Source organism: Equus asinus, chromosome 7, assembly GCF_041296235.1.
Source record: "Equus asinus isolate D_3611 breed Donkey chromosome 7, EquAss-T2T_v2, whole genome shotgun sequence".
Lineage (NCBI taxonomy): Eukaryota > Metazoa > Chordata > Mammalia > Perissodactyla > Equidae > Equus > Equus asinus.
In genome coordinates, this window is record NC_091796.1 from 8,474,452 (window position 1) to 8,684,551 (window position 210,100).

Here is a 210,100-nt window from a genome sequence, read left to right on the forward strand (position 1 = left end):
AAATAACTAAACATAACAAGTACAATAATATACCCTGAATGGAGCTCATTTTGAATCATAGTTTAAGTATTTCAGTAGGAGGAAAGGGATTAAGGAAAGAATTCACAGCCAAATTTATACTTCATGGGATAGAGATAATTCACATGGCAATTGAGAGTGACCCTTTATAGATTTGTAGAAAATGGAGGCAGGTCCTAGAGGCTTAATGTTTAGAAATATCTTCATTATATGCTAGCAGGAGCGACCAAATAAACCTTTCTGAAAGCCTGAAAGAAATATGTATGTATAAATTAAACCTTCAGGAGGCTAAAGTATTGACCATTAGCTGCTAATTCATGATAGTTCCCCCATTCAAGAGAGGAAAGAAATGTTACTCATTTTGGAATCTACTCTTAGGCTTCACCTAGAAGAGAATACGAGTTTATCACACATAGACGTAAAAATTGGCCCTCGTGGCTTCAATCCATATGTAGCTCTGATATCAGTGATGAATTGCTGCCTGTTTTCAATAATAATGACATACAACAAATTATCTAACTACATTGGACAGTGTTCTTGTGCCAGTTACCATGTCATCGGCTGTTGACTCCAAACCACTCTCTCTACTAGGCTTTGTAACATGGGGGCTGGCTCTCTGCAAACCACATTTCTGCTCTGCCAGCTGGTTCTCTGTGTGTCCTGCCCAGAGGGACGACCCTGGGGAGGCTTCCAGGCTGGGCGGGAGAGCGTCTCCTTCCTGGGGGCTTCCTGTCGGCTCCTGTGGCTGTGAGCATCACCCCAGCAATAGTTCTTCACTCCAGCAACAGTGACTGATGACGGGGGCAGAAGGCAAATCGAGTTTGCAGTTTTTCTAATCCTTGACGAACTAGATTCAATATACCTCCTCCAGCGACACCAGCATCAGCTGGCTCATAGAAGCCCAGGTTCCAGTGCCACGGGGCACCCCCGTCTCAGAGGTCTAGGATTCAACTCCGTGGGACGACTCCTCCAAGCTTCTCTTTGGTCTCCCCAAAGAGGAGGACCGTCTGCTTCCTGCAGTTGCTGCCTCCTTTTGAGTAGTTCAAAACATAGTGAAGAACTCTGTCTACCTTGTTATAGATCTTTTATATTAAGTGTCTACGTTAAAAAAACTCATGTCATTTCTGTCTTGACTGATACAGTTGTGTTAGGAGGAAAGGGGTGAAAACAACTCAACTATTAAAATCAGTCAACTAATAGGGCTAGTACTTAACAAAGGTTCAGATTTACTTGGACGGTCAAATGGCTAAAGTTTATAATATTTTAAGAAGAAGGAGTAATGTGAAAGTACTCTAAATATACATATATTTATATATCTCCTATATATACAAATAAAAATCTATGTATAAATATATATAGTACAAATATATATTTATATGTATATGTATAAATACACAAATTTATGTATCTCCTACATATATAAAATTGACACATTTGTATGCATATATATAGGTACACACACATATATATATATGACAGGTGTGTGTATATGTATATATACCCATTCCCATGCAGTTATGGAGGCCAGGAAACCCCACAAACTGCCGTCTGCAAGCTGGAGACCCAGGAAAGCCAGTGATACAATTTGGTCTCAGTCGAAAGGCCTGAGAATTGGGGGTGTAAGTCCCAATCTGAGTCTGAAAGCCTGAGAACCAGGAACACCGATATCGATGTCCAAGGGCAGGAGAAGATGGATGTCCTAGCTCAAGCACAGAGCAAATTCACTCTTCCTCCAACTTTTTGTTCTATTTTGGCCCTCAGTGGATTGGATGATGCCCACACTGCTGGTGAGAGTGGATCTTTTTTACTCAGTCTACTGATTCAGATGCTAATCTTTTCCAGAGACACCCTTGCAGACACTTCCAGAAATAATGTTTTATCAGCTCTCTGGGCATCATTTAGTCCAGTCAAGTTTACACATAAAATTAACCATCACAAATGGGATGGATAAAACTCATAGGTGTTAAACCATAGCCAATAAATAAGCTAGTAGCTTATGAGTTATAGGTAAAACTCATAGCATGTGTTAAAGATAGAAAATGAGTAAAGAAGTAGCTTGAAAAACAAGCATAGTTCATGAGATATGTTAAATATAGGTAGTATGTTAGTATCATTCAAGACATATTATATGATAAATAGGATGAAATTAGCAAAAGTGTTTATTTATAGAAAGAAAAATATGAGACGACCAAGACGTAAGGTACAGATCATGTCACTTCTAGACTGACAGCTAATCATTCTTAAGTTGGCTACACATTGGGATCCATCCTGGCCCCTTTGTGCTCTGGTTAAGAAATGCAGACAAAACCCTGGTTGTTCCACAGGCCAGTGGGCAAGGTACAGCTGAGGCCAGGAGTACTTGCTGCTGTGTCCTAATGGAGGAAACATACATTATTGATCCCAAGTGTCTCCTGCTCAACTTCAACTCTGGTACTTGTGACTGTGCATGAGAGAGACGGGGGGGAGGGGAGAGAGAGAGAACTCAAGACTCAAGGAAGGTGGTTCTTTCACTCTGCTTGTGTTAAACTATTCCATCCCCATCCCTGTGTCTCACTGTGTGTTCTGAATTGATTAATAAACCATGATGTGAGCATTTCAGTTGTATCTGTGAGCCTCTCTGTTTAGTGACATTTAGGATCAACCTTGTCTATTTCTGTAGAAAGGGCAGTTGGAATTTTGTTAGGGATTGCATTGCATCTATAGATCAATTTGGGAGTATTGCCATCTTATCAATATTGAGTCTTCCAATTCATGACACAGAATGTCTTTTGTTTATTTAGGTCTTTAAAAAAATTTTTAATGGCATTTTGTAATTTTCAGTGTACAAGTGTTACATTTATTTTTGTTACATTTATTCCTAAGTATACTTTATGATGCTATAAATAATAACTAATGGAATATTTTGCAACTATTAAAATGCAATTTAGAAAGCAAGGTATAATAACAGAAGTTATCGTTGGAAGTAGTGTATAATAAAATGGGAAGATGATTTTTATTTAATGTAAAAAAATGAGTACCAAATCATATGCATTGTAAAACTGTGACTTTGTACCCAAAATAAGCAAAGAAACCTGTATATAGGAGTCCTAAAGTAAAAGTAAAATGTAATTTTTCTCTTTTTCCACCTTTTTGTGATTTCAAACATTTTTAATGACAATGATTACTTTTATAGTGAAAAACCCAAATATATAATTTTTAAGAATTCAATGATCTTCAATCATTTGGGTGGTCAAAATAACCAGACTGGACTATTTATGATCCATTCCTTTTGAGAGCTTTTTGCATGTTTATTCTTAAGAGACTAAAAAGAAAATTGCTGTATTTGATGTCAAATTGACACCAGTTAATCCCGGAAGAGTTTTTGCAATTTCTAGTGCTAAGCACCTCGTGTAACATTCATATATGTAATGTTTAGATGCAAATTGTATCTATATTCTACTTCTTCAATTTTTTTGCCGTATAGACTTTTAGTTTCTTTTTTATTCCCCATTCAAATTTATTCATGCTATACATTACTATAGATAATCCTTAGATAGCTCAATAGTCAGTATATGACTGAAAAAATTGTATCAGGAGAAAACTGTACATTTGACATCATAGGAAAACCATTTTTATTTTTCACGAAGGAAATAATTCCGATTCCGACTGCAGCATACAAGTCATTGTCAAGACAGTCTAACTGCTATGCCTCAGACGCCCTGACTGATCATTTCATGGATACAAGAAAAAACAAACCAGCATCTCTTATATTTGCTGTCTACATCAGCTGAAACAGGCAGATTTATAGTCACGTATAGGAAAGTGATTTATTGCTGGAATCTTCCACATCTGTAGAACTTGTGTATCACCATCGCCAAGTGCATCCTCTGAGCTGACCCTGGACAGCCTGATGCTGGAGTGTGTGTGAGTGAGCCCTGTAGGAGCTGTTCCCCTCCTCATCCTGTGAATGCCATTGCTCCCTGGCTAATTGGAATAGACTCTTAGCTGCTGACTATGCTTCATGCTGGAAAGACTATGCTCCACAATTTAATTAGTTGATAATTCTAATCTTCTAATTTAACTAACACTTCTTTTGAGCATTGTGTCACTTGGCACAACATTTTTGAGACTTAATGGAAAAGTGCAGCCTTTCTGGGCAGTGTGCCTTCATTTACTGAACCACTGTGGCACCTTCTGTGCTGTTCTTTGGTATTTATTGTGAGGTTTTCAGCCAAACCTATTGATGTGTACTCATTAAGACCAGTTGTCTACAAAGCACCTGCTTTCCTGAGAAAGGATCTTATTACTAAAACATAGCTAGTTCTTGCCAAGAAGAGGGCTTAAATTTCTTTGGTTGACTTGATGCTTTATCACACTGCCTGTTTGGTCTTTGTAGTCATTGTGCTAAGCCCAAATTTCTTCCTTCTTCTTTTGTTCTGGGAAAGCCCTGCTATGAATTGCTTTCCATCCTCCCTGTTGGAAGCTGGATCATGCTGTGCCCAGCCCTGCATCTAGATTGTGCTGCGATATAAGTACAATGGTTCTAGTTCCTGCCACCATCTCAAGGGAATGGTTTAGACCCAAGGACATGCAAAGAGTTACAGTCTGCACCCCTCCCTCCCCTGTCGCTGTCAGCAAATACTGTACCCTTCTCTGCTTCTATTCTGGTTGCCCTCCTCCCTCCCTCCCTCATTAAAGGACTCCCAATGGTATCAGTACAGGCAGGACCAGCAAAATCCGGGGTGTTGCCATAATCCATTCCTTTGTTCAAGGACAGCTAGTTCCAGCAGCACTCTCTTAAAAAAGGAAATACCCTCATGGGGGAAGTCACCTGAAACTCACAATACCTCAGTGAAAAGGAGAAGCAGAATCTGCTGTTGCTAACTCTGTGACCTTGGGCTTGAAGATGAGTTTCTTCAAATCTGAGTTTCCACATCTGCAGAAGGTGAGAGCAGACCAGACTAGATCCGTTTCTTTATCTTCTGCAGGTTAATAGAATGCTTTGGGAATCTGATGAAAGCCATGGACTTTCTCCTGTGAATAGTGCACATGTGAAAATAAGAAAAATTATAAACAAGGTAGGATTGACTGACACTCTGGAGGTCCATGGCCACTGGGTTAAAATAAAAAATAAACAAGCAGAACCATGAACACAGTCTCTAAATTCATTGTGAAGGCTTACATTCTGCGATTCCAACCTCCCCATCCAGCTTCCTGGCCTGACTTGAACGTCCTCAGAACTGACATGTCTCTCCTGCCTCATTTCTGTGTGATTTTGTTTTCTCATTGGTTAAGTGTGAAGGGTCACCTTTGGGCAAAACCATGACACTGTGACAAGACACTACAGGACCCCATCATTGGCCATTTCTTTTCATTTTTGAAATTTCTATCTCTCCTTTTTTAAAATTAATTTTAAAATTGTGGTAAAATGTACATTATATATGGTTTACCATCTTAACCGTTTTTAAGTGCACAGCTCAGTGGCGTGAGTACATTCACGTTGTTGTCCAGCCATTGTCATCATCCATCTCCATAACTTTTCATCTTCCCCATGTGAAGCTCTGCACCCATTAAACAATAAGTCCCCATTCCTCCAGCTCCTGGTAACCACTATTCTACTTTCTGTCTCTGTAAATTTGAGGACTCTAAGTATCTCATATAAGTGGAATCAGGTGTTATTTGTCCTTCTGTGTCCGGCTTATCTTATTTATCATAATGACCTCAAAGTTTATCCATGTTGTAGCGTGTATCAGAATTTTATTCCATTTTAAGTCTAAATAATATTTCATTGTATATAAGAGCTGCATTTTGTTTATCTATTCAATCGTGGATGGACCCTTGGGTTGCTTCTGCATGTTGGCTACTGTGAATAATGCTGCCATGAACAGGTGTATGAAAATATCTGTTTGAGCCCCTGCTTTCAATTATTTTGGTTATATACCCAGAAGTAGAATTGCTGGATCATATGGTAATACAATGTTTAATTTTTTGAGAACTGCAATACTATTTTCATAGCAGCTGCACCATTTTACATTCCCACCAACAGTGCACAAACATTCCAGTTTCTCCTCATCTTCGCCAATACTTGTTATTCTCTCTTCTCTCTCTCTATTTTTTTTTTTTTTACGAGGAAGACTGGCCCTGAGCTAACATCTGTGCCCCAATCTTCCTCTATTTTGTTTGTGGGTTGCTGCCACAGCATGGCTTGACAAGTGGTTTGTAGGTCTGTGCCCAGGATCTGAACCTGTGAACCCTGGGCTGCCAAAGCAGAGTGGGTGAACTTAACCACTACACCACCAGGCTGGCCCTGTTCTTGTTTTATATAGTAGCCATCATCCTAATGAGTGTGAGGTGATAGCTCATTACGGTTCCCATTTGAATTTCCCTAACGATTAATTGAGGATCTTTTCAAGGGCTTATTTGCCGTTTACATTTCTTCTTTGGAGAAATGTCTATTCAAGTTCTTTCTCTCTTTTTAACTCATACACATACATTTTCTTCTGTGCTTTTCCCCCATTATCCTTCTCTGTTTTATGTTTTTGCTTAGTCAGTAGTGCTAAAGTGCGTAATTTAATTTTGTGGTAGATTTTCGTGTAAAAAATGGAACAATTGCTTAGTTTTCTCTTATTTATTGCTATTACTATTATTGCATTTATGTTCCTGAAGTTGAAATGAGTGGTTAAAAATAAGCATGAAAAGAAACTTGCCTATTGTCAATCATGAAAAATTCTCATCACCTACACCTGCTAATGTAGCCACACTTCAGAGAGTCTATGCATCTGACTATCAGGTTAGCTTAATTATTTCCATTGGTGCCATTTCACAGGGTTACATTTTAGTTAATATTTGTATCACTAATTATTAAGTAAATTTCTTCAAAAAAATTACACCATGATGAAACATTGAAACAAAAGACAAAAATTTCACAGAAGATTGTTACATGCCAGGCAATGTACTGAAAAACAGGATAAACTGCTAATCTGCTAAGTGTTAATAGAAATCCCCTGGAAAATTACAAAACACTCAGAAATAAATGACACTTACAGCATGACAATGCCAAAACTTTTGGGACAAATCTAAAGCAGAACATAATGTAAGTTTATGTCTTTGGATATAGTTATCAGAAAGCAGGTGAGAATGAAAATATCCCCTGTCCTTTGGGATAAAATATGTCCTGGCACAGCTGCTTGGACTCTGAAATGAAAGGAACACCTTGAAGCCCTACACGTCCATATTTCCTGCTGAGAGCTGGACCTTTAGTGAGAAAGAAAGAAATTTCTGTTTTTCTTAAGCCGCGGATGGTTTGGTCTCTGTTAAAGTTTCTGAGCCAGTAGCGTAACAAACATAGCAATGTTTTACACCATATAAAGGAGAAACTCCATCCCCGTGAATTGGAAGCCTAAATGGAAAAGGTTAAGCCCTAACACTAACAAAAGAAGGTAAGGAAAATGTCTTTGAAACTTGGGGTGGAGAAGATGTTTTAAATAAGATCCCAGAAAGTACAATCCGTCAGGAGAAAAAGTGAGAGAGATTTGACTACTTGAAAATTAAGTAAGGATTTTTTTTTGAACAAAGGACACCATAGAAAAAGGTAAATGAGTGACAGATTAGAAGATAAGAAGATATTTTCGATATGCAGAACTGGAACGTGGGTCAATATCTAGAATACACAAGGAACTCTAGTCAGTCAACACAAAGAGATAGGGAACTGTATTCATTTTCTGTTTGCTTCTGTAACAAATGACCATAAACTTAGTGGCCTCAAACAACACAAATTTATTATTTTAAACTTTTGTAGGTCAGAAGTCTGACACAGGTCTCACTGGGCTAAAATGCAGAGTTGTGTTCCCTCTGTACATTACACTTTAGAAGAAAATCTGTTTCTTTGTCTTTTCCAGCTTCTGGAGCTGCCAGCATTCCTCTGCTCATGGCCCCTTCCTCTATCTTCCAAGCCAGCAACAGCAGGTGCATCTTTCTCACACTGCCTCACGCTGTGCTCCTTTTCTGACTCCCTTTTCCACTTTTAAATCCCCTTGTGATTACACTGAGCCCACTCAGATAATCTAGGATAGCCCCCCTGTTTTAAAGTCAGCTGATAGCAATCTTAATTCCTTCTGCAACCTTAATTCTCATTTGCTATGGAAAGCAACGTATTCTCAGGTGCCAGGGATTAGCATGTAGACATCTTTCAGGGAGCCATTATTCTGCCTACCAGGTACACACCAGAACAAAAGACAAAGGATATAGATTCCCAGAAGGGGGAACACTAATGATTGATAAATTATGGTCAGAAACTAGCAGCACAATGATCTTAAGTGTCATCTGGAACTTCATTCATTTATTCAATCAGAATATTTAGTAAGCAGATAACACAGGCTGGATTCTGATGGAAAAGCAAAGACAGAGAGCTCTTCAGGTGGCCAGCCATAGGCCCCTTTGAGACCCAGCCTGTCCAGGGCCATATGAGCTGTCCTAAAATACTGTAAATAAAAAGTGTGTTGATTGGAGAGACCCGACCTGTAAGAAGAGGACCTTTAGAATTCCAAGACTTTTGTCTTCCTTTGGGAGTAAACATGACACAGTGTTTAATCTATCTGATTGCCGTAAAAGGTTACCTCCACGAATTAAGAGAGGACTCAAAACATTTTTCTAAAAACTTACCAGTGTTAGCTCTGGACTGCCTTCTTGCCTTAACTGATATCCCACTTTTGCTCAGAGATACCTGACTTTAAATCGGGCCAGCACTGAAAAGATATCCAGACTATCACAATGCGTTCTGTAGAAGTGACTGGAATCAGTACTTTATTTACAGATCCAAGACAAATTCAGCACAGTTACAACTCGAGACTGAGCCCCAAGTGGTATTGCCACCAAGGCAGGGCTGCAAGTCAGGGTCATTTTCTGAACTTCAATTAATGGATTACATTCAACTGGAGCACAAATGGAGGGATTACGAAAGTTGGCTTGAGAAAGGTTGCTCACATGAAGATCACCTGAAGATCACAGGAAACTGTATCTTTGTGATAGATCTCTCGAGAGCTGGCTTCTGTTTCTTTTTCCTGGAAGTAACACTTGCCTGGGATCATATATCTGACTGTAATAATGAGGTTATGTGAATTTACATATTGGAAAAATATCTAAACATGATAACAATATTATATTGAACTTCCCCTGCACTCTTCATCCCAGGAGTTTTCCCATCATTAGCTAATTAAATTTCATAGTTTGGAAATGAAAGTATACACTTACCTCATTTTACCAAAGGAAGTGTTTTTGAGAGGTTAAATGACAGTGTAGACAGTTACCCCAACTGGGAGGAAGAAGGGAAATGGAGCAGAAGCATCTTGCATTTACTGAATAATGTAGGTATCTGGGAACGAAGCTCAAAGCTTCACCTGTGGGCCATCCATCTAGTCACTTTAGAAGGACTGTATCTAAGTATCACCAGATATATGGAAAATAACACTCACAAATCCTCAGGAAAAGATACTGTGATTTTCCTTAGCAAATTATTTTGGTGTCTTTACAAACTAAGTTCTTGTTTTCTACTTAATATCTTCTTATTGTTTTTCTTTTGTGACACTTTATTGAGATAGCTCATGTGCCATATAGTTCACCAATTTAAAGTGTATATTTCAGTGGTTTTTAATATATTCATAGATAAGTGCAACCATCACCACAGACAATTTTAGAACATTTTCATCATCTCAAGAGTAAACTCCTCACATCTTAGTTATTACTGCTTTGTGCCCCCAATGACCCCCAAATCTAAGTAACCACTACATCACTTTCTGTCTCTATGGATTTGCCTATTCTGGACTTCTCATATAAATGAGATCATATAACACATGGTCTTTTGTGTCTGGCTTCTTTCATTTGGCGTAATGTTTTCAAGGTTCTTCATACGTGTTATAGCATGTATCAGCATTGCATTCCTATTTTTAGCTCTATAATATTTCATTGTATAGATATGATTTATCCATCCCATACACCCATTGTTTATCCATTCATGAGCTGAAGGACATCTGGGTCGTTTCTACCTTTTGGCTCTTATGGATAATGTTGCTATGAACATTCGTGTACAAATTTTTGTGAGTACAGGTGTTTTTATTTTAGGGGGTGTATACCTAGAGGTAGAATAACTGGGTCATATAGTAACTATATGTTTAACTTTTTGAAGAACTGTTGACTGTTTTCCAAAGTTGCTGAAATAGTTTACATTTTGTCAGTAGTATATAAAAGTTCTGATTGCCAGCCGGCCCCGTGGCTGAGTGGTTAAGTTCGTGCTCTCCGCTTCGGTGGCGTGGGGTTTTGCCGGTTCGGATCCTGGACGTGGACATGGCATCACTCATCAAGCCATGCTGAGGTGGCCTCCAACATGCCACAACTAGAAGGACCCATAACTAAAAATATACAACTGTGTACCGGTGGCGCTTTGGGGAGAAAAAGAAAAAATAAAATCGTAAAACAAACAAAAAAGTTCTGATTTCTCCACATCCTTGCCAAAATTTGTTATTCTGACTTTTTTTGTTTCAATTAATTTTTTTTAATTGAGGGGAAATTCGCATAACACAAAATTAACATCTTAAAGTGTTCAGTGGCATTTAGTACACTCACAATGTTATGCGATCATCACCTTTATCTAGGTCCAAAACATTTTCATCATCCCCCAAAGATGTACCCATTTATCAGTCACTTCCCACTCCCCACTCCCCCCAGGCCTTAACAACCAGCAATCTGCTTTCTGGCTCTGTGAATTTGCCTACTTTGTTGTAATAGAATGTTTTGAAAGTTAATCCATGTTGTAGCATGGATCACTACTTCATTCCTTCTTGTGGCTGAATACCATTCAGTTGTTTGTATGTACTACATTTTGTTTATCCATTCCTCCGTTGATGGACATTTGAGTTTTTTCCATCATTGGCTCTTGTAAATAATGGTGCTCTGAACACTTCTGTGCAAGCATTTGCTTGAATACCTGTTTTCAGTTCTTTTGGTGATATATCTGGGGGTAGAATTGCTGGGTCATTTGATAATTTTATGTTTGACTTTTTGAGGAACTGCTAGACTGTTTCCCACAGTGGCTGCACCATTTTACACTCCCAACAGCAATGTATGAGGTTTCCAATTTCTCCACATCCTTGCCAACAATGCTACTTCTCCTGTTTTTGATTATAGCCTTCCTAGAGAGTGTGAAGTGGTATCCTATTCTGGTTTTTGAATTTTCATTTCCTTGATGACTTATGATGTTTAGGATTTTTTTTCCATGTGCTTATTGGTTATTTATATATCTTCTCTGAAGAACTGCCTATTCAGCTCCTTTGCTCATTTTTAAATTGAGTTATTTGTCCTTTTATTGTTGAGTTGTAAAGGTTTTTTACATATTTTGGATAATAGATCCTTATTAGATCCATGATTTGAAAATATTTTCTCCCACTCTCAGTTTGTCTTTTCACTTTCTTGATAGTGTCCTTAGAAGCACAAAAGTTTTGTTTTGATGATGTCCAATTTTCTATTTTTTTCTTGTTTTTGCTGTCATGTTTAAGAAACCATTGCCTGATTCACACTTATGAAGATTTGTGCCTATGTTTTCTTCTGACAATTTTATAGTTTCAGCTCTTGCATTTAGGACCTTGATCATTTAGAATTAATTTTCTAGAAGGTGTGAGGTATGGATCCAAATTCATTCTTCTGCGTGTGCATATCCAGTTGTCTCATTTGTTGTAAATCTATTCTTTGCCCGTTGAAGTGTCTTGGCACACTGGGTGATAGTCAATTGACCATAAATGTGAGTGATTATTTCTGGGCTTTCAATTCTATTTCATTAGTCTATACCTCGTTTCTTATGCCGGTACCACACACTCTTGAATACTGTAGCTTTGTAGTAAGTTTTGAAATTGGGAAGTATTTTTGAGATTGTTTTGGTCAGTGTGAGTCCCTTGATTTCCACAGGAAAATAAGCTAATAATATCCATATTATTCCCATATGGATAAGCTTTTCAATTTCTACTAGAAAGGCAGCTGGGTATTTGATAGGGATTGCTTTGAATCTGTAGTTCAATTTGGGGAGTATGGCCATCTTAACAATACTAAATTTTCCAAGCCAGGACACAGGATATCTTTCTATTTATTTAGGTCTTCTCTAATTTCTTTTCATAGTATTTTGTAGTTTTCAGTGTAGACGTCTTGCATTTATTTATTCCTAAGTATTTTATTCTTTTTGATGTTATTATAAATGGAATTATTTTTTTAATTTAATTTTTGGGTTGTTTTTTGCTAGCAGAAAGAAATAGAATTGATTTTGTATATTGATTTTTATTCACTACGTTACTAAAGTCTTTCCTTTGTTCTAACAGTTTCTTTGTGGATTCCTTAGGATTTTTTATACATACAAGATCATGTCAACTACAAATAGAAATATTTACTTTTTTTTCTAATCTGGATGCCATTTCTTTTTCTTGCCTAATTACCCTGAATAAAACTTCGAGTAGAATGTGAACATGAATGCTGGTAGCAGGCATCCTTGTCTGCTTCTCCAGATCTGTAATTAAGACCCCTATTTATTAAATTGTGCAAAGAAAGCAGAGTTCAAACCCATGTTGCTCTGCTGTTTGGAATGGAACATGAATAAACCTTGTTTCACTCCTTTCACTTTAAAATGGCATAAAATATTTATTAACCTTCTATCTTGGTATTGGGAGGATAAATCAGAATTTGACAATCCCCTTAAAAATTAAATATTATATAAATTAATAGGACAAAGTTATGGGGCATGATTAGGAAAATTCATAAGTGGGGGATGAAACCTCTAGTCACAATCAATTTTCCTTCTTAGAGATCAGAATTATTAATAAATCATGGTCTTTATTCTTAAATAAGCCTGGCTGGGATCCAGGTGACCTTCTCGGGAGACACACAGAATGTCTGCCTGCCCTGAGGAACCATGAACAACTTCTCTGCATCTATTGGGTTTCAGCCTCTTTTGTTTAGGAACCCTGCTGACTTGCTCTTTTTATACGTTGTCTTCATAAATAAATTAGTATTCCAATTAATGTAAAAGTAGCCTGTAAAAGAATTTCTCACTCAGGCTAATAATTTCTTCCTTCTGAAAAATGAGAAAAAAGGAGTCAGAGCATCCTTTTTTTTTTTTTGCTGGAAATTTTGCCTGGATATGGTTGCACAAATGGCTGTAAGGCTGTGAGCACCTCTGCACTGAAGCCTCCTTTGCTGAATAGCAAGACCATTTCTGAGGCCCAGGATGCTCCCGATGAAGGGAGCCTCTATCTTGTGGTTATACTTGCAGGCAGGATTGGGATATGACTTGACACTGTATTTGATTCCTAGGAAGAGGATTATTTTAGTCCATTTGGTATACTATAACAAAATACCATAGATTCAGTGGCTTATAAACAACAGAAATTTATTTCTCACAATTCTGGAGGCTGGCAATCCACAATCAAGGTGCCAGCAGATTCAGTGTCTGGTGAGGACCCACCTCCTGGTTCATAGATGGCTGTCTTTTTTCTGTGACCTCATGCAGGGGGAGGGGGACAGAGCTCTCTGGAGCCTCTTTTATCAGGGCACTAATCCCATTCATGAGGGCTCCATTTTCATGACCTAACCACCTCCCAGAAGCCCCAACTCCTATACTTTCACAATGGGGATTAGATTTTAACATACAAATTTTGAGGGGAACACAAACGTTCAGGCCATGGCAAAGCGGCATCCTCAAGTTTGACAGCTGCTAAGACAGCTATTATTTGTAGTAACTACCTGTTATGGAGGTCATGGGTTAAGTGCCTTCTCTAAGGTTTTTGGTCCTCAAACGGTCCTATCCATAGGTACTATTATTAATTCCAATTTCTACTTGTAGAAGCTGAGACTTAGAGGTTATAGAGGCATCAGTTTTTGCCCCCTACCCAAGATTCTTTCCCCTCATTTTCTGTTAATACCACCCCTTTCCTTAGTGGAAGTCTTCTGCCCAACTCCCTGTAAATCTAGTGTGGTTATAGTATCCTGCCCTGCTGTTCAGAGGTGTGAACAAGTACCCTAGAATCAGGTAATCTCATAGTGATGATCCCGATGAGGTTCTTATCATGGATTTTATATCCAGATGTTCAGAGAGAAGTTTCCTTTGTCTTCTAGCGTCAGTACATGGAAAGATGGAAATCTAGACCACAATCCTCTCTTCCCCTATGTTTTGGAGAAATCCTGCCTGTAATACAAGAGAATGAGATAAACACACTGAAAGAAGCAAACCCAAGAGGTTGAGAAAAAGAATATTGATATTTTTTGAATCTCTAAGGTAGATCCCTTTCTAGAGGGAGATAATAATTAACTCATTTTTGTTTAACCAAGAAAGTTAATTAGCTTACCCACAATTATGCAATTAAGCAGGTTGCAAAGCTTGTTTTAAATCTATGCCTGTCTGGCTACAAAGTTTGTGCTTGATGCAATACTCTATTTAGCTTATATGGCTATTAGCCAGATGTTTCAAGTTAGTTAAGCAACAGAAATAAAGGGTATGAAGTGCATATGATCATAACTGACAGACCTACTGTACATATCCCCAAGTATTAAAATTCATGCCCAAATTGTGAGGAAGAGCAAATTGCACATCTTTTCCAAGAAAAAAATAGTTTCTGTTCCTCCTAGAATAAATCATCACAGACAGTAATATGAGTTCTTAGGAGAATAACTGAACATTTCCTGTGACTTTGGTTATAAATAGCTCCATCTTACACGAACAATCTGATAGAGCAGACTGAGGCAATGACTGCCAGGGGTTTATGGGTATGACCAGGAGCTTGAAGAATGACTGAGAATTAAGGGAAGCTCAATAATGAGTGGAATATGACTGCTCTTCTGGGGCCCCTTGTTCTCCATCACGTTGCATGGCCTGCGTACCTCAACCAGACCTCAACATATAAGATCTCTACCTTTTCCTACTTTCCTGACCCATTTGTGTCTTGCCACTTGAATGACTATTATTTACCATCATGTAAAATTCAACATGTTTTTATTATAAGTTAGCGTTTAAATAAATATAACAAAAATTACTATAAATACAAGTAGAAAATTGCAAAGATGTACACCCACACAGTTCTCCATACGTCCACACAGATATCTCTTGCTCGTTTTTTCAAGTACTCAGGCATCACTGAAATATTTGACCTTGAAGTTCAAACTTAACAAAAGCCCCAGTTGCTGATTGTGATATAATAAAAGTAGGAATTAATTACTAAAGTATATGCAGGAAAGGCTTGGCAATTAAAAACCTCCTTCCTAAACAGATCTTGGGTGAAATAGGATATATCGAAATAGCAGTTTCAGAAAGGTTGAGAATAAAAATAGTTAGAACACTATAAGTCTAAATTCATGATATATGATTAAAGCTTTTCTTAGATGCAGATTCATGGACTTAAAATTCTCTATAACTGAGAAAGAATGAAAATAAAGCAACAAAACCTTTAGGTCAAGAAGTTAGAAAAGAAACAGCAAAACCAATCTAAGGAAAGAACAAGAAAGTTACTGAAAATAAATAAAAGTCCAGTTAATACATGAGAATATGTGAGGGTTTTTTTTTTTTTTTTTTTTGAGGAAGATTAGCCCTGAGCTAACATCTGCTGCCAATCCTCCTCTTTTTGCTGAGGAAGCCTGGCCCTGAGCTAACATCCATGTCCACCTTCCTCTACTTTATACGTGGGATGCCTACCACAGCATGGCTTTTGCCAAGCCGTGCCATGTCCGCACCCAGGATCCGAACCAGCGACCACCAGGCCACCTAAACGGAACATGCGCACTTAACCTCTGCACCACCTGGCCGGCCCCTGGGTGAGGGTTTTTTAACTGTAGAATTAATAAGTTGAAGATTGATTCTTTGAGGGAAAATTGGCAAGTTAATACTTAGTCTAATAGGAAAACATTTTTTTTTTGCTTTTGAATGTCATAGGCAGGACTTAATGATTTTTATCTAATTATAAAAGCAATATATGCTCAACAATAACAATAAAAACTAGAAAATAAAATCAACATAAATGAGACAATTTCATGGTTTGGCCCCCCATTTTACTGACAAAATGCTTGTTTTCAATTAATTTATGTTTCTCCCACAGTGTCATCACCCACTACCTGCTGACATCCCCAGTTTCTTATCACCTAAGACTTTTCATCTTAGAAATATCATTGAAAAGTTATCTCTGTTAGTCCTCTATACTGTCATGTGTATTTTGACCTTGACACTTCAAATCCATAATGAGAACCTTCATGCCTGGATAACGACACAGAAACCTAGCTGGTGTAACTGCCTCCACAGTTTCTGCTTTTTGGTCCATTTGGCACACTATCCATCAGGAGCTGTCACCCTAGGGTTCAGGAATGCAGCCACTGTGACAGTCCTGGCCAGGCAGCCCTAGGTATGGGCCAGTGGAGTCTTGATTAAATATCCACACCTCTTTGTCGTCCCACTCTCCAACCTCCTGCTGCTGTCTCCCATTGGCTACAGCACATGGAGGCCAGAGGGCCAGGGAGTCTGGATGGTGGAGTCTTTTCATCTGTGCAGATTAGTTACTAAAAAGACTGGCAGGGCTGGGAGGAGCAACTAGCGGGCCAAACGGAGACCAACCTGCACACTGTCAACCCCTTCCCCCTCTGCCTCTTCCTTCCATAGGTAATTTGGCGACATGGAATTTCTTACTTTCCCTGACTGACAGACTCACTCTGTCTCTGGTAGGAATTCCCTTACCCCATTTCCTTGCCTGGCAAGCAAACTCCTACTTATCCTTCAAGATCCAACTCAAATGTCACTACTCTCTCTTTCACCTACACACATACAGAAGTAGCAAGGTTCTAAGAATGTTACAAAGAAAATTAAGGTCCGGTCTTCAATCCACCACTTACTAGGTGATGTGACCTTGGGTGAGGTACTTGTCTGGTTTTAACCTCCCTTTTTGTTTTTTCAAAATAGGAATGGGAATACTTGTCTTGACAGCTCTTTCCCAGGGAAATCGGAAAGATCAGTGAGATAAAATGCTTTCTAAAGTGCAAATCATTTTACAAATGTAATTTTGGTGGCGTCGTTACCATTGCTTAGAAATTTTTCCTATTTGTTCAGATGGATCACAGTGCAAGATGCAAAAATCAACTTTGGTGCCTTAAAATACTAATTCGTTCCCCCCTCCCCCCCTTTTTTCCTCTTTCTACATTCTTTCTCCCTTTTTCTCTTCTGCTCATTTTCCTTTTTTCCGGCGTCTCTTTCCTTTTGTGGTTTGCTTGTTTATATTGAATTTAGGTATCCGGGGACGCTGTTTGACTTTGCAGATACACTTCACAGTTAAAGAGGGTAAGTCACTCAGTAAAGGGGGTGGGGGAATTCTAACAAAACAAAACTCTGCATTCTAAATTGTAAAGTTCTGAGAGCTGATAATTCACACTGGCAGAGTCATAAACGGATCTGTTGCAGAGCGAGGACGCAGGGCTGGGTTGCGCTGCAGTCCCGGCCTCTGCAGCCCGCGCCACAGCCCGCGCTGGGGCACCGGAACCCCAGGCAGGCGGGCGCAGCAGCGGGTCCGGAATTCCGGGAGGCGAACACGAATGGACCAAGACTACAACTCCCGACATGCATGGCGACCAAACCAGGTTCTACCCTACTTGTCTCCTCATTCTTTCCGGTTCTTACGACAGAGACTTCTGTCTAGGAGCTGCGTGGTAGTATTTATAGGGAGACTGTAAGCTTCTCTGGCGGTGCGGCGCCCGAGAACAGCTCACGGAATGCTTCTCACTCGTCGGGTGGTTCACTCCCGCGTTGCAGAACCCGCCGTCCGACGGGCCGGGTTTCCAGGGGGACATTAATTGTGGCCGGACGCTGTGGCGCGGCGGTTTAATTCTCCGACGGCGGCTGATGGTGCGGAACGAGATGGTCCTGACGGGGCTCATCAGGAAACTCGGTAACAGTCTGCGATGCCCTCGCCCCAGCCCTTCTTTGTCGTGGCCACCTGCTGGAAAGGCCGTGTCCCGTGTCCGAGGCCGGGCCCCGCGGCGGCGGCTCCGTCTCGTGTCCTGGCCTCCCTGGGCGGCCCCCTGGGACCCTGTGGGACGCTGTCAGCTCGGCAGTTCGCGTGCCCAGCGCCCGAGCGGCCGGCAGGTGCAGACACCTGGGTTCCCTCTCTCCTTCCTCCCCGCGCCGGGCCCCCCCCAGGAATGACCAAGTTTCAGGGTCGATCTGGGGGCGCCTCCTGGGAGTAGGGCAGCAGCGTGCTGTGCTTCGTTGACAGGTCATCAGCTGGCCGAGATCCGGGAGCGCGCTCTCCGGAGCATCCTCTGCAAGGTTGAGCACAACTTAATCTGCTGTGCTGATCTCGTTCAGGAGAGGCTGCTTTTCCTGCATTTGCTGGAATGGTTCAATTTCCCGTCCGTCCCAATGAAAGCGGAGGTTCTGAGCCTGTTGAATAGATTGGTTAAGGTAGGATCATTTTGAAATAAAATGATCAGAGGAGTGAGTGTTTCTTAGTCATTTAATTGTATCGTTGGTTGAAAGTTAAATAATTAAAAAAAATTTTTTTAAAAACAATCGAAGAGTTTGAATTTTAATTTATCTGGGTATGTAGTGCTCATCTTCCTTTTCTCTTATTCGTAATGCTGAATCTCACGTTGTCTCTTCTGTGCTCTGAAGTAACCCAGAGCTGCTGAGTTCTGGTGTGTTCTGATTTTTGGAATCATCTTCAGAGGTTAATATGTTTTATTGTGTATTTCCTTGTGTTCTGCTATTTACATGTTAAAAGTTAGTTGTGTCTGTAGGAAAGAGAATACATTTAAAGATAATGTTACAGACCATGTTTAGTAAATAGCACAAGAATGTTAAATTGCTGTTCCCATATTTGATTTTCAGATTTGTGTTCCTCTGCCTTTCTCGAGAGTAGTTAGTTGTTATGGTGAAATGTCAGTGTGCTGGTGTCACCTTTCAAAACTGTAAATCACTCTGCACTCGTAGGGGGTTCTCATTACTTTGGCATCCTTTGACTGGTTGGAGGTTGGAGGTAGGAGAGGAGAGGGTGAGTGTCAGTGGGAAGAAGTAATCCATTTAGTAAATAAAGGTAGGATTGATAGGGTGCATTTCCAGTGATCATTGTCTGGACTTGTCTCTCCTAAGCGTTATCAAATATTTTATGTATGTCACTATAAATGTACGTCCTATTCTTGAAAGTTCTTTACTTTGGGGTATATCAATGCAAGATTTATTTTTTTTAAAAAGGAACATCTAGTATACCAAAAATAATTTCATGTTTTGACTGTGGTAAAATAATGTCTAGAGATTTTGATATTTATTATTATTCTTAAGACTCTTCTCTTCTTATTTCAGTATCCCCCAGCGGTCCAGCATTTGGTTGATCTCGGTGCAGTCGAATTTTTATCTAAACTTCGTTCTAATGTGGAGCCAAATCTACAGGCTGAAATCGATGGCATTTTAGATGGACTTTTTATTCTTCCTTCGGAAGTTCCTGCGCTATATTCTGAATCTTACCAAACCAATCAAACTGGTAACTCTTTGGAATCAATCTGAAGCATTCTGTTAAAATATACATATTGGTTCTAGCGGTTAATTCTAAGGAAGGTGACCTTAAATTAAAAAAAAAAAAGACTCCTTCCCACCCCCCCCAACTTATTTTTCTTGCTAACTTATCCGAGCGATCTTTTTTCCCCTCTTCTACTGTTATTTAGAGGAGGATACATTAGTATTTATTTCTAATTTTGTATGGGGCCTAAAAGATGCCATTGATTTTCTTTTTGTGAGACTAGTGTGACAGATTATTTCTTTAACAATAACAACAAATTTTCATTGAGCACTCGTTATTGTGTGCCAGACATCATTCTAAATGTGTCAAACTTGGATTTTTTGACTGTGTTCTTTGTACAGGAGTATGGTGATACCTGCCCTAGCTCATGATTTTGTTGTGGGGGCCAATCAAAATGAGCTACACGTGGTATACTGCTTAAAATCAGAGCCAAAGAGACAGGGACTTAAGTCCCAGTGCTGCCACTAGTTGTGTGACCTTTCTAAGTAAGGTTCTTCACTCCTCCAGGCCTTAGTTTTCTCATGCCAAAATTGGGACAAGAAGAAAGAACATCTGGTAGAATTGTTGTGAGGATTAAATGAGACAATGCCTGTCAAGTGCTCCACGTAGGGCCCAGCATATATTAAGCATAGAATTGTTGGCTGCTACTGTTGTGTTCTTGTTGTTATTTAATGCCCGGTATAGTGCCTAGCAAACGGAAGGCATTTAAATTGATTCAAAGAAAAAAAAAAGTGCTGATGAAATTTATGTGATTGAGTAGTAAAGGTGGAAAAAGCATGTTTTTGCTTGCTTAATCTGTTAGACCATATTTTTCTCTTCACCAATGCTGCGCTGCTCCTGCTATGACTCTGGTATGCTTTTAATAAGAACAATAGCAGCTGCCATTGATTGAGTTCTTGTGTGACTGTGATTTTTAATAATGTATTTTACAATTTCTGTCTAAGCCATAACAAATCAAGTAGAATCTTAAATCGTGAATTTTCAATCTAGTTCCTGGCAGGTGAGATTAGAGGTATAGTCTAGGGCTAATTTTCAGTTATCTGTATTAATGTTAGGAACTACTAGCATGAAAAATTCAAAGAGAAAATTACAGAATTTAGTTGTAGCCTTTTCCTCCTTCTCATTGCATCTGAACTGCTGAATTCATAATAAGATGTGATGTGGAATCGTCACAGGTGTTGAAAGATAGCACTCCACTCCTATGTTTGTGAGTTTTTTTTTTAAAGATATTAATGAAAATTGAAGTGATCAGACACTACAATTAGAGTCAGAGAGGGGAGATGGACTAAGCAGCAGAGATGAACAATCCTTGAATAGATACTTTGTAACAGATTCTTTATGTACATTGTGGATGTTTTCATTCTAAAAAGTAATTGTATTTATTAACAGTAAAAGAGAGAGGGGAAAAACCCCATCAATTGGAAATTGGTTCAGTATTCACATTCTTTTCCTCTTTAGAAAGACACACTTCAGAGAAAAAAAAACTAGGTTATTTTTCTAGTTTTTAAAATGATTCAAAAACTTGAGAAAACATGAATATTTGATGAGTGAGTTTCACATTTAGCTAATAAAAATCAATGATGAAGTGATACTTACATTTTCTTTTCAGAATTGCCACAACCTGAAATCTTAACAGGGTATTTTCCTCAAGACAAAAGTAATTTGCAGCAGACGGAAGTGCCTCCACGGCCGATGGGTGTGTATGGGTAGGGAAGTAAATCTGCTGATCTGGTAAATTGGAAATTAATGTACTTTTCCTCATTGTTGTGAAGACACACTGTCAAACTTGAATGTTTCAGCATTGAACTGAATGTTTGCCTCAAATTAGTCTCGGGTGTAGAGTCTAAATGGTGACACTTGATGTTCTAACTGCGTCCGAGCAGCTCTGTAAGTGGGTGGTAATGGTGCACTGGTACCTCGTGCTTATTGAACACGAAGTCTTTGTCAGGGGACGGTGCCCTGTGCTGTGCATGTGTCAGCTCCCTGAGTGGTACTGTCCATCTAGTTATTTAAGCCGAAGACTCAGAATCATCTTTGTTTCTTCATTTATCTTTATCCCAACATCCAGCTGATTGAAGAGTTCTGATTTAGAGCCTCTCCCTGGAATCTCATCCAGGTCTTTTCATGTCTGGGTGTGTCTGGTCTCTGCTGCTCACAGGCCACCTCCTCAAAGAGACCTTCCTGAGGACTCTAGCCGGTGGTCACTTTCCATCTGTGTTTAGTTTTCTTCCTAACACATATCGTGATCTAAAATTATGTATTTATTTACTTCTTGTTTGTCTCCCTCATTCTTAGTTTAATGATAGCTGCATACAGGGCTTTATCCCCAGTGTGTGAAACAATGCCAAAATGTGTTACGCACTATATACGTTCTTTGAATGAGTGAATCAATCCTCGTGGAGCCCATGAGATTGATTTTGTTAGTGTCCCCATTTTACTGATGAGGACACTGAGGCTTAGAAAGGACAAAAGCTTTGTCCTAGGTGATGCAGTTAGGGAGTGGATAGGTAAGCATGTACTTCATGTTTTTCTTGCCTGCGTAGTTGAGATGAAAAAGTTGTGTGCCAGGATACATCTGCTGATGTCGGGTATTCAGATTAACTGAATTTGGAAGTCCTCTGTTATTAAAAACTTTCATAGAAACTCTCAGGTTGAATAACAGCCTGAAAAGAAAAAACAGAAAACGTGCTCATCTGTTAAAATGCTTCACCTTTCTGGAAAAGATTTGTTAGGCTTGTAAGGAGCTTTGGTTTTGAGGCAAGATGGTAGTTCTTTGTGTTTGTGGCTGAGAGGCTTAACTGAGTGACAGTGAGAGACATCAGAAGGAGGTGAGTGTCTACAGGGCTGGTAACAATGGGTCTTTGAGTGAAGCTGTTGAAAACCTTAAGGACGATTGAGATGGTTACGCATTTCCTGTGAGTTGCAGTTTGTGAATTGATGGTGTGGCTTATTTTGGACACATCTTTACGTGCGCAGTGTAAGCCTGTCCTTCCCTCCACCTACCTCTTGCTTTTGCCTTAAAAAGTAAACCCTGCTTTTATGTTAGCACTTGAAAAAAGCAACTGTGATGTGTTTGGCAATTTAATATTACCGTTATCTGAATTTAACGATTCCATGCTCTTTCAAAGCATTTGGCAGAAAGACTATTTGCCATTTGGAAGGGCTTATGTAGATACTGTTTCTCAGTCTTGTCACCTTAACTTATGCAATATGAGATCTGTTAAAAAATAATTTGAACAGGGGTAGTTTAAAACTGTGTTAGTTTCTTGGATTTCTTTTAATCTCCTTTGAACTCTGATATTTGATCTTCAACCTTATGGTCTTCAAGTTATCTTCAAAGAGGTTTAAACATCTAACACCATATAGGATATTTGAACATGACTAATTAAATATAATAGATGATTATGTTTATATCATTTTTAATTTCTCCAATTAAAGATGTTCTCCAAATGCCAGTTCCTTTTATGTCAGATTTAAACTCTGTGTTCTGATCAACCACAGGGTAAAATAAGAAATTTAGTTGAAACTCTAAATGTCATTCAATATTGGTGTGTGTTTAATGCTCTTCTAATAATAATAATATACTCGTTCTGTTTAAATTATGAAAAGAGAGCTCTGTTATTTATCCTGTGAGGGAACAAAATTGTAGCTGACCTTGCTTGGTATAATGTAAGATGGAACTTTACTTGGGGCCTTGTTTTAAAAGGGAAGCTTTACTCTTAACTTTGTGAATCTGTCAACATTGACTTCTTGATGCCTGAAGTTTTACTTTTCCGTTAACAGTAAATCAGACTGTCAAGTGCTTGAAGTTTTCTACGTTTCCTTGGCTGCCGCTGACCACCACAGACCGACATGTCCTCTCCTCTAATGAAAGGTACAGTGCCTGAGGTATTTCTGGTATTTTGGTTCATTTATAGCCATCAAATCTGATAGTTATTACTATACATTTTCACCAGGAAAAAAGATACTAAGTGGCTGTGAAGGTAGTAAAGGGAATATATGAAGGATTTTCAGTATTTTAAAAAGCAAGCCAGACAATTCCTGTTTGCCTTTAATCAGGCTGCACATCAAATTTCTTTTTTCCAGTTGGAATCTTGTGTACTTCTTGGTGATAGTAGTCATCTCTTATTGACCAGATTCTCTGATTGGCCATTGCTTATGCCCTTGGTTAATAAAAATGGAAAAATCAAACATAAATGCAGTCTTTTTTAGTAGACGATATATTTCGAAACATGGATTCCATGTTTTCTGCTCTGTTAGGAGAAGCTTGGGGACCACTGATCTAATCTAATCTTATGTAATGGATGTTAATTGGTTATTCCTCCCAAAAGTAGGCAGCTGATATATAGAAGTTTGGAGAGTGTTTTAATGTCTAGTTTCACTTTTTGCTGAAACTTTAATTTCAATGAATGCCACAACAATGAGTTGTTAGTCTTGTTTTGGTAAGAATGTGAAAAATAAAGACCAAGTTGCTAGAGTTAGGGCCAGATACAGGTGGATGGTGTTGAAGGACTTTTGGTGATGGCACTTCTAAGGCATCAGTAAATTCTCTTGGAGTAAGGTATTGAGGGGGTGGAGTGCACATGACAAAGGGCAGGGGCTTGTTTTGATATGTCAGTTCTGAGTCAGTCCCTAAAGAAGAGCTAACAGCGTCTAGTGCACGCGTGTGAATGGCGAATGGTGGACTGGAGCTGGGCTGAGAGAGAGGGTGTGGTTTTTGGGTTGGGATGAACAACTGCTACATCCCTAGGAGAGCAGATATTGTCTGAAAAGTTGAGGGGTATCCTCTGTCTAGTTTAAGAGCGGAGTCCCAGCTTGAATCACCTAGAACAGAGATGAGCAGTAAGGAATCTGATTCCTAGAATTTAACTCTATACTTACTATTATTTTTTTGTCTTATTTCCTAATTCATTTAGCAGATTTCACCGAATTCTGTGCCCTTTGACCTCATTGATCTCATTTTGTAGCATTGTGATAATCTCTGGGCTTATAGTAGTGGATACCCTGTAGTCCCTGCTCTTGAGGGTCTAGTGGGGGATATAAGGTCAACACACAATTACATAGCACAAAATAGAGGCATATGGAAGAAGCATCTACCCCAGAGTTGTTTATTGATTGGGGAAAAAATCTAGGAAGGCTTCCCAGGGGAAGTGATGTCTTAGTTGAGGTCCAAAGGATTGTGATAGAGTCATTATGCCCCGAGGTTACTCAGAATCTGGTACAGGTAAACTCATTTTAAAAATAATACTATATTTTGTAGTTCTTTAAGAAGTAGTAACCACACTTTAATCTGGAACACCTGTGAACTATTGAAGGACGTTATCATGCAAGATTTTCCTGCTGAGATTTTCCTTCAAAGGCCAAAAATTGTTCAGGTGCGTATCCTGTGTAATTGTTTTCAATTTTGAAATAGACAACTTTTTGCAATGAAACAAATTTTGCAAAGTAGGAGTCCTTGTAAAGGAAATTTGCACTACTGTATTCAAAAAATGAAATATTTGGTTATTTAAATCACTTATCTTTTAACTTATCTGGATGGGAATTAGTCTCATTCGATGCATGCTGTCCATTGTGACCACCTTGATTTACTGTTTATGGGTCATCCAAAGGAGAAATAGACTTTGAAAATGGAGTTTGGGCAGCAGGAACCCTTCTTAACAGTAAGAATAGCATCACTTTCTGAGTATCCAGTCTGTGTAAGGCACAGTGCTAGATGCTGTGGAAATATGGTCGTAGTGAGCAAATCAGATGGATTCTTTGCTATCTAGTCTATTGCTTATTTAGTAGAGAGATTGGGATCCAGCCTTGGGATTCTGGCATGTCCAGAGCATCTCGCAGTGCCTCAGCACCCTCAGTCCACAACCTCGCTCTGCAATTAGAGGGCTGAAGTGCATGCCAGTGAATGGAAGCTATTAATACGTACTGCTGCACCTGTCAAATGATAGCAGAGGAAAAGCTGTTGATTACCAGCACGTGGCAATGTGATTTAGCTGTTTGAGATGAAAAGGCTTGCTGTGATTTTTTAAAAGTACTGTATAACTTAATGTTCTGAATGGGGAATAATTCCTGTGTTCTCTCAGAATGGGTGCTCAGCTACCAGATTTTAGATATGAGAAACAGAGGCTATTAAAATTTTATCATCTTATTTTGACTCATCTTCTTGCATTACACTGTCATTTTTGTGCATTTCTCTTTCTCCTGTCTTATAAACATTTGGCAGCTTCATTTATTCCCTTTGTTGTTCATTTAACCTTCCTGAAGCTCCACATCCTTCTTTGAGGTCGAGCACTTAGTTCCTGTGATCGTTTTCATTGCTCTTTATTTCAGAGTCTCTTATCTCTGCTGAAACTGGCCTTTGGGGGAGATGGAAAACATCGCCTGGCACTGCAGTCAGTGTCCTGCTTGCAGCAGCTGTGCACGTATTTAAGAAACAGACTGAACTTTCACCGGGATCCAGGTTTTTTCTCTAGTAAACAAGGTATTTATATTTATTTGTTCACTAGTCACTAGCAGTATTTGCAGATTCTTCTGAGAACTCCCTATTATACTCACTGCTGGGGCCTTACTGTGTATACATTTCAGAACATCAACCCCCTACTCCTAAACGTAATCAAATTGTCATCTTTGAAAACAAACTGTGTGATTGACAGAACCACTCATGATCCCACCCTCTTTTTTTATTTTTGATAAGAGACCTTTGCAGGTGTTTGTTTTCTTTCTCCCATACGTAAAGAGTGTTTTTGGCAGTTAGGGACTAGGATTCTGAGTCCCGCTATTCATGTGGGACTTTGGGTATTTTCACACGTTACGTGTTGTGTTAATAAATTGTTTGGTTTGAAAAATACCAATTTTTATTTTATGAAGACTATTTTTATTTGACTTGTGATGTAGTCATAGTATTATATGATAGTGTCAAACTTTTCAGGGAAAAAGCACCATCTAATGGCCAAATAGAGTACGAGGCTGGCCTTGTCAAAACAGTATTTACAACTTAAGATTTCTGTGTACTTTTACAGTATGCATTGAATATTATAGTGATTTGTCATTATGCTTTACAGTTAATCCCTGTTTTGTTGAGAGTTTCACTGATCCTGTGCTCCTTGAATATTTTTGCCCTACGTTAGCTTTATTATAGATCTCACAGGGTCTGGGGTTTCCTCCTTAACTTTCTTGAGATACAGCATTCTGCAGTTGGCTGATAAGAGAGCTTTTGGGTGCCCCATATTTCATCAGAAAAACAAATTATAATGATGATAAAATTGCTTGGTATTTCTGAAGATTTATTCATGTATTAAATAAATATTTATTTATCGTCTACTGTATGCCAACCAATATTCTAGTCTCTGGGGGTGTAACACTGAACAAAACAGGTAAAGTCTCAGCCTTTATGAGGTTAGATTTTAGAATATTGGAGACAGGTAATAAACAAGTTCATTTCAGATCAGAAGTGCTCGAAGGGAACAAGGAGGGTGGTGTGACAGAAGGTGATGGAGGGAGCGCAGCTTACTTAGGTAGGATGGTCAGGGAGAGCCTCTCAGGAGGCGACCTGGAGGGCGAGAAGGAGCGTCTGCTTGAAGAGCTGCAGGAAGGGTGTTCCAGGAAGGTCAGAGCCTCAGCAGTGAGGGTGACGTGCTTGAGGAACGGAAACCAGGCCCGTGTGGGTGGAGTGTGGTGAACCGGCTGTCGAGTGGTGTAGGTCTGCGACTGGAATCCAAACCCACAAACCCAGGCCACTGAAGCAGAGGGCACTGAATGTAACCACCTCACCACAGGTCAGCCCATCATTGTTTTTTTTTTTTCCTGAAGTTTGGCAACTGAGCCACCATCTGTTGCCAATTTTCTGTATTCTTTTTTTAATTTTTTCTTCTTCTTGTCCCCAACACCACACCACTACATAGTCATATAGTCTAGTTGGGGGTCCTTCTAGGTCCTCTATGTGGGATGCTGTGTCAGCATGGCTTGATGAGTGGTGCCATATCTGCACCGAGGATCCGAACCAGCAAAATCCTGGGCTGCTGGAGCAGAGTGTGCAAACTTAACGACTGGGCCATGGAGCTGGCCCCTGACCCCTCGTTGTTTTGATTTGCATTTCCCTAAAGACTACTGTCTAATGACTAGTAATTCCCTGGTGAAATTTCATGTACTTATTGATCATTTGTATATCTTCTATGGAAAAATGTCTTTTGAAGTTCTTTGCCCATTTTTAAATTTTTTTTTTTTTAGCTGAGGAAGATTCGTCCTGTGCTAACATCTGTTGCCAGTCTTCCTCTATTTTCTATGTGAGCCACCACCACAGCATGGCTACTGATAGACAAATGTGTAGGACTGTGCCTAGGAACTGAACCTGGGCTGCCAAAGTGGAGTGCGCTGAACTTAACCACTAGGCCACTGGGGCTGGCCCAAGTTGTTTGTTTTTTAATTGTTGAATTTTAGGAGTTCTTTGTTTATCCTGGATATTAAATCCTTATCAGATATATGATTTGCAAATATTTTCTCCTATTCTGTAGGTGTCATCTTGATAATCTTTGATGCACAGAAGTTTTTAATTTTGAAGTTCAGTTTATCTATGTTTTCTTTGGTTGTGCTTTTGGTGTCATATCTAAGAATCCATTTCTAAATCCAAGGTCATGAAGATTTACCGCTATATTATCTGCTAAAGAGACTTATGGTTTTTGCTCTTACATTTAGATTTTTAATCCATTTTGAGTTAATTTTTGCAAATGGTTTGAGGTAGGGTTTCTTGGATAGTTTTAAGCAAGGGAGTGCACAGTCTGGTATGCCGCTTTGGCAGTCTTTAATGTTGTAAATGAACACTGTTGTAAGTGTATGTTGGCTAGAAAGTTCCATATAACCAGGTCAGTTAGATATAAACCTAAATGTGCTAAGTGAATACTTGCTGAAAAGGTTGACCTTTACTTTTATTTTTACTCCTATAGTAGCATTTCTACTATCTGAATTTTGTTAGTGTTTATTTGGAAGAATGACACATAAATACTACATAATCAGCAATCTGTCTGTACTATGGGATAATTTTCTTTTTTTTTCCCCCAGATACAATTTCCCAGAATTCTTCTTTGTCTTATTGTCATGATGTAAGAGTTACTCATCATTCCCAGAATCCTTCTCCAGGAAGCAGCAGCCCCCGGCCTTCTGTGGTTGGGCGCACAGGCCAGCGACCCAGAGGAGACGGCCAGGATTGGGATGCACTGTCTTCCAGGTGACTGTAGACAAGCCAGGTTAATGTGTGTGTCTCAATTTCAGAGGGCAATCATCATTTTCCTCTGACTTCTCTTTTAAAACATTACCACATGTGTTGACCACCTGTTAAACCAGTAGTTTTCGTACTTTTTTAGACCATGACCCACAGTAGGAAATAAGTCCTACATTGTAGTTCGGTGTTCAGTACACAGACCTACACTGCATGTGTGTGCATGTGTGCCTGTGTGTCCACCAAAACAAAGTGTTCACAAAATAGTACTCAGATTCCATGTGCTACACAGTGAACTATATTTTCTGTTTCTATTGCACTGAAAGAAGAGTGATAATTCTCACTCACTAAATTTTTTTTGCCAGCCACAAATGGAATGTGATCTAGTTTAAAAGCATAGGTTTAAATGATAGATACATTTGATAATATTTAAAACCCGTTTTTGTAAGTCTAAGCATGATTTAAATACATCAGTGTTTTAAAAGGAATAATTGGAGAATCTGTAAAACAGACTCCTTCAGGGTGCATGGTTTATGGACTCCTACTTATTTGTGTAAACACAGACTTTTATTGTGAACTTTCTTAAAGGGATTGGCATGGTGTTTGTATTTTACCTCATCCTTAGGCTACAAGCATCTAAAAATGTATTAGCCTCTTGTTTAGTGTCATTCTGATAAATGCTCAGTAAGGCCAACCCTTGTCTGCTGGCTGATTATTGTCTCATGGCGCTGCTGCTGCTACCAGCTAGGGCTGCCTGTACTGGCTGTGGGCTTGGTGTTAGGCCAAGTGCCGTACGCACTTGGTCTCCTTTAGTTGTCCTCCTAACAGTCCTTTAATAGGATTGGTGTTGTCATTGCTATCATCATTTTACAGAAAACCCTGAGGTTCTGAGAGGCTGGAGCCTAAGCCCAGTTTATAGAGTTGGTCCAGAGCAGGGCGGGGTTGGACAGTATGATGTGAGAGCCTGTGTTCCTAGTCCTTGCCTGGTAACTGGTGGGGAGCAGGCCTGGTTTTTCTCTTTACTCTTAGAAAGCCTTTGTCCCTCCTTCACTAAGCTATATCCATAGGGTGTGCTCTGTGCTTGTGAATTTTCACTCCTGAGTGAGCATCTTCCTCATGGGGCCTTTCAGAGTTTGAGAGAAGTACAGCTGATTTCCATATTTTGGGATACTTTGTATGGTGAAATTGAAGAAATGACAAAACATCTATTAAATTTTGGGTGTTTTACATGTTTCAATAGTGTTAGTGTGTCTCTGTGATTCAGCTTCAATTGTGGACAATACCAAAAGTCAAAATTTTGAGATTCTTTGTAAATGTGAGTTTCAAGCCTTTCTCTAGCACTGTTACCCCACCACTTTACATCCAAGGTAAGAATGTTTTTATGGAGGAAGTCAAGAAAGATGAGATGTTCCATTTTTTGGTGTATTCAATATCATTCTGTGATGTTGAATGTGCTAATTAAAGTAATCCATTTCTCATGTTTTTCTGGCATTCTTCGGTTGCTAACATTGGCTTACTCAGAACATTTGGTGAAAATCACAGAAAACTCAGGAAACTATGTGAATTATTTAGTTTTGCCTTTATAAGTTGATTACCGAACAACTTTGCTATGAATCTGGTTACTTTCCTTTAGAAATGAATGGTTTCAGTGCTAATGTTGATTGCTACTATAGGAATGTTGACAGATTTCAAGAACATCAGTTTGAAAAGCAAAATATAAATGCATTTTTGGTTTCATTTACAGTTTTGAGCCGTCTATGGAATTTAATCTCATAAATTTGTCAAGGTTTCTACAAACCTGACCAGAACTGTTGCATGAAGCAATATAGTTGTGTCCAGTGTGAGGTTTCTAGTTTGCAAGGCAGCAGAAGTGCAGTCAATCTCTTGTGAGCTGTTTCCATATTCAAGGGTTGCCACTTGTTTATTTTGCAGTGGGAGCAGCGGTCGTGCTCCTGTGAACTCCGTGCCCTCGCCTTTGGAGATGGCGCACATAGATCTGTCGGAGCTGGAGACCGAGGACGCGCTGGAGCTGCAGTTCCAGCAGCTCAGTCTTGCCCAGTTCTGTGTCTCTGTCCTGGAATCAGCGGTTCCTCTCCTAAGAACGGGTTAGTTGTTTCTGAAATCCTAGTTCTTTTTATATAATTGTGTTTGTTTTGTCGGTTTTCTAGGACTCTTATTTTTCTTGTTTTCACCTTCTGTCTATATTTGGACCTTTAGAATCAGTACTTATCTTTTGGGATACAAATTCCTAAGAACTTACTAAGGTCTTTATTATCTCTTAATTAAACATGGATGCCACGGAGCACTGCAGACAGCACATCCCCTTTCGTTTATGGCTTCTTATTGCACAGGCTTGCACTTCTAAAATGCTGTTTTAAATGTAAGCACTGGAAAACCAGTGCAGCTGGAGTAAGTTAGAGAAGGTGGAGCAGCATGATAGACGATAAAAAGATGTTTGGCCTTTGCTCTTTAGAAGCTTTCTGAGTTGCTCTCAGTTTCATTCTCCCACTCAGTTCTTACTTAAGCTATGACACATGTTAAAGACAAAAACAAACCCCAAACTAGATTCTTACCTTTGCAGGAGTTTCTTTTTCCTAAAAACAAAAAAACCCAAAAAACAACTCATTCTTGAGTTACATTTTCTCTCAAGTGTGCTAGGTAGATTTGCAAAGATATACTGAAATATACAGTGGAATGTAGTTGTGATTTCAGTAAAGAGTGATAAGAACTGTGGCAATATGGCTGATGCCCAACAGTCTAGTCGTCAAACCACAGTCACTGTGTATTGAGTTCCTGCTGTGCTTGGCTGTCCGACTTGGTTTTGTGTGCATGATTTCATGCGCTCCTCACACCAACCCATCTTGTCCTTCCGTCAGTGGTAGTTACTCCTTGTATCTCCGTTTTACAAATGAGGAAACAGAGTTAGAGTGGTTTAGAAACTTATCCAAAGTCAAACAGCTAAGAACAGAGACCTGAAGCAAGGTTCTTCTGAAGCTAAGGTCCATGCTCTGAAGTACTTAGCATAGTGCAGTGTAAAGAAAGATCTGGAGAGAACAATGATTTTTATTCTCTAAATCTACACATCTTTAGTAGTTGATAAACTTGTTAAGATATAAATACAGGATAAATGAGTTTTACCTTTTTTTGGTGTATATTGGCTGAATAAAAAATATATCCCATGCTAATGATTCTTTAAGTCCGGTGGCTATTTTTTGCCTGTTTGGAGGTGATGAGGAGGAAAGCAGAAGGTAGGTATATATTTGGGAAGCATTACAAATTTTTTTATTCAAAAAAAAAGTTTTTTTTATCCTGAGGAAATCTGTATGTCCTGACTTCTTGTTGACTGAATAAGTCTGCTTCTAGGCCTTAGGGGTACATATTAATTCACGTACTAATAATGTGAAATGAAGGAAGATCTGACCTTTGGCATCGTAAAGTATTTATGCTTGTCTCAGCATGGTATACTGAGAGGAACAGTTTTAGATTTAATGATTTTGCATTTAACCTTTCTTAATTTGCTGTAAAAAGTCAGATTGATCATTATAAAGCTGTATCTTGGTACATAAAATTTTCTAAATGTTCTGTTGCCCTTTTGTGGTATATTATTGCATAATTTGTAATTGTTCAATATCATAAGAGATTTCTAACAGAACTTACTGCTGCTGTTCTAATGAAAGAATTAATCTAGACACTTAGGATCTGGTAGTTTGTTTTACTTTTATTCATTAGAAACTTACCTTTGGTATATGAGACAGGAGAGTCTTGACTGGATGTTAACCTCACTTAGAACTGTGAGTAGCAGAATTCCTTTGTGATTCTCTCTCTGTGGAGGAAGAAGATTGCTCTGCTGGGTGTGACTCTGACAGCACAGTTTCTTTAGAATATTTTTTAGATTTAAGATGAGTGTAGGCTTGAGGACCTATTTCGGATGGAAGTCCTCAAAGTTTCTTTAGCAAATGGCAGCACGAACATTTATTCCTTTAGTTATTCCAGTGCAAGCATAGTTTCCCAGGCAGTTCCTGTGTGGGAAAATACTGATTTATGATGAGGCTGAAAGCCTTCTAGTACTAAATGGGAAATTATGAGAATGCATTTTCTAACCCTCTCTGGTGCTGTGTCACCTCTTACGTATAACATGGACAGTATTTGAATTTGAAAATTATTTTGATCTAGTGCACAGTGCTTAAGTCAGATTTTTGCTATTCTCTTCTTGAGTGTCTTTCCCGCTTATGAACATGTTTCATTTGTTGTAAGTAGTATTATGATCTGAGCAGAAGTCTTCAGTGGTGGCTGTGGATTGTGACTTCCCTGTTCATCTCTTTCAACAGTTTTAAAAAATTCAAAAAAATGAAAAGAGAAACTAGGGATTTGGGGGCAGACTAACTGTAGGATTGAGTAGTATTGTATTCAGCCATTTATTTGAAAGTGAACTTTTTTCCTTCTCTCTCCTGTTTGTATTCCTAGGAAGTAGACAGATGGTAATAAGAGTTCTGGAATTGCTTGCAGAGGATATGATACTCGTTGGTGAAGCAATTTCCGCAGATATCTGGGATGACAACAGCCTTTTTGCTATAGACATGGTGAGAATCAATGTTTTCCTTGGGATATGGGTAATATATTAGTATTTTACTTTATTTTGGTCCTTTTAAGCTGGCTTCATTGTCTCATTAGTCTTTGGAAGTTTTCTTTCTTGTAGCTGTAGTATGTCCCAGGTTTATTTTGTGCATAGTCTGAAACAGGCCATTTCTCAGTCACTTGAAAGAATTCTTGTCTCTTACCATTTCACTATATAGATAGATTTGTTTCAATTTGTTTTCACTTTTGGGAATTGCTTTCTCTTCATGAAAATGTAACTCAGAGATGTCTCCCTGCTATCCTGTTCTCTGGTTTATTTTTTCCATTTTTATTTTAGTTTTGGCATAGGAAAGCAAATAAGTATGTAGATTCTTATTCCCCCTCCCACATCTTACAAAAAAGGTGGTATGTCATATACAGTTTTACACCTTGTTTTTACAACTTAAAAGTATATCCTGTATGTGTGAAATAATAGGTATGGAGCTTAGTCCATGTCCATACATGGAGATCTTCATTGTTCTTTTTTATAAGCTACAAGTGCTTCCTTGTGTGTTTATTCACCCAGTCTCCTGTTCATGGACAGAATAGCTAATATAAATTATGTGAAATGAGTAATGTGCATATGTCATTTCATACTTGTACAAGTGTGTCTCTAGGGTAGATTTCTTTAAGTGAGATTCCTGTCTCAAAAAGTAAATGTATTTTTAATTGTATATATTGTCGCATTCTCCTATATAGCTATACCATTTCATTCACTCACTAGCAATTTATTAAGATACGTTTTCTCTTATAGACTCAGCAGTAGGGTTTGTAGTCAAACCTCAGACTTTTGCCATTCTGATAAAGGAGATGTGGTATGTTAGTGTAGTGTTAATTTGCACTTCTCTATGAGTAAAGTGGAATATCTTTTTGTGACTTTAAAGGATGTTTTCATTTCTTTTTCTGTAAACCATCCAGGCCTTTATCTATTTTTCTCTTGGGTTGTTGGTCTTTTGTTCTTTTTCTTGATTTCTGAGCACTCTTTAGCTGTTAAGGACATTGGCCTTTTGAAACAAGTTGCAATTTTTTTCCCCCAGTTAGGTTTTTTTTGACTCTCTTCATCATGCTTTTTGCCATGCAGAAGCTTTTATTCATTTTTTTATTTTTGTGTAGCTGGATTTATCAGTTTCTTTTTTAAAAATTGGTTCTGAGTTTTGAATCACAGTCAGAAAGATTCTTTCCACACCTTGGGAAAAATTTACTGTCTTTCCATTTCTTGAAGTCTACATTTTTGTCTTGCAGGAGTATTTTCCTCATATAGATTTTGTACATTTTTTGTTGTTTATTCATATAAATGTGTGTGAATATATATATGTGTGTGTTTAACAGCTTTATTGAAGTATAATTGACATAAAATAAGCTGTACATGTTTTTAGAAGTTTTTTGATAGATTTTAACATGAATACACTCATGATATAGATTAGTTTGCATTTTCTATAATTTTATATGAATGAACTCATTGTTCTTATGCTTTTTTGTCTCATTTCTTTCTTTCAGTGTTCTGTGTTATTTGTGTTTCAGTAGGGCAGATAATTTTGGAAAATGTTGTGTTATATTTTCTTTTTTTTGGAATAAGTGTTTTGATAAGTAATAAACACATGTACAGGAACCTCAGGAATGTTAAATTACAGCGTAATATTTAAGAGATCTGTGAACTACCAGGGTATGTATCCATGTAAACTGAAGCCATATGCATCCCTTTCTACATTTCAGTAATCATAAATCGTGTCATTTTTATATCTTTTATTTGAAATTATGTGATAAGCTTCCTTTCCTTGGAGAACTGGTGTTCTATGTTTTTTGTTTATGTCAATTGGCAACTTATGTCTTTTCTTTCTTCTTTTTTTTTCTTTTGCTTGGCTTGTCAGAGAAGTGGAAGTAAAATCAATTAGTTGTAAAAATATGTATTGACTCTCATAGTTAACATTTTTTTTCTCTTTATGTTATTTTGACCTTGGTCTGTCTGTGTTTTATTAAACTTTGTTATAGGCTGCCTGAAATCCTTGTGAATAGAGGTTAGAACAGAAAAAATAAATAGAATACAGATGTTTATTTAATGCCAATGCCCATGTGTGAAAAACTCAGACTTTTTTAATAACACAAATCTCTTGAAAAGAGAAGCAAATATTTTATGATAGGTATAATATGTTGTTTCAAGTCCTTCAATTTCTTTATAAAATAGGGATAATAGTTCTTAATCTTAGTTTTCTTTAGTCCTTAAGGTTATCACACTATTTTGTAGTACTTTTAGATGATTTTCACATATTGAAGGTTTTCAACAGTGAGTTTTTCCTTAGAAGTGTGAAGAATGTTTTATCGGTTGCTTCTTAAATTAACTTAAATTTTCTTGGCCGGAACATTTATCTGTAAAAGTTTAGTCATTCGCTTTAACTTTTGGCTGCTGATCTTTTATGATTCAATGAATTATTTTTACTTTAAAGGTTAAATCTGTTGTCCAAGTGCCAAGTGGTATGTTAGAAATGTTGAATAAAACAGTACTGCTTGAAGAATCAAGCAAGTATTTGATTTACTTGTTTAAAAGAATAAATGTCTCCCAGGAAAAATCTCATTCCTTCGGCTATACATTCATAGAAGCAAACAATTAAGTAGAATTTCTTAATGTCCCTACTTTTGCCAAGTTTAAAAAGAAAGCTAGAAGGAGTATTTTTGTTGAGTCATTAAAGGAACAAAATAATAAATGTGTTGTTACCAATTCAAAAATTAAATACCTAAGGATGTGTAATCAAATCTCTAGATCTTTCCAAATTGTGCTAATAGGCGTCGCGTCTGGGACTAGCTAACTCGGTTTGTGTCAGCATGGTCAAAGGAATTTTCCCCCCTAAAATGGAATATTTTTATTTCACTTGAAGTAAATAAAAGAAAAACGTTTTCACTGAAATTATTATATTTTGTTAAAATAAAAAATGTATTGATAAGCACTTGTAAAACTTAGGTTGACCTAAAAATTATGTCATCCCTTTTTGGCTTCTCTGTGAAGTCAGGTCTCTTTTTTCCTAATTCACATGGTAAGTGAGTTCAAGGAGAAGGATCTTCCCCTCATGGCAGATAACCGCAGTGCTGGGGCTGTCTTCTGTTCGTTTTTTTGTGTTTCTTCTCTCTGTTGCTCCTGTCATGGCAATGTCACGAGAAGCAGTCTTTTCTCCTTCTTTATGACTCCTTCCCTCTAAATTCTTGTCTTGGCTGCTGTGAGCTGGTAACTTAGATATCCGGCATGTTGGAAGATTGGAGTTCAAGTGGGGCTGCGAGGACTGTGAGGGTACCTAGGGAGATGAACTTTGTATCCAGCAAGGGCTCAATAAGGGTAATTGAACCAGATTGTGAATTTATAATTGGGTGAGTGGGATCTCTCAGTAGCATATGACTTCCCTTCTGTTGCCACCAGTCCAGAGACAGTTATTTTAGTTCACCAAACATTCTTTGATTACCTATTATATGCTAGGCACTGTGGTATGAGATGAATAAGTGGCAGTTTTTCACTCTTGTGGGTGATAGATGCTTTTATTGTGACACTGGTGAAACAGGGAAGCAGGAAGGAGGAGTAGTTAAAGATAGTTTAAATATAGCCCTTACTCTGTGATAGAGTCTAATAAGCACTATGTGTGTGTAAGGTCATTTAATCATCCCCACCTGAGAAGACAGATAACCCATTTTACAAATGAGGAAGTGGGGGCACAGTTTCTTTTCCTAGGTCACCTAAGATTCTATGTTTTTGACCATGTTTATTGCCAAGGGTGCCTTGAAAAAAGCCCAACCTTGGACCTCAGGGAGGGCTTTTTGTAAATCATGACTGAATCGAATCTTAAATTATGCTTGTGATTTGGCTAAGCAAACAAAGGGAGAGTTTTTTATCTGGCTGAGGGCAAGAGAATGACAAGAAGTAGAGTGCTGGGTGGTGGTGAACGGTAGGGCCGTGGGGGAACGCCAGCAAGTAGAGCCTGAAACGTGAGGTGGAAGTGGTGGGAGCGAGGCTGCGGGTTCCGCACGGCTCTGCTTGGAGAGGGCTCTCTGCTGCATGCAGCGGAGCGGTTTGGCGTCGTTCTGAAGCGGGATGAACCAGCTCTTCCCCAGAGAAGAGCCTGGGGAGAGCTGCACGTGGAACACTTGGCTGCCGTGGGCAAGGGGGTGAGGGTGTGGGACTGGAAGCATATGGAGGAGAGCTGTCCCAGTCGCTTGTGTCAGATGCTTTACAGACTCCACAACCTGTTTATCATGAGCAGACAGCGGAGAAATAGTTTGTACTATAAATTCTGTTTCGTTGGGAATATTTAGAATATTTTGCTAATCTGATATTTTAATTCTGTACCTTCTTTGTTAAAGCTATGAATATCCTCTGAAAACTAGCCCTTGTTCCCCGCATCAACTGCTTCACAGCCATTTAAACATTTTTAGCCCGATGAAGAAGTACTGTGTGAAAGAATTACCTGTCAATATAAGACTGTCATTCTGTTTCTAATTTTTTTTCTCTAGACCGTGTTATTAATATAACAGCTATTGAGTTTTTCTGTTTAATTTTGTAAGCGTTGCCTTTGGTTTAAATTTTTATTAATTTTTAGTTTTATTTCCGTGGGATCTGAGAATATAGCCTTAAATATATATTGGAGTTTTCTTTGGTTAGGTAAATGGTTAGTTTCTGTCAGTATTCCATGGAAACTTGAGGAGTTGTATTCTTTGAAACGGTCAAAGTTTATATGTGTTTATTTTGTTAAGTTCAAAAAGACTGCGTTAACCCTGTAAATCCGTCTGCATTTCAGTAACAGGTTTTGCTTGATGTTGGATGTTATTCAGATCACGAAGACTCATTTCTATTGTCTGTACTCTGAATTATGCGTTTCATCAGTAGAAAATTACCCCCTTTATCCAATTTTTTTGCCCTGAATTCATTTATTCATAGATTTTTTATTCATATTTCACTACACATTTAATTTTTAACTTTTTATGCATAAAGATGTCTTTCTTATATGTGTAAATTACTAATTTTTTTTTTTACTTCAATGTGAAATCATATTTCACTCAGGGAAATTGAAACTTTGTAGTACAGATATGCTTGGTCTTCTCTCAAAAGTTCTTGCTATCTCTTTTATTTCCTTTTTTGTTTTTGCTATATAGATTGTTTTGTCTTCCTTTTCCTTGTGCAATGATTTGGAAAGTGTCATAGTTTTAATTTTATATGTGTTTATTTTAAAATTTAAATTTATCAAATGATCCATGTAAGTAACAAAACCCAATTTACTCCTGTATGTAACTTTTTTAATTGTAGTAAAGTATACATAACATAAGCACTAACTCCCCATGCCCATTCTGCCCTAGCCCTTGGTTGCGACTGTTCTACTTCCCTTCTTTATGAGTTTGACTATTCTAGGTACCTCACGTAAGTGGAATCATGCAATATTTGTCTTTTTGTTTCTAACTTATTTTACTTAGCATAGTGTTTTCAAGGCTCATCCATGTTGTAGCATGCATCAGAATTTCGTTCCTTTTTAAGGCTGAATAATATTTCATTGCATTTATATACCACCTACCACATTTTGTTTATCCATTCGTCTGTTGATAGACAAGTTTCCGTCTTTGGCTGTTGGGATAATCTGTGAACGCTGATGTGCGCATCTGTGTGTGAGTCTCTGCTTTCGATTCTTTTGGGTATATACCCAGAAGTGAAATTGTTGGATCGTGCGGTATTTCTACGTTTAATTTTTTGAGGAACTGCCGTACTGTTTCCACAGCGACTGCGCCATGTTACAGTCCCAGCAGCAGTGCACAGAGGTTCCGTTTTCTCCACAGCCTCACTAGTTATTTTCTATTATTTTTGATGATAGCCATCCTCATCGAGGTGAAGTGGTATCTCATTGTGGCTTTGATCCTTTACGTAATTTTTATAGGCTTGATACCTTTTAGTTTTGTTTCTGGTCTATCCATCCTTGAATAAAGTAACTTTTGACATACGTTCGATTTCTGTCCTTGGTGTACGGGTTGTTCCCCGTTTGTGTTTCCGTGTGTTTTCAGTGGGAAGGTGAGGGAGAGCCCAGTGCTGTCTTTGTTCTCCTGTCTCACCGATGCTGTTTCACCAGCTAGTTTACGGGCCCGTCAGCATATCTAGGATATATATTTTGGTCTATATTGTTATGATTTGCAAGTTAGTCTACTACATTTTAGCTTTCTCTTCGTATTTTATGTATGCCTTTCAATCTGAAAGATATAGCTTCTATTTAAGTAGTAAATCATTTGGAAATTTATGATGGCAGAACATTTCCCCTTGAAACAACCTTGTTACCTAAAGATGCGGTTTATACATTTTGATATTCAATTATTCTTCTTTTTTTGCTGAGGAAGATTTGCCCTGAGTTAACATCTGTTGCCCATCTTCCTCTTCTTGTATGTGAGCTGCTGCCATAGTCTGGCCACTGACAGATGAGCAGTGTAGGTCCACGCCTGGGAACTGAACCTGGGCCACTGAAGTGGAGTGTGCCAAACTTAACCACTAGGCCACTGGGTTGGGCCCATGATATTCAATTATTATTATTACTATTATTTTTTGGTGAGGAAGATTGGCCCTGAGCTAACATCCATTGCCAGTTGCTTGAGGAAGATAGTACCTGAGCTAACATCTGTGTCAATCTTTCTCTATTTTTGTGTTTGGGACACTACCACAGCATGGGTTAATGAGCGGTATGTAGGTCCGAACCTGGGATCTGAAGTCAAGAACCCCAGGCTGCTGATGCGGAGTGTGCAAATTTAACCACTAAGCCCCCAGGCCGGCCCCTCAATTAGTTTTTGACTTTCCCTGTTTCATTTCTTTAGTAACTTTGGGATCAGTTTGAGGGCAGGGATCATGTCTCTTGCATGAATGCATTGTTTTCCCATTATACTTGCTGCTGTGTTAAGCATACAGTAAGTCTGATAAATATTTGGTGAGAGATTTACATGCAAATGTTAAAAGTTGGAACAAGTAAGCACTAGAAACTAGAGGAATTTATGGTTCATTAAGCTTTTGTATTTTGTTATTTTTACTTATTAGTTAGAATTCATACTAAAAAATTATTTTTAAAATTTAGGTGTTATCATTGTTTTGTACTTTTTAAAGTTATCTTCGTAATATTGGTTGTTCTTATAGAGAGGAATAAATTTTTGTTTTGGTTTGTTTTAGTTATTTTATAATAATATTTTAAATTGTTCTCTATGAGATATGTATACTGGCCTCTAGAATTGGCTGTTTTCCTCTGTTTTGTGTTTAAATGTTTGCAGAAAGAGAAACTGCTCATGGTGTTGGGGTCCCTTGGAGACACCATGTGTTACCACAAAAGCAGCATCAGTTTGGAACAACCAGAGGTGGTGCTGGTGCACCACAGGATGGCGTTCGTCAGCATTGCACTGTTCGCAGTTCGACTGCTCCAGACGCTTCTCCCTGTTGAAAAGGTAAGGCAGGCAGTGTTGCTTACTGATAGTTTGCTGAATATTACCAGTAAGTGCTCTCCTGTCATTTCCTTCTGATCATTTCACAGTGACCAAAGATTATACTGGAAATGTAGATAGTGAGAAATGGCTAACAGTTTTGAACAATTTTGACAAATCATTTGATAAAAAAACATGAGTTCTGTAAAGGATTTTTTTTTAACGTAACTTTTTGAAATTGTAGTGTAACATGTGTTTAGAAAAGTACACAGTTCAGTGCATTTTTACCAAGTGACTGTATCTGTGTCGAAAGCGTGGCGCCCCCCAAAACATGGAGCATGCAGCATTTCAGAGGCCCCTCCTGTCTCTCACCTCTCCTTCCTCCCCCAAGCCTAACGCCCTTCTGACTGCTGTCACTACAGACGAGTTTGTGTTTTTGAACATTATATAAATGGAGTTATAAAGTTTGTATTCGTTCAGAATTTTCTTTTTTAGATTCATTACTATTGCTTGTAGCAGTTGTTTAATTTTTATTGCGAGATACTCTTCCATTATATGACTGTGTGTTAAAGGTGATTTTAATAGGCTTACATATTTCTTTTAAATTATCTTACTGACTGTATTTTTAAATGGAGGTTATATCTCTCAATTTGAAAGCTGGTGGTAAAAATCTCTCAAATGACTCATGTAAGTGTTTTGTAATGTACTTATTGGAGAAAGAAAGGTGTGGCACGCCTACAGAAGGTACTGAAGAGACTGCTAAACTGAACCCCTCTCTCCTGTGCCGCTGGGGCTGTGTCGTAGCCGTTTGCCTCTTGGTTCCCCAGCAATCTGCAGATCACAGAGTCAAAGCTCCATTTTTCAATAACACTTACGTATGCAATATATTATCAGGCCTTCTGGGAAAACAAGTGTAAAACATTAAATTTTAAATATAGTATTTTGCCTTAGAGAAAATAACATCACTTCTATTAATTGTAATTTTTAACTTTTATTCATTAGTCATTATGTTTCTGAGGAAATTTTCTGTTTTGAAGAGTGGTAATTTTCCAAGGCATAAGCATTGTAAATGGAAGAATTCTAGTCATTTAAGACTGGAGTTGCATTTAAAATATGGGTGTCTCACTTTATATAATAATATTATATAACTGAAAAATTAGTAGTGCTACAATAACTTAAGTATTACGTACGATCAATCTATAGGTTGAAGTATGATGGAAAACTTATCAGTTGTATCATATAGTTTATTGCTTTTTTGATTATAGATTATTTTTTATCTGTGTGCTTATTTGGGCAGGAACCAATTAAAATAGAAATAGATTTATTTTATTTTGACTTACTTTAGTATTAGAATAATGTAGAGCCAATTCTCCATGGTTTTTTTTTGGGAAGTAGTTATTTTTTTGTTTATTTGTTTTTGTTCTTGAAGGCAAATCAGTATCTGTAATATTTGGTAGCTCTTTTAAATATATAATTTGGAACTTCATTAGACCAGTATAAGATTATTGAGGAGATTGTCATTTAGGTATTGGTTTATAGATGGTTGTTATCGCTTTGATTGATTAACTAAGAACTTTGAAATGGGATCTGAACAAAAATTCTCTTCCTTTGGTGTTAAATTCTCCTTCAGTTTATGTAAATACAAGCTTGTGCCACCCTCTCCCTGTTGCTAGCCCACCAAAAATTAAAGTGGAATTGGGAGCCTGAAACTTCCTACCTGGAAAGTGGGTTTTAAATATTTGAGTTGCCACTTACCAAGTATGAAATTTGGAAGTTGAAAAATGATAATATGTATCTATGTAGAGATTTCCTGAATTTGAAAGTTTTGACAAAATGACTTTGAGGGCCTTTTTTGAAATTGATAATTGTTGATTTTAAATGATTTTTGGAGAATATCCATGTACAGGTTAAAATGATGCATTGGTAATCTCATGAAAAATGTTTTGGTTGGATAAATCAAATTGGTAAAACAAATGAAGGTAATTTTATTTGGGGAAACATCTGGGAAATGAGAGCCATAAGTACCGGCCCTGTGCGGGGAGCAGGATCCCAGAGCATCCTGGGAATTGCTGTGACCCTTTCGCAGCCTGCCAAGCAGACTGAGGGTAGGGAAGGATTATACCAGAAGACTTTGACTTTTTCAGTGAAGTATATGAAATCTAATAATTTGGTGAAGCTGATAGATTCAGGGCAGTGCTTCTCAAAGTGTAATGTGCAAACAGGTCACCTAGAGATCTTGTTACTCAGGTCTTGCGTATTCTGATCCATTAGTTCTGGGGTAGGGCCTGAGAGTCTGCATTTCTGGCAAGCTCTCAGATAATGCGGTGGCTGCTCTGCGTGGCAAGGTTTAGAGAAAACAGTATTATATCACTTTCCCCCACAATATGCGTGAGACGATGTCGTTGACTCTTTTTTTATCTAATAGTGATAATGGACTTGCACTGAAATATCTTTACTTTTAGTCCCAAGTGACATGTGGTAATGCTTATATATGTTGGGCAGCTGCCTTGGGTCTGGGGTGTAAACTGATCGGTCCATTGGGCCATGCAAGGATTGGATTTATGACCTTAGCAGGGTGCTCTGAGTTGCCAAGATAACAGAGTTTCAGATATAGGTATGCAGAGTGAAAATGTCGAAATTCCTTAGTGATGGGGTGGAAGGAGGAAAGAAAGGAAATTAATATTTATTGAGTGTGATATGCCAGACACTCTGCTCAGTGCATGTTTAATTCTCGTATCGGCTACTCTTATTTTTCTGACTAGAGTCGGAGAAAGCTCTTTTAAACTAGAACACACTGCCTTTGGAGTTAGGTCCACTAGGATTTACTCTCTTAGCACAGTGCTCGACTCACTAAGTCTCCTCTGCTAATTCCTCTTTATCTTCCTAACCTCTTAAAAGGGTGGAACCCCAGGACTGACCATGGCCTCATGAAATATCATCCCATTTTGTGGTCTTTAAATGCCATCTAATTGCTGACAGCTCCTACATTTTTATTTCAAAACCATATGTGTCACCTGAATCCAAATTCGTATATATCCAGTATCCTTTTTGACATCTTCACTTGACAGTTCATGTTCCATATCTCCAACTTAGCATGTCCCAAACCTAATTCTTTACTTCCCCTCAGAAGCGTGTTCTTCCTATAGTCTTCTCTATCTCAGTAAATGGCACCTTCAATCTTCTAGCTGATAGCTGATAAAGCAAAAACCTTAGACTTATCCTTGGTTCCTGTCTTTCATACACACTCAGATCCAATCCCTGAGCAAAATCTGTCATTTCTCCCTTGGACATCTATCCAGAATCTGAAGACTTCTCACCATTTCCACTACTACTCCCTGAGTTCAAGCCACCAGCCTGTCTTACCTAGATTATTGCAGTGACCTCCTCACTTGTCTCTTAGGTTCCACCATTGCACAAGTCCTAAGATGACCTGAAGCCTTACCTGATCTGGCCATCACTGCCCCCTGACTCCATCCTTCAGTGCTGGCTCCACTGGGCTCCTTACTCCCAAATATACTGTATCTCTGAGCCTTTGTACCTGCTGTTCCCTCTTCTATGATTACTTTTCCCTTAGATATCCACATGGCTCCTGGTCTCTACGTAAATGTCACCTCATCAGAGAGGCCTTCCTCTGCCCACTCTCCCTGTCACTTCTCTATTCCTCTCCATCTTCGCCATCCCATTTTAAAAATTTTCTTAGGACTCCAGCCACACCTGACATCTTATGAAGTGCATTGGTTTACTCTCTGCCTTCTCCACTGGAATGTGTGCTTCAGGAGGGCAGAGGTTCTGTTTTACTTCCTGCTGTGTTCCCAGGATCTGAAATGGTGCCTGGCATACAGTAGGGGCCCAGTAAGTATGTATTTGCTGAGCAAGCGAACAATAGGTGATCAGGTAACTTAGTTTCTCTCTCTCTCTCTTTTTTCCCACTAGGAGAGTTCTTCACAGAATAATGAAATTTCTCTTGACTTTCTAATAGCTGCTGTCTTAATAATCTGGGTTTTTTCATGCTTAATAACCCCAAAATTTGATTCCTGTAGTTTCTGATACTGATCTGGCAACTTTATTTGATTTAAAAGTATTATTTAGCTGATTTAGCTCTTAATCTTAGACTTTCAGACAATTAATGATTATCCTTAAAAATATCCATGAAATAAATCATGACCAAACCTACTTTAATAAACACAGCATTTCAGCCATACCAGTGAGCTCTGTCAAATGATTTTCTCTGAATGTTGAAGTTTTAATCCTTTTCATTTTCTTAATTGATGCATAGAATTCTGTCATGAAGCTTGAATCATTAAAAAAGAGCTGAAACAGTTCTTTCAGTTTTAAATCAATTGATTTAAATTTATAAAAAGTATAGTATTTCCTTTGTGCCTGTTGATTTTATACTGATTAAGGGTCAGTTTTCTGTAAGTGTTCTAGAACTATTTTAAATATTATGTTGACTGTTCCCTTTCCCCTCTAAAACACAACAAATAAAAAATCATTCTGTTCAAATCAGTCTATAGCCATACTTGATTCAGTGTTGTTCAATTCAGTGTGTAGTTGGTAAACCCTGGGTTATGTGGTCAGCTATGTCAGGGAAGTGTTCCTGTCCTCAGGAGATTATTGCATTATTCTGGAGATTGTGTGCACATGCGTGGAATACTTAGAGAAAAAGACCTCATGCCTTGAGTTCCGTAGCAGAGGATAAACAAGGCACAGGGCCTAGGGGAGAGTAATTCTGGGTGTTGGTGTGGGGAACAAGGAAGTATCCTGTATCCCACACTTTGGGAAAAAGTTGGAATTTGTACTTGAGATATTCTGGGCAGAGAAAAATTGCATTGAACAAAGACATAGAGATAAATGAAATGTTGGGGAATAGAACTTTCTTTGGAAAAGCATAGACTTTGTGATAGAGAATTACTAAAAAAGAAAATTAAACTACGTTAAGGCTATAGTGTACTATGTTTATCTAAAAAATGTTTTTTTAAAAAGAATTAAAATTTTTTTATTTTTAATTTATTAAGGCAAGCCACTTTTTACCGGAGCCTATGTCAGCAGCATTATTTCTAGTTTCTTTGGACATGCCTATTTCTTTGGAATATCCAAATATTCATGAAGCTGTTGTGGCCTATTTGGAACAGCTGAATTCTGAAAACTACAGTATTTATAAACGAACTGCAGAGGTTGTTTATTCAATTGAATGTACCTGTAACTTTCTGTCTGATGTTCGGAAGGAGGTAAAAATTTTTGTTAATATCTCTTCTAAATTCCTTTTATAAAATACTTAGAAAATTTACCCTGTGCTTTTCAAATTGATGGACATATAACAATTGAATTGTTAGAGGTGGAATAGATTATTATTGAGTGGGTCAGTTATCAGATTAAGGATATGATTTGTATAAAATTAAAATGAAGATTTTAGATTAATGAATGATGTATATTCATGAGACCAATGGTTTTTAGAAAAGCTGCGATTATTTTCAGTGTCTTCATATTTAGTAGTGAGTTCCTCTTTGAAGTGGCGTACTGTGTGGGAACAGTGACAATTGATATAAACAGAATTATAAGGGCCATTTTAATGCTTACTTGTAGGCACCTTTTTCCTTTAATATTTTGAAGACATATATTTACTCACACAAAGAGCCGAATTTTTTATTTTTATTTATTTATTTATTTTTTGATGAGGAAGATTGACCCTGAGCTAACATCTGTTGCCAGTCTTCCTCTTTTTTTTTTTCTTTGCTTGAGGAAGATTGTCCCTGAGCTAGCGTCTGTGCCAGTCTTCCTCTACTTTGTATGTGGGACCCTGCCACAGCATGGCTTGTTGAGTGGTGTGTAGGTCCACACTCAGGATGTGAACCCTGGGGCTGCTGAAGCAGAGTGCGTGAACTTAACCATTATGCCACCGGGTTGGCCCCCTGAGTTTTGACTAAATATAGTCATGAACTAGATTGTAAGGTAGTAGGATGACTTTAGGTACAATGTTATAGCAATAATTATGCATTGTTATTTATTCCTTTTAGAGATACTATTAGGATATTTTTAGTATGTTATCAGTGAAAGAGTTAATGAGTCTTAAAAGAGTGACTGCAATACTTTTTTACTGTCTAAGAATACCAAAATGAGTCCTGAAGATCTTGAAAAATTAGGGGCAAAATTCTTATTTCTTTTGGCCTCTACAGTGGAGTCTATCTGAACCTCATATTTCTAATTTTCCTTTATTTATCACTATTGTTTTTCTTTTTTTTTTTTTTTGCCACTTCTTAATGCCACTGGTTTCTTGTTTCCTCTATGATAAAATTTTGAATTGTCTTTAAGTTCAATTATTTCTGTGGCATTCTGCATGGCCCATTAACCACATGTGTATTGATTGTCCTCTGTGTTCTTGGAACCATCAGGATGTTAGAAGGGGGAGGTGGATCATAAAATGTGTTCGCTCTGCCTTGAGTTATAGGTGGTGGGGAGATAGGGCTACCAACAAGTAGTCAAAGAGCCAGACCACTCGACTGCAGCTTTAAGCCTACTCAGAGGTGAATAATAGAGTCCTTGCGGCCTTTAGCTAGGGATTTTTCCCACGTTTTCCTCCTAGGCTGACGTTTTTAATTTGCTTGTTGAGAAAGTGGACTTAAGCAAATGTGAACAATCTCAGGGTCTCTGAATGATCTAATTTCATGAAGCTGCTTAGTTAGCTGCTGAGAATTTTGTTGTATGTCAATGTGATATTTACTGTTCCATTTTGCTTTTTTTTAGGGAGAGAAGAATCTCTTAGAATTAGTGGAGCTGGCAGACCACGCCTTGCGTAGCTTTTCTTTTCATCAACATTTGCCCCTAATAAAGGAAATCATCTGCATTTGTTCAGAGATGTAATATTTTCTTTCTTAATGTGATTATATTGTTATCATAATATATTGTGTGTGTGTGTGTAAACTTAGAAGCAATGAAATAGAAACAGGTCTTAAATCTTGTTCCTCTTCTTATTTTTTTAGTTTAAATTGCTTTTATATGTGTTTGACCTTTAAACAGTATATGTATAGCTGCATTAGGACAGTTAACTGTTTTATTTACGAGTAAACTTTAAAAATGTCATGCCTATAATCAAAATGAATTATCCTTGGATTTTTATACATTTGTTTTGGTGTCCATCCAGACCAAGTATTCAAGCGTATTTATTTATTTATTTATCTTTAAAGTTTTAGTTAATAAATTGAGAGTTTTTTAAATGTAAGTTTCATTACTTCCTACCTTTTTCTTTTTTCTTTTTTTTTTGGAAGATTAGCCCTGAGTTAACATCTGCTGCCAATCCTCCTCTTTTTGCTGGGGAAGACTGGCCCTGAGCTAACTACTGTGTGCTTCTTCCTCTACTTTATATGTGGGACACTTACCATAGCATGATGTGCCAAGTGGTGCTGTGTCCGCACCCAGGATCTGAACCCTTGAACCCTGGGCTGCTGAAGCAGAACATGTGAACATAACTGCTGTGCCACCGGGCTGGCCCCTGGGTTTTATTATTTATTTACTTATTTTTCACCACTTTTTTGTTGTGGTGAGAACACTTAAGATCTATTCTCTTAACAATTATCAAGTATACAATATAGTTTTATTAACTATAGTCACCAAGCTTAGATCGCCAGAATTTATTCATCCTCCATAACTGAAATTGTATTCTTTGACCAACACCACTGCATTTCCTCTATCCCCTAGCCCCTGGAAACCATCATTCTACACTCTACTTCTATGAGTTTGACTTTTTTAGATTCCACACATAAGTGAAATCATGCAGTATTTTTCTTTCTGTGTCTGGCTTATGCCACTTAGCATAATGTCCTTCCAGCTTCATCTATGTTTTTACAAATGATAGCATTTCCTTCTTTTTTTAAGGCTGAATAATATTTCATTGTATATATACATCACATTTTCTTTATCCATTCATCCATCAGTGACACTTAGGTTGTTTCCATATGTTGGCTATTGTGAATAATGCTGGAATGAACATGGGAGTGCAGCTATCTCTTTGAGATGTTGATTTCATTTCCTTTGAATATATACCCAGAAGTGGAATTGCCAGATCATATGGTAATTCTATTTTTATTATTATTTTTTTTCATGAGGAAGATTGGCCCTGAGCTAACATCTATTGCTAAGAATCTTCCCCCTCTTTTGCTTGAGGAAGATTGTTGCTGAGCTAACATCTGTGCCAATCTTCCTCTATTTTGTATGTGGTACGCTGCCACAACATGGCTTGATGAACATTGTGTAGGTCTGCACCTGGGATCTGAACCCTCGAACCCTGGGCTGCTGAAGCAGAATGTGCAAACTTAACCACTATGCCACCGGGCCAGTCCCCTATTTTTAATTTTTTGAGGAAATGCCATACCGTTTTCCATAGTGGCTGTACCAATTCACATGCCAAATATATGTTTTTAAAGACATTCTGGTTTTCTTTTTACTCTTTAAGAGAGCCTGTTCTCTGCTTTGAAACAAATAAGTGCTTGGGTAATTACTAATATTGGGTTAGTTAAATAAGATCCTAGTTGGAGGAATTGGAGTGGGAAGAAACCCCTTCCATATGCTTTTCAATCTCTTGTTTAGTAACTTAGTTACCTTAGATGTCTTGGATGCTTTACCTTTTTGCCAGCTGGAAATCTGCACAGGCTAGTCCATTACTACAAGGAGAAAGTCAGAAGGTGTTTCTACGTATGTTGTCTCACCCATTGCTACAAGTGAAAGTTGGAACTTACCACTGCTGTCTGGAAATTATTAAGGTGGGTTTTTTGTTTTTTGATTTTTCAGGGAGAAGTAACAGTGGATTCTCTTATTATAACTCCAAAATTAAGTTACTTGACCTTTTGGGTGAGAGAGAAGAACTGTTACCTAAAAATTGGTGGTAATTGTTAGTCAATTCTAAGAAATTTGTACTATTCAGTTCCCTTGACTTAGTAAGTCTTAGCAATTGAATTGCTTTATTAAGAATTACATTTATGTTCTGTTATTTAATGATGGAAAAATTGTAAAGAAAAGTTTACTTCTACCAGGTATTCAAAAGTGATTTCTATGCTCAGGAAAAGTTTTAGGTTATTGTGGCTTAAATTTTATAGTTTCAGGTCTATTTTCTTAGTAATATTTTTCTTTTGGAACAAATATTTGTTTTCTTTGTTTTTAAATTATAAAATATTTCAGCATAGAATAGTACATAGAATATTAACTATTTTAATATTGAAAAGAACATTGTACATAGAACAGTGTTGAAAAATATATATGTTCCTATGTACTCTTGAAAATGTTCTCTTGTATTTAACACTTGTAAGTACTATCTAGATATAAGAAATATTTACATTTGCCTTTTTTACTTCTGATCCTTTTTTATTAGAAATAAAAATATTAGTTGTAACTGAAGCTTTTTTCCTTTCTCTTCCTCTTTCCTTCTTCCACCAAGATAACCACTCTTATTTAGTTGGTGTTTGTCCTTCCCAGCCATGTGTTTTATATTTTTACTATATATGCACATCTTTATAAATTGCATTTTTTATTGTTTTATCTGTTTAAAAAAGTATATAATTTCATACTGTACATATATTTTTGCTGCCTATTTCTTTCATTTAAAGTAGGATTTGAGATCTACCTTGGTCATTCATCTTAACTATTCTTTAGTTTGAATATGCTTCCTTTTATTTATTGATAAATATTTAGGTTCAGTCTACTTTTCACTGAAATAAGATTTTCAGTATATTCAGTGACAGTCTGTAACTGATGGTTTGTGTGTTTGAAAAAGTCGTGATTTGACCTTGTGCTTGAATGACAGTTCAGCTGGGTGTAGAATTATAGATGGACTGCTAGTTTTCCTTAGCACTTTACCAATGCTGTTCTATTCTTTTTAGTCTTCTATCTTGTTGACAAGTCTGCTATCAGTTAAATTATAATTTCTTCATTTTTCTTTTCCTCCAATAGCTGTTGAGATCTCTTCATTGTCTCTGATGTTCTGCAGTTTCATTACAATATGGCTTTGTGTACATTTGTTTGTCTATCTTGTTTAGCACTCTTCAATCTGAAGATTCGTGTCTGCCTCAATTTCTGGATCATTCTCAATTGTTATTTCTCTTATTCTTGCTATTTTCTCCAAGTGGCACTCCCATTAGATCTATGTTAGACCTTCTTATTTTGCTCTTTATGTCTTTTAAGCCCTCTTTCGTATTTTCCATATCTTTGTTTTGATTGGATGGAATTCCTCAGTGCTGTCATTCAGGACAGTTATGCTTTCCTCACCTGTGTCTAATTTGCTTTTTAAAAAATCTGGCAAAATATACGTATCATTAAATTTGCCATTTTAACCATTTTTAACTGTACAGTTCAGTGGCATTAAGTATGTTCACATTGTTGTGCGGCCTTCATTATCCACCTCCAGCACTTCTTCATCTTCCCAAATTGAATTCTGTACCCATTGAACAATAACTGTCTATTCCCTCTCCCTCCAGGTCCTGGCAATCACTATTCTACTTTCTATCTGAATTTGACTATTCTAGGTACCTCAAATAAGTGCAGTCGTATACTATTTGTCTTTTTGTGTCTGGTTTATTTCACTTAGCATTACATCTTCAGAGTTCATCCATGTTATAGCATATATCAGAATTGCATCCCTTTTTAAGGCTGAATAATATTCTATTGTGTGTCTATACCACATTTTGTTTATCCATTCATCTGTTGATGGACATGTGAGTTGTTTCCATCTTTTGTCTTTTGTGAACAATGCTTCTGTGAACGTGAGTATACAAATATCTGTTTGAGTTTCTGCTTTTTAATTCTTTTGAGTATATATTCAGGAAGTGGAGTTGCTGGATCATTTGGTAGCTCTATGTTTAATTTTTTGAGGAAGTGCCATACTGTTTTCCATAGTGGCTGCACCGTTTTACATTTATACCAGCAGTGCACAAGGGTTCCACTTTCTCTGCATGCTTGACAACAATCATTATTTTCTGTTTTTTTGATAATAGCCATCCTAATCTCATCATGATTGCTTGTAATTTATTCATCAATTTTAAATTTCAATTATTCCATTTTTCATTTCTAGACTTTCTCTTTACTTCTTTTTTAACTCATATATTCTTTTTTTCAAAGTAGTCTTTCATTAATTTCTTCTTTTGCATCTTTGAAATTAAACACACTTATTTTATAATCTTATTTAGATTATTCTATTATATAGAATTCTCCCATTTGTTATGGTTATTGAATCTCCTCAGGTGTTGATTTCAGCAGGTGATGTGATTTTTGATTGTGAGGTCATCTTTGGCAGAATAGTATATTTTCATTGGAGTAAGTTGAAATACTCATCAAATGAACCAATAGAGAGGGAAAGGAAGATAGAGGGTGGCAAGTGGCTATTTGAAAGAAGCTAGTGCCTTTGAAAGTTGAAGGTGGTGGGATCTAGAATATTGATGGCTAATTAGGCTTAGGTGTAGTAGGAAGTAGAAGGAACTTCCTTCTACTATTGACTTTGTGTTTCTTTGAGATTGAAAGTGAGTAAGTGGGATGTTCAGTGTGTTTGAAATGATTGACATGAGTAGATGTTTGATAAGCTCAAATAGTAGGATTTTTGAGCTGCGTCGAGAACCAGTTGATTGTGTCCATAATCTTAATACTGAAACTCATCTCCTTTGTGTGATTATCTCTGACTAGCTGTTTGTGGTTTTGGGGAATATAAACATTTGGATACGTCAAGGGTTGGGGTTTTTCCTTGATGGTGGGAAGGAGGCCTTTGTGCAAGTGAGCCGAGTAATTGAAGTGATAGACTGTAGAATCAAAGGAGTTAAAGGCTAGAGGGAAGGACGTGGAAGGAGTTGCTGACTGGAGGCCAAAGAAGTAGTATATTGGGAAGTAGTGTTGAGCAAGAAGGTTAGAAACCTGTATGTACGATTTTAGAGGTGAAATAAATGAAAACCAAGTTAAGTCTTCCTGAGACAGAGGGTAGTGAGTGTCATTGAGATGAGGAGGTCAAGAAACTGAGATTCCCTCATGTGAGATAGTTCCTACACTCAGAAATTCAGGACGGTGGAATTAGATTCAATGTTCAGATCCTTGAAGTAGATCTTAAATAATTCTTGGAAAATAGAAAATTCTACTGATAGGAAAAGATTTGGTGTAAATTGAGTTATCAGTGTGTGTGATCATTTTGTTACATGATGAATTTCACGTAGGAATTATCTGGGTGTTAATTTATTGGAGGAATGATAGAAAAAGGGAAATCAGAAATGCAGACATATATCTGTCAGTCTGGAACTCGTTATTTTAAAAAATGCACTGAACCCATTAGTGATTTTGAAATTCTAAATTGTAGCATAATTTTTATAACCAAGTAGTACCCATTTTGTTGGAATAATCTAAATTTAAGTTGAAGGGTGTTTGTATGCTCAATATTTAAATATCAAATTTAGCTTATCATATTAGTTGATAAAGAGAAAGGAAAAAATAAAAGAATATGAACATTCATTTAATGTCTTATTTTCTTCTCAGCTATTTGGGAATTTATATTAGTTGACACTATTCTGGCAAAATATGATTGTGATTTTTCTTTTCTCACAAAAGATACTCATTTGTGTAGTACAGGAAAGTGTTTTAAACTCAATACATATTTAGTTTCATGAAGTTATAATAATCTTTAAGTTAAAAGTTCCAGTTGACAAAATTTCTTGTAGCTAGCTCCTGGTATGGTAAGCATGTAGAATTTGGGTTTAGATATAAGAATTTGTATAGGCTTTTTACTTCTAATGGCTTTATTTCTCATATGATATTGTTGCAGTGTCTTTTGGAAAATCCCCAAGGCATTGCTGCATTCTCTACATGACCTAAATTTAGGAGTGTGCTACTGATGCATAGATTACTTTTTCTTAATAGACAACTCAGCTTTTTATTGTAAGACTTACTTTGAAGAAGGGATGAAAAAGAGGTAAAGTAGTTTTTATTTAGGGATTATTGGCAACCACTCCTGTGTTATTTACATATGACATTTATACGTTCATTCAACAATGTTTACTAGACACTTACGATAGACTGGGCTTCAGGGATATAGTGGTAAAAAATACAGAAAAGATACTTATGGTCATAGAGCTTACTTTATACATGGAAGAGAGAGATAACAAGTATATATAATAATAAGTATATAAATAAGTAAAAGGTATATATGTAATGTTGTAAAGAAAATAAAAGAGGGATAAGGAATGGAGAGTGACTCTGGGATGTGAGCTCACATTTAGGTAGGCTGGGTAGGGAGGATGGGAGAGAGAGCTGCTAGGAGAGGAAACAGCGGGTGAAAAGTCCTTGAGGTAACAATACCCTTTGCATGTTTCTGGTCAACAGAAGGAAGGCCAGAGTGGTTGGAGCACAATGAAAGAATAGAAAAATGGTGCCAGACAAGGATGGAGAAGTAGGCAGGGGGCCAGTTAATGCCAATCATTAAAAAGCTTTGAATTTTATTCTAAGTACAGTGAGAAGCTATAAATGATTTTAAGCAGGAGGATGATTTGATCTGATTACCTTTCTAAAAAGATCACTCTTCCTATTGTGTGGGGAATAGATTGTCAGGAGTCAAGAGAGGAAGCAAGAAGACCAATTCCACTGTAATAGCCCTGTGGAGATGTGATGATATGGTGGAAATGGAGTGAAGGAACTGAATTTAGGATGTGTTATGGACGTAGAGCTGATTGGTGTGCTGATAATGGCAGTAAGAGATAGAGAGTGATCAAGGGTGAATTCTGGGGTTTGGGATTTAGTTGTTGGATTGATGGTGTTGTCCCAAGTATGGGGTTGTGGTTTGGACAGAATTATGTTTTAAGCCTGTTAAATTTGAGTTGCCTTTTTACGTCTCAGTGGAGATGTTAAGTAGACAGTTGAATATAACAATGATAATGATAATAATAATGATGATGGTAATAATAGTGATAGCAACTAACATTTATATACATCTATGTACCACGTACTTTTATAAGTGTATTATTTCATTTGATCCTCATAACAGCTCTATTAGGTAGGTTCTATCTTTTTTGCAAATATTTGTCCAAGGTCTAAGGTCATTCAACTAGAAGTAGTAAAGCTGGGCTTTGAATCCAGGTAGTTTGACTCCAAAGCCATTATTCTTAAGCATTGCACCACACTACCACTGGAGTGTGGAGCCCTGACTAGATATAAAATTTTCAGTCATCAGCATAGAGACGGTATTTAAAGCCGTAAGGCTGAGTAGGCTCATTTAGTGAGAGAGTGGAGAAGAGAAGGCCATCTAGGGTCTGTCCAGGTGGAAGTTGAGCACAGAAGGAACCAGCAGTGGAGAGAAGTGTCTGAGGTGAGAGGGAAGTATGGTGTCCTGGGCAGAGTCAGATGACAACAGAGCTGCACCCATTGGGTTTGGTGTCGCAGAGTTTGAGAGGAAGCTTCTGTGGGGTGATAGGAACCGATGGCCTGCTGTTGTGGCTGGAGGAGAGGCTGGGAAGTGGACACGTGGAGACTGAGGACAGAAACTCTGGAGGACTTGTGCTGGGAAGGAGAGTTGGAAAATGGGTTACTAGCAACAGGGGCACCTGAGAGTATGTCTAGTGGTGATTGGAGTAATGCTGTGAAGAACAAGGAATTAGAGCTGCTGCAGAAAAAGAAGACAGTTGCAGGAACTAAATCTTGATGGTAGGAGGAGATAGAATGTAGCGTAGCGGGGAGGGGTTGGTCTTTGATAGTATTCATGGCATGTTTTTCTGTTGTAAGAAGGTTGATATATTTAGTGATGGGAAAAGAAAGCTGTTTCATTAAGGATTAGGTATTGTTTCCATTTTATGGATGAACAAACTAAAGCTAAGAGAGTTTAAGTGTTTTAAGGAAGTGAGTAACAGAGCTTTTTTAAAACCATAGGCTGAAGCTTAAGCTCTTTCAAAAAGTTTGAGTATGGGTGCTGGCCCCGTGACCCAGTGGTTAAGTTCTCGTGCTCCGCTGCAGGCGGCCCACTGTTTCGTCGGTTCGAATCCTGGGCGCGGACATGGCACTGCTTATCAAACCACGCTGAGGCAGCGTCCCACATGCCACAACTAGAAGGACCCACAACGAAGAATATACAACTATGTACTGGGGGGCTTTGGGGAGAAAAAGGAAAAATAAAATCTTAAAAAAAAAAAGTTTGAGTATATAAGTTGTCTGTGGCATCAAGTTAAAATTTAAAAAGCAAAAAGGTAAATGTGTTTGTATATAAGTGTGTGTGTATGTGTGTAACTTTGACCTCTGAATTGTTGGTAGTGGTTAGGAAGAAGTAATTTGCAAGGTGAAAAAAATCACATTTCTGTAAATCAGTATTGATTTTATTTTTACCTTTTATATTATATTTAAATCTTAGTAATATTTTAGGTAGCTTTTTTCCCCTCTCATCTCAAGCAGTCTCTAATAAAATATTATTCTGTAGCTCAAACTGAGAAAAGAATTTGTGATAATTAGTCTAAGAGATGGTACAGTCGTTACTTGTGTTCACGTGTGTAGGTGTAATGATGATAACATCCTACATATATGTTGTCCTTTCCTTCTCCTCGTAACTTTAAGTCTGTTTTCATTTGAAGTTTATTTTCTTTCTCAAATCTCGGTAAGCAAAATGCAAACACCTTAGGGTATGTTTATTAGGAAGTTTATTTCCTTTGTGTCTATCATTATGAATGACTTTAAGCTATTATGATTGTCTCAGCAGTTTGGTTATTTAATTTATCAAGACTCTGCTTGTTGGCAGAAAGTAACATAAAACATGTTTTATGCAGACTCAAAAACTGTTAGGCAAGAGAATCTTTTTTCATCCTCTTCCAGGTAGGTAAAAGAAAATTTTCAGTGAAGTGAAAACTACGATTAGATATGAATTATAAACAGAAGAAAGAGGAATCCTTTGGAAAAATCAGTGTCACTAACTTTTAAAAACTTTTTGTCTTCTTTTATAGGAATGTTTAGGTGTCCATAATGTCACTAAACCTGTGTCTTCACTTTGTAATGGAATTCATTTTCTACTTCACCCAAAAGTTCTCTATGAAATCTCTGCATTTGGCATGCAAGAGCCCAAAAATGAGGTATGGCATGTTAGAAGTAAGTGCAATTACTACTGTAATTCTTTAGATACTCATCTAAATCAAGTTAATATTCTAGGATAACCAGAAAGTATGATGAGAAACTGAAAAGAAACTTGTTTTTGGTGTATGGGTTCAGTTGAGGTGTTGTTTACTTAAAAAGAAATGTTAAATAAAATATGAGAATCAAAATACAGGATATACTTGTTCTCAAAGAATTCAGATGAAACTGTTTACTTACGTTTTTCATCTAAGATTGGAGAACTCTACAGTAGTTATAGTAAGCAGGTTATTTCATTAATGGAAATTTTTATTCAATGGAAAAATATACCTTCAAGGTAAAAAAGAAGGAAATTATTAAGAGAGGAAGACTGGTTGAGAACAGAATGTAAGATGATGCTACGGAAATGTGAACATTTGAAGGAAGAGAAGTAATTCTTTTCCAGGTTTTATACGTGTTACAGGTGTGTAAGATGGCCTTGTTGGACCCCTCACTTGGTGGGATGATTTTATCTGTGTTGTTGTGCAGGTGAATGCTGCTGCCAAGGCCATTCTGGTTTATCTGCTGCAGGGACGACTGATGATGACAGCGCTGACCTGGAACAAGTTCATTGAGTCTCTCTGTCCTGTCATTCCAGTCCTACAGGTACCCTGTGCAGTTCCCCGTTACTGTACCATTTATCTTTGGTGAGAGTGATTGATTTAAATGCAGGCAAACAGCGGAACTGTCGTGTGAGAGAAATGAAGAGAAGTCGTGCAGGCACCGTGGATAGGTGAACAGGAAGTGGGTGGCTGTCTTGTTCCTGGCAGAAGGTTAAACCAGGAGAGCTAATCTGTCTGTGTACACTTTCTGTATCTGGGTGGGAGGCTAAGAGCTGAAGTGCAGGCATTTAGCATTGACTGTGAAAAACAGAACTCAACCTTATATGAAGGCTTGTAGGCAAAGCTAACAGTGCTTTTTAAGCAGACATTACATAACTAAACTTGCCTCATAAATTCTATCCATGTATACATGTGATTATAGTGATACTTTAATTAACAAACTCTTGGAAAGAAAGCTGTTTTAGCGGTCCTTCTGGGCATTAAAGGAGTGAGGGATGTTCAGGTCCCTACCTCCCTTAGATGAGAAAGAGGAGATGGGAAACGTTCTCATGGGAACAGTCCTCGTAGGAGAGGGAGCCCAGGCCTCAGGCCTGGAAGCTCACACAGTTCTGTTCCACACAGACGTGTCTGTAGCCCTCCGTCTTTGTTCTGTGGGGACAGGTCTGAAGATCTGGGAAGTGCCACTACTACAACCTTGGAAAACAGAAAAACTAGCAAGTATCAAGAGGGTTGGCATATTTTCCTGAAGTTTAAGTACAATTTTTTAAAAATATTTTTTTTCTGCTTTTTCTCCCCAAATCCCCCTAGTACATAGTTGTATATTTTAGTTGTGGGCCCCTCTACTTGTGGCTTGAGTACAGTTTTATGTAGGCTGCCTACTTCATGTAAGTTATTTTGAAAAGCGACTATTCAACTGAACTGGAGGAAATTTATGAGTTGCTTGATAGGCCAATACCATTCTTATTTTCAAGTTAAAAAGTTAAGCAATATGTATAAAATCAAACAATAATTTCTCTTTCTGTGAAATCTGTTAGGGCTATGCTGATACAGAAGATGCTCTGGGTAACAGCATTCTTCTTCTAAGCCAAGCCGGTTCCGAGGCAGGTGAAGGGATTCTCCCCTGTACTGTCCGACTGAAGTCCGTGCTGCGACTCCTGCTAGTGAAAAAGCCATCGTAAGTACAGCAGAGTCTTTTGAATGTAGAAGATTAATGGGAACCTTCTAAGAATGTATAGTAATTATATCAATCTGAAACTGTATAGAACTGAAGAAGGTACAAGAAAGTGATTCTTCACTATTAGACGAGGAGAGGGAACTAATGTGTGAAACTAAACGGATACAAGGTCCCCTGGATGCTTTCCTGAGACCTTTCATCTCTTTTCCAGCCTGGTTGTCAGATGTCTGGCTTATGGTACTGCTGCACTCAGTGCTGTTCAGCAGTGCTCTGGGCAGGTTGGAGAGCCATGGAGATAAACAGATTGCAAACATTCTGGAGCATTCTCGATGTCTTCTCTCTTTAGAAATTGTTAGCCTCCTTGAGTGATCCTTTTCTAAACATTTGTTCCGAAAATTAAGATTTTCATGAAAGTGTAGTGGACCAGTTACCTCATATACCACAGTATGCAGATATTTAATCTTGTGTGGCTTGTCCTCTTATTTTGGAAACTGATGAAGAGCTCTTTCCTCCACCAGTGGTATAAGTATCATTTTAACTAAAAGAGAAGAAAGAGAAATACGTTGTCTTCCTTCCTTCTCTGTCAGTGCAACATGAATCTTTGTTGCTCTTTAGGTAACACTGGTTAGATTTTTCCTCGTTGAGAAGAGAAAGAAGGCTTAGGGTCAAGATGGATGAGCAGTGACGAAGAGGGAGAGTTGGTTGAAAAGGCTAGGAGGAGCAAACAATGGATAATTTTGTTTTTCTCATATTTACATCAGGATAATACAGTGGCTTATTTATAAACAGATGATAAGACTGAAAAATAAGGAAGCAGGTGGAAATAAACTAAAACATTAAGAGAATGGAAGGAGGAAAACCAAAGAAGAGATTGTGAAAATATGTCTATAGAGTAGAGAGTAAAGTTATGAGTGAAGCGAAAGCAGTGGGGCACACGGAGTTGGTGTTTGTGCTCCTCAGGGATTGGCTTCCACATGTGTTCCATGGACCCTGGGCAGCGTCTTTATTAAAGTGCTAGTGTAGTACTCTCTACCCCCAAATTTGGTGATTTAATACAATAGAAGTTTATTTCCCATTCACCTTTGGGGCCCCAAGGTCTCCAGGTAAACAAAGACACTCTTATCAGGCAGGACATTCCAATGGCTTGGAGATCCTCTCCCAGGAGCCGAGGGCAAGGCCAGACCTCTCTTTGGGTAAGGTAATTCTCTATTAAACAGAACTTAAAACAATTTGAATTACATATTTGTTTTCATTATTTGATTAATTCTACCCCATGCCACCAGACCATAAACTCCTTTAGGCAGGAACTCTGTCCATTGGCTAATCTTTATATCCTCGGAACTTCATAAAGTACCTTGGACATAAATATGCTCAAAATGTATTTGTAGAAAGAAATAAATGTAGAGGAATAACCGGATTCTTGTGCCCCACACTAAACCTAAAAAAACGCTAAACTTATATACCAGAGGAGGAGTTGCATAAATATATGTTTTACATATGCCACTCTAGCCTCTTTCTGGCGGTTGTGACTGTCCCTAAACTGACAACCCCAGATTGTAGTACAGATAGCACTGGCTGGGAATGAAAGGAACAAAGGAAAAGTATTACGAAGAGTCTAGTTGTTCTAAGCATTCATGAGGTAACAGCAAATGAGAGAGGGAGAAAGTTTGCCTGACTTTTCATACCATCTTGGAGTAAATGTTAGTCCTACAAAGATGATATGTATTAATAATATCACAGTAAATTCCTGCTTTCCGTTAGATTTGGCAAGCATTTATCGAGTGTCACCTGTGTGCATAGGAATGGTGGTCGACTGTGGGAACACAGCAGCACACAGCAGAGACAGGGCAGAATTGGGCATGCAATTGGGGAGAGAGACCTTGCCAATTATACTTTATTATTAGTTGTAATAAAGCGAGGTCACTGTTATGATAGGGGGACTTCAGAGTGACAGGACACAGCAGGGTGACCCAGCCTTGACTGTGGTAGGGAGGCCTCCCTGAGTATGCAGATTTTAATTGTTGTCTTAGAAGTAGTACTTAAAACCTGGAGCTTGGATTATTGCTTAAAATGTGCCCAATTTCCATGTAGTTCAAGAGCCTCTCACAGGAGTGATAGATAAATGGTTGTCTCGTTGTCTCCCGGCTCAGTGCTCTTCGTCCACTGGATGGATTTTCTGTTTTGCCATCTCATTGTCTAATGGAGTGTGTTATTTCATGTTTTCTTGAAATTTCCCACCTCCACACTTAGCTGACCTTAATTCTAATCTGTTCCAGATAAAATAGAATTTGATGGGAAACAGAAGTATTTACATTTTCATATTCGAGGAGAATCTCTTTGACCCCTAAATGTAAGAAGATTTTCATATGTGTCGTGATATCACACTTTAGTTATTAGTGTGATTACTCTCCTGGAGGTTCACTCTAATGTTTGGACTCTGTTCATAGGTCTGTGTTAATTTTTATGGTTGAGACAGATCACTAGACTTGGAGTCAGGAGTTACGGATTTAATTTGCAGATTAACTTATTAAAGTTGACTGTGATATGGACAGTGAAGTTCACACTGATACTGACTGTGAAGTTGATGGTTTCAGTGAGTCTCTCTCTTCACCTGTAATTATTGATTATTTTTTTCTGATGTTTATTTATAAATATAAAATTGAAAGTGTAGTTATGGTTATACAATAAATATTTTAGTAGAAAAAGTAAAATGTCATTATTAGTAATGTCAGTGTAAGCATGGCTCATTATTGTCTTGATGTATAATAATTTTTTTAACTATGGGCCTTTATAATTTATAGATATTTATATGTTACAGAATGTTGACTTAAATGCTTTGTTTCTTCAGGGTGCGTTCGCTAGCGTTAAAGCTTTTAGCATGTCATCTTACAAAGGAAGAAGGGGCTGACAGAAAGCGCCCTTCAATAGATGCCAGAGTTCTCTCCAGAGTTACTAACTTGTTTGTTGTGAAAAAACCTATTGAACTCAAACTGGATGACAGAAGAGAACTGATTATTAAGGTGACTATAACTTTCGAGTTTATTACTATGTGGTTACTTGATACATTTGTATGTCCCGTATCTTACGTTACATTCTTCGGTTTGTACTATGCACCAGAGAGAGAGAGAAGTGGTGCCTTCAAGTGTGGTTATTCAAGGCTAGTTTAAAATTGTGGTCTGGCTTTATCTGGCTTCTGGATGCATTTATTTATTGAACAGATATTTCTTGAGTGCCTGCTATATGCGAGGCATTATGTCCTTTTTATTTTAGTATATATCCTGGAATTGCAAATTAATTTGAATTGTATCTTAAATACAACATAAGGCTAATCTAGTGGAAAGAAATTCTGTGATGATTCTTAAAAACAGATATCATTGACATAAAAAGTATTGAGAATTCTTGGTCTTATGTTGGAAATTGCCTATAATAGCAAAAAATAGAAAGCTCCTATGACAAAAGTTTTCAGCCTCTTCATTACAAGAGGAAAAAAATATAGGAGGAAAAGGCAGTTTCTCTTCAATGTTACAGTGGTTCTGAGATTTCGTCTTCTGTAAGTCTTTGGCTCCTTACATACCTTCAGAGGTGTAGCATCCATTTCCTTGTCTTTATCCGGGACTGCACCCAAATCGTCCTGGACTGATGCAGGGTTAGATAAAGAAAGCCGTCTGTTATCCCCACTGGTTCACCCTTGTGTTGTATAGCTGCTCCTGTGACTTCGGGCGTGCAGTCTATCAGTTTGTATTTAAGTGTAGAGCAGCCCCTAAAGCCTGTGGTAGTACCGTAGAGGCACATGTAGTGCAGTGGAATGTTTTAAATGGGAAGACACATTCGGTGTTCTTCTAACCTAAGTGTTTGGGGCCATGTGACAGCCCTGGCAGGAGGATTGGCAAATGTTCTGCCAGCCACACACCAGGTCCCTTGGGGATTTCCTGAGTACTAAGCCAGTGGTAGTCACTTCTGTGCCCTGTGTGTGCTATGGAGGAGGGCAGGGAGTGGGAATTCTAGAACTGTCTTGTGTGAGTCCATGTTAGGTTAGCAGATAGCAGTGGGAGGGAGAAAGAAGAGTGTTGTCTCTGTTCTTTTCCTCTCCCCTTTTCCTATTGTGTTTGCCACCTCAGGCTGTCCTGGCATGAAGTGAGAGTCAGGGACTGGTGTTGGGGGTGGCGTTGTTGGAGTGCTGGACAGCAAGTCCCAGAGAGCTGTCTGCTTTGTGGTCTCTGAGAGGGAGGAAGGGGAGAGGCCAAGGGAATTTGAGTTGGTGGCTTCTGGGAGCCACCGAGAAATCCTGAGTCACATGTCTGGGGTTAGCTCTTCTCAGGTGAGCCTGGGTCTACCTGCAGAGATGTTATGTGAGTTGGATGTTTTCTGTGAAATTCTTAAGGTGGCTAATGGGTTATGAATGACTTCCTAGCAAAAGTATACATTGAGAAGAGAGGCTTATTTGACACGATGGCTCTTGTTTTAGATCTCTAAGTTCCTCGCTGACCTACTACATCATTGTTGCAAATTTACGTGTAAATATACCAGTTACTGAAGTAAGTTGAGTTTTTGAGCTTTTGTTGTTATGGTATGCACTATAAACTTTTATTGGAGAATTGGAAGTAGATGAAAAAAATTTTTTTCTTTTTTTGGTTTCCAGGTGGAGACTGTTGAAAAGGTATATGAAATCTTTATCTCAGATGATATTGATCTTGTTTTGAGAAAGTCGGCTGCAGAGCAGTTAGCTGTGATGATGCAAGGTAAAATCCTTTAGAGAAAATGATCACCGTACTGCTGACGGTGGAATTTTACATTGCCGTGTGTAGTCATGTCAGAGGTTGGCAAACTGGTTTGTGGGCTAGATCAGGCCTGTGGCCTGCTCTTTTACAGCCTTCGAGTTAAGAATGGTTTCTACTTTTTTTTTTTTTGCTGTGGTCACATTGGTTTATAACATTATGTAAATTTCAGGTGTACATCATTATATTTTGATTTCTGTGTAGATTACATCGTGTTCACCCAAAGACTAATTACAGTCCATCCCCACACGTATGTGCCTCATCACCCCTTTCGCCTTCCTTCCTTCCTGCTTTCCCTATGGTAACCACCACTCCAATCTCTGTTTCTCTGTGTTTGTTTGTTGTTGTTTTTATCTTCTATTTATGAGTGACATCATACAGTATCTGACTTTCTCCCTCTGACTTATTTCACTTAGCGTAATACCCTCAAGGTCCATCCATGTTGTCACAATGGTTTTTACATTTTTAAAGAGTTGTTAAAAAAGAACCAAAACAAAGAATATTCGACAAAGACCATATGTGGCCAGCAAAGCATAACATATTTATTATCTATTTCTTTACAGAAAAAGTTTGCTGACCCCTGGTCTAGATTATCATTATTTGGCCTATAGAATGTCATTTGATAAAATTATCTTTCTTCTGAAATAGTGATGTAATTCTAATGGTAAATTGCATGTTCCTTCCTCAGTTTACCTAGTACATGATGTTTTCAGTTTTTTCCATCTTGCTTAGAGAAATCAATCAAATAGTACTTTCTTGATAGATAAAAATAAAAAATAATGCACTTTATGTATTTTCTTTAAAGGTTTATTTTTAAAAATAACTAGTAAAATTTACTGTTAGCTTTGTTTGTAATGTTGTTATTCCATAGCCTTCCGTTCTTTGGGCTAGTTTTAAATTTTGCCATGTATACGATGTGTGTAATTTGTCTTTAATATTTGAGAGAAATAACTTTGCACTTACATGAAAATGTTTTTTCTAACTTGGAAGATGGTGCATGGTGAATATTCCTATTCTGATGTTAGTGGAAACTTAGATTAGAGGGTAATTTGAAAAAGCGTATTCAACATATTTGTGGTTTTAATAACAATAATACACGCTACAGAAAATAAGGCTCTGAAAATGTGGAGAACCTTGTCTAAAAAGATTAAAAAGAAACTTTTAGAGTATTTTTCCAGCATTGTTAACATTTCACAAATATAACTTATAATTTTGATATGCCCTATATTGGAGGGTAGTAGAAACTACTTTCTTTTTAAGTGAGAGCTAAAGGTAATGACAGTGATAGTGACTAATTCAATATTAATATGTATATTTGTGTTTTTTTTCTCAATGAGAATATAGGAGAACAAATTAGGAAAATTTGTCTGCAGGTTGTGAAATACTTGTAGCTAATCTATAAGCAACTAGAGTTTTTGGCTCTAGTAATATTTCTAGTATATATATATGTGTGTGTCTTAGTCTGTTTGGGCTGTTTTCATAGAATATCTTAGATTGGGTGGCTTATAAACAACAGAAATTTATTTCTCACAGTTCTGAAGGCTGAAATTCTAAGATGAAGGCACCCGCAGATTTGGTGTCTGGTGAGGGCCCCCTTCTTGGATCATAGATGGCCATCTTCTCTCTGTGTCCTCACATGGCAGAAAGAGGGCGAGGGGGTTCTGTGGGGTGGGGTCTCTTTTATGAGGGCACTGATCCCATTCGTGAGGGCTCCACCCTCATGACCTAATTACCTCCCAAAGGTCCCAGCTTCACATACCATCACCGTGGGGGTTAGGATTTCAACATATGAATTTTTGAGGGGCACAAGCATTCAGGCCATAACAGTGTATAGACACACACACACACACACGTGTATATGCTTATTAAAAAAGAGTTCATATTCTTGAAAAATGTATAGAGTACTACAATCATTTTCCCTTTATGTTTGCTATTAACATCTTGAGATTAGATCTTTTATTAGTAGAAAAATGATCATGTTGCAGGCCATATTTACACATTAGCTTGTGGAGAATTCTAAATATCGAGGTGATGGATTTGGAAAAGAGAAGAGTTGTCAATGAAACAATATAAAGAAAATAATTTTCCATGTACAAGTGAAAGGATTCATTTGTATACTTAAAATTCTAGTACTTGTCAGAGTATGAACTAGTTCATTTAATTACTCTTTTTAAATAGTTTTTGTTTTTTACATTACGGAAGATGTGCTTATTACTTAAAAGTTTTGAAATTGTTCCAATGTGTATAAAGTAAAAATTTTGAAGTATCATCTTCTAATTTCCAACATCAGGTGTAACTATTTTTAACAGTTTGAAAGTTGTGTGGAGGTCTGTTCTGTATTTTTAAAACTACAGAAAATGTTCTTTAACGTTTAGTAACTTTTTTTTTGGTCTACAGATATTAAAATGCATGCTGTGGTGAAAAAGTTATGCTTAATTGACAAGATAATTGAGTATTTAAATGAGTGTGTGGGTCAGGATGGTGAGGTAAGACTAATGTGTATCTAGACATACTTTTACAGATTGGTGTTTCTATTAATTAGATCTCAAATTGAATTCAGCTGAATTTGGATAAGTACTTGACGTTTCCATCCTGAGTTAACACCCACTGCCTTGTTCATTTCTTTATTTCTAAAAGTGAGGTCTCTATAAAGGAAAACTTATCTTAAAATTTCTATAAAATGTGTAAGCAGAAGTACATACAAATCTTATTTTCAGTGGAAACTAATTCTTAATATTTATTTACGCTTTAGTTTCACACAATTTTGATGAAAAAGCATAAAACTTAGAATAAGACAATATTACAGTATAGTTTATCTCACCTTAGAATTGATGAAAATAAAATAACTGTGTTTTCTCCCTCCTGGCCAGGTTGTGGAATGTTTGATACAGCCGAGCCTCACGCTCTTGAGGAAAGTTCTTTCTGCCGACCCAGTCATGCGTGTGGCCCTCTCACAGCAGTCTTCTCTCCTGACCCTGTTATTCAGAGGTGAATAGAGTAAATTCTGCTAATAATGAGATCAATCTTAAGCTTTAAATATTTATTCTTTAACTGTAGGTAATATTAACTTTGCATTTTACTAACAGAATAACAAAGTTTTATTCGTGAGTATACCACTAAAAACACTCATCACAATGGAAAATGTTTAACACTTTGGTGGAAATTTCCAGTCCTGTTACTGAGTAGGCCTTAGAGCTTCAGCCTCTGATTGTTCTTTGCACCTTACTGGAGGTCTAGTTAGGTGCTCAGATAGTTAGCTGTTACCTGTAAAGACAGGAAGCTGCAGCTGTGGGCGTGGCCGCCTTCTTTCCAGTATCTGTTTTCTCATTCTTCTTAGACTTGTGCCTTTACGTCCCCAGCCTTTGGTGTGGTATCTGATTATGTCATCAGACTAGTATTAGGAGTATAGATCAAGTCTGAGGAGTGGGAAGTAGACTATCCTGAATGACTCTAAGCATTCATTTATTACATTTATAAGGTGTGATTTTTTAAACCATTTTAATCTGGTTGTAATTTAGTAATGTGGTTGGATGGAAAAATTCCATCTGATTTTATCTTCTTTGTTGATTATTCTCAATAGAGAGCTTGGTAAGCTTTTGTGGTATTTTATTTCCTAGAAGTTTAGGCCACTGCTTTTAAATATTCTACAGGAGACATCTTGATCAAATGTCGCAATATGCTTAAGCTTTTCAATTATCAGGCAGATAGGAGACAAATAATATTTATATTCAGAATATTATTAGAATATAGATTAGAATTTAGTCATTTTATCTTGTTTTTTTCTCTTCTAATGGCTTCTGCTTGCCAAGTGAATAGGACACTGTTTAAGATTCTAAACAGACTCAGTGTGTTCAGGCTCATAACATTTTGAACAGCGTGTAAAATTTTATGTTTTTATAGATTGATCTGGAAGAGTAGCAGTTATGGATCTCTAGTTTTCTTTAATCCTGCTAATAATTATCTTCCTGTTAACCTCATTCAGTAGAATTTAGTGCCTACTTTACCTTTTATTTTATAATTTTGATTTAAATTATTCAAGGAGTCAACAAATTGTGAGTACCTACTGGATTCAGAGGCACTTTAAGGAAACATAATCTGTACCCTTTGGTATTTAATAATTTTTCTATCTCATTGATATTTGTGAAAGTTACTTCAGTGAGCCTGAAAATGAATTACAATATCTCTCACTGATGGATTTAGTTTTAGGACAAAATTAGTTTTTTAACCAGGCACTCAACCAGGAAAAGTCATTCCTCAGCAGACATTTGTTGAGGACGTACTATGTGCTAGGTACAGTGCTAGGACCTTGGAGTATATTGATGAACTTGGGAAATGACCCTCACAGAGCTTAGAATACAGTTGGAGATTTTGACAAGTAAATGCATAATATAGCATAATGATGCCTATAATAATGAAATTCTTGGTGCCAGAGGAGGTGCTCGTGAGTAGATTGATTGGTGGGAAAACATCAGAGAATGATTCCAGGGAATGTGGCATCTAAACTGGAATTTCAGAGGTGAATAGGAGTTCCAATAGAGAGGGTTGATTTCCAGGTAGATGGAGCCGTGGTTTTGTGTGTGAGGGAGAGAGTGGTGTGTTAGAGACGGCCATTGGTTAGGGATGGCTGGATTTGGAGCAGGCGGGGGTCTGGGGTGAGGGAAAATGATGGGATGAGGCAGGAAGGGGAAGTTCATGCAGGGCCTGGTAAGTCATAGTAAACCATAGTGAGAAGCCAGTTAAGGCTGGTAAACAGAGGACTCTGTGTTTTAGGAAGATTATTCTGTCCACAGCATGGAGATTAGATTGAGGGATACAATAATTAAATAATCTTTGAGACACGCTGCTTTGAATTATAAACTTTATGTCATGACAGAATCCTACCCCATATTTTAGGGTTAGAGATTAACTTAGAAATCATTTATTATACCATCTTATAGTGAGGAAATTCAGGTCTAGAGAGATTTAGCAACTTGGCCAGGTCATAACCAGATAATGGAGGAGGCAAGAGAAGAGCCCAAACTTCCTTACTTTTGTTGATGTTTTTGTTTTAAATAATTACAGAACTTATATATCCTTATAGTAAAAATTCAAACAATGTGAAACTGTACAAAGAAAAATTACAAAAGTTTTTTGAAGTTTTCTCTTCTTTCTCAATTTCCCCGAAGAGGAATTTGCTAGGTATTATCTGGCATGTATCATCTGGAACGATCTTTTCTATACACACTTACTGTATTTTTATGCTACATACTTCAGTGTTGTGTTCCTTCCTTTTTTTCCACTGAAAATATATCTTGAATATCTTTCTATGTTATTACATAGAAGTCTACCTTCTTAAAAACACGAAAGCAAAAAACTACTGCATAGTGTTTCAGAATTTCAGTTTGCCGTTTTAATACAAATGTTTGTCCCAGATTTTTAACTATGACAATAATCATGTTGTATGATCGTCTTGCGCACACACTATAATTGAAATTGCTGGGCCAAAGAGATTTTATAAGATATGGTTAGGGTCCCGTCCAAATCATTCCTACCAATGGTGTTTAAAATTGCATGTTTTCCTCACAACTTTGCTAACACTGAATCTGTCTTGTTTTTAAAATTTCTTTAATCTTATGAGTGAAAATAGTCTCATTTTTATTTTTTATTTCTTTAATTTTTAGTGCAGTTGATTATCTTTTCATGTATTATATATTCACGTTTCTTATCCTGTGAATTGCCTATTTTTCTATTGTATTTAATTTCTGTCTTGTATTTAATAAGTGACTTGTGGAATTTCTTTGTATAGCAAAAATATAAACCTTATGCTTGATTTTACATTAAGGTTTTCTTCCAACCTTTCTGTCCTTTTTAATGTGTTCATTTTATAATATCTTTAACCTTAAATATTTTATGGAAATATATAAAGCCTTTCTGTCATAGCAACTGGGATTTTCATCCTGCTCTAAAAGGAGGGCATCCCCCGATTCCGAATTCCAAATATGCTCCTGTGCTTTCTCCTGATGTGTTTGTAGTGTTGTTTGTAAAAATTTAGATCTTTAATCTATCTAGAATTAATTTTGGTTTATAACGTAAGATATAGATCTAAATCTATTTTTTTGCATATTGTAGGAAATAATTTCTTACGTATTCGGAAATATTATGGCTCATTCTGTCTTCACTGATGTGATATGTCTATCATAGGTTAAATTCTTCCATGTATCTCTGTTTCTTTATTCTTTAGTTCCTAACTATTTTTAATCATGCCATTTATATAATGATGTTTTCCTTTTCTTATAATTAGGAAAGATATCTTTCAAAACTAATTTCTTGTTGCTGCTTCCCTGGATTTACCGACTCTGTATTACGTTGTTATTCCTGCATGATTGGTACAAACATCATACCTGTTTGGGTAGAATTTCATAGGTTTCAAGCACTGAGAAATTGTAGCATTGGGAGCATGACAGAGGTGAAAACTGAGGTTCATTAATGTTAAGGGATTTGGCCAGGCCTCTAAGCTAAATGGTAGATGCTAGAGTTAGCATTGTGTCTATTAGTTCAGAGCACTTTCCTTTTCTATTATGTTGTTGTAATAACCCAGACACACAAACCCAAATATAACAGTAGCACAAACACAATGTTTTAAAATCAAATCCAAGTTCTGTGCTTGTATGTTTATAGGAAAGGGCAGAAATTGTGAAATAAAGAGATCTTTCAGTGGGCAAACGTTAGCTCAAGTTAAATGACTTGGCAAAACCTTCTTAGAAGCTGGATCAGTTTGCTTCTTTGATTAAGTAAAACTAGACAGTATCTAGCGATGGATCTGCAGATATTCCTGGACCAGCAGTGTCTATATCTCTGGGCTGTGTGTGCTTTACCCTAAACCTACCCAATTAGGAACTCTGTGTAGTAACAAGCCTTCCAGATGATTCATGCACACTTGAAAGTTTGAGAGCCATTTTGTTTGTTGGTTTGTTTGTTTGTTTGATTGGCACCTGAGCTAACATGTATTGCCAATCTTCTTTTTTTTCTTCTCCCCAAAGCCCCCTAGTACATGGTGTGTATTCTAGTTGTGAGTGCCTCTGGTTGTGCTATATGGGACCTGGCTTGACGAGCGGTGCCACGTCCATTCCCAGGATCCGAGCTGGCGAAACCCTGGGCTGCTGAAGTGGAGCATGTGAACCCAACCACTCGGCCACAGGGCCAGCCCCTGAGAGCCACTGTTTTAATGATGTCAATTTATCTGGGTTAATGTTGCATTTCTCTGAGAATGGCATCTCTTCTCTTTGAGTTATTTTAAATTTGAAGTTCATTTTTTCTAGAGGTAAAAATATTTCATAAAGTTACGCTTCTTTTTATTTCTTAGTTTCCTTGATATTTCATGAAGATTGTACAGTAGTGACTGAAGTCGGAGCATTATTTTGTCTTCTATTATTTGATGAAGTATCAAGAATGGATATGTGGTGAGCTATAAGAATTTTAAAAGCTTTTTACTCTTAATTATTTATCTAAGGTTTCTGATGTGGCCTTACAGCAATGCCTGGAAATTCCTGACTTGGAAGCTTGTGCTTTCTGTGGAAGATACTGAGGATGATTTTAGATTTGAGTATGCAATATTGAAAAGGCTGTTGACTCAAAAAGTCACCCAAACTTTTATTTTTGAACATTACTAAGTAGAAAATTTAAAAATTACTGAGTAATTTTTGGCTTTAATACATTTTTTAGTACACTCTCAATTTTCTGTTTTTTCTTTAATATTTTATTAAGAAAAAAACTCTTAGAAAGATGTTTAGGATGACAATACCTGATTAACACTCACTCTGAGCAGGATCAGTGGGAGGGGAACACAGAGCCACCTGCCAGTACAGGGCCTGCATTAATTACGTGGACTTCCTAAAGAAAAGCATAATTTACTCTTCATGAGCAAATCCGGGTAGTAGCAAACATGTTAAAACTGTGGAAAATGACAGCAGCAATGGCAACTCTTGATGTGGGTCTCAGTCAAGGAAGTGAAGCCAGTTGTATTTGTTAGACAAAACTGTGTTCTACTCAGTTGTTTCTTTCCTTTTGTTTTTCTCTCATGCATAGGTCTGTTAATGCCTCCAATAAACCTTCTTCACCATCAGTCTTCAGTTTGCCTGTTTCAGTTTTTAGAAGGTAAAGGATTTATTTTGTTGATTTTTTTGAAGGTAAAATATTGTTAAGGAAAGAGAAATCAAAATCTATAATTGGTCACAGTTTTCTCCTAGCGCTTGAGTCACATGACTTGCAGTGTTTTGAGGTCTCCTCCTCAGTGGTGCTTTGGAGAGTTCGGTAACTTGGTCTCCCCATCACCAAGTCTTTCGTCTGATACTGTTCAAGTCTACAACAAAGTTGAAGGAACTGTACAGTGAACACCCGCACACCTTTCAGCCTAGATTCAGCAATTGGTAATGCAGGAGTCTATCTGCTTTCTCTTTCTCTCTCTCTTTATTTATTTATTTATATTTATATGTAATTTTTCCCCTGACCCATTTGAAAATAAATTTCAGACATAATTTTGCTTCCCTCCTAATTATTCCAGCATATACTTCCTAAATTAAGGACATTCTCCTACATAACCGTGCATGATCAGATATAAGAAAATTAAAAATAATTCTGTAACATGATTTGATTTCTTCAGTTATACCCAAAATATCTTTTGTGGATATTTTTCAAAATGCAGGATCCAGTCAAGGTCATGAATTGCATTTGTTTTTCATGTCTGTTTACATACATGAAGTATACAAATCATAGGAGTACGGTGAATGATTTTTTCCACATAACCACACCCATGTAACTAGCATGCAGATTATCATACAGAAAATTAGGCTGACCCTATGGCCGAATGGTTAAAGTTCTGCACACTCCACTTCAGTTACCCAGGTTTGGAGGTTCAGATCCTGGGTGCAGACCTATTCCACTAATGAGCCATGCTGTGGAGGCATCCCACAGACAAGATAGAGGAAGACTGGCACGGATGTTAGCTCAGGGTGAATCTTCTCCGCCCCCCCCGAAAAAGAAAGATACGGAATATTACTAGCATGCCAGAAACCCCTTTTATGCTTCCTCACTACCTTCTACCACCCCACAAAGGTAATTCTATTTTAATTTCTGTTACTATACATTATTTCTGCTGTTTTTTGAACTTTATAGAGTGTTTTTTGTTGCCAGTCTTCTTTTTTTTTTCTTCATCTTCTTCTCCCTATAGCCCCCAGTACCTAGTTGTATATTCTAGTTGTAGGTCCTTCTGATTGTGCTATGTGAGATGCTGCCTCACCATGGCTTCATGAACGGTGCCATGTCCATGCACAGGATCCAAACCAGTGAAACCCTGTGCCACTGAAGCAGAGCTCATGAACTTAACCACTCGGCCACAGGGCCAGCCTCAATAGAGTATATTCTTGTATGTGGCTTCTTTTGCTCAACTTGGAGATTCATCCATGTCATTGCGTGAAGCAGTCGTTGGTTCACTTTCAATGCTGTGTACTATTCTGTGTAAGAATGTACAGCAGTGTATTTACCATGCCATCATTGATGGACACTTGGTTTGTTTCCTGTTTGAGTCTATTCTGAATAAATGACTGCTAAGAACATTCTTGAACACATATGGGTCAGAGGGTATTTATATGTTTAGCTTTGGTAGATGCTGCCACACAGTACTCCAGAGTGGTTGTCCTAGATTACATTCCCAGCAGCACTGTAAGAGTACCAGCTGCTCCACACTCTCACCAGCCCTTGGTATTTGCATCACCCACTCTTTTCTTTCTTTTTTTTTTTTTTGTGCATAAGAATATTCATAACAGTTTTATTTATAGTGGCCAAAAACTAGAAACATCCCAAATGTCTAACAACAGGGAGAACTGGTACATGAACTATGCAATATTCATATAGTGAAACACTACACAACATTTAAAAACTAGTCTTCATACAGTAGCATGAATCTCATAGACATAATGTTGAGTGAAATGAGACAGAAAAGAGTATATATTATAGATTCCATTTATTTAAAGTTCATCAACAGATGAAACTGATCTATGGTGAGAGAGTCAGAATGGTAGTTACCTCTTGGAGGAGAGCAAGGAGAGTAATTGACAAGAAAAGGGAACAGAGAAACTTTCAAAGGGGATGGAAATGTTCTGTATTTTATTCTGGGTGGTGGTTACACAAATGAATACATATATAAAAATTTATCAGGCTGTTCACTTAAAATCTCTGTATTTTTAAGGTAAGTAAATTATATCTTAATAAAACTATGATTAAAAATAACATTTCATAGCTTGGTAGATATTATTACAAATAGTATAATCATTTTCACTGCTGTATAATATTCTATTGTTAGACTATATCACAATTTATTCATTCTACTGTCAAAGGGTATTTGGCTTCATTTGGGTTTTTGTTCCTCCATACACACCTATAAACATTATTGTGTGTTTTCTGTTATATGTGTGCCAGAGTTCCTCTTGGATCTATTCTTAGGAGTGAAATTCCTTGCTTGTAGATATCACTCTCTCTTCATGGTCTTTAGGTTTGGCTAGATAATAAAACTCACATGACTACAGGAGGCCATGCTTGGAATGAGGTTACTCATGTGGGTGCTGGAAGCTATCTTAGCTTAGGAGCCCCATGTCCTAGTAGAAAATACAGTCTCTCATAAGTGTGCCATAGACCTAGTGTCCAGGCCCCCTGAAGGCATGTCACTTAGAAGAGCCACAACACTCAGATTCTCAGAGCTGTAACTTCCCGTTATGCATTTACAGTTTATTCCCAAACCTCCCAGTCCAGATGCAGGGATCATTTTCACCATAAGCAAAGCAGCTTAGTGAAATTGTTGACATTCTGTATCTATTTGGTTGTCCTGAGGAGAAGAGCCAGTGAGTCAGCTCAAGCTCACATTTGTCCATAGAGAAAGAAGAAAAGGTTTTCTTACTGCTTTACTCATAATAATGTTGTTATTTTAAAAACTGTTTCTCGTCTGGTGGATATGTAGTGGTTCCTCAAACTAGTTGTGATGTATTACCCTTTGCTTTTTATTTTCTTCCTTCCATGTTCTTTTGGCTTAATTTGCAGTTTATTTGTTCATGTTCATGACACTGAAGAATTCACTGTTGATTGATTGATAGCCTTACCTTACTTTTCATTTTGTGCAGGTCCTTTCAAGTAGGCTTCTGTGTCCTTTTGATGTGGCTCCAGGAGTCTTAGTACTTTCTTGACACAAGCAGAGGTTCCATGTCCAAGGTTCACCTTTGATTTCCCTGTCTTGGACCTAGCATTAGCCATTTCTCTAAGGAGCCCTGGTTACTTTTGAGGAAAATTCCAATTTTTAAAAAGTATTATCTTTACTTAAATTATTCAGCTTGATTTGTGTATAGAACTCTATCTTGGCCTCTTTTATTGAGAGACGTGACATGAAAAAGCACACTAAAGTTCCCCTTAGAAATCTCACCCAATTCTACTGATCTAATATTAGTCACAAATACATGACTTTTAGGGGTATGGGATATGTTTTATTAGCAAAATTATTCTTTAACATTTGAACATCCGAGGCATGGTTGTCCTATTAAACACTGTTAAATTAGCTTCGGTTTAAGAGATACTGCAATTGAATCTGTTCGTAGATCTAAAAATATTTCTGGGCTCTCTTAGTGACACAGTGATTGAGTTTATTGATGATGCAACTGTATTCTCCAGTGAAAGTAGTAAGTTGTGATTCTGTCACTTAGTGACCCCTGTGAATATAGGCAATTCGTTTCGCCTCCTTAAGATTCATTTTGATCATCTGTAAAGTAAGTTATCATAGTGCCATGCCTTGTAACTGTGAGTGAGTGATAGGTAATATACAGTCTCTGGCGTAAAGTGGGCATTCGAGTTTTAGTTGAACACCTTTTGTGTGTGGTTCGTTGTAGAGACTTCATCTCTGTAAACAGCTCTAATACAGCATGGAGTGTGATAAGTCTGCAGGAAAGAGTTTAATAAAGTGTTTTGGGAGTTTAGAGGATGACAAAAGAATAATTGGAATAATATATAAACCATGATAAATGTTTAAAATCGGGGCTATGAGAGAGATCTTTGTTATTGTGGAATGGGAGGCATAGAACTATCTCTCGTTTGTGGCTCATTGTTTTAAATTTAAGAATTTAAAAATGTGTTATTATTTGTATACGTTTTCTTTAGGTATCATCTACCAGTGCATGTCCTTGGACACCATGCTGTGAGTCCTTACTCCATAGTGTTGCCGTTATCTGCTGACTGTTTGGCCTTGAAGCCGGTCTCAGATATGCTGCGGATAGCTTGGAACCTGTCCTGGTATCATGGGAGTGATAATCTATTGAAGGAAATGAGCTCTGAAACTAAAATCCAAGAGTAAGCTGTTACATTTAGTTGAAAAGCATTCACATTTAACTGATTATAATTAATTAGTTAGGTTTTATTTCTCCTTTAGCTCAAGTAGCTTTTTCATTATCATCCGATTCTGCTTTTTCATTGAAAGTTATAATTTTTACTTTGTTTTAAAGATTGCATGTGTCTTTACTTTTTAAAAACTGTCACACCAGGAAATTTAAATTAAAAAGCATTGTGCTCTGTGCTTTTTGACAGATTATGTAAAGTTTGGTTAGTTAGTAGATGTAAATCACTAGGACGAGTGCTCCAGATTGGAGTGAAGCTCAGTAAGTGTATGTGTGGATGTTGTTGTCATTACTGATAATCAAGTGCATTATCACGACTTTTGAAAGTCTTACTATTTTAATCTGTCAGCACTTTCTTGTTTGAATGAAGATTACTTTATATTTCTGTAAGCAGGAAAATGTCAATATAAACACTGAAATGCTAGTGTAAAACCCTAATATTGACAGATATACTCCAGATTTTCTTTTGGCTGTGTCAACCTTTAATTAAAAGAAAACAAAGAGCAAATTTTAGGAGAGGGTTTGTGATAAGAACAAATGTGAGCTTTTATTTAAATAGCTTTATCTTGTTCTTCCATCTTCTCTTCTTGTTTAGATGTTTAGATACGTTACAGTTATCCTCTGAGGACACCCTTGCTCTGAAGATGACACACACAGCTAGTGGACTGAAGGACTGTCTCCATTCCATTGTTCAGGCTGCAGCCCACAGGGAAGTGAGGGCTGCTGTCACGAGGATGAGTTTTTATCTTCTGAATGACAGATTGTCTCTAAAGGGTGGCGCTGGCCCGTGTGGGGTCACCTTGAAGTCCTTGGCTTGGCACACAGCCCTGCACAGGTCGGTGTAAACTGAAGGCTTCCCGTGTCTGAGCCCTGGATTGGATTGTATTTGGGTTCATCTCCGCACCTTTGAAAATAAGAGCATGGATCTTATTGTTGCTATCAGGAGAGAAATGTTTTTTTAGAAAGAAAAAATCCAGAATTTTTATCTGTAATGAATAACTAGTAACAGCAAAAGAGGAAAAATTTAACTTAATTATTGCATTTTAGAATTATTAATAAATATAATTTTTTTATATCTTACCGTAGAAAGTTTTGTTACCTCACAAAAGTAGATGATTAGGATAAGACTTGGGTGAGCAAACTGACCGTTTCTTCCCGTCCATGTTCTACGTGAGCTGAGACCTCCGTGGACTGAGTAATAGGTTTGATGCGCCTGCACTGGGCTGTTTTGTTTTGTTTTGCTTTTGTTTTGTTCTTAAGTGAATTATCTCATTTTCTTTTTCCTCTGGGTTTCATGAAGTCGGTTGCCATGCGGATGTCCTTTAGTAGTTATTGGGAAGGCTCTAGCTTGTAATTTAACACTTGAAGTGGTAGCAGATGGCTATGTTTGAAACAAATAAGACCGGTAAGCAGCCGTTGCCAGTGGTTCAGTACTTCAGTCTTCATGGGACTTTAGTATAAAATGTATGACTATCTATTAAACAAAGTGTGCAATTTTCGAAACGTGAGGTTGAGTTTCCAAAATGTGAACTCCTTTGTTTAGTGTAGTTCTCACAGTTCAGGTTACTAATTCAGCTTTTCTGGTGGTGTGCTGGAGCCAGCCAGGACTGCCTTGTGAGAGAGCTGATGGGTAAATTTTCAGAATTTCTGTAAGTTAGTTGTTAAACACAGCCATTCTTAAAAATTAAATTACATAAAACTTACAATTAAATAAATTACATGAAAAATAAAGGTAATGATTATGCAAACTCGTCACTTCCTAATTATTTTACAGCATTTTACTGTTACTTGTGCGCTTTAGGTTATTGATACCTATTATGTCTTTTTGTGGAAATGCTATATATAAGGGTGTGCTGCTGGCATCTCTCCACAGCTGTGTGTTATGTTGGTGGCTTGCACTTGGCCATGGGGCAGATATTTACACCTCAGAAATTGGCAAACACAACAAATCAGCACCTCACTCTTCAGCTGGTTGTTAAATATTTATCAGCACACTACTTTACAGAGCTAGAAGCCATGATTGTCGTCTTCTTTATTGTAGATTTTTACAAGTGCTTCCTGCATGCACTGAAGATGAGAAACTACTAATAGATATCATACATTTTTTAAATAAGTTATTGAAGGAACAGAGAAAAAATTCATCAGTAGAACTTCTAAACTGGCTTCTAGAATTACTTCTAAGACATGTAAGTGTTATTAAGGAATTTGGGTTTCACGTTTGATAAGTGATTTATTTGTAAAAATCATTAATACTATATTGTGGAAAAGTATAATTTTTGTATAACCTATGCTTAGTAAAGTAGTCTTCGTGTTTTAATAGATGGTTCATAGTAACATGGCCTTCTGATATGATTGTGACTATGCTTATTAAATTAAAGGTCTGCACTATGAATGGGACCTTCAGTCTTGGTGTTTGATTAAACCTGTTCTGTATGTGAGCTGTCTGCTGCAACTGTATTTTTTTTTTTTTTTGAGGAAGATTAGCCCCGAGCTAACTACTGCCAGTCTTCCTCTTTCTGCTGAGGAAGACTGGCCCTGAGCTAACATCCATGCCCATCTTCCTCTACTTTGTATGTGGGACGCCTACCATAGCATGGCGTGCCAAGCGGTGCCATGTCCACGCCCAGGATCCAAACCGGCAAACCCCGGGCCACCGAGAAGCGGAATGTGTGAACTTAACCACTGCACCACTGGGCCGGCCCCACAACTGTATTTTTAAGTGGAGATCTTGGGGTAGGGGGACTGCAAATAGGAATATGGAGAGGCAGAGAGCAAAGGCAGGTGGAGGCAGTGAGGGGCGTAGTGATGGTGAGGTTGGAGACAATGAGTCAGACGGTCCTCAGGCTTTACTCAAGTTTACTGTAGTATTTACCCTTCCAGCCTCCACTCCTCTCAACTGTTTTAGCTGACTATGTTCTAAGAAACTTGCCAAGAACCCAAGAAGCTAGCTCGCTATCTATTGTTGGTCTATCTGTGTAGTTTTTTTGCAGATACTGTATGAATTTACTTAACCTAGTGAAGATAAACTTTTGCACAATCAGGAGAAAACACATAAAAATTAGAAAAGAGGGTGTAAACTGAAATAGAACGTAGTAGACCTTATAAGAAAATATGTTCCGTTATATGTTAATACATTTGCAAAGCTTGTCTGAAAACAGGATTCTCTATAACAGTACAAAGTGCCAATATGGTGTAAGTTAGAAATTCTAATTGAGAGTACTTTTTACAGTTTTTATAGATTTAAAAAATCCATATATTATGTATATGAATGTTTGTGTGTGTATAAAGCTTGATTAGACGTTTATTATCTTCTGCCTTATTGTAGACTGGTGAAAATCAGGTCCGTTTCATTCACAGTTGCATCCCCAGCATCTACACTAGAGCCCCGCACCTAGTGAGCTCTCCACAAACATGTCGTAACTCAGTAGTAAACTTAGGCACTGAGGAAGTATGTTGTTAATTACAGGAAAACACATAACCTTAATTTTATAACTTGTTAAAATTTAGCAAGAATGGAAACTACGGACCACATTACACATTCCAGTATACTTATGGACTAAATTCCTAGAACCGTAATTGCCAAGTCAGTTACAAATTGCAAAGATAGCTGTGTGTGTGCATCTGTATTGAGATTTTTTGTTTTTGTTTTTTGTAAGTGATGATTCTTACTTTGAGTGAGATGCTCTTGTCATGTTTGGGTCCTTGTCTCCTTTTCTGGGACTTGTTTGATGCCCTTGCTAGTTGTGCGCCTCAGCTGGATTTTTAGATTCTCTTGGTCTTTTTTTTTTTTTCTGGTAACAGAGGAGCTTTTCGTAAATTAGGGAGATTAGCCCTTTACCTATGATGTGAGTTGCAAATGTTTTTTTCTTATAATTTGCCTTCTGACCATGCTTATGGTATTTTGGACTTAGTTTTCTTATTTTCCTGTCTTATCTACTCCTTTTATCTCCTAGCTTTTGTTAGTTATTTCTACGTTTCATCTTTTATAATATTTAAATGGTGTCCCATGATTATAATTTCCACATTTAGTAATAGCCTTACAGGAGTGTGTGTGTGAAAAACCACCCCTCCCCTGGGTTATTGCAGGCCTTCCAGCTTCCACACCTGCAGCTGTGGTTCTTAGACAGCTGCTACAGTGCTCTTAACCTTAAGTCACATCATGTCAGTCTTCTGCTCAAAACCCTCCGCCAGCTTCCTCTCTCATTCAGATTAAGCTCATAGCCTATAAGGCTCTGTTTGAACTTGATTCTGAATATCTTTCTGACCTCATCTCCTACCACTGTAGTCCTCTTGTTCTGTTCCAGCCACATTGGCTGCTGGTTGTTTTTCAAACGTGGCACTTACAGCTAGTGAGTGCCTTTGCATTTCCTCTTCTCTCCGGCTGGAAAGCTCTTCCCCTAGATATCTGTATGACTGACTACCACACTTACTCAGAGCTCTTTTCAAATGTTTGTCAGAGGAGCCTTCTCTGACAGTCACGTCTAATATGGCATCCCTCCATGCCTGACTCTCTGCCTGCTTATCCTAGTTTATCTCTTCGTTGCTTATCACTTATCACTCCCACCTGTGGAATATCTTTGTTCGCTGTCTGTCCACCTCACCCCACTCTACCCCACTAGAATGTAGACTGCGTGAGGACGAGTTATTGTTTTATTCACTGCCATATTATTTTTAGGTAGTCATGGTTATAGATTTCTTTCCTTACAGGTTATAAGTTATTTACCTTCTTGGAAAGATCTCTACTGAAAAGTTTTGAGTAAACACTTTCATGTCTTCTTTTGTAACTTTTAAGGTTTTATCTTCATTTACTTCTTTGTTCATTTGGAACTTCTTTTGATGTAGATTATTTTTTTTGAATGGTTAGCAGTTTTCCCTATCATGTATCTAACCCTGATTTGAATTGCCACCAGTTTTTAAAAATCATAAGCTGACCTGCTATATGTACATGACTCTGATTGAACTTGTAGTATGTTCCTTTGATATGCCTGTATTTTCTGAGGGAGTACATTTTTTAAATATTTTAACAAATTTTTCCTTAATAAACTTTATTTTCTATATTTTTCTCTAGTCATTTTTACTACTTTCAGATTAACTTTATTTTCATTTTTTGAAATTTTTTGACAGAACAGTTGTCCATGGGAAAGACATTTGTGTCTGAGTTTTATTATCTTCTGTATGTATAGCAAGAAATACTTTAAACATAGTTAAAGACATGATAAATTGAGAAAAATATTTATAACACAAATGAGAGACAAAGACTAATTTCCTTATAGTACATTTTTTGGATCCTTTATAAGAAGATTGAACTTCCAAAGTACATAGATTAATTGTTCAATAACGTTTGCCCTTCTGTTACTTTCTCAAAGATGATTTCAAAGTACCATATTTACTTTGATTTTCTCTTATCTTTTAATTATTAAAAAATTAAAGAAGTGTTTGAAGACACTTATTTTCTGAACATTTTTAATAAAGCAAAACAGTAAAACCTAATGTCATTACAATTCGTCTTTTAGCTTTTAAGCATGCTTAAATATTTTAGAGATTGGATATTGAAATATTAAGAGAACCTCTATGAAGCTTTTCTTCTGAATAAATTTTTTGATAACTCAAATCGACTTTTGAGCTGTAAATTTTTTATAACTTCATAATCTTTTTACTCATTTTTTAAAAAGAATAAGCTCTAGAACATCTCCTTAGGTTAGAGTTCTTGTATTCTGGAGATTATGGTTGATTTGGGTTGTGAAAATTTTAGCAGTATGTTGGCTTTATTTAGGTTTAGAATCTTTTCTTGAAAATCTGTGCAATAATTGAATGTTTGCATGCAAGACTTTTTATATAGTATATAACAATACGAAAATCACTATGCATGTTAAAATGTATTTGTCTAAATTATGTAACTGTAACTATAGTTAAAATTTTACATTTAAACGGTTGTCAGTTTTGTAGTGTGTTATGAATGCTGATGTATATTGTATAACTTATTTATAGTTTTGAAAGTAAGATGAAATTTCTACAAGATTCTAGATGATTGTACTGTAATTTTAATGCACTTTTGGAAAAGGATTTTTGGTATAATTAAATTTATTTGACTTGGTATGGTATCAAGGCTGTCTTTGGAAAACTTTTACTTTAGCTCCTCATTTATTGTCATCACTAGTGTTATAAGTAATAATACTTTTAAGGGTGAGCAAAGTGGACTTAAGCATCCACCAACAGGAGGGCTTCCTCTCTAAACATCGTGCTGCAAGGATTAAATTATTAAGTATTATGAACTAATCAACGTTGAAAATAAAGGAAGCCTGAAAATAGAAAGTCAAGTGCCTTTTAAAGTTTATCATTAAAGTGGTTAAAATAAGTGAGAAATTATTTAAGAAGGTCAGTAAAATAACATTTCCGAAGGAATTGTTTTGAACGTATGCACGTAAAATGAAAAGATGTGTAAAAGCGATGGTGGCAGAAACTAACAAAATTAGGCAGATATGATACCCGCTTAGGCAGAAGAATGCTAATAGGAAATGTGAAGAAAATCAGCTAATTTACTGAGGGAAGATTTAGCAACTTTATCTTGTGGAAATTTGTGTTTTATCAAAACATTCATTATAACAAACATTTTAATTCAAACATTGAATACATTCATTATTACGAACATTTAAACTTGGACACTTTAGGGATTTATTATATCACTAATCTATATTTAATTTTAATGACATTTTGTTAATATCTAAAACAACCTAGATGTGCTGAGTTTGAGAACCTCTCTTTTCAGAATGAGTTTTTTGATGGAAGTTCATAAAAGTAGGGCCGTAATTTTTGGGGGGGAAGCTGTTTAGAACTGCGCAGCATATGTCTCTCTCTGTTGGCCGACTTTCACAGGCACGTGTGCACTCAGTTCATAGAGGGCATTGCACATCCTGCTGTTGTAGCTGCTGGTGGTTGGAAAATTGCATATGAGGAGTGGTAACTGTGTGCGTAAGGAAAATGAACCATCATTAGAAATTCTTGCCTTTTGGAGGTCAGCAGTGACAAAATAATGGCCCCAGTAGTTGACTTAAAATTAAGATTGAATAGTAATGTCTAAAAACAAAACCTTCAAGTATGCTTAAGCACTTGAGATCAATAGGCATCAGCAGAGACGTCTATTCTGTTCTCAGTTATACTTGAGGAATGATAATTCATCCCATATTTTAGAAGTGATGCTGCCAAGCTTCACTGAATCTTAATGTTAACATGTAAATCCAAGATATGTTATAAAGGGAAAAAGTGTCAGCAATTTACAAGCAGAAGCAAGTTATTAATAGGATGAGACTCTTTGGAAGCATCTTAATGTTAAGTATATGCATAATGTATCAATACGTTCATATATTAATTAGTAGATTTTACTTAATATTTATCTGTATATCAGAATTAATAATTCCTGATAGTAAAATTATATTTTACCAAGATGAGGTTTGCATTAAAAACAGCTTGTTCATTTTGTCAGTATTTATCAGAGTTGGAGTAAGTGTGGGTGTAAGTCAGCCTGTGGTTATTTGGGGCTAAGAACACTATAGAATATGTGTTTATTTTTGTGGCTTTATTAAATGTGTGTCTTGATTGTTCATGTATGAAACATAGAAGTTGTAGTTATGTTTTATATAATTTTACTTGATCAAATGAGTCACTTCTTTTTCAAGATGAAAGGAAAAGCTGAAAAAAAATGCTGCTTTGGGGCTGGCCAGGTGGCGCAGCGGTTAAGTGTGCACATTCTGCTTTGGCGGCCCAGGGTTTACCAGTTTGGATCCCGGGTGCAGACATGGCAGCACTTGGCAAACCATGCTGTGGTAGGCGTCCCACATATAAAGTAGAGGAAGATGGGCATGGATATTAGCTCAGGCTAGTCTTCCTCGGCAAAAAGAGGAGGATTGGTAGCAGATGTTAGCTCAGGGCTGATCTTCCTCAAAAAAAAAAAAAAAAACCTGCTTAGGTGTAAAACATAGTAAAGCAAATTAAAGGCAAAACATCTCCCCTACACTTTTCAAAAGCTCTTAATTATATTATTTATAATCATGTATACCTGATTGAAGTGTACTCCACATACTGCATAGTATAAACAACTTGGAATTTTCTTCCTGTTTTTTCCATTTCTTTTCCCTAAGAAGAAAGCAGTTATTTTTGAATTGAGTTCTTTAGGTGAGGAATTTCATGACAACAGTAATTACATTTTGATTTTATCTCTTTTCGTATGTTGTGATATGCACTATTGATGTCACATAATGCTGGGGACGGAATGTTAACCAGCTTTGAAGTAAGATGATTCTGAGGTTGAATCCTTGCTCTGCTCATTCGTATGACTTTGAACAAGTTTCTTAATTTTTTTTTATAAACTTCCATTTGCCCATCTGTAAAATAGGAAAATGCAAATCCTCTAGTTTAATCAAAAAGTTAAATGAGATCTTGTTTTCTTTTATTTACTTATTTTTTTTTAAGATTTTATTTTTTTCCTTTTTCTCCCCAAATCCACCTGGTACATAGTTGTATATTCTTCGTTGTGGGTCCTTCTAGTTGTGGCATGTGGGACGTTGCCTCAATGTGGTTTGATGAGCAGTGCCATGTCCGCGCCCAGGATTTGAACCAACGAAACACTGGGCCGCCTGCAGCAGAGCGCGCGAACTTAACCACTCGGCCACGGGGCCAGCCCCTAGATCTTGTTTTCTTTCACTTTTTAACACAGTGCCTGTGATGTTATAGGTGATTAATAAATATAACATGTATCTGTAATGCTGCTGATTAATCTAACATTTCTACTCTTTCAATATTATTAGAGATAATCCTATTACATTTCTTTCGCTACCTTTTTTAAGTTGGAAAACAGGAAAAAATTTAAATAGTCCTAGTTTTATTTGTTTATCAGCCTGTCAAACTGGCAGAGATCACAACAGTCATGATACTCAGCCTGGGCTTGGATGCTGTGGGCCTTCTCATCCCCTGCTTAGTCATATGTATTGGTACACTGTTTGCACGGACAATTGGCAATATATATTGAAAGCATTAAAACTATTAGAATGTTTTGACTTAGTGATTTCGTTGCTTAGAATCCATATGTGGGATCTAATCAGAGTCGAGCGCACTGCTGTAGCTCAGTGAAGTTAGAAATTGCTGATTGATTACCCAGCAGTTGGTGTGGCAAATTCCTGTGGTTGAAAAACAATCAGATATTAAGATAGTGTTTTTGAGGAAATATTGATAATAACATTAAGTAAAAAGAATGATTACAGTAGAGGGTTTTTCCGCTTGATCTCAGTTTTGTTAAAAATATAGAATTATAATTCTGTTTATATTTATACTCATATACACAAAAAGAAGAGTATGTACCAGTATACTAATAGCGGCTGTCTCTGTGAGGCATGATGATGAGTGGTTTTTGCTTTGCTCATTGTGCTTCTCTGTGTTTTGCAAAATAGATCTGCATTCCTTTTGTTTAGATAACATATGAGGTGCCTTTTGAGTTTAGAACATCTCTACTAATGCGGTAGAGACCCACACTGACTAGTTAGCTAATAGAACTCTCAGTTAATCCAGAACATGATTAGCAATGAAAACCTGTATGCAAAACAGCACATAGCTCAATTAGAGAGTAAATGTGTTTTTTACAAATTTCATTTTTTAGAGTCCAAACCCACTTTTAGACCTGCTGGTTCTGGCGGAGTCACAGGCACAAGAGGAAACAGATGACATCCGGACTGCTGTCAGACAAGAACTCCAGAAAGAACTGATTGCTCTTTACAATACCTTGCTGCTCAGTTTCATGGCAGTTACTGACAGGTACCATTTGTATCATTGAAGGTTTGGGGACATTTATATACAACCTAGTTTTCTTTTGATTTCTAAAGAGTTTTACTTTTCACTTGTTTCACATTAAGAGGAAAGACTTCAATAATAATCAGTTGAGTGGTCTTTTTGTTTTTGTTTCAATTCAATATTTCGTACAGCCTGATTGTAATTTCACACACACACATGCAGTATTTTTTTGTTCTCTAGGTTTTAGTTCTTGATCCTGTCTTAATTCTTTACGCTTCTACCTGAGTACTCATACCAAGTATGGCTATTTTTATATTGATGATTTTCAAATATGTATCTGTAGTTTTACCTTTTTAAAAATTTAAAAAATTAGATAAAATTCTCTGTGTCCACCTGTAAGACTGTGATGGAATACGTAGCAATGTAGTGAGTAGTTGTCAGTTTTGGAGTCTAAAGATCTGTAAAACTGAAGAAATTTCAGATTTTGTTCTATGTTTTGTTATACAGTGCTGTTATTTCTTGCAGGAATTATATCTTTGGATCCATGCTTAGCTGCTTAATTTAAGGAATTTTGTTTTCTAATCGAAAATATTCTCGATTGTCCTGTTTCTGACAGTTTTGTTTAAATTGTGTCAAACTCATTAAAACCTTTTTTTTCCCTTTTATTTTAGCTTCCTGGGGAAAAAAAATTCATCTTATCCAATTAAAAATTCAGTATTTTACTGATACTGAATGATTAAATGTATGGGTTTAATATATGCTAATTAAACTCATTGAAAGTATGTATTTAATTTTTCATTCCAACTTTAGTTTCATTATTGGGTGGCAATACCAATATCCATTTATGTATTTTTCAGTGTAATTGTTACTTGTAGTTTACATCGTAGATCCTAGATGGTATTTGATCTTTTCCTTGAAAAGGCTTATTTTGAGAGGGAATATTTTCTGCCTTTCCCCTAGTTCACACTTTTCTGATACAGTAAGTTGTTAATGACCCTCTATTACCAGTGAGAAAGCACATTAAACTCATCACATTTGTTCTCTGGTTGATTTTTTTCCTCCTTTACGTACACAGGAAATGCCTGGAACTTTTTTATGTTTTCCAAACGCAGCTGGCTCTGAAACTGCTCCAGTGTCTGAGAGTCACGGATGCGCCTCACTTCTATGGCCTGCCTTCGCTTGAGAGGACCTTACGAGGGATGGCTCACCTCACAGCATTCCCAGGATGGAGCTCACATTCTCCTCTCACAAAGCCACTTGAAATTTGTGTGAAGTACTTGTCAGGTCTCCTTGAAGTAAGTAAAAATAACCAATGACTGTAATAACAATAGTAACAACCTCTTACCCCCCAAAAATAGCTATTGATCACTTACTGTGTGCTAGGCCTATGTTAAGTGCATATATATTACTATATTTAATGTTAATTATTATTCAGTATTTATATGATATCATAATGGTGAAATATTTTAATGATTTTTGCTAACAATATGTAAGATCACTTTTTTTTTAAGATTGACTCTTGAGCTAACATCTGTTGCCAATCTTTTTTTTTTCCTTCTGCTCCCCCAAACACCCTAGTACATAGTTGTATATTCCAGTTGTAGGTCCTTCTCATTCTGTTCATCAAGCCACAGCGTGGCTTGATGAGTGGTGCTAGGTCTGTGCCCAGGATCTGAACCAGCAAAACCCTGGGCCCCTGAAGTGGAGCATATGAACTCAACCACCTGGCTACGGGGCCTGCCCCTGTTTAATGCTTTTATTTGTGAAATGCAGCACATATGCAGAAAATACACAAAATGTAAATGCGTAACTCAATCATCACATAGCGAGCACCCATGTAACCACCTCTAGTCTAAAAATAGAGCATAGCTGGCACACTGAAAGCATTGATCATACTCCCCCCCAATCTCTCTTCCTCTCCCAAAAGGCAGTTCTTATTTTGAGTTTTATGATAATCACTTCTTTGCATTTCTTGTTAGTTTTACCACTTAATTATGTGTCTGTAGATACAGTAATTCTTGATTTTTTTTGATTTTGTAAAGTGGCATCCTATGACTACTTTCTTTCATCATTCTGCTTATGAGAGTTATTCATTTTGCCACCTGTAGGTGGAGTTAGCTTAATTTCATTTTTATATAGTATTCTCTTTGCTACAATGTTGAAGGACATTTGGTTTTTCTTTTTCTTCCAGGTTAGAGTGGTTTTGGATTCTTCCCCTATGAAATTCTTGTCTTTCAGTGAAAATGAATTTTTGAAATTTTATTTTCTAACATGTGTCTATGCAGATGTGCTCCATTTTATATAGTAACCATGTACCCAGCCAGGCTTGTTTTCAAACTGAAAGGAAAGGCCTTTCATTTTTCACCTTTCAATGTGCTGTTTGTGGTATTTTTTTTTAATTAATTAAATAAACATAAGATTAAGGAAGTTTTTTTCTAGTCCTACTTTCCTAAGGGTTTTTGTTAAAAATCATAAATGTGTATTGCTTCTCTGTATTTTTTAAGATATATGATTTTTCTCCTATATTCCACTAAGGTGATGAATTATATTGAGTGATTTTAAAATGTTAAAAAATCCTGCATTTCTGGAAGAATTTCAACTAGGTTGTGATGTATTATTCCTTTTTATATTAACAGATTTGTTTGTTAATGTTTTTAGGATTACTCTACCAATTTTCTTATGCAAAAAATGTTTTTAGAATTATCGGCATTTTTCTTCTTTCTCTTGTCAAGTTTTAATATCAAAATTAGTTCACCCTTATATGTATATAATTTTCTTTATATGACTTTTTCCTTCTTTGGAATAGTTGATTTAGATTGGTGTTATTTCTTTCTTGAATGTTTAGTAGAATTTGATGATGAAGCAATCCAGGCCTGGAATTTTCTTTTTGGGAAGATTGTAATTGAATTTTTTAAATCTAGAATTATTCAGATTTTCTATTTTTTGTGTCAGTCTTAGTAAGTTATGTTTTTCTAGAATTTTATCTAAATTTTTGAATTCATTGCCCTAAAATATTCATGAAATAATTTTTTTTTTCTGGTGAGGAAGATTGCCCCTGAGCTAACATCTCTGCCAATCTTCCTCTATTTCGTATGTAGGACGCTGCCACAGCATAGCTTGATGAGTGCTGTGTAGGTCCATGCCTGAGACCCAAACCTACAAACCCCGGGCCACCAAAGTCCAGTGCACGAACTTAACCAGTACACCATTGGGCTGGCCCCTCATTTTTTAAAATATCTGTCAGATCTGTAGTGAGGTCCCATTTCATACCAGATGTTAATTATTCCTTCTCTGTTGTTTTCTTGATTGGTCTTGCTAGTGGTTTGTGTGTTTTATGAGTCTTTTCAAAGAATGAACCTTTGGCTTTGTTGATCCCGTCTTTAATGTTTTTCCCCTATTTTATTTATTTATGCTTAATATTATTTCCTTCTCCTTTTGTTTTAATTTATGACTCTTTTTCTAATATTTTAAGGTAGAGTCTTTATTGATTTTTTTTTTAGCTTTTCTCAAATAGACATTCTTAGCTCTAATTACCCTCTAAGCATGGCCTTCACTTTTTCCACACATTCTACCATGCTGCGTTTTCATCATCATTTAGTTCAATATATTGTCAGAATGATGTAATAACTGTAACAACGATGTGGTTGTATGTGGTTCTGTAAGAGAACAGCTTCACCGGGGTGCTCTGGTGACCTTGTATGTGTGCACGTAGCCCGCAGAGGTAGGGCTTAACTGCTGCTCATCTAAGTCTTGCAGAACTTCCTGTGATCCTTCTGGAACGTGAGAACGTGTGAGGCTTGTGAGGAACTGCTTCAAGGCTGTTGCTCATTCGCTTCACTCTCTTAGGAAGTTTGTCACAACCTGTTTCTTATTGCCTCCCGGGTTCTGACGGCTGGGGCTTTCTCTGTCATTCCCCCTTGGTGTACAGCTACAAGCTGTAAATGGCTCAGTGTAGCATGGCATGAATCCTCAGCAAGAGTGCCCTACCATCTGCACCTTTGTTCAAGTGTCACCCTGCACAAGGGACACTGGGAGCTGGCACCTTTGGCAACTCTTGCTTTTGCTGTTTATGTAAGTAATTAACAGTCTGAATCTAAAAATGGCTCATTGTTTCCTTACTGTCCAAATCTGTCAGCATTGCTTGCCTTGCAGCAGTAATTGAAGGAGTTAAGTGTTATGTTGAGAAGCTATCAGGAGTCCTTTTGTTTTTCAAATTGTGTAAGAGGAGTGATTTCATATCACCCGTTTCAAACAGCAGAAACTAAAATGAGCTTTCGATGGTATTGGAGAACAAAAGGCCTTAGTTCTAAGTAAGAAGTTGAGGCAAAAAGGCAATAATGTCATTGTAAGTCTTCACTTGTCTTTAAGGTAACAAAAATCACAATTTATTAGCTAAGGAATAGATAAAAAGTAAAATCCCTGTTTTACAATATTCCACAGTTATGGAAAACCTAATTAACACATTTTGATTTGATATAAACAGGGGAATACATTTCTGCTTCATAAAAGATCTTGGGAAAAAATCTTTATGTCTTTACATTAAATGACTGGAAATGATATGAAGAAATCTGTCACTTTTGTTAGAAATTGTAGCAGAGTCCCATTTAATCTTACTTGGGACCTTCTGCTTAACTAGCTAAACAGATTTCTTTATTTTACTACTGACTAAATTTATCTTTTACAGGATAAAGTAGAGCTTATATGAATGATGAACATCAAAGCAAAGTCATTGTTAGTCCAAATGATTTGCTTCATAGTTTCTTATTAAAGCTGATTCCTTTTCAGAAAGGAGCCATGTTTCTAATATCAGATATTTTGTTTCTTCTTAGTGAAATTTGAATGTGAGAATTTGCTTTCTGTGGTTGAGAAACGAGACTTTTAACAGGAGCATTACTCATTATGATAGGTGAATAAACTATGATAATTGTTAAGATCAGATATATGACGTATAATTCCAGGGATCTGACAAAAAGTTCAAGTTGAAAGGAGATAATTTCAAAGCTCTTGGTTTGTCGCTTATAAGCTCAAAATAAAACCATCACACAGATAGTAGAGATAGTTATATCCAGTGATGATTATAGGAAGATAATAAGGGCTTAATCTTTCAGGTATCTTACTGCTAAGATATCCCTTAAGATTTTAAACTTTTAAGTATGAAAAATTTCAAACATACGCATGTAGAAGGAATAGTAGAGCAGAGCCCATGTATCAGTCACCTACAATTAGTACCCGCTGGCCAATATGGATTCCTTTTTCAGCTACAATATAAAGCTATTTGGTTTATGAAAATTCTAATTTAGGTCAAAGCCCCCAAATTACCTATGAATAAATTTCACTTGTCAAATACGCTGGGATTTATGATTTATGTTTTTTTTTAATCTGCTTTGCTGCATAAGCTGAAAAAAATCCAAATTAAGAAGTAGACTTTATTATAAGACAAAATGGCTTACATTAAAGCATTCTGTGATGAGTAAAAGCATTCAGAGTCCTGGGGTGGTTGAATTGAAATACTTTCTTTTGTATTGGTGAGATAACAAGTAGTTTTGATTGTTTTGACTCACAACAAATTTCTCCTTCATAAAATATTGGCACCTAAATATACTTAGCATTCTTTTTTTATTAAAATTTTGTGAATTATAAATGATCTTTTGTCTCTTTGAATATTTTTTTATTTAAGGGATGAAAGTTATAAAGTTCTTGTTATTCAATCAGTCAACAAATATTTATTAAACCCCTGCGTGATTTATATAGAAATGTTCCAAGAGAGTTTGCCACATATTTTAAAGGATTTTCTAAATCAGGTGGAAGGACTTTTCCTCAAACTACTGTTGTCTAACTCCCCATGTCCATTCTGATTCCGCTTCTGAGTTAGAGGTATAGCCCTTCAGATAAAAAGCATTTCTGTTGTTGTACTGATGGAAATGTGTCAGATCTCGGTTTTGTGGGAGAGAAAAGGGTGACAGCCAGTGATTTAAATAATAAACATATACTTACATATAGAATTGAAAGCTAAGATTGCTCAACAGTGGGAAAAATGTCCATTTACATTTAAACCATAATTTTAGAAAATCTAGACTAGCCCGGGTAGTCAATAGTAGTTTTATATAGCTAGCAATTTCTAAGTGTGCTTTTCAACACGATATTTGTAAACTCTTTTTTTCTTTTGAAGGATACTATAACATTTGAAGGATGTTATGAGCATATTCGAAATCACAAAAATCTCCTAGAAGGATATTACACTTCCTTTGGACAAGTTCCAAAGGGAAAAAATTTTAAACTAAGAATATTTGTTTTAATTGTGGTAAAATGTATGTATTATAAAATTTATCATCTTAACCATTTTTATTTTATTTATTTTTATTTTTTATTTTTTTGAGGAAGATTAGCCCTGAGCTAACTACTGCCAATCCTCCTCTTTTCTTTGCTGAGGAAGACTGGCCCTGAGCTAACGTCCATGCCCATCTTCCTCTACTTTATATGTGGGACGCCTACCACAGCATGGCGTGACAAGCGGTGCTATGTCCGCACCCAGGATCCGAACCGGTGAACCCTAGGCCACCAAGAAGCAAAACGTGCACACTTAACCGCTGCGCCACCGGGCCAGCCCCTTAACCATTTTTAAGTATATAACCTGAGAATATTATATATACCTTATGTGATTATGAGTCAGTTCAGATAAATTAGTAGAAAGTGATAAATATGCTCAGAGCAAAGCCACCATGAAATTGTTTACATTTCTTTTTCAGGTCATTACTTCTTTTTATGTGGAGCGGGGAGGAAATGCTATGTCCTTCATGGGAAAAGGTGTCACGAAGAGCACAGTTCTTTGCTTGCTTCACTTATCTCATGAGATGATGGCCCAGGCCCAGAGCTCGGTGAGGTCATTAAAAGCTGTCTGTCTCCTCAACAGTTGCCAGAAAAGGAATGTGCTGTGTCTAACACATTTCAAGCCTATAAATTTGCTATATGAAAATGTCTCTTTTGACTTTTCTTCTGGGAAACAAAAATGATTTTTGACTAAGATGTTTCTTAGAAGTTGTGTATTACACAAATCTGAATTTTATTTGAAACTTATTTTGATGGAAATCTGCATTGCAGACTACATTTTGTCTAAATAATGGGAAAAATAGCTGTTCTGAAGAAAAATTAATTTTAAGGAGAAGCTCAGATTTTTGTTTGCCTTGTTTTGGCTAAATAATAAATTAAAACGAAGTCTTAAGTACATTTTTACTTTGTTTTGATTTTTTAAAATTCGGAGTTATTTAAAACTCTCTCTGTTTTATTCTTAGAAACTGACCTAATGTGTTTGTTTCCCTTTTTTCACTCTAGGAGTGGCTGTCACTCTGGTTCCTGCCTTTGGGCAGCCACAGTGAAGAACATGCTCCTACCCAGCAAGGATTGGCCTGGTTGATTCCGTTATGGGTTGATCGAGACCCAGAGGTCAGTGTGAAGGAAAATCAAGTCCATTATGTGTAGATTAAAAAACACATGAAGCAAAACGTATATGCATGCTTGTATTTTCCAAAATGAGGTCATTTTAGTCACTAGACCTCAAGTTTTATTTACCCCATCTTAGTCAGCTTGTGCTCCCATAACAAAATACCATAAACTGGGTGACTTGAACAAGCGGAATTTGTTTTCTCACAGTTCCAGAGGCTGGAGATAAGGTATCAGCATGGCTGGGTGCTGGTGAAAGCTCTCTGGCTTCCAGTCTGCCGCCTTCTGACTGTGTGCTCATGTGACTTTTCCACTCTTCCTCTTCTCATAAGGCCACCACTCCCATGAAATTAGGACCCCGCCTATGACCTCATTCAACCTTAATTACCTCCTGAAAGCCCTATCTCAAAAACAGTCACACTGGGGTTAGGGCTTCCGTATAAAAATTTTAAGGGGACAGAGTTCTGTTCATAGCACCCCCTCTCAGCCAAACTCATAAGAGTACAGGTTAAAAGTAGAAAAAAAAAAAAAAAGGATTATAGAATCTATCACTTTTAGAAAGAACTCTGAAAAATTGTTGAAGAAGCCTAGCCATTTTCAAACAGTCTAGAAGGATAGCTGCTGAGTGACGTTTGAGTGTCATTTGATGGCATAGTACTATTACAGTGCAAAGTTTTATATTTTCTAGTTTTAGCCATTTGTCCACTAATTTTTAAAAAAAATCATTTTATTGAGGTATGATTGACATACAAAAAGCTATACATATTCGTGTGTACAACTTCATGAATTTGGAGATAAGTATACACCTGTGAAACCATCACCACAATCAATGCGATCAACATATAATTCACCTCCAAAAGTTTCCTCCTACCTTCTTTACTATTTAATTATTTATTCGTTTGATTGTCTATTTATTTTTGTGATTATAACACAACATAATAACTTTTTAGCAAATTTTTAAGTATATCATACCGTGCCTCCTGACTGTAAGCACTATCCACTAATTTCAAGCAAGAAATGATTACATCCTGTTATAATAAAACCTTGATTTGTAGAAATGTCATTTGATATGAGCTTAAAGGTTACATTCTTTAGACACATTGAACTTGGACTTGTTGCTTGACTGTGTTATGACTGCGTTATTTTTTGTTACCCTGTAGCTGTCAGTGAAGCCCTGTTTGGGAATCAGGATTCAGAGGGTCACCAAAATGCGTAGCTGGAGCAGCAGTGTTACTGTGGTACACGTGTTACATCACATCAATCTTATTTGAAACATTTTTCTTTTAAAATAATTTTGGGGAAAATACTAAATGCCTTATAAAAAGATAATCCAATTCCTTCTTTCTGAAAAGCAGTTTCAAAAAAGTTAAAACCATTTATTTGGGAGAAACACTAAAATATTAAGGAAGGTAAAACAAAATAATAGGCCCCTTCTTTAGAAATGAGGACTAAACAGGAATCATGTTCAAAGGAGATGCATAAGAGCCCTATGCTTTCCCTAGAACAGGCGTTTGAACTATAATTTTTATTCTTATTTATGCTTGGTTTTGACTTTTTGTGATATTTGCTTTTATTTAACTTTCATTTTCTATATTATGCTTTCTAGAATCATGGAATAGGATTTTTATTCATTTATAAACTTAAGGTCACTGTTTTCTATAAGTGTGTTTTGTAATTTAGGATCATCAAGACAATGTCATAAAAGTATATTTTATATGCCAGAAAAATTAAGGATTCATGTTAGGAATTTGGATTCTTTGATTTGACGACTTTTCCTTTAATTTGAACAGGTGAGGTTCACTTCACTGGGATTAGGATCGGCACTGACCACCCTTGAAACTGGCTGTGTGGCCTTGGCCAGCAGTTGTCAGAACATTTCTGGCGGGCTCTGGGGAACTGTGGTGAACATTCTTCTGGACCAGTCGGAATGCAGTATGGTGCGCCGGGAGGTATGCCTGTCTGGTTAGCACCTCCTCCCTTTCTTCCCCTTAGAAATCGGTTGTGATAGTCTCTGTAAACCATACCTCACTCCCTGTTCAACATGGTGACTGACCCAACCATGATCTCTTCTGCCTACGAAAAACTCCAATAAAACGGTAGTAGAGAACAAAAAAGATTAATTCACAGAGAAAATTGAAGTCCTTTATTCTATAAGATCAAAGTAATATTTGCTATATTTTAATATGAATGCTTCTATTTTATTACACATATAACCTCAGTTTTTATGAGTCTCTAATGTTCATAAAGCTTTATTTAAGATAAGAGGCTGTCAAAATACTCTTTGCCATTTATTGTACAACACAAGAGGAAAAGCAAACCCTATTTCAATTCTTTCTAAATAGTTGGTGGTTTTCTTTCATTGCTACTTTTTTTTTTAAAGATTGGTCCTGTTGCCAATCTGTTTTTTTTTTTTTCCTTTTTCTCAGAGCCCCCCAGTACATAGTTGTATATTCTAGTTGTAGATCCTTCTGGTTGTGCTATGTGGGATGCCGCCTCAGTATGGCTTGATGAGCGCTGCCAGGTCTGCGCCCAGGATCCAAACCAGCGAAACCCTGGGCCGCCACAGCAGAGTGTGTGAACTTAACCACTCGGCCAGGGGCTGACCCCTCATTGCTGCTTTTATCAAAGTGATGATTGATGCAAATATTTTTAAAAGTAAACAAATAGTGATTAGAAGCTTATAAAGAAAATAGCAGCTTCTGGGCCTACCACTAACCAGTTTCCAGTTCCAAAATTCAAAGGCCGTAGTTTTCTTGTTATTCGTTTTTTAACAGTAATGCTTAAACTTGTATCTTCGTCTTCATTTACCCACTTTAAAGGTTATCTATTGACTTCCAGTTAAGATGGGTTGAAAATTTCACTCTCTTTGAATTCCTGCTGTTACCCCTCCCATTATGGCATAATCTTTCATTAAATAGATAATCAGTGTTTATGTTAGTATGATTCTTTAAATTGACCATCTTCAGGACCTAGCCAGTTAAGGTGGACATTTGTGGTTTGTATTTCTAGTTAGCAACTTTTTATTGAGAGTAACTTGTATGAGAGAAGGGAGGGGAGGTGGAAGAGGTGTGTGTGTGTGAGAGAGAGAGAGAGAGATCAAGTGTGTGTGTTTAATCTATAAGGGGGTAATAGAAGCATGAAAGTATATTTCTTAAATACTGCCAGAATAGTTTACATTTTACAGATCATTTCTTGAAAAAACAGAATTCTGAAGTAGGAAAAAATGTATGTGCTGATGAAATAATTTCATCCACTGTTAGGTCATCACCTAAGAAGATCTGCAGTTTGGCACTTCTTATAGTGACCTCTCAGCATGTGCAGTTTAGTGATACATTTTTTGTTATTAAATTACGATATATTGGTTATTTCAGAGATGACAACAAGATGGCAGTATTGACTTTTTTTTTTTTTTTTTTACATTTCAGGCTGCATTTATTCTTCAGAATCTCCTTGTAATTCCAATGCCTTCAGTAATTATAAAGGATTATACTTGGCAGGTGGGTGACTTTAAATAATTATCAATCTACTAGATATAGGAGATTAATTGATTAGATAACGTTTCAGCATATGTTTATTTCATTAATGATGAAATTTTCTACAGGGCAGCAGGATCTCTTACAAGAGAATGTAGAAATTTTCCTTTGCTCGATCAGATTTATAGGTTCTTCTCCATAGTGTTAAAAATAATTTTAAACAGAAATAATAATAGCTAATGTAGTGATTACTATGTACTAGGCATTCTTCTAGGAACCTAACAAATATTAACTTGTGTAATTGTTTGAGTTGCGAGCCATTATTATCCTCGTTTTGTTTAATAGCGCTGAAGTTTAAATAGTTTGCCCTAAATCACACACCTTTGCTTTGAGTCCAGGCAGCCTTTCTCCTGCCGCTCACTGTGCTGCCTCTCTAATTTAATAATAATAAACAAATTTGTTTATAGTTAAATATGCGTTGATGTTAACATCTTTTTGCCTTTTCTGGGTTAGTACACAATTAGGGTCATAATTTATCTTTCTTTGGTTTCCACTGGATTAATTTTTTGTTTTGTGTTCTGAATGTCAAGTCAGTAAAAAGTTGACTAACTTTTTTGTAACTCTTTAGATGATTTGGAGGATACGAAAGTACTCCCACTGAGGAGATAAGCTTTGCTGTCTCTACCCTATTACCTAGCTGTACGCCCTCATCCTAGATGTGTGTATTTATCATACTGCTGCATCTCACTCCCCAGGATCCTAGACAAATCTAAAGTTTCTAAGTTTTCCTTAGAATAGATCCTTGGAGGAGTTACAGAATCGAGTTGAGCTGCAGTGAGGGCAGCTTTTCAGGAAGTCACCTGAAGCATGAATTTAGGTGGTTGTCACGGCTCAGATCGAATTTAGCTCTTGGAAGGTTCACTCCTCCAAACTTGACAAACCCAGATTAACTCTGCCAATTACTGAAAATCTCAGGCCACTTTTCCACTGGTTCCTCCAGCTTGGTTAACATTGCCATCTGATAATGATTGCTTATTCATAGTCTGGGTTGTAATAAAACCATTGGAGACAAAACTGGAAGGCATACACAGGATTAGTATTTATATTAACAGTGTAGTAGTTTTGATACCTGTTATCCAATAACTAGGTTTTAAAACGTGTTGTTTTGGATTCAAATACAAAGCATCTCTACTCCTATTGTTAAACTAGTGACACTTGTATACTATAAGCTTGATGTACTGCCAATGAATTTTTAATTATTGAAATAAATATAATTTAAAGGCAAGAGTAATAAGATTTCTTGGTTCTATTAAAGCTCTTGGGACATTATATTTTGATATAAAACCATGAGTAGAAGTTCACATTTTTCTTTTACAGGTTAAATACAGTCATGTGCTGCATAACGATGTTTCAGTCAAGCACAGTCCACCTATACGATGGTGGTCCCATAAGATTAGAATTATATAGCCTAGGTGTGTAGTAGGCTGTACTGTCTACGTTTGTGTAAGTCTGCTCCATGGTGTGTACACAATGGTGGAATCGCCTAACTGCATTTCTCAGAATGTATCCCTGTCATTTAGCAACACGTGCCTGTAGTGGACAGTTCTTTTTTGTTGCTGGTGACATGCTTACTGCAGCTTGTCAGTTATGTTATTCTCCAGTTCTTCATTGCAGAATTAATTTTCTACTAAAATGTTGAAAATAGTGCTTTAAGCAAGCTTTTGGAGTCTTTTGCCTTGCCTTCATTGGTCAGAATCAAAAAAGTTTGAGAGCTACTCTAATCCCAAACAGTACTTGAGGATGAAACTTTTGCTAGTCTTAAGAAAATTAGAAAAATAGGGACAGTCTTGTGTGTTTTCAAGAAACCCAGATTTTCTGCCGCTCTTTTTGTTTTAGATCTATTTTTGGTTATTATTTTTCTTTTTGATTTAAATGTCCTCACTTAGCAGTATAAACAGTTGGTTGCCTAGTATTTGTCTCTCAATTTTAAAAAAGTTTAGTGGTACTTTACATCCCAAAGTGGGATGCTAAGAAGCGACAAGGATAATCTTAAAATATAGGTAATGGAGTTTCATAATCTCCAAGTAGTTGTGACCTTTGCCAGTTTATTATAGCTGGAAAGAAGGTCTTACATATCCAGTATTGCAAAATTAAAACTGTCTTTGGTAGAATGATGAATAACAATCTTGTTCAACAAAATGTTTCATTTTCTTATGTTGGTGCACATTTCAGTGTTTTGGAGGATATACCAGGAAGTAGCACCTATCTAGCAGCTTTGTGAGCATTTTATTTGGGTAAGGTAGATATTTGATTCACTCTGTTTTACAAAGAGGGTTGCTTTGACTGCTTTGCACTTTGTTTGGTGCCAGAAGCTAACCTGATGCCCTCTGTGCTCCTGTTTCACTGGGCATTCTGCAGTGTTCTCTTTATGATTACTGCCCCTCCCCGAAGTCTTCCCACACACACAGCGTAAGTTCCTGTTGTGTGTCGCTATCTGGCATTGTTGAACTTCTGAGTGGTAATAATTTGCATATATAAGTTATGAGTTATGTAACTGACTGAGTTTTCTTTTATTGTTGAGTGCTGGAAAGTTTAGAGCCCTCCTGCCATATATGGCTCTTCTCCTATACTATTCGTGTTTTAGCTTTATTCCTGGTTCCAGTGTTTTCATACCTTTGTTTTTCTTTCATCTCTGCTCTACTTTTTTTTTTTTAAAGATTTTATTTTTTCCTTTTTCTCCCCAGAGCCCCCCGGTACATAGTTGTATATTCTTTGTTGTGGGTCCTTCTAGTTGTGGCTTGTGGGACGCTGCCTCAGCGTGGTCTGATGAGCAGTGCCAGGTCCACGCCCAGGATTCGAACCAACGAAACACTGGGCCGCCTGCAGCGGAGCGCGCGAACTTAACCACTCGGCCACGGGGCCAGCCCCTATCTCTGCTATACTTTTACTATCATGTTATAATTTACCTTTCCTTGTAATAGGCCTTAAATCTTTTCTGGAACAAGCTGAGACATAAATCATTTAAAACATTTTTTAAAAATTTTAAAATGTGTTTATTAAAAAGTACTAGCCTCTACAATCCATTTTAATCTTCCTCTTCTCTGAAACACACTAGCATTTAATGTCTATACCATTACATTGGTTCTTTTTCATATATCATCCTTACTGCCTTGTCTTATTTCTTACCATTTAACTTAATTAATCTTCCTAAGTAGAATATATGTTTTAGGACCATATTTTTAATATATTTTTTAAATATTTTTTCCAGTTCCCACCACAGAGAAGATAGTGCTCCATCCATCTTTGCTAATGCATAAAAATGTGCAAAGCAGTCCATTTATCCCATTAGTATTAATGATATTGCTAAGTAAATAAAGTTAAAAATCAGGTCTTAATTTTTTCTGCCTAATCCCCCATTTATTTTTCCTTGGATACAGAAACGTGTTGAAAGTGGGTGGTCACAGAGAATAGGAGCAGATAGATACCTGTCTCAGCACAGCTTCCCTTGGCGCACAGTGTCCCAAAGAGGGGCCTGAAGGCCCGGCTCCTGCTGTGGGAGAACCAGTGCTTAGCGCATCACCCCTGGGTATGTCACAGCTCTTTTCTGTGTCGAACACTGTTTTTTAAGGGCAGCATTTATAAATATTGGTCTTTCCTTGTTCAAGGCTGCATCCCTCTTTCAGGGAGAGAAAACAGTGTCCAAGGGCCCCTAAACTGTGTCATGGCCCACCTGTCCAGTGTCCTGTAAGCTGGTTTCCCACAGTCTGGCTTGGATTTGGTACTCCTGAATGTGGAAGTTCCTGTTGCTGGGTTTAGATTGAGGATTTGTTACAAATCCATACCCCTGCAACTTTAACAATCAGAATAGAATTTTAGAGTTGATTATAACAAGAAATTATTGGTTGGATAGGGATTATCTATGTAGTTTGTTTCACTTCATTTCTGTAAATGTTTGTTGAGTACCTAAATGTTGGGGATTCACAGGTGATAAGATTTAATGCTCTGGGGCGTAGAGCTTGTGGGGGAAGAAGACAAACACATACCCAGGGACCGGTGCTATAGTGTTTTATGTATGATGATTAGCTTATGTGTAATTTTTGTAATGTTAAAGTTGTTCTTTCCACTTGAAAATGATATCCACATTTAAATGTAAAGGTAATTTCACATGCTTAAATAATATAGTGAGTTGTCAGTTTGTGGTATAAATATACGTGTTCATGCTTTTGTTCCTTTCCATGTTTGTGATGGGACTTTGAATTGGCACATAATTTTATTTTTTTTAAAAAAGATTTTATTTTGAAGAAAAATCAGACTTATAGAAAAGTTGCAGTAACAGCACAACAATTTTTATATTCCCTTCACCCAGGTTACCCCAATGTTATTTTACCAAATTTGCTTTAGCTCTGTCTAGTATCTTTTTTCTGAACTATTTAAGATTTGCATACATAATGCTTCCTTTTCTCTAAACTCTTAAGTATGAATTTCCTAAAAACAAGGATATTCTCTTACATAATCATAATAATAATTATCAAAATTGAGAAATTATTCAAAATTTTCCAGTTGTTCCACTACTGTCCTTTATAGAAAAGAAAACAATCAGATCTAGGATCTGATTGAGGAATACATGTTATGTATAGTTTTCATGTATATTTAGTTTTGGTTTTTTTAATCTAAAATAGTTCCTAAATCTTTAAGACCTTAGCATTTTTGAGGAGTTCAGGCTGTTTAGTTTTTGTAGTGTTCTTTAATGAGGTTTGTCTGCTTCCTCATGATTAGATTGCGGTTATCCATTTTTGGCAGAAAAACTGTAGAAACGATGTGTTCTTCTTGGTGCATTGTATCAAGAGACGTGATATCTCTTTGTCCTGTTACTGGTGATACTACTTTGCTCACTTGGTTAAAGTAGAGTCGGCCTCTTTTCTCCATAGAGAGTTACAGTTTTCCTTTTGCAGGGAGACACTTTGAGATTGTGTGAATATCTATTTCTCATCAACAGTCTTGCACTAGTTTTAACTTCCATTCATGATTTTTGTCTGAAGCACTTACTACAGAATGGTTGCCAAATGATGGTTTTCTAATTTCATCATTCCTTCTACATTTAATTACATTTTACTGTAAGGAAGAGCTTTTCTTTCTTCTCCATTTATTTATGTATTCACTTATTTATTTACACCAGTATGGCTCAAGGATTCTTAGTTTGTTTCATGGGTTATAATCTGTTTCTATCATTATTTATTTAGATGTTGAAATTGTTCCAAATTTGTCTAGGAGAAGCGCCTTTGTGAAGACTCTTAGGTCCTTTTAACATATCTTCATCAATCTTTGATCACTTCCTTACTTTCTGGTATAGCAAGATATTCTAGACTTTCCAAGCCCCAGCCTAGAATCAGATAATTTACTCAAAAGAGCCCTGACTTCTTTTAAAGGAGGTGGAATTTAGAACTGAGATTTAGGTTCTAGATATGCTTGTGGTTCCTGGGGGTCCTTGCTCCCATGCACTCTTCGTGGACACGGCAAGTAACTGTCTGCATGTGCATTTGTGCATGTATTTTAGATAGATAGTGGACTCATTTATAAGGTACAGTCTATATCATTTTCAAATTTGATGTGATAATTATCAATGCATATTTTCCATCTTTTAATGTGTTCATCATGACTCATGAGTATTCATTTCCCAAAACAATAAATACATGGTATCAAGGAAGCAGTATCATTGTAACTATATTCATCATTTTGCATCTTTGAGAACAGTATTTTCAAATTAATTGGAGTGTTTTATGACATAATTAATTTGCTATTTTCTTGGCAAATTTATTTGTAATGGCACCTGGTGATTTGAAGAGTTTTCTTTCTTTGCATATTGTCCTTCTCAGCTCTCCCTGGCAATTTTTCAGATGATCTGGCAGCCCCAGCACTCACCTGAGGGCAAGGCTGGTAAGAATATAGACATCTTGAGACAGAGCAATTAGACCATGCTGATTTTTCCTCTAGGCCAGAAGACAGCCCCATCAATTACTGATGGATCTGTGGAGCGGAGCCTAGTGTATGCATATTCATTGTTCTGGCCCTTGTACCGTTAGTCATCTGTGGAAAGCCTAAGTCAGACCATCTTTTGTGCATATGCTGGCCTTGGCTTCCTGGCTGTGAGTAAAGCTTTGTTGATAATATGCCATTGCTACTAGGAAGCTTTGGCATTTGGAGAATGGGGATTAGGGCTTAAGGCTTATTAAAATAAATAAAAAATAAATAATGGTTATGCAATAAGTACATATTTCAGATATTTGATTTTCTTTGAGAAGTTAAAAATATTTTGAATGAATTGTTTGAATTTTAAAAGAAATTATTTTTTCCAAGTAGTAAATACATATGGTTAAAAAGCTAATAGAGCTTGCAGTGAGATTCACTATGTCTTTCCATTCACAGAGACAGCTTTACTTCCTATTGATTTTAATTCTACAGGTGGTTACCTTTGTATCTCTCAATAGTATGTTTGCAATGATATGTTTGTTCCTTCACTGTGTCCGTATGTGGATTTAGTTCATTTGAACAGTCTCCTGCCAGTATAGTTCTATTACTAGTCTTCATTTCTCCACTGGTCACCCCTGCTGTTTCTGGTCTCATTACTCATGGATCGTATGTCTTGGCCCCCCATTTAGAAGGAGAGTAGGATGTGGCTAAAATGTTCCTATCCTTTCATTGGTATCTTCTCCCCAACTTCTGCTGTTCTTTGCCAGTTTTATCTTTACTTTTCCTTTGTGAAAGTTGATTACATTCACTTTCTCTTCCACATCCTTGACTTATCTATAAGTTGATCCTAAAAATTGAAAACGGATAATTCACTACAGAGCCACTTATTGGACTGTGATTACACTTTCTTATCTCTGCTTCCAAGGCCATGACCCCTCTGGCACTCAGAGGGGAATTTTCTGGTGTTTATAATATGTGTGTGTATGTAGACATATGTGTGTATGCTTGTGTGTGTATAATTTAGTAAATTGATTTGGGTGATTTTTTTTTTCCTTTGAATTTCTGTTTATTTTTTTCTTGCATTTTGAGTCCATATCATATCTCAAGAGTTTTTTTGAGCTCTTACTCATGCTTTCTTTTCAGTTAGAATTCTTTCCTACTAATCATCCTCAAAATAATTGTATTCCTACCTAATAACAAATGCATGAGTGATAAGCTTTATGAGTTCTTGCATATTTGAAAATGTATTTAAATTGCACTGGATCGATGGTTTGGATAATTACCAGATATTAGATTGAAATCATTGCTCATAAGAATTTTCTAACATCCTGTACTACTGCCTTCTAACATCCGTGCTATTGATGAGAAGTTGGATACCCACCTGATTCTGTTTATGGCTGACTTTTTCGTTTACCATCTTCTCTTTATCTTTAATGTTCTAGAATTTATGATTATGGGTCTTTTTTCATTTCTCTTGCTTAACACTCATTAGGCTCCTTGACTTGAAGACGTAGGTGTTCCTTATCTTTTGGTTCTGACAAATTTTTTTGTATTATTTTAAAAATGACTTTCCTTTTTCTTTGTTCTATCTTTCCACAAATCATATAAGTTCCATATTAGGTAGACCTCTTCAATTATTTTCTTTGTTTCCTTATCTTTTATATTTCTATCTCTTAGTCTTTCTTTTCTGAGATATTAATTCTTTTGTTCATATCAGAATTAGTTTAACTTCTTTAATCTTGGTAGGCCGAATAATTTTCACTGGGCTTTATAGACAAAGAAAAAAAAAAACAGGTTCTAAAACCTTATTAGGTAGATTGAATTTTACATTTGTGTCTCTTACTATGACTTCTTTTGTTATCTTTATTTTCTACATCTTTTTGTCTTTTCATATTAGAACTAGAGAGAAGAATGAATTTTTGAAATATATTGATTGACAGGTGAATGTGATTTTATTAATTACATTCTTCAACACTAATAATTATAGTTATTTATAGAATAACTAGTGCAGTTCTGCATCATATTTACATGTATCATTTCTCACTTATTTTGAAAATATTTATAACTAATGAAAAGATAGATTTTAGAAGACAGTGGGTTTGTAACACTTTCTTTCTAGCAGATGGTATAGCCATCAGCCTCAGCTGACCTTTGCAGAATAAAGAATCGGCAGATTTAAGAGCTCTGGAAGAGCTTGTTTTCCAGATTTACACAGTTTACATCCCCCCATCTTATTTTATTAAACCTTTGTGAATTTTGAACTGTGACTATACCTCATCCAGGAAGCAATTACATAGACCTGATTTTGTAAAAGTAAAATTTTTGAATAATTTCATATAATCTATGTAATAAAATATTTTAAAATTGTTTTGGGCATGATTATGAAATATATTTAGAAAAATAACATTTGTACTACTTTGTTTAATCATTTTATTTTATTGATTTATTGAGTTTTGTTAGGTAGGTGGGGTTAACTTAGTAGACTTAGCTGAATTATTTCTAATTCTCACCTTGGTTGTTAATTTCTTCCCTGAATTATCATAGTGAGGACTCTATGTTAAGTAACTACTGCAAATCTTTTGTGTGTTTGACATGCTGTACAGTTAAGAATGTTATAAGTTGCTTGAAAGGTAGACCATTTTGAAGGTGTGAATATTATTATTGGCTCTGCGGTTTTGGATGAATTACTTCATCCTAGATAATTAAACAAGGTAATGCATAAAAGGGCCACATTGCCTGAAACATATGCCACAGTTAATGAAAGGGAGCCACATGACCCTGTTCTCTTGTACTTCTTTCTGTTTCACCTCCTTCCTCTGGACCTCTGAATTTAAACTTACACAGTGACCGTCATGTTTATTAGTCATATATCTTATTAAATAGGTAAATTGCTCTATTTATGAAGAGTAAGCTCACAGTGTTGGGTAGGTTTGTTAGAACACAACAATGACAAATTCGTAACCATAGAAGGTATTTAATATTGAAGTAAGAGATTTAATTATAGTGATAATATCCTTAAAAAGAAATGTTAATGGAAATCTTATTAATGTAATTACACCTTTAACTTTTTTTTTATTGAGGTCATAATAGTTTACAACATTGTGAAATTTCAGTTGTACCTTATTATTTGTTTGTCACCATATAAGTGCTCCCCTTCACCCTTTGTGCCCACCCCCTATCCCCCGTCCCTCTGGTAACCACTGACCTCTTCTCTTTGTCCATGTGTTTGTTTATCTTCCACATATGAGTGAAATCATTTGCTGTTTGTCTTTTTCTGTCTGGCTTGTTTCGCTTAACATAATACTCTCAAGGTCCGTCCATGTTGTTGAGAATGGTTCGATTTTGTCTTTAATTACACCTTTAACTTTTGAATTACATTATCTTCTAGTAAGTTTTATCTGCTAGGAAGTTGTAGTGTCCATCTTTCCTTGCTGATGAGGAGGGGTGAGAAGAGGGACACATACCCAAGTCTCATAGGTAATGATAAGCTGTGAATAAGTTTTGACCACACTTTTCCTCTCGGCACTTAGATTGCTATTTTTTATCTTTTATCTTTCTCTTATGGTCTGTTTTAATAGTCTTAACTTTATTGATTATCATTTTCCAAAAAATAGAAATATTTATAAGCTAATGGTGGGATTATTTGCAAACTTTAACCAATTCTGATTGCTCGATTTTTGCCATTGTATATTCCAGGAAAAGTAGTGAATGCCACTGTGAAAAATTATTTGAAGAAAAGTGCAAAGAGATTAAAATCGTGTAATGACAGATTCTTCTCAGCCTTCTCGTGGAAGTGTGTGTGTATTTGTGTGTGTGTGTGCACAGTTCCCTTGGCAGGGTTAATTCACTGAGAAGTGATGTAACAAACACATTTTACTATGGATATCGACGAGCCTTTTCATTTTATCTGGCATATTGATAGGTACAAAAAATAATTTAGAGCATAATTATTAGACCACATTATTTCGGATATTTTAATACTTATTTTATTCTGTATAGGTTGAAAAATGCAGCTTTTATTGTGTTTGTGGCTCAGGTATATAATTATTTGGTTAAAGCTATACTATTCCACAGAAACATGTTAAACTAAATGGCCCCTCAAGGGATAGAATAGATCTGCCTTCTGCTCTCAGGATTTGTAGGCAGCAAAGACCTGGAGTACTCTGAAATAATGTGCACTCAGTCAGGCTGCTGGAAGTGGAGAAGGACGGAGGCAGGTGAAAGGAGCATGGTAGCATCTGGGGCCCGTTTGATTCCTTGACGGGACTGTGGGGACTCAGTGGGTCTTTTTGAAGAAATTATGTGGTAAATCAGTCTCTCTTTTTCTCTTTCTCTTTTCCTACAGGGCCCCTGTGTCCACGATGAGGACTCTGGCCTATCACTCATAGGAAAGCCCGCCCTTCAGGCTCTTTTATATCACTGCCATTTTTATGAACATTTGAATCAAATGGTAAAACATTGTTACCTGGGGCGGTATACGTTTGATGTGAATTGTTCTGCTCTTGTTGGAACTTCAGAAGGCAGTGATTTAAATGGTAAGTATTATGTATTTATATTTTTACTTTTACAAAATGTAACTTTTAAAAAACTGTTAAAAACCTTATGTGTTTGTTACAAAATATTTGAAAAACAATGAAAATGCAGAGGAAAAAATTCATCTCTAGTCCGACTTCCTGGAGATTACTTTTATGATATGGTGTATTGTCCTCCTGTCTTCTTTCTCGGTGTTGCTTTTGTTTGTTTTACATAATTGTGTTCATATTTTATGTACATTTTTCTGTTCCCTCCTCTCACTAAACATTACCTAAGCATTTTTCTATGTTATAAATTCTTCATGGAAACCATTTTTGAGATCTTATTAATGTTTTATAAGTTATTTCATGTCCTTCAGTAAAGTTTTATAATTTTTTTATCTATTAATGTCTTCAACTTTTTGGAAGGTTCTTGCTAGGCAGTCAAAAATGAGACCTTCTCCTACTAAATTTTCTAATTTATTTTGCTAATGTATTGAAAAGCTATTTGTTCTTTTTTTGAAAAGCTATTCGTTTTTGATATGTTACACATTTATCAAAATATTGTGCTGTAGCCTTGTTATTTCTATTTATTTGTAGATTCTCTTAGATTTCCTAAGTACAAGATCTTAGCACATATAAATAGTAATATGTCTCATAATAATAAATAATGTAAGAATAAAAACAAATTGTATTTTTAAAGTAATTTTTTAAATAATTTTAAAAAATCTTGACATACATTCACACTTACAGAAAAGGTGCAAAAATAGTACAAAGAATTCTCAAATGTTTACATTTTACTTTATTTGCCCCTACACTATGTGTATGTAAATGTATATGTGTCTATAAGTCAAATTTATTTATATGTGTGTATATGTGTATATATATGTTTTTCTGAGTCGTTTAAGAGTAAATTGCAGACATGAAGTTTCTTTGCCCCCAAATACTTAAGTGTGAATTTCTAATTCACTTTTCTGCTTACTTCTTGGAGGAATTAAGAGGAAAATGACATTTGGTGACATTTTTGAACATTCTATATAAATGTCCCTATTAGGAAATTGACTCATTTAATTGTTTAGATTTCTCTGGATTAGTCAAAGCATGGCCCTTAAACCAATAACATTAACATCTTCTGTGAGCTTGTTAAAAATACAAATTTACAGCTCCCACCTTGATTTGGGGAATGGAATTTCTGGGTATAGGACCCAGGAAACTGCTTTAACAAGCTGTTTATGATTCTTATGCACATTAAAGTTTGGGAGCTGGTGCTCCTGATAAATTGTGTTAGGTTAAGCTAAAACACAATCAACTAGATTTTAGTTATTAGATTTTTTGTGAAACAGGTTTATATATAAATTAGTTAAGAATAATAAAAATTAGGCAAACCTCTTTCCTTAGTTCTTGATTGGTTTTATGTAATGTATTCTTTATTTTAATTGTTACAGTACCCAGGACACTATTTATGTTGACAGTTTCTTGTTGTCACAGGTTTAGATGAGTCATTCAAGTTTTGGAGGGGTCCATCTAGGATGTCCAACCAAGATCGAGATCCAAGTTCTCTCTCCACCTCGGAAACAATGGTACTTCCAAAGAATGCATAAATGTTTCCTTTTGAATCTGAAAAAAAGTTGAATTTACATAGTGGAGAAAAAGAATGTATACAAAGTATAAGATGATAATTATTGGCTGTGATTTATTTGAAGAGCTGTCTGGACAGAACTAGGGTCTGCCTTGCTCATATAGGTACACTGAATATCCTTTTAGATGAATTTTCAATCTATTTCATACCTTTTTTGATAGAACCAGAAATAGAAAAGTTTAAAAATGTTTATCAGTAGTCTGAAATACCTGAAATTTATGTCTGCCTATCTGCCTGCCTTTTTCTTTTCATTCGTAAGTTGCTTTGTTCTAAAATTTTGAGACACTAGTATTTCTAGATAATGACTATAACTAGGTTTCAGTTGTTTTACAAGCATACAAAATCATTTATTCTCAACTAGAAAACATTCCGTTAAAGTAAGAATTCTTGGAGCAATTACTGTGTTGTAGAACCTGTTAGGAAGGCAAAGGCTTGGCCCCCTTGCTTCCAGGAGCAAAAATAATGAGACTAATAATTATACAGGCATTAATAAGATTCACCTCCTCTGGTGTCTCAAGACACTGGTACTTTTTGCTGTAGTTTTAAGAGTCTTTTTTTTGTTGTTGAATTCAGAAGAGTTTGTGTTTAGTGCTAAATTGAACCTTTATTTGGAAAAGCAGAATAATTACCCCAGATCCACTAGATGTCATGCTTTCCTTTCCAAGGTAGAAATAGTATGTATCTTTCTCTCAAGAAGAGAAATAGTGATATGATTAAATACAAAAAGAAGTTGTATTAATTGGTTATTTAGTTCATGCATTAATATGTGCTTAAGAGTAATTTTTCTTGGGTTACTCTGTTTCTTAAAAGGGCTAAAGACTAACCTTGAAATATTAATACATTTTTAGTTCTTTGCTTATTAGTAGGTATTCAGTAAATAGTAATGGTCTAATAACTTTATCTTAGCTACTTTATAAATATCTAGTTGTGTTTATCCAAGAAGACTTAAGTGCCAAAAGCCAAAGCAGATCAAACTTTTGCGTTTCTCTGTTCTATAATGACATATAAATCTTACAGGTTAGGATACTAAATTTTCCAAGAAAAACTTTGGAAATACGTTACTTATTGTGATTATTATTAAAATAGAAACACCTCTAGTAATGTGAAAGTCTTTAACTTGTTTGTGTTTGAATGTCACATAGTGTTTTAAAAATATATACCAATGAAATCTGTTTTTTCTTTTTTTAAGAATTCTTATATGTAGTCCTATGTAAGATGTTTTTTCACGTAGTTTCTCAAAAGGCTAGTATTATCTGTTGGAATTTTTACAGTTAACTCTTTGCTTCCTTTTTTTTGGATCCCAAACAAAAGAATTTTGGTGCCTTTTACTCACTAAACTGGTGACTTTTATTCACAAAAATAGTCTAATTGCCCCAATTCTACTGTCATGTTTTCCTTATCATGCCAGAGACACTGTGTATCTTTGTCCCAACAGGAGAGAAGTCTGGAGAGTTTATTCATTATACCGATTTTACTTTAAACTCAGGCTGTCAACACCCGGACCAGCTAATGCTTTCTCACGTATAAGAAAATGTTGAAGTTACAAATTGAGATGTCACCTTAGTGGATGTAAATCTTGCTAATAAGCTTATCTGGTTATTTATATTATTATTTTGTGTATCTCCCAGATAGGAGAAAAGATGCAATTTCTTTATTGGTGTGTTTGTTTTTACATTTTGTCTTTCTAAGGAAAGGGCTATCTTTTGATTTGGGTCATGTCATCCATTATGCTGTTGCTGGGTCAATATTTACTCTGTACTGTTAATGCCACATTAGGGACTTTAATGGTATTATCTAATGAACATTAGCTCTGTTGTTTGGCAAGCTTTGTAAGGATTGGGACTTGTGTGTTTTGTAAATACAGATAAGGAGTGTCATTGTCACCTTAGGGACATTGCCCTTGTGAATAAATGCCTTTTCAGAGATGGCTTTTCCTCCTGCCCCAGGGAAGGAGAAGTGTAGGGGGGATCAGGCATTAGTCCTTTCTCCTTCTAGAGTCATGTTTCTGCTTGTCAGAAATATTCAAGCTAGATAGGTGTTTGTGCCTAGTAAATACCAGTGTGCAGCAACAACTTTATGACCAAATTTTGGTCTTTTCTGCCACTCTTGAGGAGAATTATGTCTATTTTTTCAATCTATTTTATCAGTTGTCAAAATAAAGGAAATGTGCTTCCTTTCCTTTTGAGCTTTTCTTTGTGATATATGTGATTCTTTAAAACTTTCTGGAGCACTAATTTAAAGAAAACTGATTTTACTCTGTTTGTTTAAACATTTAGAGAAATTTTACTCATGTGTCTCCATAGTCTTAAAAAAACTGAAAATCATTCTTACTATCGTTGTTTTACAAAGGAAGAGGTTAAGGCATGGAATGAATAAGCGTCTTGTTCAAGGTTCCAGCGCTGGTAACTGGTAGAGCGTTCAAATCCAGAAGTACGTTTGGCTCTAGAGCCCAAGTTGTTGGCCATCTGTTGTAGTCCTCACTACAAAGCCAGAAGTGATTGGTGCCACAATAGATGTTATAGTCAGGGTGTGTAGAGGTTACACTAGAAGGAATGATGAAATCGGAAGTGGTTTTATGTAAGAAGTACCCATTGATATGGGCTTTAAAGGATTAATCCCTTCTCCGTTAATTTGTATGCACACATTTGCAAGGAGCTGAGAAGATATTCAGATATGTTTTAGGATTTAGTACCCACTTACGAGCGTTGAAAGTCCAGTTGAGAACATAGACGTAATTAGAAAATAGCAGAATACCGAGTAGTATTGTGCTGAAAGCACTAGATATTCAGAGAATGCATGGGGCTGTTTGGAGTGTGGGAGGAAGGCTGAAGTTTGGTCACCAGTGTAACCAGATAGGAGTCAGCCAAGAGAGCTGAGTCTGCTTTTGGATTTGAAGAGGTAAGATGTAATAGCTATAAAGATAGTTCAGCAGAGTAAAATGGCATGAAACGTTACAATTGACATTAGAGAAATATGTGTTGATATTTCTTCGTTGGCAGTTAAAAGGTATTTTAGAGAATGAAGAGTAGACGAAGAGCGGTTAAAGCATGGACAGGTCTCAGGGGCTTATTTAGAAGAAAAATAGTTCAGACCTGGGGATAGTAATGGGGCATTACATACCTCCAGTGTGGTGATCCCAGGAAAACCTGGGGAGTTGGCAGTATGCATGATGGTGGGGGGGAGAGAGAGACAGTGATATACTTTGTTTAAATAAACTTTTACCTGTGGGTGACCTGGAATCTAAGAACCTGTATATTTTAGTTAGAAGGAAACTACAAGTGACATTCTGTTCCTAAGTATTGGAAACGTGGGCCTCTGGGCTATAGTACAACAAAAATGAATGCTTCTTTTTTTTGGTGTAAAAATTTAATATTGATTCTATTAATAAAACTTAGACATTGATGGTTTGTAATACCTTGATATTAGTTTTTTTCTAATATAATTTCTCATACATGATGTTAGAGTGAATACAATGACAGGTAAAAATAGAATATTATTCTATTCTATGTGCATAATGTGTACTATTTTTTTTTTTTTTGAGAAAGGTTGGCTCTGAGTTAACATCTGCCGCCAATCCTCCCCTTTTTGCTGAGGAAGACTGGCCCTGAGCTAACATCTATGCCCATCTTCCTCTACTTTATATATAGGATGCCTGCCACAGCATAGCTTGACAAGTGGTGTGTAGGTTCCCACCCGGGATCCAAATTGGAATGTGCGAACTTAACTGCTGTGCCATGGGGCCAGCACCCATAATGTGTACTATTTTTATAAGTCATTATTCTTTTAAATATTATTAGAGCAAATAATTTTTATTTTTTCTGTACTTTGTACTCACTTTGGTATGTTGGAAGTTTTCCGAAATAAGTCACTGTAGAGTTACAGCCATTGCTATCAAGTTCAAACATTTAAAGAAACTGGCAAAAACATTTTGAACTTGATTTCAGCAATTTTATGAAGTAGGTAACTATAACTTAAATAAGTTAAATAGGTTTGGGTCTTATATTTGTACTAAAGCACACTTTCTTAATTTTGGTAAAAAGTTGATTATTTTATGTAATAAGTTTTGATGTGTGGAGAGCGCCAACTTCTTTGCCTTTAGGGCTCAGATGATGACACCCCTAGTTTACTCTGTGCCGCTACCCATGTTAAGCGCTACAAATGGCTGAAGTTGTTAAATCCATACCATTTGAGCATTCTGCTCTTTTAAATGAAGAAACACTGACTTAGAGAATTTAAGTATTTGGCCTGAGGTCACAAAACTAATAGAGGATGGAACAGAACAAGCTCTAGGAAACTTGTTCTCTGAAGTCATACGCGGTACAACACAGGGGCCCCTGACTGTGTCCTGGTCTGTTACATCCCTGTGTGAGGAAGTGATCTTAATGTTAGACAGGGAGCAGTCTTACAGCATCTTCCGCTCATTCCTTCAGTGGTATTTTTCTGAGTCTTCTTTTTTTATGTTGCACACAATCCATTCGAATCATGAATATATATAGTTGAAATGATTTAAATTTCTTCTTATAATTTGGTTAGAATTTAATGATTACAAATTGTGAAGCATGACGAAGCTTTTTGGGTCTTGGCCATGTCGAGAAAGGTATCATTTATAAAAATGAACAGATGGAACCTAGAATCCCTTAGAAACTTTTTATACCTTATATTTTGCCATGTTTTAAAAATGTGAGTTGATTTGTACCCTTTTTCATACCACAAATCCTCATTTTCTTCCTGTGTTCTCTTAATTTTTTAAAAATCAAATAACCTTTTTTGATACCAAGACTGCTTTTGATGAAAGAGGATAGAAAGTACTATAAAATTGTTTTTTTTTCATTGAGGTAGCATTAGTTTACAACACTATATGGATTTCAGGGGTACATCATTGTATCTCAACTTCTGTATACATTGCATCATGTTCACCACCAAAAGTCTAGTTTTCATCCATCACCATACGACTGACCCCCTTTACCCCTTTCGACCTCCCCTTACTCTTTTCCCCTCTGGAAGCCACCATCTATTCTCTTTTTCTGTGTTTGTTGTTGTTGTTTATATTCCAAATGAGTAAAATCATATGCTATTTGTCTTTCTGTCTGACTTATTTCGCTTGGCATAACACGCTCAAGGTCCAGCCATGTTGTTGCAAATGGGAGGTTTCTTCTTTTTTTCTTGATGACTGAGTAGTATTCCATTGTGTGTGTGTGTATCACGTTTTGTTTATTCATCCTTTTGTCAGTGGGTGCTTAGTTTGTTTCCAAGTCCTGGCTACTGTAAATAATGCTACAATGGACACAGGGGTGCATATATCTTTTCAAGTTAGTATTTTCGTATTATTTGGATAAATACACAGCAGTGGAATAGCTAGATCACGTGGTAGTTCTAAGTCTTAATTTTTTGAGGAATCTCCATACTGTTTTCCATAGTGTTTGTACCAGTTTACATTCCCACCAGCAGTGCACAAGGGTTCCCATTTCTCCGCATCCTCTCCAACACTTATTATTTCTTTAAACAAGCCTCTCCTCCTTTCTCCCTCCCTTATCCCTCTGGCATACTTATAATCCTTATATTACTTTTCCTAATTAAGTCAGATATTTCTCAAAGAATTTCATCATTGTTTTAAAATCTTAGTTCTCTCTTCCTCGACCTGAAGCATTTCTAGAGTTCTGTCTGTGAGGTCACTCATTCTCTACGCTGTAAGTCTACTCTATTTTTTATGCTTTTTACATTATTTTTTATCTCATTAATTGTCTTCTTCATATCCAGAATTTCTGTTTGGTTTCTTTTTGGAGCTTCAGTCTCTTTGGTGAAGTATTCCTTCTGTCCATTAATTTTATTCCTGAGCTCACTGAACTGCCTTTCTGAGTTTTGTAACGCGTTGAGTTTCTTTATGATAGCTATTTTGCATTCTCTGTCAGTTAGATTGTAGTCTTCTGTGACTTCAGGTTTGAATTCAGGAGACTTGTCGTTTTCCTTCTGTTCTGAAGTGTTAATGTGGTACTTCATGGTGTTTAATGAATTGATCCTCTACCAATGCATCTGTGGCAGTAATCACCTTTTCCTGTTTGGGTACAGCTATGGTTACTTTGGTCCTGGTCACCTGGATCTTGTGTTCCTCCACTGGCTCTCTGTGGGCTTGGATGCTGCTGTCCCATGCGCCACCTGTGTGGCTGTTCTTGGGTTGTCTTGGGGTGCTGGTTGCACTGCTGGCAGGGGTGCTGGGTTCACAGGTATCACTGTCACTAGTGGTGGCCTGGGGACCCGGAGACTTGTATACAGCCCCTCTGCTACTGATAGAGCTGGTGTTAGGGTTGCCCCCACTGGGTGCTGGGTCACGAGTTCTGCTGTGGTTCCTGTTGCTTCTGGTCACAGATTCCCCATGCCACCGTTTTGGGGCCCAGGGGCTGTTTTTTTCTGTTCCCGTGCTGTCTGATCATAATTATGCTAGTCAGCCACTCTGTGTTCATGTGGGCTGAGTTGCAGCCACTCAGTGAGGCACCTCTGTACAGGCTGGGCTGCCACACTCAGCAGGCAAGTCATACTTGTGTGGGTGGAGCTGCTGCCTGGCACTGTGCCTTCATGCAGGCTGCGCCGCTGCCACTCAGCAGGGAGTGTTCACACAGGCGGGACCACCGCAGCCCTGGTACAAGGCTTGTTATTTCTTGTCTTTTTAATAATAGCCATTCTGATGGGCATGAGGTGATATCTCATTGTGGTTTTGATTTGCATTTCCCTAATAATTAATGATGTTGAACATCTTCTCATGTGCCTATTGGCCATCTCTCTGTATATTCTTTGGAAAAATATCTGTTCAGATCCTCTGTATATTTTTTAACTGGGTGGTTTGTGTTTTTGTTGTTGGGTTGTATGAGTTCTTTCTATATTTTGAATATTAACCCCTTTCATATGTACAATTTTCAAATATCTTTTCCCAATCAGTAGATTGTCTTTTCCTTTTGTCAATGGATTTCTTTGATGTACAGAAGCTTTTTAGTTTAATGTAGTCCCACTTGTTTGTTTTTGTTTTGCTTCCCTTGTCTGAGGAGGCATATTCAAGAACATACTGCTAAGACTGATGTCAAAGGGAACACTACCTATGTTTTCTTCTAGGAGTTTTATGGTTTCAGATCTTCCATTCAAGTCATTAATCCCTTTTGAGTTAATTTTTGTGTATGGTATAAGATAGTGGTCTGGTTTCATTCTTTCACATGTGGTTGCCCAGTTTTCCCAGCACCATTTATTGAAGAGACTTTCCTTTCTCTATTGTACATTCTTGGCTCCTTTGTTGAAAATTAGCTGTCCATATAGGTATGGATTTATTTCTGGGCTCTACAGTCTGTTCCATTGATCTGTGTGTCTTTTTTTCTTCCAGGACCACATTATTTTAATTACTGTAGCTTTGTAGTATACTTTGAAATCAAGGAGTGTGATAATACCCCCAGTTTTGATCATTTTTCTCAGGATTGCTTTGTTATTCCATATAAATTTTAGGATTCTTTGTTCTATTTCTGTGAAAAATGTTGTTGGGATTTTGATAGGGATTGCATTGAATCTATAGATAGCTTTAGGTAATATGGACATTTTAACTATGTTATTTCTTCCAATCAATGAGCACAGAGTATCTTTCCATTTCTTTCTGTATTCTTCGATTTCTTGCAACAGTGTCTTATAGTTTTCAGTGCACAGCTCTTTCACCTCCTTGGTTAAATTTATTCCTAGGTATTATATTCTTTTTCTTGCCATTGTAAATGAGAGTGTTTTCTTGATTTCTCTTTCTTCTAGTTCATTTTTAGTGTATAGAAATGCAACTGATTTTTGTATGTTGATTTTGTACCCTGCAACTTTACTGTATTCATTTATTTCTTAGGTTTTTCGTGGATTCTTTAGGATTTTCTCTATATAAAATTATGTCATCTGCAATTAGTGACAATACTCTTCCTTTCCAATTTGTATACCTTTTATTTAGTTTTCTTGCCTAATTGCTCTGGCTAGGACTTTCCATACTATGTTGAATAAGAGTGGCGAGAGTGGGCATGCTTGTTCCTGTTCTTAGAGGGATAGCTTTCAGTCTTTCACTGTTGAGTATAATATTGACTGTGATTTTGTCATGTATGGCGTTTATTATCTTGAGGTCCTTTCCTTCTATACCCATTTTATTGAGAGTTTTTGTCATAAATGGATACTGGCTCTTGTCAAATAGTTTCTGTGCATTTATTGAGATAGTCATATGATTTTTATTATTCACATTGTTAATGTGGTGTATCATATTGATTGATTTGCAAATGTTGAACCATCCTTGCATCCCTGGAATAAATCCCACTTGATCATGGTGTATGATTGTTTCAATGTATTGTATTTAATTTGCTGATATTTTGTTGAGGATTTTTGCCTCTATATTATCAGTAGTGTTGGCTTGTAATTTTCTTTTTTTGTGGTATCCTTCTCTGGTTTTGGTATCAGGGTCATGTTGGCCTCATAAAATGAGTTAGGAAGCATCTCCTCCTCTTCAATTTTTTGGAAGAGTTTGAGAAGGATAGGTATTAAGTCTTTTTGAATGTTTGGTAGAATTAACCAGAGAAACTGTCTGATTGTGAACTCTTGTTTTTTGGGAGGTTTTTGATTGCTATTTCAATCTCCTTATTAGTTATCAGTCCATTCAGATTCTCTATTCTTCTTGATTCAGTTTTGGAAGGTTGTATGATTCTAAGAATTTATTCATTTCTTCTATGTTACCAGTTTGTTGGTGTATAGCTTTTCATAGTCCTCTTTTGTAATCCTTTGTATTTTTGTGCTATTTGTTGTAATTTCTCCTCTTTGTTTTCTGTTTTTATTTGAACTTTCTCTCTTTTTTTCTTAGTGAGTGTAGCTAAACGTTTGTCAATTTTGTTTATCTTTTCAAAGAACCAGCTCTTAGTTTCATCGATCTTTTCTGTTGTCTTTTTAGTCTCTATTTTATTTCTGTTCTGATTTTTATCACTTCTTTTCTTCTACTGACTTTGGGCCTTATTTGTTGTTCTTTTTCTATTTCCTTTAGGTATAATGTTAGGTTTTTTTCTTTTGAGATTTTTCTTGTTGATAGTCTGTATTGCTATCAACTTCCCTCTTAGTACTGCTTTTACAGTATCCTGTAGGTTGTGATATGTCATGTTTTCATTTTCATTTGTCTTCAGGTATTTTTTGATTTCTCCTTTGATTTCTTCATTGATCCAGTGGTTGTTCAGTAGCATGTTGTTTAGTCTCCACATATTTGTGACTTTTCCAGCTTCTTTTTTGTACTTGATTTGTAGTTTTATACCATTGTGATCAGAAAAGACGCTTGATGATTTCAATCTTTTTAATCTTAAATATGTGTTCTGTCCTTGAGACTATTTCATGTGCACTTGAGAAGAATGTGTATTCTGCTGCTTTTGGATGGAATGTTCTATATATATCTGTTAAGTCCATCTGGTCTAATGTTTCATTTAAGGCCAATGTTTCCTTGTTGGCTTTCTGTCTGTATGATCAATCCATTGATGTAAGTGGGGTGTTGAGGTCCCCGACTATTATTGTGTTGCTGTCAGTTTCGCCCTTTAGGTCTATTAATAATTGATTTAGATATTTAAGTGCTCCTATGTTAGGCACATATATTAATAAATGTTATGTTTTCTTGAATGGATTCTTCCCTTTATCGGTATATAATGTCCATTTTTGTCTCTTGTTATCTTTTCTGACTTGGAGACTACTTTGTCTGTTACAAGTATGACTACACCCATTTTCTTTTGGCTACCATTTGCTTGAAGTATCGTCTTCCATCCTTTCACTTTGAGCTTATGTTTGTCTTTAGGGCTGAGATGGGTCTCTTGGAGGCAGCAGATTGTTGGGTCTTGGTTTTTAATCCATCCAGCCACTCTGTGTCTTTTGATTGGTGAGTTCAGTCCATTTACATTTAGGGTGATTATTGATATATGAGGACTTAATACTGCCATTTTATCTTTTGTTTTCTGGTTTCTCTATATTTCTGTTGCTTCTTTTTCATTGTGTTTCTGTCACCTATTTCATTTTGGTGGTTTTCTGTGACGTTTTTCTTAGTTTCCCCTTCTTTAAGTTTCATTTCTCTGGTCTCAATCTTTGTTTTGTGGTTACCATGAGGTTTGTATAAAAGGTCTCATAGATAAGATAATCCTTTCTCTGCTTTTACTATCTTATCTTCATTTGCCTGTACAAGTTCCATTCTTTTCCTCTCAGCCTTCTATGTTTTGTTGTCACATATTATCTCTTTTTATGTTGTAAGTTCATTACCAAATTGAAGTGGTTATAGTTATTTTTAATGTTTCCTTTCCCTTTAAGCTTTATGTTATAATTAAGTGTTTACCAACCTGTTCTGATACAGAGTTGCAATTTTCTGGTTTTGTCATCTTGCTCAAAGTCTTGTTTACCTTTGCCTTTTTGTTTCAGGTAGGAAAGCTCCTTTCAACATTTCTTGTAAGACAGATCTAGTTATGATGAACTCTCTTAGCTTTTGTTTCTATGGAAAATACTTTATTGCTCTTTCATATGTGAAGGATAACTTTGCTGGATAGAGTATTCTTCACTGACAGCTTTTATATCTCAAGATTTTGAATATATCATCCACTATGTCCTGGCCTGTAGAGTTTTTGCTGAGAAATTTACTGACAGCCTAATGGGGGTTCTCTTGTAGGTTATTGTTTTTTTCCCTCTGGCTGCCTTTAATATTCCATTTTTGTTGTTGACTTTTGACTGTTTTATTATCATGTGTCTTGGAGAAAGTCTTTTGCATCAAGATAATTGGATGTTCTGTTAGCTTCATGGATTTGTATATCCAGTTTCTTCCCCAGGTTTGGGAAGTTATAAGGTATTATTTCTTTAAATAAACTCTCTGCTCCCTTTTCTCTCTCTTCGCCTTCTGGGATACCCATTATCCTTCTATTGCCCTTTCTAATGGAGTCAGATAATTCTTGTAGAATTTCTACCTTTTAAAAAAATCTTATTTCTCTATCCTCTTATACCTGCATCATTTCTGGATTTCTATCTTTAAGCTCTCTCATTCTGTCTTCCATATGGTCTGATTTATTTCCAATACTTTCTAATCTGTTCTTCGTCTCATTTATTTTCTTCAGCTCCAAAATTTGTTTTTATTTTTTTAGAATTTCAATCTCTTTGGTAAAATAATCTTTCTGTTCATTAATTTTATTCCTTAGGTCATTGAACTGTCTTTCTGAGTTTTCTTGTAGCTTGTTGAGTTTCTTCATGGCAGCTGTTTTGAATTCTTTATTAGCTAGATCACAATCTTTCATGATTTTATGTTTGGTTTCTGGAGAGTTGTTATTTTCTTTTTGCAATGTTGCATTATCATGGCTTTTTGTGGTGGTTAATGAATTATTCCTCTGCTGGTGTATTTGTCATAGTGAACACTTTTCTTATTTAGGTATAGCTTTTTTTGTTTTGATTTGAACTGTTTAGCTAGTTGGAGATTAGAGGTTTTGCTTTTGTTTTTCAGTAGGTGGCGCCATACACTAGTTTTTCATTTCTCTTACCTGAGCTGCCTCAGGCTGTATTTGAGGGTCAGCTTTTCCACCCTCCACCACCTTTATTAGGGGTGTTACTGGTACTCTTGTCATTGCTGCCTGCACTTTTGGTGGTCACTGATGCCTTGCTGTTGCTGGTGTTGCTGCGGTCACTGGCTTTGCTGCCAAGGGTACAGGGACCACTGATGCCTTCAGCATGTGTGGGGTCATCTGTGTTGGAAGCTCCGCTGCGGTGTGGGGGAACAGGAGGGTGGGCAGGGAACTGGGTTCATGGGGTACTGCCTCCACTGTTGTTTATTTCCCTGTGGTCACAGGTGCCACTGCCATTGGGAGGCTGGAGTTGTGTGCATGTCTCCACTACTGCTAATAGGCTCTGAGCTACAGCCAGGGCCTGGGGATCACGGGGCTCCACCTTTGCTGCTGCTCTACTCTCTGTGGCTGCAGGTGCCACAATGGCTGCTAGGCTAGCGTTGCGTATGTGCACATCTCCACTGCTGCCCACCAGGTTCTTGGGTGAGGCAGCTGGCTCAGCCATCAAGGCCAGGGGCCATGATCCTGCACACTGCCTCTACTGTTCTCTCAGTTAACTCCTGTATGTGCTCCACTCCAGTCCACCCACCTTTGTATGTACCAGATTGCGGATCTCTTGACATCCTTGTGTGTTGGGCAGTGTAGCCTTTGTTGAGTTGCGGGTGTTTTGCTTGCTGTAGATTGAACGGGAGAGACAAAGGGATTATCTCACACTGCCATGATGATGACATCCCTATACATTGATTTTGACAAATATCCAAGTCCTAAATTAACTTTCAAAAAATTTTGAAGTATCTAGTGAACTCTTTTGTTTCTGTAAGGCAGGATACAAAGAAAACAGCTTTTGAATATTGATGTATTTTGTTTATGACAGAAATTGTTCTTTTTAAAACTCAAATCCTACTTTAATATGGTAAATGTCTTTGCTACTTTCTACTATTTCAAAGGGACTCTCAAATTATAATTGCTTATTTTATGATGAGGCATGATTTAGAAAGCTTCTTTAGTTATCTAATCTGTTTATAAACACGTTGTAGAAAAGGTTATCTTTTTTAGTTTTTATAAGAAAAATTTGAGTCTGCTTTAGGACAGTGGCTTTAAGTAGCATCATCCTATCTGCGTTAACAGGCTTTTATTGCCTTCTATAATACCAGTAAAGTGATAAGGCTAGAAGTGTAAATACTTCAAGTCAAGGAAAACTCAGTTTTATTTGTCTTATCAAGGGAATGTAAATTGAAAATCTTAGGATGTGTCATGTAGCAGTTGTGAAAGTGAGGGAAGTCTAGATTGTGATTTTCCACTGAGACCATTTTAATGAATAGGGCAAGTGATAGACACAAGAATTAGACGGACTCACTGTTACAACAGGACAACTCTGGCCTCTCACTTGGGGCTTCCTACTTACTGTGGGATAGAGAACAAATGAGAATGTGTATTCTCTGCTATGGTGGAAGGGAAGAGATGACTAAGCATGTTCAGTTTGCTTTTGAACTAAGCCAGTCCCAGCTCCTCTACCTGGGAGGGAGGCCAGAAGTCTTAGTGCGGTCGAAGTTCCTCCATGGAAACAAGGAGGAATGGAGAGAAAGAAGCATATCCTCTCAAATAGGGGTAACTAGTTCTCAGGCGGGTTGTCCAAGGACTTCCTCTGCCTTAAGTGGGTTTGTGCTGTCATGAATACAGTCCTGGACTGAGAATCCTAATTAAGAATCTGAACTTGGGTGCACCTGTTACTTATGGTCTTTATCTCTAAATGAGAACCTGACATAGATCAGGCCTTTTCTACCTACAGCATTGTAGGCTCATGTGAACCTCCACTTGCCAGTAGCTAATACTTGAATTTCAAAATTGACTACTTGTTACTTGGATTTCAAGATGGCAAATATCATATTTAGTTATCAATGTGTGTTATTAAATATAATCAAGTAATGGGCCGACCCAGTGTCATAGTGGTTAACTTCGTGTGCTCTGCCTTGGTGGCCCAGGGTTTGCAGGTTCAGATCCTGGGTGTGGACCTACACACTACTCACCAAGCCATACTGTGGCAGTGTCCCACATACAAAACAGAGGAAGATTGGCACAGATGTTAGCTCAGGGGCAATCTTCCTCACCCAAAAAAATATATAATCAAGTAAATAGCCATTGGAGATTATTTTCAAACAATCAAGAATTTGAGCTTAGAACTAGTGCAATTCAGTTTAATGTATTTTTTGTCTTTACTTATTAAAATAGTAATATGCTAATATAACAAATTTAAAAACATAGATAGGCTAGTAGAACCACAAATCACTCATAATCAATTTTTAAGATGCAATATTCTACTATATAAAGAAGTCCTTGTATTTTCTCAACCATATGGGTAAGTTATAATACAACTATTAGAGAGGTGCTTTCTATAATCATATTTTCTAAATTTCGTGTCCCTTCCTTGGACCATACTGAGGAAAATCACAAGTTTTATTAATGTCTTACCTTTGGTCACGAATCACAACTTTGCTTTCTTCTAATGAGCCTGGTATTTAGTGGGCCCTTAGGAACTTTCTTTTCCTGCACTTAATGCTATCTCTATTTTTTATTTATTTATTTATTTTTTTGAGGAAGGTTAGCCCTGAGCTAACATCTGCTGTCAATCCTCCTCTTTTTGCTGAGGAAGACTGGCCCTCAGCTAACATCCGTGCCCATCTTCTCTACTTTATATGTGGGACAACTGCCACAGCATAGCTTGGCAAGTGGTGTGTAGGTCCCCACCTGGGATCCGAACCGGTGAACCCCAGGCCACTGAAGCAGAATATGCAAACTTCACTGCTGTGCCGCTGGGCCAGCCCCAATGCTATCTCTGTTTTTGTCAGTAGTGAGGAATGCTTGAGTGTTTGTCAATTGAAAGAATATTTAGTGAAAAGATAAAGGATTCCAGCATCATTGTCCTCTTAAATTTTCCTATGCAACCAAAAGAGCTTGTGGCAGAAGCCAAATGTATTAGTCAGCTTCTGCAGAGTTTGTGATATCAGTCCTGGTATGTGACTGTTGTCTTCACAGACTATAAAAGTTACCTGGATGTGTGTTGATGGGAACCTTTGTGCCAATCATAGGCAAATATAATTTAAAAAACCCCAATTTTAGGTTATTTTTTCCTAGTATCTGTATCCAATATTAAATAAAATAAAACATTTAATACACGTTTATTTGAGTGATTTATTTAGACTGAAATTTATCTAGTTTTACTTGCCAGATGACTTTGTACATAGCTTACTTACATTTTTTAGCTACAGGTTTCTATTATTTGTTATTGTGGTGTCGTACTTGAAGTAGTGAGAGATATTAAGGTCTTAAGTTGAAAGGGGGATTTTAAAAACCATATATTATTTTCATCTACCATTTTCTTCAAATTTGTATTCTCTTTACTATCAGAAACTGCAAATGAAAATAGCTTTGGTTTTTGCTTTCATTCTAGCCTGTCAAGTCTAAGGCCACCTTACTTTAAGTGTTAGGATAAATTGGCAATCACTGTACAAATGCTGTGAGCTGTGTAGTATCCGAGTTTGAGGTAGGGTAGATGCATAAAGTCTATGGACAGCTCATGCTTATGCATGCACTGACACAATGCTTATCCAGTTATGGGAACTTCCTGCTACCTCAGAGAAGACGGTAAGAAAGAGTGATTTGACCTCTCCAGATAAGGTATTTTTCACATAGGAGGTGCCGAACACATCAGTTTGGGCTTTTTCAATTTTAGGAGTCCACAGTCTGCTCGTCTATAAACCTGTAGTGAAATTGTGTTTGCTTTCTACAAAATTTCTGTTATGTTTAATGTTTTAAAAAATGTTGTATTCTGAAACAGAGTGACAGCATATTGCCTGAGTTTTTAAAATAGTTCTTTTGCAATAAGGGGAGAGGTAGGGATACATCTTTTAATAATTCTAATTTTTTTTTTTAAGATTCTCACCTGAGCTAACGTCTGTTGTGAATCTTCTTTTTTTTCCCTTCTTCTTCTTCTCCCCAAAGCCCCCCAGTACATAGTTGTATATTCTAGTTGTAAGTCCCCCTGGTTGTGCCATGTGGGATGCCGCCTCAGCGTGGCTTGATGAGCAGTGCCACATCCGTGCTCAGGATCTGAAACGCAAAACCCTGGGCTGCTGAAGTGGAGTGCGCAAACTTAACCACTTGGCCACAGGGCCGGCCCCAACTTCTGCTAAGATTTTGATAGACACTATTAAAATTTGTGTGTGCCATTTGAAACTTTAAAAACCCTTTTCTTATGAATCAAGTAATGCAAAATATGTTAAGGCTTTAACGTTGATGAATTATCGTTAAAGTAGTATGTTTTAGCCTTTCAACATTTGGACAGTAAGAGAGAATAGGCCTTATTGAGACATTAAAATCCTAAGTGGGCTTCAAATCAAAACTTTGCTCCTTTGAGTTACTGATTTACATAAAGTCTAGCAAGTTTTATAAGAAGTAGAAAATGCTATTCAAAAAGCTGTTATAACTCTCAAGATATGGAATGTTTTTCAGTCATGCTGGCTAGTATAGTTTTGTTATAATAACCTTCTTGTGTAAGGATATGTTGTGTGTATGTTGCTTCTGTTTCATTTTCCACGTCATGACATTAATGGTGAATGTTCTCAGTAAATGATTTTCTTTGCTGCTCCGTAGGTGACACCTTCATCAGAGAGTGCTGAGTTTTCCCCACTTGTGACCTTGGCAGCACCTCTCCCAGAAGCCTCGCATGATCAGTTTGTGGCTCAAGGTATCCTTTTAGGAAGACATTCTACTTTCAAAAAGAAAAGAAGTTGGTCCAGGCAGATTATTTTGAAAGTAAATGTCTAGATAAGAACAAAATTAAATGCGTCATAGAACACAATGTCTAGATAAGAACAAAATTAGTCACAGAACATGACAGAATAAATTAGAATAAATATATCAGAAATTAACAAAACAACTACCCTTAACTAATAAATGGGAATTTGGCCATCACCTAGTCTGATTACCATTTGTTCCTTATTAGTTAAGCATAGATATTTGGTGTTTGAATTGGGAACTGATGGGTATTAGTTGGCTTCATTTTTCTCCCTCTTTTGGGAAAATATTTCAATTTACAACAGCAATCCACTTGAAAGTGAAGAAAGACTAGTCATAAGTATTTTTCAAAGGCTATGTGTCCATTTTAAAGGACGTAAAACATATTGAGTCTTTATTTTGTTAGAAATGTGTGGTAAATAGCCCAGGATTTATTTTTATTAGTGGCAATATATAAATTTTACTATTTGTATTAGGGACTGCTTCTAACTCTGTTACGCTTCAAACTTTATATATTCTGAAGAGTACAACTTAGCTTTTGTTTATTCTAGAGAGTATATAGGCCTTTATTCTGCAGCATTAAATTCCTAACATATAAGAATATACTACCTAAAAAGGTAATTTTAAACACTTAAACAATGTAATTTTTCATTACAATATTTGTTCCATAACTTCCTAAACAATGTTTCATTTTGGTTTTTAGTGATTTATGTTAACAATGTACAAAAGTTTTTAATTGTAGAAAGTACTCATTTGATCTTCTTGAGAACAAAAAGAGCAAACTCAGATTGTTGAAATAGCTAAGAACACAGGGCATGAAGTGAAATTTTATAATGAATTTCATGAATATTTATCTCTAAAAGTATATTGATTACTCTTAACTTTTAACAACTTTGAGATATGATTCAAATACGATACAGTACACCCATTTTCAGTGTACACTTCATTGGTTGTTAGTATATTCACAGAGTTCTGCAACCATCACTACAACTTGAGAACATTTTCATTACCCCGAAAAGGAACTCTGTCCCCATTAGCTGTCACTCCTCATCCCCTACATTCTCCCTAGCCCTAGGCAATCACTGCTGTACTTTCCCTCTTTATAGATTTGCCCGTTTTAGACATGTTACATAAATGGAATCATACAGTTCGGGATCTTTTGTGACTGGCTTCTTTCACTTAGCATAATGTTTTCAAGATTGATCCATGTCATAGCATGTATCAGTACTTCAATTCTTTTTATTGCTAAGTAATATTCTACTGTATGGATATACCACATTTTATTTACCCATCCATTAGTTGATGGACATTTGGATCTTTCCACTTTTTGGCTATTATGAATAATAATACTACAAACATTCATGTACAGGTTTTTGTGTAGACATACAGTTGTGTGGAATTTTTTTGGTTTCATTATGCTTGATTTGGATTTCTTTTATTTTCAAGGATTGTGCTTAGAATGCATGATTAATGCAGAGTTTTACTGGTTGCTAGTCACTTCATCACTTCAGTGGTATATTTAAGAAAAAAGCTTTTTAATCCTTTTTGTTGAACCTGCCAACGAATCTTTGAACAGTGCTAGAAAGTATTAGATATATGTTGTCAATGAGCCTTAAGACTAGAGTGATTTTTTTGTTGTTGTTAGATATCTTTCTTAATTCCATCTCTTTAAAATAGTATTAAGATAAATTGTTTTTAGTGATAATGAGATTTTAATTCTCTCAGCTGGAACTAGCAGGATTTCCCAGTGAAGCTGGTTAGTACTTTTATTTCTTGTTCTGTTAATTCTTGATTAACCAGGGAATTATTATGCCCCAAAACAATTTAGAACAGGATGACAAGAATGTTCCCTAACATGTACATTGGAGCCACTTTAGAGATCCAACTTTTCATGTTTAAATTTAAATTCTTTCATGTTATAAGAAAACCTTTACCAGGGCCTCTCATGATCTATAAGTGTACATTTGATATACAAAGTTGAAAGGAATCATTAAAAATAACAAGCTTAGTGTATTTGTGTACTATAAATATAAATAATGAATAATTCTCTCTAGATAAAATATGAAAGTTTTATTGAATACTATATTGAATGAGTTGGAATTTCTTGAATGCTGTGCCCCTCTCCTTTTATTGGTATTCTTTTCTTCTGTATGCTTGCCCTAAAAAAGCTGAAGACATATAATACATATTTTGGGAATATTTAAATTTTTCTCTTAAAACCGTTTGAACTGTTTCTGTGGAATTACTCAAATTTAATTTTCCCGATTTTATTTGGTTTAAAATATCAAATCTTTCTTGACAATATGTAGTCCCAAAGTGTCTCCCCAAAGGAATTAATTAATTAATTACAAAGGGAAAAATCATAACTTTACACTGGGGAAACCTAGTAAACACCACCTTAATCAATATGGGACAAGCAGAAATCATGTTTCTCCTGACGTGGGGTACCGAGGATCTAATCATGAGGAAGCATCAGTCATTAGACATTCCACAGAGTAACTGGCCTGTGTTCTTCACAAAATGTCAGGACCTGAAGGATAAAGCAAGACTGAGGACTCTCCCAGTGTAGAACCCAAAGAGACATGACAACTAAGTTCAGAGTGTGATCCTAAATTGGATCTCAAGAAGAAAAAGAACTTTGTGTCTTTGCTCTCAAGCACGTTAGTGAGACAACATGCAAAATTTGGAACAACGTCTATAGATTAGCTAATACCACTGCTTCAGTATTAATTTTCTGGTTTTGTGATTATAAAAGACAGAGTCTCTGTTTGGAAAATTAATTTAGGGTTAAAGGGGCATTATATCTGCAACTCACAAAGAGTCTGTATGGAGATACGTGGTAGGTGGGTAGATAAAATGTGGCAAAATATTACTACTTAGGGATCTGAGTGAAGGTATATGGGAATTCTTTGTACTTTAGTACTTGCCATAAGTCTGAACTTATTCAAAATATAATGTTTCTTTAAAAAAGAAATCAGACATGAGAGTCATGAGGGAAGGCCTTGAGGCAGATTGGCTTTCTTGTTAGCATCTCCTGCTGAGTCTTCTAGGAAAGGGTCACTGTCCCATATCTTCAGTTCTAAAATCCAGAATCTCTGAAAACTGAAAGTTTTCTCAAAACTCCCTTGGTAGTAAAACTTGCCCATACCTGAATACATTTGGCTGCAAAACCTGACCAGTACTGTGGTCTGAGGTTGTATTTACTCCTTTATCCATCATATTCATTGTGATTGTACATATGCTATGCTGCAGAAATATTTATTTCATTATGGAACGTTGTCTAAGATCCCACTGGAGGTGTTAATTAATGTATGGTACATCTATCTTATTATTTTTCTAAAATCCAAAAATATTTTGAATTCTGAAATACTTCTGGCCCCTAGAATTTCAGGAAACCTCATTGTGAAAAAATGAGTTTTTCAGACAAACACTGTGGACCATCTGTCTGCTCCTTAGATCTTAATGCTTGTTATACAAAGCCCCACCCTGCCCTTCTTACACTCTTGCCCGTACTTCCCTCTTACACTCTCACCTAAGGCAGACACCTACACGTCTGCGCACATGTAGACACATGCACACACACAGTGAAGGAGCTGGAGATGAGTCTGCACTGGAAGAATTCCCCATCATCTGTCTTTGGCACCTTCGGGAACTTTGCTCTGATTATCAGAACTTGTTGACGTGGTGCATAACCACGAGGTAAACAAAATAGTGATGACTTTTGTGCTTGTTTTCAATAATAGGTCAGCATGAGACTGTGTCACCACGGCTTCCTCGTGATTCCTCCCTCGCTGCTCCTCTGCCCAGGCAGTGTGTTTTTGTCACTCCACCTCTTCTTTCAGCAGTGTGCAGCCTCTTGGACAGCCTGTTGGTGATTGCTCCGGGAGACACTGCAAGTGCTTTTCGACAAGCTGGTCTCCTAGAGCTTCTCTGTAGGTGAGAGACCAGTTCTCCCCAAGAGGCTGGGTCGTACAGATGAGTTTATGCAAGCGATGCTCATGACTCGATAAGACGTTACAGGTACTGGGAAGAGATCTTTATCCTTTCGTAGGCTCATTAGACTGCAGGTTTTTGCTTTTATCAGAATTGTCTTGACAGCTTTTATTTTAGATCTATTAAACCACTTCTATTGGTTTGTCATGTTGACTGTTAAGGCCCCTCCACAAAATCCTGATTTTTTTAGAATTCAGAAGTTCTAAACCTTATTTGTCCTCTGCCACACTCAAGGAATATCCAATCCCCTTGGGCATTCTAAATGGGAGTGAAGGAGTTTGGGGGTTTATCTCCCTAGTGGTCGTATCAGAATAATGTTCATGGATTAAGAAATTGTTTTTTAAATTCATTTGGGTGATTGAACTTTTTATTAGAAAGTATTCTGTTAAAATTTAGGAAAATCATGATTTGGTTCTTTCATTCATCTAATATTAATAAGCCTCTGACATAACTTTTCCTGATTTTCTTATTGGTTACATGATATAATTAAAAAGTCCTTATAGGGCCAGCCCCGGTGGCCTGGTGGTTAAGTTTGGTGCACTCTGCTTCAGCAGCCTTGGTTTGCTTCCTGAGCGCAGACCTACACCACCCATCTGTCAGTGGCCATGCTGTGGTGGCAGCTCACATACAAAATAGAGGAAGATTGGGAACAGATGTTTGCTCAGGGCAAATCTTCCTCAGCAAGCAAAAACAAAACAAAACAAAACAAAACACCTTATATATTGTATTTATCTGACTTAAGGTCTAATTATGGTTCATTCACTCACTAGTGTTGCAGCCTTGGGTAAGTCACTTTAATCTCTGGAGTGTCATTAATAACACCTATTTAACGGGGTTAGTGCGAGGCTTAAAAGAGATGTGGTCTCAGGTGCTCCCTCGTCTACAGTCAGTGGTACTTCTCTGTACTCACCTCCCTGTTAACCACACCTTCATTTACATGTCTTCTCTGCCTCTGTTTCTGCTCTTTGCACATTCACTGTCTGAAATGTCTTCTTCCTTCTTGCCAGATCACAGTGCTTTCTCTTTCCTTTTAGGATATTAAGAAAAGTCTAAAAAGAAAGAAGTTTTCCTTGTTTCAGTTCACTCAGTTGTGGTTCCTCCTTTGCCATTTGTAGTAAACAGGGAGTGTGACTTTGTCCTGTTCACCTTTATTTGTCATCTTTTCTACTGGGATGCCTAGTAGAGTTGGAAAAGGAAACTGCTAGTTGATTGTCTTCCTTCTTGGATGTTTCCTGCCTCAAGAATGACTGAAATGGAGCTTTAGGAATATTCCTGTTTTTAAGAGTCATAGTCTGTTGTGACATTAAGGGCACAGAGATATTAAAAGATCTTTTATGGCAAAGCCTTATCACATTTCCATACTTGTTCTTTATTTCTGACTTAAAAAATTTTTTTTCCTGTTTTTCGTTATTTTGTTTTTAACTTACTAAATTGGAACTAATTTCCCAGCAAGTGTTTTTCCTGTTTTAAATATGAACCTAACCACCAAGGTTTTTCTCTTGTTTGTGTTGCTTCTGAAAGGGCTTCATTCTATTTTTTATTCTGCTTTTTAAGGTTTTATTAGGTATCTTTCTTCAGAATTTCTTGTCTCCCGTATTTATCATATAAGATCTTTTCCTGTATTCTGAAACATTGTAGAATACCTTTTTATAAACATTTATTGTCTTTATTTATAAAAATCCTTTGTCTTGAATTCTATTCAAGGTTACATTCAAACTTCAAATTCTGATTTATTAATCTTTAATAACAAGCATACCAATGTCTAAAGGGTGGCCTTTTTCCATCCTTCACAGTATTGCAGATGCTGCCCTCATAGAGACGCGTGTCCAGGAACTCAAGGCCCCGCTGCCTTCGTCACCTCCAGTTGAACACACACAGGCTCAGGTAAGTGCCTCACGTCTCCCTCTCACCTCATGTCTGTTGTGCATTTGTTTGCTCTAAGTGCCAGAAACATAAATTCTGCTGAGGATATACTAGCCATAGGAGAAAGATGAAAATCTCTCAGGGTATACATGGTATGATGAGGTTATTTGAAATAGCTTACTTAACATTTTCATCTGAGACATCTTTGGATGGTAGAAAAGAGCAGTGGGGTTTGGAGACCTAGCTTCTGTTCCTGATTCCATCATTAACCAGCTATGAAGGTTTAATCACAGATCCTGATATTTTTAAGCACTGTAGTAAAAAAGGGGACATTTATGGCCCAACTTCCCCTTCTGTGATTTTAAGCTCTCTCTTTCATTTTCATCTAAATTGAAGTTGTTAAAATACTTAATGACTAAGTTCTGTGTATTTTTAAAACCCCGTATAATAAGAATAAATTTATTTTTGTTCCTTCACAGGTATTTACTATTTTTAAGTTCTTGCAAAAAGCTAGAGTCTGTATGTAAAGTGTGCTTAACAATTCTTTGTGTAGTTGTTGCTGATAGAAATGTTATCTCAAAAACAAATTTTAAGAAAGACTATGAGATTTATTTGGGGTCATAATAAAGGGTAGACTAGACCAGTATCTCTTGCTTTGTGATATCTTCTTTGAGCTTCCTGAATAAGGCAGACCCTCACCCAAGACTGGGTAACGCTATGTGCATTATCTTCGAAACACTTGTCTCACTGCAGTGTTTTCATTTGTGAGTGTGCTTATTTCCATAAGGGCTCTCTCCTCCATTTTTCTGTCTATCCATCCAAGAAATCTTTATTGAGGGCCTACTGCGTACCAGGATCTTCCCTAAGTGAATAAAACAAAAACCCCTCCCCTCAAGTTGGGAGAGCAGATCCTGAAGAAATCCATACATGCCCGATGATGCTAGACGTTGAGGAAGAATAACTGAAGCGGGGGACAGGAAGTGATGTCCGAGTTGGCAGGGTAGGGCTTTTCCATGTAGGGTGGTCAGGGAGGGCCTTTCAGACAGCGACATGTAACCTTAAGTAAGTGAGGAAGCCAGTCCTATGGGACATAGCAAGGCCCCTGAGATTGGAGTATGTTTGGCCTATCCAAGAAACAGCAAGGAAGCCAGAATGGCTGGAGCAGAATCTGTGAGGGGGAGATGAGCTCAGAGGGCAAATGAGCTCCATTTGAAGTCAGGGCCTTGCGTCTTTTTGTGCGCTGTTGTACCCTGAGTGCTGAGCACAGTGCCTGTCTCACAGCAGGCACTCATCCAGTATTCGTGGAGTGAATGAATAATAAAGTAACAAACATTTGTGGGCTGCTTGTTTCTATTCGTTTATGTAATGCTCACAGCAATCACATGAAGTACCATTAGTGGCCTCATTTTATAAAGGAAATGACTGGAACCCAGAGATAAGTAACTTGTTCAGGTCGCTCATACAGTAAGGGGCAGAGCCAGGATTCCAGCCCACAGAGGTTGGTTCCAGAACCTACACTCTTTAGCCATTGCACTGCCTGGCGTGATGTGGGCCAAATGCTTCTTGGCTATCTGTCCTTATACAAGATCATTCATTCATTCCAGAAAAATTCTGGAGCATCTGCTCTGCCAGGTTGTGTTGCAGGTGCTAGTGACACATCTGTGAACAAAGTAGACACATCCCTGCCCACATGAAGTCTGTGTCCCAGGAGACAGACAGTAAATGGTGAATAAAATGTATTTTATCAGATGGTGACAGATGGTATGGAAAACAGTAAAATGGGATGGGTAAAGGGGGAGAAGTTGCTGTTTTTTCGGAGAGTGGTCAGAAAAGCCCTCATGAAGGTGAGATTTGAGAGAGACTGAGGAGGGGAGGAAAGGGCCGGGGGTGCTGGGCAGAGTGTGCAGGCAGAACCGCCCCGTGAGCTTGCACTCAGCCGAGGCACGCATGTGCTGAAGTGTGTGGTTGGTTGGTCTGGTTTTTTTTTTAAGAGTTTCAAACATAAAAAAAGACTTAACTTTATGAATTACTATATCAATATTTCATTAAATCTTCAGTATGGTAATTTACACAAGAGTCTAACAATTCAGCTATTCTCTCTCTAATGTTGTCTCTTGCTTTCCATGGTTTATCTGTTTCTGGTAACACTTCACACACCCAGAGGGCAGACTTGCTGTAATTTCCATAGTGTAGAAGTTGAAGGAAGCAAAAAAGACTTCACAGCCATAAGGAAATTAAACTTCACAAACTGCTTGCATTTTACCCAATAGGAGAAGTGTAGAGCCACGTACACTTTTATGTAAAATCAGTTGGCAGATTAGATACAGGGAGGACATACTCATCAGGGGAAGCAGGACAGCACAACTGTTTTGAAATAGTCTGAGGTCACTTACCTTAGAGGCACGTATCCCTCCTCGAATGCAGGACAGTTCCCGACTCTCAGAACAGCAGAATAAAGTGGGGCGGGGGAAAGTGTGTGTGTGTGTGTGTGTGTGTGTGTGTGTGTGTGTGTGTGTGTGTGTGTCTACAGAGAGAGAGTTCATTTATATGTTCACCTATATGGACGCTCTCATTGTCTGGGGATAGTGGATAAATGAGACATCACGACTTGTTCTTTAATTATTACGTATCCAGAGAATTAGTTTTTTAAAAGTACTTTTGCAAATACTTGTTGTAATATTAGCATCAAGTAACATTCCAGAGATGGTTTTATTGGTAATATTAGAGAAGATTTAATTTTTCTTTTATAATTATTCTTTTATAATTATATTAAGAATAGTATGTTGGGGGCTAGTCCAGTGGCATAGTGGTAAAGTTTGCATGCTCCGCTTCAGTGGCCCAGGGTTTGCTGGTTTGGATCCTGGGCTCGGACCTACACGCCACTCATCAAGCCACGCTGTGGGAGCATCCCACATAGAAGAACTAGAAGGACTTACAAGTAGGAGATACAACTATCTACTAGGGCTTTGAGGAGGAAAAAAGACAAAAAGAGGAAGCTTCGCCACAGATGTTAGCTCAGGGCCAATCTTCAAAAAAAAAAGAATAGTATTTTTATGTTGAAAAATAGTTGAGGGCAAACATTGACCATATTTGCATTTTATTTGTAGCAATAACTGGACAGTTAGGCTAGCTTCCTCCACCCCCAAATTGTGCTCTTTGAAAAATATTTTGTAATCTTTCTTTCTTTCCAAAATTGTAGACTTTATGGCTTTGGAATGCCCTTTTCTGTTTCTTACAGACTATTGATTCCATAATGTAGCTACCTGAAAAATCTCAGGGCTTGCTTTCTCTAAATGGAATTCAAAATTTGTTTTTGAAAATACTGTTTTGTTTGGTAATATTATAGTTGACAATGAGTGTTAACGTGGCTGTTAATGACATGCTTATGAGAAAAATAAAGCTTTGTTGCTATGTATTCATTTCAGGTTTTTAAAATTTATGATTAATAGTTTATTAACCTATGTTACAAAGAAGTGACTTATAATTCTTGAAAAGTAAAATATTTTATGACTGAGGTGAGCTTGTCATATGATCTGTTTTGTTTTACTTTATCTCCTTTTTCAAATAGGTGTCTTTTCTCCTGGAATACCTGTCCTCTTTGTCCAGGCTTCTGCAGTCGTGTTTATTGGTAGATCCTGACCTTGTGACTCAGAACGAGCTTCTGAAACCTCTTATCACAAACGTCATTGGAGTTCTTACCATATGCACCAAAGATGTATTAGGTAAGCTTTATTTTTTTAGTTTAGACTGAAAATAAATAATATTGAGGAACAAAATCTTACTCTGTGCCAGATATATACTTCAAGGTTACACTTTGAGTTGTTCTTTGCCAGCATCTTGGAAGGCTTTCATAATGTGTTTTATAGTTTGGATGTTTTAAGTGGTTCCAGGAGACCATTTGAGGCAAGTATGTATGTAGTAAAGAATCATCCCCTTGCTGTCAGTTTAAGTGAAAGTAAAGTTCTCTATGTAATGTTAGAAAGTATGGTGAAGTTTAGGTAGTAATTATTCTTATAAACTATGGCCAAGGCCAAATGACCTACTAATAACTCATTTGCTATATAACAAGCATAAGCAAGTCTAGCATGTAGTATCAAAAATTTCCTAAGGTTTAAAATTATTGAAAAATATACTCTGATGAAAAGTTGAATATAATGCTTAGTAGTAGAGAAAATTAAAACAATGTAGGATCTTTATCAAAATTAAAATATGATAATTTTTATAATGAAGTAATTGATCGTTTGGTAATTCTCTTTGCCTATCAGTTCATTCTTATGTAGTCCTTTGAATTTTATGGATTTGCTTTATTTTAGATCTGGTAAGTGAAATGTTTTATGATGCGTGCAAATCCAGTCCTCAGTGTCTCATCAGTGTTAAAATTATCCCAGTGCTAGAGGAGCAGTAATTCCTTACTGGAAATTTCACAAATGGCAGTGATGTAAGCTAATTATATTAGACAATGCATTCTCTACAAGGGTGGTATCATCTGCCCTAAGGAGCAAAAATTGATTCTTGGGGGAAGAAAGCCTTAGCTATTAGAATAGTTTGTGGCCCTCCAGAGCTCAGCTCTACACAATAAAATCTTATTCCTTAGTATTTATTTCTCTTGTTGGTTTTTCTTGGGTATCACTTGAGAAGCATTGACATTGAGCTCATGGAAGATACATGAGAAGTATGCAAGGTCAATGCTAAAGAACTGTGGTGCGTATGTGGCTGTGAGTGGTGGGCTTTCAATTGAATGCTTGATCCCAAAGTCAGATGGCAAGAGGTGGCCTGTGTGTCTTGGCTGCCATTGGCTGCCTTGTGGATAGGGTTTGTTTTTTGTTTTTTGTTTTTGTTTTTTGAGGAAGATTAGCCCTGAGCTAACATCTGCTGTCAATCCTCCTCTTTTTGCTGAGAAAGACTGACCCTGAGCTAACATCCGTGCCCATCTTCCTCTACTTTATATGTGGGACGCCCTCCACAGCATGGCTTAATAAGCAGTGCCTAGGTCTGCCCCTGGGATCCAAACCAGCAAACACCGGGCTGCCAAAGCAGAGCGTACAAACTTAACCGCTGTGCCACTGGGCCGGCTCCTACCTCATGGATGTTTTTATTGATTCTCTTGCTTTTCTTTGTGACTTGGGCTTTGAAAATTAAATTAAAAGTGTATATATTTTATTATTTAATTATGTAAAAGTTATTTAACCCATCATTAATTATGTCAAGTGCTAAAAAGAAAAAATGTCAACGATATCTGAATGTATATCTAACACGTGGTTAAGTTAAAAGTAATTTTCTCATATCTAGCAAAAGTTAAAACTTCACTGAAATTTTTTTAAGAAACTAATTAAAATTTTTTTGTGGAAAAATAACAGTTTTGAATGACTTTATAAAAAATTGGTTATATCTCTAGTTTGTATGTATGTGATTTGCTAATTTCATGTGTAATTTGATACATTTTAATTTATATGAGTAAATTAAAAGTTATTCAAGCACAGTTATAAAATTAAGTGTTAATAGTTTTTTAATTTTTAATTTAACTTTCCACTTAAATATTTATTTGGCCATCTTAAGCCTGTATTGAGTAAAATCAGTAAGCTTTATACTTATTCTTTTTAAAAGTACAGATATACAGATAGTACATAAACAGATGTTTAGTATCTGTGGGATTAATATTTCTTGGGGCTGGTGATGAGGAAATATGTCTAAAAAGATTCCTTATAGAGCTGATAATATGGCGAAGAGGTTGAGAAGCACCAAGAATTGCTATAATCCTAACTCCCTGGAAGGTGCCCTTTCCAACTGCCTCACAGGTGCTGAAGAACACTAAGATGGAAGCCCTTGGTTTGCTTGGTAATGGAGTTTGACAAAAGCTGGCAAACACTGCTGGTGGTGTGGTCAGAGAAGGCAGTGCTAAGAGAGCCACTGCTCTCCAGCTCCCATTTGCCAAATAAGGAGAAGGGAAAGCTATCTTTACTCTCGAAGGTTAATTGCTGCATCCTTAGCCACAGGCAGAGCTGAAGAATCCTCTTCTGTATCGTAGTTTTCCTTGTGGAGCAATACTCTTCTCGGTGCTTCAAAGAAATTCTCCTTTCTTTTCTGCCATGACCTTGGGATGTTCTGTTTTCCCCTTTCATCCCTGCACGAAGCTGCTAGAGAGGATGAAGAAAACAAGAGAAACAATGACTTGCTTTTACAATGTGCCTCTGTAATTCTGAAGTTATAGCTTAATATTCAATTTGTCATACTTTCTGATTGTTGAATATGTTTTAATAAGAGGAGCATGTGTGAGTACATATTTATTTGTCTATAGGAGGGTGAGGAAGACATCTTTAAGAAGCAATGGAAAAGAGAAATTAATTGAAATAAATTTTGGATCATGTTGAATTAAATTTGTCTTCATTTGACAAGTACATACCTCTTACTTTAAGTGCGATGAAGTGTCTTGAGCTTTGTATTTTAAAAGGTTCTTTGTCTTCTTTGTGTTTATAACTTGAAATGCTTTGATTAACTTATAGATGTGGAGTTAATATCGGCTTTTTATCAGACATGGACACATTTATTTAACCTTCTGGCTACACTCCTGAGGAAAGCTGGGGCTGCCTCTCTCCCATCTGTTACGATGGGTTTGGCCAAGCACTGGGTGGCCGTGATCGGTAAGAAGCTACTCTTACTGAGCTTGTGGTCTTTCTGCTAATGAAAATTAAGATAATCCTTATCTATGATTTTATATATATATGTATTCCCTAAAATTAAGTAATTTTATGGCATGGCGTATGAAAGAGAAACCAGATGCTTGGTTTGAGAAATTTGCAGTGCTCTTGAGAAGTCCAAAAAATGCATTTTTGAAAAATTGAAACACATTTCAAGATACCATAAAAACAAGTAAGAAAAGCCTGCTGTGTTATGAAGATACATGTGACATGATTATAAAACAGTGAGATAGATTTACTTGTGTTGGTCTGGAAACCAGTCTCTTTCCTCATATGTATGCACTGAAAGTGGGTAAATCTGCGTACATAAAATCCTGTGTATGCATTAACATGGAAAGTTGTAACAAAAATAGTGTCTTCTCTCACGACACAAGGATTTTCTTATAGCACAGAAATGCCAAGAGTATAGTGTAATTATTTTTATAAGATGTCTTCCGTATAATAATTGTCTACTAGAATAAGCAAATGATTATTTTTAAATTAACTACTGTCCATAATTTTTCATAAAGCCTCTTCTAAATTTTAGCATTGCAAGAAGACTTTTTTAACATAAATGTTTATAAATAACATTTATGCTACCTTGTTTAAATTACCAGTTTTAAAGTACTCAAAATTAAGTTCTTTTAAGATTCCAAGTTATCACTAATTCAGTTGACATATTTTTTTCAGATTTCATTTTATCATTTGGTCATTCTCTAAACTTAGATATAAGATACATTTTGGTACCAGAGTCATAGTTTTGAAGTGAGATTTATGGCGAAATACATGTTGAACAAGAAACAAGATTGTTGATTATCTGGATATGGGAGTTCTGAGTGTACCCTAAGGGGAATAGTGTCCATTTAGAGATCATTATTTTGTTAAAAGAGATAAAAATTGAAAGCAATTGACTGGTGGAGTGATTGAGATGGAGATTTTCCTCTTGCATCCATCGGGGGGAATCAGTTTACCACCTAAATCATTAATAATATAAAGCAAGAAGCTTTATGGGACTCATATGGGGCACCGAAGCCACCTGGTCAAATCAAACCCACTGCCTCCTTTGGTAAATAAAATTTTGTTGGAACACTGCCACACTTCTTCGTTTCCTTATTGCCCGTGGCTGCTTTCATGCCACAGCAGTAGAGCTGAGTAGTTGTGACAAAGGCTTATGACCCACAAAGCATAAAGTGTTTATTTACTTCCTGGCCCTTTGCTGAAAAAGTTTGCTAACCCTTGATTTAAGCCTATTTACCTGACACTATTTCCCTAGTGATAAAATAAAGACGTATTAAGTTCAAAATCTTTCTACAAAATACATACACAGTTTTATATAATAATAGTGCTAATCCAAAATAACCTACTATATAGTAGCTTTGATAATAGTAATGTTAATGAAAACTAATAAAAATATCATTGATATTCCTTGCTGTGGAGTTGTTTTGTTTGTTGGTTGGTTTTTTTTCTCCTTATCATTTTCCATCCCATGTGCTTGTACACATTTAAAACGTGATAACTTACAGCATCTATAACAATCTCTTCTCAGACTTGACAATATTTAGACATCACTTAAATGAACATAATTTTCATGAAACCCTGCTGTAAATTATTTTTTTTATGTTACTTAAGAACATAAGAATTTCTGTAAGCCTAAATCTAGGTGGAAATTCTTATGGTTTTAACTCACACAAGTATAAATCCAAAATAAATGAAACACAACAAAATTATAAACCAATGCTATCAAATTAATAAAATTAATGCAATGCAGCAAATGTTCTTTTGATTAAGTTAAATCAGTGCTCACAACAGGAAATTAATAATGACTGATTCACTGTAGCTTCTTTTGAGTTTGTTTGCCCATTCTTTCCACTCTGTGGTGTTTGGAAATCAGTTCATAACCACTCTTGTTCTCTAGCTAAACTACCCTGAAACCTTTGTTCCTACATCACGCCAACACTGCATTCTGTCTTAAGTCCTCTTTGGCATCAGCTTGCTTAAAAATAGAAACACAGTCACATGTACAAATGGTAATCTAGATAATCCAAAGTATAGTTACATTAGCTTTTTTCTTAGGTTAGTACTGAAATTAAAAGCAAAAAACTCTGAAGACTTTGTGGATCCCAGTAGACCATAGAGGGATTGATACGCATTTATATATAATTCTTTTATTTTGGGTCTTAGCACAGATTGTGTATATATGCATTTGTACACACACACACACACACTGTCATACTCATTTATATAACAAAGAACCCATATAAGAAGAAGGAAATGAAAATTAAATGCATTCCTTGACGCAGTATGTCGTTTTAGTACCGTTTACATTGCTTTTAAACAATCGAGTTACTCTTGTGCTCCTTGACCTATTGATAGCTGTACTTCATTAGAAATGAAAAAGCTATAAACTTAATTACTCAGACCAATCTAATTCACTTTTTTGATATTGAAGAACTTTTCAAACATTTATGTATGGAATTATTCCCTCTTTTAGATATGTTCTGCAGATGTGTGGGCTTGTCTACCACATGCCCTACCCTCTCTACTGCCAGCCTGCAATTCCTTTCTATTCTCTTGACTGAAGAAGCAAAAAGGCATCTCCGGGATAAGGATAAAACAAGTTTATGCCACAGTCCAACAATGACTTCACTTCTTGATACAACTCAGGAAAATCAGAAATCTCTAGAACGACTTAATGAAGTAATTATTCAGGTAAATGATTTCTTGATTTTTCAAAACTTGGTTTAGTGTTTAAATGAACTGACTTTTAGTCTTTGTTTTATAAAAAACTTTTTAATCATTTGAATTAAAAAATAATTAATGCTCATTATGACCATTTAAATAATAGGAACTATATAAAGTTAAGTTAACTATCTCCTCTCCACTCTCACCCCTCTGATATTGACCAGTTTCTTTTTTTTTTTAAAGATTTTAATTTTTTCCTTTTCCTCCCCAAAGCCCCCCGGTACATAGTTGTACATTCTTAGTTGTGGGTCCTTCTAGTTGTGGCATGTGGGACGCCACCTCAGCGAGACTTGATGAGCGGTGCCATGTCCACGCCCAGGATTCGAACCGTCGAAACACTGGGCCGCCTGCAGCGGAGCACGCGAACTTAACCACTCGTCCATGGGGCCGGCCTCTTGACTAGTTTCTTTAATGAATATGTTGTAAAAATTCAAAATGAAATATTAATAATGTAAATCCAGCAATTTATCAAAATAGTGTGCTGTATCATGACCAAAATGGGTATATTTTAGGAACGCAGGTATAATTCATAATTTATTGCCATTTTAAAGACATGTTTACATCTTTGAAAATATATTTACCTAAATCACGTTTGATTTATATAAATGAACTACATATATTTAAGGTGGTGATGTGTATAGAGGTAGCCAGACTTGGTTGGCACATTTGTGAGAAAACATCCCCTTTCCAAACCCTGCTGATTATTTTATCTTATAAACTTATTTTTTGCAATCGTAAAATATGAATTAAGAATTTTGTTTCATTAAAAACATTCTAGGGGCCAGCTCCACAGCCGAGTGGTTAAGTTCGCGCGCTCCGGCTGCCTCGGCCCAGGGTTCGGATCCTGGGCGCGGACATGGCACTGCTCGTCAGGCCACGTTGAGGCGGCATCCCACATCCCACAACTAGAAGGACCTGCAACTAAGATATACAACTGTGTACAGGGGGGGTTTGGGGAGATAAAGCAGAAAAAAAAAAACATTCTAAAATCACTCGGGTATTGTTATTGTATAAATGACAATTTAAAAAAAAGCTAGAAGTGTTTCCTAAGTTGCACAATTATCTTTTACAAATAGGAATATTACCAGATTTTTCACTATTAAGAAATATCCTCCTTATTAGTAGTCATATGGTTTTATGGTTTTGTCTTCTCACTGAAAGGTGGGGAATTAGTGGACTTGCGCATTGAAGGGTTTGCTTCCGCCATTTTTATAGACGGAAGGTTGTTCCTGTCTGCCAACTGGTTATAGTCCCTTAGGATTTGGGGATTTTTGCCCCTTTTCTGCCTGTGAGAGTCATGGGTGTGCAGATCTTTCTGGAATTTGCTTGTGTTGGAATGCAGACAAGGCTGATAGCGGCCAAGACAGCTCCCTGGTCCAGCTCAAACCTACCTGTGGAGGGTCACGGGCTCCTCCGGGGGCTTTTGCCCAAGACTATACTTGCCTTTGAAGCACAGATAAGGAGCCTGATAAGGGGTCTCCAGAGTTTTCTCTTTTCCACCAGCTCCTTCAGAAGCTGGATCTCTGGGGGAGAAAGGTTTTCTTGAAGAAAGTGTTTCTTGAAGTCGCTTATTCTTGGGAGGCCAGAGCTTCCCTGAAACTACGACCTCACACATTCCACTCAACTTTTCCTGGTTTCAAGCCCAAGCTGGAAACTGTCCCAATTACCTCATCCACCGTCAGAACAACAGGCTTTGTTCTCCATCGATTAACTGAGTCCGATTTTGTACTTCAGGGAATATTATAAGCAGGAAAACTGAAATTCAAGCCTTTACACAGTCCTCTCCCAGCCCTGATGCAATAGCGTTCTTAATTTCCTGGCTTTGGCAGAACACTTTTCTCCTGGGGAAGGCACCGTGCTTTCCTCTTCAAGGACTTTAAATGACTCATGGGCCCCGCATCAGTTTCTTTCCCTCCGTGAGGGAGCATGCTGGCCCCTCTCCTGCCCAGGCCAGAATGCCCACGAGCTCTGGCAGCTTTGACCACAGCCGTGACCATGGCTCCTGCGGCCAGTCCTCCCAGACCTGGGAAATTTAAAGACCTCCAGCCCTCCAGGCCAAGGCTATTTTATTTCCCAGCTATTTTCTCTTGCTTGTTAGTGGTGGTGTGTTTCAAGGAACCACTATTAGACTCCTGATAAACATGGGTCCACATAGGGATGATGAGCCAGATTAAGATACTGTATGTAGGAAAAACTGTGCCACAGGAATTTGCTTAAATTTACCTTGCCGTTGTTTTCCCTAATATTTTGTAATATTATTTATTATAAAAGTTATTGTTTATAAATCTTTTGCTGTTATCTTCTTAGCCAAGGAAAAGGAGGCGCCCCAGAGCCACAGGATATCTCAGTGATTTTCCTAATGATTAGCTAATTTTCCTCTCCATTTCTTCCAAATTACAAAAGATAGAAAGTATTCCATGTGGATATGTATACATTACCCTGTTATTTAAACTGTGTTTCCTAGTAAATCAGACTCTTCTTGTGCATGTAAGCAGTAAAATAACGAATACGTGACGCTTGTTAGAAGGGCCCAGGCGAGTTTAAGACAACCCAAGTAAAGACAAGAATTGTACGGATGGCACGCTTATGAGAAAATGTATGCCTGCCCTCAGATGGGACATTTATTAATGAGCTTATTAAACTACAAACACTGTTTTCTTACTCTGCCTTATGTAAAGATATGTGAATTAAAATATTATTAGAATCTGTTAAACAGCAGCACATTATAATAAGTAATATACATCCATTTAGGCTGTAGGTTGTGCCAGGTGTTATGTGAAGCAAAGTAAACTATAATCTTGAAATTATCAGAAGAAATAGCAGTCTAGAATTCAAAATTCAAATGTAAAACTGCACTCAAAAACTACTCAAAAAATAGCAAGCTGTGTGACCTTAGGCATAGCACAGAACCTCTTCTGAGTCAGTTCTTTAAATGCAAAATGAGAGGATCGTGTTACATTATTGCTAAGTTTCAGCTGGCTCTGAAATTTTCCATCCTCCTCATAAATTATTATATTGTAACTTCAATTAAAATGTCTTGGCAGAGAATCTTTTAAATGGATGCTTTACAGCAGTATCCTATGGGGGATACATGTTGAGAGTTTGCGTTTGGTACTTATGTCTTAAATAATGTGTAAATTAATTTTTTTATAATTCCATTTTGAGGAGGTTTCAGGGTTTGAGTATTCTCTAGGAAACTATTAACTGTCTTTTGACCATGAAATATTGAACACATTTCACTTAATGGAGACTTTTCCTTGCCTACTGAGATACTCAATATATTTCATTTGCAAATGCATATAGATAACAAGATTAATAAAAACTCTCTCTATAGTAGTAGGTTTTGTCTGTAATTGATATGTTGAATTATTTTTATTCCTTATATTTGATCTGATGTCTAAGGTTAGTAATCCAAGAAAACATCAAATTCTAAATGTCACATTTTAGGTGTTTAGTGAGTGGTAAAATTCAAGAGTACATCTGTTGGAGAGAAGGCTTATTGTTTAGATACTGCCGTGTTAATGAATGTTCACTCTAATTAAAAAGCCTCTTCTTTACATTAGTACCTTTTGGAAAGAAAGCAAAAAGTTTTGACCCAGAATTCCTAGATCACTTAGCGTATAGAAGGAACTGGATCTAAAAAGAGCATAGTATCTAAATAAACTTCACTGAGTCCTCTTATTTTCTTTCTACCTATGGGTGACAAAAGGACAGATTGTGTCTTGCTCCGTATCCTCGTGATGTGTTTTTCCTCTTTCGTGGGTCTGTATCCTCCCCTGGCTAGGTGTCTGTCGCTTCAGCCCTGGGACAGGGACTCGTAGCCCTGCCCTCCTGCCGCGAGCTTCCAGGCATCGGCTGCGCTCCTGCTCTGTCCACCTACACTCGGCTGCTTTCAGGGCGCACTGCACTGTGAGCTACTTGGGAAACAATAGAAATCCCATCCTGAGCTCTGACCTTCAGTGTATGTTGAAAAGTGTGGATTTGCTATAGGTTAGTCCTGTTTATTTCTTTTTTGTTTGTTTTTAGTTCGGGCTTTCATGTCAGTTTTATCCTGTACACATTTTAGTGTCAAACAGGTTTATAAGTTTTTTTACCCAAAGTAGGGGACTTCTGCCTTCTTGCCTCATTTCTCTCTTTTCAGAGGTGACTGCTTACACCTCTTTCAGCTTATTACTTCGTACTTTACCTTCCATGTCTCTAAATAGCATGCATGTATTTCTGTCTTGATTATTCCTTATGGACATTACCTGTTGATTTCCTACTGTAGAAAATGAGACTTTAACTCTCTTTCCGCTCCTCCCTCTGCCACCCACCCGCAGTGGGTTCCCTTCTCACTCCCCCGTGTTACCTGTCTTCACGTTGAATGGGAGAGTAGGCAGCATGCAGTGTTAAATCTGGGAAAACTTTGTGTACAGTTGAACTGGCTGCAGGTTTACCTTTCTTTTCCTGCACAGCTTTCCTTTTCCTTAGAGGCAATTGTATTATTTTTTAATTTGCTGAGTTTTCTGTTATCACTGATAAACTCTATGCTCTTTGCCAGCAATCGAATGTCCTCTCATTATATTCGGAAATGTCGGAACTTATATCAGCTTCATCTTCCAGAAGAAATCACTCCCACTTTCCTCTGACCTTCCTAGTGCCCAGTGTCATTCTGGGGGCTCCGTTCCCCTTCTTCCTGGGGAAATCCTTTACCTCTCTGTGCTATGATTTCCCGTGTCCCTGTCCCATGTCCTCTTTTCCTGGTTCACGCGCTCCTTTTGGTAGAGTCTGTTCTCCAGCAGCTTCTAGGGAAAAGGCTTTTTGAATTCCACATATCTGAAGGTCTTCTTCTACCGTTACATTAAATTTGTAGTTTGGTCAAGTGAGAATTCTAGATTGGAAATCATTCCTTTTTGGATTTAGAAGGCGTTGTCTGTTCCCTTTAACTTCTCCTGTTACTGTAGAGAGCTCTGAGGCCGTTAGGATCCCTGGTTTCTCTTTCCTGGAAAGTTTTAGAATCTTCTTTCTGTCTCTAGTCTCCATTTTCCTGATGAAGCACCTGGGTGTGAGTCTCTTTTGTCTGCTGTGCTGGGCTCTCGGGGAGTCCTTTCCGTCTGTAAACTCCTATTCTGTAACTGTTTCAGAAGTTCTGTAGCTCTTCACTGTCAGTGAAGTTCCAAACTCTCTCTGTTTGGAACTCCTGTTAAGTTTTCTGTTTCCTATACAATTTCTCTTTTCTTCCTTCTCTCTCTATTTTGATTTCTGTTTTCTGGTTGGTGGCTATTCTCAGGTGTCTGGTGATCTTGATTGTGTGCTGTGTTTAAAACTGGGAGACTTACAGCGGATCGGAAGCCCCGAGCATCTGAGTGGAGCTTGTTAACTGCAAGCTGTAGTGTGTAAGGGGATTTGGCTGGTCATTTTGTGCCCCTGTTTTCTTGAGCTTGTCAGATTCCCTAGAGAAGAGTCTTCTGATCTCCTGCCTGGAGGTGAAAACCCACACTGCCAAGTGTTTTGCAGCAAAGTAGGAGAAGAGAGCTGGGGTCTTAGAATTTAATTTGCACAGTTTCACTTAATCTTTCCTGTTTTCTGTAGAATACCCTTACTAACAAATATGCTTGGTCTCTACCAATTCAGAATGCTCGTAATTCATCCCCTCCAGAGACTAAACGTCCAGTTTTTGCAAGGGTTGGGGAGGAAGAGAGGCTTGGCTGCACAGAGATTGGTGGTGGACAGAATCTGTCATCTAACTGCTTCTCAGAGATTTTCACTCTCACTTCCAGCCATTCCTGATGCTAGATTTCCCGAGCTGTTGGCAATTACAGATTGGGGTGGTCACCCGGCTTTCCCCGCTCACAACTCTCAAGCCTGCTGACACGTTTGCCATTCTTCCGTCTGCTTTCTAGTTTCCAAACTTGTTGTGTGTGTTTGTCTTTCATCCCAATTCTGTCATTTTAATGAGATTTCACGAGGGAATAAAAGACACATCCATGTGCACAACTGTTTCCCTAGAGGTCTTACCTCTTTTTTTTCCCCTCATTACAGATAGTGGATGAGTAGTATTTTTTAGTGAGATCAGTTTGATTTTTCTCAAGTCACTAATACATGTAGGTTAAATAAAGATGTGTGGGGCCAGCCCCAGCGGCCTAGTGGTAAAGTTTAGCACACTCTGCTTTGGCGGCCTGGGTTCAGTTCCCAGGTGTAGATCTGCACCACTTGTCTGTCTCTGGGCATCCTGTGGTGGCAGCTCACTTGCAGAAAGAGGAAGATTGGCAGCAGATGTTAGCTTAGGGCGAATCTTCTTCAGCAAACAAAACAAAACAAAACAAAACAAAAACCTTATGGATGTGTTTATGAGAGCAATTTTCCTATTAATGGTGTTGATTAAGTTTTAAGATTCTTATAGTTAACTATAGTGATTATACTCCAAGTGTATTCATCATCTTATAATACTTCCCTGCCTTTTTTCCCCTTCTTCTTCTTCTTTTTTTTTGTGAGGAAGATTGGCCCTGAGCTAACATCTGTTGCCAGTCTTCCTCTTTTTTGCTTGAGGAAGATTGTTGGTGAGCTAACATCTGTACAGATCTTCCTCTACTTTATGTGGGAGGCCACCACAGCATGGCTTGATGAGCGGTGTTAGGTCTGCACCCAGGATCCAAACCCGTGAACCCCAGGCCACCGAAGTGGAGTGTGCAGACTTAACTGCTACTCCACCAGGCCGGCCCCTTTTACTTCCCCCTTCTTCAGGGTCACATTTAGCGTGGTCTTTATCAAGCATCCCTGGGCCTGGGCATTTCGTATCTAATCCATTGGCCAGATAGGGACCTGGCTGGTGGAAAGCAGCAGCCTAAGTGAGATATTTAGGTTGGAATTGCTGCCCCTGGTGGTAGAGCTGGGAGGGCCCACTCTGCAGGCTCCTGCAGTGTCACGTCGCCAAGTGTAAGCCAGTGAGGCGTGGTAAGTGGAGTTGCATCTATGTAATTGGGCTGTACTATATTTTATGTAAAATTATATCACTTAAGCTTAACTTTAATAATGATGTTATAAAGCTGGATCATTTTGAAAATTACTGTTAGAAGGAAAAGTTATGAATTTGAATTATATCTAGTATTTATAAATCAAATGAGGAATTTCTAGATGCTTAGACTGGATTTATGAACCCCTTGAAACTGAAATAAAAATGTGTGTGTATAGCCACATGAGAATTTTACCACAAAAAATTTCACCTGAATCTTGTCAAGACTTTAGAGCTAACACACCCAGTAAATGAGAAATACAGAGGCAAGAAGGTAAGTTAAAACCGTGACAGGGAAGCAAGCAGACAAATCCAGAAGGTGGGACGTTCTGTAGGATGGCTGATCTGGTGTATACAACATCTCAACAACATGAGGGAACAACAGTAACAATGAAAACTCTGGGTCGGGGGAGAAAAGCAGGTGATCTAGATTTAGGAGATATAACACAGATATGATATGAGGGTTTCCTTGGGTCCTAATCCAATAAACCAACTGTGAGAAGACATTTTTGAGACAAAAGAGAAAATCTGAGTTTGGACTGGATGTTAGTTGATACCAAGAAATTATTGTTAATTGTATAACACATGATAATGGCATTATGATTTTGTATACGGGAGCATGCTATTTTATATCTAGTGTTTACTTTAAAATACCTCAGCTAAAAAAATCTTTAAAAAGAGAGAATGTGGGGTTAGTTATTCTGTTTACTCTTGTGCATATTTGAAATTTTTTATAATGAAAATTTTTTCAACTCATAAATTCAAATGTGTAAAAGAAATATATCAAAATATTAGCGTTTTCAAAATTGCAAGTGATTTTTCATTTACATAAAAGTCAAAAAATTAAGAAATAATATATTTTTGAAAGACGTCATATGACACGTAAATATTACTGTAGAATAAAAGTGGGAAAGAGCCATCTCATTTGAGGAGCAGGTGTATATTGGGTGGAAACTGAGGGCGGGGAATGTGTTTCAACAAGAAGAAAAGAGGGATTTGGTGACAGTCTCCTACTCAGGAGTTTCCCAAGGGCCCTTTTAAATGGTTTATATATAGGTACACACGTTCCCTGGTGAACTTGAGTGAGTGCATGAACTTTCAAAGTGTTAATACTAAATGAAACTTTTCTTTAGATGAGTGTTTGAGAATGATTGTTGGTCTTTTCCATGTTATAAATTTCTTATTCAGTCTTGTCCACACAGAGCATTCTTAAATCTTCATGATTTTTTAGATTCCAGTAGATTTCATGGAATAGTTGAAACCTAGCAATACTTTTTAAATAGAACACATCTTTTACTCACAACAGTTGTGCTCCAGATTACGTTTTTCTTCAAGGCAGTTTGATCTGTCCTCTTCGCAGTGCTATGAGGGAAAGCCCTCCAGAGACGTCCTGAAGAGAGTTGCTGCAGATGCGCTGATGTCGCTGCTGGCTGTCAGCAGACGAGCGCAGAAGCTCGCTTTGAAAGGTGAGCCACACGGCACCTCAGCTGTGTTCATGGCATGTTTTCAGTTCATATGTTTTACTGCTTGTTCTTTTTAATTTTCTTTGGACTCAAAAGGTAAAGAACTTATAATCTCCATGTACTAAAAAAAAATAGGATTTTTTTTTCCTGTACAGAAACACAGTAAATATGCATTACTTTTAAAACGAAAAGATTATACGTGTAGATTATTTTTTGTGTAATGATTCTTACTGTAGGGAATCTATATCTAAGTATTAGAGAAGCTTTAAAAAGCAACGCATCACTCATTATTTTCATAATAATTAAATATTAGTAACCACAAGCACATATTGCATACCTGAATAAAACACATAGTTTTGATAGTAATAACAGCATTTAGATGGTTCTGTATTTTCATATAAATTTCCCCTCTAAAGTGTTGTAATTTCTCATCTGGAATGAGGGAGCACAGGTCTTAGAATTGAAAGAGAACACCAACAACATGAAGTCCATTAATTTAAATTGTGATTTGCTATTAAAATAAGTTATGCATGCCTCAAAATGTAAATTAGATTTTGGGAGTATTGTACTAAGTTGAAAACACAGGGGCTTTAGTATTTATTTCTCTTGATTTCTCCCTCTGATTCATTAATCTCTCACTGAAAATACTAAAAAGAAGTTGGTCAGAAATATAAAATTATTTTTTGAGAATTTGTTATGTGTGATTTTTACTTATTTGGAAATGGAATATCCTTTTGATTGTTCTGGATTCCGTCTTTCAGCCGATCTAATAGACAACTGCATGGAGCAGATGAAGCACATTAACGCACAGCTGAACCTGGACTCCCTGAGGCCCGGGAAGGCAGCCCTGAGGAAGAAGGTGACTGGGAATCCCCGCGTTCTGGGGTGAAGGGTGGCTCTCTCAGAGACCATCTCTCCCGTGTCCTTGTGCTCATAAATGACACCAGTACTGGGTTGAAATGAGTATCTGATTTAGAGGCAAGGTACAGTCAGATAAATTAATGGGGTTTCTACATTAGCAGGTTTGGGTTTGGGAGTTTTTTTGTGTGTGTCTTAGTTCTCACTTAAGGATCTTTAAATGAGATTTATATTTTATATATTGCTGTTCTAAACATTTTGGAGTGTGTGTGATAAATTTTTTATATTGCAGGCAGAAAATCTTTCTCTCAAAGTAAGCATAGGTTCACTAGCAATGACATATAAGTGTTTTCTATATGCCAGGCACTATTCTAAACATTTTATATTTATTATCGCATGCACACTCTTGACAACACGGTCGTACAAGTAGTGATTGATAAAGCCAGTGTTTGCCCCGTGTCTGGATGGTTGCAGAGCTGGTATTCCTAATCTCTGTTTGTTTCTTTCCATGACTTCTGAATGTCTCTTTGTAGCACTGAGTCTGCTGGACTCATGTTCAAACTGCATGTTCATGTAAACTTGAAATAAAACAGTTTTTATATAATAGCAGTGGTTAATAATAATGACTGTGATTAAAAAGATCTGCCACACATGCTCATGGAGAAAATGAATGTGTATTTATAACTATGTAAATACGCATGTATATGTATATAGCTAAGGCCATTATGGTGGCAATCGATTTAATAACTAGTTTCTAGTCCACTTGATAAGAAACCAAGAAAAAGCTTTACTTAATAATTTCATTGATGCAGGGGGTTACATGTGTGGCAGTTTTTTTTCTTGCCTTTTTCCCTTTTTCCTTTCTAGGCAAAGGCCCTTTACTTCATCATTGAGAAAGTCAGTCAACACCTGAAATGATTGAAAACCAGTCGGTGCCTGCTTCACATTATTGAGATGAAACATGGAGCCTATTACATATCTCAGTTCCTCCATGCTTGATAGAACAGAAATAGCTTTTTCGTGGTGGATGTGCTTCTTGAGATATGGTCATCTTTCAGAGATCATTAGCTTGTCAGCCCCCTCAGAGTTATGGTGGTCGGACACAGTGAGGGCATGGCTGCACTGTGATGTGACGCAGAGGAGAGGGAGTGACTGTGTCTGAGAGGTGGAATATGTCATTGTGTTCACGTTTTTCAACTGCTTTTTGTTTAAACAGGAGGATGGTTTTATTAAAGACTTAAGCATTACCATGCAGCTCCTAAGAAACTGTCTTTATCAAAATGAAGAATGTAAAGTAAGTAGAGCTACTTCTCAAAATTTTGATAGCAGTGCTAGCCATTAAGAGTTTAATTTTTATGTGAGAAAATATAGAAGGGAAAATGGAAAACTCTGAATTTTTTTTAGGTGCACACTTGATTGGTCCTTAAACTCAGAGTTGATTCTCAGAAATGGATGTACCTAAACTTGTTGCTATTCTTCAACACTGATGGCATTTCTTGTCTTTGTCAGCATTTTGACTTTAACTCTGTTACTGAAACTTTGACTTCTGGCAGCTAAAGCAAACTTGAGCCTCTTTCCATACTGTTATGCATTTCAGTTGTTTTTTTTACTAAGATGGAATGAATGGTTGTGTACATCTTAGAAGGCAGAAGTTTTTCAAAGAGAGTTGCCAGACAACTCTCCAAGCGAATAAGTGGAGGTATCTATATCCATAAGGAAAGAAGAGGAGTGTTTCTCCTGCTTCAGAGTGGAAAAGCTTCACGCTGTTGTCGAGCATGGCCGTGTGCACCTCACAGAGCGTCTGCCCTCCAGCATGGCTGGTCCCTGTGTGGCTGCCTCAGCTCCTCTGTCTGGGAACCCTTGAGATGTTTTGTTTTGTCTGTGAGCATTGACACTGTCATTTACAATACTATGTTAGTTCTGCTACACCGGATAGAATGTCTTGAACACTTTGATTTGCTTTGTCTTAGTGATATCACACTTTTGAAGCACTAGCTTTCACACAGAAATACTGTGGAAAATGAGTAAAACAAAGATAAATTATAGAAGCTTCCCTTTGAAAAAAATTTCTTACATTTTTTGCTTTTACTTGTGATAAAACTGGAAAAAGCATTCTATATCTGGAAAATGAACATATTGAACACATATTCCTTAAACTGTTTTAAAAAGTTTGTTCAAGATATGTTATTAACAATTTACATTTCAAAACAATTTGAAGGGAAGTAGGTATTTATACATTTCACTAAAATTCCCAGTGTATGAACTTTTTACTCAAAATAGAAATGTCATTTACTAAATTTATGATCCCTTGTGCTAAACGGTATCCTTGTGACTGGCTGCAGTTAATATTCATCCATGACACCTTACTCAGGGAATACTTTGCAACACTTTCCAGGTAGGATCTGCCTGTATAGATTTATGAGAGGCTGGCCTGGGCACTGGTTATAAATATAGTATTCACATTTGTAAAGCATTAGCCATCTATAAAAGTGTAACCTCTCAATAAGTCAAAGTCTTTCAACATTTCCAAGTTGTTGAATAAGGAATAAATCAAGAAGAATATTTAGATTACTTTTGAGTATAAATATAGTCTTATGGAGCAAAGATTCTTAATTTCTTTTCCTGTTCCCACTCACCTGAGGTGTGCGACACGCTCCCATTACTAATTGTTGGTCGCTCTTGTAGTCATTCGCCAAGTCACCCACACCCACTCCACCGCAGTGTCTGTGTATATGTGTCGTTAGGGACTTTTCATACTGGGAAGATCAGGGTGGCTGTGAGGTAAATGACATGAATGATGGGCGAGGTTAGAGGTGGGGATTGTGGCAGCAAGAGATGATGAGACCCTAACCCAGGCAGGGAGAAAGAGAAAGGGGAAGGAGAGTGGGGTGTAAATTTGAGATTGAGGAGAAAGAAGAGATACATAGAGTGACTTCCAGGCTCTAGTTTAATACAAGAGTGTGTTAGAGCAAAGTGTAGAGAAGAGAGATCCTAATGTTCCGGTTTGCACGTTAGTGTAAAGTGTCTTTGGAACATCTTGGGGTAAAATGGCTGGTATTCAGTAGATTCCATGGGTCTGGGGCTCTGAGGGGTGATACAGGCTGAGGATATTAGGAGTTACCAGTGTGATGATTGTGTAGATGGTGATTGTAGCCGTGACTATTGGTGAAATTTTCCAAGAGAGTGTGTAGTGAGAGCCTATGTCATACCCTTAGAAAATGTAACTATTTAAGAGAAGTTAGCAAACAACTGAGAAGGGAATGCTGGAGAAAGTTTGGAGGTGATCCAGGATAGAGGGGCTGCATGGAGATGAAGGAAAAGAGACCTTTAATAGCTGCACTGTGCCTGAGCTTTGGCAGCTACTAAAATAGGAGTGGTCTTGCTAGCATCATCAGGATAGAAAATAAATTGAAGTAAGCTGAAGATTAAATGAGAGACAGTGAGTGACGGCAATAAGAGTACTCTTTCTAGAAGCTTGGTCATGAAAAACAGCATCACTGATTTAGGACATAACGCATTAAAGGAAGTTAACCTGCATATTTGTTTCTCCTAACATGTAAACTGCTTGAATAGGAACAGAAATGAGCAGTTTGGGGGCTAATTATTAAAGACATAGGAAGAAAAGAACTAACTGATGAATAAAAATCCCTGAGGAGGCAGGCAGGGCTATGTTCTAAAACACGTATGGAGTATGTCTCCAACAAAACACGAACACCTGTTCCTCATGGCCAGGCAGCAAGATGACTGGGTGGAAACCCAGCTAGACTTTGTGGACAGAAGGGTAGAGGAGAGAAAGAGCTTCTATCCGATCGTGTCTGCCTCCTCTGAAACAGGAAGCAAGGTCATCTGCTGCAAACACGGGGCTGCGTCCCAGGCTTAGGGAGAGGAGGGAGCGTGGGGAATCACTTGAAAGTAACACTGGGAGTGACTTCAAAGCCTGTGGAGATTGTTGACCGTTGGCAGTAGTTTCCCACTCTCTTCTGCCATTGATGCTGCATAAAATTGTATAGGTGTATGTATTTATATGAATGCTCACATACGTGCACATGGGTCTACAAATGCCTAGTAATTCCTATTCATTTAAAAAATTTCTGCATTTACTGCAAATAGTTATGTTTTATCCATTAATATTGTCCCAGTGATAACTGATCTTTATAATAAAGACTGAGTTACTTAAGAAGTTATTGATTTAACATAATATTTGAATTTTACTGTATTGAAATTATTTAAAAACAGTAATCTACTTCTCCTCTGTCTATCCATCCACACATACCAGATATGTACACACACATACACACAGAGGGAGAGAGGGCGGAGGGGAGAACGCAGAGGTGCTCAGCATGTGTACCAGCCAGAAAATCCTGTTTCTAAATCACAGCAGAGCATTTACAAGAGTTTATTCAGTGTTGTGAGATGTCTCTGTCTTGCTTGATTTGCGTGTTCAGAAGCTGTTTTTCCACATTTCTTACCTAAGCTGCATGTCCTGGCCACCCCAGTGTTGAGGGAACTCCTGAGACTGGTCGGGCTCATGATGCTGGGCGAGGGGCTGCATCTGTCCACACAGTTGGGTTGCCCGCTCGCACTAATCAGAACAAAGATAAATTCAGTTTTTGTCTCCTTATGTTGGTGGCAATTTTTTTGGATTTAATTTTAATTTTACGTTTTCGCATATTCAGACTAATGCTGTCCTTATTTCCTTCCTGCAACAGGAGGCAGCTCTGGAAGCTCACCTTGTCCCTGTCTTGCACTCTCTCTGGCCTTGGCTTTTGATGGATGACTCACTGATGCAGATTGCCCTGCAGCTCCTTTGTGTCTATACTGCAAATTTTCCAAACGGTAAATAGAACCCCATGCTGCCTTTCAATAATATACTAAATTACTAATTTTACATAATGTTGTTGAAGTGGACTAGAAAAACAAATACATGTTTTGAAGTGTTTCTGCTACTTATTGAGGGTGTGTTGGTTAAAGGCACACTTTCTTGTAGGTATTATAAGAGCAGATAAATGTTTTAGTCTATGTTTGTTGAGATAGGAGGAGTCATTCATTATTCAGCTCAGGGAATAGAGAGGGGGAAATTGGCCTGATTATATGGCACTGGGAAATTGAATTTAATAGGAAAATTGAAAGAGTGAAAATTAGGATGTGCAACCTTAAAAACCAAGTAAAGGTTAAAATGTTTATAGATTCTAGAGCAGGAGACTGGCATGATGAGTTCTAGATACAGTTGGTCTGGTGAGACTTGACGTCACTGAGGCACTCGCTCATTCATTCATGTGACAGATATTTTATTGAGAGCCTACTATAGGCCACGCATTGTTAGAGGGCAGCAACTCAGCGTGAGCAAAGACAAGGGTGGAGGAGGTGTGAGGAGAGAGAAGGTGTGACACAGCTGTCTGAGCGAGGGAAGTGAAGTAGGCTTGCTGGCAGTATCAATTTCCCATTTGAAACTTCGGGTCATAAATTTAAGGTTTAACTAGTCAACGAGTCTGTGTGCTTTCTTCTAGCAACATTCAGCAGCTCAGCAACTGGGTCCCCCAATATCAAAAGACATACAGAGAAAGGACTGGAACTCAAAACAATCGCGAGCCCATTTGGTCACCACCAAGTGCTGAGGATGGCATGTTCCTTGATAGTCCGACACCAGCCTCCGCCTCCACTCTGGAGCAGTCGGTTTCTGAGTGGTAGCCCACTCAGCTTTTCTCTGGCATATGACGTAGGCAGACTTCCAAGCTCTCGACCCCTTAACTTTCATTGTGGTGTATGGAGTCCACCACGGTGCAGGGTTCTCCTTGTTTTCATTCTGCTGCTGCTCACTTCCTTGTCCTTATTTCTGCTGGGACAGTGTCCTCATGCTCCATCTTCTAGCTCCCCTCCTCTTACAGTGTGACCAGTGCAGGATAGCTGTCTCTGGGGCGTTGCATCTGCATTTGCCCTTCTTTACCCTACCCTTCACTCCTTAATTTAGGGTTTAGAGAAGTAAGGAGGAAAAAACGAATCAATTGCTGAATAGTGAGCAAAAGAAACATCCACTTCAATATAAATCTTTTGAAACTATAATCTATGTTACTTTTAGACTTAACATTGATATAAATATTAGAATGTGGTTGGTTACTAAGTTGAGAAAGAAACTTTTTATTTTCCTGGCTGATTTGTTTCCATGCAAATGTGCAACATTTAGTGACAGTTCTGTGTAACATCTAATGGAAACCGTGATATTTGGATACTGCTGTACAGTGGGAATACGGGAAAGATCACAGTATTTGTTTGTGTTTACTTGCCTTTTATGAGTTTATTTTACAGCAGGTATTTGATTATGATCTAGTTATACTTAAACTGGATTCCCTGCATGGACTTTCACAAGTTAATTACACCTTAAGTTTATGTTACAATACAGTAAAATGTATTTTTAATTCTGTTATGACTATTTTTCTCCCTTGATAAATCCCATGTGGTTGTTTAATTTACTGAGAAAACTTTGGACTCTAGAAAACCAGTTGACACCACTGCTAACTCTTGCTGCTTGTGAGCTGTGTGACCTTGAGCAAATCACTGACTTCTCTGAGCTCTGTACCTTCATCTAGCATATATGGCTGGTAACATTTGTCCTCTCTCTCCACCCCAGGATTATTGTATTCCTCATTTTTTTTTTTCTTCTGTAAAATGAAGGCATTAGACCAAGTTACCTCCCATTTCAAAAATTCTGTTCTTCTACCCAGGGCTTTATTTAGATGTCTTCTTTAGGAGCTATTAAAAAACCTATTATGCTTTTTTATTCTTTTAAAAAAATAAACCTGGTGTTTTTAAGTGCTCTGTTGAGACGGTTAGGCCCTTAATGAGGACAATGACTCCATGAGGTTGAATGTAGACACCGGCACCAGCCTTCAGTGCTCATTTGCAGCTCCCAGGTTAATGGCCAAGCCCTTTGATAGACAGATATGCTTTCCCACTTACGTTTTTTTTTAAGTAAACAGTGAAACTGAGAAGACATTATGATAGGCTGTTGCTTTTTAAGGTTGCAGTTCTCTTTGTTGGTCAAGTTATGGACAATATCCTGTTCAAGCTGCGTGTAGAGGAGCCCCCGGCAGCTCTCTGATGCTGTGTGTCCTGAAGTTGGCTTCCCAGATGCCTCTTGAGAACACTGCTGTTCAGCAGATGGTTTTTATGTTTCTTTCAAACCTGGCCTTGTCTCACGACTGTAAAGGAGTAATTCAAAAAGTAAGTACTTAAACCCTCCTGCATGTCATTAGAAAGATACTCAGTAAAATAATCCTTCTAATCAAGGACATGTGTGGAAAGTCTAGAACTCAATTTCCAGGATTAATTTATTATGATTTCAAGGCATTTTATTTTACAGGATTGTAAAAGGATTAAGAGGTTCACTGTCTTTAAAGCCAGTTGATAGATGATACATGAAGAGTGACAGAAGCTAGAATGGGATCACACATTTCCTTTTAGTTTATCTTCTTAGCTTTTGGATTATATTTTATCTCTCTCAAAAATGCGGGTTTTGGAGAGACAGCTGTCTTACATTTATTTGGGATCATAAAAGCAATATATTGGTCTTTAAACAGACCAAATTGAGCAGTAACAATTTCAGTTCAATTTACATTGTCAAAATGGTTCATGAAATCACAGCCTCCTTTCGCCAAGTTTGATCTAACTTCTTTATGACATAGTAGGTGATTTTATCAGTCCTCTGGGACTCCAGTGCCAAAACTCAACTTCTTATCACTGATGTTAACTTAGGGTGCTTTAAAAGGGTTGAGTGATTTAAACGATTCCAGTATACGTGGTCAGTGACTATATTTAGGTGTGTATACACAGAGTCCCTAATTTGGAAGATCCCTTAAAATTTGAATGTGATCAGATTATCTTTTACTTACTTGTACATACTAATCTGAGTGCTTCTGTCTCTTTTATATGAAGGCCAAGATAAATTGCAGAAATTGACAGAATTTGTAAAAATTGAGTCTCCTTTTCCTCTACTGCATCATCTCCTCAAACCCCCCCCAAAAACCACTTTGAGTGCAATCTCCAAATAAATAAGAGTCTTACTAAGGAGACATTTTTCAGTGGTGTGTGGAAGCTAGCTCACGTTGGCTCATGAGCGTCGTCTTTAATTTTCAGGAATTTTGCAAGCCAGTTGACATCACAGTGGTATCTTGAAATCAGCCACAGTGGGAATATTCACACCATGTAAATTGGCAAAAGGTGCAAATCAAAGATCCGCTGCTCTCACTGGAGCCAGCTGTTTATTTACCAGCGCATACATATATTTTCTTCATATATGTGTGTGTGTGTGTACACATCAGTTTCTTCATTTCTGAAATTATTAGGGTAAACAGACTGATCTCTAAGATATCTTCAGTGTTCAACCTGTGACTCTGGTACTGTACTTAAGTATATTTTGAAGCAAGTGTGATCAGACTCCCTTTCAGGTACAGATCAATCAAGTTGTTTTTCCTCTTGTCTGTTTAGGAGACCCCTGAGCCTTCCGCTGCTGCATTGTTGTAATAAGCCCTGGACACTACAGTTACACCTCTTCATTGCTCATCTATAGGCATTAGAAAGTGTAGCTAATGCTGCTGTACAAATAAGATTCTAAACTTTTCACTTTCTCTCTACCATGGCACATTTCTGTACATTCTACCCAGTGTAGGAAATTGTCTGAAGGCATCTTTAGGCCCCCCCCAAAGAAGGAAACCCACAGCACATTTACAATTTTATGCACTGCTATGTATTTTATCACTGTTGTCAACCCTGAATCTCCAATATCACGGCAGAGTCTAGCTTCTTGGGAAAGGCGAGGGATGAATCTAGAAAGCATTAATTTGGGCTGAGAGATGAGAAGTAGATGTGAATGATGGCAAGTGCAGTGCAAAGTGAGCATGTAGTTTTACAGTTTACCTATTGCTGGGATAATGTTGCTAATATTTCTGTAGCTCATTTCATTCTTATACTCAGAGTCCTTTTACATTAAAATGTTAAATTTATTTTATAGATTCAAGCCGACATCTTGATTTAGATCCGGGAGAAGTGAAGAAATAAGCCAGAGTAGATTATTAGACAGCGAGAGAGAGGAGTGTTCTGGGCAGTTTTGAAAGTCAAGGGATCGCATTTCTGCACCCCGATCAAAATGTCCAGATGGCTGTGGTCCCCGTGCTGTGCTGGGCTTCTTCTTGATGTAGTACTTGTATGCTTGCTTGCTTTCTTTGTGTGTAGATTATTCCAGACAATAAAGTTATTATTTTTCACATAGTTGGGATTTGGTGAGGTTTTGTGGAAGGGGTTTTATTGGGAGGTTGAAATAACTCTCACAGTCCAAGTGGTAGACCTTTCTCATCCCTAAGTTTACTAGAATGACATGTAGCCCTGAGAAAGCATCTGTAATGATAAGCAGCTAAGGTAAAATGAATAGAAGATGTACTCACAGATTTTTTTTAACATCCTTGCAGCTATAAAGATTCATATATCCTCATACTACCAGAGTTGTTAACTGGTATCCAAGACTGATTTGAGTTTGTTCTTTTCCTCCCCATAGGATAGCTTTTAATGAGTAGCAAAATTGCCAGAAGGCAGACAGAAAGAGAAATCTCAAGAGGCCTGAGAAATTCCCCAAACTGAGTTATCAATCCTGGATAATTAAGACTTCACTATAGTTGACTTTATCCATCATCAAGAAAGAATTAGTAAGAATTAAAATTTGAGCACTATTTTTTTCTCCTTGACTTTTTCACTTATACCTGGAAATAATATAGATGAGTATTTGGAAGGTATTGGGAGGAAGGAGAAATTAAGGTTGGGGAAAAGAAGAGCAGAATGCTAGTTAATTGGTCTCCAAGGGACTAGGAAAATAATGAAAAGACTCAAGAAGAAAATAATATTCTCTCTATTTACCCACAGAGTAACTTCTTGCAGAACTTTCTATCTGTAACATTGCCAAAAAGAGGAAATAAACATCTCAGTAATCTGACCATTCTTTGGTTGAAGTTACTCCTGAATATATCGTTTGGAGAAGATGGGCAACAAATGATCCTGAGGCTTGATGGCTGTCTAGACTTACTTACAGAGATGAGCAAATACAGGCATAAGAGCAGCCCTTATATACCGCTTCTTATTTTCCATAATATTTGCTTCAGTCCTGCCAATAAGCCCAAGATCCTGGCTAATGGTGAGTATTCACGTATATGCCACACAGACACATACACATGCATCCATTTCTCCATATGGTTATTCATAGAGCATTCCATTCAGATTAAAGCACAAAATAATTTTATAAGTAATTTGCCAGCTATTTATTAAGCACCTACCATGTTCAAGACACTATGGGAGGCAGAGTCTGTGGGATTGAATCAGGCATGACTCCTGTCCTCAGAGATAAATCGGATGTGGCTCCAGCCCTCCAGGAACTGCCCAGAGTCTCCCAGGGTTAACAAGTCAGTCACCGATGGAAACAGTGGATCCAGGAGGTAGCAAGGAGGAGCATGGGCATTATGCTCTCTGGCCGTGCCTCCACTCCTCCCGTCTCTCCCCTGTCACCCCCTAACTCCCCTCGCTCCTCTATATCTCTGAGCAAATGCTGCCATGTCACTAAAGCCTTTACAGACTGCTATCAATGTTGTAATACCCACGCCCTTCCTCCTGCCTCCTCTCCCTTCCCTCTCACTCTGTCTCCTTTCCCCGTTGTATCTTTCTCCTTAGCATTACTTAGGCTACGGAGGTTAGGCTGTTTGTTTTCAGTATATATCTGTTTATTCCTAGTCTACCCACACTAGCACGTAAGCTCTTACAATGTCAAGAGGTTTTTGTCTCTTCTCTTTATGTTTATCTGTAGCACCTAGAATTGTGCCTGTCGCTACTTAGCACTCTGAATATTTGATGATTGAGAGAGAGCCTGAGCAGGCAGGACCTAAGACCAAATGGTGAAACTAGCCTTACAGACTTCCTTCTCTGAGATATAGAACAGATGGAGGTGAGGATTAGTGAGAATTCAGAAAAATTTTGAAACAGAAAGAGAGAAATGGAAAAATCTGTTTCCGCGACCATGTGCTATTTCTGTGAGGAGTGTGTGAATTTCATAGGGAGAGAGTTTTAGAAGGAGACTTTGTGTTATCATGAAATAAAAAAAGAGGTGGGCCCTAGATGCCCACCCACCCGGTGTTGGATGCCAACCCCTTGTGGATTCACTCAACATCACCTGGGGCAGCTTCTCGGGTCTAGTTTCTTCATCCAATAAAATAATCCCTCCTTTCTTGCTTTTGATAGAAGTTGGTTTATAAACACACCTAAAGTCTTTAGCACTGTTTATGGTACATGGTAAATGCTCAAGATATATTAGTTCTCTTTTCCTGTCATGTTTTTCACTTAATCTTTCCTTAGAGGTGCTTTTCCATGAAACATGGAGTTTTCCAAGTGAATGGAAATGATTCTACTTACATTCTGCTTTGTGTGTGGTCATGATTCTGTTTTTCTGATAATAATTATTGAATTGCTAGAAATAGAAGAGCGATTTTAAAAGTTCAGCCAACTTTTACCTGCCTGAATTAACTGTGGATCTGCCCTCTGCTCTCCCAGAGGCCCTCCGCTGGCGCCGTGCTGGCCGTCATGGGCTGTGCTTCAGTGGCTTCGCTGTCCCCGCCTCAGTCCTCACGTTGGTGAAGTGAGAACGATAGGCCGTCCTTCGCGGGGCAGTGAGACAGCGTGTGAGGTGGTCTGTTCCTATGCTGTGTCTCTTATGAGTTATTCACCCTTCTCAGAGGAAGTTTTTTCTTTGGGGACTACTGACCGCAACTTTATCATTGAGAGAGTTGGAAAGGACACATTTTTAGTGAACTGAAGGAAAAGTCCACATTTTCCACTTCTGGATCCCTCTGGATTTATTGTTAGCATTTCCTTCTGTCAGCATTGCCCCCTCTCCTTCATTAGCTGAAAGCAGAAGGGCAAACTTGTGATAAGAAGGACTTCCCCCACCCCACAGATATGAGATTGGGGCCTTTGAGGCAGAGATAGGAGGCAGCAACTGTGCGTTTTCTGTGTGGACCTGCGAAGGCATGGCGCAGGTGCTGCCTCCCGGCTCCACTTGGGGGTCCAGAGGGAGGGCTTAGCAGGGCAGCTGACTTAAAAACCTCCCAGGTGAGGCTGCAGGAGTCTGCTCTGAAGCACCCAAACATCTGGTTGAGACGGTCAGGAATGGTGGGGGCAGTGCGGCTTGACCTTGCAGTTGAAAATAGATCCAGAGTACTCCCTGTTTCTGGTACTGTCAAGCTAGGTCTCCTCTGACAATAACAAAAACATGCTAGGTCAAATATTAAAATTCACTTTAAAAAATCAAAGAACTGAAAAGATAGTGGGAAACTTCCAGACCAATTTTGATTGAAAGTCTGTGCCCAGGACTTTATACATATTTAGATTAACCCTAGGTCCAGATGCCTTCACCAGTGAGTTCCACCAAACATTTAAGCAACAAGTGATTCCAAACAGGCTGAACTCTTCTGGAGAGAGGACAAAGAAGTGATAGTCACTCATTTTATGAAGGTAGCATAACTTTGTTAGCAAAACCTGACAAGAGCACAGAGTTTTCTGGTAAATGTTTAATTGCTGGCTCTGAACAGAGGAGTAAGATGTATATTGAATATATAGAAATTTTATTATTTACATAAATATATGAATTTTACTCATATGCAGAGTATATAGTAGCACACAACTTACTGATTTTAGTACAATACTTGATAGTCTTTATTGTCGATTCTGTGGGACCAGTGGATATTCACAAAATACTTGCATTGGCTTTTGCTGAACCTTGTGTCCATAGCCAATCTGTGGTTGCAGTTCAGTCATGATTTGACAAACAGAATTGCATCCCAGTCTGCTCTTTTTCCAGTAAAGGTATTATCATTAAATCTCATATGTAATATACTGTTAAAACTTTTTTCACCCATCTGCAAAATATATTCATAACGGTGAAACCTCTTTCAGTTTACCACTGATTCAACCCTGACTTGTAGTATTTGTTGATTTTCACGGTCTAAGTATTCTCACTATAGCTGATTTCAGGCTACCAACATGACACCCTAAACTTATAATTAAATCAGTTAGATTAAAAAGAAAGGTAGTTAAATATTCAAATCCCATCATTTCCTAATTATTTAACTACATTTTACTAGTATCTTTTCTCTTGAGGTTCCTTGTATGTGTATGTGGGACTTCACTTCATACCTATTTGTTAAACTTAAAAATGTTTTATGTGCTTTTTTGTATGCGTGTTATATTTCACAATAAAATGTGATTTTTAAAAAAATCGATCCACTTACATTATCGTAGGGGACACCACATCAATTGACCTATATATGTACTTTATTAAAAATTTTTAAGAGATAGTAACTGAAAGAAGGAGTTATTATAAACTTACATCCTGGGTTATTTGTTCTGGGTGTTTGATATAATATATAAAAGCATCACTTGGTGATACTCAGATGGAACACACAGAAATCACCCTCCCATTTGATGCTGTGCCCTAAGACTGCCAGATGCCACCCGTTATGATGAATTTCATCGGATAACTATTTATATAGACTAGTTATGGTGGGTTATGATACAGGAAACACCAGGGGAACCACAGGATGCAGATGAGGCGGTGAGGCAGGGTGGGGGGTGCAATTGGCAGGAGCATTGTGGCACCCACCCCACCCTTCCACACTATCCTTCCCCTGCACAGAGTTCACTGCTTGGAGTGGCTGTTTTTTTCTGTAAAAGGTTCTAAATTCCTTAAAATTTCTTTAAAAACTCTAAAAAGAATCACCTAAACAGCAATTTGTTTGATTTAATTATGTAATCTTTCATCCAACTAGTATTTATTGAGCCCCTAAAATGAACTGGCACTGTGGCTGGAAGACACACCAGCGAGCAGACACAGACCCTGCCCTCAGCCTCACTCAGGGGTACAGTTTAATTAGATGCATCCTGTGGGGTGGGGAGTGGCCAATGCATGCAGAGAGAATCCCCCAAAACAAGTGTTTCACCCTTAAGAATGCAAACGTTTTTAAAATGACACATTTTAGAGGAAAAATAGCTTGATACAATTTAATGATATATAAAAATAAGTAATAAAATAGGTTCATATATTCTGAAACACTGACAGTATCCTTGGGGCTGGACTTCTCTGCATCTTCACTTAGAATAAGTAGGCTGCTGCAGATAATTTGTAAGTCTCGATTTCATACTCTGGCTAGCTTTTGCAAGAAGGGGGCGTATCTTGTGTGGTGATATGCCTTTACGTTACTTTTTCCTCTGACGCACACACACACATTCCTCTAAAATGTTTAGTCCTTTTTCAAAAGGCTTCTCTAATAGGGTATTTCTTGGTTATTATATATAATAACCTGCTACTGATATGTTTGTATAATAGTCTTTATAATTTATCATAAGAGCAAGTCTGTTTTCCTGCACACCAAAATATAAGCTATAATTGAACAGCTCATTAATATAATTCATTATGTAATTACTTTATTGCTGCCCTATTGTTGTCTTTAAATGAATGTGCCTTTGTTGAATTAGGGCCAAAAAAATTAGGCAGCCTCAGCTTCCCTGACGTTCTGTGCCTGAAAACAATTTGTTTTGAGGTTATCCTCCCACATACCACATGGTATAAGATTGTTTTTGCCATAGTCTAGTGAAACCAACTTTGTATATGTTCTGATGGGGAAAAAAAGAGGGTATCTGACTAGTCCAAGGTAAGAATGCACTGTAGTGTCTGGGACTGAACTTTTTTTTAATGTGTTTATTATTAGAAAAAGTCATTAGCGTGCTAGCTGCCTGTCTGGAAAGCAAGAATCAAAATGCTCAGAGGATTGGAGCAGCTGCGCTTTGGGCTCTGATTCACAATTATCAAAAGGTCAGTTTTTTTAAATCGTTGTCACACCTGGGAGCAAAAGCAGGCCTCTCAGGATGTGTCCAGGGATGTCAGAGGAGCATCAGCAAGAAGAAAAAGAAGTCAGAGACCCGTGCTGCCTTTGTACGTTCGTACAGTTAGTACACAGTCAGTTGAAATCTTTTTCCTTTAATCATTTCAACAGGATGTCTCGGAAGAGTCTCTCTCTTTTGAGTGAATTTTCTCTGTTAATATAAATTAATTTGCCATATATGTATAATGTTGGTATAGATTGTTTTTTTCTGAAAGAGGTGTCAAGGAAAAATGCATCTCGAAATAAAGCCAGCTGTGTGATTCCCCTTCCTGTAGTACGCATCATCACTGAGTTTTGACATAAGCTTGGTGCTTGGAAGGCTGCAGCCCAGGGCCGGCCCGAGGAAGCTGCAGGCAGGTGGGACTTAGACCTGCTCGTTCTCTGGCCTCTGGTCTTCTCTTTCAGTGCAGACATCTCACTCCTGAGAGAAATACCCACACGTACTAGCTGTTAAATTGTGGCCAAGTGACAGCATTAGGATGGACAGCTCTCCCCACGTAGTGCTCTCAGCCGGCCGGCCCTGGTCTGTGCTGCTTGTTCTCCGCACTGGCTGGTGTCAGCGCACCCGAGGATGGAGGCTGCTGCTGTCGCCTTCACCCATGTATCCCCAGGGCTTAGCGCAGGATTTGGCACCTTGTAGTAACTCAGTAAATATTTGTTGACCAGCTGACCTATAATGTTCCATATACTTGATCTGAAATCTGAGCTTTGAAGAGATACGAAATACTGAAACTAAGATTGAGTAGTTTACCTAGCAAATGGAGCTGGGGAGAGAAGGGGTAAAGGGAAGAGAAGAAAGAACGTGGGTACAGCAGAGAAGGAATCAAATTAGATAGGGAGGGATGTGGGCAATGGCACCATGGAGTGTAGTAAAGTGTAATTCTCTAGCTTCAATATATATTTTACAATATCCTGTTTAACACTGTAGTTAGCAATGGCAGAATTAGGGTGTGGTATCCTGATCCTTAACATAGGGGAATAAATATAATTAATGGATTGTTCTATGTTATCTCCAGGCAAAAACAATTTTGAAAAATCCATCAATAAAAAGAAGAGTAGATGAAGCATATTCCTCAGCAAGGAAAAGTAAGTTTCATTATTAAAGAGATTACAGTTAAACATGGAAGCTAGTCAGTGAATTCTCTGACTAATGAAATATTTGGACAGTTCACAGCAAAATGACAGTTTTCCACAGTGGTGTTTTATGCTGATATTTGAGGAGCCTTTTTGTCAAAGCATTGTAAAATGTGCCGATATTTGATCTGTGCTTTTCATTATAACACTTTTTAAATAATAAAATGTTCTGACAGATGAAGGTTTGAGATGTGATAAATTCTTGAAACTTGTCTATGATCCTTCTCCAAGTCATTTTTCTCTTGTCCTGAACTTCCTTTGCCAATGGCTACCACTGCGCTAAAGTGTGTTCTTAGTTGATAAGAACTGGGCCCAGTTAGACTTGACCTTGGTCAGGAAACTTTGATGTAACATCAGGGAGTTGAATTACAGTCTTCCAAGAATGGATCCCACTGCCCCTGATTCCACTCGGCCCTGTGATGTGTTAGTGCTATGAGACAGGATTTTCTTTTCAAAATGCATGTTTCATTTTAAGTGACAACAGTTTTCGATGAGCATTATTCTCTGAACATTTTTTATGCTAAGACACTGAACTCTGTCTTTCTTGTACTGTACTAGGTCTGTGTGTATTGGATCTGCAGTTATTAATTTGTGTTTTTATAGTCTGATTTTTTTGTGTCGGGAAAACTGGCCCTGAGCTAACATCTGTTGGCCAATCTTCCTCTTTTTGCTTGAGGAAGATTGTTGCTGAGCTAACATCTATGCCACTCTGCCTCTGTTTTATGTGGGATGCTGCCACAATGTGGTTTGACAAGTAGTGCTGGGTCTGCACCCAGGATCTGAACCTGTGAACCCCAGGCTGCCAAAGTGGAACACACGAACTTAACTACTATGCTACCAGGATGGACCCTATTGTCTGATTTTTCATAAGTGGTTTGGGGGCTTTTTGGTTTGTTTCTAGCTGTGACCATGAGTTTCTGGAGGTAGTGCACAATGGAGTTATGCTAGAGTTTACACATTAGGAAGGATGGTATGTAAAAAGAGCAAGGCCTTCATCTTGGATTATGAATAATGGTCTCCATTATGGGTGTGGGTTTTTTGTTTATACTCTTTGGCTAAACCATTAATAAAAATAAATATAAATCTGTAACTTCTTCATTTTTTAAAAATGTGAAATATTGCTACAATGCTATAGCAATTAGATAGAACTTTAAGTTACTTATAAATCCCGTTCATGTTTGTTTGTGTATGTGTGTCTACTTGTAAGTGTGGTACTAAGTTTAATAAATTTCCTCTTCCATACTCTTATTTTTCTATCTCAGCTTTCTCAGACTCGGAAGAAACCCCTCTAAATGCCTATTATTTGAAATGTCTTGAGAACCTCGTGCAGCTTCTTAACTCTTCATGAGCACTGTGAGATGCTCTGCCCTGAAGCTGGTGTCCAGCGGACAGCTGAGCCAAATGTGAAGCACAGCCTGTGTCGCAGCTGCTGCCCGAAGACATGCTAACCCTCTGCCTGGTGTAGATGCCCTTCCTTCCTGATGAGAAACAGAACCAGTGATGTCCCGACTCTGTCCCTTTGCGCCAGCTCTCTACAGTGAGAGCAGCTGACAGGAAGATGATAGAATAAAGGCATAGAAAGTTCTGGGAACATAAACATTTTTACCTTTTCCTATGCAATTTCCTTTGTAAAAATCCTATTTAACAGTTATTTAATAAAATAAAATATTTTTAGAAACTGAAAACTGACTAATAATTGCTGCTTGTAGACTTTTATCAGTCTCATGAATATAAATTTTAAGAATTGAAAGAAAACAATGTGTTCTGATTTCTTTAGAGTTTCCACATGAAATTTGGCTCTTGTCAATATAAATCCTTATATTTCAAACCTTTATATTATCTAGAACGTACGCATTGGTGAAGGGATAAATGTAAATGTGTGTAATTTTGTGAGTAGCTTCTTTATGCATTCTTTTAGTGATATTAACTCCTTTCCATATGATCTGTAAACCTGTTATATTTTTTTGTTTTCACCTTTCACCTTCTGAACTGCTGTGTAGAAGGAAGAAATAAAATTTATGGTCATGTAGGCCTGGGTTTAAATTCTAGCTCAGCCCAAAACATCATGGGGAGGAAGACTGGAAAATCTAGCAGAAGCAAGCTCTGTCAAGTACTCCATGACATAACTGAGCTAACATGTAGTTGTGAACTCAGAACTTAAAATCAATTCAAGTACTGATCACTTTCAGCAGTTTCCCAACACTTTTGAAAGAAGAAAAAAATTGTGTCTAAGAAAAGAAAAAAAAGCTGAAATATATATATATGTGTGTGTGTGTGTGTGTGTATACAGATAAACACACTATTTAGGAAAAAGTTTTCTGATTGAATTATGGTTAACAGGAAAAAACATCATTTTCTATTAAATGCTGTTAGCAAATTGCTATCATCAGTAAAATAAACTATGCAATGTTATCTAAGCTGGACTCATGAGGACAAAATGTATGTTAAATGCTGAAATAGAAATAGATAAATTTGTAGTGTCTGAAAATTATTGATTAGAGATCTGAAAAATAGATTTAGGAAGTTCAGAAGTTTCCAAGCAGCCCAAGTTAATTTGAAGGAATGAACATATTAATATTCTGAAAAACTCACGAATGGAAAGGGCAGCAATCTTAGGAATTGTTTATACCTCTTCTCCTGGTTTCTTACATTCTCTGCCATTTTCTTGGTGTCACCTTGTAAGCCCTCATGGTGAATAATGAGGTGGCTTTCTTTGTGACTTCCATTAAAGAGCTCTTTCTGTGTCACAGGCACTGTTCTCAGAGCATTTATTATTTAATCTATCTTCCTGTAAAATACTGCTTTATCCCTAAGTTAGAGGTGAATAAGCAGAAGCTCAAGTGGCTGGGTGAGTTGCCTGTGGCTGCTGGAGAATGGAGTTGAGATTGGAACCCAGAATAACTGCTAATGAGCCTGAGGTTTTTTTTTGTTTGTTTTTTGTTTTTGCATTTTATTTTATTTTATTTTTTTTATTTTATTTTTTTTATTAATGTTATGATGGATTACAAGCTTGTGAAATTTCAGTTGTACATTTTTGTTAGTCATGTTGTGGGTACACCACTTCCCCCTCCGTACCCTCCCCCCACCCCCCCTTTTCCCTGGTAACCACCGATCAGATCTCCTTCTCAATATACTAATTTCCACCTATGAGTGGAGTCACATAGAGTTCGTCTTTCTCTGACTGACTTATTTCGCTTAACATAATGCCCTCGAGGTCCATCCACATTGTTGTGAATGGGCCAATTTCGTCTTTTTTTATGGCTGAGTAGTATTCCATTGTGTATATATACCACATCTTCTTTATCCAATCATCAGTTTCTGGGCATGTAGGCTGGTTCCACGTCTTGGCTATTGTAAATAATGCTGCGATGAACATAGGGGTGCAACGGACTCTTGAGATTTCTGATATCAGGTTCTTAGGATAGATACCCAGTAATGGGATGGCTGGGTCATAGGGTATTTCTATTTTTAACTTTTTGAGAAATCTCCATACTGTTTTCCATAGTGGCTGTACCAGTTTGCATTCCCACCAACAGTGTATGAGGGTTCCTCTTTCTCCACAACCTCTCCAACATTTGTCGTTCTTGGTTTTGGATGTTTTTGCCAATCTAACGGGGGTAAGGTGATATCTTAGTGTAGTTTTGATTTGCATTTCCCTGATGATTAGCGATGATGAACATCTTTTCATGTGTCTATTGGCCATATTCATATCTTCTTTTGAGAAATGTCTGTTCATGTCCTCTGCCCATTTTTTGATCGGGTTGTTTGTTTTTTTGTTGTTAAGCAGTGTGAGTTCTTTGTATATTATGGAGATTAACCCTTTGTCGGATAAGTGGCTTGTAAATATTTTTTCCCAATTAGTGAGCTGTTTTTTTGTTTCAATTCTTTTTTCCCTTGCCTTGAAGAAGCTCTTTAGTCTGATGAAGTCCCATTTGTTTATTCTTTCTATTGTTTCCCTCAACTGAGGAGTTACAGTGTCCGAAAAGATTCTTTTGAAACTGATGTCAAAGAGTGTACTGCCTATATTCTCTTCCAAAAGACTTATTGTCTCAGGCCTAATCTTTAGGTCTTTGATCCATTTTGAGTTTATTTTGGTGTGTGGTGAAAAAGAATGGTCAATTTTCAATCTTTTGCATGTGGCTGTCCAGTTTTCCCAGCACCATTTGTTGAAGAGACTTTCTTTTCTCCATTGTAGGCCCTCTGCTCCTTTGTCGAAGATTAGCTGTCCATAGATGTGTGGTTTTATCTCTGGGCTTTCAATTCTGTTCCATTGATCTGTGGACCTGTTTTTGTACCAGTACCATGCTGTTTTGATCACTGTAGCTTTGTAGTATGTTTTGAAATCGGGGATTGTGATTCCGCCGGCTTTGTTTTTCTTGCTCAAGATTGCTTTAGCAATTCGTGGTCTTTTGTTCCCCCATATGAATTTTAGGATTGTTTGTTCAATTTCTGTGAAGAATGTTCTTGGGATTCTGATTGGGATAGCATTGAATCTGTATATTGCTTTAGGCAGTATGGACATTTTAACTGAGCCTGAGGTTTTTTAACCACTATGCTATGCTGCCTCCTTTTTTCTCATTGAAATTCCTGTGTTTGTGCTTGGATCTTAGGGATAACCACCATTTTCCTACAAAAATTGGATCTCTTCAGGGAAATGATCATTTCCTTTATGGTTGGTTGATTGATTGATTGATTGATTGATATGTCAGGGTATGCTTTGCCTCATGTCTTTGGAATCAGGAAGAATTATAATTGATAATTTTCCCTAGCAGGTCAAGGTAGTACTCTAGGGGGATTTGTAGCCCTGCGGTCAGAACCAGTCGGGGATGTTACCTGCTGAAGCCCAGAAGGACTGCTGCCCCTGGAAAAGGGCAGGGAGGTAATGGCTTCAGGAGAACTTGCACTTGCATCTGTTGGTGTCCAGGGACATGAGCCTCAGGGGCATGTAGTGTTCCAGGTCCTGGACGGCAGTCCTTCCTATCTGTGTCTCTTCAGATTGTGTCCAGCCAACCAATGGAGAAGCTGTTTAAGCAGAAGGTCCCTGAGGTGACCGGCCCTCTATTTCAGCACCTGCCATGGCGGAACCTTGGGGACCCACCAGCATCAGAATCCCCCAAGATGCTTACTGAAATGCAGATTCCTGGGCCCACTGAAACATAGGCTTGTGTCCAGGAGGATTGTTAGCAAGCTCCTCAGGTGATCTTTACGCACACCACAATTTGAGAACTACTGGTTAATCCCCCTGACTTTACAGAAAACTACCTGGAACATGAAAATGACCTAACATCACTCGACTACTTAATGATGAAATCAGGACTTGAGTCTGGGTGTCTTGAATGCTAGTTAAGTGTTCTTTCTATCACACATCTCTCAGTTTAGGCAGGATCCAGAAAACAGGTGTAGGGCACTAGTTCATGCCTCATGGTCTCCAAATTTCCCGTTTCCTGGCCTTTTTGGTTGGTTGGATCCGTGTGTGTCTGTATGCCAGGAATGCACACAAAGGCTGTGCCATGTTAACCAGAATGTGCAGACATTGAGACTGAGGCTTCTGGATTCTAGACCTCGAGCAGTTTAGGGGAGGAGGCGGCTAGCTGTTGGTTTTAAAAACAGAGGAAATGAGTAGAATAGTTAGCTGACCTAGCTGGAGCCTTTCCCCACTCTTAAAATCGCTTTCAAAAGTGAAGAGCTGGATGTACTTTTATTTGGTGTTCTGTAAAGAATGGAGTGAAAAATAGAATTTATCCTTTTAACTGCAGATCACCAATTTTCCTTTATAGTGTTAAATACACTCATCATCGGTAGTAATTGTCCATCGTTACTCTCTGTGGCTGCATCTTGTCTATCCCTCATTTCCTGAGATCTGCTTCTTGAACCGCGCTGTTCCTCACATTTGGCAGATTGAGGAGTAGGAAGAATGGTTGGCATCCTGCTCTTGGTATGCCTACAGTTCTCTTGGAACGAGAGCGCATAATAGAGTGGTTAAGGGTCTAGGGCTCTGGAGTCATGGGGACCTGGAGTCAACCCCAGCCTCACCGTGCACAGCTGGGGGGACCCTGGAACAGCTTTGAGGCTGTTTCTTCCGCTGTAACTGTACCTGGGGAGAAGGATTCCTGCTTTGTAGAGTCGGGGAGAGGATTGAGTGACCAGCATAGTACCTCGTGTGTAGTTGATTGTCCCTTAGATGTTATCAATGATTACAAAGTCTCAAAAATTCATCTCTCTTTCATTAAAACATTAAATCTTTTTTTTATTGAGTTAATGATAGGTTACAATCTTGTGAAATTTCCGTTGTACAGTAATGTTTGTCATTCGTGTTGTAGGTGCACCACTTCACCCTTTGTGCCCACCCCCCACCCCACCTTTCCCTGGTATCCACTAAACTGTTCTTAGTCCACATTTTTAAGTTCCTCATATGAGTGGAGTCATACACAGATTATCCTTCTCTAGCTGGCTTATTTCACTTAACATAATTCCCTCAAGGTCCATCCATGTTATTGCAAATGGGATGATTTTGTTCTGTTTTGCAGCTGAGTAGTATTCCATTGTATATATGTACCACATCTTTATCCATTCGTCTGTTGAAGGGCACTTAGGTTGCTTCCACATCTTGGCTATTGTAAACAATGCTGCAATGAACATTGGGGTACATAGGACTTTTGGGATTGCTGACTTCAAGCTCTTTGGATAAATACCCAGTAGTGGGATGGCTGGATCGTATGGTAGTTCTATTTTTAATTTTTTGAGGAATCTCCATACTGTTTTCCATAGTGGCTGCACCAGTTTGCATTCCCAACATTAAATCTTTTGTGTCCTTGCAACCCTTCTCTCCCTTTGGGGAGGTGCTGGGAAATGAGTTGTGCTGTCAAAATGAAGGTTCCCACATTCCAAAAGGATCATCAGTTTCTGGGGGAGATGTGCGTCCACAGCCTGAGGTCATTGATGGCACAGACACTGAGCCAGGCGTTATGGAGAATCCAAGTCTTACAAAGCGCTGTGTCAAGGTGTTAAATACACCCGGGTGACAGCACATTTTATTCTAACACTTGTCAGGTTGTCTTGATTGTCAGTGAAATATTGCTCTTCTACCATTTGAATTAGGAAAATGGAAAAGAAAAGAAATTATAACCCTAGTAGCCAAAAGAACATCTTAGCTTGAGGAATCCATCAGTTTGGGAGTAGCCGTTTTCCTCTTTCTACCTGTCGTTGACCTGTGTGATCCAAAGAGTTAAAGGGAATGGATGATAAAATGATATTGTTTGTGTGAACCAGGAAACTTAGTTCTCGGGAACTTACAGTTTATTTCTCCTAAGTTAGAAGTTATTCCTCACAGGAAATTACTTATAAAACTCAAGTAACAAGCCAGCTGGGACTGAGTGAGAGTATGCTTGGGCTCAAGGCTCAGGATGTACAGAAGATTAGGCCAAGACCCGGGGATTCTGAGGTTTGGCAGCGGGACACGAGAAGCTCCGTGTGATCCTGTTTTAAATGTTTTCAACAACATCCATCTTTGCATTTCGTTTACTCCTTCTGCCTTAAAGAAATCTGCTTCAGAAAAAAATCTGCTCTTTCAAAACAATGTTTCACAAAAGATCCATGAGGTAACATTCAATAAATTTCTCTTTAATTTTGCCTGAAAGCCAAGAGAAAAACACGTTTTTTAATGTAGACTCCAAGGAAAGACTTCTTTCCTGCATTTCCCCTTTTTCAATGATGTCTTTCCCTCTGGTCTTACTCTGCCTGTGGCTGTGCCTTCAAGGCATCTGCATCCCATTTGGTTCATCTGGGCAGCGAAACTCCGTGTCTGGGTAGCAGATTGCTGGCAGTTCCGGGCAAATTCTGAAAACGTGATTTCCTCAGATACTCTATTAGAGCATTCTTCCCTTGTCTTACCATGGGAATAGAGATGATAAAATAGAAAACTACTATTTTTAGTCATTTTCTGATGATATTCATAAAGATTGGATTGCAAAGAATCAGTTTATGCATATGATACCTGGTTTAAAGTTACCTTTTATGTCTTTTAGGGAAAACCGTGATTGCTCAGAGTAGAAAGACCAAAATAATAATGGCTTCAGTAAGAGAGGAGTTTCTTTTTGTATATTCTGTTTTATTGTTTTTCCCACATCCAGGAAGCCCCCAGAGGTGATCCTTGGCTGACACTGTCCTTAAGGACTCGACATCACTCCTGCTCTCCTGTCTGTGATGCATGTTTCCTTCAGCCAGTTACCTCATGGACGTCAGGAAGAAACAGGACAGACAGGATTTCCCCAGCAGTCTCTGGCTCTTTTAAGGAGACTTCCCAAAAGACCAGTGCAACAACTTGCCCTGACATCTTCTTGGACAGAACACAGTCATGTGGTCACGATAGCTTCAGGGGAGGGAAGGACGGTGGTCCTGCCGCTGGGCTCACTGCGTCGTCAGGTAACCTAGGCCTCTGCTGCTCGGGACGGTTTGGGGTTTGGTCAGGCAACCACCATCTCTGCCCCACTGGCCGACAGTCTGCCTGACTTAAGAGAAAAACATAATCTAATTAGGGGTAAAAGTATTATCCTCCCAAATAAAAAAATAAGAAAGAGATTAGATGCTTATTGAATTTATGCAGTCTGCATTTAGACTTTGTGATTAATTGTAGTTCCATGTAGAAGTAGAAATATTAATAGCAGAGAATAAAGCAAGACGACTTTCCAGTGTGCAGCTGGATGCCCTGCTTGGAGTTTATCCCCATGACGTGGAAGCCTCAGCTGTCAGAACTTCCCTGCTTATCAGGGAGAAACCTCGCTGGGAAGACAGCGTCGTCGGTCTGAACAGACTCCGGCGTTCTCAGGGACAGTGACTAAAAATTGCTGGATTAATTGAAAAAGTAAAAAGTAGATGTAACTTTAGCATTTTATTTCACATATGTAAATGTGTACTCATTATCCAGTCTCTTGATTAAAGGTTGAGCCTTTTCTGAGTGTAGTTGCTCCATTGGTGTTAACACTGATTTTTGGCATAAATCACACCTAATGCATCTGGACAATTTCCAGTTTCAATTTCTGGAAGTGGAGCAAAAGCTAAGACACTTAGTAAGCACTCTAAACTCCAACCTCGTCCAGATTTTTTTTTTTTTACCATTTTATCCAGGAATTCTTCCAGATTTCTACTATATCTGGCTTGCTTTCGCAGTTAACTCACCACATCAGATTCAATAGCAATTTGTAAGTGACTCCTTGTTCCCAATTGTTTGCAAAGCATTCAGCTTAGTTCTTAGAGAAATAATTATTTTTGCATCTCATCTCTGTCATTAATATTTAACCAAGTTCTACAATTGAAGTAACGAGTCTAAGTGGTACAAATGGTCAGGAACAAGTACAGCCAGATCTCGGTCAGCATGACACTCACCTGGCGGAAGCCTGAGAGCCCTGTGCGGAAGGGAGGCCTACTGCTCCCTGTGTGTGCTCTCGTGTCAGCTGGTATGTTCATTGGGACAATGGAGAGGACTGTTTAATCTTACCAAGTCCATTCTATGGTAGGAAATTAAGAGAGGTTATATTACACAATGAGCTTTTAAGATTTCCTGAAACCTTGAATTTCCTCCAGTTTGTTTTGCTTGGCTCCCTGTTATTAGAAACAAAAATTTGACTGTTGGTGGTGAGCACAATGCGGTCTCTCCAGAAACTGATAGATAATAATATACACCTGAAATTACACAGTTATAAACCATTGTGACCTCAGTAAAATAGTAAAGTAAAATAGTTAAAAACAAAAAACTAGAGGTGTTCCTAGAAAGATCAGAAACAAGATACCTGTTCCCAAGCTTTTAGTGAACAGTGTTCTAGTCAAAGGAATGAGACAAGAACAATAAATAGAATATATTTTTTTAAGAAAGAGAAAGAAACAAAGATTGCCAGAGGATAGATGTACTCGCTCGCTGTTTTTCTCAGCTCCCCTTTCTCTGCTCACATCCTCCAGCTTGCTTATCCATGCCCTTTCTTCTCTGGCCTTTGTGATTTAACTCCTTACCTTTCCTCTACCCATGTGCCTCCACCCACCTGCAGTTTCACTTCTGCCTGTTCTCAAAGGCCAAGACCAAATGTCACCTTTCCCATGAAGCTGTGTCAGACTCCCCAGCTGGGAGGAAACTCTTTACTCTTTGAGTTTCCGAACCAGTTTTAGTTTAAGTTTTTTTCTTTTTAATCTTTTATATCACTTAGCCCTTTGCCCTTTGTGTTATGCTGATTTGCATATGGTCATTTTCCCACCATCTGCTTCAAGACGTGACATCAGACTGAGCTTCTAACTCCCTGCCTCTCACAGTGCCTTCGACAAAGCAGGTGTTCAATTTATGTTTATTTGAATGAATGAATGAGTGCCTATGGAAAATACATTATTAGTAAAAGCTACAGAATTTTGTAGTATAAGTTGGGCCAAAAATTCCGTTGACTTTGTCAAAATATGCACAACCATAAGTATTTCTTTAATGAGGATAAATTTTTGTTAAGTTCTAAAAATGAATGAAAGCAAAAAGCACTGCTTAAAAACTCTAAAATTCTTAGAATATTTTTTAGTTTGGGAGAGAAAGAAAAAAAAACCCCATTATTTTAAATATGATTTGAAAATCTAGCCAGCACTGACATGAAGCAAAGATACTAACCTAACTTCCAAGATCTATTGCTTACTGGCAATCTTACTTGGGATATTCTTTTTGGGAGACAGAGTATAGGTATCAGCTTTTTGAAAATAGAGCTGTAAATTCCGAACATTCTATCAGCTGCAACTCCAGCAGCGTGGAAAAAACAGAAGAAGCCGGTTTGCATTGCACCCGCTGTGTGAAAAGCGCAGATCAACAGCTAGCTTGTCAGCTTCCTTCCAGCCCTGTTTCTTAGAACCCACATTTGGCAGCAGCAAGCACTGTAAGAATCTGACTTCAGCTAAAATAAACGTGACACTGCTTTGCACAGAATGAGAGGACGGGGCAGTGGTAAAGGCAGAAACACAACTGTTGATAGTTTGACTTAATGAGAATTGGGGAAAATGCTTATGTACTTGGTACCATTGCACAGGGAATGAAGAGTATAATTGTATCACTTTAAATCTTTCCTGTGTATTTCTTATCCACAGCTGATAATACACGGCTCCATCTTCAAGGTGAGGCTACCACAGCTCCTGCACAGTGATTTTGACTTAAATGGGGAAACTTGAAGTGTGCAGAGTTTGATTCAAAACTGGTAGATCAATGTGCATAGCATTTGTTCTATGTGATTTAAAGATTTGAAATTGTTAAGGGTACAGGAGCTGGTACTAACCAAGATACTGAACTATCAGGATTGCTGATCCCTCCCCAAAAATTCCCTCCCAGGATGGAAAGAGAGAATGAGGAGAAGTCACCTGTGGCACAGGGGAGCTATTGGAGCTGCTGTGTATCGTGGTGGGGGAGTATCTTTGGTCAGAGGCAAGAGGCAGCTCAGCAGGGCTTGTGAGGGAAAGCAGAAGATCTCGGGGATCTGCCCTTGTTTCTCCCAGCCATTGCCTTGGGAGAAACAGCGCCTGCCCCTAGCTCTTCGGATCTCTGGTCCAGGGGTGCTCATGAGTAAACACTAGGCCGTAATACAGAACCCTGGTATGTGTGAGGAGCTGAGAAAACAGGCGGAGCTCACTGATGTCCATCAGGGCCTTCTGTTCCCTGCCACTTCACACCCCAGGCCTAGGCACTGCAGTCTCAGAAGTGTCTCTTCCCAATGCTGCTTCTCACCGGCAGAGCAAGGGGTAGGACCTGACCCGGGGATTGTTTTTGGAAGGAGAAGTGACTGATTATGATCTGTTGGTGCCCAGGACCCTCCACCACTCCCCGCTCCTTGAGCTGTCTGCAGCTCAGACAGACTAGAGGCTGGCTATCTACTGAGAGTATTTGCCTGATGTTACCAGAGGAAAATGAGCTCACCAGCCAACATAACAAGACATTGGAGGAGTACAGCCACTTCAAAAGGGAAATAATATGCTGGAAATACATTTTCCAAAAGAAGCAGAAATATTAAAACAGGTGAACCAAGAATTTTAAATTTAAATAAATACATTGAAAGAGATAAAGAAAGGGATTAAAAATGTAAGCCCAGAATAAGAAAACATAAAGCAGGGACAAGAAAATGTTATGATGAATATAAAAGTTGAAACAAAGACTACCATAGGTAGGACAAATAGAATGGATCCAGCTGAGTCATGAATTAATGAATTAGAAAAGAAGATTGAGGAAATTTTTGAGAAGGAAGAAAAGTCCAAGAAATAGGAAATAGAAAATAAAAATATAAAAACAGGGAGATGCAGAGGGTAGAAGCAGAAGTGCTCACATCTGGATGGCAGGAGTCTCCGAAATGGAGAAGACTAAAAATGGAAATAAGTCCTTGAAGAAATAATGGAAACAGATTTCCTAATATTAGAAAAAATGATCAAATTTGTATTTAAAGAGCTCACAGAAAGCCAAAGAAGAGAGGAAGAAAAATATCTATCTGTACTCATTGCAAAATTTAAAATATCAAAGGCCAAAAACAAGTACCCAGTACAAATGATAGCATCATAACCCTAAACTGGAAATGACCCACATGCCCATGAGTAAGAGACTAGATTTTAAAAGTTGTCGTGTGTTTATGCAACAAAATATTCAGCAATAAAAAATAAAAAAATACTGATAAACACAACATCATGAATAAATGTCAAAAACATTAAACTGAGCAAAAGAAGCCTGACACAAAAAGACAACATAGTGGCTGATTCCACTTCGATGAAGTTCAATAACAGGCAAAACTAATCTCTGGTGACAGAAGTTCATGGTAGGAATTTTTTGGAGTATGTTGACTGGAAAGGGCACAAAGCAACCATTGGGCTTCTATATCTTGATCTATAATGCTTTGTTTCTTGATCCAGGTTTTGTGATATAGGTGTATACATACGTAAAAAGTCTTAAAAATTGTACATGTTACTATATGTATATTATACTTCAATAAGACACGTGAAAGAAAAAATTAAGTTTATATAATATCAACATGATGGAGATTAGTGAGAGGAAGAACAAAGCATTTAAGAAAATACTATGTTATGAGGATGGGGAATGCAGATATCAATTTTTTCTTTAGTAAGAAAGGATGAAAAACAGAAAAGGGGACAAGTTGAAAGAATAAATTAAGATGACAGAAACACATCCAAATATCTCAATAAAAATAAATAGACTAAACTCACAAGTGAAAGATATACTTGAAATATTGAATTAAAAATCTAAATACATGCCATTTACAAGGTTGCAATAAAAGGATGAAAAAGCAAATGTAGTCAAAATAAAACTGATATTAATGTAGAGTAAAATTAACTGTAAGATAAAAAATTTAAATAGAGATGAAAAAGGCCACTGTAATGATGAAAGGTTCAACTCATCAAAATGTGACAATTTTAAACCTGTATGCATCTAATAAAATAACCTCAAAACATATGAAGTCAAAAGTGGCAGAACTACAAGATAAATTGATAAATCTGACATCATGGAGTAGCTTTCAACACATGCTCTTGATATTTGATAGGTCAAGCAGGCAATAACAAAAAAAGATACAGAAGACTGAGTAACACAATTGATAACCTTGATCTAATGGGTATATAAACAGAATTCTACAACCAAGAATTAGAGAAAACACATTTCTTCCTCAATCCGCACGAAGCATTTACAATTGATCAAGTATCAGACAACAAAGAAAGCCTCAAAAAAATTTCAAAGGATAAGTCCATATAGACCAAGGACTCTTACCATTATGTAACTAAGTTAAAATTTAATAACAAAAAAATAAGTAAAGTATCTGTATATTTGGAAATTAAAAGATGCACTTCTCAATAACCCACAAGTTAAAGCAGAAGCCACAATGGAAATTTACTGAATCATAAAGAAAACTCTACACATAAAGACTGCGGGATGCAGCAAAGTGAAAGTCCTCTCACTTTTCTAATCCTCGAGAAATTTTTAGTTTTAAATCTGTCTAAAAGAGGCCACAAAATTAATGAGCAAGTATCTATCTTAGAAGTTAGAAAAATAATGACAGGATAAACCTTTAAGTTGAGGAGATAATAAAAAACAAGAGCAGAAGTCAATGGAATAGAATTAAAGGTATTACAGTTTAGAAAATGAACAAAGCAAAAATCGGTTCTTTGAAAAAAAATAGCCGTAGAGAAATTTCTGCCAAAAATGATCAACTGAAAAAGTAGAAAGACACAAATGTTATAGTGAATGTCAAGGGGGACATAAGTACAGGTAAACCAGAAATTAAAGAGATACTACTGGAATATTATCAACAATTCTATACTAGTGAATTTGAAAGTATAAGTGAAATGGGGAAATTCTTGGAAAAATATCATTTTCTAGAATTGACCTCAAAAGTAATAAACTTCAATAGTCCTATAGCTATTAAAGAAATTGAAGTAGTGATTATAATCTTCCCACAAAACACAAGACAGATAGTTTTATAAAGGCAAGTTCTAACAAACATTCCAAAGACAATCCCAATATTGTTCAAACTCTTTGCAATTATAGGAAAAAGAGGGAAGAATACCAATTCATTCTATGAGACCAGTATAACTGTGATACCAAAACCAAGCCAAGACAGTATGAGTATAGAAAAATATAGATCCATTTCTCTCATGAATAGAGGCAAGAACCCTCAACTACATTATTAGCAAATCAACAGACAGTGTTTAAAAAAGTGAAAAAAATCTATATGCTTATCTCAGTAGATGTAGAAAAGTATTTGATCGTGTTCTATTATAATCAATGAAAAAATCTCTTGCAGAATTAGAAGTAGAAGAGAATTCCTTAATCATGAGGCAGTACGTATCAAAAACATAAAGCACCATCATTCTAAGTGGGGAAGTAGCTGAAGTGTTTATTCCCTTACAATTAATGCCACAAGGAGGCTGCTATTACCACTTCTATTCCAATTTTATTGGAAGTCCTACACAACACAAAAAGATAGGAAAAACAGACTAGAACTGTGAAGATTAGAAAGGAGAAGTAAAAGTATCATTATTTGAAGATGACAATCACATAAAAAAGTCAAAAGAATTTAAAATAAATTATTCTAAAAGTCAGAGTTTAGCAAGGTGGCTGAATTTAAAATCAGTGCATTTCTTTTTATCACAAGCAACTAAAAACATATTTAAAGAGAAGACATCATCGACAATAGAAATGGAGAATATAATGTACCGAGTAGTAAACCTAACTAAAAATATGCACTACCTCTACAGGGAAAATTAGAAATGTTTATTAAGACATATTTTAAAAGACGTAAAAATGTAGAGCGATACCATGTGAATAGACAGGCACACTTATGTGGCAGATTGTGTTTTCCAAAGATGGCCACAACAATATCTCCTATTGCACGTGCTTTCTTAAAAAGTGACTTCAATACTTCTCCCCTCCAGAGAGAGAGCTATGATGCTGTGTAACTTCAGAGGTTAGACCATAAAAGGTGTACAGCTTCCTCCTGGTTCTCTGAGAATCAAGCTATTCTGCTGTGAGAAAGCCAAGCAGCCACGTGGGAGGCCCCAAGTGGAGGTTCTGTCTGACAGCCACAGCTGAGTTTCCAGCACACAGCCAGCTGCAACCAACCGCCAGACATGTGAATGAACGAGCCTTCGCATGAGTCCAGCTCCTAGCCACTGAGTCACCCCGGGCCTTTAGGTCTTCCCCACTGAGTGTGCAGGCGTCATGATAGAGTGAAGAACCATCCCTGCTGTGCTCTCTCTGGATCCTGGCCTGTGAATGTCTGAGTACCAAAATTCTTGTTGTTTTGCATCATTAAATATCAATTCTTCCCAACTTGATGGGCAGATTTAATACAATTCCACTCAAAATCTCAACAGAGTATCCCCAGTAGAATTGAACGAGATTATTCTGAAGTCTACATGAAAGAATAAGTATCTGAGATATCCAGGACATTTTTGATGAGGAATAGCAAGAAGAGGCAATTTATCCTACTGACGTCAGAACTTATTATGAAATTATGGTAATTAACACTGCCTGATATGAGTGTGGGGATAAGCAAAACACATTTATGGGAGTTTGATAAATCACTAAAGTGGGATGACAGGTAATTAAAAAAGGGGCTATTTGACTAATAGAATAAGAAAAAATGTTATCCTTATGGGAAAAGATGAAGTTAGATTCCTTGTTTACAACATATATACAAATCAATTCCACATGATTAAGGACTGATATATCAAAGACAAAATGTTAACAGTCTTAGAAGAAAATATTGCTATATTTTAGACCTTTGGCTAGGAAAGTGTTCTTCAAAAAGATTTTTAAAAAGCATTGAATATAATAAACAAAATTGACAAATGTTAATATATAAAAATTAAGAACTTTAGTAACACTATAAAGGGCCAGCCCCGGTGGCCTGGTGGTTAAGTTCAGCATGCTCTGCCTCAGTGGCTAGGGTTCAGTTCCCAGGCGTGGGCCTACACCTCTTGTCTATCAGTAGCCATGCTGTGATGGTGGCTCACATACAAAAAGAAGAAGATTGGCAACAGATGTTAGCTCGGGGCGAATCTTCCTCAGCAAAAAGAGGAAGTTAGCTCAGGGCAAATCTTAGCAAAAACAAAAAACAAAAAACCACCACCATAAGGAAATTTAAAAGCTAAGTTCTAAACTGGGAAGAAATATTTGTACCAGATGCTACAGACAATGGATTAATAGCAGTAATATATAAAGAACTTCTACAAATCAATAGGTAGAATATAAACAAGACAATGAATCATGAGCAGGCATTTCAAAGAAAAGGAAACTCACAAGGCTAATATACATATAAAAATATCTTAAACATCATTTTCATTTAGGGAAATAGAAATCAAGACCACAATCTGACAGAAAGTAAAATGTCCGACAATAACAAATATTGGAGAGGATAGAAAACCACAGGAGTTTTTTTTTACACATTGCTGGGGGAAGTGTAAGTAATTGCAACCTCTTTGCCAAAACAGTTTGGCATTACTTCCTAGAGTTAAACATTAGCAAATACTAACCTAGCAGTCTTACTCCTGGTTTGCACCCAGGAAATACTCTTGAAGATGAACATCAAGAGCTGTGTAAAAAGTGTTAATAGCAGTGCCTTTCACCATAATAAAAACTTGGAAATATTCCAAAGTCCATCAATGGGAAAGTCAATGAATAAGCAGTTTATGTGATTCCATTTATGCAATGAAATGTTAAGCAGCAGTTGAAATGAATGAACAATAACAATATCCAGCAGTCTGGATGCATCTTGGTAGTAGAATTTTTTTATTGTGCTAAAAAAAAACTAAGATGAGATTTACCCTCCTAACAAATTTTTAAGTGTAAAATAGTCTTGTTAAATATAAGCACAATGTTGTATAGCAGATCTCTAGTGCTATTTCATCTTGAAACGTTATACCCAGTGAACACAATTCCAGATTTCCCTCTTCCCCCAGACCCTGGCAACCACCGTTCTACATTCTGCTTCTATGAGTTGGGATACTTTAGATACCTCATATATGTGAAATCATGCAGTATTTGTCCTTCTGTGACCAATTTATTTCACTTAGCATAATTTCCTCAAGGTTCATCCATGTTGTCTCCTATTGCAGAATTTCTTTCCTTTTAAAGACTGAATAATATTCCATTGTATATATATATATATATATATATATACTACATTTTGTCTATGCATTCATTAATGGACTTTTAGGTTGTTTTCACATGTTAGCTATTCTGAATAACGCTGCAATGAATGTGGGAGCACTGATATTGCTTTGAGATCCTGATTTTCTTTCTTTTGGATATATATCCTGAAGTGAAGTTGTTGGGTCATATGGTAGTTCTATTTTTAATTTTTTGAGGAACTTCCATACTATTGTCCATAGCAGCTGCACCATTTTGCATCCCTACCATCAGTGCACAAGTGTTCCAGTATCTCCACATCATGACCAGTACTCCTTTTTAGTTTTTTTGATAAGGGCCATCGTAGCAAGTATGAGTTGATATTTCTGTAGTTTTTATTTGCATTTCCCTGATCATTAGTGATATTTTTATAAACCTGTTGGTCATCTGTAGATCTTCCTTGAAGAAATGTCTATTCAAGTCCTTTGTCCATTTTTTTTTAAAGATTTTATTTTTTCCTTTTTCTCCCCAAAGCCCCCCAGTACATAGTTGTATATTCTTCGTTGTGGGTCCTTCTAGTTGTGGCATGTGGGATGCTGCCTCAGCGTGGTCCAATGAGCAGTGCCATGTCCCCGCCCAGGATTCGAACCAACGAAACACTGGGCTGCCTGCAACGGAGCACACAAACTTAACCACTCGGCCACGGGGCCAGCCCCCTTTGTCAATTTTTTAATCATGTTTTTGTTTTCTTTTTTTTGCTATTGAGATATATGAGGTCCTTATATATTTGGGATAGTAACCCCTTATTAGATGTATGGTTTGCATTTGGTGGGTTGCCTTTTCATTTTCTTGATGATTTCTTTTGCTATGCAGAAGCTTTTCAGTTCAACGTGGTCCCACTTGTTGATTTTTTCTTTTGTTGCTTTTGCTTTTGATGACATATCCAAAAAGTCATTGCCAAGACTGAGATCAAGGAGATTTTTCCTCTATGTTTTCTTCTAGGGTTTTTGTGGTTTCAGGCCTTACATTTAAGTCCTTAATCCATTTTGAGTTAATTTTTGTGAGTGGTATAAGGTAGGGGTCCAATTTCATCCTTTTGCAAGTGGATATCCAGTTTTCCCAGCACCATTTATTGAAATCAGTGTTGACTCCAGTGGCTCCAGGGGAACATGACCCAAACCTTGCTGATCACACAGCCCTTCCCCTTGTTCACAGGGACTGACCAGGGTTGTGGGTGAGATTTATATGTGCACTGAAAGAGGAAGTTTCTCCTTTCCTTTTGAACTATAAACTGTAAAAGTAGTCACTGGGAGCTTTTTATTTCATTGATTTTGTAGAATCGATTCTTTCAGTTTACCATTCAAGCTATATAATGTTGTGTGATGGGTTTTTAAAAAGTTCACATCACAAAAGCACAGAATGAAACGATAATATGTATTCATATGGTTTGCCAGTCTCTTTGGTACACTATTCAATTTAAGACTTCTCTAGTCTCTTATTCCAGTTACATATGAACAGTACAGGAGAAAAGCATTATTTGATGTAGGACTTGGAAACAAACTGAGAAATAAATTGGTATAATAGGAAAAATGGAAATTGTGTGCTTCTGAAAAAAGGCTCTCACTGCCAACATTTTTTTAATTGAAAAAAATTTTTGAAACCTTTGACCTGCTGTCATAATTTAGAAAGAACCTTGCAGATTTCATCGTTATTAAAACATACCTGGAATTCTGAGGATCCTTGTTGTCTAAAATCTCCAAAAAATTGTTATATCCCAGGCTGCTGTGCATTTCCCCAGGCTGAGCCATGTGTTAACTACGCACATTTATTGAACACTTACTGTGTGCCAGGCCTGGGCCACTGAGCTGTGAAACATGGAGCTCCTGCTTCAGCAGCTCATGGCCCTCAGGGTAGAGACAAACATGTACACACATTAATTGCCAGGTGACATGGCCAAAATAACAGCATTGTCCTAGGGTCCAATGGATGAGGCGAATAACTTCACCCGGCTCCAGATCTCTAGTGCTAAAACCTGTTACTTTATAGTTAATGTTGACTTCAGTGGGCATCTTAAAACTAGCTCAGTTCACAGTTGCATTTGGGTTACTTCTGAAATTAGAAAAGTAGTATAATTTGAATTTCTATTCAGACACAAGCCACAGAAGGTGTGCAAGTACTTGAATCTCAAAGGAGAAGAGTGGGCGAGAAAGAAGTTTGATCTGGATAGACTTGGAATTGTGTGGATTTGACCCCCAGTGTCCTCTAGCACAGCAGAAAGTACACCCCTGCCTTGCACATACACACAACACACACACACACACACACACATCATGAGCATGTATGTCAGAGTTTAGAGAAGATACCTAGAGACACAGAGATTGATACGAAGCAACGTAAACACCCTCAAATTGATTACTTACCACCCTGTCCATGCTCCATCATCCCTTGGGCTATGCTGCCCTGCACTGGGCTGGGCTGAGCTCCTGTGCTAAACTCCCCCAGCCTGGCTCGGGCTTCAAGCCCACATGCAGGGCTGCCTTTATCTGCAGACGCCCTTCCTTGGACCCCATCACCTTGCGCTGGGCCGTGATGCCCATCTCCTGCTTGAATGTCCACTGGCTCCCACGGGTAGGGTATTTCTGATTATACAGTGATTCTCAAACTAGTTTTACAGTTATATGTCAAACATTTAATCACCAACCTCATTCCCTGAAAAATTTGAATTGTGTGTCATTGTTTTATGCCTGATGAAGATTAAAGCTCTGTCTCCCCTCTGCCTAGAGCTGAGAAGAGCACAAATCAAGTTAATACAGTTACTAAGTTAAGAAGAAAATGACTGCTGCCCCATTTCTGTTCCATAGTTAGAGAATTGTAGGTCCCAAGTATTCAGACAACACCCACTAATTTCCTTCCTTCTGCTTGATTGATTTATCAGTGAGACATTTCACATATTTGAATTAGGTATGTGTTTGTGTGTGTGTGTGTGTGCTTGTGGAGCCTTAATATTCTTATTCTAGCATTTTAGGATGGCTAAATTTTTATTATTTAATCTCCAGATCTTCTTTTTATTTAGTGTATCTCATCGGTACTCTGTTTCATAAAAGAGACATATTATTATTTATTGTTAGTTATAGAATGTTTGCTATATTGAAAACACTGTGAAAGGGCTAATGTTTCACTTTTTCTTCCACTCAACTATGACTAGTTCTCATTTCTGAGAATCCGAACCCACCGTAAGACGTCTTCTGCACTTTTAAGGACCCTTTAGAAATTTGGGGTTTATGGTTTGGTCTGGTGTTATTTTTGGTTTAGTTTCACTATAAACATTCTTCAGCTCTTTTTCCTCTGTGTACTTTCCCCAAGATGTCATATCACCCCTATGACTTCAGTTGTTGCTTCTGCTGGGGAGACCAGACTCTGCTTGCACACCAGTGTCTCATTCCAACGGTACTTTCCTGCTATCTGTCTGCCTCCCTCACAGCCTGATGTCCCACGTGGATTTGGCTCCAAGTCTCCCTCTCCTGGAGGAATTAAGGTTTCCTCCACATTCCATGCAGTATGTTGCGGAATCATGCAGGCATTAACATTTTGTCTTGTCCTTTTAACTGCACTTTGCTTATGTTAACGTGGCAGCAGTCACACAACCTCAGTTATTGATGAACAGTCGTGGCAGGTGTACAGGGATTGCAGATGATCCCTAAACGTAATTTGGAGAATTTTTGGGGTCATCTTGTCTGTAGATTTTTATGAAGAGTTATATGAATTAAGGAATAATGAAGAGATAAACAATTGACTTTGAAAAGGAATAAAAATATACCACCAGGAGTTCATGTTCATCTCCTCTTCTAAAATATTCCCAAATCCTTGACAGGTGACAATTTTGCCCCCCCTAGGAACCACTGAATTGTGGAAAGGACAGCATAACCAGGCATGTGTTGCCACAGCTAGCACCTAGAGCAACCTCGGTAGTTGTTCCTTCTTCCCTTTCCACCCCCACTTCCTCTTCAAGGGCCTCAGATCATTAGATTCAGAAAATTAACCCAGCCTCGTCCTGTGGGTCACTAAGGTATAAAGACCCTCAGTGCCCAATCACGTAATCAAAGATATAATGTTGGTAATATATTTCGAGCTCTCTGAGATAAAGATAAAACTGTATCTTCATAGCCCACATAAAACTGGTGTGAGCTCTTTTCTCTCATCTATTGATAATACAAGAGGGAAGGAATTCGTGTCCTATCTAACGCCAGATTCCTGTAAACAGTAAGGCTGGATCTGAATCCAGCTTCACCTCAATGGATCCGCCTACTGAAGATGGGTGAGTGAGATGAAGATCTCCACTGGCCTCAAGTGTGGGGCGGTCTCAGGTCAGAGATACCGTGGTGTGCCGTGTGGGGTATCGTGAAGATCCCTCGTCAGCAGCAGCAGCTCACACCACTTCAGCTGTGGACTTGACCGCACGACCGCGCCGGGACTTCGCAGGGGAATCGAGGGCACAATGCTTCATGGTGAGGACACCACTGCCCAGAGAAGGAGATTTTCCATGTTTGAGAAGAGTTGGGGTGGCACTTGGTGAAAGACATTGTTCAAGAAAGAAATGATCAGCATTTATATAATCACAAAGATGTCGGCACTGATGATCAATTTTTAAAAGTCACGATTAACATCTATTAGGAGAGTGGCAGGAGGAAATGAATTTGGATGTTTGTAAAAGAAAACACCTTCCCCAAGGGTGGATTGTTAATCAAATATTTTGTGAACAAAGTAGTTACATCCCCTGAGAGTGTCAGATGAGGGTCAAACAGATTTAGGAGGAAAGCCTTTAGCATTTCTAAACAATCAAGCAGGCATCATTTACCTTCCTCTGAGTTTGAATAAATTTTTCCTTCACATGTGCAAGAGATGTAATGTGCTAAAAGAAGGAAAAAAGATGACGTTTAAAATAGGTAAATCAAGAAATAACAGAGTAGGCATATTATTTAGGAATGTGGCATAAGAAAAAGCAGCCAGAAGATTTGAGAATAGTTGTTTCTAGGGACCAGCAAAGCACGGTGGGGAAGCACAGGGTAGAGTGAGTTTCTGCAATGTCATTCTGGCTGTATGATTCTGAGAAGAGGTTCTAGAAACGTGTTCCAGCACAATGATCGACAAAAAGTGTTTCAGAACAGATTACTCACAAAATGCTTTATCTCATGCGGGTCGAGTGGGGGGTGTTGAACCCCTCCTTCAAGACCAGAAGCACAGACAGTAGTGCCACAAAGTGGGCTTTTTGATGCTTGTTGCAGAGAGGATGACCACACACCCCGACAAATGGAGGGGAGATGCAGGAAGAGATGTCAGGATGGCCGGATTGTAGAAATTTAACTTGTGTTAGGAGATGGGGTCAAGGAATGCGGGTTTGCTCTCGACGGCGTGCTCGTATCTTCGTGACAGGACGTGGGGAGAATGGAGAGAAGCGAAGCCACAGCTGGTGCAGAAGCAGCAGTTGCTCAGGTACCTGGCAGGGGTTTGCTGTCGGGTGTGGGCCGCACAGGGGTTTGGTTTGTGCCCAGAGAGGATTACAGGTCGTCTTGTATTTTTCCTGTCTCAGGCTGCAATCAGCAGTTTCTCAAGCAGCCCTGGTTTCTTTAGCAGGGAACGGGATGTAGAAGGCAAGCCGGGGAAGGTAGGTAGGCTTGTGCATGGCTACCGGGCTGTCACTGCGTCTAGGCCCTTTCAGTGGGCAGAGCTATGAAACGTATTTTTAAAATTCATGAGTTTACACTGATAGCTTCAAAATTAGCCCAGGAACACAGAGTTCTTCTCCTTCCTCCACCCCCTGTTTGTATATCTCTTTCTCACAGTGAGCGTACTGGTTCCCTACAGCGTCAGAGCAAATGTGTCTATTCATTTCCTCTGTCCTACAACTCAAAACAGTTTCAGAATCACTACATGAATGCCATGACCAGCAAGTTGGTCCGACTTCACTACCAAGTAGAGTTCAAGATTTTCTTTGCAATTATTTTGGTGTTTGGAATACAGCCCTAGTACTAAAGTTTACAGTGAGAGACCCGAGTTCCAAGGTGGCTGGAATTAACTCCTTTTTTTTCTGTATGGTTATATATTTGATGTACTCTCAAGTTAATTTTTTTGTTTATAGTCTATTTTAGTTTGATTTTTTTCATCCTTTCATTTAATTTTTTTCTTTTGAATATGTAAACCATACATGACTCAAAAATCAAAGTCATGTGAAGAGGTGTATATACTCAGAGAAGTCTCGTTCCTATCCACACACCTGCTTCCCACCAACCCCGATATAAATATTCTCATTGGTTTATGATTTATCCCTTCTGTGTTTCTTTTTGCAAAAATAAGCAAACATATATATATTTTGTAAATTATCCCTTCTTCCTTATAGAAAAAGCAGAATGCTGTATGCACTCTTTTGTACGTTTTTCATTTAAAATATATCCTGAAAGTCACTCTATACAAGTTCCCAGGGATCTTCCTCATTCTTTTGGTACTCCATTATGTGGATATACCAGAGTTTGTTGGACCAGTTTCTCATGGATGAGTACTAAGTTGTTTCCAATGTTTTGCTGTTATAAATAATGTCACAATTATTAACAACCTGTGCCTCTGTTGTTTTATACTTGTAGAGTATATATGTTCAGAGCAAATTCCTAGCAGTAGAATTTCTGGGTCAAAGGGTAAACGTGTATGTTGTTTTGTTAGCTCCTTCCGTATTCCTTTGTTGGGGTATTGCCTTCCCCTCACCCCATCCTCCGGGCCATGGGAGTAGATGGGAGGCCTGTTCCCCCCTAGCTGCTGTGGGAGACACTGTTACCCTATGGCCCACATTCTCCAAGCTTCCCTGATTCCTCCTATAGCTGTGGGGCACTGACACTGCCCGCCTCCAGTACCTGTGTCTCTTTCCTCATCCTGAAGGATAAGCAGGAGTTCACTAGGCTCAGAGGGGAGGTTCATTTCAATGTAAAAGCACAGAGGTTGAAAGACAATGCTTTGTTTGAAGAATAGCATGAAATTCTCTGCCGTGAATGTGACTGGAGCATGTAATTTGGGGAATTTAAAGATCCAATGTGGACAAATTGTGAAGGGCATCATATGGCCTTTGCAAAACACGAATTCACAGATGAGAGTGTCTGCTTTGTGTGGGACCTGTGTTCAGAGTCACATGGTCTAAACGAACTGGTTTGAATTATACCCATTGTTATCTCTCTGAAACTGACTTTAGCAATGACTTTATCCTCCTAAGAATCAAGCACATTCGCATAGGTTTTATGCTCACCTACTTTCAATCAGAACCTATTCAGGTCAATCAACACTTATTGAAGATTAGTATTTTCATGGAGTGTTCTACCCTAGTAGGTTATGCAAGATTTGACTGCAACACTTATTAATCCATACAATAAATAGTCATTCATTTCCTTTTTCATTTAAAACTTTCTTGTCTGGTTGTAAAAATAATACATTTTCAAATGGAATTTATAAAATAAAGAGACTCATGAATAAAAATATGAAGATTGGGTTTTATAAATAAGTAAGTAAATAAAATATAAATAAAAATATAAAGGTTGGTGCTTTTAGTGCATCAACCCAGATATAACCAGCACCATTTACGTCTTTGTATCATTTTCATGTATTTAATCTCCTGATAAAGTAATTCTCTAGTGGCAAGAAAAACGTTAGATTCATTTTTTTGCTTTTACAAAATTTCTCCTTTATCAAATGAAAGCATGCTCATTCTAGAGAAAAAAGAGGCTATCACTCATGTTCTACCGCCCAAAGGCAATATTGTGTATTTCTTCTTAGTTTTATCTTTCTATGCATATATTTAAACTTTTGTATTGTTAATCCTCTGCTAATACTGTTTTAATGACTGTGTAATATTTCATCAAGTGCATACATAATAAGTACTTATGGAATGAATTGATAAATAGCACCGTTGAAATTTATAGTTTTAAACCTGGAAAAATAAAGTATTAAAAACAAATAACACATCTCTTTGGTTGTGCACAGTACATTTTAACAAAACGTCCCTAGCATAAGGAATGGTGTTATAAGAGGTATCAAATTGGAGTAGAGAAACTAGGTGAGTTGAAGCAACTGGAATGCTAACACAGTAGGAGAAGAGAGGATTCTTAGAACAGAAGTACAGGAGGGGAATCTTAGAGTAAATTATTTCTAGAACCCTTTCTGTGATGGGGTCAACAATGGATTCAAGTAGTTCTATATTTGCATTTCCCCAAAATCTTTCACACACACACAAAAATAAAGCCTTAGGTGTATTGTCCTCTATCGTTAGGAGCAGAATTTTGCAATGATATTTAGTTATATACTTCTTAAATTTGTTCAAGAAGCAGGAATCATCCAACATTTAACATGTATGACTTTGCTAAGCATAGTATATCTGTAGAATGAGATTGATAAGACTAAGGTTAAACCTCAAACCCCGGGCAACGTGGGAAGAAAACCAAACCCTCACCACTGTTTTACAAGCTGGTATGTCACCTCTCTTCGCTTGCTCCAGTCAAGTGTTAGCTCGCCACCTGAGTGTAGCTGGACAAGTCCCCAGCTTTCCTTAAAGTTGTGGAGAGGAGGGAACCGCAACGTTGAGTAACTCCTATGCTACTTTATACGTATATCATAGTCTGGTGAGGGGGGAGAATGACAGGCAGTGCAGGAACTGTAACTCTCAAAAGCCCGAGCTGAATACCCTTCATGATGGCACCTAAAGGCTGATGAGCCCCCAGTTCCAACTCTTGGCAGGAGAAGGCTGGCAGTGGAGCACCAAAGAACCATAGAAGTTATGCTATGTCACTGGCTTCTCTCCATTTTTAATTGAAATTTTTCTTGAGATAATTATAGATTCACATGCAGTTGTAAGAAATAATACAGAGAGATTGCATATATTCTTTACCCAGTTTCCCCCAAAGGCAACATCTTATGAAATATAGCACAATATCACAAACAGGATATTGACATTGGTACAATCCACCTATGTTATTCAGCTTTTCCAAGGTTTACTTGTACTCATTTGTGTGTGGGTGTATATGTGTATTAAGTTCTTATTGTATTAAGCTGTATAAGATGCATCAGTATATCATATTAATACAAGAGTAATTGCATTAATTATATTAAGTTCTATACAATTTTATCACCTGTGTAGGTTTTCATATCTAGCACCACAGTCAAGATAGGGAACAGTTCCAACACTATGAGGCTCCTTCATGTTGCCTGTTATAACCACAGCCAGTTCTCTCCCACACCACTCCCATTCTTAACCCCTGGCAACCTCTAACCTGGTCTAAAATTTCTAAATTTCTTAAATTTTCTAATTTCAAGAATGTTATATAAGTGGAATACATTCACTATGTAACCTTTTAGGATTGATTTTTTTTTCTTACTCAGCATGATTCCCTGGAGATTCATCTAAGTTTTTGCATGTGTCAAGAGTTTGACCCTTTTTATTGCTGAGTAGTTTCCATGGTAGAGATGTATCAGATACCTAAGTCTTTTAATTGGAGTGATTGTAAATGGTATTATGTTTTTAATTTTGTTTTCCCTATGCTTATTGTTAAGATATTGAAATGCAATTGGTTTTTGGGTGTTGATCTTAAATATCGCAAACTTGCTGAACTCACTTATTCCAGGAGATTTTATACATTTCTTGGGTTTGCTACATAGATAATCATGTCATCTGCAGTCAACAAATAGTTTGATTTCTTCTTTTCTAATCTGGATGCTTTTGTTTCTTTTTCTTGCCTTATTGCAGTGGCTAGAACAGCCAATACTATGTTGCATAGCAGCAGTGAGAATGGACATCCTTGCATTTTCCCCCAATCTCAGGGGGAAAGCATTCAGCCCTTCTAGCCATAGGTTTTTCTGCAGATGATCTTTATTAAGTTGAGGTATATCTCCTCTATTCCTAACTTGCTAAGGCTTTTTGTTGTGAATGAATGTTAAATTTTGTCAAGTGATTTTTCTGTGTCAATCAATATGTTCATATGATTTTTCTTCTTTAACTTATTGATATATTGAATTACATTGATTGATTTTCAAATAGGAAGTGACTTTGAGCAGGTAAAGCAGGGATTAGACTGCATAAGACTTTGAAAATAAAGCCAAGGTGTTTAGATTTGAATCTATGGCATAGCATTTTCCTAAGTATGTTCTGTGACATATGCTAATAAAGGATACATGAAAATATAATTTCATGGTCAAACTAGTATGAGAAACACTGGGTTAAACTAAGTTCAATAGGCTTCTTTGCTGCTGGACTTGTCAGATCTTTTAATATGCTGCATTTAGTGATTTCTGTATTTCTAAAAGGAGAATAAAGTGTGTAAAGTTTTCCAGTCCCATTTATCTACAAAATCCACATTTTCCATAATGTCCGTGGCAATTGGAAGATGTACCTCGAGAAATACTACCTTAGAAAATAATTTCTCCAAGGAACATGTGTGACTAGGGAGTATTATAGAAGAAAGGTGGTGTGCTCTAATGGATTTTACACATGGAGCTTTAGGCAGGTTTCCTAACTGCTGAAGGCTCATTTCAATATCTGTTGGGTGGGGGAAAAATCTGACTCCCAGGGATAGGTAATGGGGTGTTGAGATGAAGACTGTGGGCTCCTTAGACAAATAGTCAAATCTGGCTTCAAATCCTGGTTTTGCTACCTAAAAGGTAAGGGGAATGTTGGTCAAGTTACTTAACCACGCTGTGCCTCAATTTCCTCAAATGTAATGTGAGAATAGCAACAATTCCTATTCTCTAAAGTTTTAAAAAGGTTTAATGAATGAAACACGTAAAGCACTGGGGAAGTGTCAGGCACACAGCAACCACCCAATAGTCATTCCCAGTGATGTTTATAGTCAAAGGATAAAGTAAGATGATTAGAAAAGTGCCTGACTATCAATATCTTTACTTAGAAAGTTGTTAAGAAAGTGGACCCGAGGAGCAGTTGTAGGATGAGTTAGGACCAGGGGAATCTGCAGTCCCACAATGGATGCTCTGAGGACCAGGATGGTGGGAGTGCAGGTAGAGAGGTTACTTTTAAAAGTATTTTCTTAGACTCTTCAGTGTTTGGTGACTAAATACAAGGGGTTAAAAAAGGCGACTCAAAGATGACATCAAGGTTGAGCCTCAGCATTAGGGAAATGGATTTTGTAGCCTCCATGAATGAAGTGTGTCCTGGATATTAATGTGTAAGCCAGATGATTTAGCATTCCAGTTAAAAGTAATAGATATTTTAATTTATGATTTTAATATATGCAGGAAAATAAGTACTTTCAGTGTGTTTATGCAAAAGTCTGAAATCTGATCGATGTTGGTAAAGGAATGATCTGATTACATAGTTGTACTACATGGAAAATTATGCCCTTGATGCAACTTTGAACTTTGGGGACATCCCAGCTTTTTATTTAGGGTACTGAAGTGGTGGAATGTCTCCTGTGACAGGAAATTAAGAGAGAGAAAGTCATGCTGGTTCTCAGAATGAAGAAGAGAAACAATGCAAGAAGGAAGAATTGAAAAGGTCCCTAGAGAAATCGATATGCATAAATTAAAGAATGGAGAAGAGGAAAATGTGGTTGCAATAGCAAAGAAGATTTAAACAAATGGGAAACTTGGTAAAATAACTTAAAATAAGCCAAATGTATCAGAATTATCATACTCTGCATGCATAATCATGCACTTGACTTTGAGTTAGAATATGGCCCGATTTTGTTTTCATCTTATTCCTCATTTTCTTGTATAGTGCCTTTGGATCCTAACCTCTGGGAACGCACCAGAGCCCAGAATACCATTATCAGAAACTAATGAATCTAAAAACACTTGAACAATATATATTTTAATGAATTAGTATTTTAGTTAATAAATGTGTGTATGTGTATGGGCATTTGTGTATCTCTTCTCTGAAATCATCTTTTCCATCAGCCCTCAAGATACTAAATCATAGAGCTGAGCACCATGAGTGAATTTTCTCAGATGATACTGCTCATTTCTGTGCCAAGTACTAGGGCTTTGAATAAACCAGAGTCAATGCTTTTGGGAGGAAAGAAGGAAATCAATTAATTTTTATTTAAGTGTTGTGGTCAGTGGAAATAATGACCCACCCAAAGATGTGCACTTCCTAATCCTGAGGATCTGTAAATACATTACCTTTTATGGCAAAAGTGACTTTGCCCATGTGATTGAAGTTGAGGACCTTGAGGCAGGGAGATTGTCCTGGATTATCCGGTGGGTGGGCCCAGTGCAATCACAAGGTCCTTCCAAGTGGAAGATGGAGGCAGACAGGAGAGTCAGGAGATGAGACTAGGGAAGAATGGGCAGAAGAGGCGATGTTGCTGACTTTGAAGATAGAGCAGGGGGCCCCACCGGCCCATCCACAGCTACCTCCAGCACAGATGCACGGAATTTCTAGGAAGAGCCAGGTGGGAAGGCTGCTTCAAACCTCCGGTCTGCAAAGCCCTCACATCTGCCCACTCCAGCAGAAGAATAAAAATCAACATACCTTTACAGAGAGAGTGACATCAGCTCTGCAGAAACGAAATCCTACTTCCCTTCGGATTTCCAGATCTCATGCAGGTGACCTTCATTTGCGAAATCTAGCTTGGAATCATGCTGACGGGGTCTAGTAAATGCAGTGTCCAGTGTTCCAGCCCCTGAAATACAGGGGCAAACATGGAAGGAGAAAACAGTGCTGCTTGCCCAGGAGATGGGCTGGCACATCTGGTCAACCATGGCATCCTGTCTCCTCGCAGGACAGAGTGAGAGCTGAGCAGGAGAAAGCCCTAAACTCATCCTTTGAGCCGACACTCACAGTTATCAAGCTCCTGTTGGGGATTTTGGGACCTTCTCCCCCCTCTTTTAATTCTAAAAACGAACTTGGAAAGTAAGAGTGTAGGTCACAGTGAGACAACTATTGTTTATTGAACACCTGCTACATGCTGGCGCTGCTCTGGGATTGAGCGTACAAACTAGGGTGATCAACCGTCCAGGTTTAATCAGCTGTCCTGGTTTCAGCACCCAAATTCCCATGTCCTGGGAAACTGCTTGGTCCTGGGGAGACCAGGATTGGTCAGCCTTGATACAACAGTGAACAAGGTGGTCTTTGTGCTCAAGGAACTCACATTCGAGTTCTGGGACCTAGAGACAGATACAAAGTACATAAGACAAAAGGCACAATTTTACAGATAGTGCGGCATCATGGTAGGAGGAATCTAAAGTATGTATACATATTGGTTTGTCTATTCATTGTGAAAAAGGAGCTGGCTCCTTCTATATCTAGTACATGAAAGGGAGGGTCATCCTGGGACATAATCATGCTTTCAGAAGGATCACTGCTTACCCACTCAGGGTGGGTACACGTGGGGCGGGTAGGCTCCCATTGCCCTCAGGCAAGGGAGTAGAAGGACTGTTTTACTGGCTGACCCAGCCTGCGCTTCACAGGACCTGGTGGCCTTGGGACAGGGCTGGGAAACTTTCAGAGGCCACATGTATCAGGGAGAGGAGGATGGAGACTCTGGCCCTGTCTCTTTGAGAGCCAGTATTGTTAGCTTTCTGATGGAAGAGAGTAATCCCGATTGAGGGCTGGATAGGAAAGACACCATGGCCTCCCAAGTGAGCTGACCACAAAGGAAGGTGGGCTGGACCCTGCCCCAGGTCCTAGGGAGCTCTTGGACCCAAGCAGTCTTGATCACTGCTATGCCAAGGGAGACCAAGTGTCCTGGTTTGTCCAGGACTGAGAGGTTTCCTGGGACATGGGACTTCATATCCACAGTTAACTAAGGTGGCTTTTAGGGTGACCATAGAATTCATCATCCAAACCAAGACTCTTCTGAGAGTGAAATGGGGGGCTGTTAATAAATATACCAGTTCAACCAGGTGTATACTGGAGCCTATGTATTGGGAGCCTGAGGGATGGGACCCTATCTACTTTACACTGCATTTGTACCTGATTCAAATTCCAGGAAGGTGTGATGCTTCACACAGCTCAGGCAGGAGGCCTTCCCTTATCCAGGCAGTCTGCCTTGGTGGCGGGCTATGGGGACAAGGGCTGTGGTGTAAATGTTAACTGAACATCTCAAATATAAGTTACATTCCCAAACTGCAGAGGAAACTGTCCTCAGGGCTCCAGCAAAGCAGAGGAACACCCACCATGATAACAACAAAAGTTCAGAAATTCCCAATAAAAATACCTAGCAAGAATCTATTTTAACTTAAGCACATATATAGTTTGCGCTGTTTTGGAAAGTAAAAATTTTTTTAAAAATTACCTGAGGTGCAGCAGTATTGAGAGTACAAGAGGGAAATAAGCTTTTCAGCGCTTCTGGTCTTGAAAGGTCCCAGCCACACCCTGCCAAGGGTGGAGTGCACTTGGCCAGGGTCTCAGAAGGGTGGGGTTTGCCTGCCTGAGTGCTCCAGGGATCTGCGCTGCCATCAAAGTACTGGGGACTGGATCCCCCAAGGCCAGTCCAAGATGGATCAAGATTTGCAGTCAAGTCTCTTTGCAAGGCCCACACTCTTTTGCTTGTGAGGGGTAACTCTTGCTTTCCCTCAGTAACCATGATGCAGAGGGAGGGCATGCTATCATATAGCAGCAGCACAAAGTCATGGGCTTTAGAAAAGAAAGGAGTGAGCTCAGTCTTAGGACGAGCTGGGGGGAAGAGATAGTTGATATCTGCACATCCCTGTCTGTCCATGGAGCGTGGCTGTCTGCTGCTTCCTGGGGTTATTTAGAACAAATTCCCGAAGAGGAATTTAGTGTTTACCCGAGCCTGATACTTAAGGTCAGGAGTCCTGAAAATGTTTGTGCAAGTATTTATTTCCTGGAAACCTTGAGATCATCAGGAGAGGGGAGTTATAAACGGAGGAGGAGGAAGAGGACAGTGGCCAAGGGAATCCTGGGTGCAGCCTCTGGGCTCCTGGCAACGCTAAAACCAGGTAAGAAGCAGGACATAGGCTCCTGCTGCAGGTAGTGCTTTCCAGAGCGGCTCATTGGTTGTCTTGTTTTTATGGGCATATGTGTGATGAAAAAACTTCTTCACTTAGTACATTACAGATATTTTACGTGTCTAAATGCAGATCTGCGTAACCGCGGAAGAGCAGCAGCGTATCCCGTCCTGCGGATTCACCACAATTAACTTACCAGTCCATCAAGGATAAGCATAAAGTTCATCCCAAATATTTTAATAAAAATAATGCTATAGTAAACATTTACACATTTTTAAATACACATCTTTGCAAAGTTTGCTAAGTTTATTCTTCCTTAGGATAAATGTCTTGAGGGGGCTCGCTTAACTCACATACAGAAAATACGCACTGTTTACACTTCTACCGACAGTGTAGGAAATCTACCTTTCCACCCACTCTTGTGAACAATGGTCACTGTTATTCTTTTCATTTATATATTTGCCTATTTGATATGCAAAATGAGTGTGTCATTGTTTTAATTTTTATTTATCATAACTGGTGAGATTAAATACCTTTTTACATTTTCCTATTTGTATTCCTTCTTATCAATTGAGCTTAATGTCCATTGCCTGTTTTTCTCTTGGGGTATTTGTGGGTTTTTTTGTCATTGATATTTAAGCATTTTACATTTAGAAAATATACTTCTGTCTCGTAACTTTTAATATATTCCTTTCCTGGTTCTACTGCCTTTTTGCTTTCTTAGTGTATGATGTTTGCCATGCCAGAGTTTTAAGTTTTTACATAGAAAAAGCTATCGTATTTCCTCTGGCTTTGGTAATTAACATACATATGTATCATAAAAATATGCATATTTTAATGCATATACATATCTTAATATATGCATTGTTATTACATATATGTATTAATATATAATTATAAAACATATTCTCTAATCTTTTAGAATATTTTTCTTATGCAAATTATTAATACATTTGAAGTTTATGATGCTGTGGCAGGTGAATGTATTGATCAGGATTTTTAGTTGTAACTCCCCAAAGCACTTCCATCTACGTTGAGAAGGAATCGACATATTAAAGGATGAGGGACACAGAGCAGGTCGCAGAATGAATGGGCCTGGGGAGAGGCTTGCTGCACGCAGCTGGGCTGCCCCCGTGGGCCTAGTGAAGACATCCCTGCGGCTGTTGGTTGGGCACAGACACTGCTGCCTGCCACCACCCCCGTGGGACTCTCGGCTCCTCTGCTGCTGGCTGAGCACGTGCGCTGCTGTCTCGGGGATTCGTGGGGCACTGCAGCCCTCTGGTCAGAATGGACCCTTGTGGCCCTGCTGCTTCCCTGCTTTGATTCACCAAGCTTCAGATTTGGTTCTGAGGGAAGAAATGCATTCAGCAGAGCCCAAGTCCTGTGCCCAGAGGCAAGCTGCTAGGGCCCTAAGATGGGTGTGTAGAGGTTGCGCTGCCCAGAGAATGGCAGATGTCCACACGGTGAGATGGGAGCTAACTTCAGCTTTTCCCAATGGTGAGTCAGCTCCTCTAATACCGTGTGGTAGACAATCAGTTCTTTCCCTGCTGAACCCAAATGTCACCGTTATCATACGCTGAAAATCTGTAATTCTGTTATTTTAACCAAAAGTAATTCTGGGCTTTTAAAAAGATGCTAACAACCTGACTCTCAGGGCCACCATTCCCTGTCTACTTATTACTGAAAAATCATTTCCCATGTGACCTAATTACACTTTGTTTAATGCAACTTTCCTTAATTATGAGAAAATGTTTTACTTATATGTGAAAGAGCTACCCAATCTTGATCATCTAGAACACTGGGTGACACAGAAAATTAGAAGTTAATGTTGATAAGAAGGTAAACATTCACATCAAAGCCTCTTTAATGAAGTCAGAGAGTGTTTCATATTCCATAATCGTCTGAAGCAGCCGGAAGAGCTGGGCCCCTTATCTCCTCTAGAAGTCTGTGCAGGTCTCTTCCCTTGACTTGGGAATATTCTTGATATTCTTCCTGAATGAGGTTTGCTCTGACTTCTTGGGCAAGCTGAGCTTCCGCCACAGATCAAGTTACTTCTTTCACACACTCACTCTTCAGCAAGCAGGAACTCTGATGAGAAAGTTTCGTGTTTAGTATCATGTATGGTTGGTTGCTTATTATTTCAAGACTGATGTTATCAGAATGGCAATATGACACCTGTGTAGGTATTCTTTCTGTTACATGGCCAGACAAAGGAATGGAACAGATTGCCCTCCTGCCCTGGTAGAGGTAAGTTTGTTTTGAAATCATTGAAGGGATCTTGGTTTCCATTCAGAATCACTATTTGGGCTCTGTGAGATCACTAAACCATCTTTATCTTTTCGTAAGTAGTATCGTTAATCCCAAACCTTGGTATAAATACAAGCACACCATTTGTTCTGAATAAATAACCACATTGGATATGCAAAGTGCCTCAGTTTCAGAGTCTTTGGCTTTAAAATGCATGCACTTGGAGCCGGCCCTGTGATCAAGTGGTTAAGTTCACATGCTCCACTTTGGTGGCCCCTAGTTTTGCCAGTTCAGATCCTGGGTGTGGACATGGCACAGCTCATCAGGCCATGCTGTGGCGGCATCCCACATAGCACGACCAGAAGCATCACAACTAAAATACACAACTATGTACTGGGGGCCTTTGGGGAGAAGAAGAAGAAAACCAAACAAACAAAAAAGATTGGTGACAGATGTTAGCTCAGGTGCCAATCTTTAAAAAAAAAAAAAGTTGTTAGTGGTTGCAGAATAAATAAAAAAAATGCATATGTGTTGGGGGAGTTCGGTAGGCTGCTTCTGAGGGTGCTGTGCTGCTGGGTGTCTGCTGTTGATATGTCTGCTTAAGTCCTCAAGATCTTTGTTTCTGGACAAATTTTCCTCAATTTCCATTTTCGTATTGTTTGAAATGGCTGCCATTTACAATCAGTAACATCTGAATATTTTCTTATTGGAGAAGTAAAGTGGGAATGTTCTTCTAATGTATAGACCATAACTATGGAACTCTTTCTCCACACATGATCCAGTGGAGAAATACAGTGCATTAGACACGATGTGGAGGAGGGTGTTAACACGAGAAGGCCTGATGAGGGAAGTTCTCTCAGATCTTCTTGGCTCCCCAGGATCATGCATTCAGCCACCATTCCACAGACTCCAGAGGTTGCTTGGGGATGAGGTCATGAATGTTCTTTTCTCATTTATCTGTGTTTGAATCTCTACCACTGAAAATCTGTGTAATTCTTTGGATCTGCTCTGAACTCTGGATTCTTACAGAATAAAACACTTCAACATTGTAGCTTTATAATACTGCATCTTAGTATCTGGTAGTGCAAGGTGACTTACTCCATGCTTCCTCCTATTAAAAATGCACCTTGCATAGGATGTCGGTTCATGGCAGAGTGAGCTCTTCCCTTAGATTCTCCCCTCTAAGTTACAACAAATGGCATTCATAAACCAACAGAAGACATTCACACAACACAACAGATGTCTGAGAGATCCACGCAGCCATATGGCTGAAGGTGGAGGTGCTGCACTCCCCAAGAGGCAGTGGGGCAGTGGTAGGTGGAACGGGGGTCTCCTTTCCCTCCCCCAGTGACAGCAATCAAGGGCATTGGACCATGCACAGCTCTGAGAGGAGAGGGAAGAAAGGAGAGCCCTCCATGGGAACGCCTTGTCTCGGAGTTGCCTCCCAACCTGTGAGAAGGCTCCACATTGAAGAAGCTAAGCAATCACAGGGACATTTCATGAATCTGAGCATCACAGGAGGACAGAGAGCAAGTGCAGGGTGGAAGATCCCCCAGGATCATGCATGTGAAACAAAGTGCCCCTCCTGCCTCCTGATGCACCAGCTCGGCCAGTCAACCAGGGCAAGGGACCCCTGCCAGAGTGCCTGTGCATATGTATGTAAAGCAGCAGCAGTCAATGGGAAGACACAGAGGGGCCCTGTCAGCATAGCTTGCAAAGGACAAGCACAGCTTCCAGGGATTGTGGCAGGCCCAGAATACACAGTTCCCACATCATCCCAGTGGCAGCAGGTGGAATCTGCGAACAGATACTACCACTATGTGACAGCAAAAATCCATCTCATCAAATAGTATGAAGAGGTATATTAACACTTCAGAGCAGAAGGAAAATGACAAGCAACCAGAAATCAATCCTGAATGCACAGAAATTTACAATCTAAATGACAGTGAATTCAAAATACCTGTCATAAGAAGACTCAATGAGTTACGAGAGCACTCAGAAAGACAGGTCAATGAAATCAGGAAGAAAATTAATGAACAGAGGGAATTCTTCACAAAAGAGATTAAAACTATTTTAAAAAAACAATCAGAAATGTTAGAGATGAAAAACACAATGAGTGAGATAAAGAAAAATCTGGAGTCCTTAAATATCAGAGCTGATATAATGGAGGACAGAATTAGCAATTTAGAGGACAGAAATATAGAGATGTTTCAGATGGAGGAGGAGAGAGAACTAAGACTAAAAAGAAATGAAGTAATTCTCTGAGAAATATCCAACTCAATTAGGAAATGCAACATGAGGATTATAGGTATTCAAGAGGGAGAAGCGAGGGAGAAAGGAGCAGAGAGTTTGTTCAAAGAAATAATAGTTGAAAACTTCCCAAACCTGGAGAAGGAGCTGGAATTACAAGTAAATGAAGCCAACAGAACTCCTAATTACATAAATGTGAAAAGACCTTCTCCAAGGCATATTTTAGTAAAACTGGCAAAAGTCAATGACCAAGAAAAAATAGTAAGGGCAGCAAGGCAGAGGAAAATAATCTACAAAGGAACCTCTATCAGGCTTTCAGTGGACTTCTCAGTAGAAACCTTACAGGCTAGGAGAGAGTGGAATGATATTTCAAAATTCTGAAAGACAGAACTTTCAGCCAAGAATACTCTATAGAGTGGAAATATCCTTTAGATATGATGGAGAAATAAAAACTTGCCCAGATAAACAAAAGCTGAGGGAGTTCATCACCATAAGATTCCCCCTACAAGAAATGATCAAGAAGATCTTTGTACCTGAAAAAAAAGAAAGGCTTTATAAAACCTTGAGCAAGGAGATAAATAGACAAAATCAGAAAATTGCAGCTCTTTATCAAACAGGTTAGCTAACACTTAATTATAAAAATTACAGATAAAGGGAAAGAAACCATCAAAAATAACTATAACAACTTCATTTTAATCACAAGCTCACAAACCAAAATGGAATAAGTTGTGACAACAATAATTTAGGGAAGAGTAAAGAGATAGAAACTGCTTGGACTAAAGAAGTAAGAGTCTATCAGGAAATAGACTATCATCTCATCTATGAGATCTTTTATACAAACCTCACAGTAACCACTAAACAAAAAATCAGAACAGAGACACAAATGATAAATGAAGATAAAACTGAGAAAATCGTCATAGAGAACCGCCAAACCGAATTGGCACTTGGAAATACACAGGATGAGCAATAAGGGAAATACAGAACAACTGGAAAACAAGTGATAAAACAGCAGCATTAAGCCCTCTTATATAAATAATCACTCTAAATGTAAATGGATTGAATTCCCCAATCAAAAGACACAGAGTGATGGGATGGATTGAAAAACAGGACCCAACGACATGCTGCCTTCAGGAAATACCTCAGCTCTAAAGACAAACCTAGGCTCAGAGTGAAGGGGTGGAAGATGATACACCAAGCTAATGGCAAACAAAAGAAAGCAGATGTTGCCACACTTATATAAGGCAAAATAGACTTCAAGACAAAAAAGGCAATGAGAAACAAAGAGGGGCAGTATATAATGATAAAAGGGAGACTCCACCAAGAGGACATAACACTTATAAATGTATACGCACCTAACACAGGAGGACCAAAGTACATACAGCAACTATTAATAGACTTAAAAAGAGAAATAAGCAGTAACACAATAATAGTAGGGGACCTTAACACTCCACTTACATCAATGGATAGATCATTGAGACAGAAAGTCAACAAGGAAATAGGGGAATTAAATGAAAAACTAGACCAGATGGACTTAATAGATATATTGGGAATACTCCATCCCCAAACAGCAGAATACACACTCTTCTAAAGTGCACATGGAACATTCTCAAAGGTAGACCATATGTTGGGAAGCAAAGCAAGCCTCAATAAATTTAAGAAGATTAAAATCATGTCAAGCATCTTTTCTGACCATAATGCTGTGAAACCAGAAATCAACTACAAGGAAAAAGCTGGGAAAGGGACAAACATGTGGAGACTAAACAATATGCTACTGAACAACCAATGGACCATTGAAGAAATTAAAGGAGATATAAAAAAAAAATCTGGAGACAAAAGAAAGTCAAAATACACCATACCAACTCATAGAGGATGCAGCAAAAGTGATCCTAAGCAGGAAATTCATAGCAATACAGGCCCACCTTAATAAACAAGAAAAATCTCAAGTAAGCAATCTTAAGCTACACCTAATAGAACTAGAAAAAGAAGAAGAAAGCCCAAAGTCAATGGAAGGAGGGAAATAATAAAAATTAGAGCAGAAATAATGAAATTGAAATCAAAAAGTCAGTAGAAAAGATCGATGAAACAAAGAGCTTGTTCTTTGAGAAGATAAACAAAATTGACAACCCCTTAGCCAGACTCACTAAAAAAAGAAGAGAGAAGGCTCAAATAAATAAAATTAGAAATGAAAGAGAAGTTACAACAGATACCACAGAAATACAAGGTATTATAAGAGAACGCTATGGAAAACCATATGCCAAAAAGTGGACAATCTAGAAGAAATGGATAAATTCTTAGACTCATACAACCTCCCAAAACTGAACCAAGAAGAAACAGAGAATCTGAACAGACCAATCGCAAGGAAAGAGATTGAAACAGTAATCAAAAACCTCCCAAAAAATAAAAGTCCAGGACCAGATGGCTTCTCTGGAGAATTCTACCAAACACTCAAAGAAGATTCAACACCTATCCTTCTCAAACTATTCAAAAAAATTGAAGAAGACAGAACACTTTCTAACACATTCTATGAGGACAGCATCACCCTGATCCCAAAGCCAAACAAGGACAACACAAAGAAAGAAAAATAAAAGGCCAATATCACTGATGAACATAAATGCAAAAATCCTCAACAAAATATTGGCAAACTGAATACAGCAATACATTAAAAGGATCATACACCAAGATCAATTGGGATTTATACCAGGGGTCCAGGGAGGGTTCAACAGCCACAAATCAATCAATGTGATATGCCACATTAACAAAATCCAGAATAAAAACCACATGATCATCTCAATAAATGCAGAGAAAGCACTTGACAAGATCCAACATCCATTTATGATAAAAACTCTCAATAGAATGGGTATTGAAGGAAAGTACCTCAACATAATGAAGATCACATGTGACAAATCCACAGCCAACATCATACTCAAGGGGGAAAAACTGAAAGCCATCCTTCAGAACAGGAACAAGACAAGAGTGCCCACTCTGACCACACTTATTCAACATAGTACTCGAGGTTTTTGCCAGAGAAATTAGGCAAGAAAAATAAATAAAAGGTATCCAAATTGGCAATGAAGATATGAAACTCTCACTGTTTGCAGACAACACAATTTTATATATAGAAAACCCTTAAGAATCCATCAGAAAACTATTAGAAATAATTAACAACTACAAAGTTGTGGGGTACAAAATCAACTTACAAAAATCAGTTGCAGTTCTATACTCTAGTAATGAACTAACAGAAAGAGAACTCAAGAATGCCATCCCGTTTACAATCACAAGGAAAAGAATAAAATATCTAGGCATAAATTTAACAAATGAGGTGAAAGACCTATACAGTGAAAACTATAAGACATTATTGAAAAAATCGATGATGACATAAAGAAATGGAAAGATATTCCATGCACATGGATTGGAATAGTAAACATAGTTTAAAATGGCCATACTACCTAAAGCAATCTACAGAGGTAATGCAATTCCAATCAGAATCCCAATGACATTCTTCATAGAAATAGAACAAAGAATCCTAAAATTCATATAGCTAAATATGAATAGAATTGCAATAGCTAAAGCAATCCTGAGAAAAAAGAACAAAGCTGGAGGCATCACAATCTCTGACTTCAAAATATACTACAATGCTGTAGTAATCAAAACAGCATGGTACTGGCACAAAAACAGACACACAGATCAATGGAACAGGATTGAAATTCCAGGAAAAAACCCACACATCTACGGACAGCTAATCTTTGATAAAGGAGCTAAGAATATACAATGGAGAAAGGAAAGTCTCTTCAAAAAACGGTGTTGGGAAAACGGGGCAGCCGCATGAAAAGAATGAACATAGACCGTTATCTTTTGCCATACACAAAAACTAACTCAAAATGGATTAAACCTTAAGGTAAGACATGAAACCATAAAACTCTTAGAAGAAAATATAGGCAGTACACTCTTTGATGTTGGTCTTTGGAAGATCCTTTTGAATATAATGTCTACTTGGGCAAGGGAAACAAAAGAAAAGATAGACAAATGGGACTTCATCAGACTAAAGAGCTTCTGCAAAAGGAAAGGAAACCAGGAACAAAATGCGAAGACAACCCACCAACTGGGAGAAAATATTTGCAAATAATATCTGACTAGAGGTTAATCTCCAAAATATATAAAGAAATTATACAACTCAACAACAAAATACCAAACAACCTGGTCAAAAAATGGGCATAGGATGTGAATAGACATTTTTTCAGAGAAGATATACAGATGGCCAACAGGCACATGAAAAGATGTTCAACATCACTAATCATCAGGGAAATGCAAATCAAAACTACAGTGAGATATCACCTTACACATTAGAATGGCTATAATTAACAAGACAAAAAACAACAAATGTTGGAAAGGATGTGGAGAAAAAGGAACACTTATACACTGCTGGTGGAAATGCAAACTGGTGCAGCCACTATGGAAAACAGTATGAAGATTTCTCAAAAAATTAAAAGTAGAAATACCATAGGACCCAGTTATCCTACTACTGAGTATTTATCCAAAGAACTTGAAATCAACAATACAAAGAGACTTATGCACCCCTATGTTCACTGCAGCATTATTCACAATAGCCAAGATGTGAAAGCAACCCAAATGCCCATCGACTGATGATTGGATAAAGAAAGACGATGTGGTATATAAATATAATGGGATACTACTCAGCCACAAAAAGACAAAATCATCCCGTTTGCAATTACATGGATGGACCTTGAAGGTATTATGTTAAGTGAAATAATCCAGACAGAGAAGGACAAACACTGTATGATTTCACTCATATGTGGAAGGTAAACAAACACATGGACAAAGAGAACAATTTAGTGGTTACCGGAAGGGAAGGGGGTTGGGGGATGGGCATAAGGGGTAAAGGGGCACGTATATATGGTGACTGATAAATAATAATGTTGGACCGAAATTTCACAATGTTATAAACTATTATGACCTCAATAAAAAAAAAATGTACTTTGCTATTGCTTTCAAACAAAGCTCCTGCTCATTAAGGACATTTTTACTCTGTGAAGATTCATACATACAAACCATGCTGAGTGCTGCGGAAATATACCCTCAAATGCCTCCCATGACCTTTGCCATCTCTTGTAGAGTGTGATCAACAAGAGCCTCATGAACAGCCTTTCACAGCATGGCCTGCTCAAAGAGACTATAAAATTCCAGGTAAATTAAAAAATTTTTTTGACATGGTTTCCTAAAATTAGGTCTTGCCATAGAAGAACACAGCATGTGATCTCCATTTAGTCAAGAACTGTGTTATTTCCTTTGATAGAATTTACAGACTTTGTATGATTGCTACAAATTCTTGAGGCACATTCCTATAGATTTATACATACAGATATATATACATGTATCTGTGTATTTTTTGCTTCTCTTTTGGATATGACATCAAATAAAGCTGTTGAGTCTTATCAAATTATTTTGCTAGACACTTTACTCTTTCATCAGTTCTTTTTTTATTTGATTCTTTTGTGTTCTTTAGGTTGATCATTGACAGATAATAATAAATTCAAAATAATTCTTCAGTATTTACAATTTCTATTCCTTTTTTTAACTTATAACATCAGTTCAAACTTCCAGAGCAATGTTAAATATTGGCAGTGATGGTGGTCATTCCTGTCTTATTTAGGAATCTGAGATTCTTCTAGTGTCTTACCATCAAGTTTGTCATTAGTTTCTAATCAGTTTTCTTTATAATGCTAGTTAAATTCCAAAATTTCTCTGAGTTTTTATCAGGAAAGGATATTTAAAATTATCAAGTGCCCCTTTGACCCTTACTGGATTAAGCGGTATTTTCTTCTGTTAATCATGATTGCCATTTGTTTATGGAGAACCTGAGACTTTTGTTCGGTAGTATCTTGCTTTCTGTGTTCAGGTCATTGTTTCCTCATGGAGCCCTTGACCTCTCATTCTTCTGTTCCCTGTATTTCCTATACACGACCAGCTCCTTCCGGAGGCTGGACTGGATTCAGGTTCGGTTACTTTGGTAAGAGTTCTTCCCAGGTGGTGTTGTTTCTTCCTACTGCATCACATTAGGGATCCCCTACTGTCTGGTTGTACCATTTTTGAGAGGTTAAGTTTGATCAGAGGCCTCCGGTATTGTTAGTCAGCAGTATATTTCATTATAAAGTTCCCATTAACCTTTTCCCTAATGGCTTTAGCATTTGTAACAATTCTGTCAATCTATTATTTTAATAGGAGTTGCAAAATAGTGATTTAAAAAAAAATCTAAAGAAATGATGGATGGCAACTAGACTTTTGGTGGTGATCGTGAAGTCGAAATATAATGGCAAAGAATGTCTGTTATTAATTTTTCCACTTAGTAGCTGAATTTTTCCATAAAGAGAAACTTAGGTCACCCTGAAATGCAATTAGTACAGGAAAGGCAGGATAACTGCTTGCTTTTCCTCTTACTTACCATTTGTTAGAACAACTAGTTGGTGCCCTGGTGACCTTAGAGAAAAAGAGGGAGGAGGTAGCTAATGTGGTGCTCCATCCAGCCAGGTGATGATTTTTGCTGCATTTCCTATTTCTGTCAACAAATGGGAATATCACAGAGTATTTTCACTTTTAAACTGTTGAAAAGTCTCTTAATTAGGGTCAGTAAATAACACTGGAGGGAGGAATTTTGTTCATCTCTATGAGCGGTAGATAACCTTCATCCTGCCTTACTAATTTTCCTTGTCTTCACCTCCACTTAATTCTGGTTGGAACATTTAGGACAACCACTCCCTGGAGGCATAAGGCAGTTTCATTTGTCTCAGGATGTTTTTTATCATTTGTTTTGGGATTCATGATTGATCAAGTGATATTTTACCATTTCCCCTATTTGCTGAGTAAGATGATAGAGCTTCCGGGGCTGGGCTGGTGGTGTAGTGGTTAAGTTCGCATGCTCTGCTTCAGTGGCTGGGGATTTGCAGGTTTGGATCCTGGGTGTGGACCTACATACCATTCATCAAGCTATGCTGTGGCAGCATCTCACATATAAAAATAGAGGGAGATTGGCACAGCTCAGCAACAATCTTCCTCAAGCAAAAAGAGGAAGATTGGCAACAGTTGTTAGCCCAAGGCCAAGCTTCCTCATCCAAAAAAAAAAGACTATGTAGCTTCATGTTGGGAGAACATGTTACATATCTGGGGCCAAGATACTGGGATGCCTATATCCCTGCAGGAACAGATACAAAGCTACTTGTTAGGTTCTTTATATTCCAAGATTTCAAGAGGCCCTAAAGAAACCAGAAGGGATGGACCCTACAGAGAAACAGCAAAAGCTGTCTCCATTCTTACATCCTTAATAATAGCAATAACTTTATTATGGAATATGGGTGATAATGAGGAGGATGATGGTGACGGTGA

At 37.7% G+C, this 210,100-nt stretch overlaps 1 protein-coding gene across 5 annotated transcripts; it reads left to right on the forward strand.

The window, feature by feature from the left end:
- Positions 1–17,665: 17,665 nt before the first annotated feature.
- On the forward strand, positions 17,666–167,315 carry RTTN (rotatin). Of its 5 annotated transcripts, XM_014839620.3 has the most exons (49): positions 17,666–17,942; positions 18,270–18,457; positions 19,355–19,532; positions 21,178–21,264; positions 23,352–23,442; positions 24,829–24,943; positions 25,896–26,046; positions 28,620–28,785; positions 30,709–30,881; positions 33,241–33,356; positions 40,651–40,821; positions 45,813–46,025; positions 47,539–47,651; positions 49,424–49,550; positions 56,727–56,852; positions 57,379–57,495; positions 58,487–58,626; positions 61,475–61,646; positions 63,266–63,365; positions 65,799–65,887; positions 66,272–66,389; positions 70,744–70,840; positions 71,466–71,534; positions 75,573–75,761; positions 76,401–76,640; positions 77,847–77,991; positions 85,452–85,606; positions 86,658–86,877; positions 92,329–92,457; positions 92,912–93,022; positions 94,810–94,968; positions 96,445–96,516; positions 106,805–106,994; positions 108,459–108,550; positions 124,806–124,899; positions 128,693–128,885; positions 130,736–130,826; positions 134,374–134,527; positions 137,306–137,443; positions 139,971–140,188; positions 148,573–148,678; positions 149,437–149,534; positions 150,750–150,827; positions 154,243–154,369; positions 156,549–156,751; positions 159,440–159,707; positions 164,323–164,426; positions 165,513–165,582; positions 166,893–167,315. In XM_014839620.3, the coding sequence occupies exons 1-49, from the start codon at positions 17,897–17,899 to the stop codon at positions 166,976–166,978; spliced, it is 6,693 nt and encodes a 2,230-aa protein (XP_014695106.2). In that variant the 5' UTR covers positions 17,666–17,896; the 3' UTR covers positions 166,979–167,315. The 5 variants fall into 5 exon arrangements, with proteins under 5 accessions (XP_014695106.2, XP_070368974.1, XP_014695108.2 ...); XM_070512872.1 differs by lacking the exons at positions 17,666–17,942; positions 19,355–19,532 and having other exon boundaries at positions 18,317–18,451; XM_070512873.1 differs by lacking the exons at positions 159,440–159,707; positions 164,323–164,426; positions 165,513–165,582; positions 166,893–167,315 and adding an exon at positions 159,078–159,218 and having other exon boundaries at positions 17,762–17,942.
- The last annotated feature ends 42,785 nt before the right edge of the window (positions 167,316–210,100 follow it).

Excerpts from the sequence above, each read along its gene's own strand:
- RTTN (XM_014839620.3), top strand. The coding sequence starts at position 17,897 with ATGGTGCGGAACGAGATGGTCCTGACGGGGCTCATCAGGAAACTCG. Across the intron at positions 75,762-76,400 it reads TCTGAAACTAAAATCCAAGA|ATGTTTAGATACGTTACAGT; the intron begins GTAAGCTGTTAC and ends CTTCTTGTTTAG. Across the intron at positions 159,708-164,322 it reads GCCCAAGATCCTGGCTAATG|AAAAAGTCATTAGCGTGCTA; the intron begins GTGAGTATTCAC and ends GTTTATTATTAG.